This window comes from Silene latifolia, chromosome 9, assembly GCF_048544455.1.
Source record: "Silene latifolia isolate original U9 population chromosome 9, ASM4854445v1, whole genome shotgun sequence".
Lineage (NCBI taxonomy): Eukaryota > Viridiplantae > Streptophyta > Magnoliopsida > Caryophyllales > Caryophyllaceae > Silene > Silene latifolia.
This window is the reverse complement of record NC_133534.1, coordinates 212,174,788-212,463,145: the sequence shown is the minus strand read 5'-3', so window position 1 is coordinate 212,463,145 and position 288,358 is coordinate 212,174,788. Positions and strand designations below refer to the sequence as shown.

At 39.0% G+C, this 288,358-nt stretch overlaps 2 non-coding genes across 2 annotated transcripts; both read left to right on the top strand.

Moving 5' to 3' along the window:
* The first annotated feature begins 92,780 nt into the window (after window positions 1-92,780).
* LOC141602834 (small nucleolar RNA R71) lies at window positions 92,781-92,887 on the top strand. Its single transcript, XR_012524742.1, has one exon. It is a non-coding gene; the product is annotated as a small nucleolar RNA R71 (small nucleolar RNA).
* Window positions 92,888-271,828: 178,941 nt separating this feature from the next.
* On the top strand, window positions 271,829-271,935 carry LOC141602833 (small nucleolar RNA R71). The gene has a single exon (XR_012524741.1). It is a non-coding gene; the product is annotated as a small nucleolar RNA R71 (small nucleolar RNA).
* Window positions 271,936-288,358: the final 16,423 nt, after the last annotated feature.

The window sequence follows — 288,358 nt, the reverse complement described above, 5'->3', positions numbered from 1 at the left end:
TGACTCATATAGGTTGTATGTTAGTTTTCATGGACATGCAGATGTCACAGTCTTTAAGCCATCACTTTAGTTTAATCATTCTCGCATGCTAGATTATAGTTCACTTAAAATGAATTTAAATAAAATTGATGGGATCTTCCTCTAAAACGGAAATTGAGATTAGTCTTTATAAGGGCAAACATCTATGAATCCCTTCTTCGTCGGTAGGCCTAATATGACCCCTTCTACGTTGGGTAAGTAGTTGTGTTGACTTAGTTTACCTCAACATCATAGTCCGAAGAGTTTCTCTTGATTATGATGGACTAAAGATAGTATTTACAGAAATTTATCGACCAAGAATTCTAACGGTAGAATTAGCTAAAAGGTTAGCTTATCAATTTGCAGAGAATTGAGTCTTGGGGTCATTTATATAATTCTTGAGGGAGGTCAATTGTATAAATGTTTTGAGTCTTCGCGTTATGACATTAGTTCATTAGACTTAAAATAAAAACGATGCACACGCTTATTATTTTATTCTTCTTTCGCAGTGTAGAACACGTTTATTATCAATAATACTGTTAGAACAAATGGCTGGAAATAACGCAATCCCAATGCCTAGTGCCACACTAGATCGTTCGTCCTGGCTCAAAATGTTCATGGACCAAATGAATCACCACTCGATCAAGAATGATGGGTCCAATTTTGCGGATCGGGAGGCGGCACTACGGAATGTCGCCATCTGCGACGGTAAGCTCGGTATTTAATCGAGCCAATACCGGTCAACCCAGGCCCAAATGCAGGAGTCAACGAGTCACTCGCTTATAGTGATTTCGTTATGGAAGCGGGTGCGATAAAGAACGTACTCATCTTTGCAATGGAAACCAATTTGCAGAGACGCTTCATGGCCCAAGGTGCAAACAAGATTTTCACCACGCTCACTAACGAGTTCTCAAAAGTACCGAGAATCGTTACATATGAGCATACCTGTCGCTTCTTTGATGCGAAACTCCAGAAGGGCCAACCGGTTAGCCCACACATTCTTCACATGATTGAGAATGTCGAGAAGTCGAGGCATCGAATTGTAAAATCGGTGAGAGCATTGTCATTGACCGAATGCTTCATTCTCTTCACGATGGTTTTGCCCTTTTCAGGGCGAACTACTACATGAATGACTTGAAAAGGAGTCCTCATGAGCTACACTCCCTTCTCGTACAGACCGAGAAGGATATGAAATTGAGTGGGAGCGTGAAGCAGGATGTTCTCACGATTTACAAAGGTAAAGGTAAGGGCAAGGCTCATGGCGACCTAGCTGTAGGTAAGCCAAAGTTTAAGAAGCCAGGAAACGGTAAGAGTGCGCCTGGTGAGACTAGTGGCTCACAGGGCAAGACAAAGAGCAAGGGCGGTGACATAGAGTGCCACCATTGTCACAAGACTGGACATTGGAGGAGGAACTGTCCCGTCTACCGTGAGGACATCAAGGCAGGCGCGTCGTTCTGTTGGTATGTCATCTTATATTCATATGATTGAGATTAACCATGCAAGTTTCGGAACTTGGGTACTAGATACAGGTTGTGGTTCTCATCTGTGTAATCATTTGCAGGGCCTAAAGAACATCATACATCTCGAAAAAGGTGATGTGGACCTGCGAGTCGGGAATGGAGCACGAGTTGCTGCTGCCTCGAAGGGAACATATGTAATCCAACTCCCTAGTGGTTTTGAGTTATCTTTAAATAACTGTTACTATGTACCCAGTTTATCTAAGAATATTATTTCTGTTTCCGTACTTGCTAAAGACGGTTTTACATTTTCAATAAAGGATAATAGTTGTATTTTCTCTTTTAATGAAATGATTTATGGCAAAGCAGTTTCCATGAATGGAATTTATATCTTATATCAAACCACGGAAGTATTACACATGAATAATAAGAAATTAAAGGTAGGTGACAAAGATCAAACCTATCTATGGCATTGTCGAATGGGACACATAAATGAGAAACGCGTGAAGAAACTCGTCGATAATGGGACTATTCCCGCATTCGGATTTTCTACATATGGCACGTGTGAATCATGTCTCATTGGCAAGATGACTCGAATTTCCTTCAAAGGTGTTGGAATGCGCGCTAGTGACCTATTAGGACTCATACATACGGACGTATGTGGATCTATGTCAATTACCGCTAGAGATGGCTATAGATATTTTATCACTTTCACGGACGATTTGAGTAGATACGGATATGTCTACTTAATAAAGCATAAAAGTGAGTCCTTTGAGAAATTCAAGGAATACCAGAATAGGGTACAGAACCAACTGGGTAGAAAGATTAAAGCACTCCGTTCAGATCGGGGTGGCGAATATCTTTCAAATGAGTTTGATCAACACCGAAAGATCGTGGAATCGTTTTGCGATTAACTCCACCGGAACACCTCAATTGAATGGTGTATCCGAACGGAGAAATCGAACCTTACTTGATATGGTTCGATCCATGATGAGTCACACAAGAGTGCCTCGATTCATTATGGGGTTATGCTCTTTTGTCAGCTGCTCTTATACTTAACCGAAGTCCGTCTAAAGCTGTCGACAAGACTCCATATGAAATGTGGAAGGGAACGGTCCCTAACTTGTCCTTTATTCGGGTTTGGGCTGCGAGGCTTATGTCAAGTGGAGACACGAGGATAAGCTCGGCCTGCGATCGGTCAAGACATACTTTATAGGTTATCCAAAAGGAACATTTGGTCATTACTTCTATTCGCCTACCGAACATCGAGTTTTTGTTGCGGCTAGTTCGACGTTCTTAGAGAAAGAATTTCTCGAGAACAAGACGAGTAATAGAACCCTCGAGCTGTCGGAGATTCCAGAACCAACGACCGAGGAACAGATGGAGGAAGTCGTACTCCTCAACCGATGATACGGGTTAATATTCCTAAGGAACCTAGGAGGTCGGGTAGAGACTCTCATCCTCCGGACAGATACATTGGTATGGTCGAGGAGAATGACGTTTTACTTCTAGAAAGTAATGAACCCGTAACCTATAAAGGTGCTATGGCCTGTTCCGACTCAAAGCTATGGCTCGAAGCCATGCAATCCGAGATGGACTCCATGTATGAGAATAACGTATGGGATCTAGTTGATTTACCTAATAAGGTAAAACCTCTACAGTGCAAATGGCTTTACAAAATAAAGCGTTCTGTAGACGCGCAACCAGATATCTATAAGGCACGACTAGTGGCAAAAGGTTTCACTCAAGTGCAAGGATTGCATTATGATGAGATTTTTGCACCTGTAGTCATGCTACGTTCCATTCGGATAATCTTAGCGATTGCCGCATTTCATGATTATGAGATTTGGCAAATGGATGTGAAAACCGCCTTCTTAAACGGTTATTTGGAGGAAGAGTTGTACATGGTGCAACCCGAAGGTTTCATAGATCCTAAGCATCCTAAGAAAGTATGCAAGCTTAAGCGTTCCATTTATGGACTTAAGCAAGCTTCTCGGAGTTGGAATCATCGTTTCGACCAAGTGATAAAAGAGTATGGCTTTATTCGGTCGATCGAAGAACCATGCTTATATATCAAGTCGAGTGGGAGCAAGATTGTATTCTTAATATTGTATGTCGATGACATACTCTTGATTGGGAATGACATTCCTCTCCTATCTTTGGTTAAAGAATGGTTGAAGAACCATTTCCAGATGAAAGAACTGGGTGAGGCACAGCGTATATTGGGAATCCGTATCTACCGAGATAGATCACGACGGACGTTATCACTTAGTCTGGAGTCTTATTTGGATAAGGTTCTTGAGAGGTTCAGCATGACCAACTCCAAGATGGGGAACCTTCCTATGACGACTGGGATGCAGTTGAGCAAGTCTCAGTCACCCACGATGCCTGAAGGGATTGAGCGCATGAGTCGTGTTCCTTATGCATCTACAATAGGATCGATCATGTATGCCATGGTATGCACACGTCCAGACGTGGCATATGCATTGAGTATGACGAGTCGGTACCAAAAGACTCCAGGTGAAACACACTGGATAGCAGTCAAAAATATTCTCAAGTACCTACGGAGGACTAAGGATTGGGTATTGACTTATGGAGGCGATACTAAGCTATCGCAACCTTGATTCTGCAGATGCTAGTTTCCAAACGGATCGAGATGATTCAAAATCTCGGTCCGGGTTCGTCTTCACTCTTAATGGTGCTTTGCGGTCACCGGAAGAGTTCCAAACAGAGTGTTGTAGCAGATTCTACTACTCAATCCGAGTACTATGCCGCTCAAGGCGAAAGGAAGGAAGCGATATGGATGCGTCAATTCTTACAAGGGCTTTCGGTAGTTCCTAGTTCGAATGACCCGATCACCATCTATTGTGACAATAGAGGTGCCATCTTCCAGGCTAAGGAGCCAAAGTCTAGCAACAAATCTAGACATGTACTTCGGAAAGCTCACCTGATCCGTGATTACGTGGAGCAAGAAGAGATAGTGATTGACAAGATTGCGACGGATGATAATATCGCGGATCCTCTCACCAAACTGTTGAATTATGATAAGCATGTAGGGCATGTTAACTCCATGGGAATTAAACATGTTCCTGAGTTGTAGTACTTGATTATGGATTTGATACATTATCTTTTTCATATACTATTTATAACTTCATCGTTTTATATATAATATTTTGTTCTTCATGTGGATTGTACTGACAACATTGAACGCCACAAAGTGAACAAAATTACATTATATTTGTTTTGGTCCGTAATCGCCAATGTGAGCTGATAACTCCGGCTATTATATTGTGCAGTCGATTGATGGTGGGTTCAACGAGCCATAAGTCAAACGGTTGACTGATCGATCACAGATGCGAGATTATGACGATACCTCGTAGGACAACTTTTTGTGACAACGTAATGGAGTCCTAAATGTTTAATAACATTCGGTGCCAGGTCGTGGATAGGACATCCATTGTGTTCCTAGAGTCGATTCTTTTGACTATCAACTGTCTCTTGAGATTAAGGCAGTTTTTGGGTGACTTTGGTTTCTTTCTCACGGTCTACCGTAACTGGGGTTAAGTAGTTTTTTTCTGGGTCATTTCATACTGTGCTTACATCTGCAGGATTCGAGTTGAGGAAAATATCCAACCCTTATCAGGTATAGTTATTTCTCAGGGCCACTCGAGGAGTAGTAACTTAAATGCATGGCCATGCTCGAGTGTTGATTCGTTTATCAGTTAAGTTACTCTCTAGTCGGGGAAACCACTCTTGATATTGATCGCTTGTAAAATACGACCTTTGTGAATTCGGATTTGCAAATTGTTTTACATTGAGTGGGAGAAATTTTATAGGATATGAGAATCGGTTATCGCACATACACTTGTGAGGACAAGTGGGAGTTTGTTGGAGCTTGTGTCCTCCACAAATTAGTGTGATAACATTTGTAAATCTCTTACAGGTTCACAAGGGTATACTTCTTATATTTAATCAGTTGATTAACGTTTACCTAATAACGGTTGGCTTGCTAGAAAGTTTGACGTTATTATCATACAGATGGCGGTGATCAACTGGTCCCTAAAGGTCACACCTATAGGATGTTTTTGAGAAATGTGGTTATATAAATATAATTACATTGATGCCCAAAATGACTAAAAAGTTAGTCGATGTGTTGATGAGATAATTGTTTAATGAAAATTAAATAATATTAGTTGAGACGAATTAACTGTCAATTCGTAAATTAAATATAATAAGTTATATTTAATTAAATATATATAATGTTAGCTTGGACGAATTAATCTGTTAATTCGTAATTAAATATAATCAGTTATATTTAATATCAACAAGTTGAATGTGTCATAGTGGTAATAGTGAGGGTACACAAGCCAAGAGGTCATGAGTTCGATCCTCACTAGATGACAATTTAACACACTTTATATATTTTTGGAAAGACCAAAAATAAGGAGCATATAGTCCTTATTTCGGTCTGATGGCCGAAAATTAGGAAGTAATTTTCTTTCCTAATTACCTCGATAATTCGGTCAGTATAAAAAGAAAGGGAGAGATTTATTTCTACCCTAATTTTTTTCTTTGACCTTGCCTCCTCTCTCATCAGAAAAACACAAAAACAACTAAATTTTACAGAAAATTTTAGATCGATTTCTAGCATAATCAAATATTTTTGGAAAGACCAAAAATAAGGAGCATATAGTCCTTATTTCGGTCTGATGGCCGAAAATTTGGAAGTAATTTTATTTCCTAATTAACTCGATAATTCGGTCAGTATAAAAAGAAAGGGAGAGATTTATTTCTACCCTAATTTTTTTCTTTGACCTTGCCTCCTCTCTCATCAGAAAAACACAAAAACAACTAAATTTTACAGAAAATTTTAGATCGATTTCTAGCATAATCAAAGGGCATATCTCATATCGTCTTGGGTGCAACTAATAGGCGAATATCAATTTTGATATTGTTCTTAGGCCAATTTTGCTAGGACCGTAGGTTAATTCTAAATCCTTTATACTTTGTTTATGTATTTTGTTTATGACCTTTAATCATCATTGTTAAATCGTTATAATCCTTCTAAATTAAGGGAAGTATAAAGATAATTTCCCACACTAATGGCGTGATAAAATTGGGATCGGTGTTACTTTCATATTTTCCAAGTGGACATAATCCTCTTTTTGCTTCAAAAACACTAATTCATAAGAACACATGCCATTATTATATGGCTCAAGCCATACAATGCTTTAAAAACACTAATTCATAAGAACACATGCAATTCAAAAACACATGCCATTATTATTTGCATATATATGGCTCAAGTCATACAATAACAAATGACATTATTGAAGGTTGTAAACTTACTCAGTTTTTATCTTTACTATACTGTCAGAGGGTTTGCCTTCGCGAGAGTCAATCCAGTACACTGTTTTTGTTTCCACTTGGATTGCAAGTAGAACCCAATACTTCCTATTCAATTTGAGACATTGAACTGTTAATTAGTTCATTTACACGCATGTAAGCATGTTAATAATAAATTTATTGAATCGTGATTCATTACAATAATAACGTACTATACATACATATTCTCATTGTAAGGAGCAAGCCATAGTTTTTGGTCGACATCAACCGACGAGCAATACTATTGATTTGTTCTTCGTATGAAATTATGTGCACAGATGACGTGACTCCTATTTACGCACCTTTAATCCCCTAACTAGCCTAGTTCCTATGCTTTTTAGTGCATATTAGGGTCGTTTCTTGTCTCTAGCTTCCTTCTATGCATATTCTATGAGGTTTGGCGTCCTTTGTAGGAAAAGAGTACTAACTTGGCTAGACAGAATGAAACGGAGCAAAATTGATAATATCTAACGACCAAGCATCAAAGAGGAGACTAACACTAAAGGCCTAAGTCAATAAAACAAGGAATTAAGCAATGACAAGGGATCCCCCGACCCATGAAGGACCCCCACGGATTGGGAGACAGCTAAAACAAGAAAGGGAATAACAGATCAGGTCGGGCGTCTCGATACTGACCCGGGCGTCCTTAAGCTCAGGACGAGCGTCCGAAAGCCTGGTCGGGCGTCTTCCCATCCAGAATGAATTGTCTTCAAGCAGAGATCGAGCGTCCCCTTTCAAGACTTGAAAGGCCTTGGACGTAAATTAAGGGGCCTAATCGTCATTTAAGCCCTTGGTTAACCTAAATCCTTGTTGTTGGAGCTTGTGTCCTCCACAAATTAGTGTGATAACATTTGTAAATCTCTTACAGGTTCACAAGGGTATACTTCGTATTTTAATCAGTTGATTAACGATTACCTAATAACGGTTGGCTTGCTAGAAAGTTTGACGTTATTATCATACAGATGGCGGTGATCAACTGGTCCCTCAAGGTCACACCTATAGGATGTATTTGAGAGATGTGGTTATAGAAATATAATCACATTGATGCCTTATATGACTAAACAGTTAGTCAATGTGTTGATGAGACAATTATTTAATGAAGATTAAATAATATTAGTTGAGACAATTAATCACAATTTGTAAATTGAATATAATAAGTTATATTTAATTAAATGTATGTAATGTTAGCTTGGACGAATTAATATGTTAATTCGTAATTAAATGTAATCGGTTATATTTAATATCAACAAGATGAATGTGTCATAGTGGTAATAGTGAGGGTACTCAAACCAAGAGGTTATGGGTTCGATCCTCACTAGATGACAATTTATATTTAACACATTTATACATTTTTGCCATAACCGAAAATAAGGAAATTATACTCCTTATTATTTCGGTATGTGGGCCGAAAATAAGAAGAAAGAAAACCTATTCCTCTTCTCTTGTTTTTCACGGTTTAAGAGGGGAGTTAGGTTATTTTTTCTGACCTAATTTTTCCATCTCACTCTTGCCTCTCATCTCAACAAAAACACAAAACCTAAAAATTAATCAGTGATTTTTGGATCGATTCTAGCAAAATCAAAGGGCATATCTCATATCATCTTGGGTGCAACTGATAGGCGAATATCAACTTTGATATTGTTCTTAGGCCGTATTTGCTAGGACCGAAGGTTATTTCTTAATCTTTTATGCTTTTGTTTTGCAATTTAGTTTTATGACTCGTAATCATCATTTTATTATTCGTTATAATCCTTGAATTTAAAGGGATGCATATAGATAAATCCCACAAGTGGTATCAGAGATAAGGCCACGAATTTTAATTTTGATGATTTTCATAAAATTGTTTGTAAACAATAATTAGGGTTTGCGAGAAAAAAATATAACCGCCTGGATTTTGTTTTAGCCGTGGAATTGTTTTTTTCGTTTCCGTTACTGTTCACGGATGAACAGTATTATTAAAAAAAAAAATTATTTTCTGTTTTTTTTCTTTCGGTTTCTCCTGAAAAACCGATTAAAGTTTTTTTTGCGGCTGTTTTTGTTTATGTCGATTTGAAAAGCATTCGAGAAATTTTTTTTTTCCCTGTTACTGTTCACAGAGGACAGTTTTAAAAAAAAATTTTTTTGTCTTGTTTCGGTTTTTTACAGATAAAAACCGTGAATAATATGAGAAACAGGCTGGTTTTTTTGGTTCTTGCTGTTTTTGCCGAAAAAAAAGGGGCTTGTTTTGTTTTTCATTGTTTTAGCCGAGACATATAAAAAAAATAGGATTTTGTTTTTGTTTGTTTTGGCCAATATTAATTATACATTACCTTTACCATGTATGATTAATTGTTGTGAAACGGTTCACAATTTTAAGATACCAAATTATTTTAAAGCAGTTTAAAATATTGATGGATTAAATTGATATTACAAGTTTAATATGAATTAAGATTATATTTAATGTGATTAATTGAGGAATTGTCACTTAATTTGATTTAAATAGGTGGTTTGGATAAAATTAATCAACATAATTAAAGAATTATGTCTTGCATGTTTAATTTTTTTTAGTTGATGCATTTTTTTTGTTGAATGAATCGTCTGAATGGTTTAATTTACGTATTTTTGCAATCGGTTGTAATTTGTAATACTTAGTGTGGCCTTAGTTAATTATGTTTTCGTAATGAAGGAAACATAATTTTTATGTAATTATGAGATCTCGAATCTCCTTTATTTTTCTTTAGTTTTGGGTTTTGAAATTAGAATGTAATAAATAGGTTTATTATGTAAATTTTATTTATTGTACTTTTCAAAAGAAGACTAAAGATGGAGATTGGAGCTCACTCCCGCTACATGGACCAAGATGGAACATCAAGACAAGATTCTCGGGTCCAAGGATGGATTCCAAACTTGTATTTAATGTTCATTTTGATAGGATAGGCCACACTAGGACTTTTATTGTTTTACGTTTTCATTCATATTGCTTTTCATTCACATGATAGTTTATGCATCATATTCCGCCTAAAACTAAACCACCTACTACTAAAATGCATGAAAATTGACTCATATAGGTTGTATGTTAGTTTTCATGGACATACAGATGTCACAGACTTATTAAGCCATCACCTTAGTTTATTCATTCTCGCATGCTAGATATTAGTTCACTTAAAATGAATTAAAATAAATTTGATGGGATCTTCCTCTAACACGGAAATTGAGACTAGTCTTTATAAGGGCAAACAACTATGAATCCCTTATTCGTCAGTAGGCATAATATGACCCCTTCTACGTTGGGTAAGTAGTTTGTGTTGACTTAGTTTATCTCAACATTATAGTCCGAAGAGTTTCTCGTGATTATGATGGACTAAAGATAGAATTTACAGAAATTTATCGACCAAGAATTCTAACGGTAGAATTAGCTAAAAGGTTAGCTTATCAATTTACAGAGAATTGAGTCTTGGGATCATTTATATAATTCTTGAGGGAGGTCAATTGTATAAATGTTTTGAGTCTTCGCGTTATGACAGTAGTTCATTAGACTTAAAAATATAAACGATGCACATGCTTATTTTTTTTATTCTTCTTCTCGCAGTGTAGAACACGTATATTTTGATAATACTGTTACAACTAAATGGCTAGAAATAACGCAATCCCAATGCCTAGTGCCATACTTGGACGCGAGTCTTGGCTGAAAGCTTTCATGGACCACATGAATCAGTCCACGCGACTGAAGAATGATGGGTCCAACTTTGCGGACTGGGAGGCGGCACTACGGAATGCTGCCATTGCTGACGGTAAGCTCAAGTACTTAACTGAGCCAATACCAGTCAACCCAGGCCCCAATGCAGGAGTCAACGAGTCAATTGCTTATAGTGACTTCGTTATGGAAGCGGGTGCGATAAAGAATGTACTCATCTTTGCAATGGAAACCAATTTGTAGAGACGCTTCATTGCTCAGGGTGCAAACAAGATTTTTACCACGCTCACTAACGAGTTCTCAAAAGCACCGAGAATTGTTACATATGAGCATACCTGTCGCTTCTTTGATGCGAAACTCCAGAAGGGCCAACCGGTTAGCCCACACATTCTTCACATGATTGAGAATGTCGAGAAGCTGGAGGCTCTTGATTACAAAATCAGTGAGAGCATTGTCATTGACCGAATGCTTAATTCTCTTCATGATGGTTTTGCCCTTTTCAGGGCGAACTACTACATGAATGACTTGAAAAAGAGTCCTCATGAGCTACACTCCCTTCTCGTACAGACCGAGAAGGATATGAAATTGAGTGGGAGCATGAAGCAGGATGTTCTCACGATTTATAACAAGGGTAAAGGTAAGGGCAAGGCTCATGGCGACCTAGCTGTAGGTAAGCCAAAGTTTAAGAAGCCAGGAAACGGTAAGAGTGTGCCTGGTGAGACTAGTGGCTCACATGGCAAGGCAAAGAGCAAGGGCGGTGACATTGAGTGCCACCATTGTCACAAGACTGGACATTGGAGGTGGAACTGTCCTGTGTACCGTGAGGACATCAAAGCAGGCCGCGTCGTTCCTGTTGGTATGTCATATTATATTCATATGATTGAGATTAACCATGCAAGTTTCGGAACTTGGGTACTTGATACTGGTTGTGGTTCTCATCTGTGTAATCATTTGCAGAGCCTAAAGAACATCATACCTCTCGAAAAGGGTGATGTGGACCTGCGAGTCGGGAATGGAGCACGAGTTGCTGCTGTCTCGAAGGGAACATACGTAATCCAACTCCCTAGTGGTTTTGAGTTATTTTTATATAACTGTTACTATGTACCTAGTTTGTCTAAGAACATTATTTTAGTTTCCGTACTTGCTAAAGACGGTTTTGCATTTTCAATAAAGGATAATGGTGTGGACATGGCCCACCTGCAGGTCCGGTTCGATCTGCGGACGTGCAACGGTCTTTTTGAAAGCCACGCTCGGCGGCGTAAAGGTGCTTTCGACCGGATCGTTTTTAGATCGGTCGGTTTCGTCTCGGTAAGGGTCTCGAAACGATTAGAGATGTTCGGAGTCGCCACCAAGCATTTGTGGGATGCCTGGAACCCGTTCGAATTCCACTTTATACCTCGGTCAAATCGAAGCACAAAGCAAATGTTTTGACATAGGTACTAAAGATAAGGAATCGTCCCTCTTTAGCATCCTATCTCTAGAATGACTCTCGTACGCCCTGGATAAGGTCGTCCACTATCCAAAGTTTCTGAGTAAGAGGTGAAGGTACGTATTGGGAAGCCCTTTAATCAAACACCCAATCCCGCCCGTGTTTAGCGGCCTCTACTGATCGATCTTGGTTGGTTGAATGCAAAAAATGATAAAGCGGTTTAAATGTATGAATGCGCATCCAATGATTTAAACCTAACATGTGAGAGCTTTCTAAGTCGGTTGATTTAATCCAAGTATCAAGTATAATATGTCGAGTTGGATTAATGATTGATTTGCATGCAAGATGGAAATTAAACATCCATTTACCGTATTAGGTTTAGGGTGCATAACATGATCCATTTGTCTTAGTAAGGCATTTTGCAAATGTGGGTTGAATAGTCATCTGATCCGTCCTATATCCGGGTTAACCGGAGTCGGGATCGTCCTAGACTAATGCTGGAAGGGAACAGGCCCCGCACTGCAGGCGGCTATAAGAGGCGCGAGCCAGCCGGCGGTGTAAGGGGCCTCCTTCTGGTTTTGAAAATGAGAAAGAAAAGGCCTGCTTGAGGCGCGGGTTAGCCAACGGCTGTATGCCGTGTTCTGACTGTATAGAAAACGTTATAAAACGTGTTAAAAGTGGTTATTTGAACCCGGTTTGATTTTGAAAGGGTTGTTTAGACCGCATTTGTTGATTTGAAGAACTAGACTCGAATAATCATCATTATTTGATAATATTCGGTGTCGGGCTCGGTTTTGACAAGCTTGACATGAATAGTTTTGAAAATGATTATGGACTAATTGTTTTAAGTCCATTTTGAATGTAATTAGTCGGTACTCATCATCGTACCCGGGTTAAAATACGGCATGGTATGTAGAACCAAGGATGATTTCGTGTTGGTGACTAATATGTTTGTTTGAAAATGTAAAGGAATGAAATAAAAGGCTTTAAAATACCTCTTAAATGTCATTAACCAAATATTATCACCGAAACACGGATTAAACCGTCATGGTATGAAGAACCAAGGGTGAAAAATGCTTTATGGTTAAAACATGTGAAATGAAATAAAAGGGTTTCGAAAATACTTGAAATGGTAAAAATCGATTACAAATATGAAAAATGGGTTAAGGGAAATGACGAGAACAAACACGGTTGATATCTGGTCTGAGTACCCCATTTAGGTGCGAGCCTGTTGGCGACCTAAGGGGCTTCTGCCTCAGACCAAAAATCAGTTTTGGCTCCTTTATTCCATGTTTTGGTTCATGTTATGCATGTTTTAGCAAGTTAAAGTCATGAAACAAATGAAAACATAATAAAAGAGGATTTTTACACCCTCATACTTACATGTTTGGTTATGGCGAGTGACCGACGTAAGTGTAACAACTTGTTTGATCGGAAAAAAACTCGGTTTAAAACCATTTTGGTAAGTAAAAGAGTGTTTTAAAAGTTTAGTGATGGTGTAGTGGTCAAAGTGGTCGGACAAGTGATTTAATGCACGATGACGGTACCAAACAATGTGTAAGGCTCGTGTTTACGATCGGTAGGTCGTAAACACGCGTCGGATTGTGACTTTAGAAGTCGAGTCGAGAATTTTAAGGGAGAAAAGAGGGGGCGGACACTTGCGTAACTCTCAAATGGGTGGCATTTGAGGGGTATTTATAGGAGAATGAGTGGTTGTGTGAGTTTTGAGCGACGTGGCCACCTGGGCTGCTCAAAGAGGCGCGAGCCACGTCGCGGCACTTCGAGTTGTGTTGTCACTATCACAACAAACGCAATCATGATTTGTTCTATCCTAGGTTTTGTAGTCACATGTTTGGTACTTGACCATTCATGAATCCGGGAAAACTTAGCATAAAAGGCTTGAGATATTTTGTTTTTGTGGTTGACTCGGTTTGACTCGTTGTTGGAGTCGGGATTTTGAATTTTCGAGTCGGTTTTTGATCCGGTGTCGGTTTTGACTCTATTTAGTGTTATTGCGACTCCGTCGTCGTGTATTAAACACTCCAGGTATTTTTGAAATGTTTTGAAATGTTTTGTTTTCGAAATCGTTTTAAGTTTTCCGACGTAAAGTTGTACACAAACTGTCGATCAAACGCTGCGATCCCAAAACATGTTGTAGTTCGATAATCATCGGGTGTTTGTTGGAGTCTTAGCAGATACTGGGTATCTACAGAGCCCCTACTTTGACTGAGGCTTGGACAGGGCGAAAGTCAAAGTAGAGTCCCCAGGTCAATCGAAGATTATAACCTGAAGACCCAAGCGACGTCGAGGCGGTTCGAAAGGATTCGGGCCAAGGACCTGCCGTCGGGAAGGGCGACGCCAAGGCGACTCGAGGGTACGAGTCAAGGACCTGTCGTCGGGAACAGTTTAGAGTCTGTCAACTGTCCGTGCGGGTCGTTTAAAGTCCATTAGACTACGTACAAAGGCTCGCCAGCCATAAGAAGGAGTCATACCTGAGGCATCTTCGGATATGTCCTTGCAAGGTTGCGGATAAATGCTCGCCAGCTGCGGTGCGTACGCGAGGAGGGCTTGCCAGCCGCGGTGCGTTGTAAGGCTCGCCAGCCGCGGTGCGTTGTAAGGCTCGCCAGCCGCGATGCGTTGTAAGGCTCGCCAGCCGCGATGCGTTGTAAGGCTCGCCAGCCGCGTTGCGTTGTAAGGCTCGCCAGCCGTGGTGAGGAAATGTACCCGAGGCATCTTCGGGATGTATCCTTGAAAAGGTAAGGAAATGTACCCGAGGCATCTTCGGGATGTATCCTTGAAAGGGTAAGGAAATGTACCCGAGGCATCTTCGGGATCTGTCCTTGAAAGGTTGCGGACAAAGGCTCGCCAGCCAAGGTAAAGGTCGGTTAAGGGACCATGGGAATAGCCGCGTCGAATGGGCTTACTTTGAAAGTAGCGAACTCATGATGTCGCTGTGGAAATAGCGAGTATGGATTCTCACTATCACTGTTTTTGGAATGAGCGGGTTCCGCGAGGAAGCCCCCTGCTGGTATTTGAAGGAATAGTGGATTTGGAATCTTCACTATCGATTGAAGTGACAGTTTATGTGCCGCCGTTGACATTTTGAAAGAAATAGTGAATTTGGAATCTTCACTATTAATTGAAGTGACGGTATATGTGCCGCCGTTGACATTTTGAAAGAAATAGTGAATTTGGAATCTTCACTATTGATTGAAGTGACGGTTTATGTGCCGCCGTTGACATTTTGAAAGAAATAGTGAATTTGGAATCTTCACTATTAATTGAAGTGACGGTTTATGTGCCGCCGTTGACATTTTGAAAGAAATAGTGAATTTGGAATCTTCGAAGTGACGGTTTATGTGCCGCCGTTGACATTTTGAAAGAAATAGTGAATTTGGAATATTCACTATTGATTGAAGTGACGGTTTATGTGCCGCCGTTGACATTTGAAAGAAGTAGTGAATTTGGAATCTTCACTATTGATTGAAGTGACGGTTTATGTGCCGCCGTTGACATTTGAAAGAAATAGTGAATTTGGAATCTTCACTATTGATTGAAGTGACGGTTTATGTGCCGCCGTTGACATTTGAAAGAAATAGTGAATTTGGAATCCTCACTACTGATTGAAGTGACGGTTTATGTGCCGCCGTTGATTGAAATAGCGATTTTTGAATTTTCGCCATTATTTTGGAAAATTTGAAGGAAAATGGTGAATTTTGATTTCGCCATTATTTTTGAAATTGGCGGTTTCGATCGCCGTTTGCTCGAAATTTGGAGAAAAATAGCAAATTTGAGTTTTGCTATTATTTTTTGAAGTTGGCGGTTTTGATCGCCGTTTGCTTGAAAATAACGAGTTTTAAATTTTCGCTATTTGTTGTTTTTTTTCGAGGAAATGACGATGTTCAATATCGTCAACGAAAATTTTGAAGTCTGTTGTGGGAAATTGGGCCAAAGCCCAAATTTCGCTGAAAAAGAAAGGGGAGGCCTGGTTTAGGCGCGAGCCACCTGGCGATGCAAGCCGGCTTCCCTATTTTTTGTTAAAAAAGACGCGAGGTTGAGTTGCGGATGAATATTCATCTTCAACCTCGAAATCTCGCCCAAAATCGCCATTACCGGACCTTTTAGCTTGCTTTTGCTCGTGCCATTACCAACAAATGTCATCTCAAGGTAAGTATTTCCTCTTGAATCCTTTCAAATTTGTTGATTGTTAGCTAGATTGAATTAGGGCGGATTTTGCCCTAAAAATCGAATTGGGCGTTTTTGATTGAGCCAATTTCGAGTGAAATTGATGTTTACATTAGGTTAGAAACCCGTTTAGGAGTATAGGGGTGCTTTTAGTTTGCATTTTGGTCCCCGTTCCCGCTCCCTATGCTCGAAAAACGTGATTGAGGCGAGAAACCGTCTCATTTCACAATGCCAAGTTTATTTGCTTGGGTAGTGGGTCCCACTAGGTTGCATTGTCGTTGGGAAAACCCGCGTTTGCCATTTAAGGACCTTCATTGGATGTTTGTGGGCAAAATTGAATTTTTGCCTTTTGCGACGGTCTTACGTCTGACAAAATAAGCGTTTGTTTGGGCTTGAATTGAGTCAGTTTGCCTTGAAATGGACCTTATTGGTATTTTAGGTCGCCTTGAGGCGTGATGAAATCACGTTTGCCTTTTTGCGGTCGTTTTTGAGTTTTTGACCGGTTTGGGCTCAAATTAGCGTAGGAATTGCCTTTTTGAACCGTAGAAAAATCCCCATTGTGTCGGGAATGTATTTTGGGTTGTTGGCAGACCTTGTATGGGTCTTGAAATGCCGTTTTTGTGGTTTTGACTCGTCTTTTGCTTGAAAAGAGGGGCGAGTCGTTTTGTGTGTGTTTTTTTTGTGAATGGTTCAGGGCGGGATTGCCCCTTGTTTTTTGTATTGCAGGTTGTTTTTGTTGTTTTTGGATTCCGTCATTTCATGCCGTCGTAATGCCGAAATTTCGGCTGACGTTTTTTTATTTGTAGGGGAATGTTCGGAGCAGGCCGGGTTCATGGCGGCGACTTTTGAGGAGTTGTTCGGGCCGGCCCCGGGTAGTACTCCGGTTAGCACGCCTGGCGTGGTCGTGGAGGACATTACTGAGGAGGAGAGACCTCCTGAGCAGACTGTTGGGGCCTCCGGGGCCGTCGAGGAGCGTGCAGAGCCCGTTGTTGGGGCTGTTAGTCTTTGGTAGAGCTCGGGACCGGGCCGAGGCGGTACCTCCGGGAGGAGGGTTTCTTCGAGGGAGCGACGTCCTCGGGGGACTAGACGGACGTTGCGGGACGTCAACAGGGTCGTTGACTTGGGCCCTATCCACCACGTTGAGTCTCGCGGTCATAAGAGGCGGAGAGCAGAGACAGCCCAGGATGATGCTGACGTCGCGAGTTTCAGAGCCAGGCGAGTTACGACCCCGCGGGGGTTGCTTTTACGGGCGGCGCCAGAGTGGGCCGAGGGTTTTGACAAGAGCTTGATTGTTGCTTCGATCGGACCGACACCTTTCCTACCGTGCTCACGAGGGCATGGTGAGTCACGTTCCCGGTTGAAATTTGTCATTCATTTTTGAAGTGTCGAGCCTAAATAGGCATTCGACGTTGTCTGTTTTGATTTCAGTAGATCGGCACCATGAGGACTTTCTCTGGCTACTCTACCTGCTTGGGCCTCTACGACGTTCTCCGGGCTGGGTCGAGGGCGTTGATAGAGAGGTCGGCGTTTGGGCCGTTGGTGGCCGCTTGGCGGGACATTCACAGGTCCTCGATTAGGTCGAACCTGTGTTTGATCCGCGCCATGTTGGACCGGTACTGGGACACGACGTCATCGTTCCATATGGAGTTTGGGGAGGTTGGCGTGACTCCGGAGTACTTTGTTGTGGTGTCCGGCCTTCCCTGTGGCGAGCTGCCCATTGAGTTTACCGCGACTCCGGAGAGAGTGTCCTCTTCTGCGGTCACTGCTTTGATTGGTACTGCTTTGCCGGAGCCTTCCGACGTCACTCCGTACCTGATTGCGAGTTCCTTTGTGAAGGACCACTTCACTTAGCGGGTGGCAGGTGTTGTTCGGCGCCGTTGGCGAGCCCGGAGGCAGAGGCTGAGGCCGACGCGAGGGAGGCGCGGCTGTGATTGTGGTACTTCTTGGGTGCCACGTACTTTGGCGACAAGGGCGAGCGCTTGTCGACCAAGGTGCTTCCTCTTCTTGCCGACCTTGACGCTTTAGGTCGGTTTGACTGGGTTACGCCGGCTTTGGCGAGTTTCACCCGGTACTTGCACGCGGCAGTGCGTCCGGAGACAGTGGGAGTGGGTAGTGCTCCTGCTCTGGTTGGTCCCGGCCTCATCTTTGAGGTACGAGCGCTTTTTTTGGTAGTTTTTTTTTATTTTGACTTTGGCAATTTTTGAGAAATTGGCTAATTCGTGTTTGCTGTGTCTGATTACAGGCTTGGTTGTATGCTTACTTCACTCCTCTGCGTCCGGGGACTGCAGACGGTGTTCCCTCGGCTTACCCTGTTGTGAGGGGTTGTACGGTTGGTCGGAAGAAGTCGACTAAGTCGACTTACGAGGACTGCAGGCGTCGCGTGAACAAGCTTCGGGTTGCTGATGTAAGTTTCTGCTTTCCCTTCTCTTTCTCCTTTGTAGAGTTAGATAGAGATAGGATGACTAGGTAGCTTATGAAGCCCCTAGTTAGCTGAGTAGCTTGGTTTCGAATGTAGTTTGTTGGGCGGCCTTGGGAGCACTACACGGGTGTGCCGGCTGCCGTCATGGAGCGTTTGCGACCTCGCAGCTCCCTGCGCCTGTACTTAGAGACGGCGATTGAGCCGGTTTGGTACTTGGGTGAACGTCTAGTTCGCCAGTGCTTTACCGAGACTTTCGTCATGCCGGTTGACCCGCCTGGGGTGTTGTTCCAGGAGTCGACTCCTGATGAGGTTGAGGAGCACCTTCATGGTCGAGGAGGTGAGGAGCTGCTGCTGCGGGACGCCGACTACGACACCTTCCGGTTATCGAGGTTTGCTTGGTACCCGATCGAGGTATGTTTTCCTCTTTTCTTTTGTTTTCATTGCCTCCCTTGATAGGAGGGTTTGTCATCTTTGATGTGGATCCAAATGGCAGGGAGTCGACCCGCTGATGAGGACTCAGCCCCCAGCTTTCCCGACGGAGACCACTTTTCAGGGGTCGAGTGGCGAGGAGCTTCAGTTGCGCTTACCGGAGCCTGCGGTGACCGAGATGGCCGATGCTGGCATGGAGTGGAGGTTGACTGTTCTGAGGGTGAGTTCCTGACTTGAACACTTTCTCCAATCATACTTTGCCTTGTATTGAAAGACATTTTTGTTTTGTAGGTTACGACTGTTAGCCACCAGAACTTGTGGCGGATGGCTAACCGCTGGAGAGCGTTTGCTGGTGACCTGGCTACGAGGGAGGCTCGACTTTCTCAGGTACGTTTTGTGTGTTGCTTTTGTATATTTGGTGTTGTATTTCACATTTTTAGATCTTGAGGATCTGTTATTGTGTTTGGCAGGGCACATCGGATCTGGTGGAGCTTGCTCGGGTCCGTGCTGAGTTGGAGGCAGCCAGGTCGACGATCGCGGGCCAGGAGCTGGGGATCATCCGTCGGGACCAGGACTTGAGGCATCACGAGGATGAGCTGCGGAGCCGAGACGCGGAGATTGCCTCTCTGAAGGCTCAGTTGGCTGCAGCGGAGGAGCTACACGTCGAGATGGAGCGTGAGACGCTGGAGAGTTCCCCGGAGAGGAAGTTTGAGCTGGTGGTAGTGTCTGCGTTGGCGGCGACACCTAGTGAGACCATGACTGGTCCGACGGGAGACGTCGAGTAGTTGTTGTAGTTTGTCCGTGTCTTGGGCTATTGTCTGTACATATTTACATTTTGCGTGAGGCGGTGTATATATGTGTTTTTGGATTGTAGTTTGTTTTGTGATTTTCGGGTTTTTTGAGTTGCGTTTTGGAGGAGCGCTATCGGCTGTTGATTCTCCTTTTGCGTTGCACCAGTTCCTGCATCGTTATTTGTAGAAAACAGACAACAGATAGCACATACGCAAAAACGTAAACACGTAAAAGCATTTAATTGAAAAACAAAAATTAACCAAGATGACTTGAAGTTAAAATTGAAATTTTGAAATGAATTTTGAAGATTCCGTGACAAAATCGTAACGTTTGGAATTCAAAAGGAATTGATTTGAGAATTTGAGCAATTAACTCGTGTCGTGAATTAAATTGCATCGAAATTTTTGAAAATTGACTCGAAAAAATATAAAACTCAAACCGTCAGGAAAGAATTTTGGAAAAGGATTTTTTGCGAGTATATTTGGCTTTTGGGGTCAAGAATCGAATTTGTGAGTGCTTGAATTTTGAGGAAAATTGATGTCGTGTTATCAATTTTCGATTTTGATTTCGGAATTTTGACTGACGTGGAAACGATCCGTCGCGGATCGGGGCGACTAGCCCTTCCCCCCTTAAAAAAAAAGAAAGAAAAACCCGTATGTTTAAAGCTGCGTCATGGAAACCGTGTCGGATTTCGTAAAACGCGAAAACAAGGAAATGTGAGTGTAAAGAAACACAAAATTTCCCGGATCATCCCGAAGAGGCGCGAGGTTCCTGGCGGGAGGTTTGAGGTGTCAGGAGAAAACACATGTTGAAAGAGACAAGTCAACAGCGGGAATCCTGGGGAAGCCTCAAAGAGGCGCGAGCTGCTCGGCGATGGAAGTCGGCTCTCCTCTTTTTCTGAAAAAATGCGCTGATCATTTTGTATAAATAGAGACGCTTGCGCTTCATTGTTTCAGCATCCGAAACACAAAAACATCTCTACAAAACCTCCTCTTCTTCCACAAAAATATTTCATGGATGCTTTGGAGAACGCATTGCGACAATGGTGCCGAGATTTGTCGCCTCCCGAGAAGTATCAACTTGATTGCATGGGAGTTGGTCAATTGTTGGTGCTTCGTCAAGTCAAGGTGCAACCTTCGTTTCTTGAAGCATGTTCTCGATTTTGGGATTCGAAACATCATGTTTTCGTTTTCCCGAAAGGTGAGCTTTGTCCTCTTGCCGAAGAAGTTGGAGTCATTGGTGGGTGGCCGGGTTGTGCTCCGGTGCTTCCTCCGACTCGGTTGTGCTACTAGGAGAAATTTCGTTCCATGTTGGGCTTGTCAGCAAGCTAAGTCAACTTTCTTCTTGCTCCACATGGTGTGGATATGTTGGCTCTTATCAACATCTTCTCGAATCGGTTAGATGCTGATGTCTCGGAGGTTGCTAGGAGAAGGGCTCTTGCATTTTGCCTTGTCCATGTGTACCTCTTTGTTGATGTCTTGAAGAAGGAGGAGCCGAGATGCCATGGTAGCATGACCCTTATCCATGTGATTGAGCAAATGGAGCATGGTAGAGATCCATCATGGTTGGTGCTTGGAGAGATTATCCAAGCTTTGGACAAGGAAGGCTCTTGTGGAGAAGCTCCCTCTTTTGGATCACCAAGGATCCTCCAAGTGTGGCTATTGGAGAGGCTAAGGTATGTAGAGCCTCCGGTTAATCCTTCTTTTTACTTCTTCCGTCACCTCACTATGAGGAAGAAGTTGTACCCGGATAGTTTTGCTTCCACCGAGGCCTATTGGGCCGCAAGATTGGCGGAGGAGGGTGGTCCTCATATCCGTTGGGTGGTGCCGTGGTGGCACTTGAGGTCCTTCACGGGGTTGCTCTCTTCGGGTGCTAGTCCTCGTTCTTTGATGGTGGTGGGTTTGAAGGTTGTTTCCTTCATATATCCCGAAAGGCTCATGAGGCAAATGGGGCGTTAGCAAAAGGTGCCCACTCAAGATACTCTTGTCCAAGAGAATGTGTTCCGAAACTCCGAGCTTGTGGAATTCTTTGAAAGGTGGTGGGCCACTCGGCCGCTTTGGGATGTACCAAACCCCGTTGCCACGACATGGGTGACTCCCGCTTATGTCAAATGGTCACGTGCTCCGTCCTTGGAAGAGAGATCCAAATTTCGTAAGGACGAGGTTGTCGATTTGAAGTATCGAGAGGTTGGCAAGGCCAACCGTGCCTTCTTTGAGGAGTATGTTGATGGAGCTACCCCCGATGTGATGAGACAACCGAAGAGGAGGAGTTCCGGCCCCAAGAGTATGGTGGGCTGTGCATTGGCTCGTCTTGGGTCAAATATGGGGTCTTGTGCTAGACCGGAGGCCGTCGCCGTCTTAGATCCGTTTAGGATCCGTTCCGAGGAGGAAGTCCATGCTAGGCGGGCCAATAAGAAGAACAAGGGTAAGATGTACCCCGAAGGAAAAGGCAAGGGTAGAATGGAAGAGTGAAGACCTCCATTACCCACTTTATTATTATGTTGTATTATTGTTGTGAGTTTTTATTATGTTGTACTAACTAGTTATTGTGTGTTTTGTGCTAGTTTTACTATGTGAGGTGTGTTAGTTGACACCTTAGCTTTGACAAGTTGTAGACTCGTCGAGCTTTATTTGTTGTTGAAATTGTAATCCCTCCCATTATTAATTAAATAAGAGGATTGCTCGTGTCGAAAATTGTGAACGCTTGTTTCTTCCATCCGTTTTGTGAAGGCAATTCGATTTGAATCGTCCTACACGTTTGCACTTGGGAAAGTGGTATTTTGTGGAAAGGGAGAAAGGATCATTTTTGTATTTTTGTGGGGAAAGGGAATGGTTTTCCCTTTTCTCTTTTTTAATGGGGATGTTTTTTGATTGTGGGAATGGTTGTATCCTTCTTGTGTAAGAAAGGACTGCTTACGTATCCACCTGAAGAGGTGAAATCAAACCATGATCGTAGTTCGAAATGTTTTGTGAATTTGAATTGGGTTTTGTGGTTGTATCCCTCAGGCATAAGAGGGACTGCCTACGTATCCACCTGAAGAGGTGAAATCAAACCATGCTCGTAGTTCAGGGGTTTGTTTTTGTAGTGCAAATGGACGTTGCCTTTGACGGATCAAAGGACATTCGAAACGGGCAAGGTGCCGCAGCTTAGACTCGATAAAACATGCAATTTCAAATCAGAACATATTGAGGAACTTGACTTGAAAAGGGTTGTGGTTGGTGCTAGTAGCTGTGGACAAGGCCCTCGGGAACTGCGTCCGCGGGATCCACACTAGGCATTATCGACTCGAGGTTCTTTCGAATCGAATTAAGACAAATTAGAGTCGCCACCAAGTTTTTTGGGAACTTGGAACCGTTCAAGTCAACTTTACACCTTTCGTCGAAAAGCATAAAGCCAATCGACTACGAGTGATTAAAGATGAAGACTTGTACCCTATATCACTCGATTTGAATGACTCTCGTAATCCAATGGTATTTAGACGGATCCATAAACCATAAATCTTGAGTAAGGGGTGAGGGTACGTGTTAGGAAGCCCGTAAGGACACCTAACCCCGCCCGTCGATAACGGCCTCTACTAAGTCAAGTATCGGATTTCAAACAAGGTCGTAGCTACTGCGATATATGATATGCAAATATCGTTTTAAAACCCTAACATGTGAAGTTTCTATGTCGATTTAGATGCAACTAAACTAACTTTGTCAAAGTTGTAATTTAGCATGTGGGTTGATTGATCTAACAACATACAAAACAAAGCAAACAAGGCTTAAGGGGAATGGGGGAGCCGTTGGGATCTACCCTATTACAACCCAGGCATTTCATGCCGACACAACGAGAATTTAGAGATACCACTCGATCTAAATACAATTGCTATATATGACACCATACACGACACATGGCCATTCGGCCTAGGAAAACGTGCACAAAGGGGTGGCCCACGGTTCACATAACTCACGGCCTTGGGTCACTCCTCGTAATGCGTGCTTTCACTTAATCTTATCGAATTAGACATTGGGTCACACACCAAAGCATGCATTATCATAAATCGGGCCATGTCGCTTTAAACAACATGCGATTTACTACGCTCTTACACGAATTGGAGCACAACCATCTAACCAAATAAGACTAAGGTTTTTGAAGAAGCTTTTGACTCGATAAAAGTAAAACAAACTTGAAAGTTACAACTCGATGGACAAATTATAAATTACAAGCAACGAAACAACAAAGAACAATTGGTACAAAAAAAATGAAGCAAGAAGGACAAAGAAATCGGCCAACCTCACGGCCAAACCACGGCCATACTAGTTCCTAGGTCAAGTTCATTAGTTAGATCAAATAATTGCGAAACGAGTTCGAAAACGGGTTAGAAAACAAGTTAGAAACGACATTGATCGATTGAGAAGATGTCACGCGAATGTGTATTCTACACGGCCTAAAGGGGTCGAGTTAGGTCACGAAGTTATGATATTAATGATACTCATCGAGTGTTAATAGGAAGGTGCTAATCACGCACTCGTATGCTAGCGAGAAATCAAGTGAAAAGAGAGATGCGTTCAATTAAGTTATAGAATTGTTAGTCGATTTTTAAAGCTATGTCGATGCACCCTAACATGTCTAATTAGGTTATTAAATTGATCTAATGTCGTCTAAATAAGTCATATGTTAACAAACAGGGGTCGAACTAACATGCGACGGGTCCTAGGGTGGGTCGAATTGGTCGAAATAAACGAGGGATCAAAAGCGAGGAACGAAGTTAGAACTCGTTTTATTAATGCCCTTCCTTGAACACGAGGATATGTAAGTGAGACGGGGTGTACGACCGACCGATGTGGCGGATTTCTTTCCCATCTCAAGTCAACGCGGGTGTTCGTGGTTGTACTTTAACTCATACTCGGACTAAACTAGTTTCGTAGTTAATGATATTAAACGATAAACAAAACGATAAACAAAACGATAAACAATAAAAAAACAAACATAAAAGAACGAAATAAAAAGGAGAAGAGGAGGATTTGATGCACCCTCAACCTACATGTATCGTTGACACCGTCTTGGGTCGTAATCGATGGTAGATTTTATCTCGAGAGGCCGTCGTCGACGAAGGAACAAAGCAACAACCACGTTTTTTGCAAATCTAGACAGCAACTTTCAAACTGCAATTTCTCACTCGTTTCATGGTGAAAATTAGATTTAAAAGATGTTTTGGAAACTAGAAAGAGAGGAGAATAGAGATCTTAAAACAATCCCTGCTCGTTTTGAGTTATTGGGCACGAAAAACGAGCACAAACAGAACTGGACAGACAGGAAAAGCCGCGAAAACAGAGTGTATAACACTCTGTTTTTTGTGGGGATTCGTGTACTCTCAAGGGAAATTTGGCTCGTGAATCTTTGTCTAAGATGTAGATGGATGTTGTGTGGTTAATTAGGAACAAGAAACTCGAATTTTAATGGAGGTTTGAGGGTTGAACGAAGGGTTCCAAAGAGGACACACAAACTGATTCTCAGTTTTGTATGTCGGTTTTGTCGAGAGTTTTTGAGAGGCAATTAGGGTTTGTTTCTGGAGTTTAAAGCTTGTAAGTGACGGTATTATGTATGGAGAACTTAGAGGAATGAAAGTATGGCAGAGGGGAGGTATTTATAGGGAGTTAAAGTAGGGTAAAAGAGAGCAACAAGCAGTCGGGCTGCTCTGTTTCGCTGCTGCTGTCCAGCAGCTATTGTGAGGTCGTGTAGGGTTTTGGAGGGCTGTTTCTTGGTGGTTAAGCTAGGGTAATATGGGTAGGATACTAGGGTATGGATTAGGGTTAATGGGCACGGGTTTAAGTGGTGTTTGGAGCGGGTTTGGGGCTGTTTAGTGGACTCGGGTTGAAGGGTGACGGACTGGTTTGTACTGCTGTTTGGGGCTCGAAAATAAGGAGGTATGGACGTGGGTTTGCATGGTATTAGGGCCTGGTTATGAGGGTGAGTTATGGGTTGGGTTATGGGTCAGGAATTGGTTCGAGTTTGCTTCGAAAATCGTGCCCAAATCAAGTTGAAAACTAGCTCAAAATCGCGTATAAAACCGTCGTAAAAAACGAGTTCTTCAAATACGATTTATAAAACGATTTAAATTGATTTTTCAAATCAATTAACTAAAGAATGATTTTTCAAATAAAAAAAAATATATTTTATTTTCAATAAAATAAATTTAAGAAAATAAATTCAAGTTAAAACAATAAAATGAATTCACTTTAAAAAACATTAATTTAAATATCATTTAAATTGATAAAATATTTCATCGACGACGCCCATTTTACATCGTAAAACGAGCTCCAAATAATGACAATGACAACTAAAAAATACATGTGTCCTATCATCATCGGGTGTTTGTCGGGTTCTCTATAAATTCCAATATCATCCTTTACATCTTGATAATGGTCTCTGAAGCCAACGGCTTCAGAGCCCCCAGTTTGTGATGGCTCTAAAGTCGAAGACTTTAGAGCCCCCAGTTGAAGCATATCCTGCTATATTTGAAACACAAAAACGTACTAGCAATAATCATCACATAAGCACATTTGGATCATTGATCTTAAAATTGGATCATTTAAAAGATTGGGCCATCGACCCGAAAATTGAATTTGAAAATTTTGAATGATTGGGTCATCGACCCGAAAATTGAATTTGAAAATTTTGAATGATTGGGCCATCGACCCGAAGTTTAAATTTGACATCACTTGGTATGTTGGGCCATCGACCCTTCAAAAATTGAATTTGAAATTTTGAATTTCGAAAGATTGGGGTCATCGACCCGAAAAGATTCCACTACTTGGATCATCTATCCATAATTCGCAAAAAGTTTTTGGAATTTTGAAATTTTGAATTTTTTTGAAATCGAACCTTGATGGGTGAGCATGAAATACGACTCAGACACTCCGTATGACCCATAAACAACGTGGGCGTAGCCCGCTACCGTAAAACAAAAAAGGAAAATAAAACCCTAAGTGTGCACGGGTTTTAATTCAATTATGGACTTGTTGGGGGTAAAAATGTAAATTGGCCATTCTGGCACCAAAAGATGGCAAATGGGAATCACTAGGTCGCCGGACTTGAGACAGAGATATCGTATGGCATGGGCGTGCTCCCAAGGGCACGTGGGAATCAAGATCACTTGGCATTGATAAGGTGGATTAAACTCATGGAGCAACAACGTTAGCTTCGCCTAGACACTAAACACAGACTAATTTTATGAGAACAGTTGGACATCACACATCACTCTTGTTGGAAACATTCTGCCACTCTTCTCCTCGCCACCTTTCTTTTCAGCGAGTTTTCATCATTTCTTGCCACCGCCTTCTTTCTTTTCAGCGGGTTTTTCATATTTTATGTTCCCAACACAAACCCACATTAATATGACTCAGCATCTTTGCCTAAACCGTTAGATAAAGCTCATTCTGAGACTCGATACTATTCATCCGAACCTATATCCTCATCCTAGCCTACATCGAGTGCTAAGACCGACTCAAACAAAGGTGGCTTCATTTGGACTTGGTTAAGACCCGTAAGAAACCGACAAGATGACAACTTGGTTGATTAGTGGATTGAATCCCTTATTCTGAAGGACTGCCTACGTATTCGCGTGGAGCAAAATCAAATCCAACGTAGTTCGATCAAGGTGCATAAACTTGGTATTTTAATTGTGTGTACACACTCGAAGGTTTCACCTAAGGTATCATGTCGTATCCCATTCTAGCCTGTAAGGTACTACTAAATCCCGTGTCTAGGGTTGGTACAAAAGGTTGTGGTTCTTTGGGATGTGGAGCTTGGTAATAACAAGTTTGAATGGTTAACCATCATTCTGAAGGTTTGTTTTGTGGTGCTAAGGCTAAGGGCTATGGTCACGATGTTGATGGAGATGGTGTCTCAGGTTGGATGAAACGTGAGTACAAATGGGTTGGAAATCGATGTGGGATCAAATTTCCATGTCCGGACCCTAAAGGCTTGGGTGTACTAACACAAGCGATCGATTCTCGAAATACCTAACTATTCCCTCGTAAATGCCTCGGGAAGGACTTAGAGGTATGGATGACTGCTGATGGCACTACCTGACCATTTTGGCTTCGCCTTTGAACTTCGATCAACATTTTGACATTTCTTTTTCGTTTTTCTTTTCTTTTCTTCTTCTTTTCTTTTTTTCTTTCCCTTTTCCTTCTTCTTTTTCATCTCTTTTCTCTTTCATTTTTCATTTTTTTTCTTCTCATCTTTTCATTCTTTTTCTGTTTTTTCTTCTCTTCTTGAAAATGGTCTTCTATTCATTCCCTTAGTCACAAATGGATACACCTTAAAAACTGGGCTTCGCCAACTAAATTGGGTTAGAATTAACAATTCCTTCTTAGAACGGGTTGATATCTTCTCTCTTCGAGAGGGGATGATTCTATGGGAAAAAGGCTTGCCTTCCGTCATCGATATGGAAAACAAGGAGCTAGTCCGGGTTCGTCATAAAATCATCTAAAAGCTTGCCATAAGCATTGGTTTTGATGAAGGTTTTCTACCGCCAGACATGGAATAGGTAAAGGAATCAAACACGAGATCCTAGTGTACCTTATATTTTGAAACATGACATACTTCTACCCCAGGGATGCCTTTGAGTGTGTTGTACATTTTATCATGCTTTCGGAATGATTGGGGATTCAAAACAAGACAAATTTGGAAACGAAACTGCAACTTTTTATTGGAATGACAAAAGTTTAACAGACTCGAAAGAACGATTCCTAGGACACACCCTAGGTCATCGCGGAACAAACGACTCAACTTCAAGAAAAGAAAGTCCTAGACTCGACTCGACTAAGATAAGAAAACAGATCCCAACTCATAATTTTTAAATCTAGTTTTGAGCTTTCCCTTGTTCAGTTGTCAACTTAGATGCTCGGCTCTTGTCCTTGATCACTGTGATGGTTTGCCTCCATCCCGAGGTAGTCCTCTGAGGATCTATGCTAGTGATGGAGGTTGGTGAATCGAATTGTCTTTTATTAAATTCGTTAATGAGAGGAGTACATTCTAGAGCAAGACTCCCGACTTGAATTTCATTCTTCGGGTTTGGCCAGAATTCAAAGCAATCCACAAATATTTTCCCGATAAACACCCATTTCAAGTGACATGGGCGGATAAGATGGGAATAATCGACATTGTCTTCGACAGAAACAAAGTTGGCGTGATCGGCAAATGGATTGGTGATGTTATTGGGTTTAACAGTTGGGATCGGGAGTGTTCCATTCTCGATCATGTCTTGAATTTCGTGCTTCAGTCGATAGCACCTTTCAGTATCATGGCCTTTCCCTTGGTGAAAGGCACAGTAGGCATTTGGTTTATACCATTTACCTTGTTGATCAGCGGGAGGGTCCGGAGTTGGACCGATGGGCTTCAGCTTTCCCTGGGCCATGAGCCTTTGGAGAGCGTAGGCGTAAGTGCACCCGATATCGGTGAATACCCTTGGAGCTTGGCGCGGAGGCCTTTTTTACTGTCCATCTAAGAGATTGACAGTTTCAACAAAGTGGGACGTTGCTGGTGGTTTTGCTTTAGATGACGAGGCCCCTTGGTATCCTTTTGGCTTCTCAGCTTCAGCCATTCGGACGTTTGTTGGGGCTGGTGTCCTTAACAGTTAGTGCAAGGACTTATAAATCTCTAAAAAGGATCAAAGGGCATACTTATGGTATTATTATCAGTTGATCCACGTTTATCAATAACGGTTGGCTTGCTAGATAAGTTTGATGTTATTGTCATACAGATGGCGGTGATCAACTGGTCCCTAAAAGTCACACCTATAGGATACGTTTGAGAGACGTGACAAGATGAAAATACAAATGTAGATGCCAATTTTGACTAACCATTAGTCCGAGTTATTTGACTAGTAATTAGTCAAAATGTGATGTTGAGATATTATATTTAATACGGATTAAATAAAATGGGCTAAGGCGAATTAAACAAGAATTCGTAAATTGAATATAAACGATTTATATTCGATTAATGTATATTGAATAAATTAATTATACAATATTGTCTTTGTCGGACATGTATTAATACTTCAACTAATCCGTGTTATTAGTCGATGTATTAATAACCGATAACCGATGACAGTTTATAATAAAAACCCGTCATATACATTTTAGCATTTGACGAACCGGACCACGAGCTAAAATTAAGAGGAAGTGGAAGCCCACTTCCCCATTAGGGCTCTCGGTTTGGCCGAGATTAGGAGAACAAAAGGGAGAGCTTCTCCCCCCTCCTAACCTAATCATTCATTTGAAAAAGTTTTAGGGTTTCGAGAAAAGTGCCTCTCGAAATTCGGATCTCTCATCCAACGAAAACTCACAAAACCATCCTCTCAATATTGCAAGGCAATTAGAGGATTAATTCTAGCACAAGGGCATTTCTCGGACAATCTTGGGTGCATCATTTAGGAGGAGATCTACTTTTATCTCTCATTGCCATTTTGCACTAGGACCGAAGGATATTACTTAATCTTTATCGTTTCATTGTATTTATGTTTTATGACGATAATCGCATATTAATTTTACGTTATAATCCTTAAGTTTAAAGGGTCTTATACGGATATTATCCCACAAGTGGTATCAGAGCGAGGCCACGTAAATTTTTCTATGTGTTTTTCATAAAACGATTTTGAAACGGTTGCTTTTGTCTCGAAATCCGTGCCTTGTATACACGGATGTTTGCGTTTTTGTTGAAACCGTGACATGTTTTACACGGTTGATTCACTTTTTCCGTTTTGTTCTTTTACATATTGTTATTTTATACGGAGATTATAATAATATGTCAAGTTTTGTCAAATTATAAAATTGATTTTATGCGTTGTTGATCAAAATTGAAATTGTTTTGTTTCGACAAAACTGTTTTCACGAGGGTTTTGTTTTCCAGAAACTTTTGTTCTCGATCGACCAAGTTTTTAATCGATCGAGAGGTTTTTCTGTTTTGTTTTTACTCGATCGAGTCCTTGCTGTACTCGATCGACCACTTTTAAAACCCCACTGCTCGATCGAGAAGTCCTCGTACTCGATCGAAAGCAAGATTGTCTTGATAAAGTCCTCGATCGACCACCATTCGCTGATCGAGTACTTCCCGATTAGCATACCTCTCGATCGACTAGCAGTTCAGTCGATCGAGCCCTTTAGTTCCTCGATCGAGCACTATTGTCCCTGAATCGAGGGATTTTTGTTCTGGCAAGCTTTGAAAATTTATTCTTTTGTTTTAAATTCTCTTTTGGCCTTAATATGTACTTTATACGGATATTGTACACTCGCTATGATTGTGAAACGGTTCACACGCGTACCATTAAGTTATTTTAAAGCGTATTTAAAGTAACGGATTGTATTAGATTAAAATTGAATGATAGAAGCGGTTTTATCACATGAATTTTAATCATTAAAAGGTGGTTTGGATAAATTTAACATAATTACGGAATTATGTCACGAATAAATTTAATTTAGTTGATGCATTTTATTTATCGTTTTGATTATTTTGAATGCTTTATATTACGTATTTATTTATTTTACAAACGGTTGTAACTTAGTGTGGCCTTAGTAGAACGTGTTACCGTAATGATGGAACACGGTCTTGGTTGTATTTTGAGATCTCGTATCTCCGTTTTGGATTTTTCACTTGTAATTACAGTTTTTAATTAGAATGTAAATAGGTTTATATTTTGTAATTTTTAATTGTAATTTTTGAGAAGACCAAAGATGGAGACCGGATGCTCACTCCCGCTACATGGATCAAGATGGAACATCAAGACAAGCTTCTCGGGTCCAACGGTGGATTCCAAAGTTGTTTTATGTTCTTTTTATTAGGATAGGCCACACTAGGAATTTTTTATTTACGTATTGCATTCTTTTATTTATTTTTCGCAACGATAATATGCATCATATTCCGCCTAAACACCAAACCACCTATTTATTGCATGAAAACTGACACATATAGAGGTCTCGAGTTAGTTTTCTTTGACATTCTCATGTCACACGATCTATGCTAAGCCATCACCTAATTTAAATCATTCACGCAGACGCTAGTTATTCGTTCACTTAATATGAATTATAATTAAGTTGATGGGATCTTCCTCGTATAATCAAAAATTGAGAACGGTCTTTATAGGTCAAACTCCAATGAATCCCTTCTTCGTCGGTAGGCATAATATGACCCCTTCTACGTCGGGTAAGTTGGAACCGATTGACCTATTTTATCTCAACACTATGGTCACTCGTACGATCCTGTGATCATGGTGGACTATAGATAGGATTTACAGAAATCTATCGACCGAGAGTTCTTACGGAAGAATTAGCTAAACAATTGGCTTATCAATTTACGGAAATTGAGTCTTGGGATCACTTGTACTATTCTTGAGGGAGATCAATTATGCAAGTGCGAGAGTCTACACGTTAAAATGAATTTTAAAATAGACTTAAATCACCTCGATGAGTTGCTTATTTCGTTCTTGTTTTTCTTTCTTTTTCAAAGTAGATCACGAACTTTTAAACTCGCTAATAACAAATGGTGGTTCTACCGAAAACCCAATGCCAAGTGCCACATTGGACCGTGAGTCCTGGCTTCGGATCTTCATGAATCGATGAATCAGTCCACTCGATCAAGAATGATGGATCAAACTTCGCGGACCGGGAGGCGGCATTACGGAATGCGCCGCCGCCGACGGAAGCTCAAATATCTATTAGAGCCCATCCCGGCAAACACAGTCCCACGGCTAGAGCTGCTGAAATCACCAAGTTTAATGATTTATGTATGGAAGCGGGTGCGATTAAAAACGTACTCATTTTTGCAATGGAACCCAATTTGCAGAAACGCTTCATAGCCCATGGTGCGAACAAGATTTTCACCACGCTCACCAAGGAATTCTCGAAAGCACCGAGAATCGTGACCTATGAGCATACCACTCACTTCTTTGATGCGAGACTCCAGAAGGGCCAACCAGTTAGCCCACACATTCTCAGCATGATTGAGAATGTCGAGAAGCTGGAGACCTTTGATTGTAAGATCAGCGAGAACATTGTGATCGACCGCATGCTTCACTCACTCCACGATGGTTTTTCGCAATTTAGAGCGAATTACTATATGAATGATTTGAAGAAAAGTCCCCATGAACTGCACTCCCTTCTCGTACAGACCGAGAAGGACATGAAGTTCAGTGGGAGTTTGAAACAGGATGTTCTCGTTGTGACAAACAAGGGGAAAGGTAAGGGCAAAGCTCGAGCAAACCTAGCGAGGGTAAACCGAAGTTCAAGAAGTCGGGTTCGGGTAAGAGTGGGCCTGGTGAGTCGAGCACCTCATCAAAGTGTGACAAAGAGCAAGAATGAAAACATGGAGTGCCATCATTGCCACAAGACTGGGCATTGGAGGCGTACATGTCCTGTTTATCATGAGGACTTAAAGGCAGGTCGTGTTAAACCTGTTGGTATGTCTTTTTTCTCTTCTACTTTTATTCATATGATTGAGATTAACCACGCAAGTTACGGAACTTGGGTACTTGATACTTGGTTGTGGTTCTCATCTCGTGTAATCATGTGCGGGGCTCAAACATCGAACCCCTCGTAAAGGGTGAGGTGGACCTGCGTGTTGGGAATAGAGCAAGAGTGGCTGCCATCTCAAAGGGGACATATGTGATCCAGCTTCCTAGCGGATTTGAGTTGTCATTATATGACTGCTATTATGTACCTAGTCTTTCGAAAAACATTATTTCAGTTTCTGCACTTGACAAACTTGGATTTTCATTTGTAATAGAGAATAATACTTGCATTTTCTCATTACACGATATGATTTATGGCAAGGCAGTCTCCATGAACGGAATTTATGTTTTAGATCAGACAACCGAAATATTACACGTGATGAATAAAAAGTTAAAGGTTGGTGACAAAGATCAAACGTATCTATGGCACGCTGCGTATGGGACACATTAATGAGAAACGCGTTAAACAGCTCATCAAGAATGGAGCTATCTCGGCCTTTGATTTTCAATCATTTGGCACGTGTGAATCATGTCTCATCGGTAAGATGACTCGGATTTCCTTCAAAGGTGTTGGAATGCGCGCTGCTGACCTATTAGGGCTCATACACACGGATGTATGTGGTCCTATGTCAATCACCGCACGAGAAGGCTATAGGTATTTCATCACTTTCACAGACAATTTAAGTAGATATGGCTATGTCTACTTAATGAAGCACAAAAGTGAATCCTTTGAGAAATTCAAGGAATACCAGAATAGGGTACAGAACCTATTGGGTAGAAAGATTAAAACACTGCGTTCGGATCGTGGTGGCGAGTATCTTTCTCACGAGTTTGATCAACACCTAAAGAACTGTGGGATTGCCCTACAGTTAACTCCACCTGGAACACCTCAATTGAATGGTGTGTCCGAATGGAGAAATCGAACACTACTTGATATGGTTCGATCCATGATGAGTCACACTGTGTTGCCTGACTCATTGTGGGGTTATGCTCTTTTGTCAGCTGCTCTAATACTTAACCGAAGTCCTGTCTAAAGTCATGTTGACAAGACTCCATATGAACTATGGAAGGGAACGGTCCCTAACTTGTCCTTTATACGGGTTTGGGGCTGCGAGGCTTATGTCAAGTGGAGACACGAGGATAAGCTCGGCCCGCGATCGGTCAAGACATACTTTATAGGTTATCCTAAAGGAACACTTGGTCATTACTTCTATTCGCCAACCGAACAACGTGTTTTTGTTGCGGCTAGTGCGACATTCTTAGAGAAGGAATTTCTCGAGAATGCAAAGAGTGATAGAACCTTCGAACTGTCGGAGATTCCAGAACCAAGTACCGAGCAACTATTGGAGGAACTTATTCCTTCAATCCCGGCTGCGGTCAACATTCCTGAGGAACCTAGGAGGTCGGGAAGAGTCTCTATTCCTCCGGACAGATACATTGGTATGGTCGAGGAACATGACATAGATGACGTTCTACTCTTAACGAGTAGTGAACCCGCAACCTATAAAGGTGCCATGACTAGTTCCGACTCAAAGCTATGGCTTGAGGCCATGCAATCCGAGATGGACTCTATGTATGAGAACAACGTATGGGATCTTGTTGACTTACCTGCTAAGGTTCGTCCCCTTCAATGCAAATGGCTTTACAAGATAAAGCATTCTGTGGAAGGTCAACAAGATATCTACAAAGCACGACTATTTGCTAAAGGTTTCACCCAAGTGCCAGGTTTGCACTACGATGAGATTTTTGCACCCGTAGTCATGCTGCGTTCCATTCGGATTATCTTAGCGATCGCCGCTTTTCATGACTATGAGATTTGGCAAATGGACCTTAAAACCGCCTTCTTAAACGGCTTTTTGGAGGAAGAGTTGTACATGGTACAACCCGAAGGTTTCATCGATCCACAACATCCTAAGAAAGTATGCAAACTTAAGCGTTCCATTTATGGACTTAAGCAAGCATCTCGGAGTTGGAATCATCGCTTCGACCAAGTGATTAAAGAAAATGGATTTACTCGATCGGTCGAGGAACCATGTCTTTATATCAAGTCGAGTGGGAGCAAGATTGTCTTCCTAATATTGTATGTCGATGACATACTCCTGATTGGGAATGACATACCTCTCTTAACTTCGGTGAAAGTATGGTTGAAGAACCATTTCCGGATGAAAGATCTGGGTGAGGCGCAAAGAATTTTGGGCATCCGTATCTATCGAGATAGATCACGACGGATGTTATCTCTCAGTCAGGAGTCTTACATAGACAAAGTCCTAGAGAGATTCAAAGATGACTAACTCCAAGAAGGGGTTTCTTCCTATGGCTCCAGGGGTGCATTTGAGCAAGTCTCAGTCACCAGAGACACCGGAAGAGAAAGAGCGCATGACACGGATTCCTTATGCCTCGGCTATAGGATCAATCATGTATGCCATGATATGCACACGCCCGGACGTGGCATATGCATTGAGTATGACAAGTCGATTCCAACAGGATCCAGGTGAATCACATTGGCTGGCTGTCAAGAACATTCTTAAGTACCTCCGGAGGACTAAAGATTGGGCATTGACTTATGGAGGCCCTCAAAAGCTATGCGCAACCGATTCGCAGATGCTAGCTTCCAAACGGATCGTGATGACTCGAAATCTCACCCCGGATTCGTTTTTACTCTTAATGGCGCTGCATCACCGAAGAGTTCAAACAAATCATTACAAAGAGATTCTACGACTGAGTCCGAGTACTATGCCGCGTCTGAAGCTACAAAGGAAGCGATATGGATGCGTCAATTCTTACATGGGCTATCTGTAGTGCCTAGTTCGAATGACCCGATCACCATCTATTGCGACAATAGTGGTGCCATCTTCCAAGCTAAGGAGCCAAAGTCTAGCAACAAGTCTAGACATGTACAACGGAAAGCTCATCTAATCCGAGATTACGTGGAGCAAAAGGAAGTAGTGATAGAAAAGATTGCTACAGATGATAACATAGCAGATCCTCTCACTAAACCATTACGACAAGATAAGCATGAAGGGCACGTTAATTCCATGGGAATCAAACGTGTTCCTGAGTTGTAGTACTTTTTATGGATTAGATTCATTCTCGTTTGTACTCTATACGACATCATCGTTTTGATTTTTATATATATATTTTGTTTTTCATGTGGAATTGTACGACAATTTTGAACACCACAAAGTGAACTGAGCAAACATCATATTTTTTTTTAGTCCTTAATTGCCCACATGAGCTGATAACTCTGGCAATTATTTTGTGACGTTGGTTGATGGTGGGTTCAACGAGCCATAAGTCAACCAGTTGACTGACCAATCACAGAGGCGAGTTATACGGATATCTCGTAGGACACCATTGTGACATCGACGTGGAGTCCTAAATGTTTTATAACATTCCGTGCCCGGTCGTGGATAGGACCTCCATGGTGATCCTAAGAGTCGAATCTTTTGACTATCGACTGTCTCTTGAGACTACGGCAGATTTTGGGTGACTTTGGTTTCTTTCTCACGGTCATCCGTAACAGGGGGCAAGTAGATTTTTTCTGGGTCATTTCATGCCGTGCTTAGATCGGAAGGAGTCGAGTTGAAGGAAATATTCAGCCTTTATCGTGTACTCGATATTTCTCGGGGCCACTCGAGGAGTCAGAATCGAAATGCATGGCCATGCTCGGATACGGATTCGTTTTATCGCTTAAGTTACTCTCTAGTCGTGAAACCACTCTTGATACGGATCGATTGTAAAATACGACCTTTGTGGATCCGGATCTGCAAATTGTTTTACATTGAGTGGGAGAAATTTTAAATGAATATGAGAATCGGTTATCGCACATACACTTGTACGGACAAGTGGGAGTTTGTTAGAGCCGTGTCCTCCAGTTAGTGCGGATAACGTCATTGCACATACACTTGTACGGACAAGTGGGAGCTTGTTGGGGCTGGTGTCCTTAACGATTAGTGCAAGGACTTATAAATCTCTAAAAAGGATCAAAGGGCATACTTATGGTATTATTATCGTTGATCCACGTTTATCAATAACGGTTGGCTTGCTAGATAAGTTTGACGTTATTGTCATACGGATGGCGGTGATCAACTGGTCCCTAAAAGTCACACCTATAGGATACGTTTGAGAGACGTGACAAGATGAAAATACAAATATGTAGATGCCAATTTTGACTAACCAGTTAGTCCGAGTTATTTGACTAGTAATTAGTCAAAATGTGATGTTGAGATATTATATTTAATACGGATTAAATAAAATGGGCTAAGGCGAATTAAACAGTTAATTCGTAAATTGAATATAAACGATTTATATTCGATTAATGTATATTGAATAAATTAATTATACAATATTGTCTTTGTCGGACATGTATTAATACTTCAACTAATCCGTGTTATTAGTCGATGTATTAATAACCGATAACCGATGACAGTTTATAATAAAAACACATCATATACATTTTAGCATTTGACGAACCGGACCACGAGCTAAAATTAAGAGGAAGTGGAAGCCCACTTCCCCATTAGGGCTCTCGGTTTGGCCGAGATTAGGAGAACAAAAGGGAGAGCTTCTCCCCCCTCCTAACCTAATCATTCATTTGAAAAAGTTTTAGGGTTTCGAGAAAAGTGCCTCTCGAAATTCGGATCTCTCATCCAACGAAAACTCACAAAACCATCCTCTCAATATTGCAAGGCAATTAGAGGATTAATTCTAGCACAAGGGCATTTCTCGGACAATATTTGGTGCATCATTTAGGAGGAGATCTACTTTGATCTCTCATTGCCATTTTGCACTAGGACCGAAGGTTATTACTTAATCTTTATCGTTTCATTGTATTTATGTTTTATGACGATAATCGCATATTAATTTTACGTTATAATCCTTAAGTTTAAAGGGTCTTATACGGATATTATCCCACAACGTCGTCCTCTACCTTTATCCCGATTCTTATCAATTCTTTGAAAAAACCAAAATTCTGGTATTTCAGAGCATTACGGTAAACAGGTCGTAAATTCTTTACGAACTTATCTACCATTTCAACTTCATCAGGCTTCTTGGCTAGTTTCACGCTTTCAGCGCGCCATCTTGCGAGGAATTCAGTAAAGCCTTCTTTTTCCTTCTGTGTCATTACCTCCAAAGTCCTTATGTTGGTTTGAATCTCAACATTGTCGAGATAGTGCTTGCGTAACTCCACCGTAATATCTTCGAAAGTGGGGAAGTTCTTAAGGTCAAGATTATAGAACCACGCCTTTGGGGTGTTCATCCAGAGATTGGGCAAAAATTTCAGAGAGCATGTCAGCAGGTACTCCCTTCAGTGCTAAGTACCCTTTATAGGCCTTAACGTGGTGGACTGGATCTTCGGTGCCCTTGAACTTTGGGATGTCAGTGAGTACCATGTTCGTGGGCAACTTATCCTGAACTGGGGCATAGGCCCTAGCATTTTCATAGTGGATGTTCTTCCCTGGGAGAGTTTCAGACGGTCTTCGATGAACTTGAACCGTTTCTCCAGATCAGTCAGAGGTGGGGTAGATGGAGGGGAATCTTCACCCAGCTTAGATTCGATTGCATCCATTCGGGTCATCATGAGGTTCACGGCCTCGGTGAGTTTGTTAACGGCATCTTCGATTGCTTGACGTCGGGTTTTTGGCGGCCTTTCTACAAGAAAACCCCGAACTGAGTCAATATTCGAATGTAAGAGCCCCTGCACACTTAAGGATGAAGGAAATGTAGATCTATATACATACTAACATACTCATATATGTTAAAATTAATTTGTCATAAAATTAAAACGGATTTTATGCATGCAAACAAATAATATAATAGAAGAGAAATCATGTCCTTACATTGTTGATTTCGGATTTAAGGGCACAAAAGAGATCACCTTTCTCTTTTGATCTTGAGCTTTTCCTTATGGATGAACAAGATCTAAGTATAAGATCTCTCCCTAAGCTTTATACCCAAGGCTCCTCTTAATTTTAATTAATATTACAAATACTAGTATAATATTAATCAAGTAGAAAATTGACCCAAAAATAATGTAAACACTTGATTATTTTCGGTTTTGTGGAGGGAGAAGAAGAGAGCTTTTTATCTCTCTAGATATCTTATTTTGGGATGATGGAATCATAGAATGATACACTAACTAAATCAAAGTAGTGTATGTAGAAAAATAAGACAAAACTCTTGCCTTGCTCTCTTGGAAAACCGGGTAGGAGGAGAAGAGGAGGGAAGAACACCCACCCAATGCATGCCCTTGTTTGTCTTAACAATGCACACTAGGGTTGCATGCCTACTCTTATTAGTAATAATTATGTTTACTAATTATAATATAAACACAATATGTAGCTAAAACTCCTCCAATTTTCGGCACTTTACATAATATGGATTCCATATTATTTTTGTCAATTGTCTATATGTTACATGTCATATGTCACATATATTTGTTATGTATTTTTAACATATTAAAAATCAACGTATTAATAAAAATACGTCACATACAAAAATTGATTTAGTAATTTCATAATTACTTATGCCAAAATATTTTACCACTTTATAAATCGTATTTACAAAAATTCATTCAATTCCGATTGTTTCCTTAAACAATAATTTCATCCGAGTAATGAAACAATTCGATTACTCAGACCGTATCTCATTTAATCACATTTCAATATGATACGTAAATTTTACTTCCAAAATCGCCCGTCAATTTTCAAGTAATTTAATTAACTCGTAACGTTATACGATTAATTAAATAATCAATTAAGAGTGTTGCCCTATAGGTATGACCTAGGGGGTCAACTGATCACCACCGTCACACGACAGTAATGTTAAACTCTAGTCAGCCAATCATTACCGATATATGTTGACCAGTTGACAGTAACAATATTACTTCCCAATTGTATTCTTTATAATGAGATTTAAACGTGTGATCATCATGATCAACAATCGTGATCACATTATTGTCGGAGGACACATATTCCAACAATCTCCCACTTGTCCTCGACAAGTGTGCGTCACCAATTCTCTTGTCCTATTACTATCTCCCACTCAATGCAAGGTGTCTTTCAGGTCGTACTTGCAAGTGATCTTATCAAGAGTGGTTTCCTCGATCTGGAGAATAACTGATTGACCGGACTTATCTATCATAGATACTTTCCGAGCGTGGCCACGCATTTCCAGTTCATTACTCCTCGAGTGGCCCTGAGATATTGTTTTAACCCTGACAAGGGGATGGACAATTCCTATCGCACTCATTCCCTTCGACTAGCCACAACCATCATAACCCAAAATATGCCCATTTGACCCCATTTACGAAGGTCGTAGTAACACAAATCAAAGTTAATCAAACTCGTGCCATCTTAGGTGAATAGTCTTTAGTCAAAAGAATCGACTCATTAGAATACTATAGCAGCTCTCGCCACGACCAGGCTATATAAATTTGCCGAACTCTATAAGCGGTCATAAGGCCCGACAAAACGTTCCTAACATCACGCCTATGTGATCGACTAGTCATCTCACATGACTCTATGGCACTTGAACTTGCCATCAATCGCATCACACTCTAGTCACTTCGAGACGTCACCTCATACAAGTGACTTTGGGCGAATACCATGCTAATCCGTGTTCACTTTAACGGGGTTCAATTGTCTCTACAACCCGTTTGGATGTAACAAGGTATAATAAAAGAGTTTTAAAGTAAAACTCAAACGACAAATGCGATTATCACATGTGAATAGTCAATGCTTGATTACTATTTCATGTTCTATAATCTAATTTGATATTGTATGTAGTTGTTCATTTCAATTCAATTGAAATGACATGTCTCATCATGTTTAGCCTATGAGAAGGCTTTGGTTAGTAGGTTTTATCAACTTCTTGTACCTTACTCAACCTTACTACATAATCATTTTCCTTTGTAATGTATACATTTGCATCACAAAACTTTCTGAGTACGTGTCGAGATCCAATCAAGACATAGGCCCTCTAGCCTAAGAATAGCTCCCACTGTTTTCACAGTGTGCGGGACTCATCCTCTTGTACATCTCATGATTACAAGTGTACTCAATTTCCGTTATAAATATTTCTCATTGTTCTTTATTGCCTAGAACGATTCTAGAAAATCTACTTCTTAATTAACATAGCCGCAATGGTATCTTAACCATCTTAATGTGTTTTGATTATGGTTTTGTCGGAAACCATGCGCAATCTCAATTGTCAATTGTCACTTGTGTAACACCCTTACACAAAATTGCATCATAAACACTTTGCTTTACTTCCTTAATGCTTCTGTATGCACTTTAAGGGTAATCTTTATATACTAGGTAAAGATTACTTAAATTCGATTTTGAGAACAATTCATCATACTCAAAGTATATGAAGTGTTATACATCATTACTCATTTAATTGATCCGCAGCGAAGCAAATGAAATCAATCAAATATGTTCAATTTAATTGAACTAGTCATGAATCTTATCAACATAAGACTTCTTACTGACGTTAATATCATGTGGATTTATCTTCATAAATCCGGATATTAAAGATGTATTATAATACTCCAAAAGTCTTAAATCATTCTCAATGATCAATATGTCATCCACATATCGGACTAATTAAAATTTCCGTAACTCCCACTAAACTCCATGTATAAACACAACTTCTTGACTTATCGAGAAATGTTTTATCACATGATCCAAAATGTTGATTCCAACTCATTGATGTCCTACTTAAGACCCTCTCTTAAGTTTTACATTATCTTAGGATTGCAAGAATCTACTAAACTCAAGACATGTATTGAATACATTCCTTCTATTGAAGAAGTGGGTTTTAGATTCACTCGCTATGTATTTCATAACCTCATAATGAAACACAATCCCTAAGAAGATCCAAATAGACTTAAACATTTCAATTAGTGCAAAACCCTTTGTCACTAATCAACCAATCTTGCTTTGAAATATCTCTTTATTAGTGCAAAACCCTTTGTCACTAATGAAGCCTTTTTATTTTGGATTTTCATGGCTCTAAGCCTTGTATTGAGTTATGACTTTAAACACTCTTATGTAAGTCATATGTTCATTACTTTCTAGAAGTAATCAACTTGAATCAAACAATTTCTTTTGTAAGTTATAAGCTCTTTACTTTCTTAAAAGTAACATGAATTCATCATTTTTAACAAGTGACGAATTTTAACCTCTTAGGTTTTGAAGAAACAAGGTCTTACACAAAACGTCTCATGTAGCCAAGAAAGACCAGTTTCTTGCGACAACGTTTTACACAAAACATCTCACGTAGCCAAGAAAGACCAGTTTCTTGCGACATAACATCTTTGTGGCTCTTTGAATAATTTCTCCCACTCTGTCTTCTAGAAATAAACTTGTATTTTAGAAAGACAGCTTCATGAGCCGCAAACCCGTCGTACTCGTGATAATTGAAAAGGGGAAAAATGAGCATTTGTTTCTTGTGAAAACTTACAAGCATGGTACCCTTACCATTTCATATCTCATATGTTTTGATTTAGTGGAAAAATAATTTAGACAAAATGATAAAATCCCCAAAAGGATCAAGTGACTCAAAGTAACTTGATCGAAGTTCAAACCATATTGAATAGCGTTTGAATTCTTATCCAATCACACATTATTCCATGATGCGTGCTAAGAGAGATTAACTTGTGATACTATATCACATTTCCTTTGGCTTATATCAAAGTCTTCACTTTGATAATCCCATCACGACTAAATCGTGATTCCTTGAACTTTTGAACTTCTTCAAAGATTTCTCTATTTACCTTATTAAGTGAACACACTAGTGTCAACTTAAATCGTTGGTAAAAGAAAATGATCAACCTATTTTGGATCAATGATTTACAACCTCGATCTCCTTTTCAACCAAAAGGCACGAGACATCTTGCTTTGAATACAAGATACGCATATACCATTAACGATCTAATGCTTTCAAGAGTACTTGATAACTCTTTGCGTTCATCATTCCAAAATTTAAGGTTTAATCTTGGGTTACCAATTTGAATCTTACATCATCTACATGATATGTCATTCTAGTTTGGTTTAGAATATAATCACTTTGATAATGGGCTAGCCATTCATCAAATCGTGGTGTATAGGGTCACAAAAGTGAAAACCTCTTTTGTCTCTTAACAAGTTTATATTCTTATTTAGAGTTTATGCACTTAATAGTCACAATTAAGTACCACTTTAAATCCAAAAACTAGATTGAGTACACAATTACTCTATCTCTCGACTTCATTGTTGCTAGTTGTCATATTCTAATCATCCTATGTATCAAACACAATGATGAAAACCACCACCGGTTTCTAATATTGACGAAGTAATACTAGCAAAATTTATGTTTAATCAAATAAACATTTTTAAAGAAGAAGGTCCCATTAGATGTCCCACAACTAACTTGTTGATTCTTCAATAATTTGGGGTAGTTTCCTTTCTCGTGTCCAACATTTTAAGACAATGGAAACTTTATCGGTCGGGATTGATAGGTTTAGTATCGTTATTCTCAACAACTTTACCTTTAACATTACCTTGTATCAATTCCATTATTATCTTTACTTCTTGAACCTCGTTCTCATCTTAACGGTTTAAGAGAATGCTCCCACTCATTTCAATGAGTCTTTGCTTTGAGAAGCAAAATTGAATTTATGAAGATTAATCTTCATTTGTTCGTTTAGTCTTAAAAACTTTCATTGAAGTGGTTGCGTTATTTTTTGGTCAATTACGAATTCTTGACAAAACTAATTACCAAAACAATTTTATCGCTTCGATGTACTTAATTCATTTAAGTATATGAAAGACAATCCATTGTAAGTAGATGTGTTAGTCTAGAATCAAAAACCTGTTTGATAATGAATAACATTAATCTATACTCTTTACAAGAGATCCTTAGCAATGGTTCATTTGAGGGTTTTAGAAGCAAATTCATATTTGTCTTTAGTTACGATGTTTTAATGGAGATTTGAATCAAAAACGAAATGATATCGTATATGAATTGTGGTAAAGAAATAGAACAATATGATAACGGAATAGTGGAAAACTTAACATTTATCGTTTTATTAATACTTGTAAACAAGTATAGCATTTACATAGTGACCTCTACCCAACTATGATAAATGATTCCAAGACCCAAATTCATATTGATTTAGGCACGGTGGGGCCGATACATCCTTCATCAATATAACTCGGTGGATTAACGTTTAATCGATTCTACTTTTAGAACTCTTGGTCGATAAAATTACATTAACAATTATCTATAGCCCAAAACACATCGACAAGGGCACGGTGGGGCCGATACATCCCTTATCAAATACTTTTGTTGAGTTCAATCCAAATTTCGAATAAATGTGTCCATGATCCAAACCCACATTAACTTGGGCACGGTGTGGCCGATACATCCCTTATCAACATGAATTCGGTGGATAGACATTTATCACCCACTTCCCCTACGTAACAAGGTTTGTACCCCGGTGGGGCCGAGCGCACTCCCTCGCGAAATAGGTTTTCATGGTTTCTACTATTTGGTAAGGCTATGTCTCAATTGATTGTTTTAGCGAGAGGTCATGTCAATTTATTATCTATCACGTTTTAAGTGAACTAAAGCGGTGAACTACGATAATTATAATTGACACGGTCGATAAACTCGATAAAATGACAATGCATGTTTAGTTATGGCGATTTAGCGATGCATGTGACATAAAATAAAATGCAAGCATAATAATAAATAAATCCTAGTATGGCCTTTCCTAAAATAGAAAAACTATTTATCTATTACATATTCGGAAACCAACTCCATTGGTCCCTTGAACTTCGATTGTGGCACGCATCTCGAGGTAACACCGTCTTTATGTATCACCATTCTTGAAGAAATCCGTCTTTTGGAACTCCGGAATGAATAAAATTACATAATAAATTACATAATTTCCTATTATACATTTGTAACTAAAATAAAATAAATCTATTAAATTACAAAACGGTGATACGAGATCACAATAAAATTACAACCGAATCGATATTCCCATACATTTCGGGAAATACCAATTAAAATCTAAGGCCATACTAAGTAAAATTACATAATTCAAAATTACATAAATTAAAATTATGACAATCATAAAGAAAATGCAGCATTATAATATGTATGAACATGCTCAATTTTATGCTAAATCGTCTTTAAATAGCCAATATCGTATATTACTCGGTTTTTACGGATTTGCGTGATTTCAACATTTTACAATCACAAAAAAACATAAACTCATATTTATGCATAAGTTAATTACCCTAACCTCTTAGGACTCAAAATTTAGTCTTCACTAATAATTTGACCATAATTAACCCATATTTTATAAAATTGTTCATAAATGGACCAAAAATTACAAAAATAAGCTATTAAACTTCAAATAAATCACAAAATAACAAATAAATTCAAAATTTGAAATTTAAACTCATGAATATTCTGGAAAAATTCCATGACACTCATAATGTTCAAAATCTTAGGTTAAAAATTTCGAAAATTTACCGGAAAAACAATGTTGCGGTTTATCGATTTTTAATAAAATAATCATAAAAACATGGAAAAATTATTTTCATTAAATTTTCAATTTTAGATCTGAAAAATATAATAAAATGCAACATTAAACGTTTTTCCTAAGTCATAGATTATGTTTTATTAATTTTCCACTAATAATGTCACTATTTATGCTATTTTTCTTCAAAAATCCATAAATCATGCAAAAAGACTTCTTTATAGCCAATTATTTTACACACATCTTGTAAAATTTCATGTGACAACATATTAATTTTCTATGACCAGATTCGAAATTTAACTCATATTAACCTATTTTTACTTAAATCCGAATTTAATAATGAAAAATTCATTTTTCGAGCATAACAAGTCCAAAAATTATGAAAATTTACAGGTTATCTCAAAATAATATATGTGACAACATATCCAAAAACCAAGTGAAAATTCGAAGTATAGCTAATTTTAGACCAAATATGACATTTTTACTCATAAAATCACATTTAAATGCCATTATTGTAAATTATGAACAATAAAAATCCGAAAAATTAACCAAAATATCCTAAAACATTTTAGGACCAGAAATATTAACATGCATGGATTAATTTTGTGATATATCATAATAACACAAATTTTACAAGTTTTATATGTTATTCTTATAACTCGGAAAAACTTTTAACCGATTTGCATGCAAACAACCGTGGCTCTGATACCAATTGAAGGAAATGTAGATCTATATACATACTAACATACTCATATATATTAAAATTAATTTGTCATAAAATTAAAACGGATTTTATGCATGCAAACAAATAATATAATAGAAGAGAAATCGTGTCCTTACATTGTTGATTTCGGATTTAAGGGCACAAAAGAGATCACCTTTCTCTTTTGATCTTGAGCTTTTCCTTATGGATGAACAAGATCTAAGTATAAGATCTCTCCCTAAGCTTTATACCCAAGGCTCCTCTTAATTTTAATTAATATTACAAATACTAGTATAATATTAATCAAGTAGAAAATTGACCCAAAAATAATGTAAACACTTGATTATTTTCGGTTTTGTGGAGGGAGAAGAAGAGAGCTTTTTATCTCTCTAGATATCTTATTTTGGGATGATGGAATCATAGAATGATACACTAACTAAATCAAAGTAGTGTATGTAGAAAAATAAGACAAAACTCTTGCCTTGCTCTCTTGGAAAACCGGGTAGGAGGAGAAGAGGAGGGAAGAACACCCACCCAATGCATGCCCTTGTTTGTCTTAACAATGCACACTAGGGTTGCATGCCTACTCTTATTAGTAATCATTATGTTTACTAATTATAATATAAACACAATATGTAGCTAAAACTCCTCCAATTTTCGGCACTTTACATAATATGGATTCCATATTATTTTTGTCAATTGTCTATATGTTACATGTCATATGTCACATATATTTGTTATGTATTTTTAACATATTAAAAATCAACGTATTAATAAAAATACGTCACATACAAAAATTGATTTAGTAATTTCATAATTACTTGTGCCAAAATATTTTACCACTTTATAAATCGTATTTACAAAAATTCATTCAATTCCGATTGTTTCCTTAAACAATAATTTCATCCGAGTAATGAAACAATTCGATTACTCAGACCGTATCTCATTTAATCACATTTCAATATGATACGTAAATTTTACTTCCAAAATCGTCCGTCAATTTTCAAGTAATTTAATTAACTCGTAACGTTATACGATTAATTAAATAATCAATTAAGAGTGTTGCCCTATAGGTATGACCTAGGGGGTCAACTGATCACCACCGTCACACGACAGTAATGTCAAACTCTAGTCAGCCAATCATTACCGATATATGTTGACCAGTTGACAGTAACAATATTACTTCCCAATTGTATTCTTTATAATGAGATTTAAACGTGTGATCATCATGATCAACAGTCGTGATCGCATTATTGTCGGAGGACACATATTCCAACAAAGGACACGACACCAACTTGACTCAAACAAAGACTCGACTTGAGACTGATTAACCAAAAGGTTCGACTCACGGTTGGATTTAGACCTTGATTCATTTGGACTCGACAAAACGACACGACCCGAATCATCATAATTCGGTTCTAAACCGGACTCGGTGTGACTAAACCCGTGATTGGACTAACATAGCCCATAGGTTCGTATGAAACGTCCACAATGGCCTAGCTTGGACGTTTCTGTGGACTATCCTAGACAAAAAGGTGGACCAACATGACTCGAATCCCAAGAGGTGAGCTTGGGCGACCCAACAAGGTCGGGTTCTAGACTCTTAGAACGAAACATGCCTAGCCAAACACGGCCAGGACCCGGACACGACTCGACGCATTTCATGCTTGGTTAAGGCTCGAGAAATATTTTGGATTGAATTTGAAAAAAAACGAAATAATCGATTTGAAAATGAGATTTGAAATGGGCAGCATGCCGGCTATAAAAGCTTATTTTGGGCCGAAAAATCTAGTCCTACTTGGGCAACATTCCGCGTTTTTAAAACCATGCTATTTTGAAAGTAAGTTGTCCAAAAGTTCGGTGTTGAAATTGATAAGGAAAGTTTTGAAAAGACTCGGGAAATTCATTTCGCACATTGTCATTCTCATGTTATAAGGATGTATGCTCCTAGACATCTCTAAGTCTCGGCAAGTCTTCTACAAGAAGGTCTATGCCCTCCATCCTTTTTGGGTCTTATAGAGCAAGGGCCTTTAGGTAGAGTACCTAGAAGAGCATCCCCACCATCAAGAACCACGACGAGGCGGAGTGGAAGCAAGCAATGTGCGAGTTCCTGGCATAGTGGGACGTCGCCTCCCACGCATCACAAAGAAACGCTGGGACGGCCCGGGAAAGTCCTTAAGGGTTTATGCATGAATCGTAGCACTATGAGTAATGTTTTACTTTCCAATACTTTCTTTTCAAGTTTCACCTCGGAGGAAAAGACCCTAGAAATAAAGTGTAACTAGTCATCTTTTCCCCAGCGGAGTCGCCAAACTGTGGACAAGGCCCTCGGGAACTGCGTCCGCGGGATCCACACTAGGCATTATCGACTCGAGGTTCTTTCGAATCGAATTAAGACAAATTAGAGTCGCCACCAAGTTTTTTGGGAACTTGGAACCGTTCAGGTCAACTTTACACCTTTCATCGAAAAGCATAAAGCCAATCGACTACGAGTGATTAAAGATGAAGACTTGTACCCTATATCACTCGATTTGAATGACTCTCGTAATCCAATGGTATTTAGACGGATCCACAAACCATAGATCTTGAGCAAGGGGTGAGGGTACGTGTTAGGAAGCCCGTAAGGACACCTAACCCCGCCCGTCGATAACGGCCTCTACTAAGTCAAGTATCGAATTTCAAACAAGGTCGTAGCTACTACGATATATGATATACAAACATCGTTTTAAAACCCTAACATGTGAAGTTTCTATGTCGATTTAGATGCAACTAAACTAACTTTGTCAAAGTTGTAATTTAGCATGTGGGTTGATTGATCTAACAACATACAAAACAAAGCAAACAAGGCTTAAGGGGAATGTGGGAGCCGTTGGGATCTACCCTATTACAACCCAGGCATTTCATGCCGACACAACGAGAATTTAGAGATACAACTTGATCTAAATACAATTGCTATATATGACACCATACACGACACATGGCCATTCGGCCTAGGAAAACGTGCACAAAGGGGTGGCCCACGGTTCACATAACTCACGGCCTTGGGTCACTCCTCGTAATGCGTGCTTTCGCTTAATCTTATCGAATTAGACATTGGGTCACACACCAAAGCATGCATTATCATAAATCGGGCCATGTCGCTTTAAACAACATGCGATTTACTACGCTCTTACACGAATTGGAGCACAACCATCTAACCAAATAAGACTAAGGTTTTTGAAGAAGCTTTTGACTCGATAAAAGTAAAACAAACTTTAAAGTTACAACTCGATGGACAAATTATAAATTACAAGCAACGAAACAACAAAGAACAATTGGTACAAAAAAACGAAGCAAGAAGGACAAAGAAATCGGCCAACCTCACGGCCAAACCACGGCCATCCTAGTTCCTAGGTCAAGTTCATTAGTTAGATCAAATAATTGCGAAACGAGTTCGAAAACGGGTTAGAAAACAAGTTAGAAACGACGTTGATCGATTGAGAAGATGTCACGCGAATGTGTATTCTACACGGCCTAAAGGGGTCGAATTAGGTCACGAATGTAACACCCGCGAATTTTCCATTTTGGCAAATATAATTTAATTAACCGTTCTATTGTCTTATTTATATTTTAATTATTTAATTTAATTAATTTCATTAGTAAACATGATTTTTATAAATATTATATTTTTTTAAAGCTTAAGTTATACACAATAAATATTTTGGTCGGACAATAATAATAATAATAATAATATTCTCCGTCTTGAGTTATAGTAGGCTTGAGACGAAAATTCTAGTGGAAACCGACTCAATTTGAGTTGTTGGGCTTGTTACAACTTATGGGCCTTTTCTCCTTCTCTTTTCTTTTCATAAAACCCTCACCTAACACCTCACAACTTCATCTCCCTCTTCATTTTTCTGAAATTCATCTTCAACAACCCTCACCATTTTTATACATCTATCTTACAAACCTTCAAAACACCATAATTTACTCAATTCTTATCCAATTCAAGTGATTTTCGCGTCTATCTCTTCCTCTCATCGCCCTCCTTCTTTCTAGGTAAGAAAAGATCCGACTTTCCTTCATTATTGGGGCTGTCGAGCCATCCTCTATATGGTACCCTTTTTCTAGTTTTGATTCTTAGTCTTAATTTGTGTTTTCTTATGTTTAGGAGAAGTTTTAGTTGACCCGGAAGTGGATTCTTGAAAGGTAGACGAGTCTTTTGTGGATTTAAGTGCAAAAAGGTAACGGTGATGGGTTACTCGACTTTTATGTTAAAATTTTATGTGCTTTGTTTGTTAATTTAACCTTTCAAATGTTGAAATCTGATTTTTGTTGTGTTCTACTTGAATTTTGGTTGGATTGTATCCTCATATGAATTTCTCACATGTTTCATTGAAAGTTTCATTCTTTATTGCTTTAAATTCGTAATTGTTGGATTTCCGTCTCAAATATGTTGTTTTTCCGAGTTAGAATCATGCTAGGATACGTAAACAATTGATGGGAAACGATTTGTGTTGGTTTCAAATGGTTTGGAAGTCGAATGCATTGAAACCGTGAGTATGTACTCCGTAGGGATGGCCGGCAATGGCTCTCTCGACCGGGGGAGATCCCCGTAAGTTTTGAACACATTTTAGAAAGCTCGTAGTCCCAGTAGGGTGACGCGGCGGTCTCTTGACCACCGGGAGTACACCGAGGATTTTAGGTGATTTTGAGTATTGGTCGTATTCCCAGTAGGGGACCGGCAATGGGTGACCTACCGGGAGTACATTGAAGGTTTTATGTGTTCTTGGAAATTTGGTCGTAGTCCCAGTAGGGTGATCGGCGGCCGGTCTCTTGACCATTTGGGAGCGCACTTGTAAGTTTTATTTAAATTTTGATTTTGGCTTGTTGTCCCAGTAGGTGGGCCGCAAATGGTCCATCTTGACCGGGCCGGGAGTCCCCGTGAGCTTCTTTTCACTTGTAACCTCTAATGATCAATGGTTTATGCATGTATCTTCTCCCTTATTGGTATTTGGTTAATATAAGACTTATTGATGTTATGTTCATGCAAACTATTGTTACTCGTACTTGTGATCGGAGTGTGACGTTTTACATTGTGCGACTACTCGACATTCCTTATTTATTTTCCCTCGGACATTGGGTCACGATTAGGTGCCATTGTTTCCGAGTTGGGCTATCTTCCTTCCGCCTCTTCGGACCTTGGGGTACGGCTAGGTACCATTGTTCCGATTGGGGTTACTCGACCTTGGGGCACGGCTAGGTGTCATGGATCGAGTCTTGGATACGATTTGGGATTGTATGTCGAATCGGGTGTCGTCCATCCCGAGAGTCTGGCCAGATTTAGACTAGGACCGTATTATGATCGTCGTCCTACCAGGAGGTTGGAGTCTAGGGGTTTGTCTTGTTTTGAGTCAAAGCCTTTGTAAATGTCTTACTTGTTACGGTCATTGGTGTGTTCTTATATACGAGAGTGCACGTCTTCTATGATTGTTGTGAGTGTCTTGGTCCTATCGGATACTAGTGGTGAGATGTAAGCCCCTAGTTGCGATATGATCGCCGGGATTGATGTTCCCATCCGTTCTTATGGTGAGATGTAAGCCATAAGTATGAATGTGACATTAGTAGCCACGTCCCGTGCTATGGTTGTTAAGAGGTTTTCAAAGTAATGGCTATTGGTTTCCATCCATGTATTTTCTATTAAATTGATCCGTTGTTTACCTTCTTCATATGATTCGATGTCTAATCTCATATCCATGTTTTGGTTACCTTGAATGCATGTTTAATATAATGCAATATGCCTATCTCATTATGATGATCGTTTATATTCCCTTGTTCATATTATTCAAGTATGATGCATGATCAATATGTTAATTAAGTTCTTGCTTATGTGCATTTTGACATATGGTGGCTGGGAGAACCCTGAGTTACTCCCCACTGATTGTGGCGTTCATGTTTACATGAATGACAGGTTCGTGATGCAGATTATGGGGAAGACGTGTGAGCTAGCGAGAACGTTGACCCTTGGACCTTAGTTATAGGTTGCTTAGACTCACCTATCGTTAGACTTGTGTTTATTCGTGGGATATCTTTTCCCCAACGCACTTGTTTTAAATTGTAAAACTTAATTATCTTTCTTTTCATTTTTGTTGATCACTTATGGTGAATTTTACACTTTAAACTTTAAAGGTTTTAAAAATCTCGTAATTTCCGCTTTAAATTTGATGCCCTATCGAGGGGTGTCACAGTTGGTATCAGAGCATATGTTGCTCCCGACGCACACACGTGTACCCCGAATTTAACCTTGAACTTGACCTTGAATAATGAATAAGAGATGGGTAGACTTAAGGACCTAAGGTGGTAGTCTGTAGTGTGTTTGCTCTTTGTTAGGTACTAACATGTTTGTTGATTGTCATTTAATAATTGTTGTGTTCTTGAATCAATGACCGTGAGCTTACCTATACGAAGATCAAGATTTGGTGCCGATTGCTGAGGATTGAAGATTTGTTCAGCCTTTAAAGAATGCTTCTACTACCTTGAAAGTGTTTCTCGTTCTTTGTGTATCTTGCCTTATTCTTTATCTCTTAGTGCTTATCCTCCTTCGAAACTCTCTTCTGTTTTACTTTAAAAGCTACGCTTATCACCCCGGGATTGGATGCTAGGATGTACCCTTGAAGTGTTACCATTGCAAGGAGCCCGGACATCTCATGAAGGATTGCCCCGAGAAGAAGACTATCCCTCCTCCTCTCCCTCATGCTCCGGATGCCGAGCCAAGAAGAGTCATTCTTGTCGAGAATCAAGTCGGAGCCGTTGTTCCTCCCGACACCGCTATGGGTGTGTTTTCTATCCTCGATCCACCTTCCCTTACTTTTATCCCGTGATGCTCATCCTTCCTTTCTAAACTCTCTTTTGCCTTACCTTGGAAGCTAGTTTGGTACCCACCCGACATATCCCTTGTTTTTGTTTCTCCTTCCATAACATCTTGCTTATGAATCTCTTTCTCTTGAAGGATTTCTTTACCGTCTCGAAGATACCTTCCTCTCTTTGAGTGCTTTGTCATATCCCCTTGTCTTGCGCTTCTATACCTTTCGCAACTCTTATCACATATATTGGGAGTTGTCTTTGTACCTTTTCTCCTTATAAGACCCCTCTTGTGCACCTTCATCTTTGCCTTATGGAATGTTAACTTCGGTCGGATAAGTTGGCTTTTGTGGAGTTTGTTTGTATTTGACCCTTAACCCCGGTTTTGAGAGGTCGTGATGTTAGAAAGACTTAGGTAATGTGATGATAAATACTTAGTGATTCTTATACCTAGTGCCTTGACCAAGTGAGTATAATTGATTGGCGGCTTCTTTGTGTTAGGAATGAGTTGCCTATGTGATTAAAGTTATAGAACTTGGCTTTGTTGTTTATGTTTGGGATTTGAAAGCTTAGTAGGTTGAGCGTCGTCACCTTAGGAGTAATCAGGAGATAAATCTATGATATGAGCTTGGAAGAAAACCCACTTTTAGATGTTAATGATCCCGTATAGAGTGGTGATGTGGTTTGATATTAGTTGACCCTTGAGGATTTTGTTGAGAAGTCCTTGCTAATTCATTCTTTGGTTTTTAAAACATTGAGGTTGCGACGAATACTTGAGATAAAGAGATGTTGTTATGCTTGAGTGGTAGATTTACCTTAGGGAAACCCTAATACGTGATAGGATAGGTGAACAATGAGTCTAACCAATGTATCAACCCTTAAGCGAGCGTTTATTTTTACCTTGATCAGTCATAGAGGTGTTACCCTTTAAGAGAGACTTGCATATAAGGAATGAGATGAATTGCCTTGACCCTCGTTTTGGAATTTGGTCGTTTTGTTATGAAGGCACAATATCCTAATAGGTGTGACCTTGTTAGAGAGAACCTTAAGTCTTAGAAAGTGTGTGGTTTAAGCCCTAAGATCCTCCTCGTACCTTTAATCATCTTCCTTCCCTTCGTTCATACTAGATTGGATTTATTTCTTAAGTATAAAAGTTTACTTGTCGTTTCCTTGCCTTGAATACCTCTCTAATTCTAATGTCTCTTGCTGGTGTTAACTAGTTACCTTTATTGTTGACTCCTTTAATCTCACACCTCGTCATGTTCCTGTATCCCCTTGAAATTTCCTATCATTTCTTGACCTAGTTATTACTCTTTGTCTCTTTAGTGGAGTGATGGCATTGTTGGCTATGTTGTAGAGTGAGTGAGATGCTCTTTGAGGATTCTTTGTGAACCTTTATTTCGTCAAAATTGGATAAGTGGAACTTGAGTTGAGTTGGGTAGGTAAAATTGTGTGACAAACCTATTTACTTTTGGTTGGTGGTCTTTATGATTTGGAGAATGCGATCATCTATGCTTGTGAACTCGGGTGTGAATAAGATTTTGGTTTGGAGTGTTAGAAAGTATGAAGACCTTAAGATTTTGACCTTTTGATTGAGGATTTTACAATAGTGAGAACTCCTAGTAGTCGATAGTTGGTTAGGTGTGTAACTGTTTTAGTAGTTTTGATCTTTCGTGGAAATCGTTTATAGATGATTTATATTTGAGAGTTATGGAATCACAATTGTGGTGGAGTTACTTGACCCACGGGGTAGCATAAGAGTAAAGTGTGGGTATTTTGAGGAAATGCTTGGGAGTTATGTGGTTATGAGTTTTGTGGTTAGGAAGTTTTCGGAACCGTTCGGGATGACTTTGTTGTTCGAGATTTAAGTATATAGTGTTTCCTTGTTGCCTAATTTTCCCGTCCTCTTTGACCATAAGTGTTTCCGTTCATACCTCTCTTCCTCGTTTATGCTTGCTCCTCCTTTAGAATTTGATGTTAACCTATGAAATTCAATCCTTGATATCCTTGTAGATTTGATTTCAACTCTTCTCCTAGGAAGTTCATCATAGCTCTTTTGTTAGTCAAGTTTGAACCCTCTTAGCGTACTTTGTTTTCATGATGTCAAAGTTTTCTTCATTTCGTACTATTTCTAAACATTTCAAGCTACCACTTTTGATCCATTGTTAAAAGTTTATGTTACTTTTACAAAACCCTCCCTATTTTTAAAGGTTTGAAAATGAGAATTTGATTTAGTTATCCTTTTGTTATATGAGTATAACTCCTTTTTATTGATTTTTAATTGCTAAACCCGAGTTACTTTTAACTTTGCTCAATTTCTAACTAACCTTGATCTACTTATGATTTCTTTGTCAGAGTTTAATATTATATTTTCAGGAATTTGACTTCCTTTTGAATTTAGAAATGAAACCTTTATTTCTATTTTGACCTTTGCAAAAGAAAATTTGAGTGAATTGCCTTTTCTTTTGATTTTAACGTTGATCGGATGTTAGAACACGTTATTTGAAACGTTTAATAACTTGTTCTGCGCTTGTCGGCGAATGATTTTCATTTTAAACTTGTCTTTGACTTGGAAAGTTAGCGTTCTTGTGTGCACGACAAGAGCAATTTCGTTCCACGAATGAGACTTATACTTTTGAAAATTCTTTATTAATGTTTTTGAAAGTATTTTGATTTTCGATTTATACAAATGATTTGCTTTTGACCATATCTTCGATTTGGAATGTGATGTTCTTGAATGCGCAACGAGAGCATTTTCGTTCCTTTGATGAGAATTTGGTTATGTCGGAAAATTTTATTTGGGATTTTTGAAAGGATTTCGATTCTTACGATAAGTAACCTTTTGATGTTTTGTTTACCGATTTCAAAATTTCGGTTTTATTTTTATATCACTTTCCCTTTCTATTTTCAAGTTTCGAGGACGAAACTTTTTAAAAGTTGGGGTGATTGTAACACCCGCGAATTTTCCATTTTGGCAAATATAATTTAATTAACCGTTCTATTGTCTTATTTATATTTTAATTATTTAATTTAATTAATTTCATTAGTAAACATGATTTTTATAAATATTATATTTTTTTAAAGCTTAAGTTATACACAATAAATATTTTGGTCGGACAATAATAATAATAATAATAATATTCTCCGTCTTGAGTTATAGTAGGCTTGAGACGAAAATTCTAGTGGAAACCGACTCAATTTGAGTTGTTGGGCTTGTTACAACTTATGGGCCTTTTCTCCTTCTCTTTTCTTTTCATAAAACCCTCACCTAACACCTCACAACTTCATCTCCCTCTTCATTTTTCTGAAATTCATCTTCAACAACCCTCACCATTTTTATACATCTATCTTACAAACCTTCAAAACACCATAATTTACTCAATTCTTATCCAATTCAAGTGATTTTCGCGTCTATCTCTTCCTCTCATCGCCCTCCTTCTTTCTAGGTAAGAAAAGATCCGACTTTCCTTCATTATTGGGGCTGTCGAGCCATCCTCTATATGGTACCCTTTTTCTAGTTTTGATTCTTAGTCTTAATTTGTGTTTTCTTATGTTTAGGAGAAGTTTTAGTTGACCCGGAAGTGGATTCTTGAAAGGTAGACGAGTCTTTTGTGGATTTAAGTGCAAAAAGGTAACGGTGATGGGTTACTCGACTTTTATGTTAAAATTTTATGTGCTTTGTTTGTTAATTTAACCTTTCAAATGTTGAAATCTGATTTTTGTTGTGTTCTACTTGAATTTTGGTTGGATTGTATCCTCATATGAATTTCTCACATGTTTCATTGAAAGTTTCATTCTTTATTGCTTTAAATTCGTAATTGTTGGATTTCCGTCTCAAATATGTTGTTTTTCCGAGTTAGAATCATGCTAGGATACGTAAACAATTGATGGGAAACGATTTGTGTTGGTTTCAAATGGTTTGGAAGTCGAATTGCATTGAAACCGTGAGTATGTACTCCGGTAGGGTGATCGGCAGCAGTCTCTTGACCGACCGGTGGGAGATCCTGTAAGTTTTGAACACATTTTAGAAAGCCTGTAGTCCCAGTCGGGTGACCGGCGGCCGGTCTACTGACCGGCTGGGAGTACACTGAGGATTTTAGGTGATTTTGAGTATTGGCCGTATTCCCAGTAGGGTGACTTGCAGCAATGGTGACCTACTGGGAGTACATTGAAGGTTTTATGTGTTCTTGGAAATTTGGTGTAGTCCCAGTAGGGTGACCGGCGGCGGGTCTCTTGACCATGGGAGCGCACTCGTAAGTTTTATTTAAATTTTGATTTTGGCTTGTTGTCCCAGTAGGTGGACCGAAAGGGTCTCTTGACCGGGAGTCCCCGTGAGCTTCTTTTCACTTGTAACCTCTAATGATCAATGGTTTATGCATGTATCTTCTCCCTTATTGGTATTTGGTTAATATAAGACTTATTGATGTTATGTTCATGCAAACTATTGTTACTCGTACTTGTGATCGGAGTGTGACGTTTTACATTGTGCGACTACTCGACATTCCTTATTTATTTTCCCTCGGACATTGGGTCACGATTAGGTGCCATTGTTTCCGAGTTGGGCTATCTTCCTTCCGCCTCTTCGGACCTTGGGGTACGGCTAGGTACCATTGTTCCGATTGGGGTTACTCGACCTTGGGGCACGGCTAGGTGTCATGGATCGAGTCTTGGATACGATTTGGGATTGTATGTCGAATCGGGTGTCGTCCATCCCGAGAGTCTGGCCAGATTTAGACTAGGACCGTATTATGATCGTCGTCCTACCAGGAGGTTGGAGTCTAGGGGTTTGTCTTGTTTTGAGTCAAAGCCTTTGTAAATGTCTTACTTGTTACGGTCATTGGTGTGTTCTTATATACGAGAGTGCACGTCTTCTATGATTGTTGTGAGTGTCTTGGTCCTATCGGATACTAGTGGTGAGATGTAAGCCCCTAGTTGCGATATGATCGCCGGGATTGATGTTCCCATCCGTTCTTATGGTGAGATGTAAGCCATAAGTATGAATGTGACATTAGTAGCCACGTCCCGTGCTATGGTTGTTAAGAGGTTTTCAAAGTAATGGCTATTGGTTTCCATCCATGTATTTTCTATTAAATTGATCCGTTGTTTACCTTCTTCATATGATTCGATGTCTAATCTCATATCCATGTTTTGGTTACCTTGAATGCATGTTTAATATAATGCAATATGCCTATCTCATTATGATGATCGTTTATATTCCCTTGTTCATATTATTCAAGTATGATGCATGATCAATATGTTAATTAAGTTCTTGCTTATGTGCATTTTGACATATGGTGGCTGGGAGAACCCTGAGTTACTCCCCACTGATTGTGGCGTTCATGTTTACATGAATGACAGGTTCGTGATGCAGATTATGGGGAAGACGTGTGAGCTAGCGAGAACGTTGACCCTTGGACCTTAGTTATAGGTTGCTTAGACTCACCTATCGTTAGACTTGTGTTTATTCGTGGGATATCTTTTCCCCAACGCACTTGTTTTAAATTGTAAAACTTAATTATCTTTCTTTTCATTTTTGTTGATCACTTATGGTGAATTTTACACTTTAAACTTTAAAGGTTTTAAAAATCTCGTAATTTCCGCTTTAAATTTGATGCCCTATCGAGGGGTGTCACAACGAAGTTATGATATTAACGCTACTCATCGAGTGTTAATAGGAAGGTGCTAATCACGCACTCCTATGCTAGCGAGAAATCAAGTGAAAAGAGAGATGCGTTCAATTAAGTTATAGAATTGTTAGTCGATTTTTAAAGCTATGTCGATGCACCCTAACATGTCTAATTAGGTTATTAAATTGATCTAATGTCGTCTAAATGAGTCATATGTTAACAAACAGGGGTCGAACTAACATGCGACGGGTCCTAGGGTTGGTCGAATTGGTCGAAATAAACGAGGGATCAAAAGCGAGGAACGAAGTTAGAAATCGTTTTATTAATGCCCTACCTTGAACACGAGGATATGTAAGTGAGACGGGGTGTACGACCGACCGATGTGGCGGATTTCATTCCCATCCCAAATCAACGCGGGTGTTCGTGGTGGTACTTTAACTCATACTCAGACTAAACTAGTTTCGTAGTTAATGATATAAACGATAAACAAAACGATAAACAATAAAAAAACAAACATAAAAGAACGAAATAAAAAGGAGAAGAGGAGGATTTGATGCACCCTCAACCTACATGTATCGTTGACACCGTCTTGGGTCGTAATCGATGGTAGATTTTATCTCGAGAGGCCGTCGTCGATGAAGGAACAAAGCAACAAACACGTTTTTTGCAAATCTGGACAGCAACTTTCAAACTGCAATTTCTCACTCGTTTCACTGTAAAAATTAGATTTAAAAGATGTTTTGGAAACTAGAAAGAGAGGAGAACAGAGATCTTAAAACAATACCTGCTCGTTTTGAGTTATTGGGCACAAAAACGAGCACAAACAGAACTGGACAGACAGGAAAAGCCGCGAAAACAGAGTGTATAACACTCTGTTTTTCGTGGGGATTCGTGTACTCTCAAGGGCAATTTGGCTCGTGAATCTTTGTCTAAGATGTATATGGATGTTGTGTGGTTAATTAGGAACAAGAAACTCGAATTTTAATGGAGGTTTGAGGGTTGAACGAAGGGTTCCAAAGAGGACACACAAACTGATTCTCAGTTTTGTATGTCGGTTTTGTCGAGGGTTTTTGAGAGGCAATTAGGGTTTGTTTCTGGAGTTTAAAGCTTGTAAGTGACGGTATTATGTATGGAGAACTTAGAGGAATGAAAGTATGGCAGAGGGGAGGTATTTATAGGGAGTTAAAGTAGGGTAAAAGAGAGCAACAAGCAGTCGGGCTGCTCTGTTTCGCTGCTGCTGTCCAGCAGCTATTGTGAGCTCGTGTAGGGTTTTGGAGGGCTGTTTCTTGGTGGTTAATCTAGGGTAATATGGGTAGGATACTAGGGTATGGATTAGGGTTAATGGGCACGGGTTTAAGTGGTGTTTGGAGCGGGTTTGGGGCTGTTTAGTGGACTCGGGTTGAAGGGTGACGGACTGGTTTGTGCTGCTGTTTGGGGCTCGAAAATAAGGAGGTATGGACGTGGGTTTGCATGGTATTAGGGCATGGTTATGAGGGTGAGTGATAGGTTGGGTTATGGGTCAGGAATTGGTTCGAGTTTGCTTCGAAAATCGTGCCCAAATCAAGTTGAAAACTAGCTCAAAATCGCGTATAAAATCGTCGTAAAAAACGAGTTCTTTAAATACGATTTATAAAACGATTTAAATTGATTTTTCAAATCAATTAACTAAAGAATGATTTTTCAAATAAAATAAAATATATTTTATTTTCAATAAAATAAATTTAAGAAAATAAATTCAAGTTAAAACAATAAAATGAATTCACTTTAAAAAACATTAATTTAAATATCATTTAAATTGATAAAATATTTCATCGACGACGCCCATTCTACATCGTAAAACGAGCTCCAAATAATGACAATGACAACTAAAGAATACATGTGTCCTATCATCATCGGGTGTTTGTCGGGTTCTCTATAAATTCCAATATCGACGGATACGGGTATCTACAGTTGCAAAACTAGGCTAGGTTGTTGGTTGATAGGGTTCAAGGGTAGGATTTCTTGAGTTGGTCTAGGTTGGTCGGGTTTGTAAAGTCCTCCCCATCTAGGTCACTCAGTCTCACTGCGCCCCCCGAAAGTATTTTCTTGACCAGGTATGGCCCGGCCCAGTTGGGTTTGAATTTTCCCCTCGGATCGACGGGTAATGGTGCTCGGACTGACTTGAGGACCAAGGTCGCCCTCCTGGATGTTTCGGGTTTAACCTTTTTGTTGAATGCCCGTTGTATACGTCGTTGGTATAGCTGGACGCTGTGCAAGGCGTTGAATCGCCGTTCGTCTAGAAGAGTGAGCTGTTCGTACCTTCGACGGGTTCATTCCGCCTCAGGGACTTGACTCTCCAGCCGGATGCGTAGAGATGGGACCTCTAACTCCATCGGTTGAACCGCCTCCATACCGTAGGCTAGGTAGAAGGGTGTGGCGCCTGTCGGTGTCCGAATGGAGGTTCGGTATCCCCAGAGTGCGAATGGGAGTTTGCTCGGCCAATCGCGGTAGTTGTCTTGCATTTTCTTGATAATGGTAACCAGAGTTTTGTTTGCTGCCTCCACCGCTCCGTTGGTTTGGGGATGGTAGAGGGATGATCGATGTCGTTTGATCTTATATTTGTCCAGCAAGGCTTGAGTTTCCGCCTGGAAGCGAGAGCCTTGATCGCTGATGATTTCATGGGGTACCCCATATCGGCAGATGATGTTGTCTTGAATGAACTTGGCCACTTGTTTGTCGGTCAAGACTGTATATGACTGTGCTTCCACCCATTTGGTGAAGTAGTCGATGGCGACGAGGACGAAGCAATGCCCCTTGGTGCCTATCGGGTTGACTTTCCCGATGATGTCGATGCCCCAGGTTGAGAATGGCCAGGGTGATGTCATGGTGTATAAAAGGGACGGTGGTATATGTTGTATATTGGCGAAGATTTGGCAATTGTGGCAATGTTTGACGTAGTTACGACAATCGGCTTCCATGGTTGTCCAGTAATAACCTAGCCGCGTGATTTTCCGTGCAAGCATCATTGCACTCATGTGAGGGCTGCATTCTCCGTCATGAACCTCTCCCATGACTTTCTTGGCTTTGTGATGGTCAATGCAAAGGAGGAGAATTCCTCGGGGTGTTCTTTTGTAAAGTTGATTTTGGTTTATCACGAATTATGATGCAAGTAAACGGATGGCTCTTTGTCCTCTTTGATCAGAGTTGGGAGGAAATTCGTTTTTGGTTTTGTAATTGAGGATGGCTTGGTACCAAGGTTCATCATGGCTTTCCTCGTCGTCGATAATAGCACAAATGGGAGCTGGCTCGCTCCTTCTCTCGACACATAGGGGCATCGATGTCATGTCGTCAGGTATGTTGACGAGCGCGACAAGTTTTGCCAGGGCATCAACAAATTGATTTTTCTCTCGCGGCAAGTGGAAGTAGTCGACTTGGTCGAAGAACTCGGCCTCTTGACTGATCTTCGCTCGGTAGGGAGCTAAGCTTTCAGATCGGATTTTCCATGATCCGGATACCTGATTGATGATGAGTGAGGAATCGCCATGGACCCTCAGTCTCTTGATGCCAAGTGTGATGGCTGCTTGTAGGCCGATAAGACATGCTTCATATTCAGCGGCATTGTTGGTGACGGCGAAGTCTAGCTTGACCGAGATCGGAACGTGTTCTCCCTCTGGTGATATTAGAAGGATTCCCACCCCGAAGCTTCTCAGATTAGATGCACCATCAAAGTATAGGTCCCATGCGTCGGAGTCGGCACAAAGGATGTCTTTGGCAGGAAGTGACCATGTGTCGGTCGTTAGATCCTCGTTGACGGGATTTTCTACTAGGAAATCTGCGACTGCTCTTCCTTTGATAACCTTGAGAGGTACAAACTTGAGATCGAATTCAGACAGCATGAGTGTCCACCTAGACAGCCTTCCGTTTAGTATGGGTTTTTCGAAGATGTATTTGACTGGGTCCATCTTGGAGTATATGTGGACCGAGTAGCTGAGCATGTAATGCCGCAGATTCTTTGTTGACCAAACTAGGGCAAGGCATGTCTTTTCCAGCTGGGTATACCTCGTCTCGTACTCAATGAACTTTTTGCTAATGTAGTAGATGGCTCGCTCCTCGTTGCCAACTGTTTGTGCTAGCATTTCTCCCATGGCCGTGTTAGTAACAGTCAGGTACAGGGATAGAGGAATCCTCGGTTGAGGTGGCATGAGGACAAGAGGTTTGGACAGGATTTCCTTTATCCTGTCGAATGCCTTCTGACAGTCGTCGTCCCAGTCGGTGTGATCGGAGGCGCGAAGCTTCTTGAATATCAGTTCACAAATCATAGTGAGCTTGGCGATTAACCGGCTGATGTACTGGACCTGACCGAGAAATCCCCGAATCTCCTTCTCGTTCTTAGGCCGAGGCATTTGTTGAAGGGCTTTGATTTTGGTTGGATCAATCTCAATGCCTCTTTTGCTGACGACATGTCCCAAGAGTTTTCCGGAGGTGACCCAGAATGCACACTTCTGAGGATTTAGTCTCATGTTATATTTCCGCAGACGAGCGAAGAATTTCCGGAGGGCATTGATGTGGCCGCCCCGTTCTTTTGATTTGACGATCATGTCATCGACATATACGTCTACCTCCTTGTGCATCATATCATGTAGGAGAGTGGTAGCGGTTCTTTGATAGGTCGCTTCGGCGTTGATGAGGCCGAAAGGCATAAACGTGTAGCAATATGTACCCCACTGTGTAGTGAACGCAGTTTTGTGCATGTCTTCCTCAGCCATTTTAATCTGGTTGTACCCGGCATACCCGTCCATGAATGATAGGAGAGCATGTTCGGCAATGTTGTCTACCAGAATGTCAACATGCGGCAAAGGGAAGTCGTCTTTTGGACTTACCTTGTTCAGATCCCTGAAATCGACGCAAACCCGAATTCGCCCGTCTTTCTTTGGTACCGGCACAATGTTGGCCACCCAATCAGAGTATTCAGATACTTTGATGAACCCAGCCTTGAACTGTTTGTCCACCTCTTCTTTGATTTTTAAGGCCCACTCAGGGCGCATCCGGCGTAGCTTCAGTTTCACAGGTTTAGCCCCGGGTTTGATGGGTATCCGGTGCTCTGTAATTTCTCTGTCAATCCCAGGCATATCTCTGTAAGACCAGGCGAACAAGTCCTTTTATTCATGGAGGAGGTCAATGAACTGCTGTCTTTCCGAGGGGTCCAGGGTCGTCCATATCCTAAGTTCTTGAGGTGTATTGTCGGTTCCTACGTTAATAGGCTCGGTTTCCTCAATGATGGGGGTTTTGGTTTCCCGTTTGTCAAGTTATTTGGCTAAGTGAGGTGGGTAGTCACTCAAGTCAAATTCTTCATAATCATTCAGAATTGCATTGCAGTTAAATTAAGACGAGTCATAAGCAAACTTAGCGTTCATTAAGTTGACACGAGCAAAAAGCTCGGAAAGGACAGACATCTCGTGGTCCGTCAGAGGCGACACAACAGAGGAAGTGGCCCCTGGAACAGGCTCCAGGTTGTCACCTTTTATTGGAGTGGGGGTGACCTTAGTAGACTCAGCCTCTGAATCAGCCACGGCTTTGTGATAAAACAGTGGGAAAGGGGACCTTGACTGGGACATCCAGAGTGTTAGGAGCTATAACAAACTCTGACTCCGACTCAGACTCAGACTCGGATCCTTCACCACTTTCCTCCTTGAACATAGGGCCTTCTCCAGTTGTGATCTTGAGAATGCGGCCTTGGCGATCGGTCCACTTGATGGTTTTCCTCCAGCCTTGGGTGGCTTTCTCCGGTCGATGATCGGAGATCAAGGCGGTTGGATCAAACTGATTGTCTTTCAGGGCGATGTTGATGATGTCCTCATAGTCGAGGCGTTTGATGTTATCTTCCCCAAAGAGTAGTGTGACAGCTTGTCCGTCGAGGCATGGTGACGGTTTGGACTCGGTTGATGCAGCTTCGATGTTGTCGGGAATAAAGTAGCAGTCCTGGAAGACTTCCACTCCCGGGTATCTAGCCTTCACCACAGAGTCATAGATAGGCTCCGGAAAGCCGTGGTAGAGTTCAGACTCTCCCTCGGGGACAAAGTATCCGTTGAGAGTCAGGTGGTAGGGACGGAGGATAACTCCGTGTTTCTTGTGTTTTCGGATTAGGAGGTTCATCTCCTGGATGTCTTTGTTAGTAGGTTCGTATCCCAGCCCAAAGGGAATGTTGGGGACCTTAGCCTCTTTCAAGGGAGGCAATGTGTCCTTTAGCGGATTGAGCGGCAAACCCGGGAAATAACCCTGGCGCATCATGATACGATTGATCGTGAGGCTGGCGAACGGGTCACATTCAGAGGTTGTTAGTTCATCAGTTATGGCGTTCACGGCTTGGAAACCCCACATTTCATTGTCGTCCTCCTCAATGGCTTGGGAGGCTACCCCTCTTCTCATGACTGCTTTGATTGGGGAAGCGGGGATCGTGATCGTTTTCCCGTTGAAGGGGACCCTGATCTTTTGGTGAAGCGTTGAGGTGACCGCCTTGACAGCCTGAATCCAAGGACGTCCCAGGAGCATGTTGAAGGATGCGTCGATGTCGACCACTTGGAAACTGGTTTGTCTTTCTAGTGGCCCGGTTGCGATGGCTAGAGTGATAAGCCCAGCGACCTTGCGACGAGTGCCGTCGTAGGCGCGTACTCCTTGATTCGTTGGGATTAAATCAGATTCCTTAATACCCAGCCTGTGGGCTGTTTTGAGAGGAATGACATTCACGGCGGATCCGTCATCCACGAGGACCATTGGTATGTTCTTTTGGAGGCATTGCACAGTGATGTACGGGGCCGAGGTTATGGTTGGCTCCGAACGGGGGGATATCCTCGTCGGAGAAGACGACCGGGTTGCTCAGATCAGGGGCGTCTCTTGTCATGTGTGCCACTATTTCTTCTGGGGAAGAGGTGGAGGGCACGGTTAATTTTCCCAAGGCCTGCAGCAAGGCCTGTAGATGCTCAAAAGACGTTGCGATCAGTTGCCAAATTGAGATCTCGGCCTTTGCTTTCCTCGAAGTGTTTCGAGATTGAGTTCTCGGGAGCCTTTGGTTGAGTGTCCACCTGTGGGACGATTTGGTCATTCGTTGTTGGAACGACCGCTGGGTTGCTCGGATTCTGATAGGGACGTCTGGACCGGGAGAGTTGTCCGATTTCCTTTGTCCGCTTCTCCTTTCCTGGGACGACATAGACATCCTCAACATCATCCCGCCATATGCCGTTAATTTCAGGGTCTCGAGGATACCTTGGAGGGGTATTCCTCGGTGGGTAGTTCTTGTGGGGAATATTTTTGTGAGGGCGATTTTTGTGAGGGTAGTTATTTTGAGGGTAATTCTCGTGAAGGTGGTTATTTTGAAGGTGATTTTCGTGGGGTCTATGCCAGAATGGTCGTGGGAGCAATCCATCTTGCGGTGGGTAGTTTTGAATGCTTGGGGAATTCTCCCGCGGACGTGGTGCTGGGGGATTGAAGATGAGTCGACGGTAGGCGTCGTCGAGTCGGGTGATTCTCTCAGAAAGGCTGGCAATGGCCACCTCAACTTGCTGAAACATAGTGAGCATAGTGGCAGCACTGAATACGAACACTCCATCTGAAGGGTCCTTTTCCAGAACATTCACCTCGTCGTCAATTGGCAAGATGAGATGAGAGAAGTCTAGGGTCGGCTCATTGTCAGAGATGGCGTGAATTCCCAGAGGATTCGTCTTGTTGTTTGGCTTAGTTAGTGGGGGTATAAGCAAATCTCCTTTCTCAATCATGTCTTGAATGAGCTGCTTGAGTTTGAAGCAATTTTCGGTATCATGCCCTTTCCCTCGATGATACTGGCAGTAGGCGTCGGGGTTCCAAAATCGGGATTTCTTGGCGTCGGCCGGGTCCGGCGTGGGCCCGATCGGTTGTAGCTTCCCTTTGTCCATGAGCCTTTTCAAGGCACTTGCATAAGTTGACCCTACTATGTTGGTGAACACTCTCTAGGGGCGTTCAATTTTCTTGGCAGATGGTTCGACGAGGTTGACCTCATCAATCTTGTTTGCCTGACCGTAAGGGCGAGATCCGGTTGAGGTGGATCCTTGATAACCCCTGCCTGTGGTCTTTGCTAAGACACCCTTTCGGAGGTCGTCCTCAATACGTGTCCCCGAATCGCGGATCTTGAAAAGTTTTGATATTCGATACCTCGGCAGTTGGCATAAACCGGGCGGAGGTTGTTGACAAATTTTTCCACCAGAGTTGATTCACTCGGCTTACTGACCAACTGAGTACTCACCCTCCTCCAACGGGTTAGGAACTCAGTGAATCCTTCCTTGTCGTTTTGGGTTAATACCTCGAGAGTACGGGTGTTGGCCTGGATATCGACATTGTCGGCATACTGTTTGGCAAACTCAACTGCGATTTCATCCCAGGTGGTAAGGTTTTTCGGGTCCAAGGAGTAGTACCATTGGCGAGGAATCGGCTTCAAAGAGGATGGGAAGATCCTGGTAAAAAGCTCCTGTTTGACCCCCTTAATGGCCATGTAGTCTTTGAAAGCACGGATGTGGTTGAGTGGGTCCTCCACTCCCTTGAACTTAGGCACATCAGTCAGGGTGAAGTTGTCGGGTAACTTGTCCCCAACAGGCTCGAACCTTCGGTTATTTTCAAGGTGGATGTTGTTACCCCGGGCCAGGAGTTGTTCTTCCAAGAGTTTCAGCCTCTTCTCAGTCTCAGTCAGAGGTGGGGTATTATGTTCCCCAATTTCCTTGTTCTCCAGGGCGTCGATACGGGTCTCGACGCGGTGCAGGGTGACCTTAAGAGCGGTAAGTAGGCTGGCTAGCTGATCAGTCGTGACATTCCTGTTGTTATCATTGTTGTTGTTGGACGAAGCTGAAGACGGGGCCATGGCTCTGAGGCAGAAAAACGGCTCACATTAAAATTCAATCCGACACGGTTCCAAGACAGAACGCAGACAACGCAGAGGACGAGACCAAGATCGACTCAACAAGACGGGGTGACCGTGTGTGGTCCCTCGGTGCTGACTCGATTTATAACGTGACGGTGTTTAACCGAACCTTTGACACGGGTCCAACATGACGACGTGACGCCATTGGACGGGTCTCGTGGTGAGACGACTCATAAGTAAAGACCCATAAGTACGTTTGCTTTGACTCGATAGACACGAGGCGGAATTGGAATGGTGGACTGAAGTTTTCGAAAATAGAAATTTTCAAAAGATTCAGTTGTCGCTTTAATGGGCGGCTTCCGAAGATAGAAATCTCCGCAAGTCGATCAGTTGAAAAGGGTTGTCTTAAGTTTATTTGCAAAAGACGGTTTGAGTTTGGGTCGGCTCGGAAAACAGTGTGTTGCTTCCAAGACGGTTTTTGAAATTCAAAATTGTATGTTTTGAAAATCGAGTTTGAAATGTTTGAAGAGGTCTCGGGGACGGTGTATGCTCCTCGGGATGCCGAAAGTGTCTCGAGAAAAGGGTGTGTGCTTTTCTCGGGTTTTGAAAGAGCCATTGTCGGCGCGAAACGGGTTAAAATCCGTGTCTAGACGCGGCGATTATAACGGCGTAAAAAGGTGATTTTGAAATGGTTATACAAACCGGGTTCGAAAATCGTCATTACGACGGCCTAGAAAGGCGTGTTGAAATGGTTATACAAAACCGAGTTTGAAAATCGTCATTACGACGGCTTAGAAAGGCGTGTTGAAATGGTTATACAAAACCGAGTTTGAAAATCGTCATTACGACGGCCTAGAAAGGCGTGTTGAAATGGTTATACAAAACCGAGTTTGAAAATCGTCATTACGACGGCCTAGAAAGGCGTGCATCGGTCGGCGAAAGACCGAGGTTTGAAATGGCCATTATAACGGCGCAAAAGGTGATTTTGAAAGTTTGCAAAATGACACGGAAGGACTTATGACCAAGTAGCACATAAGCACTCACAGTTTCATTATATTATGCATCATGCTGACACGGGTTTTGGCTTAAAAGGGTGGGTTACACACCAAGCAATCAAACCCCGATTTGCGATAGGGATACCAATCCAAACAAAATGTGTAAGGAGGGTGCCCTAGCCTCGTGCTCGAAAGTGATGAAAGCTCTTTGACGAAACAAAAATGTGTAACGTCAATGGTATGCTTGACTCAATCGGGATTCGAAACGCGGGGATGAGATAACTCACGCCGACGAGACGAGCCAATTGGTCGATAAGGGTTAGGTTGTGGGCCCGGACAAGGAACCTGACCGTGACCGTAATATCAATTAATACATTCCAACCAAGACCTCGTTCGAGTCTCACCATCTAGGGATCACAAAGACGTAAGTGTCCTAGTTTTCCCCAGCGGAGTCGCCAATCTGTGGACATGGCCCACCTGCACGTCCGCAGACCGAACCGGACTTGCAGGTGGGCCATGTCAACAAATAGTTGTATTTTCTCTTTCAATGAAATGATTTATGGTAAAGCAGTTTCCATGAATGGAATTTACATCTTAGATCAAACCACGGAAGTATTACACATGAATAATAAGAAGTTAAAGGTTGGTGACAAAGATCAAACCTATCTATGGCATTGTCGAATGGGACACATAAATGAGAAACGCGTAAAGAAACTCGTCGATAATGGGACTATTCCCGCATTCGATTTTTATACATATGGCACGTGTGAATCATGTCTCATTGGCAAGATGACTCGAATTTCTTTCAAAGGTGTTCGAATGCGCATTAGTGACCTATTAGGACTCATACATACTGATGTTTGTGGACCTATGTCAATTACCGCTAGAGATGGCTATAGATATTTTATCACTTTCACGGACGATTTAAGTAGATACGGATATGTCTACTTAATGAAGCATAAAAGTGAGTCCTTTGAGAAATTCAAGGAATACCGAACAGGTCTGAACCAACTGGGTAGAAAGGTTAAAGCACTCCGTTCGGATCGGGGTGGCGAATATCTTTCAAATGAGTTTGATCAACACCAAAAGACCGTGGAATCGTTTTGCGATTAACTCCACCGGAACACCTCAATTGAATGGTGTGTCCGAACGGAGAAATCGAACCTTACTTGATATGGTTCGATCCATGATGAGTCACACGGTAGTGCCTGATTCATTATGGGGTTTTGCTCTTTTGTCACCGCTCTTATACTTAACCAAGTCCGACTAAAGTCAAGTCGACAAGACTCCATATGAAATATGGAAGGGAACGGTCCCTAACTTGTCCTTTATTCGGGTTTGGGGCTGCAAGGCTTATGTCAAGTGGAGACATGAGGATAAGCTCAGCCCGCGATCGGTCAAGACATACTTTATAGGTTATCCAAAAGGAACATTTGGTCATTACTTCTATTCGCCTACCGAACATCGAGTTTTTGTTGCGGCTAGTGCGACGTTCTTAGAGAAAGAATTTATCGAGAACAAGATGAGTAATAGAACCTTCGAGCTGTCGGAGATTCCAGAGCCAACAACCGAGGAACGGATGGAGGAAGTTGTTCCTCCAACTGATGACACGGTTAATATTCCTGAGGAGTCTAGGAGGTCGGGTAGAGTCTCTAATCCTCCGGACAGATACATTGGTATGGTCGAGGAGAATGACGTTTTACTCCTAGAGAGTAATAAAACCGCAACCTATAAAGGTGCTATGGCCTGTTCCGACTCAAAGCTATGGCTCGAAGCCATGCAATCCGAGATGGACCCCATGTATGAGAATAACGTATGGGATCTAGTTGATTTACCTAATAAGGTAAAACCTCTACAGTGCAAATGGCTTTACAAAATAAAGCATTCTGTAGACGCGCAACCAGATACCTATAAGGCACGACTTGTGGCAAAAGGTTTCACTCAAGTGCACGGATTGCATTATGATGAAATTTTTGCACCTGTAGTCATGTTACGTTCCATTCGGATAATCTTAGCGATTGCCGCTTTTCATGATTATGAACTTTGGCAAATGGATGTGAAAACCGCCTTCTTAAACGGTTATTTGGAGGAAGAGTTGTACATGGTGCAACCCGAAGGTTTTATAGATCCTGAACATCCTAAGAAAGTATGCAAGCTTAAGCGTTCCATTTATGGACTTAAGCAAGCTTCTCGGAGTTGGAATCATCGTTTCGACCAGGTGATAAAAGAGTATGGTTTCACTCGATCGGTCGAGGAACCATGCTTATATATCAAGTCGAGTGGGAGCAAGATTGTATTCTTAATATTGTATGTCGATGACATACTCCTGATTGGGAATGACATTCCTCTCCTATCTTCGGTTAGAGAATGGTTGAAGAACCATTTCCAGATGAAAGATCTGGGTGAGGCACAGCGCATTTTGGGAATCCGTATCGCCCGAGATAGATCACGACGGACGTTATCACTTAGTCAGGAGTCTTATTTGGATAATATTCTTGAGAAGTTCAGCATGACCAACTCCAAGAAGGGGAACCTTCCAATGACGTCTGAGATGCAGTTGAGCAAGTCTCAGTCACCCACGACGCCTGAAGGGATTGAGCGCATGAGTCGTGTTCCATAAGCATCTGCAATAGGATCAATCATGTATGCCATGATATGCACACGTCCAGATGTGGCATATGCATTGAGTATGACGAGTCGGTACCAAAAGAATCCATGTACCTACGGAGGACTAAGGATTGGGTATTGACTTATGGAGGAGATACTAAGCTATGCGCAATCGGTTACGCAGATGCTAGCTTCCAAACGGATCGAGATGATTCTAAAACTCAGTCCGGGTTCGTCTTCACTCTTAATGGTGCTGCAGTCAGCTGGAAGAGTTCCAAACAGAGTGTTGTAGCAGATTCTACTACTGAATTCGAGTACTATGCCGCTTCAGAGGCAGCTAAGGAAGCGATATGGATGCGTCAATTCTTACAAGGACTTACGAAAGTTCCGAGTTTGAATGACCCGATCACCATCTATTGTGACAATAGAGGTGCCATCTTCCAGGCTAAGGAGCCAAAGTCTAGCAACAAATTTAGACATGTACATCGGAAAGCTCACCTGATCCGTGATTATGTGGAGCAAGAGGAGATAGTGATAGACAAGATTACGACGGATGATAACATCGTGGATCCTCTCACTAAACCGTTGAATTATGATAAGCATGTAGGGCACGTTATTTCCATAGGAATTAAACGTGTTCCTGAGTTGTAGTAGTTGATTATGGATTTGATACATTATCTTTTTCATATACTATTTATAACTTCATCGTTTTTATATACAATATTTTGTTTTTCATGTGGATTGTACTGACAACATTGAACGCCACAAAGTGAACTTAATTACATTATATTAGTTTTGGTCCGTAATCGCCTCCAAGAGCTGATAACTCTGGCTATTATATTGTGCAGTCGATTGATGGTGGGTTCAACGAGCCATAAGTCAAACGGTTGACTGATCGTTCACAAATACGAGATTATAACGATACCTCGTAGGACAAATTTTTATGACAACGTAATGGAGTCCTAAATGTTTAAAAACATTCGGTGCCGGGTCGTGGATTGGACGTCCATTGTGTTCCTAGAGTCGATTCTTTTGACTATCGACTGTCTCTTGAGATTAAGGCAGTTTTTGGGTGACTTTGGTTTCTTTCTCACGGTCTGCCGTAAATGGAGGCTAAGTAGATTTTTTCTGGGTCATTTCATACTGTGCTTACATCTGCAGGATTCGAGTTGAGGAAAATATCCAACCTTTATCAGGTATAGTTATTTCTCACGGCCACTCGAGGAGTTGTAACTGAAATGCATGGCCATGCTCGAATGTTGATTCGTTTATCAGTTAAGTTACTCTCTAGTCGGGGAAACCACTCTTGATACAGATCACTTGTAAAATACGACCTTTGTGAATACAGAATTTGCAAATTATTTTACATTGAGTGGGAGAAATTTTATGATATGAGAATCGGTTATCGCACATACACTTGTGAGGACAAGTGGGAGTTTGTTGGAGCTTGTGTCCTCCACAAATTAGTGTGATAACATTTGTAAATCTCTTACAGGTTCACAAGGGTATACTTCGTATTTTAATCAGTTGATTAACGATTACCTAATAACGGTTGGCTTGCTAGAAAGTTTGACGTTATTATCATACAGATGGTGGTGATCAACTGGTCCCTAAAGGTCACACCTATAGGATGTATTTGAGAGATGTGGTTATAAAAATATAATCACATTGATGCCTTATATGACTAAACAGTTAGTCAATGTGTTGATGAGACAATTATTTAATGAAGATTAAATAATATTAGTTGAGACGAATTAACTATCAATTCGTAAATTGAATATAATAAGTTATATTTAATTAAATGTATGTAATGTTAGCTTGGACGAATTAATATGTTAATTCGTAATTAAATGTAATCGGTTATATTTAATATCAACAAGATGAATGTGTCATAGTGGTAATAGTGAGGGTACTCAAACCAAGAGGTCATGGGTTTGATCCTCACTAGATGACAATTTATATTTAACACATTTATACATTTTTGCCATAACCGAAAATAAGGAAATTATACTCCTTATTATTTCGGTATGTGGGCCGAAAATAAGAAGAAAGAAAACCTATTCCTCTTCTCTTGTTTTTCACGGTTTAAGAGGGGAGTTAGGTTATTTTTTCTGACCTAATTTTTCCATTTCACTCTTGCCTCTCATCTCAACAAAAACACAAAGCCTAAAAATTAATCAGTGATTTTTGGATCGATTCTAGCAAAATCAAAGGGCATATCTCATATCGTCTTGGGTGCAAGGCGAATATCAACTTTGATATTGTTCTTAGGCCGTATTTGCTAGGACCGAAGGTTATTTCTTAATCCTTTATGCTTTTGTTTTTCAATTTAGTTTTATGACTCGTAATCATCATTTTATTATTCGTTATAATCCTTGAATTTAAAGGGATGCATACAGATAAATCCCACACTTGTATCACTATATATACCATCTTTGTAATAAATAGAGGGTTAAGCCCTCTTAGTGGAGGCTAAGTCTCTTTAGACTAGATTAAGCTCTCATTAGGAGTATATTAGAATGGATGAACCTTTAATAATTCCACAAATTGCACTTTAATCTTTCCTTAATTATTGTTCAAGATCTATTTGGGTAATTGAAGATTATTGGGTTATTATTGGAGAATTGACAACTCTTCATCAATCAATCAAGTTTTCTTCAATTATTATTTCCTTTCTATTTGTTCATCTTAAGATTGGTATAATTTCTTTATTCTTTACTTATTTATTGCTTATTGTTTTACTCTTCCATCATGTTTATACTTGTTAAGATGATTGACACCATTGTTAACATGTTTTCCATGATAATGAGTGAGTAATTCCCTAACTAGGGATTAGTAGGGGATTATGAGAGTAATTATAGGATAAATCTATGCTTAATGAGTTCATATAAATTCTTGCTTATTGTACTTTCAACTTATGCACATGTTATGTTTGATGAAATACTTAATTGACAACCTAGTATGATTCTCCTATCCTTTCAACAAGACTTATAAGACATAAACTAACTCAAGCCTTGTTAGACCATGGATATAGTTGAATAGGAAGAATTAATTCGACTTGTAGGTATTGTAAACTCTTGACCGACTCGGCTCCGAGACCCAAAACTTCCTAGGAATTGTAAGATATAAACTAACTCGATTCCAACAATAATAATTGCTTGAATGTATATGATTCATTTATGTTATTTCACCATGATTCCCCTATGATCCCATGATTCCCCAGTATTGTTAATCATTTGTTCACATCCTTGTTTTATTGCTTGTTTTACCTTTCATTGCTTTTTATTGTTTTCTTTAGTTTAGAACCATCAACCCAAACGAATTGTGACACTAGCATAAATTGAGATAGATAGACTTAGAACCCAAAGCACACCGTCGCGTGGATCGACCTCGACTTAACCACTATCTAGTTGTTTGTTGAGATTATAAATGTGTTTGATTGAGTGAACAACGACTCGATCACATCAATAGAGAACGCCTTAGGACTCAAGAATCCATAGGCGTAAATTGGGAATTTCCTCTCAGCAATCTGATGATTCAGTTACCTATTACGCCACATGGAACGAAGAGTGTTATTGTAATTGATAATTTAAACAAACATCATTATTCGTAAATGGAAATGACTAAATAGTTTTATTAATAAAACTTACTTCATCCAAATCAAAATGTGAACAACATCTAAATTGTCAAGGTCGATAAATTCCATCAGTTTCTTCGGGTCCAGTTCAGCTATATCAGATCCGCCCATAATTTCCTCTTCAATGTTAATCATGACTATATCCCCTATAGGTGACTTCTTTACAACCAGGTTGTACAAAGCCTTCAGCGAAGTAGTTTTCATTTTTTTCTTATATGCACACGATTCATAATAATAATCATAAGCAGGCTTGACAAGAACAAAAGTAGCTGGCTTATATTATATGTCGTGTGGTTTAGTTTTTGGGGAAGACGTAGTCCTTTTGGTGAGTTTGTCCACTGACGTAGTAGTAATTGCTTTAACTGCCGCCATGACTTTGCTTAACTTCTGCAAATGTAGAGATTAAAGTACTTACGATATGTTAATATTCGTACCCTAATATATTTAAAGAACAAGTAATAATTAAAGTCTGCATATATGTACCTTTGGGATGACAACATTGATAAGGTTGTCAGGCCATTGCACATAAGAACTTAGGACTTCTTTCAAATAAGTGACCTCCTCATTAGGAAATGATAGTTTTACTTCCCCATACTCGTCTTTATATAATTGGGACACTTCCACTTCCCTGCATTTGTCACGAAGGGGTATACCATGAACCTTAACTTGTTGAAGCCGGTCGTATGTAAGCAAACACGTATCCCCTGGCAACAGCAAATTTCTGTTCCCCCTGTAAATAGAACAGACGACAAGCCACCTTGCAATCGCCCTTCACAACAGCTTTAATCAATTAGTACACATACATGCACTACCTTTAATAAATTGCATAATTAAAAAACATGTATGATATGAATAATTATAAACTAGCAGCTATTACCTTTTTCGGTGTTGAGAAGAACGTTTGATCATCAACTTCCTCAACCTCATCCTGTGTCACGGCCTTCCAGGCTTCCTCTTCCTCTTCAAATGCCTGATATCGATTCTCAGCTCCCACCTCAATCTCCTTTTCCATTTCCTTTTCCCTTTCCATGTCCTCCTCAGCTTCCTTCTGTACATTAACACTTGTCCATATAACACGTACTGATTTTCCAAATCATATAACACATTGTATATAAGACATAAATATTATTACCTCTTTTTCTTCTTCTTCTTCCTCCTCCTCCTCCTCCTCCTCCTCCTCCTCCTCCTCCTCCTCCTTTACTTCCTTTATGACTTCTTGAACCATATCCAACTCTTCTTCTGATGGCTTTTCCCCATTTTCCACCATTCTCAACATCAACCTGCCCATTTTCTTTAGCTGTGTAGTAGAAATTAATGTCAGCATATATAGTTATAAATTATGTTGAATCAAATACAGTACTTATATGATTACCTTCTTGGAATCATCACCACTTGATACGTGCATTTTATATAGTCTTTTTAGCCTATTTTATGCACGTATTTCTATGCTTTTATCGTAGTTTTATGCTACGAAATGCCCCGAATATGCTACTTTGTTGTATTTTGTCTTATTTGCAGGAATGAGCCATAAAGTAGCGAAATCAAGCCATTTACCGCTCGTTTTGCATGCATTTGGAGAAAGAGTAGATTTGGAGCGGGAATTATAGCTGTCTTGGGATGCGTGAAGGTGTTTCGGGAGCTAAAAGGACAAGTCAAAGTCAAATTAACGAGAATTGTAGCTGCTGAGGTCAATTATCACTCGATCAAGTGCTATTCTAGTCGATCGAGTGGCTTTAGGTTGAATAATCAGTCGATCGAGCCCTGGCCTAAGTCGATCGACCAGTTTCTTTATGCCCTTACTCGATCGAATGTTTCCTTAGTCGATCGAAATGCTTTCCTCTGGTTGTTTGCTCGATCGAGTACTTTCTCTACTCGATCGAGTGTACTTTGCTACGGGTTGGGCTTTTTAGTCTAATTTTCCGTCATTAGGTTTAATCCTACCCCTAATTTCTTATAAATAGGAGTTAGGATGTCATTTGTATCGATCTCTTCTTATCCGGAGACACTCTAATTCTCCCTTTTCTTCCCCTTGTTACGTTACACTGTTACTTTGTTCTCTATTCCGGATCATTAATCCGGTATTAATTCTTCCTCTTATTTCTTTCTCTTATTTTCTTCTTTAATTATTGTCATGTTTATTGTTATTTCTTTATCTCTCGTTTCTCCTTTTATCATGAGTAGCTAATTTCCCCTTAGTATGCTAGGATTAGGGAAGCCGTGGTAGCAATGCTTTAATCAGTATTAAATGTTTAGACTGCGATAGGAATTGTATTAGGCAATTTAATTGTTATCCGGTCGAATGTATGCATGCGGAGAGACCCATAATCCTAGTTAACCCCGACCTAGATCGAAAGATTGGAAGGGAAGGCTTGCCTAATTACAATAGGGTATTGCGGTGAGGGCGAAAGTTAAGTCGTTTTTACACTCTAGGGCGGTTTAAGGACCGAAAGGTGACGACCATAGCTCTTCTTATCAATAGTCTAATCGCCTTAATATTCATGATATAATAGATCTGATAGCTGCCACGGTGGACCGACTCTTAGCATACTTCTTTCTTTTACTGTTAATTCTTTTCCTTTGCTTTAATTTCTAGTTTAGTTGAATCAATTCAAAACCCCCGTGACACTTTGACACCGAACTAAACTAAACAGGATAGATAGCAACTTAGCCTCCCCGTGGAGATCGACCCTACTTGCCGCCGACTTCGTTAGCGATAATCTAGGTATTTTATTTTTGGTGTAGAAACGACAGTATCAAATTTTGGCGCCGTTGCTGGGGAGGCGACGCTTTTTATCTGTTTTATTTTTGTTTGTCTTTTCGCCTCAAGGGAAGACTAAGTACCTTGAGGTCGTTCTTATCTTTTTCTTTAGCATTGTTTTGATAGGCCTACGGGTTTATTAGACAAAGCACGAGGGAGATTATCGAAGGGAAGGCTTGAGTACCTTCGATCCCTCTTGCCAAGATGACATCTCTGTCTCCCGACCGATTGCTCGTTTGAAGCCCAAGCCGAGAAACCCGCTAATTGGGAAAGGAAGAAATCTTGGGGATGTGGTGCTTCTTGAGCACAATGCAGCTGTAGTTGTGCCGCCACATCCACCCCATCAATGGCCACCGCAACAAGATCCTCGTGATGTAGAGAAAAAGAAAACCGCGGAGCTGAAATCCCTAATTCTGGAATTTGGTAGACATGTGGGTGCTCAAGTCACCGAAATTGCTTTGAGTTACTGATCCAAATTGCTCGGTTAACGGCCGGTTGAATGACCGGCAACCAGAAGAGGTGTGCTTGACCGAGAGTGGTTTTTCCCATGAAGAACCCGCGTTGTCCGATCTTGAAAATGACTTCTATATTTCGGATGAAGATTTTCTATCGTATTTCCGAGAATGCATGCAAGGATACCAGCACAGACAGAAGAATCACTCGATCGAGTGACCTTTAATGGTCGATCGAGTGAATTTCCGAAAGATGATCCTCGATCGAGTAGTCTTCTTACTCGATCGAGTGAATTGCAGGAGGATGATGTTCGATCGAGTGATTTTGTTACTCGATCGAGTGAGGTGCGGAAGGAACTTGGTCGATCGAGTGAGCAATTTGCTCGATTGACTGAATTGGCCATTGATGGGAGCTTTTATTCGTCACTTGGGTTCATATTGGATGACGAGTTTGACGATGATGAGGATTACGGTGAACCTCCCTATTCACAAATGAGTCGGATACACTTGAAGTCTGCGATTTACGGGCGATTCCACCGAGGAGGTAGATGAAGAAGCGATTGAGACGGTAGTTGCTCCTAGCACGGATGAGGTATCACATTCTTTTATCAGTGATTCCATGGTTAAGAGCAACCAACCTGAGGTAGTAAACGGTAATTTTATTATTGTTTGTATGTTACCTCGTCTGATTCATGCATGTCCTTTTAATGCTTTACCCCCTCCCATGTGGACATATAATTTAACTGATTTTCACCGTACATGTCATCTCAAAATCGCTAATTTGAATTCAACCCATAATGTATTGACGATTGCTCCCGCGCTCCTTTATTTTGTGGATAAATTTAGGAGCGCCCATAGGAAATTTGTCCGGCTTAAAGAGTTAAGCATTTTTATTTCCTATTTTGTTATTCCACTCGTGCTACTTATCGTTTTGTGTAGCACATGCGCGAGTTTATGATTTGATGTCTGCGCGCTTTGAGTCATTTTGATCGTGATTAATCATAGAGGCTCGAAGAAAAGAAGGTCGAGCTGGGACCTGACTGAAGCTAGCGCTACCCGGGAGGCAACCCGGCGATTTTATTTTTGCATTTTAATTCATTTCAGTTATAATAAATGGTTTTTGAACCATAGACTTTATCAGTTGCTTGTCTAGTTAGTTTACGGGCTGTTTTTCATTGTGTTTTGCAGGTACACGCTGAGATCCACTCGATCGAGTAGTTTCTCTACTCGATCGAGTACCTTTGCTGATGAATCCAGTCGATCGAGTGAAGATGTTACTCGATCGACCGCCATGAATCGAAACCACTCGATCGACCTAGTTTCCATTCGATCGAGCAGTTTTTGAGCGCCCATTCATTCGATCGACCACTGTTGGACGGCCATCGAGTGTTTTTGACTTGGATTAGCTTCTTGAGACGGTTTTCCGGGCCTTAGCAACCTCCCATTTCATGGTCGGTTTGGGGAGGTCCCCTTATTCGCGCATTTTGTGAGTTTTCCGCACTTACCCTCTCTTTTTCCTTTAGTTTGCATTTCCTTTCCATGTTTTGGTACAATGAGGGCATTGTACGGTTTGGTTTGGGGAGGTTATGCATTCATATCCGTGTCTGCATATTGTTTTTATTGCATTTCTGTTATCACGTTTTATTTATGTTTGCATTGTTGTTTATTTTTGTTTAAATGCATAAAATTCCCTAAAAATCAAAAATTCAAAAAAAAAAAATTTAAAAATTGTTGAAATTCAAAAAAATATCACGTTTATTTTGGCATATAGGTTGAGTCGGAACGGTAGATTTCCATGATGAAATTGCTCTATATCTGTCTTTTTGCTTAAGCCTTGCATTAAACTGTTATCTTTTAGCTTTGTCTTATTGCATATCTACGAGTTAATGTTTAAATTTAGCTGAACGAATAGACTTGACCTGAAATTTTGGCAACCTACTTATAAATTCTAAGATTTAGAGCCTTTTAAACTGGTGTCATTTGTGACCAGTTTCATGTAGGATTGTGAGTAGTTACTCCTTGCATAACATGTATCATTAATTTGCACATATATGAAATTCAATTGCTTTTTGCCGTCATACATTCGGGTTAGTGGTTGGTGTCACATGCAGGGAGGTGCTTACAAATTTCCCTTTCTTTCATTCTTACCCATTTAACTCCACATTAGCCAAATTTGCCAGTTGACCCTTAGCTACATCCAAATTTAGCCTGCCTTGTCAAGCTAGTTTAGATCGTTTTGCGGTATATTGTCCATAGTATCAAATGTTGGCGCATATTCTGTTGATTCGGAGTTGGTAACTTATGAAGAAAAGGAGGATGAAGAAAAAAAACGTGATGGAAAAAGAAAAAATGACGTGAAAAATGAAAAAAAAAAGAGAATTCAGAAAAGAAAAAGAAGAAACCGAAAAAATAGAAAAAAAATAGAAAGGAAAAGAAAAAAAAGATGTTGTTTGATTAGTCGGTTTCGCTCCTATGTTTATTTGTATCATATGAGGAGTATGTTGGGTTTGGTTTGGTGAGATTTTGTGCCAATTGAAGGGCATGTGCTTATTCAAAATTGAGTTGGAAATGGATATGTTGATATGGTTCTGTTTAGGTACTAGCTTGATCACCTATCCCAAAATACTTAGTGACACAAACATGCGTCGATACCCCTCTCACACGACCTGGATGCTCTGGATTGCCGATTGCCCTACCAAGAATGTCATCACCTCCTTGAGGATTCCATTTTCATTCCTCTACCTCCTTCTCACAGATCCTATACATACACAAAAAACCATTAAGCAACTAAATTTTATTTAAACTCACAATTATATAACTCCGACCACAAGTGGTAGGAGTGACATATTAAGTCAAACTTACAATTTTCTCTTTGATGTCCTTATCATATTCAGTTTTCGTCTTTCTATTCTTAGGAGTGTGACCTTCCACCCAAGCGTCGTGACGGCTAAATTTTCCAAGATTTGCCTTCAATTCATTCATCACATTGATACCTCTCAAAATATGTATGATTACTATGAACATATATAACATCCTACTAAAACACCTAATAGTCTAATACTATAAGAATGATGTACTTACAAGTTTCGTATTATCAATCTATAACCACCTCGGGAGCCGTAAAAGACGATATTTTTCTTTGAAATGTTCGCCTTGTTCCTCTCACTTATAGCCTTCATTAAAATAAATTGTATCGAAAAACGTAAGCATGACTAAACACTAAACTAAGTATACTTCTTTAGTTATTAAATTACCTTAAACTTGCCAGACTGCCTATAAGCGATATAGCTATCCCAATGGTCCTGACTGACATACGGATACTTCTTTGTTGGTGGTTTCTTGTTCATCTTCCTGGTTTCCTTGTTGAACAAGTGGTTCTCAGCAATCTTTAACTTCCAAGAACTGAGGGCTTCCCCTGTCTTTTTTTAAGGTACTTATCATACTTTTCGGGGACAACGTAAGCTCACTGTATATATGATGAGCATAGTTGGTTTTTTTCGGCTAATACACAGATCAAAAAGTAACTTAATTTCAGCTAAGGCATTTATTATTGTATATACATATCTTTATTCTGTTTATTAGCATCATGTTCCGTATTTTACTCAGTTCACTAATACGCGGCGTACCGAGAGGCACATACTGTCTTACACAATAACCAATCCAACTCGCAAAATACCCTACATTCTCACCATATGGCATCCCCGTATCTTTATCCCATTGTAAAGGATTAGGTATCTTTGACTTTATTGCTTCTAAGGAAACTCTGTGGCGCATTCGATCCACAGTGTGTTGCAAATTATTCTCATCACCCGAGTCGTCGCCAAATGCATTTCCATCATTTTTTTTCCGCTTTTCGATCATATCTAAAGCAGAAGTTAATAAACAAATAATAACAATGCATACTTATAATAACAAACAAATCTCTAGAGAGGAGGGTTTATAACTTCTTTAAAGAGGAGAATCCAGGTTGATCTGGCGGCGGCAGTGACGATGACGATGATGACTGCGACGACGATGGAGTAGGCTAGTGGTTGAGGGGAAGCTAAGTGTCTGAGGATATTATGTGGGGGAGGGGAAGCTCAGAGTATATATGTGTGAATAATAAAACGCTTGCAAGACCTTATTTAATGAAAAGTAATCAACACGGTATAAGAAAAACCGTTGTATTTTGTTTCCAAACAGACAACGGCTTTGTTTAAAACCGTAATTGATTAGTATTATCTACAACGGGTTTGAAATAACCGTTATCTTTATGCTTTTCATTTTGTTTGATTTTACCGCCACGAAATAAAGCATCATTTTTATATAGATAACAACGGTCTGAACCGTTTTAACTGTATACGCCCTAAACAACAGTTTAGGTATAACTGTTGTATTTTATATTTCATTTTGTTTGATTTTACCGCCAAGAAATAAAGCATCATTTTTTAGATATGTATTTTTCACCTTTGACTTGAACAATGGTACAATTTTTCCCTAACCCGCTGCAACAGCAGAAAAAGTTTACAACATCAATTTGATATATGCCAACTAATTACAATATGTTTCTCAGAAAATCTTTCTTATTTCCATTAATTTAAAGGATTACAAGTTTACACATAAAGAGTACAAACTACCACCATACATAATAAACTAGGTAAATAACAATTAGAAGAAGAAATTTGATAATTAACTTAAGCCATGCCTCACTATTTTTGAGTTCTACGATATCCATGGTCAACTTCTTGCATTTTTATTTTGCCTTCAATATTTCACTGTCATTTCCCCACTTTGCTTCTTCAAGTTGATGTAGTATCCTTCTCACTTGAGTAATCTCGATATCCATGCTCTTTTTCTCATTCACTAACCTGTTTATAACCTTCCTCTGCCACTTAGTCATTGGTTCATCAACCCACTTGAAGTAATTGCATCCACGCATTTTAGTCTCGGGATTATAGATTTTGCAAGTAAGAAACTTTCTTCCCGGATTTTGCAAAGTCAATGAAGTCCGCAATGCTGCCAGAACCGAGCAATTACATGTCCCTGTTGAAATAGAGGAAGAAGAAGAGCTACCACTTGACATAATTTAAATAATAAGATAGAGAGAAAGAAAGATAGAAATAACGAAATAACGTTATTTAAAATCTATATTATTCAGCAATTGCATAATCTAACACGGTTCTTATAAGAACCGTTGTAATTATATTATTAATATCTTCCAATTTCTATTTATTTTTAGCGGTGTTTATATTCTAACACGGTTCTTATGAGAACCGTTGTCATTATATTATAAACTCATTATTAAAGTATGAAAATGTTTATTTTGATTGTTTAATTTGTGATTGAATATTTATATGTTATTGTAATTAATGTAACCTAAATCATTATTATTGTTTCATTCATTTGTCTATTTGCAAGTTATTTAAAATCTATGTTAATAAGCATTTGCATGTAATTAAGAGTAGAACTATATATTAAAACGAGTATATCATACAATGGTAAAAAAAAAACAGTACAACGAGGGAAAAAAAAGAAACAAAAAAAAAACCACAAAAACAAACAGTTTGCTAAGTAAATTAATTAAACACCCTAACAGGAGTTTGACTAGGGGTGGGTAATCAGGATAAACTTGATTAAAAATCAAGCTTACTACATCGGCATCATGACGGTGATCAAAATGAGGTACTTCTTCGTCTTCCCATGATTTCGATAAAGTAATAAAACTGTACCAAAAACACCTTCTCAGCGATGAGCGTCCTTAACAGTGGCAACCCATAAGTAAGGCTCAGCGTGTACATAACGATCTTTAGGGTCATCGGCATAAAAGTCATGTTTGCCCCTTTGATGGTCACGTGATGCATACCATTCAGCGAGTTGTTTTCCTTGGCGAAAATCGTCAAGACCATCCCCTCGAAACTCAATCAGAGCATATCCAAGAAACCCATGACTTGAAATCCAAGCCGGGTGGATTGTTCTAACATTTGAAAACCCATTCTCAATAAGGATGTCCCTCAACGGGGTAAGGCTCTTAGAAGCTGGCTGATCGAGTCCATTTGGTGTTCACAAATTAAGCATATGTGGTCGTTGGTCAATGGTCGATACAAAACACAATTTATACTCCACAAGCAACTCTACAATTAGTAAAGAGGCAAGTAAAGGTTGGATCCCAAGGGACGGGTATTGAAATGAGAATTCTATTGTAACTAGTGGTGTCTAGGGGGTGTCACAAATTGGGTTGATGTAGAAGGTTACTAAACTAGAATAACAATGAAAATAAACTAGCAAGATGAATAAAATAAGGGTGTAAACAATTGATTAAAGGCACTAGGGTGTCATGGGTTCATAGGGGATTCATGGGATATGATCATACAAACATGTTCTCAAATTATAAGCAAGCAATTATTGTTGTGATGGATTGAGTTGGGTTATATCTTACAATCCTAGGAAAGTTTGGGTCCCGGAGCCGAATCGATTAGATTGTACAACACCTACAAGTCGACTTAATCTTTCCTACTCAACACATGCATGGTCTAACAAGACTCGAGTTGGGTTATGTCTTACAAGTCAAGTTGAAAGGATAGAAGATGATAGTAAATGCAAGGATTCATAGGCTTAGCATTTCATCAAACATAACATGTGCATGTATTAAGATCAAAACAAGCAAGCAAATAAGATATGAAAGCATATTAATTTAAGCATGAATCATTCCCCATGTTGGTTTCCCCTAATCACCCATTAAACCCTAGCTAAGAGACTACTCACTCATTATCATATTGATCATGCTAGAAAGGTTGTCAATCATACTAACATAATGAAACATGATGAATAAATGAAAGTAATTAGCAATAATAAAAAAGGGATTAAGAGATTATACCTACTAATGATTCCAAAATAATGATGCAAAGAATAATAGAAGAACTTGATGATTGATGGAAGGTTGTCAATCTCCCAATAAACCCAATAATCTTCTAATTACCCAAAATAAAGTAAGAACAAGAGAGAGATTAAAGAACTAAAACTTGAATTAAAACTTGATTAATATTTGATTACAATATTGAAGAGAGATTTGATTGATATTAACTACCCTAATTATTGATAAGAAGAACATGCTCCTCTAATTAGACTAATGGGGTATTTATAGTGAAAATTAGGGAGGATGCATTAGGGTTAACTAAGGGCTAAACTAGTAATTACACTTTTAAGTTGAGCAAGGAGACTCCGGTATTCTCCGAGAGAAGGGCTTCTCTAATCGTGGCTTGAAGAATGAAAACGTGCTGTACAGAAATCCGTGCGGATGGGAGTCGGGACGGCCGGATCTGGGCTGGAGAATCCGAGCGGATTCTTGGTCAAGACGCTCGGATTGGCGAGGTGGAATCCGAGCGGATTCCTTTGAGGGACGCTCGGATTGGGCAGGACGGACGGGCGGATTGTGTACAATCCGTTCGGATTGTCCGCAAAGATCTTTTCTTCTTCTTTTCTTCCCTTTTCTTCATGAATTCCTTGGGGATTTCCTTGGGGACTCAAGGATCCTTTTCTCAACAATGCTCTTCTACTATAATATGTACAAAGGCCTTCTAGTCTTGTCTCTCCTTGATGCTTGGTCATTGAATACGATCAATTTAGCCTCGTTTTGCCATGAAAATGCAAGATTCTTACTCCTTTCCTACCAAGGGATCAAAATCTCAAAGAATATGCAAAACAAAGAACTAAAGCTAAGAAATGACCCAAATAGGCACTAAAAAGCATGGAAACAATGGTAATTCGGGGGCTAAATATGCGCCAATTATGGTCGCATCAAATATCCCCAAACCGAATCTTTGCTCGTCCCGAGTAAAGAGGTGACAAAGACTAGGACCAATACTAACCTAACCTAATAATAATAGCCGATATGAGACAATTAGCGGGTCTCACTCCGCCCCTTCAACTCACAACAAGACAACCATGAGGTAGGATGCCTTCTTGCAAGGCAAGGTGGGTCTTGCCAAAATGGCGACACATCCAAACATTAAAGCACATAGAATCACATAATGGATGCATCTACAAAAAGAATAGCCACTTTCCTCATCTAAGTGGCGGAAATTATCTACAAGGGAAGCAATTCAAGGGTACACAATCCTTCATAGATGCAATTTGTTCAAACTACTAAGCCTAGAAGGATACCAATAAATCACCTCCAAAAGGTATCAAGCTAGGGTACCTTTGTCCTCAATCGTTAAATGCTTTTGTCAAGAGTAGACTCCTTATGGTGTTAGAAACACTGGAGGATCGCGGAATTCCCCCTCTTGCCTAGACAAGAAGAAGGGTCGTCCCCTATCTACCATGCACAAAAATGGATACGATGGATAAAGGGATCGATAGAATTTGAGTTTCACTTTGGGAGTTTGCTTTCATTTTTGTTTTTCCCCCAATTTCATTGGCATTTGACATTTGAGAACACTTTCTTTGCCATTTCTTTTTGATTTTTGGCTTTTCAAAACTTGACAACTTTTTTTGCATTTCTTTTTGAACATTTTCAAAGTCACCCCAATTAGTAACGAGGGTGCCTTGTATTTGAAGCATAGGAGTTCTATTTTTGCTCCTCTTTTCATTTGATGCATTTTTGCAAACTTTCTTTCACTTTTCATTTCATTGAACTCAAATTGATTTCTTTTTGTGCCCATTCCCTTTGATGACAAAAATGTGGTAGAACATGGATGAATGATAGAAGTATGCATGGTTTCAAGGGTCACCTTGGAATAAACGGTAGCCAAGGAGTTATCACACCACAAGGTACTCTTGACTAGGCCTTAAACCATGGGTCAAAGGATACTAGCATGACACATCCTAGGGTGTTTTACAAGCATTCTAACAAGCAAAGTCTTAAGAATAAAAAGCATCTACTAGGGCCTATATACACTTGTCAAGCTTCCCAAATAGACGGTTTCGCAAAATTTTTCTAACATGCAAACTACATGCCATGATGCAACTAACATATATACATCCTAATGCAAATGATTCTACCAACTAGTATGGCATATAAACTAAATGCAATCCTAAATTCACATTGTTTTTACCGCATCGATCAAAATAAAGCCACATAGTCATTAACATAAAGAGGAAAAAGGAGATTGGAAAGATCATACCATGCGGTCTTCAATATCCTCATGTCTCGGATGTGGCGTAGTCGATCAAAGTGAACAAGGATGAAACAAACACAATATATACAAGACAATAGATACAAAGGAAATGAACTTGTTTTTGGTTTTTTCAATTTTTTCAATTTTTTTGTGTTTTGAAATTTTTCAATTTTTATGGTTTTTGAATAAAAGTTAAGTGTTAGAATTCTCATCCCCACACTAATATGGGCATTGTCCTCAATGGCCAAAATGATGGAAATTATGCAAAGATGATGCATGATTTCTATACTAAATGCAATTCTACACTAAGCTATACTACATGATGCATGGTTTTTGTTATGACGGAGAGGATAATTTAGATTACCTCCCGTTGTGTATGCATTAACTTCCCCAAACCAAATAAGACACTATTGCTAATGTCAAAGCATTGGGTATAGTTCATGCACACACTATGCTATGCATGAAATTAGATTGTCATTTTGGATTTTCAAAAATGGGAACAATAAAGAACACCTCAATGGTACCGAGGTGTGAGTCCTTTGATGTTGCTAGGACCTAAACCAACAATGTTCAAAATGAAATAGAATACAAAGAGATATAGACAAACCATGGGAGTGTAGGAGTCTCCAAGGCTAATCTTCCATCATACTATCATCATCACCACTTCCCTCATGAGAAGTGGTCACATTGCCACTTTCCTTGGCACTTTCTTCATCACTTTCTTCATCATCATCTTCACCATCTCCTTCTTCATCTCCACTTGCTTCTTCCTCAAAATTTTCATCAAATTCTTCACCATTTCCAACAACTTCATTGTCTTCCACCACGTCCCTAGATGCACCCGGAAATAAGGCTTCTTTATCCGCCCAACTAGGCAAAGGACAAGATGGATCAAGGAGTCCTTGCCTAGCTAGATGTAAGAGGGGAGGATATTGAGCCAAATAAGCATTCTTCCGATCTTCATAAGCTTGCTTGTGCATGGCTTGCATAAGAAGAGTGACATAGTCTTTCCCAATTTCAACTCCTTGCGGTTTGAACTCTTCATATTCATAGGGGTAAGGTGGTATAATAATGGAAGAGGAGGGAGTTTCATGATCACCCTTTTGTTGTTGAATGATGTACTCGGCTTCCTTGGATAGGGGAAGTAAATAGTTGGTCCGGTGGACACTAAGACGACAAATCTTTGCGGGTAAAGTGAATGATCGAGCCTCACTAGTAAGCCACCCAAACTTGGTGTCAAGGGGATTGTGAGCAACCCACTTGAACTTGTTAATCATGATGGACATATCAATAAGATGGCCACCTTCCTTTGCCTTGTACTTGTTATCCTTATTGAAATTAGGATCAAAGTGCTTGGCTAGGACCGTGACAAGGCCGCCATTAACAATAACGGTTGTACCCTTCTTCCCACTATCTACATAGAGCCATCTATCAACCAATAGCCTCAAAGAATTATAAGGCTTGGTGTGAATTCTTCCAATATTCAAAGTTGATTCAAGGAGAATAAAATCGAGTCCCGTGAAATGATTGGTGTCTTTCCTAGCAATTATGGTATTTCCCACAACTTTGTGCCATACTCTTATGCCCGGATGATGGACCAAAAGAGAACGACAAGCATGAAAATCTTCAAATTTCTTCCCGGAGATTGCCTCCCAAAGAGGCTCAGGGTCATACTTCCCATATTGCTTATAATATTTATGTTCATCGCTAAGACCCAAAATTTCACCCAATTCCGGAAAGGTAATGCGTCTACTAGTGTTAGCTAGACGAAACTCAATATTTTCCCTATTCTCAACTTTTGTCACTTTTAAAGAACTTAAGAATTCTAAGACAAGGGAGGGGTATGTTACTTCCTTCATTTCAAACAATTTCTTCAAACCCATGGCATTGAAAAAGACTCTTGTTTGTTCAAGAACACCCAACTTCTCTAAGGCATCTTGGCATATGAATTTGGTGGATTGGATTTGTTTCATAGCAAACTTGACAAATGTATTTCTATGGGTATCGGAAATGAAAGTTACCTCCGGATAATGTAAGAGTTGATCGATTACCGGAGTAGAAGGTGATGCTCCCATAGAAATTTGTTGTTGTTGTTGCACTTCCAAGCTTGGTGTTGCTACCACCATTGCCAAAGCTCTCTTTGTTTGTAGAGCTTTTTGCCTTTGAGAGAGAGCCTTTGCTTTTGGTGCCTTTGTTGCCTTTGTTGCTCCCTTTGTTCTTGCCATTTGATGAACTAACCAAGTAAAGAATCAAAAATCTTCAATTTGTAGAATGCTCAAATCGATTTGAAGGTGAAAGGCTTTGCCTTTATGAGAACAAAAATCGACTCAAAGGTTGAAGATTTTGTGCTTGGTTTTGATTGTTGTTGAAGATGAAGTGATTGATTTGTTGTTTGAAGGATGGTTTGATTTGTTTTTGGTGAGTTTTGTTGAGGGTTTTTGTTTTTTGAGATGGAGAGGATGAGGGTTTTGATGTTATGGGTAGTGTTTATGAATGAATGAATGAATGAATGAAGGTGGGATGGGTATTTAAAGAACTCGGCATTTTTCAAAACGCAGGGACAATCCGTGCGGATTGGGCGCAATCCGTGCGGATTCTTCAGCTTCAAAATTTTCAAAATCCCGCCTAGAGACGGGCGGATTCTGGGGAATCCGCTCGGATTCTTCTGTGGTGGGACGGGCGGATTTCGTTCAGGACGGACGGATTCTAGTCCAGAGATTTTTCTTTGTTTTTCTCAGCTGCAAGACGGGCGTCTTGTTCACAAGACGGACGGATTCTGTGAGACGGGCGTCTTTCCAGAAATCCGCTCGGATTCTTTGACAGTCAAGAATTTTGCAATTTCAGCTCAGCCCAAGACGGGCGTCTTCTCAGCAGGACGCTCGGATCTTCTTCGACGGGCGGATTCTCGGGAATCCGCTCGGATCGGTCCTTGTGTACACGGATTCGATTCCCATCCGTGCACAAACGCATTCCCTTATCATTCTTTCTTTCTTTCTTTCAAAACTTGTGTTCTTCATTGTGGGGGCACTACTAAGGCATGAATAGCCTAGGCAATTGCCATCCCCACACTAAGGTAAAGCACTACACATCAATTAAAATTGTTAATCCCTCCCTCACTTCTCTCTTTTCATGACAATTATTTTGATCAAAGTAAATAAAATCCAAAAATGACAAAAATGCAATACAAAAATTGAAAAGTAAGTTAGGGAGTTAGAAATATTTACAAGTGGTGGTTTAGGGAGGACTCCACCAAACTCTCATTCTTGATGAGATGTCAAGGGGGCATGTTCAAGGTGTTGTTGATGTTGCTCAACACCTTGAAGAAGTAATCAAAAGCTTGTTCATTGTTATGGTAGAGGTCCTCAATAGACCATGGCCCTTGTTGTTGATCATGATCGATGGCATGCCCAATGTAGGGATTAAAGATCCCTTCAAATTCGTCGTCCCAAAGACCACAAACTTCATTGAGTTGATCATTGAAAATCTCTTGCTTAGATGGAGACAACTCTCCCAATTTCTTCTCTTGGCCAATGAGGCCATCATCTTCTTCCTTGGTTGATTTTGATGAGCTTTGCAAGCTCTCCTTGTCACAATTCACTTGCTCTTTGAAGGGGCATCTTCAATTTTCTTCCTCCATTGGAGTTCCGATTTCTTCCTTTCATCTTTCCGGCTATAATGATCAATCATGAAACATGGCTCATGCAAACGAGGAGCTCTCATGGTCTTGTCAAGATTAAAAGTTATGCTTTCATCTCCCACTTCTAGAGTGAGCTCTCCATGTTTCACATCAATCACCGCACCCGCGGTGTGTAGGAAAGGTCTTCCTAAGATGATTGGAATGTTGGAATCTTCCTCCATATCAACAATGACAAAGTCTACCGGGATGAAAAATTTCCCAATTCGCACGGGGACATCTTCTCATATCCCTAATGGTGTCTTCGTCGATCTATCGGCCATTTGAAGAGTGATATTGGTGCACTTAAGCTCTCCCATTCCCAACCTTTTACTCACCGAGTACGGCATGACACTCACACTAGCCCCTAGATCACATAAGGCTTTGTTGATCGTTGTGTCGCCAATGGTACACGGTATTGAGAAGCTTCCCGGATCCTTTAACTTTGGAGGTGAACTCCCTTGAAGTATTGCACTACTCACCTTAGTGAAGGCGATAGTCTCAAGTTTCCGGATCGACTTCTTCTTTGTGATGATATCTTTCATGTACTTTGCATAGGCCGGAACGTGATTGATTAATTCCGTGAAAGGAATTGAGACTTCTAAGTTCTTCACAATTTTCATGAACTTTCCAAGTTGATCATCAAATTTGGGCTTGGCTTGACGACTTGGAAAAGGAAGTCTAACCACAATGGGCTCCTTCTCTTTGGTTTTGTCTTCATTTTTCTTTGAACTTTCTTCTTTTGATGATTCCCCTTCTTTGGGACTTTGCACAACAACTTCATTCTCACTAGCTTTCACAACTTCATCCTCAACTTGCTCCTTCGGTGCTTCATATCTTGTACCACTTCTCAAGTGAATGGCACTAACCGTTTCATGTCTAGGGGGATTACTTTGAGGTGGTAATTGCCCCTTTTGTCTTTGTGAGCTTGAAGATGCTAGTTGGGTCAATTGTGTTTCCAACATTTTGGTGTGAGCTAGAATGTTGTTGATGGTGGTATCTTTTGCTTGGCTATCTTTTTGCATTTGAGTGAAAAATTCTTGTTGATTCTTTTGCATTTGGAGGACCGCTTTTTGGACATCAAAACCTTGGTCATTTTGGTGATTGTATGGATTTTGATTTTGGTAACTTTGGTTTTGATTGTAAAAGGGTCTTTGATTTTGATTTCTCATGGGTGGTGGAGTGTATGTTGTTTGAGGGTTTTGAACATTTTGGCTTTTGTATGAGAGATTTGGATGGAACTTGGTGTTTTCATTGTAAAAATTTGAATAAGGGGTACCACTTTTGTAAGCTTGGAAAGCATTAACTTGTTCGGTTGTTCCCCTACACTCACTTGAGTCATGACCCAAAGTTCCACAATTCTCACATATCCCACTTGGGATTGATGAGGATGCCGTCATGGCATTGACATGATGCTTTGATTTTTTTGAGTTTTCCTCAAGTCTAGCCATAGCTTGTTCAAACTTCAAGTTGATTGTGTCAATGTGAGCACTAAGTTGAGCACCCAATTGAGTAACGGTATCCACTTCATACTTTCCTCCTCTAGTAGCCTTGCGAGGCCTACTATATTGTGAATTATGGACCGCCATTTCCTCAATCTTGTTCCATGTTTGATTGTCATCAACTTCGGTGAACATTCCATTTGATCCCATATTGAGAATGTTCCTTGAATCTTCATATAAACCATTCCAAAATTGTTGCACTAAAAACCATTCGCTAAGTCCATGGTGAGGACATGAGCGACAAATACCTTTGAACCGCTCCCAAGCTTCATACAAAGATTCTTCATCCCTTTGCTTAAAACCCGTAATTTGAGCTCTTAGCATGTTAGTCTTTTCCGGTGGGTAGAATTTTTTGTAGAAAGCTAGAGCTAGCTTCTTCCAAGAATCTATTCCAAGAGTGGCCTTATCAAGGCCCTTCAACCATTGCTTTGCGGTGCCGATTAACGAAAAAGGAAATAAGACCCATCTTATTTGGTCTTGAGTCACGCCCGTTTGAGAGATAGCTTCACAATAATCGCAAAAGGTTTCCATATGAGAATGAGGGTCCTCACTAGGCATTCCCCCGAATTGGCTCCTCTCAACTAGTTGGATGAAGGCGGACTTGGCAATAAAATTACCGGTGAGATGTTGTGGTGTAGGAGTACCATTTGGTAGATCCTCCTCGGTGGGTATAGAGTGTGACGAGAATTTAGGCATTGTAGGTGGATTTTGTGGGATATTGTTTAATGGGTTTTCTTCTCCTTCTATTGCGAAAGGATTGACAAACTCACTAGTGGGTTGAACAACTTCACCAACACCTCCCAAATTCCTCCTAACAAGTCTCCTATTATTCGTCAAGGTTCTTTCGATTTCACGGTCAAAAGGTAACAAATTTCTTTGTAACCTTCTAGACATGCAAAATATCAAACAACTCGAAAACAATTAGAACAAACCTTGAGGAGTTTTACTTCCCCAAGGTGAAAAAGACACAACTAAAAACAATAAAAGAAATCTTAAATCAATTAAACACCGTCCCCGGCAACGGCGCCATTTTTGATCGAGTCCATTTGGTGTTCACAAATTAAGCATATGTGGTCGTTGGTCAATGGTCGATACAAAACACAATTTATACTCCACAAGCAACTCTACAATTAGTAAAGAGGCAAGTAAAGGTCGGATCCCAAGGGACGGGTATTGAAATGAGAATTCTATTGTAACTAGTGGTGTCTAGGGGGTGTCACAAATTGGGTTGATGTAGAAGGTTACTAAACTAGAATAACAATGAAAATAAACTAGCAAGATGAATAAAATAAGGGTGTAAACAATTGATTAAAGGCACTAGGGTGTCATGGGTTCATAGGGGATTCATGGGATATGATCATACAAACATGTTCTCAAATTATAAGCAAGCAATTATTGTTGTGATGGATTGAGTTGGGTTATATCTTACAATCCTAGGAAAGTTTGGGTCCCGGGGCCGAATCGATTAGATTGTACAACACCTACAAGTCGACTTAATCTTTCCTACTCAACACATGCATGGTCTAACAAGACTCGAGTTGGGTTATGTCTTACAAGTCAAGTTGAAAGGATAGAAGATGATAGTAAATGCAAGGATTCATAGGCTTAGCATTTCATCAAACATAACATGTGCATGTATTAAGATCAAAACAAGCAAGCAAATAAGATATGAAAGCATATTAATTTAAGCATGAATCATTCCCCATGTTGGTTTCCCCTAATCACCCATTAAACCCTAGCTAAGAGACTACTCACTCATTATCATATTGATCATGCTAGAAAGGTTGTCAATCATACTAACATAATGAAACATGATGAATAAATGAAAGTAATTAGCAATAATTAAAAAGGGATTAAGAGATTATACCTACTAATGATTCCAAAATAATGATGCAAAGAATAATAGAAGAACTTGATGATTGATGGAAGGTTGTCAATCTCCCAATAAACCCAATAATCTTCTAATTACCCAAAATAAAGTAAGAACAAGAGAGAGATTAAAGAACTAAAACTTGAATTAAAACTTGATTAATATTTGATTACAATATTGAAGAGAGATTTGATTGATATTAACTACCCTAATTATTGATAAGAAGAACATGCTCCTCTAATTAGACTAATGGGGTATTTATAGTGAAAATTAGGGAGGATGCATTAGGGTTAACTAAGGGCTAAACTAGTAATTACACTTTTTAAGTTGAGCAAGGAGACTCCGGTATTCTCCGAGAGAAGGGCTTCTCTAATCGTGGCTTGAAGAATGAAAACGTGCTGTACAGAAATCCGTGCGGATGGGAGTCGGGACGGCCGGATCTGGGCTGGAGAATCCGAGCGGATTCTTGGTCAAGACGCTCGGATTGGCGAGGTGGAATCCGAGCGGATTCCTTTGAGGGACGCTCGGATTGGGCTGGACGGACGGGCGGATTGTGTACAATCCGTTCGGATTGTCTGGCAGCATCTTTTCTTCTTCTTTTCTTCCCTTTTCTTCATGAATTCCTTGGGGATTTCCTTGGGGACTCAAGGATCCTTTTCTCAACAATGCTCTTCTACTATAATATGTACAAAGGCCTTCTAGTCTTGTCTCTCCTTGATGCTTGGTCATTGAATACGATCAATTTAGCCTCGTTTTGCCATGAAAATGCAAGATTCTTACTCCTTTCCTACCAAGGGATCAAAATCTCAAAGAATATGCAAAACAAAGAACTAAAGATAAGAAATGACCCAAATAGGCACTAAAAAGCATGGAAACAATGGTAATTCGGGGGCTAAATATGCGCCAATTATGGTCGCATCACTGGCTTCCCAGAAGCATCGCGTGTGACTGAGAGATTGTGAATTATGCACGTAATCAGATTGATATAGCGGATTACTGATTGCTGAGGAGGTGCGACTGCAGATGATAAAGACGACGACATTTTAATTATGATATGTATGTATATGTATATTATTTAAAAAGTGAAGTAGATAGGTTAGTAATAATAAAGTGATTCTTATTATTACTGCAAATGTGATGTTATTTATAGTATAAAGCTATAATTAATTGGATTAATTTAATCCATACGTTACATTCAAACTTGTATTAATTGTGTATGAGGTGAATAATGGTCAAACAACCAAAAATAATATGGCATGCATTGGTAAAATCACAAACTTTTCAGTTTTCACAGTGGATCTGTGTTTACAACAGTTTTAAGAAAAACCGTTGTTTATTGGTGTAATATGACAATGACTTTAAAATAACTGTTGTTGATATATGTAATATGATAATGGCTTAACAAAGAACCGTTATCATTTTGTGTTATACATATGGTCAAACAATCAATACTGCAACTTTGAATTAGAAAAAGTAAAAATTACAGGGCATGCATTAGTCAAATCACAAACACTGGAAAATTACAAATAATTAAATTGATAATATGATGACATTGTTTGATAATTTAGTTTAAAACGGGTTTTGTCCAACCGTTGTATATTTACTCAGTGGAAAACGTTGTTATATTATATGTTTAACACGGTACAATGAATCGATTCTTATTTAACTTGTACCGTTTCCACTTTCCAATTCTTACCATGTTAAGTTTCCAATTCTTAACTTATTATTATTATTATTATTATTATTATTATTATTATTATTATTATTATTATTATTATTATTATTATTATTATTATTATTATTATTATTATTATTATTATTATTATTATTATTATTATTATTATTATTATTATTATTATTATTATTATTATTATTATTATTATTATTATTATTATTATTATTATTATTATTATTATTATTATTATTATTATTATTATTATTATTATTATTATTATTATTATTATTATTATTATTATTATTATTATTATTATTATTATTATTATTATTATTATTATTATTATTATTATTATTATTATTATTATTATTATTATTATTATTATTATTATTATTATTATTATTATACCGGTTCCAATTCTTATTATCTTATTATACCGTTTCCAATACAACCCAAACTCATTTGTATATATAGGGTTGAGATCCCATGAGAACCCTCTCTAAATGAGAACCGTGAGAACCTCGAGTTCATAACTGTTGTACCAAAGGTTCAGAACCTTTATACCTCAGGTTCAGAACTTTTGTACTAAAGGTTCAACCATTTCTAAGAGTATGGTAATAACTGCCTTATCATTCACGATATTATTTGCTGACGTTAGTTTTTACCGCAAGGAATCCTATTTCATTTTTCTTTCCTTTCTATTCCATTTTATGTTGTTTTTAAAATTTTTTTACGTTCTTTTGTCATGCTCGCTGATTTATTGATGATTTGATGGTTGGATACTTGAATGTGTGGTTAGCTACTGTGCGAGAAGTTTCTTTATGTCCTGCACCATGAGAAAATAAATATAGTTATTACTTCATTTAAAAGTATCATTGGTTCAAATGGTCATTTAAACATGTTGGCTAAAGTAATTAATGTAACATTACCTCTATGTTGGATGGAGAAGTAGCTGGCGCATAATAATCAACGACATGCCCATCTTTTTCAGTAAGGAACTTTGTGAAATTCCATTCGATTGCGTCTTCGAAGAAATATGAGGAGCAATTCATTAGCCAAATGACTAGTTTTGCAGATGGTTATTCGGCATTAAATTTATAGTTTAAGTTATACAACAAGTATAGTGTAGGTTAAACTTTTCATATAAAGATTTTGAACCTTCGGTATAAAACTGATGAACATGAGGTTCTCATGGTTCTCATACGAAGGGGGTTCTCATTGGATATATATATATATATATATATATATATATATATATATATATATATATATATATATATATATATATATATATATATATATATAGAAATAGGATCCTGTGCGAACCTAAAGTTCGGTGCGAACTTACGAACTAGCCTATAATACTCAAGTCAACATAAAACTCAACGGACCACACTTATTCTCCTCACTGCCATTTCACATGCCTTCAATTTCTAATCACCCCTCCCAATTTATCTCCTCCTCCCCCACTCAACCTACTCCGCCGACGACCACCGGAACTCAGGCAAGCCAAGTCGCCGTCAACTAATGCCGGCACCGGAGTATTGGAAACCTTCACTGTCAGCTGTTATCTCGCCCTGCCGACGAGTCTATTTTCTGCCTGAGTCACCGGAGTTCTATTTGTGGGCGATGAGACTAGGCCGTGGATGAAGCCCATTTTCCACCTCTATAATTCCGAGCAACTTCGTCGGCCTAGTAAAGCTTTTGAAATTTAACTTCATTTTATTAGATCTGGATGTCAAATTAGATAATATTAACAAATAAAGACTATTTTCAAAAAATCAAGTACGTCGGGGTTCTCGTCGGAGTATTTCGAACAAGATTATGTTATTAACAAATAAATCTGCTGATGAGGATGCTATTGCAGATATTCAGCAAAAAGTGACAAAAGACGGTTCGGTTAAATACGAAGAGAGATTGGTGAAGGCGTTCTCGGATACCGTTGATATAGTCAAAGAATTCATCAAGTGTAATATGGTTCTTGTAGGGCGGTCACCCGAAGGTATGGCAGCCGCTAATCTGTCTGTTAATTATAAGGGTGATTGCCCGGAATTGGGTCCAGTTGGGGGATTGCTAATCTCACAAGACGTCTCTATAAACGCTTCGGTTTTAGTGATTCAGCAATACGGTGGTGGGACCCGTCCCTTGACACTAGAAGAAGAGGAACCTACTGATGGCACTGAAACAGATTGATAGATCATACAGTAGATCTTGTGCGAAACTGTTTCACATCTGGTAACGAGTAATTGGACTGGTTTCACAATGAGACCGTCTTCTAGTAGATCATATGCATACACTGGTGGATTTCTATGGCAAAAGCAGATATATACATGTATGTATAGTTCTATCACAAAGGCTCCGAAGATGAGGATGATAATGATCTTGTTTTAGACAGTATGGTAAAGCGTTGCAGCGCAGGTAGAAGAATGATCAGATTGGCTTATATAAAATAACTACATATAACTGTACAAAATTTGATGGTTGTTTACCAGGTTTAATCGAGCTTTCTACATTAGTAGACGATTTTACGATTCAATCATCTATGACTAATGGATTTTATTTTACCAATAGCCTGTGCATGAAATTTTTTTACTTGATCTCGTGCTTGAATTGTGGTGGTGCGCGGCCCGGATACACATAGTATTACTGCGGGATACCTGTGTATCTAGTAGTTATATCATGTGTATCAAGTATCCGACTTTTAATGACATGTGTATCTGGGTTTGAAAAGATGTGTATCTAGCTTTACTGTCATGTGTATCCGCCAAAAATATAAAATGTATCCGCAAAAAATATAAAACGTATCCAAGAGTTAGAAATTACCATAAAGTGTATCCGCTAATAATATAAAGTGTATCCGCTAATAATATAAAGTGTATCCGCAAATACTATAAAATGTATCTCGGAGTTGTCTTAAAACTCCCAAAAAAATTAGTGTAAAAAAAATTGTAAAAGTGCATTTAGAATTTTAGGGTGGAAAAAGTGTATCTACATATATTATAAAATGTATGTGAAGAAGAGGTGTATCTAGTAAAGAAATAAAGTGTAACTACAAAAAAAAAAAAAAAAAAAAAAAAAAAAAAAAAAATCTGGGCTGAAGCTTGTTCGTACGGTTCGCACCGTACTTTAGTTCGCACCTGACCCCGACCCTATATATATATATATATATATATATATATATATATATATATATACAACTACATGTTTTCCATTCTTTTTTATTATTATAAGTAGAAAGTTAGTCTCTCCCTCTTTAAAAAAAAGCTAGTCCTTCATTAATTTTCCACATTGATTATGTCGTCAAGTTGATCAACTTATAGTGGTTCATATTATTCATCCGCTGATGATGATGATGAAGCATCATATGAACCTCTTGCAGGACCCCCAAGTAGAATTATGTACGCTAAACCCTTTACGTGCATCATTCACAATCTCCCATACACAGAGGACGGGCATGGAAAGGCTATACTCTCGTATAACCTTGACTGGTTAATATGTTTGATTCGGTTAGCCGGATTAAATTTGGTTCAAACTATCTACCCGGACAATCATGCGTATGATGGCTTCGGGCGGTGCGCTCTCATCGAGTTTGGCGGAGGTGAAGAGCATGAATGCTTTCGTCAGGCTCGCAAACTTGAGCGGTAATTCTATAACATTGACTCTTCGAGACTCTCGTTTGATCACGATGATCAGCGGGTAGGCCCATATTTATGGGTTGCGAATGAATCTGACCGTCTCCTACTACTTCTGATTCTGCACCGCCAAGGTCGTAGTGCCGAGCAGGGGACATTGCCGTTGGAATAGGATAATGACTCTGTGGATTTGGCTGAAGGTGAAAGAGACATATATGGTGATATTGTCTCTGAATTCCAGAGGATGGGATAACAAAAAACATACCTCCTCCATTCAACTCCACACTACACATTTGCTTTTTCACGTTTGTCAGTGCTTGTTTTACGCGATAAATATCTTTAGCTACGTATTTGCAAAAATTATAAAAGTTAGATATTTTTAATGTACTCCTAAAGACCTAAGTCATTATAATATTTTATTTTGTGGATTGCCTTTGAGTGTATGGAGTACCATACTTCCAGAGGACACAAGAATTTTTCTGGCGATATTGTCTCTGAATTCCAAGGTTGGGGTAATAAAAAACGTAACAAAAAACATAAATAATTAAACTTTAATTCAAACAAGCACCATAATCCAAATATAACTTATAATGCCAGATAATAATTAAAGACTTAATTATTATAATCTGATGAAGTATTAAGATACTCATCATGAATTTCGGTATAGAGTAAGTCGTAGATCGGCCCTTCATTATCACCGGGCAGCGCAGGTGGAATGGCCTCTTTCTCCCATGACATAGGCACAGTGGCAAGAATGTGATGCCTCCTGTAATTTCTCAGCAGATGATGATCAGGACGGGTCGTAACCCATAGATAAGGGCATTTTTGTCTATCATCCGAATAGAAGTCCTCTTTCCCCGCTTCTTTTCCCGCAAATATAGCTCCTAATTTTCTTATGGCAGTTGGCTTCATCAAACTCGATAAAACAAAAGCCTATAAAACCTTGCTTGTTTGTCGACATAGGGTACACTATTTAACCGCGCAGAAACCGGAGTCATGAAGCATTTGAGTCAACCACCCTAAATCAGGGTTTAAACCCTTTCCATTCTTATCATAATGAACCAGGAGATTATAGAGAATACAAGTAAAAGGCTATGCGTAACGATAACGTGATTGTAGCTCCGATACACCAGCCATATTTTATTTAGAGAGAAATTTAGAGAGAAATTAAAGAGTAAATGTTTGATAATTTAGACTTTGACCTAAAATATTATGAAGACATATTTATAGAATTATTTTGGTCAAATTGAATATTATTGGACAAATTGAATATTTATTAAAGTTCTGATAAAATTTTGCATGCAGTGGTCAAACTGAGAAATTGATGGTGAGCAAATCGTTGTTCAATCAATCAAACACATTTATATTCTCAACAAACAACTAGTAAGTGGTTAAGTCAAGGCCGATCCACGGGACGTTGTGTTTTAGGTCCTAAGTCTATCTATTCTAAGTTGTGCAAGTGTCACGATTATATGGATTTGAAGTTGTGTTCTAAACTACGACAAGAAAATGTAAACAAATGAAGAGCAAGGTAAATAAATATAAATGGAGATGTAAACAAATGATTAAAGACACTAGGGTGTCATGGGATCATAGGGGAATCATGGTAAGATAACATAAATGAGTCACACAGATGCATGCAATTATTATTGTTGGAATCAAGTTAGCTTATGTCTTACAATCCTTAGGAAGACTTAGGTCTCGGAGCTGAGTTGATAAAAAATTTACAACACCTACATCGACTTGGTTCTCCCTATTCAATTATATGCATGGTCTAACAAGCCTTGAGTTAGCCTATATCTTACAAGTCTTGTTGAAAAGATAAGAGAATCATGTTAGGTTGTCAATCAAGCATTTCATCAAACATAACATGTGCATAAGTTGAAAGTACAATAAGCAAGCATTCATATGAACTCATTAAGCATATATTTATCCCATAATTACTCCCCTATTCCCCCACTAACCCTAGATAAGAGACTACTCACTACACATCATGATTAATATGTTAGCAATGGTGTCAAACATCACAACACAAATGAACATGATGATTAAGCAAGGTAATAAAACAAGAGATTAACAAGTAAGTAAAGAGGGATTAAGAAGGTTACCAACTTGGAAAGTAAAGATGAACAAAAATAAAGAAGAATCCTTGAATAAAGATGGAGACTTGTCACTTAGTCTTCAAATACATACCCAAGAGATCAAAATGTAAATAACTTGAGATGAACAAAGGAAATGGAAGAACAATGGAAGAAACCCTTTGATTAATGGTGGAGAGATGTCAATTCCCCAATACAAACCCAAGAATTCTTCAAGTACAAAGCTAAATCTAAGATTGTTTGAGAAATAATTGAGGAAAGATTAAAGTGCAATTTGTGGAATGATTAAAGAATAATCTATTCTAATCTACTCCTAATAAGCGTTTAATCTAATCTAAGGGAACTTCACTTAATCTGAAGAGACCTAACCCTCAATTTATTACAAAGAGGGTATATATAGTGATACAAGGATTAGGTTAACTAAGGACTTAAATGACGATAAGGCCCCTTAATTGAAGTTAAATTCCTTGCAAGTCCTCGAAAGGGGACGCACGACCTCCCTTCGAAGACAATTATCCTGATTTGGGGATGCCCGTCCTGAGCTTGGGGGATGCCCGGGCCAGTTTTAGGATGCATGTCCTGAGCTGCTTTTTTTCTTCTTTTTTTCGCTTCCCCTTAATCCCTGGGGGTCATTCATGGGTCGTGGGGATCCTTTGTCATTGCCTAATTCCTTGTTTTATTGACTTAGGCTTTTAGTGTTAGTCTCATCTTCGATGTTTGTAATACCCTGTAATTTAATAATAATTTATGAGAATAATTTATGTAATTTAAATAATTAATTAATGGCATTTCTAATATCAATTGCAAATGAGACGTTAATTAAATAATAAAGTAAGCAAGCAAGTCGAGAATTGAGCTTAGCTAGTAATAAGGCCTTGGGCCATGTGAAATAGATATGGGCTGATTATATTAGGCCTAATATGAGTAGTAGTCGGGATTTATAGCGGAATTTAATAATAATATAATAAGTATAATAATAATATGGTAATTACTAATAATAATCAGAATAAGGCGATAGTTTTCTAATTGGCCTCATATACTCTCTAAACTTAGACTATAAATACCATGATATCTGAAAAATAAATCACAAAGAAAGAAGAAGCAGATTTAAGAGACGGAAGGAGCAATTAGCGATAAAAGGTAAAGATCGTCGTAATTTATGTTTATATCGTCTTAATAATTTAAGTTAACGTTTATACACCGTATGGACCACCATGATCAGCGCCGATGACCCTAGTAGTTTCCCTTGACCGTCATGACTTTAGTAAGACCGACCTTGACCACAGTTGACCACCGTGGGTGGCGGATTGGGCGTCTAAAGGGGGGATGTCGCTAGCCTTTGAAACGGAGCTTGTGCCTTGTGTAGTTGTCATATGGTTGTAATACTCCGTATTTATATTTTTATTAAATAATATTATATTGTATTTATACGAGTTATATTTGAGACGGAATAATGAAATAATAATAATGATAATAATACATCGTATGTATACATGTATATACTTCCTCCTACCATCATATATACCCCTACCAACCCTTATCCACTCAAAAAATCTCATAATATCCACCAAACATGAGAGGAAGAGAGATAAGGGAGAAAAGAGATTAGAAGAAAAGAGAAGGATTCCATCACTCCGCCTTGAGACGTGAGGTAAGACCGTCTTACACTAGTTATGCCTTAATTTAATTATACCTTAGACCAGCCTTGACCCCGACTCACCTTAGGACCATCTTTGACCATCGTTTGACCACCCAAAAATGGGTTTGATCGAACTAGATCTAGGATTATACCTGTTTTGTGCGACGGTCTTAAGACGGATTTTTAACCTTCTATTCGTGACTGACTTGGGGTGGTATTGGGTGGAGGTTGTGAGGAGATTACAGTGGTGGTCTTGGGTGGCGGAATAGGTGGTTGTGGTGGCCGGAAACCTAGGGTAAAAAAGGGGTGTCGGGTTATTTTTGTTGTTGTCGTGTTATTGTTTGTTGTTGTTGTTGCGTTTTGCTACTGTTGCGGGTGGTGGCTACCACCACGGTGGCCGAGGTTGGACCTACCATGGTCAGGGGGTGCCATGGTGGTGGTGGTGGTCATGGTGGAGGCGGTTGTGGGTGGTGTTTGTAGTGTTGTTGATGTTATTTGTGGTGTTTGTCGTGTTGTCGAGTGTTGGTGTTAGTGGGGGCTTGGGTCTCGTGGCAGCTAGGGGCGGCTGGTCAGACCATGACCACCATGGTGGTGGTGGCCCCACGGTGGAGGCAGCAGTGAGGTGGAGAACGGAGGGAGTTAGGCGAGTGGTGTGTATGGGTATGTAGATGTTGCAGGTCGTGGGAGTTGTGGAGGGTGGAGGTCGAAGGTGGTGGTTGGTCGTGGAGGGGAGTGGTTACGGGGGCTGTTTTGGGTGTGGGTGTGGTGGCTAGGATCAGTGGTGGAAATGGTGGTGTTAGGTGGTTACATGGACCATGTATGTGACTGGTTTTGGGGTAGATATTAAGACGGGTTTTTGTTTAATTAGATTACGTAATTAATTTAATTTGATTAATTAGTAATTAGATTAGTTAGTAATTATATTTAATTATCGTAATTTGGTGCCGACTTTATGAGGAGCATACTTGTATCCGGGTGCTTTATTGTTTAGCGGGATTTGCTAAAAGGTACGTTTATACTACTCAGTTCGATAATGTATCTATTTGTTAAATGAGTCGTTTGTCATTAATTTCATTGAATGAGTCGGTAATTGACATGGCATACGATATCTTGCATATTTGTGTTATTTCATATGATGGAAGACATGATTGGTTATTTGTTGTTGTGGAGACGGAAGGCGATTGGGAGACCGTCTTCCGCTTGAGTCACCTATTGGGGTCTCCCACCCCAATAGGAATGTGCACATTAATGACTTGAGTCTTGGAGGGACGCGTGTGGGTGAGACACGACGTCTGGCAGGGGACCCGAGTCGCTCTTGGGCCCGGTACCACCGACGTGTTCAGAGTACCTTGTGTGATTGTGGTGTCGTGGACGTGTTCCTGGCACCAGTGGTTGTGGGTACATCTGGGCGTGTCCCGGTACCGGTATGATGGTTGGATAATTGTGTGTCATTCATATCATGGTCATATTGTTGACTCACTCACTTGAGTCGTGTCACACATTCTTTTATCGTTACTGACGTTTGTATGTCTGTGTTTGTCACCTATCTCTTTTGGGGTGGCCTGTGTCAATCCATATGATATCCTTTGGTCATATGGGGAGCAGTTTATGTTCAGGCTGTTTGGATAATACGCGGGAGATGGGACGAGCTTGATGATATCACGAGACAAGTCTAGTTGGCTAGAAGAGTATAGATGTCACGAGTTGTATTTTATTTATTCATTTGTTTAGGTTTATGTAATATATTAACATTATATTTATAATCAATGTTCTTTAATTGAAGTTTTGAAACACTACCCCGGGAAACCGAGACGGTAACGCTCCAATTATCTTGGCCGGTTAGTTGGGGTGTTACAAAGTGGTATCAGAGCGACGATTTTGGAACCTAAACCAATGAACCAAAATGAATTTAGGAGTGTCTAATAAAAATGAATCTGACATGAATACAATAGGAGGTCGGTTTTGGGTGAGAAGGATCCCTCATTTCAAAAGTAGATCCTATTGTTTCGGTTGGTCACTACGTGAGTGGTTATGAGTCGGGAAACGTGAAGTGAGATATTGCATGAATTATGCTTTTGTTATAGTTTTGTGGAACATGTTGAATGATATAGAGGACTGTTTTATAGAAATGCATTTATTTGTAAGAGCATTGGATGTACGAATACGACGAATTTTAAAGCCATAAATTGCATGTATTTTATACAAGTTGATAGGATTCTTAAGTGATCTGGTTATTCCTTTGGTACATGTTGGTTAATATGTGAAAATTGGATGAAACGAGTGATGTGTATAGCATGCTTTGAAAATGGTTGTTACGTGTTGGTATGTGAGGGGCAATAGCCCCGTCTTTTAGTGTGACAATACCGCATAAATGTTTGGATTTCACTAGTACCATAATAGGGTGTGATTAGTAATAGTTGTTATTAAAGTAATCACTAGTATAAGAAGTAATCCTTAGTCGGAAATTCCAAACCATAGAGAGACACCCAGCCGAGTGCGAGCTAGTAGTCGACCGAGTACTAGTCACTCGACCGAGTGAACCCAACCACTCGACCGAGTGGACCAACTTCCAGAAACTTGAAAATTTCCGGAAGTGAGTCACTCGACCGAGTGGAGAAGGCACTCACCCGAGTGGACTCAGCACTTGACCGAGTGTCATTTTTTGGGTTGTGAAATTCGCAAGATTTGCATTATTACCTTGTTTCTTGCATTTCTTCATCATTTTTCATAGCAGCAATACCAAAATCTCTTTAAATCTTTTTCTAAAACTCCATTATGGGTGATTGTTGCTTGGACTTAAGTTTTCTACTCCATTTTATCCTCTTAATTTATGCTAATTAAGCAATGTAAATGGTTTTCTCATCACTCTTAAATTGCTCCAATTTGATTTCGTTTAAATTCACGCGATTCCTTCAAATTTTGGCAATTAATTGCCCAATTTTTTTTCCGTTTCTGTATGAACCCGAAAATATATGTTTTTGAGTCAATAATTTGATTTTTTATTTGTTACTTGGTTAATGGTTTAACAAGAAACAAAGTTTGGTTGTTATTACCAACTTTGTCGTACATTTGAAAATTTTGTTCCAAAATTTCCGAAACTTTAATGTTCATTCTTAAATTTTGAGTTTTCGTGTTTGAAATTTAGTTTAATTGACTAATTATGCACTACCTTTGTTATTAACGACATGTACTATCTTGAATCAAAATTTCATTTTTAAAATGTTGTCCAAAATCTTTGAAATCCTATCTCAAATGAATGATTTTGATTTTGCACTTAAACATGACTTAAATGTTTCTTGACACTTAGTCCTTGTTGATGTTGCATTGTGTTGGCAATAACCTAGGAGACGTACATTTTTGTACCCCAGTCCTTATCCAGTTATGTCATAAAGATTGGAATGTTATTTAACGATGTTAGGTATGGTCTTAATATTTGAAAATTTTGTTTTACATTTTCTTGATTTAATTGAGTAAGAAGACGTCATTTAGTTAATGATACTATGTATTCCCTTAATTTGATAATCTTACCTTAAAATTTTGCCAAATTGTTTTTTTATATACAATAGAGTATATGATTAAATTTTGCATTTTGTATTTAAAACATGGTTACCTTGTTGCATAGTGTTGTAATTTCGCTAATAATGTGTTGTTCTATCCATATATGGGTCAATGCTTAGATTACCTTGCGGGTTGCATGGTTTTGATGAGTGAGCACGTATAGACTTGTGATTGAGGGGATGAGAGACGGGAGTGAAGTAGCGAGCTCATTAGGATATGGAGCAAAGTATTAGTGTTGTGTGATGAGTGGTGTTGCATTTTGAGAGTTATGAATGTGAAATATGTGTTTTATTAGGATTGATGTGAGCTGTTCATTTGATGTAGATTTGAGCCTTGTAAATAGGCAGGTGTATGATTTTGTGAAAGAGAGAGAGAGAGAGAGAGAGAGAGAGAGAGAGAGAGAGAGAGAGAGAGAGAGAGAGAGTTGTTTGATGAATGAGAATGTTATTGGCCTAAAATGTGAAAATGGTTGTTAGTGATTAAATTGGATTCGATAAAGTGGTGATGTAGGTATTGGGAATGAGGAAATTGACTTTTGAGAAAGGAATCTTTATGCTAAGTAGTGATCCAAAGTTTAGGGAAGTGTTATTTTGGGATCCAAAGTTATGGGTTTGTTTAGTAGATAAAAATGAGGAGATGAGTTGTGATTTTGTGTATGATTCATATTTGGAATTAGGAATAGAAGACAGTGACTTGAACTTACGTAAGGTGTCTTGAATTGAGTGAAATGATTGTGTGAAGTAATTTGTGGATAGTAAGTGAAGTGTAATCTAGGTTGGATATTCGTTAAGTGTTTGGACTTATGGGTAGTGAACGAGGTTTGAATCGCATGTTAGAGGATATTGATATTGAGCATGACTTGAAAACCTTGGTTGGTAGATAATTAAGATATATGATGGTATATTTAGTGTTACCAAGTTTGATTTTCGCGGTCATGAGAGTAAGAGTGTGGCGTGTAATACTTGAGAATTTAATCATATTGTTGAGTTATTTGATCATTCGCGTTATAGAGTGTCACCGTTCAATTTAAGTGTATACGCATGAAGTGTGAAAGTAGTTGTGTGGGAATCCGACCTCATTAGTGGTAGTATAGATATTGTGGTAAAGTTGCCTCCCAATCGTCAAATAAAGCGTCTGTGGTATACATAGTTGTTAGGTTCTTTAACCTCTAATTAGACTCTTCTAATTAAACTCTAAATTACTTGTTGATTTAGACTCACAAGATCTAGTGCATGCAATATGTAGATAAATTGAAATAAGGAGAGAATGAATATATCCTTACATATATGGGACGGATTTTAGGGCACAAGGTAGGACTCCTTCCTATCCTTGTTCTTGAGCTTAAAATATTAGGATGATTTCCAAACTTCAAGTAGAGAAGTCCTCCTCTTGAATGCACCCAAGATAATACCCTTAATACTAACAACATTATTAACTAGATAATATTATTAGTAACCTTAAATAATGGATCTAATATTGTTATAATTTACTACACTAGTAAGAGGGATAATATTAGATTATTGAACAAATTTGCTCACATGAAAAACTATTTAATGATGAGAGAGGTTGAGATTGTATATCATAAGCATGAGAATGAAATAAGAGAACTTATTATCTCATTTAAGGGGAGGGGTGACCGGTTTTGTTTTTAGAGCATAGGGAAGGGAATTGTTTTTCCTTTTTGTCTTACCAAAAACCATAGCCTAGGTTTAGTGGAGAAGATCTATTGATTATGTTTAACCATTAAAATAATCAACTACACAACCCTAAACCTACCCTCTCAAAACCGGTCCCCTTAAGATAAAATGGACTTCCATTTTATTTTTGTAATTTGTCAAATGTAATATTGTAGGTCATGTGACATGTAACATGTCATTAGACATTTTAATGCATATTTAACAAATGAAATATCATTATATATAAATTAAATTACATTTAACAAATTAACAAGTAATTCACAATTACATGTATATAAAATGGGTCACATTAGGTCTAGTTAATATAATCTACAATATTTTGTAATTATGATTAACCAATTATTCTTATCTCAATTGTTTCATAAACATTAATCAATTTTAGTAATATAATATTTTAATTACTAAATTGAATCTTATTTAATCATATTACAATAAGATATATATATAATTCTCACTCACTGATAAAATTTGTTCAATTTAAGGATTTAATTAATCTGTATCGATATACAATTAATTAACTTTTCAATTAAGGAAATTGTCCTATAGGTGTGACCTTAAGGATCAACTGATCACCACCGTCAAACGACAGTAACGTCAAACTCTAGTCAGCCAATCGTTACCGATAAATGTTGATCAGTTGACTGTATAATTAAATCATCCCTTATGTATTCTTATTAAGAAATTTAAATATGTGATCGCACTACCGTTGAGAACACATACTCCAACAATCTCCCACTTGTCCGAGACAAGTGCGCGTCACCAATTCTCTTGTCCTATTACATCTCCTACACAATGCAAGGTGTCTTGCAGGTCGTACTTTCATGTGATCATATCCAGAGTGGTTTCCTCGATCTGGAGAGTAACTGCTTTGACCGGAATTATCTACCGTAGATACCTTCCGAGCGCGGCCACACATTTCCAGTTCACTACTCCTCGAGTGGCCCCGAGATTTAGTTAACCTTGACACGGGGGTGGACAATTCCTATCGCACTATTCCCTTCGAATAGCCACAGCTCATCATGACCCAAAAGATGCCCATTTAACTCCATATATGGTAGTCGTAGAGCAAAAATCAAAGTCAATCACAAACTGTGCCACCTCGGGCGAACAGTCTCTAGTCAAAGAATCGACTAAAAAAGAATACTATAGTAGCTCTCGCCACGACTAGGCTATATATAAAAATTACAAGAACTCTATAAGCGGTCATTGCCCGACAGAATGTCCCATACAGTCTGCCTATGTCATCAACTAGTCATCTCTCATAACCCTATGGCAATTGAACTTGCCATCAATCAACTCACACTCTAGTCACTTGGAGACGTCACCTCATATAAGTAACTAGGGGCCAATATTATGTTAATCTAGTTCACTTTAATAGGGTTCAAACTCGTCTCAACAACCTATTTAGATACAACAAAGTAATAAAAGAGTTTTTTAGAATAAAAACTCAAACGATAAATGAGATTATCACATATGAATAATCAATACAATATTATTGCTTCATATCTCATAATCTTAAGAATATAAAATCCATGTTACTTCATGGCTGTTTGGTCAAACATGCAATAAAAGCTTGGTTAGAGGATATACAATATGATCCACTCATCCTAACTTCATAAATTGCAATTTCCTTCTTTCGATGTATTCTCGAATATCATGAAATTTCTAAGCACTCATTTAGATTTGATGCTGGGCTTGAGCTCTTTAACTTGAAAGACGCTCCCACTATTATCATATAACTTGTGATAAGATTCATGGTGAAAGGATTTACTTTTAGTTCCTTTACAATCCATCTTATCCTTACCACAAAGTACTCAGACTCTATTTGTAGAATTCACAATGACTGACTTTTTAGGGTTGTCTTCGCTATTGGCACTTATGACAATTGACAACAAGATCAGCCTAAGAAACTCAAGCTTTTGTAACCCTTCACACAAAACTCTATGTTTCTATCAATCATAAATACGAATCCTTATTCCTTCTCAAGAACTCAAGGATGTATCCAACGGCTATCCATTGACCTCCTCATGGATTGACTTGTCTTGCATAAAGCATACAATTTATCAGTGCTTGCGCATATCTTAGCACATTAGGTCGATCCAATGGCGGAAACATTGGGAATCAATTTCATGTGTTCAACAATTTCAGATTCAGTAGGTAATCATGATTGGTTCAAAGTAATCTCACAACCCATTGGAAAAATCTCTCTTGGATTTATCTATATTGAAATGACGAAGAATCTTATTAATATAAGACTTTTAACTTAATGCCAATATCCCTTTAAGTATATCTCTTATAGATCCGGATATCAAATATGCGATGTGGCTCATCAAAATCTCTCATCTGGAAATGATTTCCCAACCACCCCTTTACGGAGGTAATCATCTGTACATCATTCCCAATGATTATTATGTGAAGACAATTTTGCTCCCACTAAACTCCATGTGTAAACATGGTTTTTCGACAACTCGAGTGAAACCAATCTTTATTATCACATGATTTAAAAAATAAGTTTCCACTAAACTTCATGTATAATTATGGTTCTTTGATAATTCAAATGCAACCATTCTCTATTATCACATAACTGGGAAAATGATTTTTACAATCTCTTAAAGCTTTGCTTGAAACCACATATGGATCCCTTAAGCTTACTTAGCATGTTAGAACTCTCAGACTTAAACCTAAGATCAGTGTCCCATACACATCCTCTTCTAAATACCTATTTAGAAAAGCGGCTTAATATTACTTGCCATGTTTCATCAAAATGAAATGCGACAATGACTAACATGATTTGATTCGGTTAACATCACCATGTTCATCTACGCTATTCTATACTTGAAGGCTTTACTTCAAAGAGACCAATATCTTAAAGTATTTATTCTTAGCTTTGCGTATAGAATCTATCACAGATTGTAAAAACAAGATTTCTTTGAAATAATTTCGATTTGCTGGATCACTAGCAACAATTCACTCGATAGATCATAGTTCTATTACTTTCTAAAAGCAACTCTAACATGTGGATGACTCTTAGAACATTTTCTCGTGTCATTATTCTACAAAATAAATTTGTAGCGATTTTCTCCCACTCTATCTGATTAGAAATACACCTATTGTCGAAGAAGATAACTTTATGAGCTTCAAACAATTTTGTTCTTTTGAATGCGAAAGAGCATTAGGCACATGTTATCCTTGAGTGATATATTAAGATATGTTACAATTTTTAGAGACTAATCCCTTCCATATCTTGTATGGAGTCTCGTTTATGATTCATATTGTGCGCTTTTGCTTTAAACAACTCATAATAATACAATTCATACTAGCATTGGATTTCAAATCCCCAAATATGAGTTTAATAACCTCATTTTAACTCTCAATCGATCGATCTTATATTACATAAGAAATGACATGGTGCCATAGATCTTCTAATTAGGAATTAAATTCATAACCTAGGTTTTTACCATATTGAACAAATCATCATCTTTCAATGTGATTGATTGATTTGAGTCGATTCATGTTGTAGATATTAATAGAGAAAAAGGAAAGATGTCTTATAACTTAAAATGCCATAAACCGAAATGACTTGGGTTGAAAGCCAAGTCATTTAAAACAAAATATAATACTTGTTCGAAAAGCAAATAAAGAAATTTCCACGTCTAACATGGAAACAAAAAGAAGTTCTTAGACAATGTCTAAACATAAGACTATTATGAAGACATATTCAAAATAAAAAGCCAAGCCAAGTCCATAGGTCTTATACTATGCGGCGGCTACTCTAGCTCCCTAGTTTAAGATCCTCTTCAAGCTTGCTTAGCCTTTCCATTATTCTCATGCCCTAAATTCAATAAGAAAGGTGAGAAGCACAACTAGTATCATAATACAAAGTTGAGGTGAAAAACATATAATATCAATAACATAAACTTTGGAAGAATTATTACCTACTGGAGTCACACATCCAGCTTTGATGTCTCCCAAGTATTTGGGGCAATTGCACTTCCAATGGCCTATGCCATTACAATAATGGCACTTATCATCGGATGTTGCTCCGTTTTTGGGTTTAGAAGAGCAACTCTCAATAGGTTTCCCCTTACCCTTGTAGGGAGTGGGCTTCTTACCCTTGTTAGCACTTTTCTTAAACTTTCCCTTACTTTTTGCATTGATGTTGAGCATATCCTTGCTAGTTCTTGTATTAAGCCCCATGTCTCTTTCGGCTTGCACAAGCATTTTGTGCAACTCATGGAGATCGGTTTTCAAGTTTTGCATGTTATAGCTTACCCTAAACTGAACATAGCCCTTGATTCGGCTTAAGAAATGAAGCACTCGGTCAATCACAAGTTGCTCGGGGATCTCTACCCCTTGCAACTTAAGGATCTCAACATACTCAATCATTTTTAGCACATAAGTACTCACTTTTTGTCCTTCTTTGATATTGAGGTCAAAGAATTGGGAAGCCGCTTCATATTGAATAATCCTAGGAGCTTGTGAAAACATGGTCACAAGTCTAGTATAGATTTCATAGGCGGTGCTCATCTTTATGGCACTCCTTTGAAGATCAGGTTCCATGTAGAAAATCAAGACATTCTTGACCGCGACGGATTATTTTTGGTAGGCCTCATAGGCCTCCCTAACCGCGTTTGTTGACCTAGAATTAGGAGTAGCTGGAGGAGCCGTGGTAAGGTATTGAACCTTGTCATCACCTTCTGCGGCTAAGCGAAGTTACGCATCCGAATCGGTGAAATTTGAACCATTCTTTTCGAGTTTGCAACGGTCCATAAAGGATCGAAGCCATGAAACGGTAGTGAGAGGTGGTACGGATGAGCTAGAGGTTGCCATTGTGATAAATCAAGTTGACTACAAAATGTGAGATGAAGGAAAAATAAACATTTATCGTAAATAAGACTTGTAAACATTTTAGTCAAGTTTAGCATTTATATAATGACCTCCACCCAATTATATAAACGATTCCAAGACCCAAATTCATATTAACTCGATTGTGAGCCTACGGGCCCTCTACATCCTTACTAATATAATTTGGTGGGTTAACTCATTTAACCGATTCTACACTTAGAACTCTCGGTCGATGAAATTACACTTAGTTCATCTTTTGCTCGGACCTATTGAGACAACGGTCCCTCTAATACTTCACTGAGATCAACTAAATTTCGAAATGTAATAACATTAAATTACCCCACTTACCCAATGTAAAAAGAAAGCACCCCGGTATTATAATAAAAATACCGTATTGTACCCCTAATAAAATTGGGATTCATGAGTTCCTACTATTTGGTAAGGCTAAGTCTCAATTTTAAAATGTGAGAGGTCTTGTCAATTTATTATCTATCTCTTTTAAGTGAACTAAATTAGTGATGTATCGATAATTATAATTGACAAGGTCGAAGATTCGATATAAAAATGCATGAGATGTTTTGGCGATTTGGCATGCATGCAAACATATAAAGTAAGACATGTAAAGAAAAAAACGATTTCCTAGTATGACCTTTCCTAAAATAGAAAATCTAATAATCTATTACAAAACCGGAAACTAACTCCTTTGGTCCCTTGAACTTCATGTGATACGCCGCCCAAGAAACAAACCGTCTTGATCGGAACTACTTTCCGAATGGCTCCGTCTTTAGGAAATTCCGGAATTACAAAATAATAATAAGATACATAACTATTCCTATTATACATATGTAATAAAAATAAAAATAAATCTATTAAATTACAAACGGTGATGCAAAATCACATTAAAATTACAACCAAATCGATATTCCCTTACATTACGGGTAATACCGATTAAAACTAAGGCCATACTAAGACAAATTACATCATTCAAAAAATACATAAATTTAAATGACATTCATCCCTAAAAAAATGCAACAAAATATATGTATTCAAACATGCAAAATGAATGTGCCAAATCGCCTTACTAGATTATATCGTATATAGCTCGGTTTTTATGGAAATACGTGATATTTAACTTATTAAAAATCACTAATTAATACTTAAATCAAATTTAAGGCCAAATTAATTATCCTGACTGTCTTAGGACTCAAAAATTAGTCTACACTAACAATTTGACAATAATTCAACTTGTTTTTATATTATTTCTCATATTTAACCTTAATTATCATAACTTTTAAGAAATAATTCCAAATTTCATTACAATATTCTAAAAATTTGAAATTTAAATTTTGAACATTCTGGAATATTACTATAACTTTCATAATATCAAAAATATAGGTTAAAAATTTCGAATTAATTTAGAGAAAAATATAGTTGCAATTTATCGATTTTATCAAATAAAATACCCAAAGCATACGAAAATTAATCTAATCAATTTCCAACTTCACATCGTTTATGTAGGATATAAATTCAACCTAAAATAATTTTCTCATGCCATGAAATTCGTTTTAGCTATTTTTAGCTTATATAATTTCGATTTATTCCCATTTAACCATTAAAATTATAAATCATGCAAAATTAATCTTATTAATCCTAAAATTAACATACAATAAGTAAAATAAGCATGTGAGATCATATTAAAATTTCATGGTCAGATTCGAAGTTTAACTATTTTTAGTTAATAAACCACCATTTTACTTACTAAAATGTTATTATTATACTAAAAATCATAAAAATGAGCAATAATCTTCCATAAACCATCTAAAATGACCTAAAACATTTTAGGACCAGAATGTATACATGTATGAAAATTTTCGTTTATATACCATATTGACACAAATTTTCCGGTTTTTATTTTAGTCATCTAATAACTCGTAAAAAACCCATAAAACGATTTGCATGCAACAACAAAGCTCTGATACCACTTGTTAGGTTCTTTAACCTCTAATTAGTCTCTTCTAATTAAACTCTAGATTACTTGTTGATTTAGAATCACAAGATCTAGTGCATGCAATATGTAAATAAATTGAAATAAGGAGAGAATGAATATATCCTTACATATATGGGACAAATTTTAGGGCACAGGGTAGGACTCCTTCCTATCCTTGTTCTTGAGCTTAAAATATTAGGATGATTTCCAAACTTCAAGTAGAGAAGCCCTCCTCTTGATTGCACCCAAGACAATACCCCTTAATACTAACAATACTATTAACTAGATAATATTATTAGTAACCTTAAATGATGGATCTAATATTGTTATAATTTACTACACTAGTAAGAGGGATAATATTAGATTATTGAACAACTTTGTTCACATGAAAAACTTTTTTATGATGAGAGAGGTTTAGATTGTATATCATAAGCATGAGAATGAAATAAGAGAACTTATTCTCTCATTTTAGGGGAGGGGTGGCCGGTTTTTTTTAGAGCATAGGGAAGGGAATTGTTTTTTATTTTTGTCTTACCAAAAACCATAGGCTAGGTTTAGTGGAGAAGGTCTAATGATTATGGTTAACCATTAAAATAATCAACTACACAACTCTAAACCTACCCTCTCAAAACCGGTACCCTTAAAGATAAAATGGACTTCCATTTTATTTTTGTAATTTGTCAAATGTAATATTGTAGGTTATGTGACATGTAACATGTCATTAGACATTTTAATGCATATTTAACAAATTAAATATCATTATAAATCAATTAAATTATATTTAACAAATTAATAAGTAATTCACAATTACATGTATATAAAATGGGTCACATTAGGTCTAGTTAATATAATCTACAATATTTTGTAATTATGATTACCCAATTATTCTTATCTCAATTGTTTCATAAACATTAATCAATTTTAGTAATATAACATTTTAATTACTAAATTGAATCTTATTTAATCATATTACAATAAGATATATATATATATATATATATATATATATATATATATATATATATATAATTCTCACTCACTGATAAAATTTGTCCAATTTAAGGATTTAATTAATCTGTATCGATATACAATTAATTAACTTTTCAATTAAGGGAATTGTCCTATAGGTGTGACCTTAAGGGATCAACTGATCACCACCGTCAAACGACAGTAACGTCAAACTCTAGTCAGCCAATCGTTACAGATAAATGTTGATCAGTTGACTGTATAATTAAATCATCCCTTATGTATTCTTATTATGAGATTTAAATATGTTATCGCACTACTGTTGAGGACACATACTCCAACAATAGTGATCTTATGGTAGTGCCCAATTGAGGGGTGATGATGTTGTATAATTCCTTAAGAGTACTGAGTAGTTAGGACCGTGTCTATGAGATAGTATAAATGTTGTGGCTACCGACATGACTATTGTGGTTGTTGATGACGGTATGTGTGGACGCGGGCCCACGGAGGTGAAAAGCATAGCAAGCTTTTCACTCTCTTTGGTTTATTTGCATTTGTGGAGTCGCCACCAATTTATTGTGGAAAATTGGAAACCGTTCGAATACCTCGCGTCATGTCAAGACACAAAATAATGACATGAACACTAAGCACTCGTTACCCTTAGCACTCTATGTCTAGAATGACTCTCATGGATGACAATGAACACGGATGTTCACAGAGATGTGGAGTAAGGGGTGAGGGTACGTATTAGGAAGCTCTTTTGATCGAACACCTAATCCCCCCCGCCTCGATAGCGGCCTCTACTAATGATTAGGGAAAATCGTCTATACTCGATATGTTGTCGATTATATGCATGCAATGCAACATCCATTAGATTAATCTTGTTGGAATATGTGTCCTCTGACAATAATGCGATCACGACTGTTGATCATGATGATCACATGTTTAAATCTCATTATAAAGAATACAATTGGGAAGTAATTTTTACTGTCAACTGATCAACATATATCGGTAATGATTGGCTGACTAGAGTTTGACATTACTGTCGTGCGACGGTGGTGATCAGTTGATCCCCTAGGTCATACCTATAAGGCAACACTCTTAATTGATCATTTAATTAATCGTATAACGTTACGAGTTAATTAAATTACTTGAAAATTGACGGACGATTTTGGAAGTAAAATTTACGTATCACATTGAAATTTGATTAAATGAGATACGGTCAGAGTAATCGAATTGTATCATTGCTCAGATGAAATTATTGTTTAAGGAAACAATTAAATTGAATGAATTATTATAAATACAATTTATTGTGATTTATAATTGGAGAAATATTTTGGTACAAGTAATTATGAATTACTAAGTTGATTTTTGTATATGACGTATTTTTATTAATACGTTGATTTTTAACATGTTAAAAATACATAACAAATTTATGTTACATATGACATGTGACATATTGACAAATTGACAAAAATAATATGGAATCCATATTATCTAATGTACCGAAATTAAGAGGGGTTTAGGCTAAATATTGTGTTGTTTAAATTAGTGGAAAACACAATCATTTGCATTATAGACTAGCCTTGCAACCTATTGCTTATTGTAAAGAACAACACAAGCATGCATTGGCTCCCCAAAATTCCCCCCTTCCACCCGGTTTTTGAGATGGAAAAACCATTATGGTTTTTCATCTTATTTACCTAATAACACACAAAATGTTGCAGTGTATTATTCATTCTTTTACTCATCAAAAAATAAGAATTCTAGAGAGACAAAAAAGCTCTCTTCTTCTTCTCTCCCAAAACCGAAAATATTAAGTGTATTATAATATTTTTTGGTCATTTTTCTACAAGATTAATATTGTACTAGTAACTATAATATTAATTTTAATTAAGAGTAAGCTTTGGGTATAAATCCTTGGGAGAGATCCTACACTTGGGTCTTTATTCATCCAAAAGGGAAAGCTCAAGAACAAGAGAGAAAGGTGATCTCTCTTGTGCCCATATTAACCAAATTTCCAATGAAAGAACAATGTTTCTTCCTTATCTTGTTTTAATGTTTGCATGCATAAGATCAATCATTAATTTTATGACAAATTAAATTATAACATATATGAATATGTAAGTATATAGATCTACTTTTCCTTCAATCGGTATCAAGAGCCATGGTTGTTTGCATGCAAATCGGTTAAACGTTTTTCCGAGTTATAAAGATTAACATATAAAACTTGTAAAATTTGTGTTATTATGATATATCACGAAATTAATTCATGCATGTTAAAATTTCTGGTCCTAAAATGTTTTAGGATATTTTGGTTAAATTTACGGATTTTTATTGTTCTTATTATACAATAATGACATTTAAATATGATTTTATGAGTAAAAATGTCATTTTCGGTCTAAAATTAGCTATACTTTGAATTTTCAAGTGAATTTTGGATATGTTGTCACATATATTATTTTGAGATAACCTGTAAATTTTCATAATTTTTGGACTTCTTATGCTCGAAAAATGGATTTTTCATTATTATATTCGGATTTAGGTGAAAAATAGGTTAATATGAGATAAATTTTGAATTTGGTCATAGAAATTTAGTATGTTGTCATATGCAATTTGGCAAGATGTGTGTAAAATAATGGGCTATAGGGAAGTCTTTTTGCATGATTTATGGATTTTTGAAGAAAAATAGCATAAATAGTGACATTATTAGTGAAAAATTAATAAAACATAATCTATGACTAAGGAAAAACGTCCAATATCGCATTTTATTATCTTTTTCAGATCTAAAATTGAAAAGTTAATGTATATAATTTTTCACATTTTTTTTATGTTTTTTAGTTAAAACCGATAAACCGCAACATTGTTTTTCCGGAAAAATTTCGAAATTTTTGACCTAAGGTTTTGAACATTATGAGTGTCATGGTATTTTTCCAGAATGTTCATGAGGTTAAAATTTCAAATTTCAAATTTATTTGAAATTTTGTGATTTATTTGAAGTTTATGGCTTATTTTTGTAATTTTTAGTCCATTAATGAACAATTTTATAAATATGAGTTAATTATGGTCAAATTATTAGTGAAGACTAAATTTTGAGTCCTAAGAGGTTAGGGTAATTAACTTATGCATAAATATGAATTTATGTATTTTTTGTGATTATAAAATGTTGAAATCACGCAAATCCGTAAAAACCGAGTAATATACGATATTGGCTAATTAAAGGCGATTTAGCATAAAATTGGGCATGTTCATACATATTATAATGCTGAATTTTCTTTATGATTGTCATAATTTTTATTTATGTAATTTTTGAATTATGTAATTTTACTTAGTATGGCCTTAGTTTTTAATTGGTATTTCCCGAAATGTATGGGAATATCGATTCGGTTGTAATTTTATTGTGATCTCGTATCACCGTTTTGTAATTTAATAGATTTATTTTATTTTAGTTACAAATGTATAATCGGAAATTATGTAATTTATTATGTAATTTTATTCATTCCGGAGTTCCCAAAGACGGATTTCTTCAAGAATGGCGATACATAAAGACGGTGTTACCTCGAGATGCGTGCCACAACCGAAGTTCAAGGGACCAATGGAATTGGTTTCCGAATATGTAATAGTTAAATAGTTTTTCTATTTTAGGAAAGGCCATACTAGGATTTATTTATTTTTATGCTTGCATTTTATTTTATGTCGCATGCATCGCTAAATCGCCATAACTAAAACATGCATCTTCTTCATCGAGTTAATCGACCGTGTCAAATACAATTATCGTCGTTCACCGCTTTAGTTCACTTAAAACGTGATAGATAATATATTGACATGACCTCTCGCTAAAACAATTAATTGAGACATAGCCTTACCAAATAGTAGAAACCATGAAAACCTATTTCGCGAGGGAGTGCACTCGGCCATCCCGGGGTACAAACCTTGTTACGTAGGGGAAGTGGGTGATGAATGTCTATCCACCAAATTCATGTTGATGAGGGTTTCATCGGCCATCCCGTGCCCAAATTAATGTGAATTTGGATCATGGACACATTTATTCGAAATTTGGATTGAACTCAACGGAAGTATTCGTGACCATAGTCACATGTGTTCCGGGCTATAGATAAACATTAGAGTAATTTTATCGACCAAGAGTTCTAAAAGTAGAATCGATTAAACGTTAATCCACCGAGTTATATTAATAAGGGTTCCATCGGCTATCCCGTGCCTAAGTTGATATGAATTTGGGTCTTGGAATCATTTATCTAGTTGGGTAGAGGTCACTAGAAAAATGCATAAAACTTGTTTAAATCACACATTTTACGAGTATTATTATTAAAATGACATTTGTTTTACTCCTTATATTTTGTTTTGTAGACCACTTCTTTTTCTCATAACAAATGGCAACACCAACACCAAACGCCACGCCTCTCGCTAATACTTCATGGCTCCGATCCTTCATGGATCGATGTAAACTTGAAAAGAATGGGTCAAATTTCTCCGATTGGGATGCCCAACTCAAATTGGCCGCCCAAGGTGACGACAAGCTTCGTTACCTTACCGAGGCCTCTCCACCCGAACCTACTACTAGGTCGACCGCCGCCACTAGGAAGCATATGAGGCTTACCAAAAGGAGTCCGCCGCAATGAAAAATGTCTTGATATTTGCGATGGAGGCGGACCTCCAAAGGAGAGCCTTTAAAATGGGCAATGCTAATGAGATTTACTCCAAGCTTGTGACAATGTTTTCACAAACTCCGCGGATCGTCCAATATGAGGCGGCCGCGTCATTCTTTGATCTCGACTTCAAAGAGGGCAGAAAGGTTAGCCCTCATGTGCTCAAACTTATGGAGCTTGTCGAGACCATGAAGATTCAAAAGGTTGAAATCCCCAAAGAACTCATTGTAGATAGGATTCTACACTCCTTTTCCAAAGTGAAAGCGTATGTTCAATTCCGGGTGAATTTTAACATGCAAGACAAGGATGTGTCTCTTGAAGAATTGCACAAGTTACTTGTGCAAGCCGAAAGGGACATGGGGTTAAATGTGAACCCACCCAAGGATGTGCTTAACATAAGCACTAAGAGTAAGGGGAAGTTCAAGAAGAATGGGAGGAAGGGTAAGAAGCAAACTCCCACATTCACCAAAGCTAAGACTTGTGAAGCTAGCACTTCAAAAATCAAGAAGGGTCCTCTTGATAAATGCCATTATTGTAATGGTATGGGACATTGGAAAGAAATTGTTCCAAATACCTTGGTGATATTAAGGCTGGAAAGATTACTCCATTAGGTAAATGACTATCTTCTTTTATGTTTCTAATTCAACTATGGTATTATGATGCAAAGTTGTGATAATGTATCTCCCTTTTTATTGTAAATAGGGCCTCCACCAAGCAAAGACAAGGGAAAGGAAAAGCAAGCATGAGAAATCATCAAGAAGCTAGGGATAGCTTTCATGGAGCTTTGCTTTTCATTGTCTTATTTTAAATTATGTTTTGGATTTTAAAACCTTAAGTTTCCGTGTTCGACATGGAAAGGTATTTTGGATAATGGGTTGTATTTTGGATAATGGTGACTTGGTTTGCAACCCAAGTTACCCGTTTTATCATTTTATCCTTTTGTTCTAAAATTCATGTTTAAATGCTTGTTCTTAGAAACATATAACTTAAAGTGATCTAATAGACAAATATAATGACGGGTTTTATTATATGTCCACATGCTTAAGGCTTGTGTATGATCATTTATAATGTAATTTTGAGTCTATGAACTCTCTTAAAGGTATGTCAATCACCAAGTACACATATGAAATCTAAAACTATTAGTCAATCTATGAGATAGTTCTCCTTATAACTTCAACATCATTATTTGTGTCTCATATGCTATCTTTGAATCTATAGTGTATTTATTCTAAAGATAGAGTGGGAGAAAAATGAGGACACAACACACGAGGCAAGAAAAATTTATGTACTTGTGTAAATGAGATCTACGCAAGGTAGAATGATTTGAATGAAGGGTATATCTATTCACATAGTATACCAAATAGATGAGATCTATGGTCTCAAGTAAGTTCTATATGACTAAAGAGACCAAGTGAAGTAATCGAAAGAACATATTCTTAAGATAACTACACGAGGAGACCAAAAGAAAATTTTGGAACAAAATGACTAATGTAAAGTCTTAACTAGAGTTTTTGACTAATGTTTATGAAAATTTTGACCAATAGTTTCAACCTTGAGATTTACTTAAGAGCCTAAATGAATCAATGTAACATCCTAGTAATAAGCGATATTTATCACTAGAAGTTGCAAGGATTGATATACCGATATCTCCAATAGCCAAAGTTTTAAACCACGCAGATGTCATTACTTAACCTCATTATGAAAATGGATTGGTTAAACATCCTTCTAAAAGGGATATTTGAAGGATGTGTATTAGATATTACTTATATTTAATAAATGACATTGCCACACATCATTATGACATGAGTGTGTTAGAGATTTAAAATCTCTTTCCATAAGGTTAAAATGAGACCTCTTCGAAATAGGTATTTTGAAGGGATATGATGAGAACATATATGGTTTTATCATAATAACTTGGCAATGCAATTTATATTTCAATTATTGAAAAGTTTTGATTGAGAAGTCAATTTCGAAATATGTGGAATTGAGTAGGAGTTAGGAAATTATCATGTGAAGACATGGAATTTAGTGGGAGCTATCATCCTTTGAATGTTCACAACTCACCACTCATTAAAGAATGACGAGCTAACACCTTCCTTCATAGAGGAAGTTTTGAGTTTTCAATTCTGGATGAAAATGGACTATGATGAATCCAATTACATCAAGGGATGTTGGATTAGTATTGGGAGATACACATAGGATCAACAGAAACATAGGTTATTCATCTAAATGAAATGAAATTGCCATTAGCAGTCATGGTCGTTCCTTGAACCTAAATATAGTTGATGACATGATTATAAGTTACTAATGTTTCCGCCATTAGAATGATCATGCACATGTCCAATGGTGAATCATATGCATAAGAGCATGATGATTCATTGGTAAGCCACAATAGAAACGTCATGAATTCTCAAGTAGAATCCGATGAGCGATTTCGGTGTTTGTCAGAATGCTCTTATATGTGTCAAGAGGTTGCGCATATTAATGAAAATCCGAGCACATGTAAGGATTTATGAGAATCCTAAATCTTTCAAGCCTAGAAAGAGAAATAAGAAGTTTTGGAAAGATACTTAGTTGAATAAGAAGTTACCCAAAACTAATCTTTCCTAACTATGCTAGGACTTGTGAGAAGTGCTAGGCTAATCATCTTGTCAAATTGTTGCAAGATTCTGCAAAACATATATCTAGTGCATTGTGTGTGGATGGAGTACTTGATCAGTACAAGTTACATCATTCACCACAAATTCGTTCGTTATGTGATAATCGATAAGGAAGTTCTTTCAAGATAAAGAACCAAAACCGAGGTCGGGAACCTTGATGTGTACTTGGTAAGATTCATGCTATGAGAGAGAACATGAATGTAAAGGAAAATGCAAGTGTAAGAAGTTTGAACACATGGACACATGGCATGTTAAACTTCTATTGCAATCAATAAGTGTTTACACTTACGATATACATCACAAGGTTGTAATATGATATTGACTACCCGAGTGTGATGTCGACATTTGTCGTTTGAGTTATTATTAACTCACCTTGTACATTGTTATATCCAAACGGGTTGTGGAGACAATTGAACCCCGTTAAAGTGAACATGGATTAACATTGTATTTGCCCACAGTTACTTACATGAGGTGACGTCTCGAAGTAACTAGAGTGTGATGCGATTGATGGCAAGTTCAAGTGCCATAGAGTCATGTGAGATGACTAGTTGATCACATAGGCAGACTGTTAGGAACATTTTGTCGGGCCTAATGACCGCTTATAGAGTTCTGGCAAATTCATATAGCCTGGTCGTGGCGAGAGCTACTATAGTATTCGAATGAGTCGATTCTTTTGACTAAAGACTATTCACCTAAGATGGCACGATTTTGATTAACTTTGATTTGTGTTACTACGACCTTCGTAAATGGGGTCAAATGGGCACATTTTGGGTTATGATGGCTGTGGCTAGTTGAAGGGAATGAGTGCGATAGGAATTGTCCACCCCTAGTCAGGGTTATAACAATATCTCAGGGCCACTCGAGGAGTAATGAACTGGAAATGCGTGGCCACGCTCGAAAAGTATCTATGATAGATAAGTCCGGTCAATCAGTTATTCTCCAGATCGAGGAAACCACTCTCGATATGATCACTTGCAAGTACGACCTGAAAGACACCTTGCATTGAGTGTGAGATAGTAATAGGACAAGAGAATTGGTGACGCACACTTGTCGAGGACAAGCGGGAGATTGTTGGAATATGTGTCCTCCGACAATAATGCGATCACGACTGTTGATCATGATGATCACATGTTTAAATCTCATTATAAAGAATACAATTAGGAAGTAATTTTTACTGTCAACTGATCAACATATATCGGTAATGATTGGCTGACTAGAGTTTGACATTACTGTCGTGCGACGGTGGTGATCAGTTGATCCCCTAGGTCATACCTATAAGGCAACACTCTTAATTGATCATTTAATTAATCGTATAACGTTACGAGTTAATTAAATTACTTGAAAATTGATGGACGATTTTGGAAGTAAAATTTACGTATCACATTGAAATTTGATTAAATGAGATACGGTCAGAGTAATCGAATTGTATCATTGCTCAGATGAAATTATTGTTTAAGAAAACAATTAAATTGAATGAATTATTATAAATACAATTTATTGTGATTTATAATTGGAGAAATATTTTGGTACAAGTAATTATGAATTACTAAGTTGATTTTTGTATATGACGTATTTTTATTAATACGTTGATTTTTAACATGTTAAAAATACATAACAAATTTATGTTACATATGACATGTGACATATTGACAAATTGACAAAAATAATATGGAATCCATATTATCTAATGTACCGAAATTAAGAGGGGTTTAGGCTAAATATTGTGTTGTTTAAATTAGTGGAAAACACAATCATTTGCATTACAGACTAGCCTTGCAACCTATTGCTTATTGTAAAGAACAACACAAGCATGCATTGGCTCCCCAAAATTCCCCCCTTCCACCCGGTTTTTGAGATGGAAAAACCATTATGGTTTTTCATCTTATTTACCTAATAACACACAAAATGTTGTAGTGTATTATTCATTCTTTTACTCATCCAAAAATAAGAATTCTAGAGAGACAAAAAAGCTTTCTTCTTCTTCTCTCCCAAAACCGAAAATATTAAGTGTATTATAATATTTTTGGGTCATTTTTCTACAAGATTAATATTGTACTAGTAACTATAATATTAATTTTAATTAAGAGTAAGCTTTGGGTATAAATTCTTGGGAGAGATCCTACACTTGGGTCTTTATTCATCCAAAAGGGAAAGCTCAAGAACAAGAGAGAAAGGTGATCTCTCTTGTGCCCATATTAACCAAATTTCCAATGTAAGAACAATGTTTCTTCCTTATCTTGTTTTAATGTTTGCATGCATAAGATCAATCATTAATTTTATGACAAATTAAATTATAACATATATGAATATGTAAGTATATATATCTACTTTTCCTTCAAATCCTTGCATGTGAGAATTACTACTAAGTCGGTAAACACGTAATTTAACATGCAATTGAGTCGAAGTAGGAATTTAAGATCAATTACATGTGAGAGCATACAAGCAATACTATAATAAAGAAATACAATAAAAATACAATAAAGAAAATTACAATAATTACATCGGGTTTAATTGATTCATGTCGAAAATATATTTAAAACGGATGTTTTAGAAAAAAAAGAATAAATAAATTGACGAACAGAAATTAGGGGTGATAATATGAATAATAGTTAGTTAATACGTAAACTAATAACTAGGTCAAAGCAGAAACGGGAGTTCAGGGACAGAAATAAACCAGGAACAGGCGCAGCAAAGCTGCGTCCCTTGGAAGAGGCGCAGCAGTCCCTGCGTCTGTTCCTGGGTTGAGTTCTGGCTGTGATGCCGGAACCGCAACTCGTTAATGTTAATTGGTGAATTTAATGATTGATTATGAATAATTGACTCGGATAGAAGTGATTAACATGTTATTTACATGTGAATGAGGTCATAAAAACGATAAAACATGAACGAAACTAATTAGAACGAATTAAATACAAGATTAATAAGGGTTAATTATGGATTACCAAACTAAACAAATTAATTATATTAAAAAGATTATTAATGACGAATTAATGACGGTGACGGATGAACAAAAGAGAAAAATATATCAAAGATGAATTCCAGAGATTCAATATGGATAAATTGAATCTCTAAAACACGACTTGATTTTAATGACTAAAACCCGCAAATATGAATTATAATGGATTTAAGTCGGGGACTTTAATGATGGATTAATTAATGATGATGAAAGATTAATGAATTACAGGTTAAAATTATCATACTCAAATTGTCATGCTAAAGAACAATGAACAATTGAAAACAAAGCGAAAAACAATAGGACGAACAAAAGACGAAGGAAGAAGAAAGGAAACAGGAACTGCGACAGCCTCACGAAGAGGCGCAGCATGTACTGCGTCCCTTCGAAGAGGCGCAGCAGTTGCTGCGTCCTTTTCCAAGTGGTTTCCTCCTGCGGAAGAAAGATTTCCGTGTTTTGATTATGGAATAACGGATTAATCTCGTTTCCTTAATATTTTGTTTGAATATTACGGGAAATTCTTTACCAAAGATTGGAAAATATGGAATAGAAATATCCGGAACATTCCAGAACATTCTAACTCGGTTTTACAAAATGAAGACGATTTTAGGCCCGGACTCCAAATGTACTCTAATTACTGCCAAAACGACCATAATGACACCTAGATGACGACTATGAGGTAGACACAAGTGTTTGAGCTATCACTTGACGATAAACTTACGAACTGTCATAAATCATTCTGCGTACCAAACATGCGACCCAATCATCACCGGGTGGTTTGCGGGAGGTGCAGAAATGAGGTATCTACAGAGCCCCCACTTTGACTGAGGCTTGGACAAGGCGAAAGTCAAAGTATAGCCATCAGGTCAATCGAATATTACAACCTGACGACTATGGCGACGCGAGGCGGTTTAAGGGGTTTGAACCAAGGACCTGTCGTCGGGAACATTTTAGAGTCTGTCGACTTCCGGGGAGGGTCGTTTCAAGTCCATTAGACTACGTAAGGAGGCTCGCCAGCCATAAGAAGAAACCATACTTGAAATTCTTCAAAACTCCAGGGAAAACGCGATATTGGGAGAAGACAGCAGGACGTAGTCAGGAACTGCCGGGAGAAATCTGCTCGGGTCGGCTTCAAACAAACTTCAAAAGAGCTTGTGGTTGATGTTGATCTCCATGTCTCGAGAGGAACGATTGTCTGTTGGTAAACTCTGGCTGGGGGAACATAATCGGGAACTTATCTCCATGTCTCGAGAAGGACGATTGCCTGTCGTGAACTCTCGCTGGGGGAACATAATAAAGGCGTGTCGAAACACCTGTCAAAGAAGAACCGCTCGTTGTGACAAGCAAGGTCTTGGCAAAAACATGGCAACAGTTTACTGTTGGCTTAGAGATACGGGTCCGGGCGAAGAACAAATGTCAAACGGACCAAATACACGATATGACATCGAGGAAAAGGCGCACCAAAGATGGGCCCACAAAATAACGAACTTATAACGAATCTTCGAAAATTCATATGGAGGGAAACTAAGGAAGAGGCGTAGAAAGAGTTGCATCCCTTGGAATAGGCGCAGCACCTGCTGCGTCTTTTCCTGGGCGTGTCAATCCTGCGTAAAAACCCGATGAAACAAAGGGGTTTATTTCATTATTTCGAAATACAGACTCCCAATTTCTCTCTCAAATTCCAACCATTTCCGTCAAAATTTGATCCAAAAGCTTGCATTTGCCATGACTAATCGGGGTATCTGTATTATTTTTGCATTAATCTTCTATAATATATCAAATTGGACCGACAAAATTAGGGGTTCCAATCCTAAAATGTCGAAAATTTGGGGCTTTTCCCCCAAATAATTTTGCCTTGCAAAATTGACCTTATAAATGGCTAATTGGTAGTGTAAGGATCATAACCATGTATTTGTGTCGAATTTTCGTTGAGTTTTGAGCATTTGGGTGAAATTGTGACGGTTCCACAACTAAACCGTAAATCGCTTCGAAAATAGCCTTAGGATTGCCCATTTGTGATGAAATTTGGCATTTGGAATCCTTGTATTATGGGTAAACTTCCTACCATCTCGGAATTTTGATTTGTGACGGCTTTTTCAGGACACGTTTCTAGGGCATAATCGCCGTTATAACGAAATGCTGTCGAAATTCCGACTCGAACCCATTATTAGGCTTCAACTTAGGCTTAACTTGACCCAAATTACCACATGAGCGGACGGGTTTGTGGGAGAATTGCCAAAGATGGCAAGAAAAGAGCGATTCCGGAGTTCCGAAAACTCGAAAATGCCCTAATTAAGGCTTGTCGTCACTTGACGCGGCCTAAATTCACTTTAATTTTGCAGGTGATGAGGCTTCTACATCTGGGAGGGATCCCATGGACGTGGACACTGCCATTGACCCTTCTCGTTTGCTTGAGGAGGCGTCAGAGCAGACTTTTACTGCCGCGGTGACTGCTGCTGAAGAGGAGGTCCTTAAGGAGGAGGTTGTTGTGGAGGATGAGGCCCCGAGACGGGCCAACGTTGGACGAGGTGGTCGCCAGCTGAGGGGAGCACCTGTGTGGGCTGAGACCTGGGACAATAGGCACCTACTTTGGGCTATAGAGGGTTACCTGTCCTACAGGACGGTGAAGAGCTTGGTAAATCGAATTCATCACTCTTCGTTCATCTTCTTTCATTTTCATTTGTTATTCCTTTTCATTCAAACTAAAGATAACTTTTGTTTCGAACCAACATAGGAGGCCGAGAACATCAGATCGTTCTCGGGCTACACGACGGCGATGGGGTGCTACGAGAGGCTGTCGGCGGAGGAGCGAGCCATGATTGAGCGGGGAGCATTTGGCGCCCTAGTGCAGGCATGGAGGGATATCGCGAAGAGGAAGCTTCGGGCCAACCTTAGCCTGGTCCGAGCTTTCTTGGAACGGTTCTAGGACACGACGTCCACCTTTCACATGCCTTTTGGTGAGGTGGGGGTCACGTTGGAGGATTACGGCATGATTTCTGGTTTGCCGTGTGGGACTGAGGTGGTGGAGTGGCCTGAGACAGCCATGAGGGTTGACTCGGCTGAGGCTAGGAGGTAGATCGGCTGGAACCTGATGCCGAAGGCTGCTGTGGTGCCTGGATTGGTGCCTAGTTCTTATGTCAGGGACTATTTTGTGGGGAGGACCCCGACGTCGGTGGTGATCGAGGGGAGGGAGATGGCTCCTCATCCCTGTATTGCAGAGTAGAGAGTCCGTTTGTGGCTCTGGTGGTTTCTGTCTTCGATCTACCTCAGAGATAAGGGAGAAAGGCTTTTGACGAAGCTCCTTCCCTTTCTTTCTGACCTAAGCGACCTAGGCCGTTGGGACTAGGTCACTACTGGTTTTGCGGTCCTCATTCGCTTTATGAGGGCCATGGTTCATCCGGAGTTGATGGAGAAGGGGACTTCTCCTGCTGCTGTCGGCCCTGGATTGCTGTTGGAGGTATGAACCTTCATTTCATTTTATGAAAGATCATTTCCTTTTCTTGTCAAATCACGAAAGATCATTATTGATTATCTTGCTTTACAGGCGTGGGTGTACTCCTACTTTCCGGGCCTCGCGCCCAAGAGGACAAAGCCGGTGGAGAAGGCCTATCCCGTTGTGAGGGACTGGGTGCTGTGCCGTACGAGTAGTCGGCGTTCCTTCCACGACATCTGTCGACGGGAGGTGAACGCTCTTCAGTTGGACGGCGTGAGTACTTCACCTTTGTTCGTTTCTTCATTACCTTTTTTAGAACTGATCATAAGAATGACTTCTTGTTTGCTCTTCCCAGTGGGTGCCCAGGCCTTGGGTGGAGTACGCTGACGCTCCTCCCTTTGTGGCTGAGGTCCTTCGACCTAGGAGCTCGAGCCGGTTGCTGCTGAGGACGTCGATGGGTCCTGTGTGGTACTTGGGCGAGCGTTTGGCTCGTCAGTGCTCTCAGGATGTCTTGACGGTTCCCATCGATCCTCCTAGGACGATGCTCAGAGAGCCTTCCGAGGCTGAGAGGGAGGCTGACCTGGCTGGCGTCGGTGGTGACGCCCTCCTTCTTCCTGGCGAGGACTACTCAGCGTTCCTCTACGGGAGGTTGGTATACTGGCCGGTCGTGGTGAGTATTTACTCTCCTTTTGATTATTTTGAAAACACGATGAATGATCATCGGTTAATGGAAATCACTTGACTTTGCAGGAGGTCGAGGCGGCGGGCATCGAGCCCCCAGAGAACCCCAAGACCCTTGAGTACACTGACGCGACGGGGATGACGACGATCTCCGAGCTGCACGACTTTGACGTGGCGGTGAGAGATGCTGGCTTGGACGAGTGGCAACATCTGATTCGGAGGGTGAGTCTCCTAACTTGAATAATTTTGTGTAAGAACACATTTGCTTGAGTTTGTCGAATCGTTAAGAATCTCCTCTTTTGAAATGTAGGTTGCGCCATCCCGGTTCGTGGCTTTATGGAAGGTAGCCGACCGGCTGCGGGCTACTGCCGTCGAGGCACTTCCTGGCGGCCGAGGACGTCAGGTATGAACCTTCCGTTTACTTTATTTTCGAATTTTCTTACTTTCCTTATGTTTGAAATGATTGACATGAGCCAATTCTTGTTGTTTGCAGAGGGAGCGTGAGCTGGAGCGAGAGCTTGCCCAGTCCCGGGAGGAGACATCTCGCCTGCTGAGGGAGCTCGAGGTTCGCGATGCCGAGGTTGCTGCTCTCGAGGCGAGAGTTGCTGAGCTAGACGGCAACCAGCAGTAGCTTGTTTGTTGCTTTTTGTTTTCGGCTGTATTTTGTACATTTTAAGGACCTACATTTTGGACATTCGGACTTTGTTTTGCGGCTCGAGCCCCAGTTTGGTGTACATATCCCCTCTTGATTGTATATGTGATGGCCTGAGTGCCTTTGCTGCTGAGTTGCTTTGTTTGTACCTGCAGGTTAGCTTTGATTAGGTTTGGTAGATGACGGTTTATGCCATCATGCTGCCGAAATTTACACAGAAATCACATAGAACATACATTTGTACACATGGCCTAAATTAGCGCAAAGCAACGACTCAGAAATGTAAAAAAATGCAAAAAATTTGCCGGAAATGACCGAACGGTAGGGACGGTTACCCCCTAAAAAAAGAAAAAATATAAACATATAAGTTTGAAGGTTAATGTGGGATGGGAGTGAAATGATTCCCCAAAAAAGAAAAATAAAAATTAATGCATAAGTGTGCTAAAATGACGAAAATGTCGATATCGCCTCGAAATGCGTGCCCGTGAAATTAGGAAACACGAAATATGGCAACTTGACGTATTTACCAAAATAATAACCCGTATAAATAGGAAATTATTCGTTGAGGAATTAGGAAAGATCCAACGCGGAAAATCGCATAAACAAGGCTGAGGAAAAGGCGCAGCAAGAGCTGCGTTCCTTTGAAGAGGCGCAGCAGGTGCTGCGCCTGTTCCTCAGTGTATCCGTCCTGACGGATTTTAGGAAACAACTTTTAGTATAAATTGAAACGTCGAGGGATGTTTTATTCACATAATTATTCCTTCTTTTCTTCGTCTTATTACATAAAGCTCTCAAAATAAGCATACATCATGAATACTCTCGTAATTCGTCTAAAAGAATGGACAAATGAGTTCTCTAATGTGGAGAAACACGACATGGGTGCCTATAACTTTGGATCACTTTTGAGCTTGAAGTTGATCAAGGTGGTCAAACCGTTCCTTGATGCTTGTCTTGATTACTGGGACCCGAATTATCACGTATTTGCCTTCCCTGGAGGCGACATTTGCCCATTTCCCGAAGAAATTGCTGCGATTGGTGGTTGGGACCCGAAACATTTGCCTGCTATTCCCTCCAATTCTCAAGGGTATAAGAACAACTTTAGGGACTTGCTTGGGTTGGCAAGAGGTGATGTGGACCGTCTTGTGACTTCTAAAGGAGTGCGAATGTTGGATTTCATCGACCGATTCATCAATAGGGCAGATCCCACTATCTCTTATGTTGCGAGGCGAAGGGCATTCGGGTTTTGCCTATTACATGTATATGTCCTTCAAGGGCATGTTGATGAGGATTTGAGAGGCGACCCTCATTATTTGAGCTTGATTGAGCAAATGGAGCTACGTAGGAGCCTAGCTTGCCTGTGTTTAGGAGAGATCCTATTGGGTTGCCAACCGTGACCTACCTTATCTGGGAAGTCCCATTATTTTGCAGGTAAAAGAACTCTTTTCTCTCTCTTTTTTTTTTGTCTCTTTTCTTGCGTTTTTTTTTCTTCTCTTTTTTTTTCTTTATTGTTTTTAATTCCTGCTTTTGGTAGGTCTGGCTTATGAAGCGTCTTCGATTTATCGAGCCCCCAGTTAATGTTCCTGCTTATCATGCTCGCTCAATTGCAATGAGGACCAGGCTCTACATGGTGGACTTCACTCGAGTTTGCAACTACTGGAAAAACAAATTGAAGAGTGAAGATGGCCTCTTAATTAGATGGATCGTACCATGGTGGCATCTCAAATCTGTCACTGGAGTGTCTTCCTTGGATCCTACCCGATCTGTTCGCATTCCCGGCTTGGAGTTTATGATATGCATCTCCCCGGAGAGGTTGATGAGACAGGTCGGACTGAAGCAGATGATTCCGAAGCTTGACACGATCCCGCAGACTGCCATGGCGCTTACTATTGAGAGTCGAAGAGAATGGGCCGTCAAATGGGCTCAAAGGAACATTTGGTTCTTGAACTCTTCTGTTAGTGCTCTATGGGTGTCGGATTCCTATCTGCGGTGGAGGAAAGCTACTACTCCGGAGGAGCGCGAGAGATTGAGGAAGCGCGTGCCTGTTGACTACAAGGTTCGCGAGGTGGAAAAGGAGAAAGAGAAGCATCTGACTGAGGGAGAGGAAGAAGCCGAATTCCGAGTTGTTCATCCTTCGAAGAGACCGAAGACTTCTCCTGCCGTCGAGATGGTGGTTGACAAGAATGGCAAAGCAAGACCACGAGAGAGACCGTTGTTGATTAGGTCTGAAGTGGCGCAAGAGCGTCCGGCTCGAGGTCGGGACAAGAAATTTGACAAAAATGACAAAGGCAAAGGGAAAATGGAAGAGTAGCCTAAGTCTTTATTATTATTTATTATTATTATTATTATTGTAAGAAGAAGTTGGGGTTTTTAGAATCCTAGCCTATTTTTTTTTAAATCCTTTATTATGTAGCATATTATTATTATTATTAGAAATGAAATAAAAAAAGGTTAATTGGTTATGAAACCGTTATGATTTTCTACGATTATTCTTGTCGAATTTCAAATGAAATTGCAAATGTCCTTCTATTTACATTTAAAATAATTAAATGGGTTGTATCCCGTGAAGGATTTCCTAAACCCTTGCGCGTAGTTCAAGTAAATGTAAAAGAATAATTGTTCCAAGCAAGAGCTTGTAACGAACTTAGAAAATAAGCATGAGCTTTTATTTACTCCTAAAATGCAATTTAGTTTGTTTGATGATATGAGGATGACAAATTGTCAAAATGCAAGAGCAAGATGACATTAGCTTAATTCAGCTTGGCCAGGGGCCGTTTATTTCGTGCCGCAAGAGCGACACGTGAGGTTACGCGAGGCGCGTTTTTTTTCTTTGCTCCTATTCTAGGCATAGTAACGTTTCAGTTGGTCGAGGTTTGTCGGGTTGGCAAATTCGTTCCCATCTAGGTCTGTGATTCTAACCGCACCCCCTGGAAGTATGGACTTGACTAGAAATGGCCCGGCCCAACTGGGTTTGAATTTTCCTCGTGGATCGACAGGTAAAAGAGCTCTAATTGATTTGAGGACCAAGTCTCCTTCTTTGATGTTCCTTAGCTTAACCCTTTTGTTGAAGGCTCGTTTGATACGTGCCTGATAAGTTTGGACATTGTGTAATGCACGCAACCTTCGTTCATCCAGGAGGATGAGTTCTTCATATCTATCCCGCTTCCACTCGGCTTTTGGGATTTGACTTTCGAGTAAAATACGCAAGGATGTTATTTCTAGCTCGACTAGTTGTACAACTTCCATGCCGTAGGTCAAATAGAAAGGGGTGGCCCTAGTGGGCGTCCTAACAGATGTACGGTATCCCCATAAAGCGAAGGGTATCTTTCTTGGCCAATCTCTATAGTTGTCAATCATTTTCTTGAGAATCGTGACAACGTTCTTGTTTGCCGCCACTACCGCGCCATTGGTTTGTGGTCTATATGGCGAGGAGTGGTGATGCTTGATTTTGTACTTGGCTAGCAATTTTTCAGTCTCAGCTTGGATATGTGATCCATTGTCACTGATGATCTTATGTGGGAAACCATATCGACAGATAATGTTGATTTGTATGAACTTTGCCACGTTCTTGGCTGTAAGACTGGTGTAGGAAGCCGCTTCTACCCACTTGGTGAAGTAATCGATTGCTACTAGGATGAAACAGTGACCTCCTGTTCCGGCTGGAGTGATCTTGCCGATGATGTCAATTCCCCAAGCATAAAATGGCCAGGGAGATGTCATGGTGTAAAGCAATGAAGGAGGGACATGTTGTACATTCCCGAAGATTTGACAATTATGGCAATGTCTTACATATTTGATGCAATCGGATTCCATCGTGGTCCAATAATACCCAAACATGTGATTTTATTTGCCATCATGGGTCCACTCATGTGAGGGCCACATTCTCCATCATGGACTTATTCCATCACTTTCCATGCCTGTGAATGATCAAGACAGCGTAGGATTACACCAAGAGGTGTTCTTTTGTATAATTCTCCTTGTATGAGAACGTATTGGGAAGCTAGTAAGAGGATAGCGCGTTGTCCCCTTTTGTCCATTTCTGGTGGATAGGTGCCATTGAGCTTGAAGCTTAGGATCGCTTAGAACCAAGGTTGCTCTGTGATTTCCTCTTCATCGGTGATTTGGTGCACATAAGCTGGCTCTAATCGTCGTTCGATGCATAAAGGCATTTCTACCATGCTGTCCGGCATGTTAATCAAAGACGCGAGTTTTGTAAGAGCATCTGCAAATTGATTTTCTCGTCGAGGTAGATGTAGGTAGGTCACTTGTTCGAAGAATTGGGCAACTTGGTCTATTCTGGCTTGATAGGGTGCTAAGCTTTCACTTCGGATTTTCCAAGATCCCGTAATTTGGTTGATGATCAAAGACAAATCCCCATGCACTCGAAGATTCTTGATGCCTAAACCTACTGTTGCTTGCAATCCAATGAGACAAGCCTCGTATTCTGCAGCGTTATTTCTCACCTCGAAGTCGAGTTTGACAGAGATTGGTGTATGCTCGCCTTCAGGAGAAATGGGCAACACTCCTATTCCAAATCCTCTTAAGTTCGATGCTCCATCAAAATATAGGTCCTAGGAGTCTACATCCATTTTGGAGTATACTTTGACGGAGTAGCTAAGCATGTAATGGCGTAGCTTCTTCGTTTCCCACACAAGAGCGAGGCATGTCTTCTCGAGTGGCGTGTATTTACACTCGTCCTCTAAGAACTTCTTACTAAGGTAGTAGATAGCTCTTTCTTCTTTTCCTACGGTTTGAGCTAGTATGGCGCCCATGGCCGTTTCGGTTACCGTGATATATAAACCAAGAGGTTGATCTCGTTGAGGTGGCATGAGCACTGGTGGTTTGGCTAGTATTTCCTTGATTCGGTCGAAAGCCTTATGACAGTCATCATCCCACATGGTGTGATCTGTTTTCTTTAACTTCTTGAAGATAGGTTCGCAGATCATGGTGAGTTTTGATATGAATTGACTTATGTATTGCACCTTGCCTAAGAATCCTCTAACTTGTTTCTTCGTTTGAGGTTGCGGCATTTCGATTAGAGCTTTGATTTTGGAAGGGTTTATTTCTATACCTCGTTGGCTAACAACGTATCCCAGGAGTTTGCCAGATGTTACTACGAATGCGCATTTCTGAGGATTGAGCCTCATGTTGTACTTCCGTAGTCTTGAGAAGAACTTGTGAAGGTTCGCGATGTGCCCCTCTCTTTCCTTGGATTTGACAATCATGTCATCTACGTATACCTCAACTTCTTTGTGCATCATGTCATATAAGAGCGTAGTTGCGGTGCATTGGTATGTAGCTCCGGCGTTGATTAATCCAAACGGCATAACCGTGTAGCAATAGGTTCCCCATTGAGTGACGAAGGCGGTCTTATGCATATCTTCTATGGCCATCCTGATCTTGTTATATCCTGCGTATCCATCCATGAAGGATAGTAATGCGTGATCTGCTGTATTATTCACCAATATATCGATATGTGGTAGAGGAAAGTCATCCTTGGGACTCGCTTTGTTTAAGTCTCTAAAGTTAACACAAACACGAATTCTCCCATCCTTTTTGGGTACGGGTACTATGTTAGCTACCCAGTCTGAGTACTCGAAAACTTTGATGAACCCGGCTTTGAATTGCTTATCGACTTCTTCTTTGATCTTGAGAGCCCATTCTGTCCTCATTCGACGAAGCTTCTGTTTCACGGGTTTGAAACCTGGTTTGATTGGGATTCTATGCTCAGCGATGTCCCTGTCGACCCCTGGTATATCTTTGTAGGACCAAGCAAAAACTTCTTTGAACTCGTGCAGGAGGTCTATGAAATTGGCCCTTTCGGTAGGGCTCAAGGTCGTCCCTATCCTAAGTTCTTAGGGTTCTAGTTCAGTTCCTACGTTGATGGGTTCAGTATCTTCTATTACTGGTCCCCCTTCCCCCTCTTTAGTATTTCTTTGGCTATGTAGGGAGGTATTTCGATTGAGTCTGGGTCTGGGTCATCCTCATTATCATCGTAAACAGAATTGCATTCAAGATAACACGAAGAGTAAGCTGAACCTGATTTATTCATATTAAAATTTGAGAAAAGTTGAAATAAAGAAGCCATCTGATCTGTAGTCAGTGGCAGTAAAGGGATTGTCGTTGGGACATTTCCCGAACTATTGTTACTACTTGATACTAAGCTAGGAGAAACAAGGGGAGTGGGAATGACGACAGGAGAAGACTCTCTAGGAACTTCTCTAGACTCCGACTCTGACTCCGACTCTGACTCTGACTCGAATTCATCGTCTTCTGGTTCTCCTTTGAACATCTCTCCTTCTCCAGTGGTGAGCTTGAAGAGTCTTCCTTGATTTTTTGTCCACGATCGACTTTCTCCATCCTTTTTGCTGATTGGTGTTAGTTTCTGTGATTAACGCGATAGGGTTGAAGTGATCATCTTGAAGTATCATGGTAATGATCTAATCCTACGCGGATCCAACAAATCGGTCTTCTCCAAATAGTAGACTCACAGCTTGTTCGTCTAAGCAAGGTGCTTGACGAGTCTTGACGGTTGGAACCGTTTCTGGAGGAATGAAGTAGCAATCGTGAAAGATCTCGATTCTGGCTAGCTTCCTTTCGAGATAGTGCCAAGGCTCGGGAAATCCGTGAAAGATATCTTGACTTCCTTCCCTAACGAAGTATCCATTTAGGGTAGGGAGGTAGGGTCGCATTTGGATTCCCACGTTCTTACGGTTTTGAACTTGAGCGAGCATCTCGAGAACTTCCTCTTTAGTGTGTTTGTATCCTAGTCCAAGGGGTATTCTTTATGAGTTACCCTCTTTGTAGGGTGCAAAGGTGTTTCTTCGGATAGGATTCAAAGGCATTCCCGGGAAGTATCCCTGGGATTTGAGTATGTGGTTGACCACTAAATTAGAGTAGGGATTGAAGTACAAAGGTGCCAACTCGCTTTCTATGACGCATATGCTATGGAAGCCCCTAAGTTCATGTACTGGATCCGCATGGACTTGATTACTTGACTTCTTTTCGATTATGGCCTTGATGGGCGACGAAGTGATCGTCAGCACCTTACCATTTAATGGGATTTTGATTTTCTGATGGAGGGTGGATGTTACTGCTTTGGAAGCGTGAATCCAGGGTCTTCCCAGAAGTATGTTAAAGGATGCCTCAATATCCACTATTTGGAAGTTAACCTTTCGCTCAATCGGCCCTGTGGCTATGGTTAGGTTAACAAGTCCTACTACCTTTCATCGTGTACCATCATATACGCGGACACCTTGGTTGGTAGGGGTCCAATCCGACTCTTTCATGCCCAATTTGTATGCCGTTTTCAAGGGTATGACATTGACTGCGGAGCCATCATTTACCAAAGTCATTGGCACATTCTTCTTTAGGAAAATGACAGTGATGTAAAGAGCCAAGTAATAACTAGCACAAAAGGGTGACAAATCTTCATCTGAGAAAGTAATAGGATTACTTAGCTTTGGTGATTCTTGGAAGACCAAGTTGACTACGTCATCGAGTGTGGAGTTATGTGCCACATTTAGTTTGGCCAAGGCTTGCAGTAAAGCTTGGCGATGTGGGAATGAGTTTGCCACTAGTTGCCAGACTGAAAGATCAGCCTTTGTCTTCTGCAGTTGCTTTTAGCAAATGGTCAGTAGAGCCATCTTCATTATCATTTGGTGTGACCATATTGGTTGGACCGTTCGCTATGGGACCATTTTGGTATGGGCGTCCCGAACGAGTAAGGTGGTCTACATCTTGATCTTCACAATTTTGGGCTATTTCCTCACTGACTTTGACTAAGTAGTGCTCGGTGAGATACTCATCTTCATCATCATCGGCCTATATTCCATTGATGGCAGCAAGTTCCCTCATTCTTATGATTTCAGCCTCCAATTGGATAATTTGATCGACTAGTTCATCAACCATGGCTACTACTTCTTGTATTGTAGTGTTTTGAGAGAAGACTAGTGGTACACGTTCTTTAGGTGTGGTGTTGGGATCACGTAGTGTTGCCACTGCATTCTCTAGTTCCATGACTTGCCTATTCACACTTTTTGCCCATGCAATGAAATCAGTGATGGTTGGGGAAATGGTAGAGTAGTTTCCTTCATTCTCTATTGCATGAATTTCATCTTTGATTGGAGAAATGAGGTGTAAACAATCTATGGTAGATTCTTCACTTGTAATCACTAGAATTTCAAGAGGATTCTGAGTGTTATTAGGCTTACCTCCAGGCGGTATTGGTAGGCGACCGTCTTCAATCATATCTTGAAGTACATTTTTCAGTTTGTAGCATTTCTCTGTATCATGTCCCTTGCCTCTATGGTATTCGCAGTACGAATTCTCATCCCAGAACTTGGATTTCTTTTCAGGTTCGGGTGTAGGGCCTATGGGTTGAAGTTTACCCAGTTTCATCAACCTTTTTAGAGCGTTGGAATACGTGTCCCCTAGATTTGTGAATTTCCTTGGTGGGGTACTCTTCTTAGATGGCTCGAGAAGGTTAACTTCATTGGTTTTGCTAGTAGAGCCGTAAGAACGACTTGTTGTGCCTTGATATCCACGACCTACCGTTTTGGACAAGAGTCCTTTACGGATGTCATCTTCGATCCTCGTTCTTAGTACGGTTAAATCTTTGAAGGTCTTAATTTTTTGATACCTCAAATGATTTGCATAGATGGGCTTTAGGTTGTCCACGAATTTCTCCACGAGGGTAGCTTCGTCTGGACATTCAACAAGTTGAGTACTAGTCTTCCTCAACCTACTTAGGAAGTCGGTGAAACCTTCTTTGTCGTTTTGGGTAAGAACCTCTAAAGTGCGCATGTTGACTTGGATTTCAGCATTATCCGCGTATTGTTTGGCAAACTCAATTGCGGCATCATCCCAGGTAGCGATCTTCTTATGCTCTAGAGAATAGAACCATTATTTTGGGATGGTGTCAAGAGATGACGGAAAGATCCTTAAGAACATCTCGGGTTTAATGCCTTTGATAGACATGTAATCCTTGAAAGCACGGATATGGTTCAAAGGGTTTTCATGCCCCTTGAATTTAGGGATATCTGTCATGTTGAAGTTGGTTGGCAACTTGGAACTTACGGCTTCATACTTGCGATTATTTTCCCTATAAATGTCATCCCCTTTGAAATACATCATTTGTTCTTCCAAGTATTGGAGTCGTTTCTCAGCTGTAGTCATACCTATGGGAGGGTTTTCGACCCCGAAGTTATTCACAAATTCATCAGACACTTCACTTTCTCGAGAAGGCATCCTCATTTCCACGACATATATTCGGCCTTCGATTGTGTCAAGGTGATCATACACTTGGTCTTGAGTGACTTGGAGACGAGCTAGCACAGCTAGTATTTGATCATTACCATTCTGGAGTTGGTTGAAGTTCACGTCGCTTTTTTCAGGCATCTTGGGAACTGGATAAGAGATCGACGACGAATCAAAACACGATCGACCATTCTAGCACACTTACTTGAAAAGAAATGTTTTGACTTGTGAAGTGGGAGTGTGCCACTTGTGTCAAGTGAGTTTTGAGGAAATGACGAAGTTTGAAAATGTTGGTCCTAGTCAACTTTAGTGTAGTTGTAGGAGTGCACTCGAAGTGAGGTTTTGAAATGGGTTTTAAGGCCCGAATTTTGACCCGACAATTGGACAGAGTTTCGAGTGGTTTTGCGCTAATGTTAGGCCTAAGTTTCGAAATTTTTACATTTTTGAAAAAAAGATTTTGATTTTACAAAAAACCGTCATGGTTTTGTTTATAAATGGTGATCACATAAGGTACAAACATTATACTATAACGGGATGCTGAGTGCATTTAAAAGGGTTTTGGTTTAAAGGGTGGGTTGCCATACCGAACAATCAAACCCGAAGTCTGTGGAGAGGCTCATACCAAACAAGAGTAAGGCCGATTCCTAGTCCATTTCCTCAAGTAGTGAAAGTCCTTGATATAAACAAGAGTAAGTACCATGGTATGGATGACGTCAATCGCTATCCATCCTTAGGCCCAAATAAGAATTAGGACCATTTTGACGGGACGATTGGTCGAATGGGCTGGGTTGGGACTAGGAAGGCCGAATGAAATGATCTAGGAAGACCGAGTTATGAAAACCGACAATTGTCTTGTACAAACTATTCCCTAACCTTGTTCAAGTTTCACCCTTTTGGCTACACGTAAGTGTATTATCCCTAGCGGAGTCGCCAAACTGTGGACGCGGGCCCACGAGGGCGAAAAGTGAAGCAGTCTTTTCACTCTCTTTGGTTTATTTGCATTTGTGGAGTCGCCACCAATTTATTGTGGAAAATTGGAAACCGTTCAAATACCTCGCGTCATGTCAAGACACAAAGTAATGACATGAACACTAAGCACTCGTTACCCTTAGCATTCTATGTCTATAATGCTCTCGTGGATGCCAATGAACACGGATATTCACAGAGATCTGGAGTAAGGGGTGATGGTACGTATTAGGATGCTCTTTTGATCGAATACCTAATCCCGTCTGCCTCGATAGCGGCCTCTACTAATGATTAGGGAAAATCGTCTATACTCGATATGCTGTCGATTATATGCATGCAATGCAACATCCATTAGATTAATCCTAGGATGTGAGAATTAATACTAAGTCGATAAACACGTAATTTAACATGCAATTGAGTCGAAGTAGGAATTTAAGATCGATTACATATGAGAGCATACAAGCAATACGATAATAGAGAAATACAATAAAAATACAATAAAGAAAATTACAATAATTACATCGGGTTTAATTGATTCATGTCGAAAATATATTTAAAACGGATGTTTTAGAAAAGAAAGAATAAATAAATTGACGAACAGAAATTAGGGGTGATAATACGAATAATAGTTAGTTAATACGTAAACTAATAACTAGGTCAAAGCAAAAACGGGAGTTCAGGGACAGAAATCAACCAGGAACAGGCGCAGCAGAGCTGCGTCCCTTGGAAGAGGCGCAGCAGTCGCTGCGTCTGTTCCTGGGTTGAGTTCTGGCTGTGAAGCCGGAACCGCAACTCGTTAATGTTAATTGGTGAATTTAATGATTGATTATGAATAATTGACTCGGGTAGAAGTGATTAACATGTTATTTACATGTGAATGAGGTCATAAAAACGATAAAACATGAACGAAACTAATTAGAACGAATTAAATACAAGATTAATAAGGGTTAATTATGGATTAACAAACTAAACAAATTAATTATATTAAACAGATTATTAATGACGAATTAATGACGATGAGGATGAAAAAAAGAGAAAATATATCAAAGATGAATTCCAGAGATTCAATATGGGTAAATTGAATCTCTAAAACCCGAATTGATTTTAATGACGAAAACCCGCAAATATGAATTATAAGGGATTTAAGTCGGGGACTTTAATGATGGATTAATTAATGATGATGAAAGATTAATGAATTACAGGTTAAAATTATCATACTCAAATTGTCGTGCTAAAGAACAATGAACAATTGAAAACAAAGCGAAAAACAATAGGACGAACAAAAGACAAAGGAAGAAGAAAGGAAGCAGGAACTGCGGCAGCCTCACGAAGAGGCACAGCATGTACTGCGTCCCTTCGAAGAGGCGCATCATTTGCTGCGTCCTTTCTCGACGTTTGTCTCCTGATGATCCGTAAAAAGGGTTTTTAAACAAGGTTTTACAAATCGGTTTTAAACATATTTTCGACATAAATCTTACAATATTAATTACGATAATAAAGAACAATAATAAAAGAAGGATTTACACCCTCAGACTTACATGTTTGACGAAACGAGATGAACTAAGTTAACGTTTAGTGATGCTCGACTCGAATGTAGACGAAAGTGCCCTCTAGGAGGAAAACGAATAAGATTGATTAAAGTTGATTGATGTGGAGTTGGTCAAATTGGTCGGTCATGCAAACGAGGATGGTACTCAGAAAGATCCGAGCTTACGTGGTCGAAAGTTCAAGCACGTAGACGCCAAAAAGTAAGAACGTGGTCTAGAATGCAAAGGGAGAAAAGAAGGGCGGACACTCGCGTGAGAAATATGTGAGACCGAAGGTCTCTATTTATACTAATCACACGACGGAAGTAGGGTTTTTTGGAGAAACTTTGGAAGTGAATCTCGAAAAGATATGAAAAGATACAAAAAAATACGCAGAAAAGGACTTGGGAAGAGGCGCAATAGGCACTGCGTCTCTTGGAAGAGGCGCAACACTTGCTGCATACTTTCCCAAGTGGTTTCCTCCTGCGGAAGTGATGTGACCATAATTAGAGCACATTTAGTCCCTGAATTAGCCTTGTTCCCATGCTTTTTAGTGCATATTTGGGTCATTTATTGTCTTTAGTTCTTTGTTTTGCATATTCTTTGAGGTTTTGATCCCTTGGTAGGAAAGGAGTGCAAACCTTGCATTTTCATGGCAAAATGAGGATAAATTGATTGAATTCAATGACCAAGCATCAAGGAGAGACAATATTAGAAGGCCTTTGTACATACTATAGTAGATGGGCAATGATGAGAAAAGATCCTTGCATCCCCGAGGAAATCCCCAAGGATTTTATGAAGAAAAAGGAAGAAAAGAAGAAGAAACAAGGCTGCCCAGCAATCCGTGCGTCTTACCCTAAATACGCTCGTCCACCACCCACAATCCGTGCGTCTTCACCACCAAGACGCCCGGGCAAAAAGTCCAGAAGATGCCTGTCTTCACCCCCAAGACGCCCGGGCAGAGACCACCAAATCCGCCCGTCCCGTGCTAAAGACGCCCGTATTCCCAGGCAGACCCATTTCGTCTTCTTCAAGCTTCAAGGAAGGATGCACATCTTCTTCTAGAGACCGGAGTCTTTCCAAAAAGACCGACGTTTCCTCAACAAGGGACTTAATCGCCATTTAAGCCCTTAGTTAACCCTAATTCATCCACCTAATCCCCACTATAAATACCCCATTATTCTAATTAGAAGAGCATGTTCTTCTTAGCAATCTTTAGTGTAGTTAATATCAATCAAATCTCTCTTTAATCTTGTAATCAATAATTAATCAAGTTTTAATACAAGTTTTATTTCCTTAATCTCTCTCTTGTTCATCCTTTATTTTGGGTAATTGAAGATTATTTGGGTTATTATTGGGAGATTGACAACCTTCCAATTAAGCATCAAGTACTTCTTTTATTCTTTGCTTTATTATTGGAATCATTAGTAGGTATAATTCTCTTAACCCTCTTTAATTATTGTTAATCACTTTCATTTATTCATCATGTTTCACTTTGTTGGTATGATTGACAACCTTGCTAGCATGTTCAACATGATAATGAGTGAGTAGTTACTTAGCTAGGGTTAATGGGTAATTAGGGGAAACCAATATGAGGAATGATTCATGCTTAAATTAATATGCTTTCATAGTTTATTTGCTTGCTTGTTGTGATCTCAACTTATGCACATGTTATGTTTGATGAAATGTGAGCCTATGAATCCTTGCATTTTTTACCCATCACCTATCTTTTCAATGAGACTTGTAAGACATAAACCAACTCGAGTCTCATTAGACCATGCATGTTGTTGAGTAGGGAAGACTAAGTCGACTTGTAGGTGTTGTACGATCTAATCGATTCGTCTCCGGGACCCAAACTTTCCTAGGATTGTAAGATATAAACCAACTCGATCCATCACAACAATAATTGCTTGCTTATAACTTGAGAATATGTTTGTATGATCAATTCCCATGAATCCCCTATGACCCCATGACACCCCAGTGCCTTTTATCAATTGTTTTAATCCCTTTTAATTCATCTTGCTTGTTTACTTTCATTGCTATTCAGTTTAGTGATCTTCTACATCAAACCCCAATTGTGACACCCCTTAAGACATCACTAGTTGCAATAGAAATCTCATCTCAATTCCCGTCCCTTGGGATCCGACCTATACTTGCCTCTTTACTAATTGTAGAGTTGTTTGTGAAGTTATAAATTGTGTTTTGGTCTAGGTGCTCCTAACGACAAGTAACCGAAAAGATTTAGTCCGGCCAGGAAGAAAGATTTCCGTGTTTTGATTATGGAATAACGGATTAATCTCGTTTCCTTAATATTTTGTTTGAATATTACGGGAAATTCTTTACCAAAGATTAAAAGATTGGAGAATATGGAATAGAAATATCCGGAACATTCCAGAACATTCTGACTCGGTTTTAGAAAATGAAGACGGTTTTAGGCCCGAACTACAAATGTACTCTAATTACTGCCAAAACGACCGTAATGACACCTACATGACGACTATGAGGTAGACACAAGTGTTTGAGCTATCACTTGACGATAAACTTACGAACTGTCACAAATCGTTCCGCGTACCAAACATGCGGCCCAATCATCACCGGGTGGTTTGCGGGAGGTGCAGAAATGAGGTATCTACAGTATGGTGATACCGTCGCAGGGAACAGGGAGAAATAGAACGGTTGCGAAAAGAATTATGAAATAATATGTTTGTGTCGATAGTGTGTCTCGTATGTTCTATCTTAATTGTGCAATGATGATGGCCATATGGCCAAGAGTTATGCTTAAATTCAGTTATTTAATGGTGTGTTAGTCACCTTCGGAGTCTATTAACATTTATGTGATAAAATAGGGAATTTTGGAATCGAGTCGAGAATGAAAACATTCTACCCCAGGTGACACTCGACCGAGTAGCCGCCTACTCGGCCAAGTGGCCTCCTATACTCGACCGAGTGGTCTGCCTTGACCCTTGTTTTGTTAATACTGGCCCTAGTATGGGGTGTATACCCTTATTTTCATGATCTATATTAGTTGCTTTGTTTCGGATGAACATGTTGACCCCATATAGATGAGACCTTGTGAATTGTTTGCATTATGTGGCTTTTTAGTGAAATTTAAATGAAAGTTCTCAATTGACATGTGTAATTGGATGACAATAATAATGTGATAATTTTGTTTGATATGTGTTAGTTGACGTGGTTTTGTTTTGTTGTGTAAAATTAAGATGAAACAAGCAAATTATGTGTCGCATAATGGTCATCGCATGATAGTGATTGTGGCCTTTCGTATGAGTGGAAGTGTTGATGATGAATGAGAAAGGATATGGAAACACATGTGTGATCATGTGGTAGATTTGACGCGGTATATGCGTGGCATGATGTCCGGAAATGGGAATGTGGAACATGGTTGAGTCACATTATAAGAACTTTGCATTAATTGATTGTTTTCTAGAGTTCGGCGTATTGGTGTTTTGATGTGCATACATGTTAATGTATGAGGATTGACGTGATACAGATACGTAATAATAATCGAGTAATACCCCGTGATAAATACGTATTAATATAACCAACATAAGTTAGAAGTTATCTATGAGATTAGAGTTTCGAACCGTGGATTAGACCTGGCGCTTGACCTTTGGGCGGCTCGTAAGGGTACTCGTAGAGAGACTTCTAGAGAGGTTTCTAGATTGGGATTATAGCAATGACATAAGACGATATGAGATTTGATAATGGATTCGCAATAGGTAAGAGAGTGTGTTGAACCTGAAACATAGTCATTTGTGGAATTTAGTAATGAGCGTATGAGACCGCAGTTTGAGGTTTTATAGTCGAACTTCAGGACGAAGTTCTCTTTTAGGGGGAGTATATGTAATAATTCAGAAATTTAGGAAAGAGAAAGTACAGAAGGTGAGAAAGTAGTGAGAATCGAATGAAGAACTTTGGGATGAGTGTGATGTTTAGAAAGAGCGTATACGGTTGATCGACATGTGAGGTGCGAGAGAATGCATGAGATTAGGGGAAAGGAGAGAGTGAGGTGAACTTCGGGGACGAAGTTCTTTTAAGGAGGGAAGATTGTAATACTCCGTATTTATATTTTATAAAATAATATTATATTGTATTTATACGAGTTATATTTGAGACGGAATAATGAAATAATAATAATAATAATAATACGTTGTAATAATAATAATGATAATAATACATCGTATGTATACATGTATATACTTCCTTCTACCATCATATGTACCCCTACCCACCCTTATCCACTCACAAAATCTCATAATATCTACCAAACATGAGAGGAAGACAGATAAGGGAGAAAACAGATTAGAAGAAAAGAGAAGGATTTCATCACTCCGCCTTGAGATGCGAGGTAAGACCGTCTTACACTAGTTATGCCTTATTTAATTATACCATAGACCCGCCTTGACCCCGACTCACCTTAGGACCGCCTTTGACCATCGTTTGACCACCCAAAAACGGGTTTGACCGAACTAGATCTAAGATTATACCTGTTTTGTGCGACGGTCTTAAGACGGATTTTAACCCTCTATTCGTGACTGGCTTGGGGTGGTATTGGGTGGAGGTTGTTGGGGGTTGTGAGAAGAGTACAATGGTGGTCTTGGGTGGTTGTAGTGGCCGGAAATCGAGGGTAAAAGGGGGGTTTGTTGTTGTTGTCGTGTTATTGTTTGTTGTTGTTGTTGTTGCATTTTGCTGCTGTTGCGGGTGGTGGCTGCCACCACGGTGGGCGAGGTTGGACCCACCATGGTCAGGGGGTGCCATGGTGATGGTGGTCATGGTGGAGGCGGTTATGGGTCGTGTTTGTCATGTTGTTGATGCTGTTTGTGGTGTTTGTGGTGTTTGTGGTGTTGTTGAATGTTGGTGTTAGTGGGGGCTCGGGTCTCGTGTCTGGTGGCAGCTAGGGGCGGCCGGTCAGACCATGACCACCATGGTGGTGGTGGCCCCACGGTGGAGGCAGCAGCGAGGTGGAGAACGGAGGGAGTTAGGCGAGTGGTGTGTATGGGTATGTAGATGTTGCGGGTCGTGGGAGTTGTGGAGGGTGGAGGACGAAGGTGGTGGTTGTTCGTGGAGGGGAGTGGTTACGGGGGCTGTTTTGGGTGTGGGTGTGGTGGCTAGGATTGGTGGTGGAAATGGTGGTGTTAGGTGGTTACATGGACCGAGTATGTGATGGGTTTTGGGGTAGATATTAAGATGTGTTTTTGTTTAATTAGATTACGTATTTAATTTAATTTGATTAATTAGTAATTAAATTAGTTAGTAATTATATTTAACTATCGTAATTAGGGGCCGGTTTTATGAGGAGCATACTTGTATCCGGGTGCTTTTGTAACACCCCCATATACCAAGGAGCCTTAACAAGACCTTCCCTAGCATATAAGGGCGTTACTATCTCGGTTGCCCGAGAACAGTAATAATCAAATGCCGATAAAAGAACAATTAAGTTATATTACAGCGATTGACAAAACTACTAATATAAATAAGATACAACTTAAAACCACTATCAGCTATAAGAACTACTTCTGTCGTGACTCGTGAGAAACTCATCCCGCCAAGCACCCGACTAACATCCAGATCACAACCTGCTAAGACTGACTGCTCACTTTAAGGGATCACGGCAGACACAACAGAAACAAACAACAAGACAAACCACACAAGGTCAGTAACTGAGGAAATACACCAACAACCATAGACACAGCATAAGTACACAAATCATACACACACACACACACACACACACACACACACACACACACACACATACACATCTCCAATCAACCAATCACCGTCACCAACTGTCCACTGGACCAGCCCTGCCAGTGGGGGACCCCAGCCGTTCCCACCTAAGCCTCGCTCATCATACCGAGCGATAAACCCATGTCTATTAATGTGCACATCCCCTCCCGTGGCGGGTTCCTCGGAGGGTGAACTACGGGCGTGAAGCCACTACCTCAAGTGACTCCACTCAGCCGAGGACGCACCTCGAGAACCATAGACAAACAATCACAATCAGTTGCACCACAACAACGATAAACAATATAACTCAACAGCAACCAATTACGACAATCAATCAACCACACCGACACTAATACAACCAAACCACATCAAAAGACACTCCAGACAACCAACAGTATTGAGTAGGCGAACCTACCTTTAGTAAACCACAGCGACTCCGCGTTCGATCACATGATATCAATCAACCAAACAACACACCTATACAAACAGTACAAGCATCTATCACTCTCACTACAACCCTAACTGAAAAAAACCAACAACGACAATGATGATGACCATGCCATACCTACGCATAGCAATCCAGTGTCAAGACCGCTACCCGACTCAAGTAACCCATTCCCATGGCATAAACATCCTCAAGGACCTCAAAGGAAGGAACTATGGTGAAGGGAAGAAGAAGAGACGACATCTAGGTTTAGGGAAAAGAGGTAGAAATGATTTGAGGTTTCACGAAACACGATTTATAAATCCCCGCTGCAAACTCGTTACTCGATCGAGTAACTAACTTACTCGATCGAGTGACCCCTACTCGATCGAGCTCCCAAGCTACTCGATCGAGTAGCCTCTGCTAGATCGAGTCCCTTACAAACTAAAGCTCACATCGTGACAAGACATCACCCGTAATTTTTCCGAAGACAAGATCAGTGTCTAAGGTCAGTTAACGTCGGTCAACGGGTCCCTAAAAGGACGGGTATTACAGTCTTCCCCCCTTAAAACAACTTCGTCCCCGAAGATCGACTCATCCTCTCCCACGACACATGACAACAAAACCAAGGTCTACACCACCGTTTACCCGACACAGGTCAACATTATCGTTTGAGAACATCATCCCCCTACATATGCCATGAGACATCATCATCATCCACCTTAGCACTCAATACACAACACGACTCTCAGCGAATTACCAACTTCCTTTTGAATCACTGAACACATACTAACCATAAGAACGACTAACTCGACTATCACTTGCATTTACTACATAATATTATTCAAGCGTACAACAACACAACTATTGTAATACCCCGTATTTTATATCGCTAATTTAGTCGAGTTAATTGTTTAGTCGTGTTGATATCGTAAGACCAAGTTACTCGTAAACTTGTTGAGACGGGTTTAACTGAACGATAGCGTACCCATTTACCAATCACGTTACCCATGACCCATTTACCATCTAACTTGATCTTTAACCTAAATTTTAACCTAGTTTTTACCCTAACCATACACGCCCCTCACCTCACACGCCTCCCTTCTTCATCAACACCAATCTCAGCCTTTCACGCATAGAGAGAGAGAGAGAGAGTAGCCGTGGGTGTTGACGGCACGGCAGGGAAGAGCTAGAGGCGTTTGTCGACAACCGTGGGTGGCCCTGGTGGCGGTAGTGGCGGCAGGAAAAAGGTAAGAGCAACCCTTCTCCTCTGTTTTCATCATTTCTGTCGGGTTTTGGGGGGGTTGTGCGTGTCTTGTTGAGGTGTTTCTGGTGGTTGTTGACGGGGTATATGGGTAGGGTGGTTAGTGACGAGTGTAGTGGTGATGGTTATGGTGGTTTTGGGTGGTGATAGTGACGGTAAAAGGCGGCAGCGACAGTGGGTGGCAAACGGGTTATGACGCGGGTTTTCAGACGGATTTGGAAGGGTAGGTTTGGGGTGGCGCCACCGTGGCCTTGGGGGAGGTCGAAACGGTGGTGCCACTGTGTCTGGGTGCGTGGGTTGGCGGCGAACATGACGGTGGTGGTTTGGCAGGGGACAGGTGAGAGTTGCGGTGGTTGTAGGTGGAGAAAATGGGACGTTGGTGAGGCTTGGCGGTGAACCAGGCCAAAGGGCAGCACTGGTTCGACTCGCCGGCGGCAGTCGACCAGGCTGGTGGTGGTTGTTGGTGGTGGGGTCGAAGTGGGGAGCACGGCTGGTGGTTATCACGGTGGTTCAGGCGGCGCGTGAGGGTTTGGGCGAGTGAGATGTCACGGGTTGTGGTTCGGGTTTTTCGAGTTGTTTTATGTTTAATTCGGGTTTTCTTAATTCGTTTAATTCGTTTAATATTTTATTTATCATATTAGTTATTAAATGCAATTCCCGAGTCTTTTAAAATATTTAAGAGACGGATTTTTGAGTCGGGTTTGTTAAAAGAGAAAAGTTACTATATCGGGAAAGTTTCCATTTTAAGAAATTCTATTTTTAGTAACTTCTATTTTGGGAACGGGAATAGTTAAGTGATTGTTTATCATTTAATTATCTTTCGGAGGGAGCATTGTTGTGGAATATTCTTTGGACACCCGACTATTTGATTGCGGTATTGAGGTAGGGAAATACACTTGACTTCTTATCGTGTTATTGAATTGTGTTGACTTGTTTGTGTTTCATATGACCAAGTTGTGAACGTGACTTGATTCGTGGTTGTTGATTACGCTATGATATGGTTGATCGAATCGTTCGTGTTGAGTGTGTTATCACGACATTTGGTAGCTGGCATGATTTCATTCATTGTTATACATTTGTATTGCATGGTTTCTTGTTGAGCATTCATATGCATTGGAGATGGAGGATGTTGAGGTGATATGGTGTGATGATGATGAGGTTGTGATAAGGCCCGGGCGGGTTCTCGCAGACTTGCCCTGGTGTCCTCGGCAAGAAATGAGGTGGGATCGACTACGGTCGATATATATAGTCTACCGGGGATCGGTATGGTCAAGTTGTCCGGTTATGAGTTATGAGATATGAGTTATGAGATATGAGTTATGATATATGAGTTGAGGTGGAGATGGAGGTGACGGAGGAGCATGCATATCATATTTTTGTTGTTTCATTGTTTTCCCTACTTAACCTCCTGGTTGACCCTGTGTATTCGTGAACACCTGTGACGACCCAAATATTGGCGAGCAGACTTGACAGGTTTAAGAGATAGGACGGGAGCTTGATGGGCGTGAGACACTGGATCAGAAGACTTAGTAGCTAGATCATTATTTAGAAGACTTTCACTTTCAATTATGTTAGTTCTTTGTAATTTGATAGAAAAGAGATTTTGTAATAGTTAAGTTAAAAGTAATTATATAATTTGCCTTGGAGTTTAATTTGTTATTCACTACCTCGGGAAACCGAGATGGTAACAGTTCGGTTTATCAGGGAATGTCTTGCTAAAGGCTCCTTCATAAACCGGGGTGTTACAAAGTGGTATCAGAGCGAACGATCCTCAGGCCTAAACCAATGAACCCAATGAACGTAGGATGTGTCTAAATGAAATGAACCCCTGGGAATAAACTGTTAAGAGCTCACAGTGCGGTTAAGAAGGCGCCCTTAATACGTGCTCTTTTGCCCTCTCAGTTTTGAACCAGGTAACCCGAGAGAAAATTGAGTGAATGGGGTAGTTAGAAGGAAAACCTTCGATATAATCGAGTTGATGTATACCTTGAGACCCATATATTCTAACCATTCTGCAGGACAACGTTACGGTAAGTATTTTGTATGAATGATGACGTGATCATATGATGTTGTGGAAATGAGAAATAAATTTTCGTGTTCAGATTGATAATCAATGAAGTGTTGGATTGTAGTAATCGTGAGCGTGAAAATAAATGCGAATTGATGATATTTATCTGGATGGATGTGAATGGCGTGTTGATAGTGCTATTATGTCTAGTGATATGCGGTGTGACACCCCTCGTTGAGGCAACTAAATATAACTAGTAAATCGTGGCGGAAACACGAGATTTTTAAAACTTTTAAGACTTCTAATGAAGTCCAACGCGAGGTATCACCAACACGATAAATAAGTTTAGATAGTTAGCTTTAAGTTTACAATACAAGTCTATTTATTGGGGAAAAGATATCCCACGAATTAACATAGATTCGAAAAGTAGGTGAGTCTATTATGTGATAACTAAATAAGGTCCAAGGTAAGAACTCGCTAGCTCACACGGTCTTGCCCACTTAAGCTTCATCACCAACCTGTCATTCATAATAAATATGAAAGCCACAGTCAGTGGGGAGTAACTCAGGGTTCTCCCATCCACAATATGTCAAAATACAAGTAATTAGGAATGTAATTAAACAAACAAGCATGAGGATAAATACTTACGGTGACGAGAGGATCATGATTAGTATACAAAATGCAATAAGAGTAGTTACGCATAAATGAGAGAAGAATAATTAGGTCAAACGGTCAAATATTGACTCAACTCAAATGTAAGACAAATTACAAAGTATAGACTCAAACAAGACAACCCTCTAGACTCCAACCTCTTGGTAGGACGACGATCATAATACGGTCCTAGTCTAAACCTGGCCAGACTCTCGGGATGGACGACACCCGATTCGACAAACGATACCAAATCGTATCCAAGACTCGAAATATGGTACACCTAACCGTGCCCGAAAGTCGAGTAACCTCAAATCGGAACCTTGTCACCTAACCGTGACCCCCGGTCCGAAGAGGCGGAAGGAAAAATAGCCCAACTCGGAAACAATGGCACCTAACCGTGACCCAATGTCCGAGGGCAATGAAATAAGGTATGTCGAGTAGTCTCACAATGTAAAAAGTCACACTCGGTTCACAAATACGAGCAACAAAGGTTGCACAAACATAACGTAAACAATTCATGTGAAGCATGCATAAAGTATAGGAGTAAAACAATATCAGGTGCACTCTGCCGGTGTGGGCACCGGCTGCCGCCCACCGGCGGAGGATACCCGCCAAGGTGAAACAAGGTAAAAAAATGCTGATGTGTGTGTTTTGCCGTGAGACCGTCGTGCCCACCCACCGGCACCGGGAACACCGCTATAGATGAAACAAGGTAAAAATACCGATCGTGTGTGTTCCGCAGACCGGCTGCCGGCCCACCGGCAGGGAACACACCCAGATATAAGAAGCACCAAAATTACATTGTCCTCGCTGCCGGTTGGTAGACCGGCTGCCGGTCCACCGGCGGGGACACACATTGAACTTGACAAAACACAAGAGGCGCTTTGCCGGTTGGTAGACCGGCTGCCGGTCCACCGGCAAAGACATGCAAATACTAAATTCTTCTTATTTTTCATCTCAGGAAGGCAAGGTCTCGCTGCCGGTTGGTAGGCCGGCTGCCGGCCCACCGACAGAGACACACAGAGCACGAAATCACCATCATACGACATCCAAAGTCCTCCAAATTCAACTATCTTTCATTTAATCATTTCATGCTCCTCTAATATGATGAATACTCAGAAAATTACCACTTTCAAGATGTAATTAGCATATGGGGTTGTTTATCAATCATTAAAATGAGGTTTAATCATGTAATTATGAGAGAATTCCTTTAAGACAAGTCTCATATTTCAACAAGGCACAAAACTACTCCTTAAACATGTGAGGATTACCATACAAGCATTCTACTCAACATCAAATCACCAAAGGGCATGAAAGATATCAAATTTGACATTCATGTGAGTCTAATACTACACAATTCACACAAATTTAACATAAAAGTCGAGTAACCCTTCACCGTTACCTTTTTGCACTTCAATCTTCTAAAGACTCGTCAATGATGTAGCTATCCTCCTCCGGGTTGTCCAAGTTCTCCCCTAAACACAAAAATAAAGGTATTAAGTCAAGAATCCACATCCTTGTAAGATGAGAATTTCGAAAAAGAGGAAAAGATGACAACTTTCTTACTTAGAAAGAAGGGAAATGAGAAAAGGAAGAGAATGGCGCGAAAAGGAACGAGATTGGTGAAGAATTGAGTGAGATATGGTGATTCTAGGGTTAGTAAGGGAAGGTTCAACAATGGTGGGGTGGTTGTTGGGAAATTTCAGAAATTACAAGTGAGGGAGATGAAGTTGTGAGGGTTTAGTTGAGGTTTTGTGTAGAGAAAAGAGGGGAAAAAGGCCCATGAGTCAAGTTAAGCCCAATAACTCAAAATGAGTCGGTATCCACTAGAATTTTCGTCCCAAGTCTACTATAACTCGAGTCGGAGAATAATATTATTAAAATCTACACTATTATTACCGTTACACGGCTACGGCTATATTTTATGAAAATAAGCTTTAAATAATAATTATTTAATAAAAATCGCTTAAAAGTTTATTTAAAAATATAAGGAAAGCGCGGGGTGTTACAATCATCCCACCTTTTAAAAAGTTTCGCCCTCGAAACTTGAAGTGAAAGGCATTACCTTAAGAAAATAAACTAGGGTACTTGACACGCATGGAAGCCTCCGGCTCCCAAGTCTCTTCTTCTACATCACCACACTTCCACAAAACCTTCACCAAGGGCACCACTTTACTCCTTAGCTTCTTCTCCTTCTTATCCAAGATACGAATCGGTCTCTCCTCGAAAGAAAGTCTAGGCTCAAGCTCGGGAATTTCATTTTGCAACACATGACTAGGGTCGCTAATGTATTTCCTAAGTTGAGACACGTAGAAAACGTCATGAACTTTACCCAAACTCGGGGGCAAATCCAATCTATAAGCCACGGCACCAATCCTCTTGATCACTTCATAAGGTCCAATGTACTTCGGACTCAACTTCCCTTTAACTCCGAATCTCTTTACTCCTTTCATCGGGGACACTTTCAAGAACACTTTATCTCCAACTTCAAACTCCAAGGGTCGACGGCGAACATCGGCGTAAGATTTCTGTCGATCTTGGGCGGCTTTCATTCTTTCACGGATGAGCTTCACTTGATCAATCGTCTCGGCTAACTTGTCGGGTCCTAGATCACGAACATCACTTGCGTGGTCCCAACAAATTGGACTACGGCATTTCCTTCCATAAAGGGCTTCATAAGGGGCCATCTTGATAGAAGCATGATAACTATTGTTGTAAGAAAATTCCACCAAAGGTAAGCTCTTCTCCCAACTAAAATGAAAATCAAGGGCACAAGCACGCAACAAGTCTTCTAGAGTTTGTATCGTCCTCTCGGATTGTCCATCGGTAGCGGCATGAAAAGCGGTACTCATCAACAACTTACTACCCAAAGCATCTTACAAAGCTTTCCAAAATCTTGAACAAAAACGCGGGTCACGATCCGACACGATCTCCTTAGGAACGCCATGGTAACGAACGATCTCTTCAACATAAGCACTAGCAAGACGGTCTAAACTCCAAGTCTCTTTGATAGGAATGAACCTAGAACACTTGGTCAACCTATCCACAATAACCCATACGGCATCCTTTCCACCAACGGTCTTAGGCAAAGCCATCATAAAATCCATGGAAATGGACTCCCACTTCCATAAAGGAACATCCAACGGTTGTAGCAAACCACCGGGTCTCTTATGCTCAATCTTCACTTGTTGACAAGTAAGACATCTTCCAACATATGACACAATGTCATTCTTCATGTTAGGCCACCAAAACTGAAGCTTCAAATCTTTATACATCTTGTCTCCTCCGGGGTGAATCGAATAAGGGGAAAGATGAGCTTCATCAAGAACTCTCTTCCTCAAATCAACGGCATCGGGTACGTACATGCGTCCTCGGTAACGAAGGTAACCTCTAGCATCAATCTCACAATCCTTTGCTTTCCCTTCAAGAAGCTTGGCTTGAAAACTTTTAAAGGTAGCATCGTCCACAAGGCTATCAAGGATCTCTCGGTGAAGAACGGGCTCGGCAACCATAGCACCAAGATAATCAAAACCACTCTCCACAAGTTGCAAACTTAGCTTACGAAACTCGGCACAAAGGTCGTTGGGGAGCACACGAATGACACTCAAGGAATGAGTAGACTTCCTACTAAGGGCATCGGCAACCACATTTGCCTTTCCTTCATGATACAACTCTACGTCGTAATCATTCACCAATTCTAACCATCTTCGTTGTCTGATATTCAAATCCTTTTGGGTGAAGATATACTTCAAACTCTTATGATCGGTGTAGATACGACAATGAACTCCGATGAGGTAGTGTCTCCACATCTTCAAGGCATGAACAATGGCGGCTAACTCCAAATCAGGAGTGGGATAGTTCACCTCATGAACTCTCAATTGTCGCGAAGCATAGGCAACAACTCTTCTATTTTGCATAAGAACACAACCTAAACCCATCTTAGAAGCGTCACAAAACACATCAAAATCAATTCCATCCTCGGGCAAGGTCAACACGGGAGCGGTAGTCAACCTCTTCTTCAACTCTTGGAATGCACCTTCACAAGCTTCGGTCCACACAAACTTGGTCTCTTTCTTCAAAAGTTGAGTCATCGGTCTAGCAAGCTTGGAGAAATCTTTCACAAAGCGACGATAGTAACCCGCCAAACCCAAGAAACTACGGATCTCACCGACATCGGTTGGACTCTTCCACTCAATCACGGCTTCAATCTTCAAAGGATCCACCATGACACCATCCTTAGATATAACATGGCCTAGAAAGGACACCTTAGACAACCAAAATTCACACTTGGGGAATTTGGCAAACCACTTTTGACGACGGAGGATCTCCAAAATAATACGGAGGTGATCGGCATGCTCTTCTTCGGACTTGGAATAGATGAGGATATCGTCGATGAAGACCACAACACACTTGTCTAAGAACTCACTGAAGGTCCGGTTCATTTGGTCCATGAAGATAGAAGGGGCATTGGTTAAACCAAAGGGCATCACCTTAAACTCGAAATGTCCATATCTTGTGCTAAAGGCGGTCTTAGGGATGTCGGACTCACGAACGGGAATTTGATGATAACCGGATCTCAAATCAATCTTGGAAAAAGTAGAAGCACCTTTGAGTTGATCGAACAAATCTTCAATTCTTGGTAGAGGATACTTGTTCTTGATGGTAACACGGTTAAGCTCACGGTAGTCAATGCAAAGTCTCATGGATCCATCTTTCTTCTTCACAAAGAGAACGGGAGCACCCCAAGGCGAGGCACTAGGTCTAATGAATCCTTTCTCAATCATCTCATCAAGTTGCTTTCTCAACTCCTTCAACTCGGTTGGCGCCATACGGTACGGGGCTTTAGCAATCGGTCCGGTTCCGGGTACAAGGTCGATAGAAAATTCTACATCACGCTCGGGAGGGATTCCGGGCAATTCTTCGGGAAAGACGTCGGCATACTCACAAACCACGGGCACTTCTTCGATCTTTGGTAAGGAAGGGGAGGTAGAAGTCACCACGCATAGAAAGATTTGGTAACCTTTCCTCTTCATGCTCATCAACTTCAAAGCGGAAATCAATTTCACACCTTCTTGGGAACGAACTCCTTTATAGGATACGCGAGTGCCTAGCGGACTCTTGAGGCGGATCTTTTGGTCTCTACACTCGAATCTTGCATCATACTTTGACAACCAATCCATACCCAAAATTACATCGAATTCCTCAAGGGGAAAACGAAGTAGGTTAGCGGGAAACACGGTTTCCGAAATAGAAATAGGAATGTCGGAGAAAGTGAGGGAGCAAGAGAATATTTCTCCGGAAGGTAAGGATATTGAAGTTTCCTCACTAGGAATAGGCTCAATGGCTAGTTTTTCCGAGAACTTGGAAGATATAAAAGATAAAGATGCGCCGGTATCAAATAAAATGAGGCAAGGTTGATCAAAAATTGAGAACATACCCGTAATGATATCGGGATGAGCGGCGACTTCGGCTCGACTCATGACAAAGATAGTTCCTCTTGGCCTAGCATTTGGAGTAGGAGTATTCTTCTTCTCGGGGCAATCGGCAACACGATGTCCGGGCTTCTTACAATGGAAGCAAGTCAAGGGCTTGCCATAGCATCCAATTCCGGGGTGTGCAGCTTGCCTACAATGGTAGCACTTACGGTCCTTCTCAAGTTCATTAGTTGGTGTGGGAACTTGTCCTCTAGGTTCTTGAACTCTTGGTCCTTGTCCTCCATGGTCTTGTATCCTTGGTACAAACCTCCTCTTGTTGGCATAGTTGGAAGTAAAAGGTACAAATGGTCTCTTGCCATGAAAGTTAGAACGATAAGAATGAGAAGAGGAGTGGGTTTTGGAATCTTCTTCAATGGCCTTCAAAGAGCTTTCGGCCCAAATGGCATCATCATAAACTTCCACAAAGGTAGTTGAGCTTCTTCTCACCATGCTTTCCACCTTAGGATTCAACTTGTTCTTGTAGAAGTAGACACGATCCTCTTCATCTTTCACGAACTTGGAGGCATAATGAGCAAGTTCATTAAACTTGTCGGTGTAAGCTTGAATTGATAGCTTCCCTTGCTTGAAGTCCATGAACTCCTTCAATCTTTGTTGTTTGAGCTCCTTAGGGTAGAAGCGAGTCTCCACAAGTGACTTGAAGCGGCTCCAATCAAAGTTGGGGTCTTGAGTAGCGGTAGGACCGGTCAAAGTCCACCACCTATCGACTTCCTTCACAAGAAAGTGAGATGCTAATCTCACCTTGTCCTCCTCTTGGGCATCAAAGAGAGAGAAGTTCTTCTCCATATCGCGAAACCACTCCGAGAGAGCAACGGGATCCACTTCACCACCGTATGTCTTAGCCTTGTTCCTTGCTAGTTGACTTGCAATCCAAGCATAACTTCCTTGACGGTTAGCTTCAGGAGGAGGGGGAGCGGGTTGAGCATTTTGTTGATTAGCAAGCACTTGAGTGAGGGCTTGCATGATAGCATTTTCCACTTGGGTTGGTCGTGCCATCTTGCACAAGAGCAAACAAGTTAGAACCTAACACAAAACATACACAAAAAGGCTACCAACTTAGGTCCTTAATTCTACCCATCTCTCATTCATTATTCAAGGTCAAGTGAGAATTTTAAGTTGGGGTACACGTGTGTGCGTCGGGAGCAATATAAGCTCGATACCAATCGTGACACCCCTCGTTGAGGCAACTAAATATAACTAGTAAATCGTGGCGGAAACACGAGATTTTTAAAACTTTTAAGACTTCTAATGAAGTCCAACGCGAGGTATCACCAACACGATAAATAAGTTTAGATAGTTAGCTTTAAGTTTACAATACAAGTCTATTTATTGGGGAAAAGATATCCCACGAATTAACATAGATTCGAAAAGTAGGTGAGTCTATTATGTGATAACTAAATAAGGTCCAAGGTAAGAACTCGCTAGCTCACACGGTCTTGCCCACTTCAGCTTCATCACCAACCTGTCATTCATAATAAATATGAAAGCCACAGTCAGTGGGGAGTAACTCAGGGTTCTCCCAGCCACAATATGTCAAAATACAAGTAATTAGGAATGTAATTAAACAAACAAGCATGAGGATAAATACTTACGGTGACGAGAGGATCATGATTAGTATACAAAATGCAATAAGAGTAGTTACGCATAAATGAGAGAAGAATAATTAGGTCAAACGGTCAAATATTGACTCAACTCAAATGTAAGACAAATTACAAAGTATAGACTCAAACAAGACAACCCTCTAGACTCCAACCTCTTGGTAGGACGACGATCATAATACGGTCCTAGTCTAAACCTGGCCGACTCTGGGATGGACGATACCCGATTCGACAAACGATACCAAATCGTATCCAAGACTCGAAATATGGTACACCTAACCGTGCCCGAAAGTCGAGTAACCTCAAATCGGAACCTTGTCACCTAACCGTGACCCCCGGTCCGAAGAGGCGGAAGGAAAAATAGCCCAACTCGGAAACAATGGCACCTAACCGTGACCCAATGTCCGAGGGCAATGAAATAAGGTATGTCGAGTAGTCTCACAATGTAAAAAGTCACACTCGGTTCACAAATACGAGCAACAAAGGTTGCACAAACATAACGTAAACAATTCATGTGAAGCATGCATAAAGTATAGAGTAAAACAATATCAGGTGCACTCTGCACGGTGTGGCACCGGCTGCGCCCACCGCGCAGAGGATACCCGTCAAGGTGAAACAAGGTAAAAAATGCTTGATGTGTGTGTTTTGCGGTGAGACCGACTGCCGCCCACCGGCAGGGAACACCTGCTATAGATGAAACAAGGTAAAAATACCGATACGTGTGTTCTCGCCGGTAGACCGAGCCGCCCCCACCGGCAGAAACACACCCGATATAAGAAGCACCAAAATTACATTGTCCTCGCTGCCGGTTGGTAGACCGGCTGCCGGTCAACCGGCGGGGACACACATTGAACTTGACAAAACACAAGAGGCGCTTTGCCGGTTGGTAGACCGGCTGCCGGTCCACCGGCAAAGACATGCAAATACTAAATTCTTCTTATTTTTCAACTCAGGAATGCAAGGTCTCGCTGCCGGTTGGTAGGCCGGCTGCCGGCCCACCGGCAGAGACACACAGAGCACGAAATCACCATCATACGACATCCAAAGTCCTCCAAATTCAACTATCTTTTATTTAATCATTTCATGCTCCTCTAATATGATGAATACTCAGAAAATTACCACTTTCAAGATGTAATTAGCATATGGGGTTGTTTATCAATCATTAAAATGAGGTTTAATCATGTAATTTTGAGAGAATTCCTTTAAGACAAGTCTCATATTTCAACAAGGCACAAAACTACTCCTTAAACATGTGAGGATTACCATACAAGCATTCTACTCAACATCAAATCACCAAAGGGCATGAAAGATATCAAATTTGACATTCATGTGAGTCTAATACTACACAATTCACACAAATTTAACATAAAAGTCGAGTAACCCTTCACCGTTACCTTTTTGCACTTCAATCTTCTAAAGACTCGTCAATGATGTAGCTATCCTCCTCCGGGTTGTCCAAGTTCTCCCCTAAACACAAAAATAAAGGTATTAAGTCAAGATTCTACATCCTTGTAAGATGAGAATTTCGAAAAAGAGGAAAAGATGACAACTTTCTTACTTAGAAAGAAGGGAAATGAGAAAAGGAAGAGAATGGCGCGAAAAGGAACGAGATTGGTGAAGAATTGAGTGAGATATGGTGATTCTAGGGTTAGTAAGGGAAGGTTCAACAATGGTGGGGTGATTGTTGGGAAATTTCAGAAATTACAAGTGAGGGAGATGAAGTTGTGAGGGTTTAGTTGAGGTTTTGTGTAGAGAAAAGAGGGGAAAAAGGCCCATGAGTCAAGTTAAGCCCAATAACTCAAAATGAGTCGGTATCCACTAGAATTTTCGTCCCAAGTCTACTATAACTCGAGTCGGAGAATAATATTATTAAAATCTACACTATTATTACCGTTACACGGCTACGGCTATATTTTATGAAAATAAGCTTTAAATAATAATTATTTAATAAAAATCGCTTAAAAGTTTATTTAAAAATATAAGGAAAGCGCGGGGTGTTACATGCGGTTATGTGATCCCGAAGCCATGCTAGTATAGTATTGTGATAGTAATTAGAAACACTATTGACTTGCTTGTTTCTAGTCATAGCAATCGTGATTTAGATGTGAGGAGTAGGTCGAGATGCGAAGGGATTCTATGGGATAGACGTTTACGTAAGTGCAAAGTGTGAGATTTAAGTTGGGATGGGTTAGTGTACATAGTGGGTTCATAAGAGCTTGTAAAATAGTAAAGAATGACCTAGTGCTGAAACACGTTTGTTTGATTTTACTCCCTAATTGATCTTGCTGTCATTTCTTTTCTGTTAATTTCCTATGGATGAAAATTTTATGAGAGATAGCCTCGTGAGTTATGTTCATTTGGCGTTGGTTTAATGTTTATAGGATATAAGGATTAGGAGTAATAAATATTTTAGTGGGTCATGGTCGAAGTTCCCCGTGCGGTGATGTTTTGACCAACGATTTTGTAAAAATCCTCATTTAATTTGTATAAATGATTTTTGCCTAATTCCAACTCCATCGACTAGAAGGTTCACATACGTTTTCAAATTGATAAGCCACGAAAATTTTTGATGTATCTATATTAAATGGTAAGTTTTGCAAACTGACCCAAGTTTCGGACCAATTGCTGCCACATACTTGTTTGGACCAACTGAGTTGCAAAATCCTTTAAAAATTGAATTCTTGAACTTTGGACCTCATTATTTTTATCACGAATTATTAACTCTCTGTATGTTATGAAAAGTAATATAACTCATGTTTTCGTTGAACGGCTATTTATTCGTGATTTTTTTTTTAAAGTTACAACGTGAATCATGACCTGTAAAATGTGCGTTCTATGTTGAGTTTTCATATAATTGTTTGGTTATTTCATGAGCCTTATTAAGGTGACCTTATAATGTTTTATATGATGACAGTAGCACGCATGTTCAGTAGTTATGTATCTTAACAAGTGATAAAATTAAAGTTTAGTTGATAACATTGTTGGCATGATAGTATGGGTGAAATTGAATAGCTTAATTCGATTCTTAATCGAGGCTGAAATCTTTTATACGAGTCCAGTTGTTTGCATAATTTACATACGTTTGGCGTGTTGTAATATCTCTGGTGTCTTCATCATATGTGCATAGTGGTCGGATATATGTAAATATCAAACTGTAATGTCATATCTTGGTAAAGTTGATGGCGTTAAATATTAACTTGATTGTTCTAATATACTCGCATGAATAATTATAGTAACTATGTTTAAATGTTTACACATGGATGGTAGTAATGAGTATGTCTGAATGTCCACTCATGTAGGATGTCATCTGAGTTCTAAGGTCCTTTCTGCGAATCTGTTTGCCTATAGATATACTTATTGCTTTCATCGCATTAACTTATTTCAGTAGAACCTAAACCTATGACGTAATAATAAACTGTATTGTTATTCCATATTGAATGTGTTCGTTATTATATTGTCGTAAAAGTTAAAGTGATTCTTGCAATTGTATGACCGTGATATGAAGGAAACTGTTTGATATAACCCGACCTTTGGCATATCTATATACTCGAGTCGTTACTATCAATTATATCCTAATAAAGATCGTTTAAAATAGCTATGTTGGCAATTATAATGGGATAACCCTTTGATGATTCACATGATATGCATTGGTTTAAATGATAGCCGTTATAGTTACGTTTAATTGAGCCTACGAGTTGCCTAATTATTTAAGTCGTGCAAATCAGAGAAGTTGTTCAAGTTGCTAATCTTTTATCATAGCTAGTGTTCTACAAAGTATATGATGGCAAATGTATATGTTTAAACTATTTATGCGATAACGTTTGTTTTGCTGAGAATGAGTTATACTAAGTTGCTGGACACAATTGAACGATATGGTTGCTAAAATGTTAACCATATGGGTGATAATGGAAGTAATGTAGTGTTGTCATGGATCATATGTTGTAACTTTTATTGGGAAATATGTTTCAGAATTTATATCCAACAAATTGACCAATTCGTGTTGTATGTCTGATGAGTCAAAAGTTTTTGATTACGTGTTATGTTTTCTATGGTTTCAAGGTGTTTAAGTAGTGCACATGTACCGCATGTTTTAATACTCCTGGTGATTTATTAGCAGTAGGGCGGAATGAATGCACATATGGTTCAATTGTTCGGAATTGGTAATAGTTTTGACTTGGGAGAGGAATTTGGTGGGGTCAATGTTAGATTGTATGCTGGTTTACGTGTATTCTTGCGGTTGATCTTTCTATGGTTGTTGTTCTCTGGTAGATAATGCGAACTGTGATGATCCTGGGTTGACCAAAACCCTGGTACTACAACAGTTACCCTGAAAACTTATTATATAACTTTCGCACACTTAAACCCCGAGAATGAATCCTTTATCTTAACATCCTTCTACGGTAACACCCTTGTGTCTTAATTTGTTTAACTTTCCACTTTGTAGGATGGATCCCTACAATGTACACCCGCGAGACTGCTACATGTCACTTGATGCTGACTTTAATGAGCATTGTGAGAAACTTTGTGCTGCCATGGACAAGTATGGCCATAATGGGCACCCTGAGTACTTAACTAATACTCAGTTAAGAGCGTATACCCTTATCGATACTATCCCTGACTCTGGCATACTAAAGGACAACAAACGCTTCTATATGAGAGAGTTGTCCACCCATTGCATGAGGCTATGCCGTGACCCCACCATTCTGCGGCGGGGGCCGATACCCGCCCGAGCATACCTTTGACTTTATAGCAAAGCGACTGAGATACGAATTTTACGCTAATGTATCCGATGCCGAAAGTACGACTGAACCACCCATGCCGGACTTTGGGGAAGAGGTGAACCAGAAGGGAATGACATAGAAGTCACCAAATCGAGAGAAGCGCGACCTAAGGACCGTTAGGTTAGGGTTAGTAACACCATGATCGGTCTATTGTGGAGCCGTGTAAACCTTTGGCTCCTTTCTTGTTGTCCTTTAGTTTGATGTTGTATTTTAAGTCAAGCATGGGCTAAGTAATAAGTGTTACTTGATGACAATCAGTTAATTCCATAATAAAACCTTGTTTTCGACTTTAATGTTACTGCGCAATCTCTTATCATGTGTCCTTTCCTGTTACATGTTGTTGACAGTGATTTTGTTGCATAGGGATAGGAAATTTGAAAAGAGGTTACGAGGACGTAACCATGTTTTTAGTTGGGTAGGATTGTAAAATCTTAATGTTTATGTTGCACTTGTTTATAGATTGTGGTTTTGATCAAGTTGTAGATCTTGGTTTTAATCAAGCTGATGTTTCGTTGCGTGGTACCCATACAAATGAGTTCTCTATGTTGTGTATTAAACTGCTGCTGTTATGGTGCTCTGATAGTTTGCATGAGTTCATGAGTGGTGATAGGTTTGCATGAAGTAAGTTCCGGGACGTAACTTTCTTTTTAGGAGGGTGGAATGTAACATTTTGTTTTATGGGCCTAAGTTCATGAGTTCTTATATTAGAAAATCTGTTTTGGTAACCACGGTGATGCGTGGAGGTTTGGTAGATGAGCGAACTTCGGGACGAAGTTCATTTTAAGGGGAGAAGACTGTAATACCCCGTATTTTATATCGCTAATTTAGTCGAGTTAATTGTTTAGTCGTGTTGATATCGTAAGACCAAGTTACTCGTAAACTTGTTGAGACGGGTTTAACTGAACGATAGCGTACCCATTTACCAATCACGTTACCCATGACCCATTTACCATCTAACTTGATCTTTAACCTAAATTTTAACCTAGTTTTTACCCTAACCATACACGCCCCTCACCTCACACGCCTTCCTTCTTCATCAACACCAATCTCAGCCTTTCACGCATAGAGAGAGAGAGAGAGTGGCCGTGGGTGTTGACGGCACAGCAGGGAAGAGCTTGAGGCGTTTGTCGACAACCGTGGGTGGCCCTAGTGGCGGCAGGAAAAAGGTAAGAGCAACCCTTCTCCTCTGTTTTCATCATTTCTGTCGGGTTTTGGGGTGGTTGTGCGTGTCTTGTTGAGGCGTTTCTGGTGGTTGTTGACGGGGTATATGGGTAGGGTGGTTAGTGACGAGTGTAGTGGTGATGGTTATGGTGGTTTTGGGTGGTGATAGTGACGGTAAAAGGCGGCAGCGACAGTGGGTGGCAAACGGGTTATGACGCGGGTTTTCAGACGGGTTTGGAAGGGTAGGTTTGGGGTGGCGCCACCGTGGACTTGGGGGAGGTCGAAACAGTGGTGCCACTGTGTCTGGGTGCGTGGGTTGGCGGCGAAAATGACGGTGGTGGTTTGGCAGGGGACAGGTGAGAGTTGCGGTGGTTGTAGGTTGAAAAAATGGGACGTTGGCGAGGCTTGGCGGTGAACCAGGCCAAAGGGCAGCACTGGTTCGACTCGCCGGCGGCAGTCGACCAGGCTGGTGGTGGTTTGGGGTGGCGCCACCGTGGACTTGGGGGAGGTCGAAACAGTGGTGATTGTTTATCATTTAATTATCTTTCAGAGGGAGCATTGTTGTGGAATATTGCTGGACACCCGACTATTTGATTGCGGTATTGAGGTAGGGAAATACACTTGACTTCTTATCGTGTTATTGAATTGTGTTGACTTGTTTGTGTTTCATATGACCAAGTTGTGAACGTGACTTGATTCGTGGTTGTTGATTACGCTATGATATGGATGACTGAACTGTTCGTGTTGAGTGTGTTATCACGACATTTGGTAGCTGGCATGATTTCATTCATTGTTATACATTTGTATTGCATTGTTTACTGTTGAGCATTCATATGCATTGGAGATGGAGGATGTTGAGGTGATATGGTGTGATGATGATGAGGTTGTGATAAGGCCCAGGCGGGTTCTGCAGGACTTGCCCTGGTGTCCTCAACAAGGAAGTGCGGATCGACTACGGTCGATATATATAGTCTACCGGGGATCGGTATGGCTGGGTTGTCCGGGTTATGAGTTATGAGATATGAGTTATGAGATATGAGTTATGATATATGAGTTGAGGTGGAGATGGAGGTGACGGAGGAGCATGCATATCATATTTTTGTTGTTTCATTGTTTTCCCTACTCAACCTCGTGGTTGACCACGTGTATTCGTGAACACCGTGACGACCCAAATATTGGCGAGCAGACTTGACAGGTTTAAGAGATAGGACGGGAGCTTGATGGGCGTGAGACACTGGATCAGAAGACTTAGTAGCTAGATCATTATTTAGAAGACTTTCACTTTCAATTATGTTAGTTCCTTGTAATTTGATGGAAAAGAGATTTTGTAATAGTTAAGTTAAAAGTAATTATATAATTTGCCTTGGAGTTTAATTTGTTATTCACTACCTCGGGAAACCGAGATGGTAACAGTTCGGTTTATCAGGGAATGTCTTGCTAAAGGCTCCTTCATAAACCGGGGTGTTACAACTATCATACTATAATTTCATCCATTACTTGACAACGATTACCAATTACGAAACATACAAAACAACGGTCCTACCATTGATTCACAACGATACGCGATTCATTCCACTCTATCACTTTAGCCACACAACACAACTCCACTGATAACAACTTTACTACCGCTAATAATATCTAATTCTCATGACAACATAACGAATAATTAACTGAAAATGAAGTATTACGACATGTTATTCTATTCAACAATTATAAACTGCTACTCAATTACAAAATAACTACTATAAAATTATCCAAACAATCATTCAACATACTTTACAATATCATGAAAATACTATAAAATTGTTATAATTACGTCATTTTCCTTTTTGCGACATTACTCTTCCCCTCTAAAAAGAAACTTCGTCCCCGAAGTTCACCATCAAACAACTTCCTGTCCCACAAACTAATACATATTATACCATATTGACATTACTTACAAACCACAAAGCAAACCTTGACTCATGACAACCCATATACTTCTTGACATTACACTATTTTACTCGTATAACTATAAAACTACTGAAAGCGTGTATCACACCACAAGATATACCATTACCAACCAGCAACCACGTCATCGATTACTTTGTTATACTATCACACCACTTATGCAACAAAATTATAATCATGGTACACTACCTTTCTAAGGCGGCTTGATATAGCATACAAAATTATATAAATACCTCCGAGAGTTTTACAAATTAACCAACATGCATGTTTGACTCATGACAGCCACGACACTTTCTTGACATTACGCAAACATGACTCACATATATATATATATATATATATATATATGCAACCATTAGCAATTTGAACAACACCACTGAACACCTCCCACCAACTATCAGACATGACAAGAATTAATCCCTTATATGACCATACCAAAATGCAACAAGAATTGTAACCGTTGGCCATTACGTTACCTGAAGCAATTTGATTTATCGTTTCAACCGATATACATAACATTAATAATTATATACATTGCACGACCACACCCAATAATATAGCCATCGTTGAGGCTAAGCGATGATATAAAACACCCCCAACAAGAAATGATATAACAACATTTAAAGATATGAAGATTCAACCAAATTTTAAAACGAAAAGTAGCTGTAACAGTGCTACTCGATCGAGTTAGTAAGGCGCTTGATCGAGCTAGGCTTACTCGATCGAGTTCATCAGCTACTCGATTGAGGAAGCTGAGATCATAACACTCCCTCAGTGCCACCTCTGCAGTTACTCGGTCGAGTGAGGGGCACTCAATCGAGTAGCCACATGTCAAGATTCCCCCTAAAACTCCATGTTAAGACCAAACAATCATATAAACACAAGTCGGGACGCTCTCCCTACCCCAAAATCCTGCATAAACAGTCTAAAAGTACTCAAAATACGGCCTTATGGCCAACATACATACCAAAGTCTAACAAAGTACCAACCAAATAAGTACTAACAACTACAAATTTTTAAAGATTAAACTTCAAATAGTTCCACAATTAGACATGTTTCACAATTTATATGGACGAATTTAAGTTTGGGTCACTTTTAAGACGGAGTTTTGAGGCAAAATTTTGAGTAAAACCATCAAAAATCAACCCTAAACATGATATATATAACATACATTACCCAATTTTTCCCCTTTCATATACAAAAGACAACCAAAATTCAATTCAAAATCTCCAACCCTAGAAACTTCGACACATATTTTCCCCTAAATTGATTCGATTTTTGCATATTTATCATCAATAATCAACAACTTGAAGCAAATAGATCATGTGCAACAATTACAAGCAAGATTTGGCACATATAAATCGAATTTTCATCAAATACCAACTATTATACATGTTTTTAATTAATTGCAACATAAAAAGAGATGAATATTATTACCTTGAAGGATTGGCAAGTAAAGAGGTCGAAATTAACAAGTAAAACACCAAGATTCAAGCACCCAACAACAAGGATTAAGGCAACTAGAGAGAGATATAGAGATTAGGGTTTTGTGAAAGAAAGGAATGAAGAAGAAAAGAATAGGGTGAAGGGTTATAAATCCCGCAAATCCCCGGGTACTGTTCACTTACTCGATCGAGTAAGTGGGTTACTCGATCGAGTGGCCTCTACTCGATCGAGTTGGAGCTACTCGGTCGAGTTTCCGCTAGCAGATCCAACTTTTCGATGTTATAGCTTCCTAACTAGATCGAATGAGGTCTACTTGATAGAGTAAATACTCTTACTCAGTCGGGAAAGAATAAGAACGAGGTCAAAAGTTACGGATTTGAGTAACGGTTCCTGCAAAACAACAACTCGTGTCGATTCCCAAGTAAATTCGAAAATCGTCACAGATTATTATATTCATTCACGTCGTATTACCACTACTCAAATGCAATGCAACAGTTTCATTCAGCCAGGATACATATTACTTCATTCTATTACAAACATTACGCAACCAATTGACTACACTATTAGCTTCCTCATGCATACATTCAACACATTTCTTTACCTCTAATCACGCATTTGCAACTTCAACAATACAACTTATAATCATATCACTCTAAGCATTTATCTAGCATTTAACCATGCTTTATCGTTCAAACTTACTAATAATTTAACCATGTCACAACAAATTATCAACTAGATTACTCGACTTAAACTTGCCACATCACGGAAGCATTCAACCGTTCATCCATCACACTTACCAAATACTACTTTGACAAATGTTACAACTAATTCAAAACTTACTACTTACCATCATCACCACATACCAGACTCACAATTCTTTTATACCAATGCACAAAGAACGATTTAGAAGAATTATCAGCACTATTTCACACCACACTGTCACGTATTATAGCCATTCCACCACTTCCACTACTTTCATACACATCTCTACTAAACCACAAACTTTCACATTTTTTCATCACAATTACACATACTAGCATCCATGAAGGCTCCATCACAATCATTCCTAACATAACCATTATACACACTAGGCACACAATCTCCGACTCGACATTCCCATATTCGGTGACTGGCTTAAGCATAATGGGGCCATGATTTTCAAATGAGGGCGCCTACTCATCCAAAATCTAGCATCAGCTGGGGCTCCCAATATACATACACCAGGTTCATTTTATTAGACTCACTACGTTCATTAGGGTCATTTGTTACATATTCCAAAATCGTCGCTCTGATACCACTTTGTAACACCCCCATATACCAAAGAGCCTTAACAAGACCTTCCCTAGCATATAAGGGCGTTACCATCTCGGTTGCCCGAGGACAGTAATTATCAAATGCCGATAAAAGAACAATTACGTTATATTACAACGATTGACAAAACTACTGATATAAGTAAGATACAAATCAAAACCACTATCAGCTATAAGAACTACTTCTGTCGTGACTCGTGAGAGACTCATCCCGCCAAGCACCTAGCTAACATCCAGATCAAAACCTGCTAAGACTGAGTATTCACCATAAGGGATCACGGCAGATACAACAGAAACAAACAACAAGACAAACCACACAACGTCAGTAACTGAGGAAATACACCAACAACCACAGACACAACATAAGTACACAAATAATACACACACACACACACATCTCCAATCAACCAATAACCGTCACCGACTGTCCACTGGACCAGCCCTGCCAGTGGGGGACCGCAGCCGTTCCCACTTAAGCCTCGCTCATCATACCGAGCGATAAACCCATGTCCATTAATGTGCACACCCCCTCCCATGGCGGGTTCCACGGAGGGCGAACTACAGTCATGAAGCCACTCCCGCAAGTGACTCCACTCAGCCGAGGGAAAACCTCGAGAACTATAGACAAACAATCACAATTAGCTGCAGCACAACAACGATAAATGACACAACACAGCACCAACCAATTACCACAATCAATCAACCACACCGACACTACAACAACCAAACCACATCAAAAGACACTCGAGACAATCAACAGTATTGAGTAGGCGAACCTACCTTTAGCAAACCGCATCGACTCTGCGTCCGATCACATGATATCAATCAACCAAGCAATACACCTATACAAACAGTACAAGCATCTATCACTATCACTACAACCCTAACTGAAAAAAACCAACAACGACAATGATGATGACGATGACATGCCTACGCATAGCAATCCAGCGTCAAGACCGCTCCCCAACTCAAGCAACCCATTCCCATGGCATAAACATCCCCAAGGACCTCAAAGGAAGGAACTATGGTGAAGGGAAGAAGAAGAGACGGCATCTAGGTTTAGGGAAAAGAAACGAAAATGATTTGAGGTTTGACGAAACACGATTTATAAATCCCCGCTGCAAACTCGTTACTCGATCGTGTAACTAACTTACTCGATCGAGTAACCCCTACTCTATCGAGCTCCCAAGCTACTCGATCGATTAGCCTCAGCTAGATCGAGTCCCACACAAACCAAAGCTCACATCGTGACAAGACATCACCCGTAAGTTTTCCCAAGGCAAAATCAGTGTCTAAGGTCAGTCAACGTCGGTCAACGGGTCCCTAAAAGTATGGGTATTACAGTCTTCCCCCCTTAAAAGAACTTCGTCCCTGAAGTTTGACTCATCCTCCCCCGCGACACATGACAACGAAACCAAGGTCTACACCACCGTTTTCCCAACACAGGTCAACATTATCGTTTGAGCACATCATCCCCCTACGTATGCTCACCAGACATCATCATCATCCACCTTAGCACTCAATACACAACACGACTCTCAGCGAATTACCAACTTCCTTTTGAATCACTGAACACATACTAACCAGAAGAACGACTAACTCGACTATCACTTGCATTTACTACATAATATTATTCAAGCGTACACCAACACAACTATCATACTATACTTTCATCCATTACTTGACAACGATTACCAATTACAAAACATACAAAACAACGGTCCTACCATTGATTCACAACGATACGCGATTCATTCCACTCTATCACTTTAGCCACACAACACAACTGTACTGATAACAACTCTACTACCGCTAATAACATCTAATTCTCATGACAACATAACGAATAATTAACTGAAAATGAAGTATTACGACATGCTATTCTATTCAACAATTATAAACTGCTACTCAATTACACAATAACAACTATAAAATTATCCAAACAATCATTCAACATACTTTAGAATGTCATGAAAAGACTATAAAATTGTTATAATTACGTCATTTTCCTTTTTGCGATATTACTCTTCCCCTCTAAAAAGGAACTTCGTCCCCAAAGTTCACCATCAAACACCTTCCTGTCCCACAAACCAATACATATAATACCATATTGACATTACTTACAAACCAAAAAGCAAACCTTGTGATGATGAGAGTGTCGTTGGGGCTCTCAATCAAACACATTTATAATTCTCAACAAACAACTAGTTAGTGGTTAAGTCGAGGTCGATCCATGGGACGGGGGGTACTCAAATTGTTCAATCTAATTATGGTTGTGCTTGGGGTTGTCACAATTGTAATGGGTTGATGATTCTAATCTAATAAAAGCAATAAAAAAGCAACAAAAGGAAAGATGTAAACAAATGACTAAAAGTGCTAGGATATCATGGGTTCATAGGGGATTCATGGGAGTTGATCATACAAACATGTTCTCAATTATATGCAAGCACTTATTGTTGTGATGGGATCGAGTTAGTGTATATCTTACAATCCCTAAGAAGGTTTGGGTCCCGGAGCCGAATCGATTAGATTGTACAACACCTACAATTCGACTTAATCCTCCCTACTCAACTATATGCATGTTCTAATGAGACTCGAGTTGGTTTATGTCTTACAAGTCTCATTGAATAGGTAAGTGATGGGTAAAAAATGCAAGGATTCATAGGCTCGCATTTCATCAAACATAACATGTGCATAAGTTGAGATCACAACAAGCAAGCAAATAAATTATGTGAACATATTAGATTAAGTATGAATCATCCCCCATGTTGGTTTCCCCTAATTCCCCATTAACCCTAGTTAAGAGACTACTCACTCATTATCAAGTTTAACATGCTAACAAGGTTGTCAATCATATTAACAAGGCAAAACATGATGAACAAGTAAGAAAGATTAACAATAATTAAAACAAGGATTAAGAGAATTATACCTATGGAGATTCCAAAATAATAATGCAAAGAATAATAGAAGTACTTGATGATTGATGGAAGGTTGTCAATATCCCAATAAACCCAAATGATCTTCTAATTACCCAGTAATAAACTTGAATTACTCAATAATAAAAGTGAACAATAATTAAGGAAAGATTAATGTGTAATTTTCTGGAAAGACTAAAGGATAATCTATTCTAATCTACTCCTAATCTATTCTAAGGAAAGTTGATTTAATCTAAGAAAGCTTGATCCTTTGATTATTACAAATGGAGTATATATAGTGGTACATCATTAGGTTAAGTTAGGGTAGATTAGTAAATAACATTGCTAAGTGTTGAGTAGGGAAATGCTCCTCTCGAAGGAGATGCACATATCCTAGGACTGGGATGCTCATCCTAAGCTCGGGATGCGCATATCCACAAACAGACTATTCTGAAATTGGCGCTGCAGCTTGGGACGAGTGGATTGGTCTCGGGACGCGCGGATCCCGGGACAGCTTGTCTATTTGAGCTCGGATTGTAAAACGGACGTCATTTTCACATCCGGACTCCTATTGGAGTGATTCAAAAGCCTAGACCACTTGATTTTTCGACGCCGTTTCATCTAGCATACTTTCAGAGCCAAAAAATCAACTCTTGGTTTGGGTTCAGAGTAATTTCTTCTTACAATGGCTTCCTTCTCGTCGTGCTTGCTTTTAAGCCTATGACCCTTCTATATACTCTTTATTCCTACATCATTGGTCATCATTCTTGCCTCCTCTTCATACTAGTCCATCCAGTATGATCAAAAAGCTTCCAAATATGCACGGGGGAGGGGGAATTCTGCCTCATTATCTTCTTTCCTACAAAACATATACAATGTAATAGGAAAACCAAATAGAAAGGATTTGATGGATAAAATGGCCATGAAATGCTATATTAGTATGCAAAATAGGTTTAATTAGGGGACTAAATGTGCGCAATTATGAGTCACATCAAATATCCCTAAACCGAACCTTTACTCGTCCCGAGTAAAGAGGTGACTAGAACTAGATCTTTATTTAAACTATCCTAATAATATAGCCGATGTGAGACAATTAGCGGGCCTCACTCCGCCCCTTCAACTCACAACAAGACAACCATGAGGTAGGATGCCTTCTTACAAGGCAAGGTGGGGCTTGCCAAAATGGCGATACATCCAAGCATTAAAGCACACAAAACAAGTAATGGATGCATCTACAAAAATGAATAGCCACTTTCCTGATCTAAGTGGCGGAAATTATCTTCAAGGGAAGAAATCTAAGGATACGCATTCCATCATAGATACGGTTTCTTAAAACTACTAAGCCTAGAAGGATACCAATAAATCACCTCCACGTTGTGTCAAGCTAGGGTACCTTTGTTCTCAATCGTTAAATGCTTTTGTCAAGAATAGACTGCCTATGGTGTTAGAAACACTGGAGGATCGTGGAATTCCCCTTCTTGCCTAGACAAGAAGAAGGGTCGTCCCCTCTCTACCATGCACAAAAGTGGATTCGATGGAAAAACGGATCAATATGTTTTGATTTCATATGGGAGTTTGCTTTTGTTGTTGTTATTCCCCCCAATTTCTTGTGGAATTTGACATTTGAGAACACTTTCTTTTTGCCATTTCTTTTGATGTTTGGCATTTTCAACACTTGACAATTTCAACTTTTTGCATTTTCTTTTGAACATTTTCAAAGCTACCCCATTTGTAGTGAGGGTGCTTGTATTTGAAGCATAGGAGTTTTCATTTTTGTTACTCGTCTTTTCTTTTTAATGCATTTGCAAACTTTTTGACTTTCATTTCAATTCTTGAACTCAAATTTTAACAATTTTTGTGCCCATTCCCTTTTTGATAACAAAATGTGATAGAACATGGATGATGGTTGCATGGTTTCAAGGGTCACCTTGGAATAAACGGTAGCCAAGGAGTTATCACACCACAAGGTACTCTTGACTAGGCTTTAATCTATGAGTGAAAGGATACTAGCATGACACGTCCTAGGATGTTTTACAAGTATTCTAACAAGCAAAGTCTTAAGAATAAAAAGTATCTACAAGGACCTTATATACACTTGTCAAGCTTCCCAAATAGATGTTTTCACAAAATTTTTCTTAACCATGCAAACTTCATGCCATGATGCAACTAACATTTATACAACCTAATGCACATGCTTCTACCAACTATTATGCCATATAATCTAAATGCAATCCTATAATCACATTGTTTATACCGCATCAATCAAAATAAAGCCACATAGTCATTAACATAAAGAGGAAAAAGGAGATTGGAATGATCATACCATGCGGTCTTCAATATTCTCATGTCTCGGATGTGGCGTAGTCGATCTATGTGAAAAGGACAAACAAACAAACAAGTATATACAATATATGCAATACTACACTACAAAGGAAATGAACATGTTTTTGTGTTTTTCAATTTTTCAATTTTTTATGTTTTTTATGTTTTTTGATTTTATGAAATAAAAAGACATGTTTTTGTATTTTTCAAAAAATTTCAATTTTTATGCATTTTGGTATATAAATTCTCATCCCCCACTTTATTTTGGACATTGTCCTCAATGTACATGTAGGAGTAGGAATGAAAAAGGAATACATGTTTTTGGATTTTTGATTTTATGGAAATAAATGCAATGATATGAATGAATGCATGCTCTAACTAAATACAATTCTATATGACATATATAACAAATGAATGCAATCTAAACTACACTAGATGATGCATGTTTTCTATTAAACTATGGTCACTTATGATCAAACCTCCCCAAACCGATTTAAGCACTATTTCTAGTGTAGAAAGGAATAGGTTTTGTCATTAGTGACTATGTATGAATTCTAGTCTATATGCAACTAACTACATGAATCATATGAAATATATTACAATGCAAACTATACTATATGAACTAACTAATTTAAATGCAATATAATACAAATGCAAGCCTAAACTATATGATATATGTATGCCGCTTCATGGTTTAACCTCCCCAAACCGATTTTAAACACTACTGCTAATGTAGGAAGAAAGGGGTTTAATGATGAGGTAACTACATAAATGCAAGTATACTTTGAGAGATAAAGAAATAAAGGGTTCTTACAATCCTTGTAGGAGATGAAGATGGTAGATAGGATGCATACATAACCATGTCATGAGCCAAATGAGAAAAGGTGAGATTTTAGCATTAATCCGCTCGGATCAAGTCTGATCCACTCGAGTTGATGCACGGACGCTCGGATTCAACACGGGACGCTCGAAATTTCATACAGTGCATCCTGAATTTGCCAACCCGTACCAGGACGCACGGATCAAGCTTAGCTCGAGCGGATTCCTTCCGGGGACGCTCGGTTTCTTCAGAATCCGCTCGGATTCTCAGGCAGGGAGGTTTTCTTTTTTTTTCTTGTCTTTCAATCCGCGCGGATTGGATTTGGGATGAGCATATTTCGAGAAATTTCGACCCAACACCTTTTTAATGATAACAAAGTTCCTCACAAGCCCAAATTCTCCAGTTTCTTCATTTCTTTACATTTTCCATCTTCTTAATTTCATTAATTTCCTTCAAAAAGCTCAATTAAAATATGAGATCCCCCCTTTCATCTCTCATGCAATTTATTAAATGAATGAATGAATGCAAAATTACACTAAATGCATATATACAAATTAATGGTTATTGAGGAACTCCATCAAACCAAAGATTATCAATGAACAATTTCATAGGAAATTATCACTAGCACTCAAAGGACGTAGAAGTCGGTCAAATTCTTGGGAGTGAGATATAAATAGGCATGGATAACAACACAAGATTATGCAATTGAAAAATGCCCAAGTAATAAACCGAACAAGCATGAGAGGAATGTTATGACAAAAATCATAAGAGATGTGATGGATGGTAGGAACATGAAATGGGTAGTTGGTTGGTAATTCACTCAACTTTTCCTCTAAATAGTCAAAATCACCACTTTTATTGTAAGTACTCTCATTATCAATCAAGGTGATTTCAAGGGTGTCTATTTGGGGTTCCCAAATGTCCTCATCATATTCCTCATCCCAACAAGGTCCATTATCAAAGGGGTTGTCGTAATAAGGCTCACCAAGTTCAACACAATTATCTCCCTCTAATATGCCATCCTCAAAGGGTGAGTTTTCACTCAAGCTCACATCCATCTCACTCTCACTTTGCCCATTATCATCAAATTCCATGGAAGTTGGTTTCATTGGTATACAAGAAGAGTAAGGTGACGGTATCCAAGCATTGGTTTCAAAATCAAGAATGTACTCCTCCTCATCATCACTCTCTTCATCTATCACATTATCTTCCCAAGGAGGGGCAAATTTGTAGACATAGTGGGTTGGGTCAAGGTTATAGGAAGGTGTCTCTGTCTGACAAATATCATTTTGATCATAGTTTTCCTTAATGAATTTTTGAAATGTGGTCTTTATCGCTTCCATACCTTCCTTGGCACTTTCAAAGATGTCATGTATAGTTTGCTTAAGACAATGGGTGGTCATGAACTCAACAAATTCCCAAAATTCCTCAAAACTCATCTCACAAATCCTACCACCACTCAAGTGAAATGCCAAGTTGCGGGTTTCAAAGTTTATGCCATTATAAACAACACAACATGCTTCATAATTTGAAGGAGTAAAACCATGATGCCAAGCATGAGTCATATAATCTTCAAATCTTGTAATATACTTATCAAAAGACTCATTTACATATTGCCAAAAGGTGAATGTACACATGTTGATCAAATAAAATAAAGCAAGTACAATAAAAATCAAGAAAAAGAAGCACAACTTAAACTAGACAAAAGAACAATTCAAATACACAACATCGTCCCCGACAACGGCGCCATTTTGACGAAGATGAGAGTGTCGTTGCGTCTCTCAATCAAACACATTTATAATTCTCAACAAACAACTAGTTAGTGGTTAAGTCGAGGTCGATCCATGGGACGGGGGGTACTCAAATTGTTCAATCTAATTATGGTTGTGCTTGGGGTTGTCAGAATTGTAATAGGTTGATGATTCTAATCTAATAAAAGCAATAAACAAGCAACAAAAGGAAAGATGTAAACAAATGACTAAAAGTGCTAGGATATCATGGGTTCATAGGAGATTCATGGGAGTTGATCATACAAACATGTTCTCAATTATATGCAAGCACTTATTATTGTGATGGGATTGAGTTAGTGTATATCTTACAATCCCTAAGAAGGTCTGGGTCTCGGAGCCGAATCGATTAGATTGTACAACACCTACAATTCGACTTAATCCTCCCTACTCAACTATATGCATGGTCTAATGAGACTCGAGTTGGTTTATGTCTTACAAGTATTATTGAATAGGTTAGTGATGGGTAAAAAATACAAGGATTCATAGGCTCGCATTTCATCAAAAATAACATGTGCATAAGTTGAGATCACAACAAGCAAGCAAATATATTATGTGAACATATTAGATTAAGTATGAATCATCCCCCATGTTGGTTTCCCCAAATTCCCCATTAACCCTAATTAAGAGACTACTCACTTATTATCAAGTTTAACATGCTAACAAGGTTGTCAATCATATTAACAAGGCAAAACATGATGAACAAGTAAGAAAGATTAACAATAATTAAAACAAGGATTAAGAGAATTATACCTATGGAGGTTCCAAAATAATAATGCAAAGAATAATAGAAGTACTTGATGATTGATGGAAGGTTGTCAATATCCCAATAAACCCAAATGATCTTCTAATTACCCAATAATAAACTTGAATTACTCAATAATAAAAGTGAACAATAATTAAGGAAAGATTAATGTGTAATTTTCTGGAAAGAATAAAGGATAATCTATTCTAATCTACTCCTAATCTATTCTAAGGAAAGTTGATTTAATCTAAGAAAGCTTGATCCTTTGATTATTACAAATGGAGTATATATAGTGGTACATCATTAGGTTAAGCTAGGGTAGATTAATAAATAACACTGCTAAGTGTTGAGTAGGGAAATGCTCCTCTCGAAGGAGATGCACATATCCTAGGACTAGGATGCTCATCCTAAGCTCGGGATGCGCATATCCACAAACAGACTATTGTGAAACTGGCGCTGCAGCTTGGGACGAGCGGATTGGTCTCGGGACGCGCGGATCCCGGGACAGCTTGTCTATTTGAGCTCCGATTGTAAAAAGGACGTCATTTTCTCATCCGGACTCCTATTGGAGTGATTCAAAAGCCTAGACCACTAGATTTTTCGACGCCGTTTCATCTAGATTACTTTCAGAGCCAAAAAATCAACTCTTGGTTTGGGTTCAGAGTAATTTCTTCTTACAATGGCTTCCTTCTCGTCGTGCTTGCTTTTAAGCCTATGACCCTTCTATATACTCTTTATTCCTACATAATTGGTCATCATTCTTGCCTCCTCTTCATACTAGTCCATCCAATATGATCAAAAAGCTTCCAAATATGCACGGGGGAGGGGGAATTCTGCCTCATTATCTTCTTTCCTACAAAACATATACAATGTAATAGGAAAACCAAATAGGAAGGATTTGACGGATAAAATGGCCATGAAATGCTATATTTGTATGCAAAATAGGTTTAATTAGGGGACTAAATGTGCGCAATTATGAGTCACATCAAATATCCCTAAATAGAACCTTTACTCGTCCCGAGTAAAGAGGTGACTAGTACTAGATCTTTATTTAAACTATCCTAATAATATAGCCGATGTGAGACAATTAGCGGGTCTCACTCCGCCCCTTCAACTCACAACAAGACAACCATGAGGTAGGATGCCTTCTTACAAGGCAAGGTGGGGCTTGCCAAAATGGCGATACATCCAAGCATTAAAGCACACAAAACAAGTAATAGATGCATCTACAAAAATGAATAGCCACTTTCCTGATCTAAGTGGCGGAAATTATCTTCAAGGGAAGAAATCTAAGGATACGCATTCCATCATAGATACGGTTTCTTAAAACTACTAAGCCTAGAAGGATACCAATAAATCACCTCCACGTTGTGTCAAGCTAGGGTACCTTTGTTCTCAATCGTTAAATGCTTTTGTCAAGAATAGACTCCCTATGGTGTTAGAAACACTGGAGGATCGTGGAATTCCCCTTCTTGCCTAGACAAGAAGAAGGGTCGTCCCCTCTCTACCATGCATAAAAGTGGATTCGATGGAAAAAGGGATCAATATGTTTTGATTTCATATGGGAGTTTGCTTTTGTTGTTGTTATTCCCCCCAATTTCTTGTGGAATTTGACATTTGAGAACACTTTCTTTTTGCCATTTCTTTTGATGTTTGGCATTTTCAACACTTGACAATTTCAACTTTTTGCATTTTCTTTTGAACATTTTCAAAGCTACCCCATTTGTAGTGAGGGTGCTTGTATTTGAAGCATAGGAGTTTTCATTTTTGTTACTCGTCTTTTCTTTTTGATGCATTTGCAAACTTTTTGACTTTCATTTCAATTCTTGAACTCAAATTTTAACAATTTTTGTGCCCATTCCATTTTTGATAACAAAATGTGATAGAACATGGATGATGGTTGCATGGTTTCAAGGGTCACCTTGGAATAAACGGTAGCCAAGGAGTTATCACACCACAAGGTACTCTTGACTAGGCTTTAATCTATGAGTGAAAGGATACTAGCATGACACATCCTAGAATGTTTTACAAGTATTCTAACAAGCAAAATCTTAAGAATAAAAAGTATCTATAAGGACCTTATATACACTTGTCAAGCTTCCCAAATAGATGTTTTCACAAAATTTTTCTTAACCATGCAAACTTCATGCCATGATGCAACTAACATTTATACAACCTAATGCACATGCTTCTACCAACTATTATGCCATATAATCTAAATGCAATCCTATAATCACATTGTTTATACCGCATCAATCAAAATAAAGCCACATAGTCATTAACATAAAGAGGAAAAAGGAGATTGGAATGATCATACCATGCGGTCTTCAATATCCTCATGTCTCGGATGTGGCGTAGTCGATCTATGTGAAAAGGACAAACAAACAAACAAGTATATACAATATATGCAATACTACACTACAAAGGAAATGAACATGTTTTTGTGTTTTTCAATTTTTCAATTTTTTATGTTTTTTGATTTTATGAAATAAAAAGACATGTTTTTGTATTTTTCAAAAAAATTCAATTTTTATGCATTTTGGTATATAAATTCTCATCCCCCACTTTATTTTGGACATTGTCCTCAATGTACATGTAGGAGTAGGAATGAAAAAGGAATACATGTTTTTGGATTTTTGATTTTATGGAAATAAATGCAATGATATGAATGAATGCATGCTCTAACTAAATACAATTCTATATGACATATATAACAAATGAATGCAATCTAAACTACACTAGATGATGCATGTTTTCTATTAAACTATGGTCACTTATGATCAAACCTCCCCAAACCGATTTAAGCACTATTTCTAGTGTAGAAAGGAATAGGTTTTGTCATTAGTGACTATGTATGAATTCTAGTCTATATGCAACTAACTACATGAATCATATGAAATATATTACAATGCAAACTATACTATATGAACTAACTAATTTAAATGCAATATAATACAAATGCAAGCCTAAACTATATGATATATGTATGCCGCTTCATGGTTTAACCTCCCCAAACCGATTTTAAACACTACTGCTAATGTAGGAAGAAAGGGGTTTAATGATGAGGTAACTACATAAATGCAAGTATACTTTGAGAGATAAAGAAAGAAAGGGTTCTTACAATCCTTGTAGGAGATGAAGATGGTAGATAGGATGCATACATAACCATGTCATGAGCCAAATGAGAAAAGGTGAGATTTTAGCATTAATCCGCTCGGATCAAGTCTGATCCACTCGAGTTGATGCACGGACGCTCGGATTCAACACGGGACGCTCGGAATTTCATACAGTGCATCCTGAATTTGCCAACCCGTACCAGGACGCACGGATCAAGCTTAGCTCGAGCGGATTCCTTCCGGGGACGCTCGGTTTCTTCAGAATCCGCTCGGATTCTCAGGCAGGGAGGTTTTCTTTTTTTTGTTGTCTTTCAATCCGCGCGGATTGGACTCAGGATGAGCATATTTCGAGAAATTTCGACCCAGCACCTTTTTAATGATAACAAAGTTCCTCACAAGCCCAAATTCTCCAGTTTCTTCATCTCTTTACATTTTCCATCTTCTTAATTTCATTAATTTCCTTCAAAAAGCTCAATTAAAATATGAGATCCCCCCTTTCATCTCTCATGCAATTTATTAAATGAATGAATGAATGCAAAATTGAACTAAATGCATATATACAAATTAATGGTTATTGAGGAACTCCATCAAACCAAAGATTATCAATGAACAATTTCATAGGAAATTATCACTAGCACTCAAAGCACGTAGAAGTCGGTCAAATTCTTGGGAGTGAGATATAAATAGGAATGGATAACAACACAAGATTATGCAATTGAAAAATGCCCAAGTAATAAACCGAACAAGCATGTGAAGAATCTTATGACAAAAATCATAAGAGATGTGATGGATGGTAGGAACATGAAATGGGTAGTTGGTTCGTAATTCACTCAACTCTTCCTCCAAATAGTCAAAATCACCACTTTTATTGTAAGTACTCTCATTATCAATCAAGGTGATTTCAAGGGTGTCTATTTGGGGTTCCCAAATGTCCTCATCATATTCCTCATCCCAACAAGATCCATTATCAAAGGGGTTGTCGTAACAAGGCTCACCAAGTTCAACACAATTATCTCCCTCTAATATGTCATCCTCAAAGGGTGAGTTTTCACTCAAGCTCACATCCATCAGACTCTCACTTTGCTCATTATCATCAAATTCCATGGAAGTTGGTTTCATTGGTATACAAGAAGAGTAAGGTGACGGTATCCAAGCATTGGTTTCAAAATCAAGAATGTACTCCTCCTCATCATCACTCTCTTCATCTATCACATTATCTTCCCAAGGAGGGGCAAATTTGTAGACATAGTGGGTTGGGTCAAGGTTATAGGAAGGTGTCTCTTTCTGACAAATATCATTTTGATCATAGTTTTCCTTAATGAATTTTTGAAATGTGGTCTTTATCGCTTCCATACCTTCCTTGGCACTTTCAAAGATGTCATGTATAGTTTGCTTAAGACAATGGGTGGTCATGAACTCAACAAATTCCCAAAATTCCTCAAAACTCATCTCACAAATCCTACCACCACTCAAGTGAAATGCCAAGTTGCGGGTTTCAAAGTTTATGCCATTATAAACAACACAACATGCTTCATAATTTGAAGGAGTAAAACCATGATGCCAAGCATGAGTCATATAATCTTCAAATCTTGTAATATACTTATTAAAAGACTCATTTCCATGTTGCCAAAAGGTGAATGTACACATGTTGATCAAATAAAATAAAGCAAGTACAATAAAAATCAAGAAAAAGAAGCACAACTAAAACTAGACAAAAGAACAATTCAAATACACAACATCGTCCCCGGCAACGGCGCCATTTTGACGAAGATGAGAGTGTCGTTGCGTCTCTCAATCAAACACATTTATAATTCTCAACAAACAACTAGTTAGTGGTTAAGTCGAGGTCGATCCATGGGACGGGGGGTACTCAAATTGTTCAATCTAATTATGTTTGTGCTTGGGGTTGTCAGAATTGTAATGGGTTGATGATTCTAATCTAATAAAAGTAATAAACAAGCAACAAAAGGAAAGATGTAAACAAATGACTAAAAGTGCTAGGATATCATGGGTTCATAGGAGATTCATGGGAGTTGATCATACAAACATGTTCTCAATTATATGCAAGCACTTATTGTTGTGATGGGATTGAGTTAGTGTATATCTTACAATCCCTAAGAAGGTCTGGGTCTCGGAGCCGAATCGATTAGATTGTACAACACCTACAATTCGACTTAATCCTCCCTACTCAACTATATGCATGGTCTAATGAGACTCGAGTTGGTTTATGTCTTACAAGTATTATTGAATAGGTTAGTGATGGGTAAAAAATACAAGGATTCATAGGCTCGCATTTCATCAAACATAACATGTGTATAAGTTGAGATCACAACAAGCAAGCAAATATATTATGTGAACATATTAGATTAAGTATGAATCATCCCCCATGTTGGTTTCCCCTAATTCCCCATTAACCTTAATTAAGAGACTACTCACTCATTATCAAGTTTAACATGCTAACAAGGTTGTCAATCGTATTAACAAGGCAAAACATGATGAACAAGTAAGAAAAATTAACAATAATTAAAACAAGGATAAAGAGAATTATACCTATGGAGATTCCAAAATAATAATGCAAAGAATAATAGAAGTACTTGATGATTGATGGAAGGTTGTCAATATCCCAATAAACCCAAATGATCTTCTAATTACCCAATAATAAACTTGAATTACTCAATAATAAAAGTGAACAATAATTAAGGAAAGATTAATGTGTAATTTTCTGGAAAGACTAAAGGATAATCTATTCTAATCTACTCCTAATCTATTCTAAGGAAAGTTGATTTAATCTAAGAAAGCTTGATCCTTTGATTATTACAAATGGAGTATATATAGTGGTACATCATTAGGTTAAGCTAGGGTAGATTAGTAAATAACACTGCTAAGTGTTGAGTAGGGAAATGCTCCTCTCGAAGGAGATGCACATATCCTAGGACTGGGATGCTCATCCTAAGCTCGGGATGCGCATATCCACAAACAGACTATTCTGAAAATGGCGCTGCAGCTTGGGACGAGCGGATTAGTCTCGGGACGCGCGGATCCCGGGACAGCTTGTCTATTTGAGCTCGGATTGTAAAACGGACGTCATTTTCTCATCCGGACTCCTATTGGAGTGATTTAAAAGCCTAGACAACTTTATTTTTCAACGCCTTTTTATCTAGTATACTGTCAGAGCCAAAAAATCAACTCTTGGTTTGGGTTCTGAGCAATTTCTTCTTGCAATGGCTTCCTTCTCGTCGTCCTTGCTTTTAAGCCTATGACCCTTCTATATACTCTTTATTCCTACTATATTGGTCATCATTCTTGCCGCCTCTTCATACTAGTCCATCCAATATGATAAAAAAGCTTCCAAATATGCACGAGGGAGGGGGAACTCCGCCTCATTATCTTCTTTTCTACAAAACATATACAATGTAATAGGAAAACCAAATAGGAAGGATTTGACGGATAAAATGGCCATAAAATGCTATATTAATATTCAAAATAAGTTTAATTAGGGGACTAAATGTGCGCAATTATGAGTCACATTATCTTGACTCATGACAACCCATACACTTCTTAACATTACACTATTTGACTCGTATAACTATAAAACTACTGAAATTGTGTATCAGACCACAAGATATACCATTACTAACCAACAGCCACGTCATCGATTGCTTTGTTATACTATCACACCACTTATGCAACAAAATTATAATCATGGTACACTACCTTTCTAAGGTGGCTTGATATAGCATATAAAATTATATAAATACCTCCGAGAGTCGTACAAATTAACCAACATGCATGTTCGACTCATGACAGCCACGACACTTTCTTGACGTTACGCAAACATGACTCACATGGTGTGTGTGTGTGTGTATATATATATATATATATATATATATATATATATATATATATATATATATAGAAAGGTTCTTATAAGACCTTTATACCATATAAGGCCTTAAGTCCTTATAAGATCCCTTGGATGAAGGGATTGAATGGATGAGATAAGGAGAGAGGGGGCCTTTTTTAGAGCAAAAAAAAAAAGGAAATGCTTGTTGTTTGAGAGAGGGTCCACTATCACTGTTTTGTGTACTTCCTCAGTACAAATCCCACGGACAAAAGGATTAAACAAACACAAATATATCATTTTTCATGCTTTCCCTCTTCATTCACCATTCAAAACCTCTCAACAAGCAAAACCCATAAAAATCACCGTACAAAGGATTCTAAATCCTGTAAAATCCAATATAAATCAACAGAAAAATAAGAGAAATTTCATCCCAACTGTAAAACTACTTTATTGATCATCAGATAAATAAATTGTTATCAGATAAACTACTTCATTGTTCATCCGTTAAAATTCATTAGCTTTGTTGAAGATAAATAAATTGTCATTGTTCATCAGAGAAAGAAGCTCAAAATGATAGTCAATGTTTGTGAAATGGATCATATGCAGATTGAAGTTGTCGTCGATGGTGAGTTATTTGCTTTCTTATTTGTGTCTAGGTTATTGTTGTAGCTTGATGTTTAATAATAAAGTGCTATATGTAATTTTGGATTGATGTTCATTATTGTAGCTTGTAGTTATTTCATTTGTGTTCATTATTCTTAATGGTGTTGTACTTTCATGGTGTTCATCAGATTTGTTCTTTCATTTTGGTAGCTTGTTGTTCATGGCAAAAAATGATGGAAATTTAAAAGCTTGATAAAGAACGAATTATAACTTCAGTGGGTTTAAGTAAAACTCTGACCCGTATATGTATAACTTCAATAATACGGTGTACTCATGCAGTTCTTATATTCATCGTGTTATAACTCCACTGGTTTTTTGTAAAACTCTTTGACAATTTCATGCAGCTTCAGGTAACAGAGTAATTCTAACCCTAAATTTTGCATAAAAACTCTTACTAAGCAACCAATTTTGATATAGTTATTCATGTTATAGCTTAAGTTATACATTCATTAAGTGAAGTTATAGGATGTGGAGGGTTGTACATTATATGCCTAGAGTTATACAGTCTGTGCCTAGAGTTATACATTGTATGACTAGAGTTATACAGACTGTGTCTAGAGTTATACATTATATGCCTAGAGTTATACATTTTATGACTAGAGGTATACAAATTTTGTACAGGAGTTATACAACACATGACTGCAGTTATGAAAAAAGGCAAAATTTATTAGACAGCTAGGAGTTATACAAAAAAATATCAAGAGTTATACAAATTGTGTACAAGAGTTATACACTCTGTGAAGTACAGTTATCCATATATGGGTAAGAGTTATACATTGTATGACTAGAGTTATACATACTGAAACTAAAGTAATACAGTCTACAATGTATAGCTCTAGATATATAATGTATAACTCTTAGCATATACAGACTGTGTCTAGAGTTATACATTATATGGTAAGAGTTATACATTGTATGACTAGAGTTATACAGACTGTGACTAGAGTTATACAAACTGTGACTAGAGTTATACAGTCTGTGCCTAGAGTTATACATTGTATGACTAGAGTTATACAAACTGTGACTAGAGTTATACAGTCTGTGCCTAGAGTTATACATTGTATGACTAGAGTTATACAGACTGTGACTAGAGTTATACAGTTTGTGCCTAGAGTTATACATTGTATACTTAGAGTTATACAGACTGTGACTAGAGTTATACATTGTATGCTAGAGTTATACAGTATCTGCCTAGAGTTATACATTGTAGTACTAGAGTTATACAGACTGTGACTATAGTTATACATTATATGGTAAGAGTTATACATTATATGTCTATAGTTTTACAGTCTGTGCCCAGAGTTATACTGTCTGTGCCCAGAGTTATACAGTCTGTGCCTACAGTTATACAGTCTTAATCATTTCATGGATGTTTGATTCTGCTCAGATGGTCGTAAGGAAGCGGAAACTGAGTATTGTAAGCTTTTGGCATCGGAGTTTACACCTTGTGTAGGGCAACAATTTTTTGAAATCGACGAGGCAGTGACATTCTATAAAATTTATGCATTGGCGTCCGGGTTTGATGTTCGGAAGTACTCGACAAAAAAATGGCGCGACTGTGAAATCAAGTCGAAGTTGCTGGTTTGAAACAGAGAGGGGTTCACATATGTCCCAAAAGGAGGGGCAATAATTAAAAAAAATGAGACCGGGATTAGGGAAGAAGAAATGCAATGGGGAATAAGAACTGCGAAACAGAGGAAGTATACAGTCAAGAGGGTAGGGTGTAAAGCACATGTCAGGCTATTTATGAAGAATGGAGTATTAGTAATTGACCGATTCCACATGGGGCATAATCACGAGATTCTATCCAGTGAGGATCGTCAGTTTCAAAAGATGTCGCGAAACATAGAAGATTTTCACAAGTACTTGATAATGTACAACTCAAGGGTTAGTTTACTATTAATCAAACCTCTACTAATTGAATGGCAAACTTCTAAAGTTATACACCGAGATGATAGAGTTATGTAAACCTCGAGTAATTGATTGTGAAACTTCTGAATATTTTTTAAAATTCTAGAATAATTTTTAACAGCCTTAGAGTTATATAGAAAGTTGTTAGAGTTATACATATTCGCATATGTAAGAGTTATAAATCATAAGAAGTTGCACAATCAATAAATGGAGTTATGCATATGTTTCATGAAGTTATAAGAATAGCTGAAAGAGTTATAGTTAAGAAATCCTTGATTATTAATCAGCACTGATCAGGATTTGTTGTCCACTGCAATTGAGGATAGAAGCAACTAGGACGTACAACATGTGCAAGAAACTCGTAAACGGGTTCGAGAACATTGGTGCATCCTTAACTGATTTTAAGAACTTCCACCGAGATGTGAAGTGCTTCATCCATAAACGGGACGGTCAATTGTTCATAGACCGGTTCAAGAATATGGCACCAAATAGGCAGGGGTTTTATTTTGATTATGAAGTTGACAAGGATAACAGCCTTCGAAGGGCAATATGGGCTGACAGAACCGCTAGAAGGAACTACTCCGTTTTTGGAGATGCAGTGTCGTACGACCCAACATACTCAACGAACAAGTACGATATGGCGATCAGTGACATTCTGTGGGGCATTGATTGCCCATTAAGACCATGAATCCTTCCAGTGGGTTTTCAACAGGTTTTTGAATGCTATGGGTGGAAAGGAACCCAAGTACATTATCACAGATCAGGATGCGAGCATTATTAAGGCCGTACCCCTTGCCTTCAAGACTGCACGCCACCGATTTTGCATGTGGCATATAATGAACAAGGTGCCATCGAAGTTCGGGGTGACAAGGGAGGATTATAAGGAGTTCCTTGAGAAATTGAACAACATTATATGGGACGACAACCTAGAAGCAGACGACTTTGACTGTATGTGGGCAGAGATAATGGAAGCGCATGGTCTTGTGAACGAAGAGTGGTTTACAGAAGCGTATGATAAAAGGAGCCAATGGGTGATGGCGCATTGCAGGGACTTGAACATGGGTGGTGTAATGAGGACAACCCAGAGATCAGAGAGCATTAATAGTTTTTTTAAGAAGTTCGAGCAGAAGTCAGGTACGTTAGTGGAGTTTTGGATGCGTTTTGAAAGCGTTATGGACCATCAACAGCATATGCAGAAGAGACTTGACCATGAAAACCGACACTCAACACCAGCAAGGGGGACGCATTTACCCATAGAGAAATATGCGTCAAATGTTTATACCCGTGAGGTTTTCAAGGAATTCCATCTAGAGGTCATTTGCTCAATCGATACATGTAAGACCGGTGGCTATGGTGAAGTCGATGGACTTGAAGTGACTGTCGTCAAGGATTCAATCAGAGAGAAAAGTTTCAACGTAGAGTACAACCCAGGTAACAACATTTTGGCATAAACTTTATGTGGTAGTTGACTGAAGTTGCTAGATATAGTGTCAAAGTTACATTGTCTGAACATAGAAGTTATACGATTGTTCACTGAAGTGCAGTTATCTGCTGTATAAATCTGACAACATTTTGAATAACTTAGGTTTTCTGAATGTATAACTCTTCTTATTATATGTATAACTCTTGTTGCCATATGTATAACTCTTGTTGCCATATGTATAACTCTACTTTCAGAATAACATTAGAAGTAATTCAATTTTTCACTGAACTGCAGTTATTTGTAGTATAACTCTGATTACATTTTGAATAACTTTAGCTTTCAGAATGTATAACTCTTGTTGCCATATGTATAACTCTACTTTCAGAATAACATTAGAAGTTATTCAATTTTTCTCTAAACTGCAGTTATTTGTAGTATAACTCTGATTACATTTTGAATAACTTTAGCTTTCAGAATGTATGACTCTTGTTACCATATGTATAACTCTACCTTGATAATGTTTAACTCTTATTATTATATGTATAATACTACTAACGGCATAATTTAATTTGATTACAGGGACACTGGCTACACGGTGCAGCTGTATGATGTTTGAAAGGATGGGATTTCAGTGCCGACATCTAGTATGGAATTTTGTCGGCTAACGGCAAGAAGACAATTCCAGATGATTACGTTTCTACAAGATGGAGAAAAGATGCATTGCAATTCAGATTATCAGAATGTGATGGTGAAAAAACGGAATCAAATAGTAGCGCTGATGGAAAAGAAGTTGCGATGGTGAAGTTGTGTTCAGAAGTTCATGCAACCATTGGTTTACTTCGTGGCACGAGTGTGACTGAAGTTGTAAACTTAAGCTCCTTAATTAGAGAGTTCAAGGAGAAACTTTTACCGTACAAGAAAGATTTAACTAAGCTGCAGGAATTCGAGCAAATCCTTGGTTGCCCCGCCAGTGACGAGGTAACAATACTTCCACCAAAACAATCCAAAAACAAAGGCAACGGTAAAAGAATGGTGTCAGCTAAGGCTAAAGCCATTGCCTTGGCTTGTAAGCCAAAGTGCATGTGTAATAACTGTAAACAAATGGCACACCACGATAAACGGAACTGCCCTAACCCATTCTCTGAGCATCCACCGTCTTCACCAAAGATCAAGGAGTAGAAGAAGAAGAAGAAGAAGAAGAAGAAGAAGAAGAAGAAGAAGAAGAAGAAGAAGAAGAAGAAGAAGAAGAAGAAGAAGAAGAAGAAGATGATGAAGAAGAGGAAGAAGAAGAGGAAGAAGAAGAAGAAGAAGAAGAAGAAGAAGAAGAAGAAGAAGAAGAAGAAGAAGAAGAAGAAGAAGAAGAAGAAGAAGAAGAAGAATAAAGAAACTTAACATGTTGTAGTAGTAGGCAGTAGAAAAATACCTCCGTCTCAACAAATTATTTACAATCTTTTTTCCTTTAAAAGGTAAAAAATATGGTGAGACGGAAGGGGTATTCAGTAGCTAGCTTTTGTCTAGTAGGCAGTAGAAAAATACCTCCGTCTCAACAAATTATTTACAATCTTTTTTTCCTTTAAAAGGTAAAAAATATGGTGAGACGGAAGGGGTATTCAGTAGCTAGCTTTTGTCTATTTTGAATGGGGATTGCACCTTCCATATTGTATAACTTCAGTAATATGAGTGTGAAATTTCAAGCTAATGTTGTATAACTCTTTACACAATTTTGATGACTTCTGTTCATGGCAAAAAATCCAATATTTAAAAGTTGGATAAAGAACGAATTATAACTTCAGTGGGTTTAAGTAAAACTCTTACCCATATATGTATAACTGTACTTCACAGAGTGTATAACTATTGTACACAATTTGTATAACTCTTGTTATTTTTTGTAAAACTCATAACTGTCTAATAAATTTTGCCTTTTTTTCATAACTGTAGTCATGTGTTGTATAACTCCTTTACACAATTTGTATAACTCTTGATATTTTTTGTATAACTCATAGCTGTCTAATAAATTTTGCCTTTTTTTCATAACTGCAGTCATGTGTTGTATAACTCCTGTACATAATTTGTATGACTTTACTTCACAGAGTGTATAACTCTAATTCTTATCTGTAAAACTTGGATTTTAATTATGGCTGACCAAGATGATATAATAACAATGTATTCCAAAAAGTTGTCTAAGTTGTTAAGGAGTTTCTTGACAACATACTAGAGTTGCAAAAGCGAGAAATACAAAATCAAAGGAAATACATTCTATTTTTTCAGTTTTTTTATCTCTCCTCTCCGCGCCGCTTTTAAATCGGCTTCTAATTGCTTCAGGATCTGGTCTTTCTCGCCAATGAAACCGTTGACCTTGGTCAGAACTCCTTGCCCGATGATGTTCATATTAGCTAGGACAAGCGTCGCTGCCAGCTGGATTACCAAATATAGACGGTTCACCTTCCTCTCAAGATCAACGTGACCAAAACTATCACCCTCGTACATTAACATGTGCATCATGGTGAACAAGCCAGACTCGGTGTCGTTGATTGTTTGCTTATGCCAAGCAAACGGATCTCGCGAAATCAGAACTCCGGTAGGTTTTTCCTCTCTCTTATCCTCGTCCCTAGACTCCAGATAGTCGCTCATGAGGCTCGCCTGGCACAAAGTCAGAAACGTCATAAAGTGAAATTGTAAAGTGGTGACTACACTTTGAGTTGAACGTAATTACAATTTAATTCCACTTACAATTACGTGACACGCTTTGCATATCTCCGACTGGCCCGGACTTGAGTAGTACTTATTGTCAAGAAGATCAATCGTCCTAGAATTAAAGTTGATACACGCACATGCATAATGGGCTTCAATCTTAATCGGTACGAAGATTAAATCAGCCTTCAAGCTGAAATCTTTGCCACTCTCGATTCTGAAGACGTCCCACATATTGTACAACCTTTCGGTGTCCGGTGTTTGTTGGAAAGGGTTTCGTACAAGGCTCAAGATTATTTCCTGTTCAAGTAGAAGTATATGTGTGAGGATACCAGAGGAGTTATAGGGCTTATGCATTGGAGTTGCACAGTAACTCTTATAGCATATTGAAGTATGCCTAAGTTCATACTTGGTCATTAATAACTTCTCAAAACAAAATGTGTAACTCCATAGAGGGTATGTATAACTTTAGTCTTATTTTCCACTGTGAAAGTTTTAAATATCATACCCTCAAAGTATAACTCTAAAGAGGGTATGTGAAACTTTTATAGCATATTAAAGGATTGATTACGACCATACCATATGACGGATACCGAAGAAAGACGAATGGAAAATCGCGCACTCCTCTGCCTCCAAACGATTAAGCAACAAGGACCAACACTCAATCACTGAATCATCCATTGGCGTCTCAGGGAGCATGGACAACATTTGCAACCTATTAATTGTTGCGTGCCGAGAATAGTTCACAAGTAGTTCAATGTGGTTCAGACAGCAGGTGTTAGTCAGGCTATAACGTCTACTAAATGGGAAGATAACTGCTATTAATATAACTGCATAACTTCAGTGATGAAAGTCATAACTGCAGATTAAGAATGTGTAACTCCATTAACGATATGTATAACTTCAGTGATGAAACATATAACTCCAGGTATTACTCTAGGTATAACTCCAGGCCTCTAATGTATAACTCCAGGCCTCTAATGTATAACACCAAAGTATATATTGTACAACTCTAAGCATATACTGCAAAACTCTAGGCAAATTATGTACAATTCCAGTATGGAAATGTCTCTATATTGATAAAACTTAATATGATAAAACATTAGGATTTTAGACAGCTTACCCATTTGGAAATTTGTAGTCATCAAGGAAAACATAATCAGCCACTTGTTTGCGATACACCGGGATATCCCTAATTAATGCCTTGTTCAACTTCAGCATCTTGGCGACCACTGTAAGGTCGGCGTCTGGTTCCCAACAATATGTGGTGCAACCAAGGCCATCGCCCTTACCCCGGGAGCGGCTATTAACAGCTGAGAGGGCCCGACTAGACGGCGTCCGGCCCAGGGCTACTTTGGAAGGTGGAGTCTGATAGGTTGAACTGACTTTAGAGCAAGGGCGTTTAGCAGAACTGTTCTCTCCGGCAATTCCAACACCTCTCTTCCTTCCACTTGTGTTGCCGGCTAACCTCTGTGCCTCACGCACCTCCTCCATTTCCCGGTCTTTAAGCTCCTTAAAAGCTGTTACCCTAGATAACACAGCTTCCCTATCCACGTTAATGTCACTGAGGACAAGGGTGGCAGCAATTTCCGCTCGCATGAGGTCATTGCTGCCCTTTGTCCCTATGGTACACTAGAATGGCTCTCCACGGTACAAAAACATATGAACCATGACGTAAAGACCACAGTCATTGTCAGTATACGCTGATCCCTGCCAGTTGAATTTAATGTTGAAAAAAGGAAACCCTTCAACTTTCTTCCCTTTGTCGAGCCCTTTGTAGGCCATATACTTTCCCATTGCATCAGCCTGGCAGAAGTTAGGCAAGGCGTTTAAAAGGGGAAGACCAATTAACAAAACAATGGAGCTGAAAATTAATCTAGTCACCAGTTTTATAAGACTTACACTAATACGCGCAATCCCTCCGTATGGTAATTTCAGAAGATCGTCCTCGTAAGAACGATTATCAAGGTACTTGATCTGCTCAGAGAGGAAATTTATGCAAATGCAAGAATAATGATCTTGATCGCCAGTGCTTACCGGGACGAAAACCTACAAACATGCACCAAAAGTCTAAGAGTTATAAAACATAATTAGTAGATTAGAGGCATACATATTGTGCATAATTGGAATTATACGTTCTATGGTTAGAGTTATACATTATATGTCTAGAGTTGTACATTCAATTTCTAGAGTTATACAGTACATTCTTGCAGTTGTACATTATGTGCATAGAGTTATACATTCTATGGTTAAAGTTATACATTCTATGCCCAAAGTTATGGAGTGAAGTTAGCCACTCATCAAAACTCTAAGCATATACTGTATAACTCTAGGCAAATAATATATAACTTCAGCCCTAGAATGTATAACTCTAGTCATTCCAAAAGCTAACGTTATATAATGTATAACTCTAGCCATAAAATGTATAACTCTAGCCATAAAATGTATAACTGTAAGCATATACAGTATAGTGTATAACTCCAGGTATTACTCTAGGTATAACTCCAGGCCTCTAATGTATAACTCCAAAGCATATATTGTACAACTCTAAGCATATACTGTAATGTATAACTTCAGGTATAACTCCAGTCATCTAATGTATAACTCCAAAGCATATATTGTACAACTCTAAGCATATACTGTAAAACTCTAGGCAAATAATGTATAATTCCAGTATGGAAATGTCTCTATATTAATATCTGAGCTCACTATATCAGAGTCCAGTTGGAATGGACTAGAACACAACTCTTGCCACATGTCCCACGAGGCACAAAAGCCTTCAGAATGATCAACAACCAAGTTTTTTTTCCTGCCTTGCCAAATTGTAATTGCTAGGTCCTATAAAAATGATAGACGGGGGTTGGAAACTTATATCACAAGTTACGTACATTTTGTCACAAAATAGCTTGCGGAGTTCGAGCACAATTACAGCGTGACCTAGGCCAAAGAAACAGCGCGAACTTGCAACAGCTGCGGTGTTCACGTGCGTAAGCTGATTGAGTAGTACAGACCAGCAGTCGATGACATTGGCCATAATCTGAGACCCGGGCATCAACGTCTGGAGATCAATACGCGTTATGCAGTTTGGACAGGCATATGTGACCAATTATTCCCTACAAAGGATTAGCAAAAACAGACACGCAGCAAGGGAAAAGATTCATGGCCTGTTTCACTGTCGTATTGAAATATAGGTAAAACTTATCTTTTACTTTCTCTTTATTATGGACGTGGAATTGAACAAAGACATAATCCATTACATCCATCCTCACCCTGAACACCGTCCTGAAGCGTTCCTTGTTAAATCGCAACAACTGTGAGCATACGTGCTGGTCAGGTTCGGGTGCCCCGCAATCCTGAGAACAACCTAGGTTCTCAGGTACAATGTCCATACACGGAAGGCGGCAGTTGAATGGAGTAAGAAAGGATGGTGGATCATGTCACATCGCAGCACATAAATAGGAGGTGGGGGTGGTGCAACCGGCTCAACCCTAGCACCAGCGATTTCAACTACCACACCTTCTTTGGGCGCACTAATCGTTCGCTTATCAACCCCGGCAAATGCCTCATTCACATCTGCCGTGCTCATGAAAGTCAGAGGGATTTGATTTCCATTCCATTCCGTTGAAGGTTCCCCCGGGGTGACCTCCGCACCCTCGACAACAACTACGATTTCACCCCCGTTGTTAGAATGTTGTTCAACATTCTCAATAACATCCTTTTGAACAGTGGCCTGAATGAAAAATAATGAAATTAAACACCATGCTTTTGTATCAAAAAAGTTACAGGTATAACTCTAAAAGTGATACAAAGAGGTCACAGAGTTACAGACCCAATGAATTACAGTTATACATAGAAGGGCAAGAGTTATACACATGTGTGAAGTATTAAAAATATGCTAAAAGAGTTATACATATTTGAGTTAGAGTTATACAAATATGGTTAAGAGTTCTACCAAACGGCCATTGCAGTTGCACAGATTGAAAGTTACAGTTATATAAATAGGCACTACAGTTACAAGGCCTCATCATAAGTTTCAACAAAGTTTTACTTTATCAACTTAGAGTTATACACGACCAATTAAAAAAAAAAGAACGAATGTATAACAAGTATTTAGCACAAATTAACAAACTTACCTCGCCACCAGGACCACTCCCGTACGCTGGAAGTCCAGATAAAGCTTCCTTGATTTCAGCAGTAGAAAACATACACTTCATTGATTCTTGTGTATCCATTGGCAATGATGGGACCATAGATTTTGGGACCATAGATTTTTCTATCTCCTTATCTGACGGTTGTTTGTCTGACAATCTTTCAACATTTCCTTTCAATCCCTCCCCATGAACTTGCTCATGCACCTCATCACCTACCCCGGGCCGAGTTTCAGCATCCTCTGACCGTCCGTCAGCTTGGTCTACAATGTCTGACAATCTTTCATGGTCAATGTCTGACCATCTTTCAACATTTACAACATTTTCTTTCAATCCCTCCCCATGAACGTGCTCATGCACCTCATCACCTACCTCGAGCCGAGTTTCAGCATCCTCTAACCGTCCGTAAGCTTGGTCAATTTCCTCCTCGGTGTAATTCGCCTCCAACAACAACTCTCTGACAGTTTGGACGGGGGTGCACACAACTTGATCCTCTAACCCTGGGCTAGCATCTGACAACAGATTAGAAACTACTGTATCACCTCCCACTTCCTCCATAATCTTTGACCATGAAACTGCAACTGATTTCGTTGGCGTGTCGGCCTTGTCCGACTCTCCACGCGGCTCAACACGAGGGTTACCACCCCTGCCACCCCATCATTGGCGAGACTAGACAGAACTTCACTTATTTGATGCGTAGATGCATCGATTCCGTCATCTTTTTTGGGGGACTCACTAACTACCTCTCCAAATACATGAGCGTTACCAACAGAAACCTTAAGCCTTTCTGCAATCTGTTCTGCTTCAGCGATGTACTTTTGAATCTTTTCACCCTCAAAAAATTCTTGAGAGGCCTGACTAGGATTTAGGCCCGTCGGATCACTAGTTACAGCTTTGATCCTTGCGGTTGCATCTGCGTACCATGAATAGAACACAATAGCGTCCCTTTGCATCTATAGATAAAGCTCGTGAGTACGCTGCATTGAAGAAGTAGAGTAATTTAGTTATATTATAATAGACGGGTACGTTCAGCTGAAACAGAATCAATCTGCAAAAATATATAATAGTTTGAACTTACATCGACCGCCCTAACTTTCAATTCCTGGTCATCCTCGACACCTGCTGGTAGTTCGATCTGAATGAACTTCTTCTCAGAAGTTGAGCAGGAGAGAGGGGGTGGGGGGGCCTGATAGCAACATTAGTTTTGGTTCATGTGGGTCGCTGAGGCTGATACTGTCCAAACTCCTTCTATAAGAGGGATCTTGAAGGCACCTCGGATACCTGGTCTTAGACAAAGTTAAAGTACCCAATCCCCCTTGAGCCACCTCAAATTTTACCCTATCTACAAGCGAAGTTTCATCCCAATGCTTAATCAAAGGTAGATCGTGTGGGCACGGCCTACCCTTGTAATCATATCGCTGAAAGTAGCTTATCATGAGGAAGGGGATACAACCACCCAACATCGTTACCCCCTTTTTACAGTCTGTCCCCGCTTTCACCATCATTTCCAAAATATAAGAGCACCAGTCAAAATGCGGAATGGCTTTAGGGTCTTCTACAGCCTTTAATAGCTTCAAATCTATCCCGTTGTTTGGGGTGGGTGCGAGGAATAAAGACATAGAGAACAAAACAAATAGCCGGCAAAAATGATCGTCCGCCTCCTCGTACTCCATAAGTTGCTTGTGAACTTTCCCTAAACTTATTGAACTATTTGCTTTGCCCACCCCGTAAGCTTGCCACCATTTGTCCTTCAGCTTCTTATTTTCGCGATCGTTGGACCCCTTCTGCGAACCAGTAGGTACCAACGGGAGACGGTTGGGTCCAAAAGGTACCAAGAAACAGTCATGCACGTCATGCTTACTGATCATAAACTCCTTCTTCCGAGAAGCCCTGAACACATATGACCCATCGGAGAAGGACTCCAAGAATAGGCGAACGTGTGCAAGTGGGAAGCTGCTAATCTTAAGCTCCAAAAGACCACCAAACCCAATTTTCTTAACAGCGGACACCTGATCCTCATTAAGCTTTTCAATGAGAGAGACAAGCCTTTGAGGTCGACACGAAACCGTGATTTCATGCACCCTCTTTACCCTTGGCTTGGCCTCAACCATCTGGGGGAAAACAAGGACAACACACAAAATTAGACATACTGTAATTGCAATTAGAGATATTTGCAACAAAGAAATAGACATACTGTGAATTAAAGTTATACAAAAGATAGTCAGAGTTATACAAAATATAAGTAAAGTTATACATTCTGATAATAGAGTTAATTAGAAAATATCAAGAGTTATACATTCTGACAGCAGAAGTTATTCAAAATGTAATCAGAGTTATACAACAAATGACAACAGTTATAAAAAAGTCAAACTTTTAACCTGGGAATCAGGTCCCTCCTCAGTACTTGGTACATCATGCATCTGTAGCTGACAAACAAATAGGGATTTAGATTATGTATAACCAAAATTCTGTTAAATCAAATTTCTATAAAATCCAAAATTCTTTTCACCATTCAAAAGAAGAGATAATCAGGAGAGTTATACAAAATAACAGTAGAGTTATACATATAATAACAAAAGTTAGACAATCTGAAACTAAAGTTATATAATGTGTAACTCTAGCCATGAATGTATAACTCTATTATTAAAATGTATAACTTCAAGTATATACTGTATAACTCTATGCATATTCTGTATAACTCTAGTCATATATTGTATAACTCCAGGAATAAAATGTACAACTCTAGACATATATTGTATAACTCCAGTTATACATTATGACAGTAGAAGTTATTCAACATGTAATCAGAGTTATACAACAAATGACTGCAGTTATAACAAAAGTCAAACTTTTAAAAGTCCATATAATGTATAACTCTTAACCATTCAAAAGAAGAGATAATCAGGAAAGTTAGCTATACAGAATAACAGTATAGTTATACATATAATAACAAAAGTTAGACATTCTGAAAACTAAAGTCATATAATATATAACTCTAGCCATAGAATGTATAACTCTGGCCATAAAATGTATAACTATAAGCATATACAATATAATGTATAACTCCAGGAATAACTCCAGGTATAACTCTAGGTATAACTCCAGGCATCTAATGTATAACTCCAAAGTATATATTGTATAACTCCAGGCATCTAATGTATAACTCCAAAGTATATATTGTATAACTCTAGTCATATACTGTATAACTCTAGCTATATATTGTATAAATCCAGGTATAAAATGTATAACTCTAGGCATATATTGTATAACTCTAGGCATAGAAACTAATTAGAAGTAGAGTTATACATATAACAATTAGAGTTTGACATTATGAAAGAAGAGTTGGTCACAGACTCAGAAGAGTTATACATCTAGTAACCAGAGTTATACATCTAGTAACCAGAGTTATACATATTGTGTTGGGAAATGTGTCCTCAACAATAGTGTGATCACATGATTTAAATATCATTATTAAATCTCATACTAAGAATACGTGAGGGATGATTCTTTATACAGTCGACTGACCGTCATTAATCGGTAATGATTGGCTAACTAGAGTTTGACATTATTGTCGTGTGACGGTGGTGGTCAGTTGATCCCTTTAGGTCACACCTATAGGATGAGGCCCAAATAGATATTTAATTAATTTTATGCGATACGAATTAATTAATTCCTTAATTGTGGAGTGCAATTTTGCGTCTTATTGTAATGTGATTAAATAAGATTAAATTTAGTAATTAAGTGTTAAATTACTAAATTAGTTGAGCTATTAATATAAGTTTTGAGGTAGAGGTAATTACTTATTTAAAGTTACAAGAAGTTGTAATTTTAACTAACTAGTAATTATGGGACTCATTATATGTTGATATAATGGTAGTATACTACTCAAAAAGTGGAGTGTATATTATATTATTATTTGTAATATTTAAGTGTTAAATGATTACATTAATAATTAAATATGTAAGATAGTTAAACATATGACTTATAAGCATTTGTGGGACAAATGACAAAAGGCAAAAATGGACCAAAATAAGACCAATATTACGGTCATATTAAGAGAACAAGAGATGCTCTTTTGTCTTATGTTGATGTTGGTTATTGTATGATTGTGACACATCATGCTAGCTCTAATCATGCCTACATATTACACACCCTACCTACACTTTACAAACAAGTAAAAACAAATGGCAAAAGATTCCTCCTTTGCCTAATGCCAACCAGTTTTAGCTCTTTAAATGGGCAAATATTTTGCTCATTTTTTCCTCTCTAGCTTTTACTTGTTTTTCCTCTCAAGCTTTTCCTCACATGAAAATGCAACAAAGCTCTCCATAAATACTAATACACATCATATATTACTTGAGATAGTAATACAAGATCATTAGTATTATTAAGGTAATATTTCTACTACATATCTAGTTAATATTAGTAGGAATTCTTGGGATTAATCTTGGGTGCAATTTATTGGAGTGGCTTCTATACTTGGAGTATTAGGAGGATCATCCATCATTATAAGCTCAAGAACAAGTGAAGGAAGGTGACCTTACTTGTGCCCATAATTTCGAACCAACCAACAATATAAGGAACATTGTTTTTCCTTATCAATCTTTCATTTTGTTATGCATGCACTAGATCTAAAGAACAAATAATTAACAAGTTAATTAGTTCACTATTAGAGGAGTCTAATAATAGGTTTATGAACCTAACAAGTGGTATCAGAGCATAAGGATGTTGCATGCATAATCGGTTATTGTTTTTTCCGAGTTAAAAGGTTAACATATAAAACTTAAAAATATGTGATTTATTAGTATAAGCCACGAAATCACCATGCATATTATATATTCTGGTCCTAAAATGTTTTTAGGTCATTTTTATGATTTATGGAAATTTATTGCTCATTTTAAGGATTTTTGGTCATCTTATTACATTTTTATGACTAAAATGGGAATTAAAATGCTAAAAATAGTTAGACTTCGTTTCTGACCTTGGAAATTTTATATAACCTCACATGCATATTTTACAAGTTGTGTGTAAAAGGACGTGTTAATTTGATTAATATTGCATGATTTATGATTTTTATGAGTTAAAAATGGATTAAAAGAGGTAAAATTGTTAAAAATAGTTAAATTTCGAATTAAGCCATGATTTTTACATATGATGTCACATGCATAATTTACAGAGAGTATGTAAATTTCCAGATTAAAAGATCTTCTTTAGCATGATTTATTGATTTTTGAGTTAAAATGGCATAAATAGTGACTATTTTAGCAAAAATTAGCTAAAACGTATTGCATGGCTTGATAAAATTATTTTAAGTTGAATTAAGATCCCACTATTCAGATATAAAGTTGTAAAAATTATTGGATTAATTTTCGGATACTTTATGTATTTTATGAGATAAAACCTATAAAATGCAACTATATTTTCTCAAAATTAATTCGAAACTTTTAACCATTATTTTTGTCATTATGAGTGTCATGGATTTATTCCAGAATGTTCAAAAATTTAAAATTCAAATTTTGAAACTTTTATGATTTAATTTGGATTTATTTCATAAATATTGTGTTTTTAAGGTAAAAAATGAGCATAAAATTAAATCAAGTTGAATTATTGTCAAAAATTTAGTGATGACTGATTTTTGAGTCCTAAAATGTGTTAGGATAATTAACTTGAGCTTAGATGTGATTTAAGTGTTAATTAGTGATTTTAAAAGGTTATTATCACGCATTTCCAAGAAACCGGGTTATATGTACGACATAAGTTAAATAGGGCGATTTGGCACATGATTTTGCATGATAGGTACATATTATAATGCTGCATATTTCAATTGTTGAATGTCTTTTATTTATATAATTTTGAATTATGTAATTTTATCTTAGTATGGCCTTAGTTGTAATCAATATTACCCGTAATAAAAGGGAATATTGATTCGGTTGTAATTTAATGTGATCTCGTATCACTTTTATTTTTATTTCATTAGTTTTCCATTTTACAAATGTATAATAGGAATAGCTTTGTATTTTTATTATTATTTGTAATTATGGAGCATCTTCAAAGACGGTGCCATTCGGAAAGGTGATCCGACAAAGACTGTGTCTTGGGAGGCGTGCCATTTGAAGAATCAAGGGACCAAAGGAGTTGGTTTCCGAATATGTAATAGATTATTTGATTTTCTATTTTTAGGAAGGACATACTAGGAATTTTATTTATTGCATTGCATTTCTTTTAATATGTTGCATGCATTGCCAAATCGCCATAACAACACATGCACACAATATCGAGTCATCGACCGTGTCAATTATAATTATCGTAGTTCACCGCTTTAGTTCACTTAAAACGTGATAGATAATAAATTGACAAGACCTCTCACATATATTAAAAATTGAGAAATAGCCTTACCAAATAGTAGAAACCCATGAAGTACCAATTTCATGAAGGAGTTAATCCGGCTTCACCGTAATACAAACCTTGTTACGTTGGCGAAGTGGGGTAGTAAAAAGTTATTACATCGAAATTTGGATTGAGCTCAACGGAAGTATTGTTGACCGTAGTCGCATGTGTTCCGGGCTAAAGATGAGAATTAGAGTAATTTTTATCGACCGAGAGTTCTAAAAGTAGAATCGATTAAAAAGTTAATCCACCGAGTTATATTAATAAGGTTTAATCGGCTCACCGTGCCCGAGTTGATATGAATTTGGATCTTGGAATCATTTATGTAGTTGGGGGGAGGTCACTATATAAATGCAATACTTGTAGTTATATTTACGAGTATTATTAAAACGATAGATGTTAATTAATTCCTTCATTTCCTATTTTGTAGTCAAATTTGTTTTATCAATCGCAATGGCAACTCCAATCACGTCCGCATCCACTAGTTCCGCCACGCTTACCAATGTGTCATGGCTCCGATCCTTCATGGATCGATGTAAGTTAGAAAAGAATGGGTCTAATTTCGCTGATTGGGACGCGCAACTTCGCTTGGCCGCCCAAGGTGACGACAAGCTTCGTTACCTTACCGAGGCATCTCCCACCGAACCTAATACTAGGTCCACCCCCGCCGCTAGGCAAACCTATGAGGTTTACCAAAAGGAGTCGGCCGCGATCAAAAATGTGTTGATCTTTGCTATGGAGGCCGAACACCAACGAAGTGCTATAAAGATTAGCACCGCTCATGAGATCTACATGAAGCTTGTGAACATGTTTTCACGAGCTCCTAGGGTCATTCAATATGAGGCGGCTTCCGCATTCTTTGATCTTAACATCAAAGAGGGCCAATAGGTGAGCCCACATGTGCTCAAGTTGATGGAGCATGTTGAGACCTTGAAAATACATAAGGTGGAAATTCCTAATGAACTCGTAATTGATCGAATTCTTCATTCCCTCAGCAAAATCAAAGCATATATTCAATTCCGAGTGAATTTTAATATGCAAGATAAGAAAGTTTCTCTTGATGAGTTGCACAAAATGCTTGTGCAAGCCGAAAGGGACATGGGGCTAAGTGTTAGCACCACCAAAGATGTGCTCAATGTCAATCATAAGAGCAAAGGAACTTTCAAGAAGAGCGGGAAAAAGGGAAAGAAGCGAACTCCCAACAGGAACATAGCTAAGACTTATGAAACAAGCTCCTCCAAGCCCAAATACAGTGCCCCCTCCGGGGATAAGTGCCACTATTGTTGTGGTGTTGGACATTGGAAAAAAAAATTGTTCCAAATACCTTGGCGACATCAAAGCTGGAAAGGTTAATCCAGTAGGTATATGACTATCCCTATCTTTTATGTTTCAATCTCAATTAGTATGTGATGCAAGTTGTGATGATTACCCTTTTTATTGTAAATAGGGCCCCCTCCTAGTAAGGACAAAGGCAAGGAGAAGCAAGCCTAGAGGATCATGAGGGAAGCTACAGTAGCCGACCATGGTGATGCATCAATGGAAGCTTGGCTTTTATTTGCTTTGTCTTTAACTTTATGATGAATTTCATGTTTTAGAACTATTTTGATTTCCTTGTGTGACTTGGAAATTGGTTTGTATCCTTTAAACACGGGTTGTATTTTGGATATTGGTGATTTGGTTCAACCCAAATCACTTGTTTTATTATGTTATTTGTTCTAAAACCATCATCATAAATTACTTGCGTAGAGAAACATTAGATAAACAACTCAAATTGATCAAATAGACGATTTTGATGATGGGATCATTATATGTCCATAAGCTATGAATCTGATTCTCCATATGTCTTTGTTACTTAAAGTAACAACTTAGTTATGTAAGATCAAATTAAGTTGTAATGAGTTTCTGAACTCATCAAGTAGGGAATTTACGTTACCATATGGACACATTATTCTAAACGGATGGTCAACCTTGAGATACCTAGAATAGAGAGTCTATTAAACCAGATTACATGGATCAGACTATCATATAATATTATCAAGCTGCCATGTTAGGATGGCCTTTTGAAAGCTAATACATTATCTTGGATAACTCTTAATACTCCGTTAAGTATACATGTTTGTAACTCACAAAGCTATTTCTCAAGAAGATAGATGTATTTCTGAGAGATAGAGTGGGAGTAGAATGTATCGTCACAAACATCTCTTATAGTTGAAATGTTACTTTGTGAAAGTAATAGAATTATAGAGTGGGAGTTGGTATTGAACTATTATCTATGAAGATAGTATGAGAGCATAGTTCAGTGGGAGTCTATCGCACATGTCTTAGTGTTTAAAAATATTACTTTTTGAAAGTGATAGTATCATGACCTTACTACATACGAGCCGAAGCGTTACAATCCAAAAATTGTTGCTCATGAGAAGATTTACTTTAAAGTGAGGGTCTCTTTAAAGGTAAATAGAGCTTTAGCGTACACAAATGCATAAGATTTACATGAAGATGTTGATCAAGATAAATTGTGTTAGGAATTGCCGCATTTCATTTTAATGAAGAATGGCAAATATAATTCGCTTTTCTAAAATGGGAATTTACAGAAGGAAGTGTTTGAAACACAAAATCTTAGATGAAGATCTAAGAATTCTAACATATTATATGTAGCTTTCTTAAGTGATTTTAGAATGATCTTAAGCAAGCATTAAAGGATTATACTTTTCGTTCATGTGATTATAGTGAATTGTTTCATTCACATGATTGAAGAATCATGATATACATGAAGTTAAGTGGGAGCTAGAATTGTTTCTCTATGTCTTATATGTTGATAACATATTACTTATTGAGAATTATGTACCAATGTTCTCTTCTGGCAAGAGTAATTGGGACACTTGGAATGGGATGCAAAGTATTCTAGATTTTTGAATCTATGTGAGAGAATATTGGCATAGAGTTGAGAATCTTATGAGGATAAGATATTTCACATCTGTTGTACAACAACAAAGTTGAATGGCTTATTCATGATGATGAAAGTGGAATTACTATGATGGAATCATAGTCGTTCACTGAACCCATTAAGTTGTTGATTAAATGAAATCGATTACTAATGTTTCCGCCATTAGAACGATTATGTATGCCAACAGACGCACGTGCTGTGATGTACCATATGCTAGGTATATTATGAATCAATAATAAGTTATTTCATTAGATGGGCTTGCGAAAGCCTTAAAGTACAATTGATGACTTGTACACATGTTTGGATGATAAACTAAGTTAGGTGTTGAAGGGTTGCACAAACTTTAGTTTCCAAGCTTAAAAGGATTTGATGAAATCCTAAGCTAATGTTATTGACTAAGGAGTAAGAAACTAAGAAAAGTGTTTTAGTTTCACGCATTGCAAATTCTACAAAAAGGATTCTAAGTAAATAGTGATTAAATGGTTAACGTAGGGATTAAGGGTGAATCCCTATACAAATGACTTTATCACAAGTTATGCGATAACAGTGGGAGCTTCTTTCAAGTTAAAGAGCTCAGGTCTAGTATGAAGTCTAGACATATATTTAGCGTAATTCATGTCATTAGAGATAACATTGAATGGAAGGAAATAGCAATTAATAAAGTTGGAATATATGGATATCGGGTATATCCACTAGCCAAGCTTGTATTGCATTTTAACTAGTGTTATAATACACTAAAGATTATAAAATATGAAGTAGTAATAGTGTATTGACTGTTCATATGTGATAATCACATTTATTGTTTGAGTTTTATTAAACTCACCTGCTACCTTGTCGTATCCGAATGGGTTGTAGAGACAAATTGAACCCCATTAAAGTGAACTGGATTGACATGGTATTCGCTCCTAGTTACCTATATGAGGTGACGTCTCCAAGTGACTAGAGTGTGATGTGATTGATGGAAAGTTCAAGTGCCATAGAGTTATATGGGATGACTAGTGGATCACATAGGCAGACTGTATGGTACAATCTGTCGGGCAGTGGCCGCTTATAGAGTTCTGGTAATTCATAAAGCCTGGTCGTGGCAAGAGCTACTATAGTATTCTTATGAGTCAATTCTTTTGACTAGAGACGATTCACCTAAGTTGGCACAACTTCTGATTAGCTTTGATTTATACTCTACGATTTCGTAAATGAGGTCAAACTGGGTATATTTTGGGTTATGATGAACTGTGGCTGAACGAAGGGAATAGGGCGTTAGGAATTGTCCACCCCTTGTCAGGGTTATTTGAAATCTCAAGGCCACTCGAGGAGTAGTTAACTGGAAATGCGTGGCCACGCTCGGAAGGTATCTGTGATAGATAATTCCGGTCGGACGCTTAATCTCCGGATCGAGAAAACCACTCAAGATATGATCAAATGTAAGTACGACCTGCAAGACACCTTGCATTGAGTGGGAGATTGTAATAGGACAAGAGAATTGGTGACGCACACTTGTCGAGGACAAGTGGGAGATTGTTGGGAAATGTGTCCTCAACAATAGTGCGATAACATGATTTAAATATCATTATTAAATCTCATACTAAGAATACGTGAGGGATGATTCTTTATACAGTCGACTGACCGTCATTAATCGGTAATGATTGGCTAACTAGAGTTTGACATTACTGTCGTGTGACGGTGGTGGTCAGTTGATCCCTTTAGGTCACACCTATAGGATGAGGCCCAAACAGATATTTAATTAATTGTATGCGATACGAATTAATTAATTCCTTAATTACGGAGTGCAATTTTGCGTCTTATTGTAATGTGATTAAATAAGATTAAATTTAGCAATTAAGTGTTAAATTACTAAATTAGTTGAGGTATTAATATAAGTTTTGAGGTAGAGGTAATTAGTTATTTAAAGTTACAAGAAGTTGTAATTTTAACTAACTAGTAATTATGGGACCCATTATATGTTGATATAATGGTAGTATACTACTCAAAAAGTGGAGTATATATTATATTATTATTTGTAATATTTAAGTGTTAAATGATTACATTAATAATTAAATATGTAAGATAGTTAAACATATGACTTATAAGCATTTGTGGGACAAATGACAAAAGGCTAAAATGGACCAAAATAAGACCAATATTTCGGTCATATTAAGAGCACAATAGATGCTCTTTTGCCTTATGTTGATGTTGGTTATTGTGTGATTGTGACACATCATGCTAGCTCTAATCATGCCTACATCTTACACACCCTACCTACACTTTTCAAACAAGTAAAAACAAAAGGCAAAGATTCCTCCTTTGCCTAATGCCAACCGGTTTTGGCTCTTTAAATGGGCAAATATTTTGCTCATTTTTTCCTCTCTAGCTTTTACTTGTTTTTCCTCTCAAGCTTTTCCTCACATGCAAATGCAACAAAGCTCTCCATAAATACTAATACACATCATATATTACTTGAGATAGTAATACAAGATCATTAGTATTATTAAGGTAATATTTCTACTACATATCTAGTTAATATTAGTAGGAATTTTTGGGATTAATCTTGGGTGCAATTTATTGGAGTGGCTTCTATACTTGGAGTCTTAGGAGGATCATCCATCATTATAAGCTCAAGAACAAGTGAAGGAAGGTGACCTTACTTGTGCCCATAATTTCGAACCAACCAACAATGTAAGGAACATTATTTTTCCTTATAAATCTTTCATTTTGTTATGCATGCACTAGATCTAAAGAACAAATAATTAACAAGTTAATTAGTTCACTATTAGAGGAGTCTAATAATAGCTTTATGAACCTAACATATTGAGTACTAAAGTTATACATCTAGTAACCAGAGTTATACATCTAGTAACGTATAAATAAAAATCGAAACTTTTAACCTGGATATCAAGCCCCTTGTCAATACTTTCTACAACATCCATCTGTAGATGACAAACAATTGGGATTAGAATTATGCATATATTTAATTGAAGTTATACATCATTCTGTAAGAGTTATACCAACAAGACGAGATTTTTTACCTTTGATTCAGATTTCTTGGAAGTTTTCTTGGCATTTTTCTTGGCAAAAACCATTGTTAATTATCAAATGAACTCGTATTTGATCTGCACAACCATAATTAACAATTGAACAAATCAACATCAGCAAACCCATAATTGAAAATTGAAAAATCAAATAAACTCTTTTTATGATAGTTTAACAAAGGCAATAATTAACAAAAAACAAAGTACAAATCACTAAATAAGGAATGGAAAAAATACCTTATAAAAAAGTTAGACGAGTTTGCAAGCGAGTTGGAATTAATTGGTAGTGATGAAAATGGCGTCTGTTGAGTTGGAATTAATTGGTAGTGATGAAAATGGGGTCTGTTGAGCTGGGATTAATTGGTAGTGGAAAATGGAGTTTATCAGCAGTGTGAAGAAAGAAAAGGAAGACGAAATATGACAGGAAATAGAGGGGAAAAAACCGCAAGTTGTTTTGAATAACGTGGAAATTGAGGAGGGAAATTATGACAGACTGATGGACATAACACTATAGCATGCATGGGTTAGTGGTAAGAGGAGAGAGGTAAATCTAAAGCATTAGTTGAGTGGGTTTTTACTGCGCAATCTTGGCCATTGGTTTGCTTGATCCAACAGCCCACATTAGGACTTATGGACTTAATATGATATAATGGCCTTAGTTGATCTATTCTCTCTTTCTCTCTCTCTCTCTCTCTCTCTCTCTATATATATATATATATATATATATATATATATATATATATATATATATATATATATATATATATATGCAACCATTAGCAATTTGAACAACACCACTGAACACCTCCCACCAACTATCAGATATGACAAGAATTAATCCCTTATATGACAATGCCAAAATGCAACAAGAATTGTAACCAATGGCCGTTACGTTACCTGAAGCAATTTGATTTATCGTTTCAACCGATATACATAGCATTAAAAATTATATACATTGCACGACCACATGCAATAATATAGCCATCGCTGAGGCTAAGCAATGATATAAAACACCCCCAACAAGAAATAATATAACAACATTTAAAGATATGATCATTCAACCAAGTTTTAAAACGAAAAGTAGTTGTAACAGTGCTACTCGATCGAGTTGGTAAGGCACTCGATCGAGCTGGGCTTACTCGATCGAGTTCATCAGCTACTCGATCGAGTAAGCTGAGATCAGAACACTCCCCCAGTGCCACCCCTGCAGTTACTCGGTCGAGTGAGGGGCACTCGATCGAGTAGCCACACGTCAAGATCCCCCCTAAAACGCCATGTTAAGACCAAACAATCATATAAACACAAGTCGGGACGCTTTCCCGACCCCAAAATCCTGCATAGACAGTCTAAAAGTACTCAAAATACGGCCTTATGGCCAACATACATACCAAAGTCTAACAAAGTACCAACCAAATAAGTACTAAAATGTACACATTTTTAAAGATTAAACTTCAAATAGTTCCACAGTTAGACATGTTTCACAATTTATATGGACGAATTTCAGTTTGGGGCACTTTTAAGATGGAGTTTTGAGGCAAAATTTTGAGTAAAACCATCGAAAATGAACTCTAAACATGATATATATAACATACATTACCCAATTTTTCCCCTTTCATATACAAAAGACAACCAAAATTCAATTCAAAATCTCAAACCCTAGAAATTTCGACACATATTTTCCCCCAAATTGATTCGATTTTTGCATATTTAACATTAATAATCAACAACTTGAAGCAAATAGATCATGTTGCAACAATTACAAGCAAGATTTGGCACATATAAATTGAATTTTCATCAAACACCAACTATTATACATATTTTTAATTAATTGCAACATAAAAAGAGATGAATATTATTACCTTGAAGGATTGGCAAGTAAAGAGATCGAAATTAACAAGTAAAACACCAAGATTCAAGCACCCAATAACAAGGATTAAGGCAACTAGATGGAGATATAGATATTAGGGTTTTGTGAAAGAAAGGAATGAAGAAGAAAAGAATAGGGAGAAGGGTTATGAATCCCGCAAATCCCCGGGTACTGTTTATTTACTCGATCGAGTAAGTGAGTTACTCGATCGAGTGGCCTCTACTCGATCGAGTTGGAGCTGGCAGATCCAACTTTTCGATGTTATAGCTTCCTAACTAGATCTAATGAGGTCTACTCGATTGAGTAAATACTCTTACTCAGTCAGGAAAGAATAAGAACGAGGTAAAAAGTTACGGATTTGAGTAACGGTTCCTGCAAAACAACAACTCGTGTCGATTCCAAAGTAAATTCGGAAATCGTCACATATTATAATATTCATTCACGACGTATTACCACTACTCAAATGCAATGCAACGGTTTCATTCAGCCAGGATACATATTACTTCATTCTATTACAAACATTATGCAACCAATTGACTACACTATTAGCTTCCTCATGCATACATTCAACACATTTCTATACCTCTAATCACGCATTTGCAACTTCAACAATACAACTTATAATCATATCACTCTAAGCATTCGTCTAGCATTTAACCATCCTTTATCGTTCAAGCTTACTAATAATTTAACAATGTCACAACAAGTTATCAGCTAGATTACTCGACTTAAACTTGCCACATCACGGAAGCATTCAACCGTTCATCCATCACACTTACCAAATAATACTTTGACAAATGTTACAACTAATTCAAAACTTACTACTTACCATCATCACCACATACCAGACTCACAATTCTTTTATACCAATGCACAAAGAACGATTTAGAAGACATTATCAGCACTATTTCAAACCACACTGTCACGTATTATTGCCATTCCACCACTTTCACTACTTTCATACACATCTCTACTCAACCACAAACTTTCACAGTTTTTCATCACAATTACACATACTAGCATCCATGAAGGCTCCATCACAATCATTCCTAACATAACCATTTTACACACTAGGCACACAATCTCCGACTCGACATTCCCATACTCGATGACTGGCTTAAGCATAATGGGGCCATGATTTTGAAATGAGGGCGCCTACTCACCCAAAATCTAGCATCATCTAGGGCTCCCAATATAGATACACCAGGTTCATTTTATTAGACTCACTACGTTCATTATGCTTTATTTGTTACAGGTTCCAAAATCGTCGCTCTGATACCACTTTGTAACACCCCCATATACCAAGGAGCCTTAACAAGACCTTCCCAAGCATATAAGGGCGTTACCATCTCGGTTGCCCGAGGACAGTAATAATCAAATGCCGATAAAAGAACAATTAAGTTATATTACAACGATTGACAAAACTACTGATATAAATAAGATACAACTCAAAACCACTATCGGCTATAAGAACTACTTCTGTCGTGACTCGTGAGAGACTTATCCCGCCAAGCACCCAGCTAACATCCAGATCACAACCTGCTAAGACTGACTGCTCACCATAAGGGATCACAGCAGACACAACAGAAACAAACAACAAGACAAACCACACAACGTCAGTAACTGAGGAAATACAGCAACAACCATAGACACAACATAAGTACACAAATCATACACACACACACACACACACACACACACACACACACACACACACACACACACACACACACACAAACACACACACACACACACACACACACATACATCTCCAATCAACCAATCATCATCACCAACTGTCCACTGGACCGACCCTGCCAGTGGGGGGACCGCAACCGTTCCCACCTAAGCCCCACTCATCATACCGAGCAATTAACCCATGTCCATTAATGTGCACATCCCCTCCCGTGGCGGGTTCCACGGAGGGCGAACTACTGGCGTGAAGCCACTCCCGCAAGTGACTCCACTCAGCCGAGGATGCACCTCGAGAACCATAGACAAACAATTACAATCAGCTGCACCACAACAACGATAAAGGACACAACACAACACCAACCAATTACCACAATCAATCAACCAGACCGACACTACAACAACTAAACCACATCAAATGACACTCTACACAACCAACAGTACTTAGTAGGCAAACCTTCCTTTAGCAAACCGCAGCGACTCCGCGTCCGCTCACATGACATCAATCAACCAAGAAACACACCTATACAAACAGTACAAGCATCTATCACTCTCACTACAACCCTAACTGAAAAAACCCAACAACGATAATGATGATGATAATGACATACCTACGCATAGCAATCCAAATAACAAGACCGCTACCCGACTCAAGCAACCCATTCCCATGGTGTAAACATCCTCAAGGACCTCAAAGGAATGAACTATGGTGAAGGGAAGAAGAAGAGACGACATCTAGGTTTAGGGAAAAGAGGCGGAAATGATTGGAGGTTTCATGAAACATGATATATAAATCCCCGCTGCAAACTCGTTACTCGATCGAGTAACTAACTTACTCGATTGAGTGACCACTACTCGATTGAGCTCCCAAGCTACTCGATCGAGTATCCTCAGCTAGATCGAGTCCCACACAAACCAAAGCTCACATCGGGATAAGACATCGCCCGTAAGTCTTCCCAAGGTCAAGATCAGTGTCTAAGGTCAGTCAACGTCGGTCAACGGGTCCCTAACAGGACGGGTATTACATCTTTATTGTTTAGCGGGATTTTCTAAAAGGTAGGTTTATCCTACTCAGCTTGATAATGTATCTATTTGTTAAATGAGTCGTTTGTCATTAATTTCATTGAATGAGTCAGTAATTGACATGGTATACGGTATCTTGCATATTTGTGTTATTTCATATAATGGAGGGCATGATTGGTTATTTGTTGTTGTGGAGATGGAAAGCGGTTGGGAAACCGTCTTCCGCTTGAGTCGCTTATTTGTTGGAGTTAGTGTCCTCCACAATAGTGCGTTAACATAATAAATCTCATTAATAGAATATCATCAGATATTTAATTATTTGATCCTCGTCAGTTGATTAACGTAAATCGATAACGGATGGCTGACTAGAGTTTGACGTTATTGTCGTGAGACGGCGGTGATCAACTGACCCCTTTCGGTCACACCTAAAGGAACGAACCCCAATTGATAACTAATTAATTGCATGAGATACAATTTGTTTAGTCCCTTGATTTATAGACTAAGAGGTTAGTCGATTATTTTTAGAGAGATTTCGAGTTGCGAACTCGAGGAGCGGCAGTTATTATTTAATTATGCGATAATTAAATAATAAGTTTTGGGAAACGGGTTTTAGTTAATTAACTGTTAATTTACTAAAATTGTTCTAATTGATTAATGTGATTAATATTAGTACGTAAATAATATGTGTAGTGGTACACGTATATTTACGGAGTGAATTGGACGAATTAATTATGGAAGCGTTTAAACATGATACAATGTTTAAAATAAAAAATTACACGGATTTGTGCGACAAATATAAGAACCAACATGGACCCGTAAATGGTCAAGTGGACCGTGTAAAATAAGAGTAGTGGATGATTACTCACATAATCATTTCACCTTATTTTGTATACTACCATAATTTATCTTATACAAGATTTTGCATGTGATGTAAGATAAAATTATAAGACAAAAATTGTCCACTTCCACACTCTTCCACCCGCCACTTCCCTTCCCATACACTCCATATATTGTTCACATTTCACTCTACCTCACTAACACACTCTACATATTTTGCATGTGAACATTATTTCTCTATCTCTCTACAATAATAATTCATCACTAGTATACATTAATAACATTACTAAGATTAGTTAGTGATATTACTAATATTTATCAAGGGAACAATATTAACAAATTCTAGTTCAAAACTTGTTATTATTATTGGGTTAGTTCTTGGGTGCAACAAAAAGGAGATCTTCTTATTGAAGATTTGCAAGGAGAATCTTCCATTTGGTTTAAGCTCAAGAACAAGCTAGTAAGGTGAACTAGTTTGTGCCCTTTTACCACAAATTCAATGTAAGGAAATTGTTTTTCCTTATACTCTCTTTTTATGCTTTCATATTAGCATGCATGTTACATAGATCACCTTAATAACAATTTATGAGATAAATTAATTTTACTAGAGATTCTAATATGGATCTATGATCTTTTAAATGGTATCAGAGCTTAGGCTTGTAATTTGCATGTTGATTTTAAGCATTTTAATGAATTATGTGATAATTTATAAAAACTCAAAAATTGTGTTAGAAGAGGTTTTAGCACAAATTTTTTAGGACATGCATACCTACTGATCTCAAAAGGTTTGTGGAATTTTTTGGTGATTTTTAAAGTTATTTTGCTATTTTTAATGTTTTTTTTTGTAGATAACCGAGTCAAAATGTCACATTTTAGTGAAAAATTGACTAAAATTAGTTAAAAGTTGATTCGGTGCATGGCTTTTTTATGGTAGTTCATGCATATTTTCTACTGATTGTATGCAAAAGGTTGAAGGTTGGTTCGAATTTTTGCATGTTTATTGATTTTTTGAGTTAAAAGTCGATAAAAGTCAAATTAATTAATCATAAATTTATGTACATTTAAGAATATTATTTAAATATCAAAAGTGATTTTGCATGTGTGTTTTCACTTTGTTTTGATGTTTATTGGTTTTAGTGGTTAAAAACCGATAAATATCGATCTTTTTCTTCACAAACTGTTTCCGGAATTTTTGGCCAATTTTTCTGACATTTTGGTATTCTTGAGCGTGTTCCAGAATACTAAAAAATTTTGTTTCAATTTTTTGGGTAATGTTTCAATTATTTTGGATTTTTACTTAAATTTTATGATTTTATCGATTAAATTAGCAAATTATCACCAAATCAAACTAATAATTTGTCATAAAATTAGTGAGGACTAATTTTGAGGTTCAAATCAGTTTGGACAATTAGTTTGGACTTAAATGAGATTGAAGAGTTAATTATTGATTTTTACATGTTAAAAATCGATTAAATCCACAAAAACCGAGATGGATACCAAAGAATGATAGATAGGGCGATTTTGGCATCATTATTTTACAGCATTTTAAGCATATTTATTTAAGTTGAATGAATGATTGTCATTTATTTAAAGTATTTATCTTATTGTACCTAGTATGGCCTAGTTAAATTTTAATCGTTATTACCCGAAATGAATGGGAATATCGATTTGTTTGTAATTAAATACGATCTCATATCGACGGTTTGTAATTAATTAATAGTTTTATTTATTTTATTAATTAATGTATAATAGGAATAGCTATGTAATTCATTTGTAATAGTTATTTTACCGGCGTTTCCAAAAGACGGATTACAACGAGACGGAGTCTATTTTTGGATGGTGTTCCAAATCCCACAAGGAAGAGCCACTTATGGAATGAAGAGGCAAGGGGGGCCAAGGAGTTGGTTTCCGAAATGTAATAGACTAGTTTTTATTAACTAGGTGGCCATACTAGGATTTATTCATATGCTTACATGTTTGCTTGTTTTATTTTCGCGCATGCCAAAATCGCCATTCACATGCATTTTATTTTCGCGGTTGTCAATCCATGTCTTTTACATTCACCGAATTAATTCACTTATAAGGAATTTATGACTAAATTGACAAGATCTCTCACATAACTAAAATTGAGATTAGCCTTACCAATTAGTAACACCTATGAATCTATTGTTCATTAGAGCCACACTCGCCCAAGCGGGGTGTTCTCTTTTTACCTTGGGTAAGTAGGGTGGTAAACGGTTATCACACGCTAAAATTGGTTGGACTCAACGGGATATAAGACGGTCTTGTGTTCCGGGGCTAGTAGATGAATTCGAGGAAATTCGTCGACCAAGAGTTCTAGAGGTAGAATTAGTTAACGTGACTTACCGAATTTACGCAATTATGGGATGTTTCGCCCAAGCGATGCTCATTTTTGTTTAATATTTGGGTCTTGGAATCATTTATATAATTTAGTGGGAGGTCATTATATAAATGCTAAAACTTTCTAAACATGTTTTTACAAGTATTTTTTAAAACAATGAATGTTAATTTTTCCTTTTTGTTGTAGCATTTTAATTCGCAATGGCAACTTCATCAACTCCATCGACTACTTCACTAGGCAAAGATTCATGGCTAAGGTTCGTAATGGACAAATGTATTTTAAAAGATGACGGTAGTAACTTTCTTGAATGTGAATCTAACATCAAAAGTGTCGCGTTGTCCGACAATGTGCTCACTTACTTGACCGATGCTCCTTCAATCGAGCCCGGTGCAAGAGCTTCATCGGTGGTGCGGACCGCCTATGATGACTATGTGAGGATGTTGAATGATATCAAGAATGTGTTGATATGGTCAATATCCCCAAAGCTCAAGCTTTCATGAATTTCTTTAAATGCTTCGAGATTTTCACTCGTATGATTACTATGTTTTCACAAAGACCAAAAGTCCGTCAATACGATGCGGCGGCACGCTTCTTTGAAGCTAAGCTTGAGAGGGGCCAAAAGGTTGGTCCCCATGTACTCAAAATGGTCGAATATGTTGACATCCTAGAGCGTCTAGGGTGTAAGATTCCTAAGACTCTTGTGGTGGATCGTATCCTTCACTCACTCCCCACCAAGTTTGCCCACTTTAGGGTAAACTACAACATGAATGACATGGATAAGAGTTACCATGAAATTCATGCACTCCTCACCCAAGCGGAGAGGGATATGGAGGCTAGTAGGAGTGAAAAGGGAGATGTTTTAACCATGAAGTTAAAGAACATGTCTCTTGGAGTTAAGAAAGGAGAAGGGAAAGAAAAGTCCCAATTCAAGAAATCGTCAAAGAAACATGACAAGGGAAAGAGGAAGGCCGTTGAGAATGGCAATCCCAAGGCAAAAAGTGTCAAGCTCTCTGAGGCCGAATGTTTCCATTGTAATGGGAAGGGACATTATAGGAGGAGTTGTCCCAAATACTTGGAGGATCTCAAGGAAGGGCGTGTGACGCCTATTGGTATGATTTCCTCTCTCTATGTGATAGACGTTAATTATGCTTGTACTTCCACTTGGGTACTTGATACCGGATGTGGCTCTCACCTTTGTAACCATTTACAGGGTATAAGGGACGTGCAAGCACTAGCAAAAAGTGATGTGGATCTCCTCATGGCAATGGAGCTAGAGTAGCCGCCGTTGCCGTAGGGACCTATGTGCTCACTTTAGCTAGTGGTTTAGAATTGTATTTAAATAAGTGTTATTTTGTACCAACTCTAACTAAGAACATCATCTCCATTTCCGCGTTAGACGCGGAAGGCTTTTATTTTATGATTAAGGACAAGTGTTGTACTTTTTCTTTTAATTATGTGGTTTATGGCAAGGCCATTTCAATTGGAGGCATTTATGTTTTAAATGATGTTAATGACGTTTATCATATGGAAACTAAAAAGCTCAAAAAGGGTGATCCAAACGAATCCTACCTTTGGCATTGTCGTTTAGGCCACATAAACGAAAGACGCATTAAGAGACTTGCTTCATTAAAAGTGCTCAAACCATTTGTTTTCGAATCTTATGGTACATGCGAGTCTTGCCTTTTAGGAAAGATGACTCATGCACCTTTTGAGGGAAAAGGGACACGAGCTAGTGAGGTTTTGGCTCTCATACACACGGATGTGTGTGGACCATTAACCATCACCTCTAGAGGAGGTTTTCACTACTTCATTACTTTTACTGATGACTTAAGTAGATATGGGTATGTCTACTTAATGAAGAACAAGAGTGAAACCTTGGACAAGTTCAAAGAGTTTCAAAAAGAAGTAGAGAACCAATTGGATAAAAAGATAAAGACCCTACGGTCCGACCGTGGTGGTGAGTATCTAAATATTGAATTTGATTCACACCTAAAAGATTGTGGTATAGTATCACAATGGACTCCTCCTGGCACACCGCAATTAAATGGTGTGGCCGAAAGGAGAAACCGAACTTTACTTGATATGGTTCGGTCAATGATGAGTCTAACTGAGCTTCCTAGTTCATTTTGGGGTTTTGCCCTCTTGTCTGCAGTATTTTCACTAAATCGAACTCGACTAAAGCGACCGATAAGACTCCATATGAGATATGGATAGGGAAAGTCCCTCATTTGTCATTCATGCGTATTTGGGGTTGCGAAGCATACGTTAAGATCAAGTCTGACAATAAGCTTGCACCCAGGTCTGACAAATGTCTTTTTGTAGGATATCCAAGGGAAACACGTGGCTATTACTTCTACAATAAACACGAGAACAAAGTGTTTGTGGCTCGTGGTGCTGTCTTCCTAGAAAAGGAGTTTATTTCTAGGAGACAGAGTGGGAGAAACAATGAACTTGAAGAAGTTCAAGAGCAACAAATCGAGAATGAGGTAGAGGAGAACGGGGAGGAGAACATTCCCTCTTCCTCTGAAACGGTAATTGTTCCGAGAAAGTCAAGTAGGATTTCTAATCCACCTGACCGTTACCTTGGTAACATCGAAGAGGATGGTGTTTTGTTACTTTTTGAAAGTGATGAACCCACTACCTACAAATCGGCTATGTCTAGTCCCGACTCCTCGCTTTGGCTAGAAGCCATGCGGTCCGAAATGAATTCCATGTACGAGAACCAAGTATGGGACTTGGTGGATTTACCTGAGGGAGTGCGACCCCTTTAGTGTAAATGGATATATAAAATTAAGCTCGGCGTGGATAAACATGTGGATGTTTACAAAGCTAGATTGATGGCAAAAGGTTTCACCCAAGTTCATGGTTTACACTATGATGAAACCTTCTCTCCAGTCGCTATGCTTAGGTCCATCAGGATAATCTTAGCGATTGCCGCATTTCATGATTATGAGATTTGGCAAATGGATGTCAAAACCGCCTTCTTGAATGGGATTCTAGAAGAAGAGGTGTACATGATACAACCTGAAGCTTTTGTTGATACTTCTAACCCTAAGAAGGTGTGTAAGCTTAAGAAGTCCATTTATGGTCTTAAGCAAGCATCTAGGAGTTGGAATCATCGCTTTGATCATGTTATTAAACAATACGGTTTCACTAGAAGTGTGGAAGAACCGTGTTTATACATGAAGTTTAGTGGGAGTAAGGTTGCATTCCTTGTCCTATATGTGGATGACATATTGCTCATTGGGAATGATGTTCCATCACTCACTTCCGTTAAGGAGTGGCTAGGGAAACACTTCCAAATGAAGGACTTGGGAGAGGCACAACGAATCTTAGGTATCCGGATCTATAGGGATAGGTCCAAGAGGATACTAGCATTGAGTCAAGAAGCTTATATTGACAAATTTCTTGACCGGTTCAATATGAAATACTCCAAGAGAGGATTCCTACCTAAGGGCCAAGGGATTACTTTGAGCAAGTCACAGTCTCCCTCCACCCCTAAGGAAATTTAACACATGAAGACCGTCCCTTATGCTTCCGCTGTTGGGTCTATCATGTATGCTATGATTTGCACTCGTCCCGACGTTGCGTATGCCTTGAGCATGACAAGTCGGTATCAAGCGAAGCCTGGTGGGAGTAACTGGATAGCCGTAAATAACATCCTTAAGTACATGATAAGGACTAAGGATTCGTTCTTAGTGTTTGGAGGAGAAACTGAGTTGCGTGTAAGAGGTTACACGGACGCAAGTTTCCAAACCGATCGGGATGACATGAAATCCCAATCCGGCAATGTGTTTATGCTAAATGGAGGAGCTGTTTGCTGGAAGAGCTTCAAGCAAAGCGTTACTGCGGATTCTAAAACTGAGGCTGAGTACCTTGCAGCGTCTGAGGCTGTGAAGGAAGCTGTTTGGATTAGGAAATTCATGGAGGGGCTAGGAGTAGTCCATTCCGCCAAAGATCCTATCACTCTATATTGTGATAACAGTTGAGCTATTTTTCAAGCCAAAGAGCCTAAGTCTAGTAACAAATCTAGACACATTGAAAGGAAATACCATGTAATTAGAGATTATGTGGAAAGGAAGGAAATTGACATTTGTAAGGTTGGGACAGATGATAATATTGTTGATCCTTTAACCAAGCCTTTATTAAAGGCTAAGCATGATGGTCATGTTGTCGCTATGGGATTGAGACGAGTACCAGATTTTCTTTAGATTATGGATATGTAATAATTGGATAATGTATCTTTTATTGTATATATGATAATCACATTCATTGTTTTCGCATTCATTTCTTTTATGAATCTTTTATTTAGTGTGACTAAATTTTAATACCTTGTTTATCTGAATAAGTTGTGGAGACAATGTTGAACACTATTCAAGTGAATAAGATGAACATTGTATTTTGTCCCTAGTCACTTAATGAGGTGAAGTCTCGGAGTGGCTAGATTGTAAGTCGATTGATGGTTGTTCAACACCATAAGGTCATATGTGATGACTGGTCGATTACATAGGCAGAGTGTGTGACACTTTGCTTGGGACAAAGACCATTTAGAGAATCCCTAAGTTCTATTATAGACGCCTGGTTGTGGCGGGGATCTCTAAGATGTTCTAATGAGTCGATTCTTTTGACTGGAGACTATTATCTGAGCAGGTGCAGTTTCCGAGTGACTTCGGTTTTTGTCCTAGGTCGTGCCGTGAAAGGAGGTCAAAAGGGCATTTACTAGGTCATGGTGAGCTGTATTATGCAATAGGATAGATAGGGCATACATGAATTGTCCACCCACGTTGGGTAACTATATCTCAAGGCCACTCGAGGAGTTAATGACTACAAATGCGTGGCCACGCTCGGAAGTAATCTGTGAGAGATTTTTCCGGTCAGGTAGTCACACTCCCGATCGAGAAAACTACTCGCGATGTGTTCATGTGCAAGTGCAACCTGAAAGACACCTTGCATTGAGTGGGAGATTAAAACGGACAAGAGAATTGGTAGCGCACACCTTGTGTCGGATTGTGTCGGACAAGTGGGAGATTGTTGGGGTTAGTGTCCTCCACAATAGTGCGTTAACATAATAATTCTCATTAATAGAAAATCATCAGATATTTAATTATTTGATCCTCGTCAGTTGATTAACGTAAATCGATAACGGTTGGCTAACTAGAGTTTGACGTTATTGTCGTGAGACGGCGGTGATCAACTGACCCCTTTCGGTCACACCTAAAGGAACGAACCCCAATTGATAACTAATTAATTGTATGAGATACAATTTGTTTAGTCCCTTGATTTATAGACTAAAAGGTTAGTCAATTATTTTTAGAGAGATTTCGAGTTGCGAACTCGAGGAGCGGCAGTTATTATTTAATTATGCGATAATTAAATAATAAGTTTTGGGAAACGGGTTTTAGTTAATTAACTGTTAATTTACTAGAATTGTACTAATTGATTAATGTGATTAATATTAGTACGTAAATAATATGTGTAGTGGTACACGTATATTTACGGAGTGAATTGGACGAATTAATTATGGAAGTATTTAAACATGATACGATGTTTAAAATAAAAAATTACACGGATTTGTGCGACAAATATAAGAACCAACATGGACTCGTAAATGGTCAAGTGGACCGTGTAAAATAAGAGTAGTGGATGATTACTCACATAATCGTTTCACCTTATTTTGTATACTACCATAATTTATCTTATACAAGATTTTTCAAGTGATGTAAGATAAAATTATAAGACAAAAATTGTCCACTTCCACACTCTTCCACCCGCCACTTCCCTTCCCATACACTCCATATATTGTTCACATTTCACTCTACCTCACTAACACACTCTACATATTTTGCATGTGAACATTATTTCTCTATCTCTCTACAATAATAATTCATCACTAGTATACATTAATAATATTACTAAGATTAGTTAGTGATATTACTAATATTTATCAAGGGAACAATATTAACAAGTTCTAGTTCAAAACTTGTTATTATTATTGGGTTAGTTCTTCGGTGCAACAAGAAGGAGATCTTCTTATTGAAGATTTGCAAGGAGGATCTCCCATTTGGTTTAACCTCAAGAACAAGCTAGTAAGGTGAACTAGTTTGTGCCCTTTTACCACAAATTCAATGTAAGGAAATTGTTTTTCCTTATACTCTCTTTTTATGCTTTCATATTAGCATGCATGTTACAAATCACCTTAATAACAATTTATGAGATAAATTAATTTTATTAGAGAGTAATATGGATCTATGATCTTTCACTATTGGGGTCTCCCACCCCAATAGTGTTAGGTTCATATTCCTATTATTAGACTCTTCTAATAGTGAACTAATTAACTTCTTAATTTGTGTTCTTTAGATCTAGTGCATGCATAACAAAATAAGAGATTAATAAGAAAAACAATGTCCTTTACATTGTAATTTTCGAATTTAAGGGCACAAGTAAGGTCTCCTACCATCACTTGTTCTTGAGCTATGATGAGTATAAGGAAGATCCTCCAAAATCCCAATGTAGAGATCCTCCTCTTGATTGCACCCAAGATTAGCCCTTATCACTACTAAATAATATTTACTAGACATTTATTTAGTAGTCTACCTTAAAATTGATTACTAACACTCATATATTACATTAATAATATTAGTAAGTTTTATGAACATTTTAGATTGAATCTTCTCATATTTTTAGAGAAAGATAAACTACAAATGTGAGAGGAAAGTTGCATGTGAATAGAGTAAAAAGAATGATACAATAAGAGAAGAAATTCTCCTGTTTTTTGTATATGTAAACCGGTGGGGGGGAGCATATGCCAAGGGATGGCATCTTTTCTTTTTCTTTTTGTCTTCACAAGAAATAGTAGGTTTTAGTCTAGTTAGACTAGGTATGATTATGTTATTTTATCACATAAAATAAAACAACCACAATCCATTACTACTCCCTCCATTTTGGTCAGCAAGTATAAAATGGACTACCATTTTATTTTGTCAATTTGTCATTTGTCTCCCAATATGTCACATGTAGTATGTTACATATTAATAATTAATTTAATGCATATTTATCAAATAAATATCATTTTATAAATTAATTAAATCACTTTCAATAAATTGACTAGTGATACTTGATCACATAAATAAAATGGGTCATATAATTATAATTCACAACATCTTGTAATTATAATTAACCATTCATTCTTATCTCAAATGTTTCATAAACAATAAACAATTTTAGTAATAAAGTATTTCAATTACTAAAATAAATCTTATTTAATCCCATTACAATAAGATATAAATTTTCTCTCTCACAAATGAATTGTTCAATTTTAAGGAATTGATTAACTTGTATCGTCATACAATTAATCATCTTTACTGATTAGGGCATCATCCTTTAGGTGTGACCTTAAGGGATCACCTGATCACTACCGTCCTACGACAGTAACGTCAAACTCTAGTAAGCCAATCATTACCGATTAATGTTGATCAGTTGACTATATAAATGAATCATCCCTTACGTATTCTTAATATTAGATTTAAACATGTGATCGCACTATTGTTGAGGACACTCACTCCAACAATCTCCCACTTGTCCGAGACAAGTGTGCATCACCAATTATCTTGTCCAATTACAATCTCCCACTCAATGCAAGGTGTCTCGCAGGTCGTACTTGCATTTGATCATATCTAGAGTGGTTGCATCGATCTGGAGTGTAACTGTTTGACCGGAATTATCTACCATAGATACTTTCCGAGCGTGGCCACGCATTTCCAGTTCACTACTCCTCGAGTGGCCTTGATATTTCAAATAACCCTGACAAGGGGGTGGACAATTCCTATCGCACTATTCCCTTTGTTTAGCCACAGCTCATCATAACCCAAAATATACCCATTTGACCTCATTTACGACAGTCGTAGTGCATAAATCAAAGCCAATCAGAAATTGTGCCAACTTGGGCGAATAGTCTCTAGTCAAAAGAATTGACTCAAAAGAATACTATAGCAGCTCTTGCCACGACCAGGCTTTACGAATTACCAGAACTCTATAAGCGGTCACTGCCCGACAGAGTGTCCTATACAGTCTGCCTATGTGATCGACTAGTCATCCCATATGACTCTATGGCACTTGAACTTGCCATCAATCACATCACACTCCAGCCACTTCGAGACGTCACCTCTTCTATGTGACTAGGGGTGAGTACTATGTCAATCCAGTTCACTTTAATGGGGTTCAATTTATCTCTACAACCCATTTAGATATAACAAAGTAAAGGGTGAGTTTAAAGAAACTCAAACGATAAATGCGATTATCATATATGAATAGTCAATACACTATTACTACTTCATATCTTATAATCTTTAGTGTATTTTTTACACTAGTTGAAATACAATAAAAGCTTGGCAAGTAGATATACCATATATCCATATATTCCAACTTTATTAATTGCTATTTCCTTCTTTTCAATGTTATATCTAATAACATGAATTTATCAAGTCTAGTCTTCTTACTAGACTAGGGCTCTTTAACTTGAAAGATGCTCCCACTGTTATCACATAACTTGTGATAAAGTCTTTGGTAGAGGAATCTACTCTCATTCCCTACATTGACCATTTTATCACAATATACTTAGATTCCTTTTTGTAGAATTTGCAATGGTCGAAACTAAAACACTTCTCTAGTTTCTTACTCCTTAGTCAATAAAATTAGCCTAGGATTTCGACAAATCCTTTTTGGTTTGGAAACTAAAGTTTGTGCAACCCTTCAACACACAACTTAATTTATCATCCAAACATATGAACGAATCCTTTATTCTTCTCAAGAATTTCAAAGATGTTCTTTAAGGCTTTCACAAGACCATCTTATGAATTAACTTGTTATTGACTTATTATGCTCTTAGCATATGCTTCATCACGGTGTGTGCATTAATAGCATACATGATAGTTCTAATGGCGGAAACATTAACAAACGATTTCATGTGATTGACAACTTAATAGGTTCAGTGAACGACTATGACTCCATCATAATAATTTCACTTCCATCAACATGAATAACCTATTCAACCTTGTTGATATTAAACAGATATGAAAGATCTTATCATCATAAGACTCTCAATTCTATGCCAATATTCTCCCACATAGATTCAAAAATCTAGAATACTTGGCACCTTTTTCTAGTCTCCCAATCACTCTTTCACAGAAGAGAGGATTGGTACATTATTCTCAATAAGTAATATGTTATCAACATATAAGACATGGAAAAATAATTCTGGCTCCCACTTAACTTCATGTATAAACATGATTCCTCAATCATGTGAATGATACCATTCTCAATTATCTCATGAACGAAAAATATAATCCTTATGCTTGCTTATGACTATTCTAGGATCACTTAAGAAAGCTTCGCATAATATGTTAGGATTCTTAGATCTTCATCTAAGGTTTTGTGTTCCAAACACATCCTTCTCTAAATTCCCATTTTAGAAAAGCGAATTTTAATTATCATTTGCCATTCTTCATTAAAATGAAATGCGGCAATTCCTAACATTATTTATCTCGATCAACATCTTCATATTAATCTATGCATTTAAGTACTCAAAAGCTCTATTTACTTTAAAGAGACCCTCGCCTTAAAGTAAATCTACTCTTGAGTAACAATTTTTGGATTGTAATGCTATGGCTCGTATGCAACAAGGTCGATTTGGGACAAGGTCATAATACCATTACTTTCGAAAAGCAACATTTTTAACAATAAGACATGTGTGCTATACTCCCACACTATCTTTATAGATTATAGTTCCATTACTTTGACAAAGTAACACAATAACTATAAGACATGTTTGTAATGATCTAATCTACTCCCACTCTATCTCTTAGAAATACATCTATCTTCTTAAGAGATAGCTTTGTGAGTTACAAACATATGTGGTGAAGTAATTGGATGTTTGTCTAGACTGACGTGTTAGCACATAAAAGACCAGCTCTATCATGGCAGTTTGATTCATGTCATATGCGAGCCTGATCCATGTTATTGGTTAAATAGATTCTCTATTTCAGGTATCTCCTGGTTGACCATTCGTTTAGAATTACGTTTTCGTCTTGGATTGCAAATTCCCAAAATTGAGTTCAATAACTCAAACCCACTCATATTAGTTTGATCTTATGGGTAGTGACACTAGGTCATAATCCATATTTTAATAAATCAAATTCATTACTTAGATATTTGCCACTGCGATCGGATCGTAATGCTTTAGTACTTTGTTCAATTGGTTCTCTACGTTATTTTAGAAATTCCTTAAATTTCTCAAATGCTTCACTTTATATTAGATTAAGTAAATATGCCCATATCTACTTAAATCATCGGTAAAAGTGATGAAGTAGTCAAAAATTCCCTTGCGGTGATGCTCATTAGAACACATACATCGGCATGTATTAGTCCCAACAAATCACTTGCTTGTGTCCCTTTACCACTAAAGGAAGTACAAATCATTTTGCGAAGGAGACAAGATTCGCATATTCCATATGATTGAAAATCAAATGGTTCATTAAATCTAGTCGACACAAGCTTTCAATGCGTTTCTCATTTATGTGACTTAATCGAAAAAGCCAAATGTACAAATCATTTGGATCACTAGTTATTAGTCTTTTGGTTTGTATGTTATAGATATCTTTAGTTGAGTTGGAAATGTCTAAAACATGAATACCATTAAGAGAATTGACTTGGCTCCCAGCCATGTCATTTTTCAAACAAAATACAACGATTGTTTTTTATGGCAAAATATGAATCCTTCCATGTCTAACATGAAATAATGTTTTAGATAAAATGGGTACATAATCAGCATTATGTAGATTACAACTCAAAGCTATTAGCTAAAACAAGTACACAAGTCCCTCTCGAAGTGGCGGCTACCTTAGCTCCATTTCCTTATCGGAGATTTATATCACTCTTGTTTAGCTTTTCCACATTTCCAAGCCCCTATATACAATTAAAAAGGTGAAAACCACAACCGGTATCCCATACCCACGTTGAGGTGGATGTATAATTTATATCAATAACAACGATTTCGGAAGAAATAGTACTAAGTGGAGTGACAAGTCCAGCTTTGATATCTCCCATATACTTTGGGCAATTTCGTTTCCAATGGCCCATGACATTACAATAATGACATTCTTCATAAGATTGGGCACCTTTCTTGGTCTTGGTTGTGGTAACTCACTATCCATTTCCAATTCATTATCAGGTTTGGGTTCCTCACTCATCTTTGCCTTCCCTTTAATTATACCATTACTCCTTTTAGTTGCAAGAACATTCTTGCTAGAACTTCCACTGAATTCAATATTTCTCCTTGTTTCTACAAACAAGGATGCCTTGGGTTTAGTGAGATTTTCTTCAAAATATTTTCTTACTAAAGTGGTAGGCATAAATATCGGAGTGGGTGGTGTGGAAGTGGTAAAGTAGCAAAGATTTCCATCCTGACCAATGCCAAAGCGTAATTCTCTAATCGTATCATTGTCATACTCGGAGCACTTTTCATCAAATGATTAGAGCCATGAATTAATAGTGATTGGTGTAAGAGTATTTGATGAATCCATTGCGAATAAATAACTACAAAAATGGAAATGAAGGAAATAATTAACATCTATCGTTTTAATAATACTTGTAAACACTTTAAACAAATTTTAGCATTTATATAGTGAACTCTACCCAACTATTATAAATGATCCCGAGATCCAAATTCATATTAATTCAGGCACGGTGCGCCGATTCATCCCTTATTAATATAACTCGGCGGATTAACTCTTTAATCGATTCTACTTCTAGAACTCTCGGTCGATAAAATTACTTTAATATTTATCTTTAGCGCGGAACACATGCGACTACGGTCACGAATACTTCCGTTGAGCTCAATCCAAATTTCGATGTAATAACATTTTATTACCTACTTACCCAACGTAACAAGTTTAGTACCCCGGTGAGCCGAGCCTACTTCCTTATGAAATTGGAACTCATGGTTTCTACTATTTGGTAAGGGTAATTCTCAATTATTATTTAGTGAGAGGTCTTGGCAATTTATTATCTATCACGTTTTAAGTGAACTAAAGCGGTGAACTACGATAATTCTAATTGACACGGTCGATGACTCGATATGATATGCATGTATTGTTATGGCGATTTGGCAATGCATGCAACATATTAAAATAAATGCTAAGCAATAATAATAAATTCCTAGTATGGCCTCTCTAGAACAGAAAATCAAATAATCTATTACATATTCGGAAACCAACTCCTTTGGTCCATTGAATCTTCAAGTGGCACGCCTTCCAAGAACACCGTCTTCGTCAGAACACCTTTCCGAATGGCACCGTCTTGAAGAAATTCCATAATTACAAATAATAATAAAAATACAAAGCTATTCCTATTATACATTTGTAATATGAAAAACTAGTAAAAATAAAAGTGATACGAGATCATATTAAATTACAACCGAATCAATATTCCCTTTCATTACGGGCAATATCGATTAAAACTAAGACCATACTAAGATAAAATTACATAATTCAAAATTACATAAATAAAAGACATTCAACAATTGAAATATGCGGCATTATAATATGTATCTATCATGTCAAATTATGTGCCAAATCGCCCTATTTAACTTATATCGATTATACAACCCGGTTTTACGGAAATGCGTGATAATAACTTCTTAAAATGACAAATGAACACTTAAATCACATTTAAGCTCAAGTTAATTATCCTAACACTCTTAGGACTCAAAAATTAGTCATCACTCAATTTTTGACAATAATTCAACTTGATTTAATTTTATGCTCATTTTTTACCTTAAATCATAACATTTATGAAATAAATCCAAATTAAATTACAATAATTTTAAAATTTGAATTTTAAATTTTTGAACATTCTGGAATAATTTCATGACACTCATAATGTCAAAAATCATGGTTAAAATTTCGAATTAAATTTGAGAAAATGTAGTTGCAATTTAGCGGTTTTATCTCATAAAACATCTAAAGTATCCAAAAATTAATCCAATCAATTTTAAAACTTTAGATCTGATAATTGGAATATTTATGCAACCTAAAATAATTTTCTCATGCCATGTAATTCATTTTAGCCATTAATGCTAAAATAGTCACTATTTATGCCATTTTTACACTAAAAATTAATAAATCATGCAAAATGAAATCATTTCATCTAAACATTTACATAGAATGTGCAAATCATTCATGTGACAACATATTAAATTTAAATGGCCTGGTTCGAAGTTTAACTATTTTTAACCATTTTACCTCTTTTAATTCATTTTTATCTCATAAAAATCATAAATCATGCAATATTAATCAAATTAATACGAGATTTTACACACAATTTTTAACATAAATATTATAAATCATGAAATATTAATCACATTAATATGAAATTTTACATACAATACATAAAATATTCATGTGAGGTCATACTACAATATCACGGCCAGTAGTGAAGGTTAACTTATTTTAGTGAATACAAGTTCATTTTACTCATAAAAATGAAATAAAATCACTAAAAATCATTAAAATGATCAATAAATTTTCATAAATCATAAAAACGACCTAAAAACATTTCTGGACCAGAAATATAACATGCATCATGATTTCGTGACTTACTCTTATAAATCACAAATTTCTAGTTTTAATTAAGTTATATTTAACTTCTAAAACCAAACCGATTATGCAAGCAACTTCCTATGCTCTGATACCAATTGTTAGGTTCATATACCTATTATTAGACTCTTCTAATAGTGAACTAATTAACTTCTTAATTTGTTTTCTTTTGAAATAGTGCATGCATACCAAAATAAGAGATTAATAAGAAAAACAATGTCCCTTACATTGTAATTTTCGGATTTATGGGCACACGTAAGGTCTCCTACCTTCATCTGTTCTTGAGCTATGATGAGTATAAGGATGATCCTCCAAAATTCCAATGTAGAGATCTTCATCTTGATTGCACCCTAGATTAGCCCTTATCACTACTAAATAATATTTACTAGATATTTATTTAGTAGTCTACCTTTAAATTGATTACTAATACTCATATATTACATTAATAATATTAGTAATTCTTATGAACAATTTAGATTTAATTTTCTCATATTTTTAGAGAAAGATAAACTATAAATGTGAGAGGAAAGTTGCATGTGAATAGAATAAAATGAATGATACAATAAGAGAAGAAATTCTCCTCTTTTTTGTATATGAAAACCGGTGGGAGGAGCATATGCCAAGGGATGACATATTTTCTTTTACTTTTTGTCTTCACAAGAAATAGTAGGTTTTAGTCTAGTTAGACTAGGTATGATTATGTTATTTTATCACATAAAATAAAACAACCACAATCCATTACTACTCCCTCCATTTCGGTCAGCAAGTATAAAATGGACTACCATTTTATTTTGTCAATTTGTCATTTGTCACACAATATGTCACATGTAGTATGTTACATGTTATTAATTAATTTAATGCATATTTATCAAATAAATATCATTTTATGAATTAATTAAATCATATACAATAAATTGACTAGTGATACTTGATCACATAAATAAAATGGGTCATCTAATTATAATTCACAACATCTTGTAATTATAATTAACCATTCATTCTTATCTCAATTGTTTCACAAACAATAATCAATTTTAGTAATAAAGTATTTCAATTACTAAAATAAATCTTATTTAATCCCATTACAATAAGATATAAATTTTCTCTCACACAAATGAATTGTTCAATTTTAAGGAATTGATTAACGTGTATCGTCATATAATTAATCAACTTTACTGATTAGGGCATCATCCTTTAGGTGTGACCTTAAGGGATCAACTGATTACCACCGTCCTACGACAGTAACATTAAACTCCAGTAAGCCAATCGTTACTGATTAATGTTGATCAGTTGACTATATAAATGAATCATCCCTTACGTATTCTTAATATGAGATTTAAACATGTGATCGCACTATTGTTGAGGACACTCATTCCAACAAATAGGATTGTGCACATTAATGACTTGAGTCTTGGAGGGACGCGTGCGGGTGAGACACGACGTCTGGCAGGGGACCCGAGTCGCTCTTGGGCCCGGTACCACCGACGTGTTCGGAGTACCTTGTGTGATTGTGGTGTCTTGGACGTGTTCCTGGCACCAGTGGTTGTTGGTACGTTTGGGCGTGTCCCGGTACCGGTATGACGGTTGGATAATTGTGTGTCATTCATGTCATGGTCATATTGTTGACTCACGCACTTGAGTCGTGTCACACTTTATTTTATCGTTACTAATGTTTGTGTATCTGTGTTTGTCACCTATCTCTTTTGGGGTGGCCTGTGTCGATTCATATGATATCCTTTGGTCATATGGGGAGCAGATTATGTTCAGGTTGTTTGGATAGTACGCGGGAGACGGGACGAGCTTGATGATATCACGAGACGAGTCTAGTTGGCTAGAAGAGTATAGATGTCACGAGTTGTATTTTATTTTTTCATTTGTTTACGTTTATGTAATTCATTAACTTTATATTTATAATAAATGTTCTTTAATTGATATTTTGAAACACTACCTCGGGAAACTGAGACGGTAACGCTCCAATTATATTGGCCGGATAGTTGGGGTGTTACAACGGTTGTGGGACCTGGGTGGTTGTTCTTGCCGGCGGGGGCGGTCCTAGTGGTGGTGTCTAGGTGGTCGCAGGTGGTGGTTTGTACGGGAGCTGTCGAGATGGGTGGTTGTTTGGGTGTTTGTATATTAGAAGAGTTGCGTGTCGTTTCTGGGTGGTTGTGGGTGGCCGTGAGGGGTCGTGGCCAGTGGTGGGACCACTGTGGGTCAAGGGAGACCACGGTGATGGCCACTGTTGGTCGTGGGGTGGTGTAAGGAGATGAGTGTGTGTGTTGAGGTGTTTGTGTCGGGTTTTTGAGGGGCTGTTTACGGCGGTTGTTTGAGTGTGGATGGTGGCGGTAAGGCTGGTGGTCCCAGGGTGGTTGGGTGCATCGTGGTGCGGGCAGGAGGTAGCTGGGTTTGGTGGTAGTCGTGGTGGCCTGTGGTGACGGCATGGAGGGTGTTTTTGGGGGTGGTTGAACATGGTATAAACCATGTATGAGAGGAGTGATGTTGGGTGTTTGGTGACGGGTTTCCTTTTGGGTTTTCTGGTTTGTATTTAAATCGGGTTTTTTAATATCGTTAACCTTAATAATAATAAATAATTAAATTGATTAATGAATATAATTTGTAATTATTAAATAATAATAGAAGGTAATGATTTATAATTGATGGTATTATTTGAATAAAGTAAATAATTAAGTAGTTGTAAATATATTATTTATTTATAGGTGATGGACTTGTGCAACGGGTTGTTGAAGAATATTTTAGTAGATTGGATTAATTGGAATTGTTTGCTAGGTAGGATAACTACTCAACTCGTCTTATCTTTGTTGGTTTGTGGAATTTATAAAAGTGTTGTGAAACTGGATGGACTAATGGTTGTGGATTATATATGGTTGGATTATTTATTGTTTGATTATTTATATTGGAATTTCGTTTGCATTGGATACCTCAGCCTCATGTTTGAGATGATTTTTATAATTGGCATGGCATATAATTATATTGAATACCTCAACTTCGGTTGGGATGGTGAATACTTCAACTTCGGTTGGGATGGTGAATACTTCAATTTCGGTTGAAATGATGAATACCCCGGGCCAGGGATTGGCGGGATGAATGGGTGTTTCGGGTGATGAGCTCAATTGTGTTTGCATGATATATCATATCATTTCACCTTGACTTGTTATTCGTTATTCATACTCAACCTCGTGGTTGACCGTGTATTCGTGAACACTTGTGATGAACCTTAATGGGGAGCACATTTAACAGGTACTAAATATTAGCTGACTTGGGAGTTTATGTGAATGCGTGAGGACTTGGCAAGTCTACCTCTAAGTCTAGTCCACATAGATTATTTGATCACTTTATTTTCGCTACGAGTTGTACTTTAACTTATATTAATTTTTAGCTGGTTAATTTGTAATAAACATGTACTCGCTAAAGTTTTATTTAAATAACTTAGGTGAGTAGGACTTTGTTATTCACTACCTCGGGAAATCGAGATGGTAACAATCCTATTTATCTAGGAATGTCTTGCTAAAGGCTCTTAGAAAAATGAGGGTGTTAAAAACTGGTATTAGAGCAAAACGATCCTCAGGCCTAACCAATGAACAATAATGAACATAAGATGTGTCCAATAAATTGAACCTCGGGTAGAAACTGTTAGGAGCCCACTTTAGGCTTGGGATGAGAAATAGGGGCGCCCTCACACTTAACTTCTGGCCCTTTCAGTTTTGAACCGGTTACCTTGAGAGATATTACAGTGTGGGATAATTTAAAATGAATATTTTTTATTTTTAGAAGTCTTTGTTTGCTTTGTATGAAGATTGTTTTCATTGATGATTGTGGTTACGGAGACGTAACCTTGCTTTTAAGGAGAGGGGATGTGATATGATTTTAAGCATTGGTATAAGCATGTGAATATGAGAAAAGTATGTTGGCATGTATTTGGGAGGCCTAATTATGCTTAACATGTGAAGTATTACGGAAAATACGTGGAATTGTGAAGAATGTAATTTGGTTGATTTCTCAAAATTTTACCCTTGATTGCTTTGGCTGCCATTTACTGCCTGTTTAATTTATGTACACTAAATTTCTATGTATGATAGCCTTGTGAGTTAGTTTTCATATGCCACTGATTTCATGCTTAAATAATGTACGGTTTAGGAGAAATAAATATTTTAGTGGACAGTAGTCAGAATATTCCAGTACGGTTATGTTTTCGTCCCATGTTTTTGTAAAAATTGTCATTTAAAAGTTACTTATTGTTTAGGTATGATTCCAACTTTACTCTTTAAAAGATTCGTGTATGTTTTTAAATTGATAAGCCACGTTACAATATAATATTTTGACAATTTATAGTGATTTTTGCAATTTGACCTAGGATTCGGACAAGTTGCTGTAAAATTTCTGTTTCGACCAAATAATTTGTAAAATTCATAATAAATTGACCTTATGAGTTTTTGACTTGATTCTTTCTCTCATGAATTGTTAAATATCTGTATTTTTCTAAATGTATAAGTTCTCAGGAAGTAATTATGTTATTATTTATAAATGATTTTCGGAATTTGTAACATGTTTTTCTTATCCTTGAAAATGTAAGTTGTGCTAAAATTTCCAAAGAATTGTTTCTTATTTCTTTTACCTTGGAATTTTGATGTTGTAAATTATGTGAAATAGAATAACATGTCTAGTAATATGCAGAATGTATTGCCCTAAGCCTATATATATGTTCACAATAATTGCATCCATGTTTAAGTTAGACGTCGTTGGTAAGAATTAAAATGAACGAACAATAAATCTAAATCAATTATGAAGGAAGGGTGGGTAGTACCTCATTGGTTTAAGTGACCGTTATACTAAACCAATAGTTGGCATACTTATAGAATTTGCATGCATGCTAAGCATACATCTAGTAACCATATGCATACCCATATAGCACAACATTAGCATATGAATTCTGTAACCTAACTTGTTCCATTATATTCCCTAGGATGTATCCTTACCATACTACTTGCCCCGAAGACCTATTAATGTTCCCAGATTCAGATTTGAATGAGCATTGAAAAGCTTTGGAATCCCAAATGGATGATTATGGAGCCCGATGGAATCCAAAGTACATAACTGACACCTATCTTAGAGCCTATACTTTGGTTACCACTCTACCTTTCTCTGGACCCTTAGGTGAAGTTAGAGCAAGTTACATGAATGAGTACACTACAGACAAGCAAAGACGTGAAGAGAAATATAGATACTATAAAGGACCTATCTATCCTCCACATCTCACATATGAAGCCGTCTCGGAAAGATTGAAATACTTAGTGTATGTATGTTGGGAGGATAACCATAGCACCAACCTTGAACCTGAACAAGTCATCCATACCACTAGGAGTAGTGATGAGGAGGTGGAGTCGTGTATTTTCATTGGGGAGAGGAAGAGTGAAACCTGTGAGGTGGTAGAGATTAGCGATGATGAGGAGGAGGAAGTAAACATCATGTGGACTGGACCTTTGGACGATGATAATGATAGACTTCAGCCTCATCAGCAGAGAACCTTAGATTACGAGCTGGAAGAAGATGTGATATATCTTGGTCAAGTAAAGGCATCTAACCCTGAACCTAGGAGGCACAATTAGGCTCGTTTTGGGGATAGACTTCAGAGGGTCATATAAATTAAGAAAATATTAACTAAACAGTTTTGTGCATCTTTGTTATAGATTATTATTTATCCTGGCAATGTATTCGCTAGTAGTTAAGTAAGGTACTTAAAGTTTAAATAAGGATTAGTTCGAATATACTATACATGTGGTTTTGCTATTTAGAATTAAATCAAAGATTGTTTTTATTCATTATTCATCAATCGATGTTGTGTCGAAAATAATAGTTTACTTATGTTACAATGTGTATTACATGTTTTGTGATGTTACAACAAATGGGTTGTTTATTCCTGTTGTTTGATATTCCGAACTTCGACAACGAAGTTTATTTTTAGGGGGAATGAATGTGATTCTACAAATGTTTTGAGTTATTATTACGACATTTTGTGATAAGATTGTTGTGGTTGATAATTGTAAATGGATAATTGTGTTACCATAAGTTGGATGGTGCTCGGTTGTGTGGATGTTTATAGGTGTTGATATAATATGTATGGACGACCTTCGGGACGAAGTTCATTTTAGGGGGGGAAGACTGTAATACTCCATAATTTAATAATAATTTATGAGAATAATTTAGGTAATTTAAATAATTAATTAATGGCATTTCTAATAACAATTGCAAATGAGACATTAATTAAATAATAAAGTAAGTAAACAAGTCGGGAATTGGGCTTACCTAGTAGTAAAGGCCTTGGGCCGTGTGAAATAGATATGGGCTGATTATAGGCCTAGTATGAGTAGTAGTCGGGATTTAAAGAGGGATTTAGTAATAATATAATAAGTATAATAATAATATGGTAATTCCTAATAATAAACGGAATAAGGCAATAGTTTCCTAATTGGCCTCATATACTCTCTAAACTTAGACTATAAATACCATGATATGTGAAAAATAAATCACAAAAAAAGAAGAAGGAGATTTAAGAGACGGAAGGAGCAATTAGCGATAAAAGGTAAAGATCGTCGTAATTTATGTTTATATCGTCTTAATAATTTAAGTTAACGTTTATACACCGTATGAACCACCATGATCAGTGCCGATGACCTTAGTAGTTGCCCTTGACCGTCGTGACTCTAGTAAGACCGACCTTGACCACAGTTGACCACCGTGGGTGGCTGATTGGGCGTCTAAAAGGGGATGTCGTGAGCCTTTGAAACGGAGCTTATGCCTTGTATAGTTGTCGTACGGTTGTGGGACCTGGGTGGTTGTTCTTATCGGCGGGGGGTGGTCCTAGTGGTGGTGTCTAGGTGGTCGCAGGTTGTGGTTGGTACGGGGGCTGTCGAGATGGGTGGCTTTTTGGGTGTTTGTATATTAGAAGAGTTGTGTGTCATTTCTGGGTGGTTGTGGGTTGCCGTGAGGGGTCGTGGCCAGTGATGGGACCACCGTGGGTCAAGGGAGACCACGGTTGTAGCCACTGGTGGTCGTGGGGTGGTGTAAGGGGATGAGTGTTTGTGTTGAGGTGTTTGAGGGGCTGTTTAGGGTGGTTGTTTTAGGGTGGATGGTGGCGGTAAGGCTGGTGGTCAGAGGGTGGTTGGGTGCACCGTGATGCAGGTAGGAGGTTGCTTGGTTGGGTGGTAGTCGTGGTGGCCTGTGGTGATGAGATGGAGGGTGTTTTGGGGGGTGGTTGAACACGGTGTAAACCGTGTATGAGAGGAGTGATGTTGGGTGTTTGATGACGGGTTTCCTTTTGGGTTTTCGGGTTTGTATTTAAATCGGGTTTTTAATATCGTAAACCTTAATAATAATAAATAATTAAATTGATTGATGAATATAGTTTATAATTATTAAATAATAATAGAAGGTAATGATTTATAATTGATGGTATTATTTGAATAAAGTAAATAATTAAGTAGTTGTAAATATATTATTTATTTTTTGGTGACGGACTTGTGGAACGGGTTGTTGAAGAATATTTTAGTAGATTGCATTAATTTGAATTGCTTGCCAGGTAGGATAACTACTCAACTCGTCTTATCTTTGTTGTTTTGTGGAATTTATAAAAGTGTTGTGAAATTGGATGGATTAATGGATGTGGATTATATATGGTTGGATTTTTTATTGTTTGATTATTTATATTGGAATTTCATTTGCATTGGATGCCTCAGTCTCGTGCCTGAGATGATTTTTATAATTGGCATGGCGTTTAATTATATTGAATACCTCAACTTCGGTTGGGATGGCGAATACCTCAACTTCGGTTGGGATGGTGAATATTTCAACTTCGGTTAGAATGATGAATACCCATGGCCAGGGATTGGCGGGATGAACGGGTGTTTCAGGTGATGAGCTCAATTGTGTTTTCATGACATATCATATCATTTCACCTTGACTTGTTGTTGGTTATTCCTACTCAACCTCGTGGTTGACCATGTATTTGTGAACAACTATGATGAACCATAATACGGAGCAGATTTGACAGGTACTAAAGATTAGCTGACTTGGGAGCTTATGGGAATGCGTGAGGACTTAGTCTACCTAGAAGTCTAGACCACATAGATTATTTGATCACTTTATTTCCTCTGCGAGTTGTACTTTAATTTATATTAAGTTTTAGCTGGTTAATTTGTAATAAACATGTAACCGCTAAAGTTTTATTTAAAGTACTTTGGTGAGTTGGACTTTGTTATTCACTACCTCGGGAAACAGGCTCTTAGATAAATGGGGGTCTTACAATGCTTGGTAGTTGGATGTTATCAATTTAGATCCGTTTCACTCTGTTTGGGCAAAGTTAGTGCTCCTCTACTAAAAAGGACACCGAACCTCATAAAATATGCATAAAAGGAAGGTAAAGACCAAAAACGGCCCTAATACACACTAAAAAGTATAGGAACTAGGCTAGTTAGAGGACTAAATGTGCGTAAATAGGAGTAACATCAAATATCCCCAAACCGAACCTTTGCTTGTCCCGAGTAAAGAGGTGACTTACACTATAACCCTTATTTAAACTAATACTACTAATATAGCCATTGTGAGACAATTAGCGAGTCTCACTCCGCCTCTTCAACTCACAGCAAGACATCTATGAGGTAAGGTGTCTTCTTGCAAGGCAAGGTGGGGCTTGCCAAAATGGCGATGCATCCTACATTAAGCACATAAACAAATCAAAGGATGCATCTACAAAAGAATAACCACTCTCCTCATCTAAGTGGCGGAAGCACTAAAAGAGAAATAATCTAAGGGCACATACTCCGTCATAGATACTAGTTTTACAAACTACTAAGTCTAAAAGGATAGAAGTAAATCACCTCCTAGTAGTGTTGGACTAGGTTACGTTCGTCCACAATTACTAGATGATTTCATTAAGAGTAGGGTCCTTATGGCGTTAGAAACACTGTAGGATCGCGGAATTCCCTCTCTTGCCTAGACAAAAGGAAGGGTCGTCCCCTCTCCACCATGCAACAAATATAGGACCACCAATGATTAAAAGGGTTTCAAAGTATATGAGTTTCATGATAGTAGTTTGCATTTGGGGTTTTTTCCCCAAATGTTTGTGGCATTTAACATTTAAGAACATTTCTTCGCCATTTTTGATGATTTGGCATTTTCGACTTGCCAATTTTGAACCTTTGATTTTGAATTTTTGAACATTTTTGAGAGTAACCCCATTTGTAGCAAGGGTACTTCTATAAAAGCACAGGAGTCTATTTTTGCTCCTCATTTCATTGATGCAATTGCAAATATTTGGCTTTGATTTGAACTTGAATTCAGGTTGATGATTTTGTGCCCATTCCCTTCTTGTTAACAAAATGATAGATGGTAAGAATAAAAGAACGGTCGTATGGCATTGAGGGTCATCTTGGAATAAACGGTAGCCAATGAGTTATCACACCACAAGGTACTCTTGACTATGCTCTTGTGCATGGGTCGAATGATACTAGAATGACACTAAAAAGGGTGTTTTAAGACTATTCTAGTGAACAAAGTGTTAAGTAGAAAGAATATCTACAATGGCCTATGCACACTTGTCAAATTTCTCAATTAGGCATTTTCAAAAACTTTTCTAAATGCAACTATGTGTCATGATGCAATCTACATATATATATATATATATATATATATATATATATATATATATATATATATATATATATATATATATATATATATATATATATATATAAGTCTAAATGCAAATTCTTCTACCAACTAGTATGCCATGTAATCTAGATGCAAATGCTAACAATACATAGGTACACAAACCGCAACAACAAAATACACCACATTCTCCTTGACATGTAAGCCCATCCTCCTTATATGAATAATGAAAAGAAATGGAAGAGAAATAGGGACTAGAGCGATCATACCAAGCAGTCTTCATATTCCCTTGCTAATGCCTCAAATGTAGTGTCGTATCTATGTGAAAAGAGAACAAAAATACAAGTATATACAATTCTACATTACTAAATTAAAAAACATGTTTTTGGTTTTTGTAATTTTCAAATTTTTATGGATTTTGTTTTTATGAAATTAAAGAACATATTTTTGAGCTTTTTTGAAAATTTTCAATTTTTTATGTATTTTGGAATATAAATTCTCATCCCCCACTTTATTTTGGACATTGTCCACAATGTACATGTAGGAGTAAGAATAAAAAAAGAAATACATGTTTTTGGATTTATGGAAATTGAGGTACAAATGCAAATGCAATGATATGAATGAATGCGTGCTCTAAGTAAATGTAATTCTATATGTCATATATAACAAATGAATGCAATCCAAACTATGCTAGATAATGCATGTTTTCTATTAAAGTGGAAGCTAATTTGAATTAGCTTTAGGTCACCTATGATCAAACTGAAATATCATAGATCCATATTAGACTCTCTAATAAAAATCAAATTATCTCATAATTTATCATTTTAGTGAACTATGTAACATGCATGGAAATATAAAAGCATAAATATAAAAGTAAGGAAAAACAATTTCCTTACATTGATTATGATGGTAAAAAGGGCACAATCAAGATATCCTATCTTGATTGTTTCATGGAAATATAAAAGCATAAATATAAAAGTAAGGAAAAACAATTTCCTTACATTGATTATGATGGTAAAAAGGGCACAAACAAATACTAACTAGATATTTGTTAAATCTACCCTTAAAATCAACATGCAAATTACAAGCCTAAGCTCTGATACCATTTGAAAGATCATAGTTCCATATTAGACTCTCTAATAAAAATTAAATTATCTCATAATTTAATATTTTAGTGATCTATGTAACATGCATGCAAATATAAAAGCTTAAAAACAAAAATAAGGAAAAACAATTTCTTTACATTGATTATGATGGTAAAAGGGCACAATCAAGATCCTCCTCACAAATCCTCAAAGAGAAGATCTCCTAACAATGTGCACCCAAGAACCAAAACCCAAAAATAATCTAACAAATACTAACTAGATATTTGTTAAATCTACCCTTGATAATATGTAAATAATACTAACACTCTTAGTATTTATTTTGTTTTACTAACAACTTAGTAAATGTTATTATTAGTTTTAGAGAGATGTACCAATTTTGTTCACATGCAAAATGCACAAGTGAAGTAGTAGTGCAAAAATAAACAACAATTTGGAGTATATAGGAGGGGAAAACCGGTGGAGTGAGGGAGTAGTGGAGTGTTGAAATTGTCTTATATTTGTCAATCTTACATCACATGTAAAATATAATTATAAGATAACTTTTGGAAGTATCACAAGTAAATTGAAATGATTGTTTTTATAATCATCCACTATACTCCATTTACACGGTCCAATGTCCCATTTACGGGTTCATTTTCGTTCTTATATTTGTCGCACAAATACGTGTAAATTTTATTTAAACATCGTTTCATGTTTAAATGCTTCCAATTAATTTCGTCCAAATCACTCCGTAAATATACGTGTACCTCTACACATATTATTTACGTACTAATATTAATCACATTAATCAATTAATACAATTTTAGTGAATTAACAATTAATTAACTAAAACCCGTCTCCCATAATTTATAATTCAACTATCGCATAATTAAATAATAACTGCCGTGCCTCGAGTTCGCAACTCGAAATCTCTCTAAAATAATCGACTAACCTTTTAGTCTATAAATCAAGGGACTAAATAAATTGTATCTCATACAATTAATTAGTTGTCAATTGGGGTTCGTTCCTTTAGGTGTGACCGAAAGGAGTCAGTTGATCACCGCCGTGTCACGACAATAACGTCAAACTCTAGTTAGCCAACCGTTATCGATTTACGTTAATCAACTGACGAGGATCAAATAATTAAATATCTGATGATATTCCTTTAATGAGATTTATTATGTAAACGCACTATTGTGGAGGACACTAACTCCAACACAAACCTCCCCAAACCGATTTAAGCACTATTTCTAGTGTAGAAAGGAATAGGTTTGGTCACTAGTGACTATGCAAGAATGCAACTAACTACATGGAACATGTAAGATATATTACAATGCAAACTATACTATATGAACTAGCTAATGCATAAGTGATATGACATATTTTACAAATGTATGTCTACTCTACATGATTAACTAAAATTCAAGCTAATCTAAAATGTAATGCAACTATACATGAGAGGGAGAGAACAGGTATGGCAAGGCTAAGTGTTCTAGCCATTGTATCCTTCATCATCATCATCATCATTACGTCCTCCATATCCGTTATGCCCTTCTTGATATTCATAACCTCCTCCTTGGTTATGGTATCCCCCACCTTGGTCGCCAAATTCCTCTCCTTGGTTGCCATAATTAGGGAACAAAAGATGTGGTTGAGCCCATGATGGAAGAGGGCCTCTAAGATTAATGTACCCTTGTTGTGCCATGTTATAGTAGGAGGGGTATTGGGCCAAGTAATTGTCATCCCGTTAATCGTGCACTACAAGGTCAACACATTGCATGAGTGTCAATAATTCACCCATGGATGGGGCACTTGAGTATCGGGGGTGAATTCTACATGTGTGGTGGGGTAGGGTGGTATGGGAACATGAGACGGTTGTCCACCTTTTTGTTGTGGCGCATCACCCCATTCCGGAATTTGAGGAGGTCGGTGGGGTACTTCTTCAGGCGGTGGTGGTAGCTCATAAATATCAATAGGTTGAAGGTAATTTGGCCTTTGTGAGTTCCGGCTCAAACGTGGTTCAGTGGTTGGTATATTACACCCCATGAGCACAAGTGGTAAGCATCCTCTAGTGTACCATTCTACACTCCCGGACGTATTGTAACCACGCCACCGGTGGTGGTGAAAGATGGCATGTTCACCAATTAAAGTATTTCCACGGAGTTTCGCATTTCTTCCATCATAGTTGAACCCGGGGCAAAGCTCATTGGCCAAGATTGTTATTTGCCCTCCCATCACAATAGTTTTGTTTTGAGAAACCCCTTTTGCAAAATCATTAAACCTTGTAAGCATCTTAATAGGTGTATTGAAGTTGAAGGGTCTTGTCCTTTGCACATTCAAGTAAGACTCAAGAAAGGTCAAGTCAAGGAGGGTGCATTTGTCTTGCTCTACCCTTCCAAGAATGGTCCCGGCTATGAATCGTTCCCTAATTCAAATTTCCGGGTGTTGAATAGCAAAAGTGTAGCATTGCTTGAAAGAACTAAATTCTCTTCCGGAAATGGCCCTCCAAAGGTTGGCAATATTAAGGTTGGAGGGTTTGTCGGTATCGCTCTTTGGTAACTCAAGACCAAAGATCTACGCAAAGCGTTCTAAGGTCATCCTATGAGACATATTGCAAAGGCAAAGTTCCATACCGACTTCTCGTCTTCGATTGGTAACAACACGGAGGCTACATAGAAATTCTAATATGAGGCTGAGGTAGGTATCTTCATGAGAGTAAAACATCCTCTCAAGACCCAAGCCATGGAAGAATGACTCCATTTGTTCCCTTGTACCAAGTATTTGAAACACATCAAGATCAATGAATTGGTTAGGTTCGTAACTCTAACCTAGTAGTTCCTCAAATCATTGACGGTGTGTATCTTTGACGAATTGTACTTCCGGAAAGTGCTCAAATTGTTCAACACCCGGTAGCACTTCATTTTCTTGGACCCTTGTCTCTCGTGAAGCGGTTGAGGTAGTGCCCTTTCGGCGTTTGGAACCCGACTCGCCGATCCTCTTGCTTTTGTTCCTTATAAACATTCTTGCTTGATGTGTTTGGTTTGAACTTGATCAAGGATGTAAGGATAGACCTTCTTGCTTTTCAATGCCTTGGATTTATATTTTTGTGATGGGGGTTTATGTGGAGGTTGTGGAAAGGATGATGAGATGTGGTTGTGTTGATGTTAAGATAGAGGAATAGGGATGGTGGGGGGCGGATTTATCAAAGAGGTAGGCTGGGACGTGCGGGCTGGGGTCGATTTCGAGCGGGTTGTGGTTCAGCCCCATATTTTTCCCGTGTGACCCATGCATCCTAAGATCAGCTCAAGCGTCCCTTTTCATGGGACGGGGGTCCTAGGACCAGGTCGCACGTCCATTGAATCATGATGCTTTCTTTGTTTCCTTCCAGCTACGGGTCGAGCGTCCTCCCCGAAGGTCGGGCGTCCTGCCTCTGCTTTTGTCGAAAATAATGCTTAAATTAAGCCTTTTCCTTGCTCCCTTTATGATCCCTCCTTATCATCGTGCTCTTTCCTGAAAAATGGCTTAAAGAGTATATAAGAACTCTCCCTTACAACTCTCATGTAAGGACTACAGGATACATGTAACGAATCTGAAATGCAACTACCACTATCATGCAATGTAAGGCTTATAAAAGTATATTACAAGTGGTGGTTTGAGATAGGTGTGGACAATGGGCCCACAGGGGCGCTTGGGGAGAACAAGCGTTTGCATTTGTGGAGTCGCCACCAATTTATTGTGGAGAATTGGAAACCGTTCGAATACCTCGTGCCATGTCAAGACACAAAGTAGTGACATGAACACCAAGAACTCGTTACCCTTAGCATTCTATGTCTAGAATGACTCTCGTGGATGCCAATGAACACGGATGTTCACAGAGATCTGGAGTAAGGGGTGAGGGTACGTATTAGGAAGCTCTTTTGATCGAACACCTAATCCCGCCCGCCTCGATAGCGGCCTCTACTAATGATTAGGGAAAATCGTCTATACTCGATATATTGTCGATTATATGCATGCAATGCAACATCCAAGTTTTAATCCTAGCATGTGAAGATTTAACTAAGTCGGTGAACAATTAATTTAGCATACAATTAGGTCGAAGTAGGAATTTTAAGCTCAATTATGTGTGAAGGCATACAAATGATACAATAAAAGAAATACAATAAAATATAATAATGAAAATTACAATAATTACAATGGATTCAATTGATTTATGTCGAAAATACTTCCAAAACGGATAATTTGAGAAAGAACAAAATAAAGAAATGAGCGAACAAGAATTAGGCGATAATACGATTAATAGTTGATTAAATACGTAAGCTAATTAAACTAGGTCAAGGCAGAACGGAAGTTCAGAGACAGAAATCAACCTGGAACAGGCGCAGCAGAGCTGCGCTCTCTGGAAGAGGCGCAGCATTTGATGCGTCTGTTCCAAGGGTGAGTTATGGTTGTGAAGCCGGAACTGCAAATCGTTAACGTTAATTGGTGAATTTAAGGATTAATTATGATATTCGACTCGGATGGAAGTGATTTAATGGATTAATTACATGCAAATGAGTCATAAAAACAATAAAACATGTATGAAACGAACACAAATGAATTAATTACATGAATGAAAGATTGATTAGTGACATAGGTGAACTAAATAGGTTAAATATGACGAAATAATGATGAATAGACAGATGGAAATATATCAAAGGTCGAATTCCAGAAACTCGATATGAAAGAATCGAATCTCTACAACCCGGATTGATTTTAATGACGAAATACATGTGAAAACATACAATACAATACATGTGAAAATATACAATACAACAAAGAAAATTACAATAATTGTATGTCTTCACATGTCCTGTTAATCGATAATTGATGAATGTAATTGATTACATGTGAAAACATACTATACAATACAAGACAAGAAAAATAAATACAACAAAGAAAATTACAATAATTACATTGGATTAAACGATTTATGTCGAAAATACTTCTAAAACGGATAATTTTGAGAAAAGAAATAAATAAAAAAATTAACGAACAGGAATTAAAGGCGATAATACGAATAGTAGTTAATTAATACGTAATCTAAAACTAGGTCAAAGCAAGACGGGAGTTCAGAGATAGAAATCAACCAGGAACAGGCGCAGCAGAGCTGCGCCTCTGAAGAGGCGCGGCGATTCTTCTGCGTCTGTTCCTTGGCTCGATTAAATTTGTGAAGCCGGAATTTCAAATCGTTAATGTTAATTGGTGATTTTAAGGCTTGATTATGCTATTAGACTCGGGTGAAAGTGATTAGCAGATTATTTACATGTGATTAATGGTCATGAAAGCAATAAACATGGATAAAATCGATTAATACGAATTAATTACATGATTAAAAAGGGTTAATTAACAAATTAATGAACTAATTAGGTTAAATATGACGAGTTAATGATGGACGCGATGATAAAAAGGTAAGAATATATCAAAGGTCGAATTCCAGAAACTCAATATGAATGAATCGAATTTCTACAACCCGGTTTGACTTTAATGACGAAAACCCGCAAATATTGGTTTATTGGGATTTGAGTCGGGATTTAATGATAAATTATATGTTAATGATTATGAACAATATGTTACATGTTAGAATTATTATGCTTAAATTGTCATGTGAATGAAATAAGAACAAACAAAGACGAAAGAAAACAAAAGGACGAAACCAACAGAAGACAAAAGAAGAAGAAGAGAAGCAAGAACGGCGGCAACCTCAGGAAGAGGCACAGAAAGTGATGCATCCTTTCCAAGAGGCGCAGCAGTTGCTGCCTCCCTTCTCGACGTCTGTCTCCTGTTAATCCGTAAAAAGGGTTTAAACAAAGGGTTTTAGAAATCGGTTTTAATTGTATTCTCGACATAAATCTTACAATTTGATTACAACAATAAAGAACAATAAATAAAAGAGAGATTTACACCCTCGGACTTACATGTTTAACGAAACGAGATGAACTAAGTATACGTTTAGTGATGCTCGACTCGAATGTACGACGAAAGTGCCCTCGTAAGAGGAAAAAGACTAAGATTGATTAAGTTGATTATTGTGGAGTTGGTCAAATTGGTCGATCATACAAAACGAGGCTGGTACTTAGAAATATCCGAGCTTATGTGGTCGAAAGTTCAAGCACATAGATGCCAAAAAGTAAGAACGTGGTCTAGAATGCAAAGGGAGAAGAGAAGGGCTGACACTCGCGTGAGAAATATGTGAGACTGAAGGTCTCTATTTATACTAATCACGTGGAGGAAGTAGGGTTTTCGGAGAAACTTTGGAAGTGAATCTCAAAAATATATGAAAAGACACCAAAAATACGCGGAAAAGGACTTGGGAAGAGGCGCAGCAGACACTGCGTCTCTTGGAAGAGGCGCAACACTTGCTGCGTCCTTTCCCAAGTGGTTTCCCCCTGCAGAAGAAAGGTTTCCGTGTTTAGTTTATGGAATAACGAAATAATTTGGTTTTCCTTAATATTTTGTGTGAATATTACGGGAAATTGTTTGCCAAAGATTAAAAGATTTATAAAATATGGAATAGAAATATCCGGAACTTTTCAGAACATTCTAACTCGGCATTTTAACGGTTATCAGTAAATGAAGACGGTTTTAGGCCCGGACTCCAAATGTACTCTAACTACTGCCAAAACGACCGTATCGGCACGTAGATGACAATTAAGAGGTAGACATAAATGTTTTCGCGATCACTTGACGATAAACTTACGAACTGTCACAAATCGTTCCGCGTACCAAACATGCGGCCCAATCATCACCGGGTGGTTGGCGGGAGGTGCAGAAATGAGGTATCTACAGAGCCCCCACTTTGACTGAGGCTTGGACAAGGCGAAACTCAAAGTATAGCCATCAGGTCAATCGAAGATTACAACCTGACAACTATGGCGACGCGAGGCGGCTCTAGGGGTCTGAGCCAAGGACCTGTCGTCAGGAACATTTTAGAGTCTGTCGACTTCCGGGGAGGGTCGTTTAAAGTTCATTAGACTACGTAAGGAAGACCGCCGACCATAAGAAGAGACCATACCTAAAATTCCTTGAAACTCCAGAGAAAAACAAAACGCGATTTTGGGAGAAGACAGCAGGACACGGTCTGGAACTGCTGGGAGAAATATGCTTGTGTTCAGCTTCAAACAAATTTCGGAAGGATTTGGGGTCGATGTTGATCTCCATGTCTCGAGAGAGAATGACTGTCGGTCGTGAACTCTCGCTGGGGGAACATAATCGGGTACTGATCTCCATGTCTCGAGAGGAAATGTCTATCCGTGTACTCTCACTGGGGGAACATAATCGGGAACTGATCTCCATGTCTCGAGAGGGAATGTCTATCCGTGTACTCTCGCTGGGGGAACAGAATAAAGGCATGTCGAAACACCTGTCAAAGAAGGAATGCTCGTTGTGAAAAGCTAGGTCTTGGATAAAAATAAGGCGATAATTTGGTGTTGGCTTGGAAGAGGTGGATCCGGGCGAAGTATATACTTCAAACGGACCAAATATGCGATGTAGCATCAAGGAAGAGGCGCACCAAAGACGGGCCCACAAAATAATGAAATCATAACGATTTTTTTATAATTCGTATGAAGGAAAGCTGAGGAAGAGGCGCAGCACCTGCTGCGTCTATTCCTGGATGTGGCAATTCTGCGTAAAAACCCGATGAAACAGAAGGTTCATTTCATTTGTTCGAAACATAATTCCTCAATTTATCTCTCACATTCCAACCATTTCCATCAAAATTTGATCCAAAAGCTTGCATTTGCCATGAATAATCGAGGTATGTGTATCAATATTGCATTTATCTTCCGTATTTGATCAAATGGGATCGACAAAACTAGGGTTTTCGACCCTAATTAGTTAAAAATTTGGGGCTTTTCCCCCAAACGACTTTGCCTTGAGAAATTGACTTTGTAAATGGCCAATTGGTAGTATAAGGATCATAACCATGTATTTGTTTCGAATTTTCGTTAAGTTTTGAGCATTTGAGTGAAATTGAGACGGTTTCACAGCTAAACCGTAAATCGCTTCGAAAATAGCCTTAGGATTGCCCATTTGCGACGAAACTTGATATTTGGAATCCTTGTGTTATGGGTAAACTTCCTACCATCTCGGAATTTTGGTTGGTGACGGCTTTTTCAGGACACTTTCTAGGGCATAATCGCCGTTATAACGAAATGCTGTCGAAATTCCGACTCGAACCCATGACTAGGCTTCAACTTAGGCTTGACTTGACCCAAATTACCACAGGAGCGGACGGGTTTGTGGGAAAATTGCCAAAGATGACGAGAAAAGAGCGATTTCAGGGCTCCGAAAACTCGAAAATCCCCTAATCAAGGCTTGTCGTCACTTGACGCGGCCAAAATTTACCTTAATTTTGCAGGTGATGAGGCTTCTACACCTAGGAGAGCTCCCATGGACGTGGACACTGCTGTCAACCCTTCTCAGGTACTTGAGGAGGCGTTCGAGGAGGCTTTCACCGCTGCGGTGATGGCTGCCGAGGACGAGGTCCGGGAGGTGGAGGCTGCTGAGGTGGAGGTCCCGAGACGGGCCAACGTTGGACGGGGTGGCCGCCATCTGAGGGGAGCACCTGCGTGGGCTGAGACCTGGGACAGTAGGCACCTGCTTTGGGCTGTGGAGGGTCACCTGTCCTACAGGACGGTGAAGAGCTTGGTAAACAGGATTCATAACTCTTCATTCATCTTCTTTCATTTCTGTTTGTCATTCCTTTTCTTCTTTATTTGAGCTAAAGATAGCTTTTGTTTCAAATCAACATAGGAGGCCGGGAACATCGGGTCGTTCTCGGGCTACACGACGGCGATGGGGTGCTACGAGAGGCTGTCGGCTGATGACCGAGCTATGATCGAGCGGGAAGCGTTCGGAGCCTTGGTACAGGCTTGGAGGGATATTGCGAGGAGGAAGCTTCAGGCTAACCTCAGTCTCGTCCGAGCTTTCTTGGACCGGTTTTGGGACACGATGTCCACGTTTCACATGCCTTTTGGTGAGGTGGGGGTCACGTTGGAGGATTACGACATGATTTATGGTCTGCCGTGTGGGACTGAGGTGGTGGAGTGGCCGGAGACAGCCATGAGGGTTGACTCGGCAGAGGCTAGGAGGCTGATCGGCTGGAACTTGGCACCGAAGGCTGCTGCGGTACCAGGCTTGGTGCCTAGTTCTTACGTGCGGGACTACTTCGCGGAGAAGACCCCGGCGTCGATGGTGATCGAGGGGAGGGAGATGGCTCCTCCTCTCTGCACTGCGGAGCAGAGAGTCCGCTTGTGGCTCTGGTGGTTCTTGTCTTCGATTTACCTCGGAGACAAGGGGGAGAGGCTTTCGACGAAGCTTCTTCCCTTTCTTTCTGACCTGAGCGACCTAGGTCGTTGGGACTGGGTCACTGCTGGTTTTGCGGTCCTCATCCGCTTCATGAGAGCCATGGTTCGTCCGGAGTTGATGGAGAAGGGGACTTCTCCTGCTGCTGTCGGCCGTGGACTGTTGTTGGAGGTAAGAACCTTTACTTCTTCTCATGAAAGATTATTTCCTTTTCTTATCGAATCACGAAAGATCGTTATTGATTATCTTGTTTACAGGCGTGGGTGTACTTCTACTTTACGGGCCTCGCGCCCAAGAGGACGGAGCCGGTGGAGAAGGCATATCCCGTTGTGAGGGATTGGGTGATGTGCCGCACGAGGAGTCAGCGTTCCTTCCACGACGTTTGTCGGCGGGAGGTGAACGCTCTTCAGCTGGACGTCGTGAGTATTTCACCTTACATTCATCTATTTCACTTTCTTTACTTTTAGAACTGATCATAAGAATGACCCTTCGTTTGCTTCTTCTAGTGGGTGCCCAGGCCTTGGGAGGAGTACGCTGGCGCTCCTCCTTTCGTGGCTGAGGTCCTTTAACCTAGGAGCTCGAGCCGGCTACTGCTGAGGACGTCGATGGGTCCTATGTGGTACTTGGGTGAGCGCTTGGCTCGTCAGTGCTCTCGGGACGTCTTGACGGTTCCCTTCGATCCTCCTCGGACGATGTTTAAGGAGCCTTCTGAGGCTCAGAGGGAGGCTGACCTGGCTGGCGTCGGTGGCGACGCCCTCCTTCTTCCTGGTGAGGACTACTCGGCGTTCCTCTACGGGAGGTTGGCGTACTGGCCGATTGTGGTAAGTGCCTTATCCTCTTTCATTTTTGATTGTTTGAGCATGTGATGAAAGATCATCGGTTAACGGATGTCATTTTGACCTTGCAAGAGGTCGAGGCGGCGGGCATCGAGCCCCCAGAGTACCCCGAGACCCTTGAGTACACCGACACGACGGGGATGACGACGATCTCCGAGCTGCGTGACTTTGACGTGGCGGTGAGAGATGCTGGCCTGGACGAGTGGCAGCATCTCATTCGGAGGGTGAGTCTTCTAACTCGTGTAGTTTTGCGTAAGAACGCATTTGCTCTAGTTTGTCCAATCGCTAAGAATCTTTCTTTTGAAATGTAGGTTGCACCATCCCAGTTCGTGGCTTTGTGGAGGGTAGCCAACCGGCTACGGGCTACTGCCGTCGACGCACTTGCTGGTGGCCGAGGATGTCAGGTATGAACCTTCCGTTTACTTTATTTTTGAATTTTCTAATCTTCGTTATGTTTGGAGTGATTGACATGAGCCAGTTTTGTTGTTTGCAGAGGGAGCGTGAGCTAGAGCGAGAGCTTGCCCAGTCCCGGGAGGAGACGGCTCGCATGCTGAGGGAGCTCGAGGTCCGCGATGCCGAAGTTGCTGCTCTCGAGGCGAGAGTTGCTGAGCTAGACGGCGACCAGCAGTAGCTTCTGTGTTGCTTTTTTTTTGGTTGTATTTCTGTACATTTATACATTTTAGGACCCACTTTTGGACATTTGGATCTTGTTTTGGGGCTCGAGCCCCCAGTTTGGTGTACATATTCCTTTTTGATCGTATATATGATGATGGCCTGATTGCCTTTGTTGTTGGGTTGCTTTGTTTGTACCTGCAGGTTAGCTTTGGACAGGTTTGGTAGATGACGGTTTATGTCGTCATGCTGCCGAAATTTACACAGAAATCACATAGAACATATATTTGTACATATGGCCTAAATTAGCGCCAAACAATGATTCGAAAAAGCAAAAAAAAAGACCAGAAATGAAAATGCGAAAATCAAAAATTTGGTCGGAAATGACCGGACGGTAGGGAGGATTACCCCCTAAAAAGAAAAAAAAATAAAGACATATAAGTTTGGAATGGAGAGTGAAACGATTCCCCAAAAAGAAAAAGTAAAAAGAAATGTATAAGTTGGAAAAAAATGTATAGATTTGAAAAAAAGAATAAATTAGACTAAATTGGTGAAATGATTCCCCCAAAAAAAAGAAAATTAAAAGAAGTGTACAAGTGTGCTAAAATGACGAAAATGTCGATATCGTCTCGAGATGCGCATCCGCGAAATTAGGAAACACGAAATATGGCAACCTGACGCCTTTACCAAAATAATAACCCGTATCAATAGGAAATTATTCGTTGACTAATTTAGGAAAGATCCAACGCGGAAAATCACAGAAAGGGTGCTGAGGAAGAGGCGCAGCAAGAGCTGCGTCCCTTCGAAGAGGCGCAGCACCTGCTGCGCCTGTTCCCCAGTGCGTCCGTTCTGACGGATTTTAGGAAATAACTTTTAGTATAAATAAAGACGTCGAGGGAGGTTTTATTCACATAATTCATCCGTCTTTCTTCGTCTTATTACACAAATTTCCCAAAATGAGCATACATCATGAATACTCTTGAGATTCGTCTAAAAGAATGGACAAATGAGTTCTCCAACGTGGAGAAACACGACATGGGTGCTTATAATTTTGGAGCACTTTTGAGCTTAAAATTGATCAAGGTAGTCAAACCGTTCCTAGATGCTTGTCTTGACTATTGGGAACCGAATTATCATGTATTTGCCTTCCCTGGAGGCGACATTTGCCCAATTCCCGAGGAGATTGATGCGATTGGTGGATGGGATCCGGAACATTTGCCTGCTATTCCCTCCACTTCTCAGGGGCATAAGAATAAGTTTAGAGACTTGCTTGGATTGGCCAGAGTTGATGTAGAACGTCTTGTGACTTCTAAAGGAGTGCGAATGTTGGATTTCATCGATCGCTTTATCAATAGGGCTGATCCAACTGTCTCTTATGTTGCGAGACGAAGGGCATTCGGGTTTTGCCTATTACATGTGTATGTCCTTCAAGGGCATGTTGATGAGGATATGAGAGGTGACCCTCGTCTCTTGAGCTTGATTGAGCAAATGGAGCTGCGCAGGAGCCCAGCTTGTCTGTGTTTAGGAGAGATCCTATTGGGCTTGGATAACAGGAAAGATAATCCCGACCTACCTTATCTGGGAAATCCCATTATTTTGCAGGTAAAAAGAACTCTCTTCTTTCTTTTTTTTCTTCTTCTTTTTCGTTTTCGTTCATTTTTTTTTCTTCGTTTTTTTTTATTCCTGCTTTTGGTAGGTCTGGCTAATGGAACGTCTTCGATTGATCGAACCCCCAGTTAATGTTCCTGCATATTTTGCTCGCTCAATTGTAATGAGGACCAGGCTTTACATGGTGGACTTCACTCGAGTTTGCAATTACTGGGAGAATAAATTGAAGAGCGAGGATGGCCCCTTAATCAGATGGATCGTACCATGGTGGCATCTTAAATCTGTCACTGGAGTATCTTCCCTGGATCCTACCCGATATGTTCGCATTCCCAGCTTGGAGTTTGTGGTATGCATTTTCCCGGAGAGGCTGATGAGGCAGGTTGGATTGAAGCAGATGATTCCGAAGCTAGACACTGTCCCGCAGACTGCCGTGGCGCTTACTACTGAGAGTCGAAGAGAATGGGCCATCAAATGGGCTCAAAGGAACATTTGGTTCTTGAATTCTTCTGTCAGTGCTCTATGGGTGTCAGATTCCTATCTGCGGTGGAGGAAAGCTGCTACTCCGGAGGAGCACGAGAGATTGAGGAAGCGTGAACCTGTCGACTACAAGGTTCGTGTGGTGGAAAAGGAGAAGGAGAAGCATCTGACTGAAGGAGAGGAAGAAGCCAGGTTTCGAGTTGTTCATCCTTCGAAGAAATCGAAGACTTATCCTACCGTCGAGATGGTGGTTGACAAGAATGGCAAAGCGAGACCACGAGATAGACCATTGGTGATTAGGTCTGAAGTGACGCAAGAGCGTCCGGCTCGAGGTCATGACAAAAAGTATGATAAAAATGACAAAGGCAAAGGGAAAATGGAAGAGTTGCCTAAGTCTTCATTATTATTTATTACTATTATTATTATTGCAATAAGAAGGTGGGGTTTTTAGAATCCTAGCCTATTTATCTTTTATTATGATTTTATTATGTAACGTAATATTATTATTAATGAAATAAAAAAAGGTTAAATGGTTATGAAACCGTTGCGATTTTCTTTTCATTATTCTTGTCGAATTTCAAGTGCATTCGCAAATGTCCTTCTATTTACATTTAAAATGATGAAATGGGTTGTATCCCGTGAAGGATTGCCTACGTATTCATTTAAAAAAATGAAATCAAACCCTTGCGCGTAGTTTGAGTAAATGTAAAAGAATAATTGTTCTAAGCAAGAGCTTGTAATGAACTTTAGAAAATAAGCATGAGCTTTACTTACTCCTGAAATGCAATTTAGTTTATTTGATGATATGAGAATGACAAATTGTCAAAGTGCAAGAGCAAGATGACATTAGCTTGATTCAGCTTGGCCAGGGGCCGTTTATTTCGTGCCACAAGAGTGACACGTGAGGTAACGCGAGGCGCGTTTTTGCTCCTATTCTTGGCGTAGTAACGTTTTAGTTGGTCAAGGTTTGTTGGGTTGGCAAATTCATTCCTGTCTAGGTCTGTGATCCGAACCGCACCCCCTGGAAGTATGGACTTGACTAGGAAAGGTCCGTGCCAATTGGGTTTGCATTTTCCTCGTGGATCGACAGGTAAAAGAGCCCTAATCGATTTGAGGACCAAGTCTCCTTCCTTGATGTTCCTTGGCTTAACCCTTTTGTTGAAGGCTCGTTTGATACGCGCCTGGTATGTTTGCACATTATGTAATGCACGTAACCTTCGTTCAACCAGGAGGATGAGTTCTTCATATCTATCCCTCTTCCACTCGGCTTCTGGGATTTGACTTTCGAGAAAATACGCAAGGATGGTATTTCTAGCTCGACTGGTTGTACGGCTTCCATGCCGTAGGTCAAATAGAAAGGAGTAGCCCCAGTGGGCATCCTAACGGATGTACGGTATCCCCATAAAGCAAAGGGTATCTTGCTTGGCCAATCTCTATAGTTGTGAATCATTTTCTTGAGGATCGTGGCAACATTTTTGTTTGCTGCTTCTACCGCGCCTGTGGTTTGTGGTCTATATGGCGATGAGTGGTGATGCATAATTTTGTACTTGGTTAGCAATTGTTCAGTCTCAGCTTGGAAATGTTATCCATTGTCACTGATAATATTATTTGGGCAACCATATCGACAGATGATATTGGTTTGTATGAACTTTGCCACGTTCTTGGCCGTAAAACTGGTGTAGGAAGCCGCTTCTACCCATTTGGTGAAATAATCGATTGCTACTAGGATGAAACAGTGACCTCCTGTTCCGGCTGGAGTGATTTTACCGATGATGTCAATTCCCCAAGCAGAAAATGGCCAGGGAGATGTCATGGTGTAAAGCAATGAAGGAGGAACATGTTGCACGTTCCCGAAGATTTGGCAATTATGACAATGTCTCACATATTTGATGCAATCATATTCCATCGTGGTCCAATAATATCTTAAACGTGTGATTTTTTTTTGCCATCATGGGTCCACTCATGTGAGGGCCACATTCTCCATCATGGACTTCTTCCATCACTTTCCGTGCCTGTGAATGATCAAGACAACGTAGGATTACACCAAGAGGTGTTGTTTTGTATAACTCTCCTTGCATAAGGACGTATTGGGAAGCTAGCAAACGGATGGCGCGTTGTCCCCGTTTGTCCATTTTTGGTGGATAGGTGCCATGGAGTTTGAAGTTTAGGATTGCTTGGAACCATGGCTCCTCTGTAATTTCCTCTTCATTGGTGATTTGGTGTACATAAGCTGGCTCTGACCGTCGTTCGATGCATAAAGGCATTTCTACCATGTTATCCGGCATATTAATCAATGATGCGAGTTTTGCAAGAGCATCCGCAAATTGATTTTCTTCTCGAGGTAGATGTAAGTAGGTTACTTGATCGAACAATTGGGTGACTTGGTCTATTCTGGTTTGATAAGGTGCCAGGCTTTCACTTCGGATTTTCCAAGATCCCGTGATTTGATTGATGATCAAAGAGGAATCCCCATGTACTCGAAGATTTTTGATGCCTAAACTTACTGCCGCTTGCAATCCAATGAGACAAGCTTCGTATTCTGCAGCGTTATTTGTCACCTCGAAGTCGAGTTTGACAGAGATTGGTGTATGCTCGCCTTCAGGAGAAATGAGCAACACTCCTATTCCAAATCCTCTTAAGTTCGATGCTCCATCAAAATAGAGGTCCCGGGAGTCTACATCCGTTTGGAGTATATCCTCATTTGGAAACGACCAGGTGTCTATCATTTGTGTATCATTGATGGGATTTTCTGCGAAGAATTCGGCAACGGCGCGCCCTTTTATGAATTTCAAAGGTACATACTTGAGATCAAACTCTGAGAGCATCAAGGTCCATCTCGCTATATGTCCATTGAGAACGGGGTTTCTCGAAGAGGTATTTGACAGGATCCATTTTGGAGAATATTTTGACAGAGTAGCTAAGCATGTAATGGCGTAGCTTCCTCGTTGCCCACACAAGAGCGAGGCATGTCTTCTCGAGTGGCGTGTATTTGTACTCGTATTCCAAGAACTTCTTACTAAGGTAGTAGATGGATCTTTCTTCTTTTCCTACAGTTTGAACTAGCATGGCGCCCATGGCCGTTTCAGTTACCGTGAGATATAAACCAAGAGGTTGATCTCGTTGAGGTGGCATGAGCACTGGTGGTTTGGCTAGTATTTCCTTGATTCGGTCGAAAGTCTTCTGACAGTCATCATCCCACACGGTGTGATCTGTTTTCTTTAATTTTATGAATATGGGTTCGCAGATCATGGTGAGCTTCGATATGAATTGACTTATGTATTGTACCTTGCCTAGGAATCCCCTAACTTCTTTCTCCGTTTTAGGTTGCGGCATTTCGATTAAAGCTTTGATCTTTAAAGGGTCTATTTCTATACCTCGTTGGCTAACGACGTATCCCAGGAGTTTGCCAGACGTTACTCCGAATGCGCATTTCTGAGGAATGAGCCTCATGTTGTACTTCCGTAGCCTTGAGAAGAATTTGCGAAGGTTCGCAATATGTCCCTCTCTTTCCTTGGACTTGACAATCATGTCGTCTACGTATACCTCAACTTCTTTATGCATCATGTCATGTAAGAGTGTAGTTGCGGTGCGTTGGTATGTAGCTCCGGCGTTGATTAACCCAAACGGCATGACCGTGTAGCAATAGGTTCCCCATTGAGTAATGAAGGCGGTCTTATGCATGTCTTCTAAGGCCATTTTGATCTGGTTATATCCCGCGTATCCGTCCATGAAGGATAGGAACACGTGGTCTGCCGTATTGTCTACTAATATGTCGATATGTGGTAGAGGAAAGTCGTCTTTAGGACTTGCTTTGTTTAAGTCTCTAAAATCAACACAAACACGGATTCTCCCATCCTTTTTCGGGTACGGGTACTATGTTAGCTACCTAGTCTGAGTACTCCGAAACTTTGATTAACCCGGCTTTGAATTGTTTATCGACCTCTTCGTTGAACTTGAGAGCCTATTATGTCCTCATTCGACGAAGCTTCTAGTTCACGGGGTTGAAACCTGGTTTGATTGGGATTCTATGCTCTGCAATGTCCCTGTCGATCCCTGGCATATCTTTGTAGGACCAAGCAAAAACGTCTTTGAACTCGTGTAGGAGGTCTATGAAATTGGCCCTTTCCGTGGGGCTCAAGGTTGTCCCTATCCTAAGTTCTTGGGGTTCTAGTTCAGTTCCTACGTTGATGGGTTAAGTATTTTCTATCACTGGTCCCCTTTCCCCCTCTTGTAGTATTTCTTTGGCTATGTAGGGAGGTATTTCGATTGAGTCAGGGTCTGGGTCATTCTCATTATCATCGTAAACAGAATTGCATTCAAGATAACACGAAGAGTAAGCAGAACCTGATTTATCCATATTAAGATTTGAGAAAAGTTGAAAAAAAGAAGCCATCTGGTCTGTGGTCAGTGGCGGTAAAGGGACGGCGGTTGGGACATTTCCCGAACTACTGTTGGTATTAGACACTAGGCTAGGAGAAAAGAGGGGAGTGGGAATGACGACAGGAGGAGACTCTCTAGGAACTTCTCTAGGCTCCGACTCTGACTCCGACTCTGACTCTGATTCGAATTCATCGTCTTCTGGTTCTCCTTTGAACATCTCTCCTTCTCCAGTAGTGAGCTTGAAGAGTCTTCCTTGATTGTTTGTCCACTTGATCGATTTTCTCCATCTTTTCTGCTGATTGGTGTTGGTTTCTGTGTCCAGTGTGGTAATGATCTCATCTATGATGCTTTTGGCGCTCTTGATTAAGGGGAGATCCTGGAGGTAGACATCCTCCTCGTTATCCGTCCATATCCCGTTGATCACCTCTTCTTTTGGGGAGATAAGATGTGAGCAATCTAAGATAGATTCGTCACTTGTGATCATCAGAACTCCAAGAGGATTCTGAGTGTTGTTAGGCTTACCTCCAGGTGGTATTGGTAGGCGACCGTCTTCAATCATATCTTGAAGTACATTTTTCAGTTTGTAGCATTTCTCTGTATCATGTCCCTTACCTCTATGGTATTCGCAGTACGAATTCTCGTCCCAGAATTTAGATTTGTTTTCTGGTTCGGGTGTAGGGCCTATGGGTTGAAGTTTGCCTAGCTTCATCAACCTTTTCAGAGCGTTGGAATATGTGTCCCCTAGATTTGTGAATTTCCTTGGAGGGGTACTCTTCTTAGATGCCTCGAGGAGGTTAACTTCATCAGTTTTGCTAGTAGAGCCGTAAGAACGACTTGTTGAGCTTTGATATCCACGACCTATTGTTTTGTACAAGAGCCCTTTACGAATGTCATCTTCGATCCTTGTCCCAAGTAGCGATTTTCTTGTGTTCTAGCGAATAGAACCATTGGTTTGGAATGGTGTCAAGAGATGAAGGAAAGATCCTTAAGAACATCTCGGGTTTAATGCATTTGATAGACATGTAATCCTTAAAGGCACGGATATGGTTCAAAGGGTTTTCGTGCCCCTTGAATTTCGGGATATCCGTCATATTGAAGTTGGTTGACAACTTGGAACTCACAGCCTCATACTTGCGATTGTTCTCCCTATAAATGTCATCCCCTTTGAGATACATCAATTGTTCCTCCAAGTATTGGAGTCGTTTCTCAGCTGCAGTCATACCTATGGGAGGGTTTTCGTCACCGAAGTTATTCATGAAGTCATCGGCTATTTCACTTTCTCGAGGAGGCATCCTCGTTTCTACGGTATATATTCGACCCTCTATGGTGTCGAGGCGATCATACACTTGGTCTTGTGTAACTTGGATACCAGCTAGCGCGGCTAGGATTTGATCATTACCATTCTGGGGTTGGTTGAAGTTCGCGTCGCTTGTTTCAGGCATCTTGGAAACTGAATAAGAGATCGACGATGAATCAAAACACGATCGACCACTCTAGCACACTTACTTGAAAAGAAATGTTTTGACTTGTGAAGTGGGAGTGTGCCACTTGTGTCAGTGAGCTTTGAGGAAATGAAAAAGTTTGAAAAATGTTGGTCCTGGTCAACTTTAGTGTAGTTTTAGGAGTGGACTCAAAGTGAGGTTTTGAAATGGGTTTTGAGGCCCGAATTTTGACTTGACAATTGGACAGAGTTTCGGCTTGTTTTGCGCTAATGTTAGGCCCAGTTTCGAAATTTTGTTTTTTAAAGAAGGATTTCGTTTTTTACAAAAAATCGTCATGGTTTCGTTTAGAAAATGGTGATCACGTATGGTACAAACAATATACAAGCATTATAAGGGATGCTGAGTGCATTTAGAAGGGTTTTGGTTTAAAGGGTGGGTTGCCATTCCAAACAATCAAACCTGAAGTCTGTGGAGAGGCTCGTACCAAACATGAGTAAGGCCGATTCCTAGTCCATTTCCTCAAGTAGTGAAAGTCCTTGATACAAACAAGAGTAAGTATCATGGTATGGATGACGTCAATCGCTATCCATCCTTAGGCCCAAATAAGAATTAGGACCGTTTAGACGGGACGATTGGTCGAATGGGTTGGGTTGGGCCTAGGAAGGCCGAATGAAACGATCTAGGAAGACCAAATTATGAAAACCGACAATTGTCTTGTACAAACTATTCCCTAACCTTGTTCAAGTTTCACCCTTTTGGCTACACGTATGTGTATTATCCCCAGCGGAGTCGCCAAACTGTGGACAATGGGCCCACGGGGGCGCTTGGGGAGAACAAGCGTTTGCATTTGTGGAGTCGCCACCAATTTATTGTGGAAAATAGGAAACCGTTCGAATACCTCGTGCCATGTCAAGACACAAAGTAGTGACATGAACTCGTTACCCTTAGCATTCTATGTCTAGAATGACTCTCGTGGATGCCAATGAACACGGATGTTCACAGAGATCTGGAGTAAGGGGTGAGGACCTTCATTAGGAAGCTCTTTTGATCGAACACCTAATCCCGCCCGCCTCGATAGCGGCCTCTACTAATGATTAGGGAAATTGTCTATACTCGATATGTTGTCGATTATATGCATGCAATGCAACATCCAACGTTTTAATCCTAACATGTGAGAATTAATACTAAGTCGTTTATCACGTAATTTAACATACATTTGGGTCAAAGTTTAGATTTAGGATTGATTACATGTGAAAACATACAATACAATACAAGACAAGAAAAATAAATACAACAAAGAAAATTACAATAATTACATTGGATTAAACGATTTATGTCGAAAATAGTTCTAAAACGGATAATTTTGAGAAAATAAATAAATTAACAAATTAACGAACAGGAATTAAAGGCGATAATACGAATAGTAGTTAATTAATACGTGAGCTAAAATTAGGTCAAAGCAAGACGGGAGTTCAGAGACAGAAATCAACCAGGAACAGGCGCAGCAGAGTTGCGCCCTTTGGAAGAGGCGCAGCAGTTGGTGCGTCTGTCCTTGGCTCAGTTCTGGCTGTGAAGCCGGAATTGCAAATCGTTAATGTTAATTGGTGAGTTTAAGGCTTGATTATGCTATTTGACTCGGGTGAAAGTGATTAGCAGATTATTTACATGTGATTAATGGTCATGAAAGCAATAATCATGGATGAAACTGATTAATACGAATTAATTACATGATTAAAAAGGGTTAATTAACAAATTAAAGAACTAATTAGGTTAACTATGACGAGTTAATGATGGACGCGATGATAAACAGGTAAGAATATATCAAAGGTCGAATTTCAGAAACTCAATATGAATGAATCGAATTTCTACAACCCAGTTTGACTTTAATGACGAAAACCCGCAAATATTGGTTATTTCGGATTTGAGTCGAGATTTAATGATAAATTATATGTTAATGATGATGAACAATATGTTACATGTTAGAATTATTAAGCTTAAATTGTCATGTGAATGAAATAAGAACAAACAAAGACGAAAGAAAAAATAAAGGACGAAACCAACAGAAGACGAAAGAAGAAGAAGAAGAGAAGCAAGAACGGCGGCAACCTCAGGAAGAGGCGCAGCAAGTGATGCATCCTTTCCAAGAGGCGCAGCAGTTGCTGCCTCCCTTCTCGACGTCTGTCTCATGTTAATCCGTAAAAAGGGTTTAAACAAAGGGTTTTAGAAATCGATTTTAATTGTATTCTCGACATAAATCTTACAATTTGATTACAACAATAAAGAACAATAAATAAAAGAGAGATTTACACCCTCAGACTTACATGTTTAACGAAACGACATGAACTAAGTATACGTTTAGTGATGCTCGACTCGAATGTACGACGAAAGTGCCCTCGTAAGAGGAAAAAGACTAAGATTGATTAAGTTGATTATTGTGGAGTTGGTTAAATTGGTCGGTCATGCAAAACGAGGCTGGTACTCAGAAATATCCGAGCTTACGTGGTCGAAAGTTCAAGCACGTAGACGCCAAAAAGTAAGAATGTGGTTGATCGAGGCCATTTGGTGTTCACAATTAAGTAAATGTGGTCATTGGTCAATGGTCGATACAAAACACAATTTATACTTCACAAACAACTCTACAATTAGTAAAGAGGCAAGTAAAGGTCGGATCCCAAGGGACGGGTATTGAAATGAGAATTCTATTGTAACTAGTAGTGTCTAGGGGTGTCACAAATTGGGTTGATGTAGAAGGTTACTAAACTAAAATAACTATGAAAATAGACTAGCAAGATGAATAAAATAAGGGGTGTAAACAATTGATTAAAGGCACTAGGGTGTCATGGGTTCATAGGGGAATCATGGGATATGATCATACAAACATGTTCTCAAATTATAAGCAAGCAATTATTGTTGTGATGGATTGAGTTGGGTTATGTCTTCCAATCCTAGGAAAGGTTGGGTCCCGGAGCCGAATCGATTAGATTGTACAACACCTACAAGTCGACTTAATCTTTCCTACTCAACACATGCATGGTCTAACAAGACTCGAGTTGGGTTATGTCTTACAAGTCTCATTGAAAAGATAGGAGATGATAGTAAATGCAAGGATTCATAGGCTTAGCATTTCATCAAATATAACATGTGCATGTATTAAGATCAAAACAAGCAAGCAAATAAGATATGAAAGCATATTGATTTAAGCATGAATCATTCCCCATGTTGGTTTCCCTAATCACCCATTAAACCCTAGCTAAGAGACTACTCACTCATTATCATGTTGATCATGCTAGCAAGGTTGTCAATCATACCAACAATATGAAACATGATGAATAAATGAAAGTAATTAACAATAATTAAAAAGGGATTAAGAGATTATACCTACTAATGATTCCAAAATAATAATGCAAAGAATAATAGAAGAACTTGATGATTGATGGAAGGTTGTCAATCTCCCAATAAACCCAATAATCTTCTAATTACCCAAAATAATGGAAGAACAAGAGAGAGATTAAAGAACTAAAACTTGGATTAAAACTTGATTAATACTTGATTACAATATTGAAGAGAGATTTGATTGATATTAACTACTCTAAATATTGATAAGAAGAACATGCTCCTCTAATTAGACTAATGGGGTATTTATAGTGAAAATTAGGGAGGATGCATTAGGGTTAACTAAGGGCTAAACTAGTAATTACACTTTTAAGTTGAGCAAGGAGGACCCGGTATTTTCCGAGAGAAGGGCTTCTCTTTTCGTAGCTTGAAGAATGAAATCCGTCTTTGTCACGAGAATCCGTGCGGATTAGAGTCGGGACGGCCGGATTTGGGCTGTGCAATCCGAGCGGATTCAGGAGAGGGACGCTCGGATTGTTGTAGGGGAATCCGAGCGGATTCCAAGGAGGGACGCTCGGATTGTCTTTGGCCGGACGGGCGGATTGTCTGCAATCCGTTCGGATTGTTGGTCAGCTTCAATTCTTCTTCTTTTCTTCCCTTTTCTTCATAAATTCCTTGGGGATTTCCTTGGGGACGCAAGGATCCTTTCTCAACATTGTTCTTCTACTATAATATGTACAAAGGCCTTCTAGTCTTGTCTCTTCTTGATGCTTGGTCATTGACTACAATCAATTTAGCCTCGTTTTGCCATGAAAATGCAAGATTCTTACTCCTTTCCTACCAAGGGATCAAAATCTCAAAGAATATGCAAAACAAAGAACTAAAGATAAGAAATGACCCAAATAGGCACTAAAAAGCATGGAAACAATGGTAATTCGGGGGCTAAATGTGCGCTAATTATGGTCACATCAAATATCCCCAAACCGAACCTTTGCTCGTCCCGAGTAAAGAGGTGACAAAGACTAGGACCAAAACTAACCTATCCTAATAATAATAGCCGATATGAGACAATTAGCGGGTCTCACTCCGCCCCTTCAACTCACAACAAGACAACCATGAGGTAGGATGCCTTCTTGCAAGGCAAGGTGGGTCTTGCCAAAATGGCGACACATCCAAACATTAAAGCACATAAAAATCACATAATGGATGCATCTACAAAAAGAATAGCCACTTTCCTCATCTAAGTGGCGGAAATTACCTACAAGGGAAGCAATTCAAGGGTACACAATCCTTCATAAATGCAATTTATTCAAACTACTAAGCCTAGAAGGATACCAATAAATCACCTCCAAGTTGTGTCAAGCTAGGGTACCTTTGTCCTCAATCGTTAAATGCTTTCGTCAAGAATAGGCTCCCTATGGTGTTAGAAACACTGGAGGATCGCGGAATTCCCCCTCTTGCCTAGACAAGAAGAAGGGTCGTCCCCTCTCTACCATGCACAAAAATGGATACGATGGATGAAGGGATCAATAGATATTTGAGTTTCATTTTGGGAGTTTGCTTTTGTTTTTGTTTTTCCCCCCAATTTCATGTGGCATTTGACATTTGAGAACACTTTCTTGCCATTTCTTTTTGATTTTTGGCATTTCAATACTTGACAACTTTTTTGCATTTCTTTTTGAACATTTTCAAAGTCACCCCAATTAGTATCGAGGGTGCCTTGTATTTGAAGCTTTAGGAGTCTATTTTTGCTCCTCTTTTCTTTTGATGCATTTTTGCAAACTTTCTTTCACTTTTCATTTCATTGAACTCAAATTTTTGAACAATTTCTTTTTGTGCCCATTCCCTTTGATGACAAAAAATATGGTAGAACATGGATGAATGATAGATGTATGCATGGTTTCAAGGGTCACCTTGGAATAAACGGTAGCCAAGGAGTTATCACACCACAAGGTACTCTTGACTAGGCCTTAAACCATGGGTCAAAGGATACTAGCATGACACATCCTAGGGTGTTTTACAAGTATTCTAACAAGCAAAGTCTTAAGAAGAAAAAGCATCTACTAGGGCCTATATACACTTGTCAAGCTTCCCAAGTAGACGGTTTCGCAAAATTTTTCTAACATGCAAACTACATGCCATGATGCAACTAACATATACACATCCTAATGCAAATGATTCTACCAACTAATATGCCATATAAACTAAATGAAATCCTAAGTTCACATTGTTTTTACCGCATCAATCAAAATAAAGCCACATAGTCATTAACATAAAGAGGAAAAAGAAGATTGGAAAGATCATACCATGCGGTCTTCAATATCCTCATGTCTCGGATGTGGCGTAGTCAATCAAAGTGAACAAGGATAAAACAAACACAATATATACAAGACAATATATACAAAGGAAATGAACTTGTTTTTGGGTTTTCAATTTTTCAAATTTTTATGGTTTTTGAAATTTTTCAATTTTTATGGGTTTTTGAATAAAAGTTAAGTGTTAGAATTCCCATCCCCACACTAATATGGGCATTGTCCTCAATGGCCAAAATGATGGAAATTATGCAAAGATGATGCATGATTTCTACACTAAATGCAATTCTATACTAAGCTACACTACATGATGCATGGTTTTTGTTATGACGGAGAGGATAATTTAGATTACCTCCCGTTGTGTATGCATCAACTTCCCCAAACCAAATGAGACACTATTGCTAATGTCAAAGCATTGGGGTAGTTCATGCACACACTATGCTATGCATGAAACTAGATTGTCATTTTGGATTTTACAAATGGGAACAATAAAAGAAGAACATCTCAATGGTACCGAGGTGTGAGTCCTTTGATGTTGCTAGGACTAAACCAACAATGATCAAAATGAAATAAAATACAAAGAGATATAGACACAAACCATGGGAGTGTAGGAGTCTCCAAGGCTTGCTAGTCCTCTATCATGCTATCATCATCATCACTTCCCTCATGAGAAGTGGTCACATTGCCACTTTCCTTGGCACTTTCTTCTTCACTTTCTTCCTCATCTTGTTCATCATCATCTTCACCATCTCTTTCTACATCTCCACTTGCTTCTTCCTCAACATTATCATCAATTTCTTCACCATTTCCAACAACCTCATTATCTTCCACCACGTCCCTAGATGCACCCGGAAACAAGGCTTCTTTATCCGCCCAACTAGGCAAAGGACAAGATGGATCAAGGAGTCCTTGCCTAGCTAAATGTAGGAGGGGAGGATATTGAGCCAAATATGCATTCTTCCGATCTTCATAAGCTTGCTTGTGCATGGCTTGCATAAGAAGAGTGACATAGTCTTTCCCAATTTCAACTCCTTCCGGTTTGAACTCTTCATACACAAAGGGGTAAGGCGGTATAACAATGGAAGAGGAGGGGGTTTCATGATCACCCTTTTGTTGTTGAATGATATACTCGGCTTCTTCGGATAGGGGAAGTAGATAGTTGGTCCGGTGGACACTTAGACGACAAATCTTCGAGGGTAAGGTGAACGATCTAGCTTCACTTGTTAGCCATCCATATTTAGTGTCAAAGGGGGTTATGGGCAACCCACTTGAACTTGTTAATCATAATGTGCATATTAATATGATGGCCACCTTCCTTTGCCTTGTACTTGCTATCCTTATTGAAATTAGGATCAAAGTGCTTGGCTAGGACCGTGACTAGGCCGCCATTTACAATAACGGTCGTACCCTTCTTCCCATTATCAACATTAAGCCATCTATCAACCAATAGCCTCAAAGAATTGAAAGGCTTGGTGTGAATTCTTCCGACATTCAAAGCCGATTCAAGGAGGATAAAATCAAGTCTTGTGAAATGATTGGTGTCTTTCCTAGCAATTATGGTATTTCCCACAACTTTGTGCCATACTCTTATGCCCGGATGATGGACCAAAAGAGCACGACAAGCATGAATATCATCAAATTTCTTCCCGGAGATTGCCTCCCAAAGAGGCTCGGGGTCATACTTTCCATAATGCTTAAGATATCTCGATTCATCGCTAAGACCCAAAATTTCACCTAATTCCTTCAAGGTAATGCGTCTACTAATGTTAGCTAGACGAAACTCAAGATTTTCCCTATCCTCAACTTTGGTAACTTTTAAAGAACTTAAGAATTCCAAGACAAGGGAAGGGTATGTCGATTCCTTTGTTTCAAATAATTTCTTCAAACCCATGGCATTGAAAAAGGCTTTTGTTTGTTCAAGAACACCCAATTTCTCCAAGGCATCTTCACATATGAATTTGGTGGATTGAATTGATTTCATAGCAAACTTGACAAATGTATTTCTATGGGTATCGGAAATAAAAGTTACCTCCGGATAATACAAGAGTTGATCGATTACCGGAGTAGAAGGTGATGCTCCCATAGAAATTTGTTGTTGTTGTTGCACTTCTAAGTTTGGTGTTGATACCACCATTGCTAAAGCTTTCTTTGTTTGGAGAGCTTTTTGCCTTTGAGAGAGAGTCTTTGCCTTTGGTGCCTTTGTTGCTCCCTTTGTCCTTGCCATTTGATGAACTAACCAAGAAAAGAATCAAAAATCTTCAATTTGTAGGATGCCCAAATCAATTTGAAGGTGAAAGGCTTTGCCTTTATGAAATCAAAAATCGACTCAAAGGTTGAAGATTTTGTTCTTGGTTTTGATTTTTATTGAAGATGGAGTGATTGATTTGTTGTTTGAAGGATGGTTTGATTTGATTTTGGTGGATTTTGTTGAGGGTTTTTGTTTTTGTGATGGAGAGGATGAGGGTTTTGATGTTGTGGGTAGTGTTTATGAATGAATGAAGGAAGGAATGAAGGTGGGAGGGTATTTAAAGAAGTCGAAATTTTTGAAAACGCAGGGGCAATCCGTGCGGATTAGGCCCAATCCGTGCGGATTCTCGGCTTCAAAATTTTCGAAGCTCGCCTAAAGACGGGCGGATTCAGGGAATCCGCTCGGATTCTTCTCGTGATGGGACGGGCGGATTTGCTTTGCGGGAGGGACGGATTTCATCCCGAGAGAAATTTCTTTGTTTTCTTCAAATTTGCAAGACGGGCGTCTTCTTCACAAGACGGACGGATTCTATAAGACGGGCGTCTTTCCGAAAATCCGCTCGGACTCTTCAACAGTCAAGAAATTTTCAATTTTCAGCTCAGCTCAGGACGGGCGTCTTCTCAGCAGGACGCTCGGATTGTTGAAGACGGGCGGATTTTGTACAATCCGCTCAGATTCTGGTCCTTTGTACCCGGATTCATTCCATTCGCACAATGCATTCCCCTTTACCATTCTTCCATTCTTCTTCATTTCTTGTGTTCTTCATTGTGGGGGCACTACTAAGGCATGAATAGCCTAGGCAATTCCCATCCCCACACTAAGGTAAGGCACTACACATCAATTGAAGTCGTTAATCCCTCCCTCACTTCTCTCTTACATGACAATTATTTTGATCAAAGTAAATGAAAATCCAAAAATGACAAAAAATGCAATACAAAAATTGAAATGTAAGTTAGGGAGTTAGAAATATTTACAAGTGGTGGTTTAGGGAGGACTCCACCAAACTCTCATTCTTGATGAGATGTCAAGGGGGCATGTTCAAGGTGTTGTTGATGTTGCTCAACACCTTGAAAAAGTAATCAAAAGCTTGTTCATTATTATGGTAGAGGTCCTCAATAGACCGTGGCCCTTGTTGTTGATCATGATCGATGGCATGCCCAATGTAGGGATTAAAAATCCCTTCAAACTCGTCGTCCCAAAGACCACAAACTTCATTGAGTTGATCATTGAAAATCTCTTGCTTAGATGGAGACAACTCTCCCAATTTCTTCTCTTGGCCAATGAGGCCATCCTCTTCTTCCTTGGTTGATTTTGATGAGCTTTGCAAGCTCTCCTTGTCACAATTCACTTGCTCTTTGAATGGAGCATCTTCATCTTTCTTCTTCCATTGGAGTTCTGATTTCTTCCTTTCATCTTTTCTGCTATAATGATCGATCATGAAACATGGCTCATGTAAACGAGGAGCTCTCATGGTTTTGTCAAGATTAAAAGTTATGCTTTCATCTCCCACTTCTAGAGTGAGCTCTCCATGTTTCACATCAATCACCGCACCGGCGGTGTGTAGGAAAGGTCTTCCTAAGATGATTGGAATGTTGGAATCTTCCTCCATATCAACAATGACAAAGTCCACCGGATGAAAAACTTCCCAATTAAATGCGGGGACATCTTCCCATATCCCTAATGGTGTCTTCGTCGATCTATCGGCCATTTGGAGTGTGATATTGGTGCATTTAAGCTCTCCCATTCCCAACCTTTTACTCACCGAGTACGGCATGACACTCACACTAGCCCCTAGATCACATAAGGCTTTGTTGATCGTCGTGTCGCCAATGGTACACGGTATTGAGAAGCTTCCCGGATCCTTTAACTTTGGAGGTGAACTCCCTTGAAGTATTGCACTACTCACCTTAGTGAAGGCGATAGTCTCAAGTTTCCGGATCGACTTCTTCTTTGTGAGGATATCTTTCATGTACTTTGCATAGGCCGGAACGTGATTGATTAATTCCGTGAAAGGAATTGAGACTTCTAAATTCTTCACAATCTCCATGAACTTTCCAAGTTGATCATCAAATTTGGGCTTGGCTTGACGACTTGGAAAAGGAAGTCTAATCACAATGGGTTCCTTCTCTTTGGCCTTGTCTTCATTTTTCTTTGAACTTTCTTCTTTTGATGATTCCCCTTCTTTGGGGCTTTGCACAATTTCTTCCTTTTCACTAGCTTGCACAACTTCATCCTCAACTTGCTTCTTCGGTGCCTCATACCTTGTACCACTTCTCAAGTGAATGTCACTAACCGTTTCATGTCTAGGGGGATTACTTTGAGGTGGTAATTGCCCCTTTTGTCTTTGTGAGCTTGAAGATGCTAGTTGAGTCAATTGTGTTTCCAACATCTTGGTGTGAGCTAGAATGTTGTTGATGGTGGTGTCTTTTGCTTGGCTATCTTTTTGCATTTGAGTGAAAAATTCTTGTTGATTCTTTTGCATTTGGAGGACCGCTTTTTGGACATCAAAACCTTGGTCATTTTGGTGATTGTATGGATTTTGATTTTGGTAACCTTGGTTTTGATTGTAAAAGGGTCTTTGATTTTGTTTTCTCATGGGTGGTGGAGTGTATGTTGGTTGAGGGTTTTGAACATTTTGGCTTTTGTATGAGAGATTTGGATGGAACTTGGTGTTTTCATTGTAAAAATTTGAATAAGGGGTACCACTTTTGTAAGCTTGGAAAGCATTAACTTGTTCGGTTGTTCCCCTACACTCACTTGGGTCATGACCCAAAGTTCCACAATTCTCACATATCCCACTTGGGATTGATGAGGATGCCGTCATGGCATTGACATGATGCTTTGATGATTTTGAGTTTTCCTCAAGTCTAGCCATAGCTTGTTCAAACTTCAAGTTGATTGTGTCAATGTGAGCACTAAGTTGAGCACCCAATTGAGTAACGGAGTCCACTTCATACTTTCCTCCTCTAGTAGCCTTGCGAGGTCTACTATATTGTGAATTATGGACCGCCATTTCCTCAATCTTGTTCCATGTTTGATTGTCATCAACTTCGGTGAACATTCCATTTGATCCCATATTGAGAATGTTCCTAGAATCTTCATATAAACCATTCCAAAATTGTTGTACCAAAAACCATTCGCTAAGTCCATGGTGAGGACATGAGCGACAAATACCTTTGAACCGCTCCCAAGCTTCATACAAAGATTCTTCATCCCTTTGCTTAAAACCCGTAATTTGAGCTCTTAGCATGTTGGTCTTTTCCGGTGGGTAGAATTTTTTGTAGAAAGCTAGAGCTAACTTCTTCCAAGAATGTATTCCAAGGGTGGCCTTATCAAGGCCCTTCAACCATTGCTTTGCGGTGCCGATTAATGAAAAAGGAAATGAGACCCATCTAATTTGGTCTTGAGTCACGCCCGTTTGAGAGATAGCATCACAATAATCGCAAAAGGTTTCCATATGAGAATGAGGGTCTTCACTTGGCATCCCCCCAAATTGGCTCCTCTCAACTAATTGGATGAAGGCGGACTTGGCAATAAAATTTCCGGTTAGATGTTGTGGTGTAGGAGTACCATTTGGTAGATTCTCCTCGGTGGGTATAGAGTGTGACGAGAATTTAGGCATTGTAGGTGGATTTTGTGGGATATTGTGTAATGGGTTCTCTTCTCCTTCTATTGCGAAAGGATTGACAAACTCACTAGTGGGTTGAACAACTTCACCAACACCTCTCAAATTCCTCCTAACAAGTCTCCTATTATTCGTCAAGGTTCTTTCGATTTCACGGTCAAAAGGTAACAAATCACCTTGTAACCTTCTAGACATGCAAAATATCAAACAACTCAAAAACAATTAGAACAAACCTTGAGGAGTTTTACTTCCCCAAGGTGAAAAAGACACAACTAATAACAATAAAAGAAATCTTAAATCAATTAAACACCGTCCCTGGCAAAGGCGCCATTTTTGATCGAGGCCATTTGGTGTTCACAATTAAGTATATGTGGTCGTTGGTCAATGGTCGATACAAAACACAATTTATACTTCACAAACAACTCTACAATTAGTAAAGAGGCAAGTAAAGGTCGGATCCCAAGGGACGGGTATTGAAATGAGAATTCTATTGTAACTAGTAGAGTCTAGGGGTGTCACAAATTGGGTTGATGTAGAAGGTTACTAAACTAAAATAACTATGAAAATAAACTAGCAAGATGAATAAAATAAGGGGTGTAAACAATTGATTAAAGGCACTAGGGTGTCATGGGTTCATAGGGGAATCATGGGATATGATCATACAAACATGTTCTCAAATTATAAGCAAGCAATTATTGTTGTGATGGATTGAGTTGGGTTATGTCTTACAATCCTAGGAAAGTTTGGGTCCCGGAGCCGAATAGATTAGATTGTACAACACCTACAAGTCGACTTAATCTTTCCTACTCAACACATGCATGGTCTAACAAGACTCGAGTTGGGTTATGTCTTACATGTCTCATTGAAAAGATAGGAGATGATAGTAAATGCAAGGATTCATAGGCTTAGCATTTCATCAAATATAACATGTGCATGTATTAAGATCAAAACAAGCAAGCAAATAAGATATGAAAGCATATTGATTTAAGCATGAATCATTCCCCATGTTGGTTTCCCTAATCACCCATTAAACCCTAGCTAAGAGACTACTCACTCATTATCATGTTGATCATGCTAGCAAGGTTGTCAATCATACCAACAATATGAAACATGATGAATAAATGAAAGTAATTAACAATAATTAAAAAGGGATTAAGAGATTATACCTACTAATGATTCCAAAATAATAATGCAAAGAATAATAGAAGAACTTGTTGATTGATGGAAGGTTGTCAATCTCCCAATAAACCCAATAATCTTCTAATTACCCAAAATAAAGGAAGAACAAGAGAGAGATTAAAGAACTAAAACTTGGATTAAAACTTGATTAATAATTGATTACAATATTGAAGAGAGATTTGATTGATATTAACTACTCTAAATATTGATAAGAAGAACATGTTCCTCTAATTAGACTAATGGGGTATTTATAGTGAAAATTAGGGAGGATGCATTAGGGTTAACTAAGGGCTAAACTAGTAATTACACTTTTTAAGTTGAGCAAGGAGGACCCGGTATTTTCTGAGAGAAGGGCTTCTCTTTTCGTAGCTTGAAGAATGAAATCCGTCTTTGTGCGGAATCCGTGCGGATTAGAGTCGGGACGGCCGGATTTGGGTTGTGCAATCCGAGCGGATTCAGGAAAGGGACGCTCGGATTGTTGAGGGGGAATCCGAGCGGATTCCAAGGAGGGACGCTCGGATTGTGCTGGCTGGACGGGCGGATTGTCTGCAATCCGTTCGGATTGTTGGTCAGCTTCAATTCTTCTTCTTTTCTTCCCTTTTCTTCATAAATTCCTTGGGGACGCAAGGATCCTTTCTCAACATTGTTCTTCTACTATAATATGTACAAAGGCCTTCTAGTCTTGTCTCTTCTTGATGCTTGGTCATTGAATACAATCAATTTAGCCTCGTTTTGCCATGAAAATGCAAGATTCTTACTTCTTTCCTACCAAGGGATCAAAATCTCAAAGAATATGCAAAACAAAGAACTAAAGATAAGAAATGACCCAAATAGGCACTAAAAAGCATGGAAACAATGGTAATTCGGGGGCTAAATGTGCGCTAATTATGGTCACATCAGTGGTCTAGAATGCAAAGGGAGAAGAAAAGGGCGGACACTCGCGTGAGAAATATGTGAGACCGAAGGTCTCTATTTATACTAATCACGTGGAGGAAGTAGGGTTTTCGGAGAAACTTTGGAAGTGAATCTCGAAAAGATATGAAAAGATACGAAAAATACACAGAAAAGGACTTGGGAAGTAGCGCAGTAGACACTGCGTCTCTTGGAAGAGGCGCAACACTTGCTGCGTCCTTTCCCAAGTGGTTTCCCCCTGCGGAAGAAAGGTTTCCGTGTTTAGTTTATGGAATAACGGAATAATTTGGTTTTCCTTAATATTTTGTGTGAATATTACGGGAAATTATTTGCCAAAGATTAAAAGATTTATAAAATATGGAATAGAAATATCCGGAACAATCCAGAACATTCTGACTCGGCATTTTAACGGTTATCAGAAAATGAAGATGGTTTTAGGCCCGGACTCCAAATGTACTCTAAGTACTGCCAAAACGACCGTATCAGCATGTAGATGACAATTAAGAGGTAGACATAAACGTTTGAGCGATCACTTGACGATAAACTTACGAACTGTTACAAATCGTTCCGCGTACCAAACATGCGGCCCAATCATCACCGGGTGGTTGGCGGGAGGTGCAGAAATGAGGTATCTACAATAGGACTCCATCAAACTAAGTTGAATGACAAATTTCATTATCCATGGAGCTCAATGCTCTCAATAGGCAATCAAAAGCTTGTGAATGGTCCTCAATTAAGCATGAGTAAGTTTTGACCCATTTCAAAATACAGTAGGGCCAATTAATGAAGGACCTCTCTTTGAACTTCTTGCCCTTCTTCTTTTCCTTGTCATGATGGCCTTCCCGGCTCTTGCATTTAGCAATCTTGAGATTCTAGGCATAGGGGGTTGCCGGTTTCTCCTACCTCTCTCAAGGTTGATGATGACGAAAGTATTTGGACTAATCAATCCTTCAAGGATAGAAGGTGAATTCTCATAGCATTGATGATAAGGTAGCTTGAGAGTTGGGATTGTGGGTGCCAAGTTTTCACAAATGGGCTCCCGCTTAGATCTATCCTTGAGCTTCTCCACCAAGTAATTCTTGTATGACGATTTGACTTTCATGAGAAGGTCTATAATGTCATTTCCAACTATCATGGGCTCCATAGTGGGTGTGAGAAGGTATTTATGGTCAATAAGGAAGAGACATTGTTATTCTTCATTGAAGTAACCCTCAAACTTCTCAAGGATGGGTTCCTCAAGTGAGGCAATCCCACAACTCCATTCATCATTTGAGTCCATCTTTCCCTCATCATCTTCTTTCATAGGTTCGTCGTCATTGCTTTCTACATACAAATCATAAATAGGGGCTTCACTTATCTTCATTAACTCTTTCCCCACCTCAATGTTCACATCAAATGTCACACCCTCATACTCACAAAGGCTAAGAGTATTTGGTTTATTCAACCTCATATCTTCTTCATAAAATACTACACTTTCGTACTCACAAAAGCTTAAGAAAATTGGTTCTTCCATCTTCACATCTTCCACATCAAAGGTCATTCCCTCTTATTCACATTCATGGTCAATGCTCAAGAATTGGTGAGGAGTGGTCGGTAGGGTGGTTGCTTGGGTTTCTTTCATTTGGGAAATTCGAATTGCCAACTCCTCACCATAGGTAGCAATGCATTGAAGAACATTGGTCCTATTTTGGCTCTCTTCTAGCACTTGTGTGAAGAAATTTTGTTGGTCTCCAATCATTTGGAGAACCACATTTTGAATGTCAAAGTCATGCTCATCTTCTTATTGTGTGTGGGTGTGAAAGTTGTTATATTGTGGCATTTGGAATTGGTTGTAAAGTGGGTCTTGGGAGGGTGGTTGTTGTGGATATTGGATGTGGGGGTTTTGGTAGGAAAAGTTGACGTAGTAGTTAGGACTTTAATTGTATGAGTTATAAGGTAGGTTTGTGTTGACTTTCTCCTCAAACTCCCCATACCCATTGTAGTCATACTCAAAAGATCCACCACGTACTCCATGTGTCACGTCTCGAGCCGTCATTATAGCTAAGATAAAGGTATAGCTACAAGCATAGAAACTACAATAAAACGATAAGAATGACCTTGAGGAACAAGTTCCTCAGGCTTAAGGCACTATTAAAATAGACAAACAAACAAGAACTTAATCACAAACACCGTCCCCGACAACGACACCATTTTGATGGTGAGCGAGTCGTTGCTCACTCAATCAAACACATTGATATTCTCAACAAACAACTAGTAAGTGATTAAGTCGAGGTCCATCCATGGGACGGTGTGTTTTAGGTCCTAAGTCTATCTATTCTAAGTTGTGAAAGTGTCACGATTATATGGATTTGAGGTTGTGATGTAGAATTCGAAGATTTTGAACGAACGAATTAGGGTTTGTAAAACTGGCAGCAGAAATAATATTTAAAACGGATTGAAAACCTTGAAAACTAACGAATAACAAGCTGTTTGTGTGTGAATTTTTGTGTGAATGATTGGAAACAAGAATTAGATTCAATGATGTGCGGGAATTGGAGCAAGGTAATTGGATAGGATAGTGGATCTCATTCTAACCTCACAAGGTTATAGCTCAACCTACTATAACTTCAACCTCTCAAGGAAGAAATAAAAACTAACCTCGCAAGATTAATTTGACAGCTCACAATATGTAAACTTTTATTAAAAACTCATAATTTGAATACTCTGAAAAATAAGGTCATAAATCGGCCTTATTTATAATCCTACTCGATGTCATAATCTGACTCGAGATCTAATTCCTTTACTTGTCTAAAACGCTATCTAACTCTTTTCTAAACGAACTAGGAAACCTTATTTAATTAATAACTAAACTAACAACCAGATTTAAAGAAAGCTAACAATACTAGGATTTGGAAAATTACAGTTTCCTAATTTTATCCAAAGACAGTAAATAAACTAATTAATCTAATTCTACACAGTTTAGGAAAACCGTGCACTACTCACGGCCTGGAAGTCCGTGTCATTCAGCTTCATTGTCTTCGTCTTCTTCGTTCGATAATGCTCCCGCATCATTCTCTCCTTTTTTTAAAAAAAATTGCCCTCAAACTTTTGCCACTGGGATAAAAAATGAACCATACATGTTTAATTATGATTGTAATGACGATCTTAGGTAGTATCCCTTCTACCTCCTTCGTAGCAGCAACTCTTAAGCAGTGTTTATGACCTTAGAGCCTCCCGTGCTTGTGCCATCCACCCCGCCTGTAACACTACGGATTTTCTTTGGTGACTACTCGACTGAGTAGAGCCTACTCGGCCGAGTAGTGCTGTTGTTATGAGTTGTTTTGGTTATGCCGATGAATACTCGGCCGAGTATAGTGAATACTCGACCGAGTAGAGGATACTCGGCCGAGTATAACTTTACTCGACCGAGTATTCGGTCTGGCGAGTATTATTTTGACGGTTTGATTAGGGAGCGTTTAAGATTTATTTTATATCCCGCGTCAGTTTTCAAAACATCATTTCTACTTCATCATTTTACGTTAACCCTAATCCCTCCCTAATCACTCCCTAATCAACCCATTGCCTTGTTGTTTGCGAAACCATCGGAGTCCTTACGTACAATTCCTCATCCTACTGTTGGTAAGTTTTATTCTATGTTTTTTGTATTCGTTGGGGTTACTGTATGTTTACGGAATTGGGAATATGGGGGTTGTGCAATGTGTAATTGTGTGATATGATTATGGTATAGGAGAAGACTTCGTAGAGGAGCCTTTCTGAGTGTGCAAGTTCATTCCCACTGTTGATTTCTAAGGTAGGGTTTCCTACTCAGTTTACTGTTATTGTAAGACATGTTGTTGTGATTATTGTTGTCTGTTGATCATCCCCTCATACCAAGGTACCTTACCAAGGACTACCCTAACATAAAAGGCTGTTACCATCTCGGTTTCCCGAGGTTAGTATATCAAAGTTACAATTTCCAAACAACATTTATATAAAGTATAAAGAGTTAGCGAATACATTATCTCAAACCAACTCAAACTAAAAGGGTAAGAACTTCAATACAACTGAAATCATTGCCGGCTAAACTCGTAATGGTGAATACTAGACTCGAAGTGATGTCTCGCCATGTCTGTCCCATAACTAAACATCTGCATTACCTGTCATATCTGCTCACCATCCCTGAATGGATCACCGCAGGTTTTACAAAACAATCACACGGGGTCAGTTACAGCATAATTCAAATAAGACAAACAAATAGCGTAACCGGCTGATCATCCTCCATCCCCGGTCTCCCGATTTCACACATTAACCGACTACACACCGAAGTGTGTAGCCCTGCCAGATTACCCATCGCAACAGGTAATCCTTGCCGCCAGTGGGTGACCGCAGCCCATCCCCACCTAGTCCAGCTCATTAACGAGCGACTAACAATCCCTGTCCCTTAATGTGCACATCCCCTCTCGTGACGGGTTCCACAGAGGGCGAACTAGGGTGTGAAGCCACTCCCGCAAGTGACTCCACCACAATCACACACACACAGCATCACAGCTGTCACAACACCACAACCGTCACAACATAACCACACCAACACCGTCTCCACAACACTCATCGGAGTATGGAGATTATTGTGATGATGTTGGTGTAAGGGTGTTGAGATGGATGTGATATCTGGTGATTGTGATTGTGGTGGAGTCACTTGCGGGAGTGGCTTCACACCCTAGTTCACCCTCCGTGGAACCCGCCACGGGAGGGGATGTGCACATTAAGGGACATGGATTGTTTGCCGCTCATTGAGGAGCTGGACTAGGTGGGATCGGCTGCGGTCACCCACTGGTGGCGAGGATTACCTGTTGCGATGGATAATCTGGCAGGGCTACACACTTTGGTCTGTAGTCGGTTACAGTATGGGAACAAAGATTAGAATTGGAAGATGATCAGTTGATTGTATCGTTTGTCTGTCTTATATTGTTGAGTAATATTGACCCCGTTGTTGTTTGTGGAATCTGCGGTGATCCATTCGGGGATGGTGAGCAGGCTTGACAGGTATTGCTAGTGTGAGCTTGGGGACTGTCTTGGGAGGAGTGCCATCACGAGTCATAGCATCACCGTTTGAGTCTTAGTTGGATTTCTTTATTTGTCAGACTTTGAATTTGTATTTTGTTAAAACAGTATTTGAGTTTGGTTGATGTAAACTTTACACTTTACAGTACTTGAATAAATGTGCTCAGTTCAGACGCTTTTTGATATATACTAACCTCGGGCAACCGAGATGGTAACACACTTTCATGGTAGGGTGGTCCTGGTAAGGCACCTTGGTATGAGGGGGTGTTACAAAGTGGTATCAGAGCCGAAGATTCCGGCACCTAAACAAATGAATATAATGAACCTAGGGAGTCTAAATAAAATGAACCCGGGGAGAGTTTTTTGGAGCTACCGCAAAGACTCGGGAGACGTCCCGGAGTCGCAAATTGGCCCTCACTAACTCGAGCCGGTAACATGGGGAAGTGTGATGAGAGCTAGGTTTTGTATGTACATGTATGTAAAGATGCATGTTAGTAAAAGTTGATAGTTGAAAGTATGTGTGTTGAAGTTCCTAAATGTTGTGATGGGAGGAATGGTGGATGTGACGGGTTGTGAATGTTGGACATGTTGGATTTAGCATATGTATGAATTGTATGTTGATATGATTCTAATGTGGCATTAAAGTTCTTGATATATGAATTGCATGCTGATGTGATTATAACATGGCGTTTAAACTCGTAATATTATGCGTTTGCTGCGGGGAATAGTGAGCATGATAGGGGAACTTTATACTGTATACCCGTCTATTTTGTGACTCGGCCGAGCAGGGCAGGTACTCGACCAAGTAGGGAGCACTCGGCCGAGTAACCAAGAGCTCGACCGAGTATTGATTTGCAGTGAGTAGCAGTAGCTACTGTTTGTGACAACTCGACCGAGTAAGAGGTATACTCGACCGAGTAGTTGCTACTCGGCCGAGTGTTGTTTTGCTCGACCGAGTGTTGTTTTTGAATTTTTGAAGTTCGCTTCTGGAGTCGAAATACTCGATCGAGTATCTAAGATACTCGACCGAGTAGTCGTTACACGACCGAGTATGTTGGTATACTCGGCCGAGTGTTCTTTTGGCGGAGGTTACTACGTTTTGAGTTGTAGGCTTTTGTGTTTACGTTTCCGTGTTTCTTGTCAGTTCAGTATGCCGCCCAAAAGAACTCCCGCGCAGATTCAAGCTTCGGAGATGACTCTTGATGAGGTTGCTCGTATGATTGAGCAACAAGAGGCTCTCTTTGAAGCTCTCAAAAATGTGGGAAAGGGGAACGAGAAGTCGATGGATGCAACTCAACTCAGCATCATCATTGCTCGCTTCAACCCTCCCACATATGACGGGGTAGGTGAACCAAAGCTACTTGAGAAGTGGCACCGTGAGATTGAAGCTCTCATGGAAATGGTTAAGTGCCCCGAGGAGATGATTGTTGAGCAGGTAGTGTACTACCTAAGAGGTGAAGCTGCAGTTTGGTGGCAAAATGTCAAGGAAGATGCTAGAGCTTACTACCAGGCGGAAGGAGCTATTCCGTGGTCTGGGTTGAAGAGTGCTATGAGAGAGCGGTTTGTGCTTGGAGCATATCCGACACAAGATGAGATCCGACTTCGATTCCTTCACTATGACCGAGGAGATGACAGTCACTGATTACTATCATCGGTTTTTGGAGCTATCTCGTTATGTTGAAGATATGCAGCTAGGACAGAGAGGTTTGGCTCTCCGTTTTGAGAGGGGTTTATCTGTTAAGATCGTGAGTCGTATGCCAGCCGGGGTTGCTACTGACCTCAAGGAAGTGTACTTGGGAGCGGGTCAAGCTGAGAGAATGGTAGATCTCTCAAGAGAGATCGATGAGAGGACTGCTGCAGAAAAGAGGAAGGCTGATGGTGGAAACAACAGTCAGCCGACCAACAAGAAAGGGAATTTCAACCATGCTAAGGCTTTTTCCGGTGGAGCTGGTTTCTCGGGAGGATCACGTGGTGGGGGAAAGAATGGGGGTCGGGCTGTGAGTGACAACTCCAACCTTACTTGCTTCAACTGTGGTGGGATAGGCCACAAAAGACGGGAATGCACGAGCTACAAGCCCGGCAATGGTTCAGGAGCTCGGTCAGGGAATTTTTCTCAGGGGCCGACTCAGAGTTTTGCTAGTAACCGACCGAGAGGTTCATGGGGCAACAGAGGTGGACATGGCAACCAGGGCGGTTACAACCGCGGTGGTGGTGGATCTTATCAGCGCCAGAACAATAGCGTCACTCAGGATTCGGCAGCCAAGCCAAGTACCTCCAATGCTTCAGTTCAGGGTGGAGGACAGAAAAACAGTGGAAAACTCTTCATGATGGACAAGCAGGAAGCACAGGATGATGCTCATGTAGTTACCGGTACCTTTCTTGTTCATAATGTACCGTCCTTTGTTTTGTTTGATTCTGGGGCTACACATTCGTTTGTGTCTAAGAGTCATGTTGTGTCTATGGGTTTGGGAAAGTTTGAGGTTGTAAAAGATGATGTATTCATACCTTCAGGGGAGTCTGTGTCGTGTCTCAAGCTGTATAAGGGAGTATCCATGGTAGTTGGAGGGGTAGATTTACCAGTAGACTTGTTAGAGTTTCCTATGGATGGGTTCGAGGTGATTGTCGGGATGGATTGGCTAGGTAAGTATGATGCCAGGATAGATTGTCGACAAAAGAGAGTGTCTTTAAAGGGTCCCAAGGGTGTTAGGGTGTCCTATAGAGGGTTTGTGGTAAAGCCTAAGTGTAGGTTCATAGCTGTAATGACTTTAAAGTCATGTTTAAGGAAGAAGTGTCCCTTGATTCTTTGTCATGTGAGAGATCATCGAGTAGAGCCACCGACAGCTTCTGAGATATCTGTGGTGAGAGAGTTCGAAGATGTTTTTCCTGAGGAAATACCGAGTTTGCCTCCCAAGAGGGATGTTGATTTCAGCGTGGAGCTTAAGCCGGGAACGGGTCCTATATCTAAAGCACCTTACCGTATGGCACCTAAAGAGTTGGCAGAGTTGAAAAAGCAGATACATGAGTTCCTAGGCAAGGGTTATATCAGGCCTAGTGTGTCACCGTGGGGAGCTCCAGTTCTTTTTGTAAAGAAGAAAGATGGGAGTATGAGACTGTGCATTGATTATAGAGAGCTCAATCGTGTCACAGTGAAGAACAAGTATCCGTTGCCGAGGATTGATGACTTGTTTGATCAACTAAGTGGAGCAGGTGTGTTTTCCAAGATTGATTTGAGGTCGGGGTATCACCAGTTGAGGATAGCAGATGAGGATATTCCCAAAACAGCGTTCCGATCTCGATATGGTCACTACGAGTACGTGGTGATGCCTTTTGGGTTGACCAATGCGCCAGCAGCTTTTATGGACTTGATGAATCGGATCTTTACACCGTTTTTGGATAGGTTTGTGGTTGTTTTCATCGACGATATCTTAGTCTATTCTAAGATTAAGGAGGAGCATGAGGAGCATTTGAGGATAGTTCTGCAGACTTTGAGAGATAATCAGCTTTATGCCAAGCTATCCAAGTGTGAGTTCTGGTTAGAGGAGGTGGCTTTTCTGGGCCATGTAATATCTAAGAAGGGGGTATCCGTGGATCCTAGTAAGATTGAGGCCGTTACCAAGTGGGAATCGCCGAAGAATGTTGCTGAGATTCGGAGTTTCTTAGGCCTTGCAGGCTACTACAGAAGATTTGTGAAGGATTTCTCTACCATAGTGCGGCCTATGACATCTTTGATGAGGAAGGAAGCCAGATTTGTTTGGGATGAGAGTTGTGAGACGGCGTTTCAGACCTTAAAGGAACGCTTAACCACAGCTCCTATCTTAGCCTTGCCAGAGGGTTGTGAGAACTTTGAGGTATATACCGACGCTTCAAAGAATGGTCTTGGTTGTGTTTTGATGCAGGGAGGGAAAGTCATAGCCTATGCTTCGAGGCAGCTGAAGCAATATGAGGAGAACTACCCTACTCATGATCTGGAGCTGGGTGCAGTGGTGTTCGCTCTTAAGATTTGGAGACACTACCTTTATGGAGCAACTTTTAAGGTGTTCTCTGATCATAAGAGTCTAAAGTACATCTACACTCAGAAGGAGCTTAACATGCGACAGAGACGGTGGATGGAGTTGATTGGAGATTATGATATGGAGATCATCTATCACGAGGGTAAGGCTAATGTTGTTGCAGATGCATTGAGTAGGAAGAGCGTTCATTCGCTATGTACAGCTATGTCTTTGCCGAAGTTGAGGGATGAGATGTCTAATTTGGGGATCTTTATGATTCGAGAGGGGGATACCATCGGGGATTTGACGATCAAGCCAGAGTTGTATGAGAACATCAAAAGTAAGCAAGAGCTTGATCCGAAGATTCAGGAGTGGAAGTCAAAGGTAGAGAGTGGGATGGCTTCCAGGTTTTCTATCCATCCAGATGGGAGTGTTCATTTTGATGGGAGATGGTGTGTTCCTAAGGATGCAGAGTTGCGGAGAGTGATCTTGACGGAGGCTCATTTGCACTCCTTATTCAGTTCACCCAGGTGGAGACAAGCTTTATAGAGACCTTAAGAAGACTTTTTGGTGGCCAAACATAAAGAGAGATGTAGCTGAGTTTGTGGCCAGATGTTTGACCTGTCAAAAGGTCAAGGGTGAACAAAGGAGACCACAAGGTAAGATTCAGTCTTTGACAGTACCCGAGTGGAAGTGGGAGTCGATCTCCATGGACTTCATTGTGGGGTTACCTAGGTCACAATAAGGTAACAACATGATTTGGGTGATTGTTGATCGGTTAACCAAGTCAGCCCATTTCGTTCCCATGAAAGATACTTGGTCTAAGGTGCAGCTGGCATTGGGTTACAGGAGACATGTGGTTCGGTTACATGGTATACCTAAAGATATCGTTTCTGATCGTGATGCAAGGTACATATCCAAGTTTTGGTAAGAGCTGCAAGAGTTGATGGGTACGACTTTAAAGATGAGTATAACCTTTCATCCTGCAACCGATGGTCAAACAGAGCGGACCATCAAGACCTTAGAAGACATGCTGAGGGCATGTGTTATGGACTTTGGGAGCAGTTAGGAAGACAGGCTTGATCTGATCGAGTTTTCATACAATAACAGTTATCATACAAGCATTGGGATGGCACCTTTTGAAGCTTTGTATGGCCGGAAATGCCGATGTCTAGTTTGTTGGGATGATAGTTCCGAGACGGTGGTTTTAGGGCCACAGCTGGTTCAAGACATGGTTGAGCAAATCCAGTTGATTCGGCAAAAGATGAGAGCAGCTCAAGATCACCAGAAGAGCTACGCCGACTTGCACCGCAAGGACATTGAGTTTACGGTAGGTGATAAGGTTCTTTTAAAAGTGTCACCTATGCGAGGTGTTATGAGGTTTGGGAAAAAGGGTAAGCTAAGCCAAAAGTTTATAGGTCCTTATGAGGTTTTAGACCGTGTTGGCGAGGTGGCCTACAGGTTAGCGTTACCACCAGCTTTGGATAGAGTACACAATGTTTTTCATGTATCTCAACTTCGGAAGTATGTGAGCGATCCGTCGCATATCCTTCAAATGGAGAACATCGAGCTTGATGAATCCTTGTCCTACGCCGAGATTCCTAAGGAGATTCTTGATCGCAAGGTTCGTAAGACCCGGAATGGTGAGACGGTCTTACTCAAGGTCCTTTGGTCTAATTATAATGTGGAGGAAGCCACATGGGAACCCGAGGAAGCTATGCGAGAACGTTTTCCTCACCTTTTTGATCAGGTATGTTTGGTTACGGGGACGTAACCGTTGTCTTTTTAGGGGGGGTAGGAGATGGTCGCGGTCGTGTTTTGATTGTTTGTTGTTTTGCTTTGAGTCGGAGTAATGACTTTTGTGGTGATTTGTATAGTTCCTTGGTGTTGTTATATGTGGTTAGTATAGACTTGTGGTGTAGTGTTGTGCTTTGTTTTATAGTACAGTATGAACTTCGGGACGAAGTTCTTTTTAAGGGGGGAAGATTGTAACACTACAGATTTTCTTTGGTGACTACTCGACCGAGTAGAGCCTACTCGGCCGAGTAGTGCTGTTGTTATGAGTTGTTTTGGTTCTGCCGATGAATACTCGGCCGAGTATAGTGAATACTCGACCGAGTAGAGGATACTCGGCCGAGTATAACTTTACTCGACCGAGTATTCGGTCTGGCGAGTATTATTTTGACGGTTTGATTAGGGAGCGTTTAAGATTTATTTTATATCCCGCATCAGTTTTCAAAACATCATTTCTACTTCATCATTTTACGTTAACCCTAATCCCTCCCTAATCATCCCATTGCCTTGTTGTTTGCGAAACCTTCGGAGTCCTTACGTACAATTCTTCATCCTACTGTTGGTAAGTTTTATTCTATGTTGTTTGTATTCGTTGGGGTTACTGTATGTTTACGGAATTGGGAATATGGGGGTTGTGCAATGTGTAATTGTGTGATATGATTATGGTATAGGAGAAGACTTCGTAGAGGAGCCTTTCTGAGTATGCAAGTTCATTCCCACTGTTGATTTCTAAGGTAGGGTTTCCTACTCGGTTCTTTATCGTTATTGTAAGACATGTTGTTGTGATTATTGTTGTCTGTTGATCATCGGAGTATGGAGATTGTTGTGATGATGTTGGTGTAAGGTTGTTGAGATGGCTGTGATATCTGGTGATTGTGATTGTGGTGGAGTCACTTGCGGGAGTGGCTTCACACCCTAGTTCGCCCTCCGTGGAACCCGCCACGAGAGGGGATGTGCACATTAAGGGACATGGATTGTTTGTCGCTCATTGAGGAGCTGGACTAGGTGGGATCGGCTGCGGTCACCCACTGGCGGCGAGGATTACCTGTTGCGATGGGCAATCTGGCAGAGCTACACACTTTGGTGTGTAGTCGATTCTGATATGGGAACAAAGATTAGAATTGGAAGATGATCAGTTGATTGTATCGTTTGCCTGTCTTATATTGTTGAGTAATACTGACCCCGTTGTTGTTTGTGGAATCTGCAGTGATCCATTCGGGGATGGTGAGCAGGCTTGACAGGTATTGCTAGTGTGAGCTTGGGGACTGTCTTGGGAGGAGTGCCATCACGAGTCATAGCATCACCGTATGAGCCTTAGTTGGATTTCTTTATTTGTCAGACTTTGAAGTTGTATTTTGTTAAAACAGTATTTGAGTTTGGTTGATGTAAACTTTACACTTTACAGTACTTTAATAAATGTGCTCAGTTCAGACGCTTTTTTATATATACTAACCTCGGGCAACCGAGATGGTAACACACTTTCATGGTAGGGTGGTCCTGGTAAGGCACCTTGGTATGAGGGGGTGTTACACCGCCTCCCTCCTTGCACATGTATCTTAAAAACGAAATAACACTTTCCAGATATAGCATTAACACCGTGAGTCTCCATAAAAACCGAATTCAAAAATAAACAGAACGAATAACTCCCACCGTAGAGTACTTATCAATTGATCTATCAAGATGCAATTGATAAATTTCGTTGTTTTTACAATCCGAGCAATTATCAACACGTAACAATTCCTTCCCCAAAATCAGATTCGGATCACTCGTTTCACCATTAAACAGACTCGGATTTTTCTTGTTATGAATTACCATCGGCTCATCAACCACGTCCTCCTCATGTTTGAACTCTTTTTCGCGCTTCTCTTCTTCTTGAATATCATCAAAAGATTCAGCCTTTCCGTCACTAATCGGATCAGCCTGCAATTTACTAGAGTCAATCTTTGTCTCGTCTTTCTTTACTCCACAAGATTGAACAAGTTTACATTCAAACTTGTCTAAATTTTGTGAAACACGATCAAGCCCTCTTGCTAAATCATTCAATAATAAAGAAAGCTCAAACTCTTCTAACTCCTTCAAAGCATGTTTCAGTTTCTTCAACCCTATGATTTCCCTCTTCCCAAGACAGATCTATTGAGAAATAGATCTAAACCTTGCTCTGGTTACCACTTTGATATAGAATTCGTTGGATTTGAACGAACGAATTAGGGTTTGTAGAACTGGCAGCGGAATAATATTAAAAACGGATTGAAATCTGGAAAACTAACGAATAACAAGCTGTTTGTGTGAGAATTTTTGTGTTAATGATTGGAAATAAGAATTAGATTGAATGATGTGCGTGAATTGGATCAAGCTAATAAGATATGATAGTGGATCTCATTCTAACCTCGCTAGGTTATAGCTCAACCTACTATAACTTCAACCTCTCAAGGAAGAAATACAAACTTACCTCGCAAGATTAATTTGATAGCTCACAATATGTGAACTTTTATTAAAAACTCATAATCTGAATACTCTGAAAAATAAGGTCATAAATAGGCCTTATTTATAATCCTACTCGATGTCACAATCTGACTCGAGATCTAATTCCTTAACTTATCTAAACAGTTATCTAACTCTTTTCTGAACTAACTAGGAAACCTTATTTAATTAATAACTAAACTAACAACCAGATTTAAAGAAAGCTAACAATACTAGGATTTGGAAAATTACAGTTTCCTAATTTTATTCGAAGACAGTAAATAAACTAATTAATCTAATTCTACATAGTTTAGGAAAACCATGCACTACTCACGGCCTGGAAGTCCGTGTCATTCAGCTTCATTGTCTTCGTCTTCTTCGTTCGATAATGCTCCTGTATGATTCTCTCCTTTTTTTAAAAAAATTTGCCCTCAAACTTTTGCCACTGGGATAAAAAATGAACCATACATGTTTAATTATGATTGTAATGACGATCTTAGGTAGTATCCCTTCTACCTCCTTCGTAGCAACAACTCTTAAGCAGTGTTTATGACCTTAGAGCCTCCCATGCTTGTGCAATCCACCCCGCCTCCCTCCTTGTACATGTATCTTAAAAACGAAATAACACTTTCCAGATATAAGCATTAACACCGTGAGTGTCCATAAAAACCGAA